General features: G+C 41.5%; 9 protein-coding genes and 1 pseudogene across 15 annotated transcripts; 3 read left to right on the top strand and 7 right to left on the bottom strand.

Moving 5' to 3' along the window:
* Positions 1-4,416: 4,416 nt before the first annotated feature.
* Positions 4,417-38,755, bottom strand: LOC109423770 (ceramide phosphoethanolamine synthase-like). The gene is made up of 5 exons (XM_019698777.3): positions 37,924-38,755; positions 15,466-15,670; positions 10,118-10,419; positions 9,810-9,976; positions 4,417-6,619 (listed from the first exon to the last, which is right to left on the bottom strand). Exons 1-5 carry the CDS (start codon positions 38,480-38,482, stop codon positions 6,161-6,163), a joined length of 1,692 nt encoding a protein of 563 aa, XP_019554322.3. The 5' UTR covers positions 38,483-38,755; the 3' UTR covers positions 4,417-6,160.
* A 14,935-nt stretch (positions 38,756-53,690) lies between these two features.
* On the bottom strand, positions 53,691-55,601 carry LOC134286646 (uncharacterized protein K02A2.6-like). Its single transcript, XM_062848293.1, has one exon. It carries the CDS (start codon positions 55,599-55,601, stop codon positions 53,691-53,693), a length of 1,911 nt encoding a protein of 636 aa, XP_062704277.1.
* A 2,497-nt stretch (positions 55,602-58,098) lies between these two features.
* LOC115270296 (uncharacterized) lies at positions 58,099-59,991 on the top strand (annotated as a pseudogene).
* A 26,531-nt stretch (positions 59,992-86,522) lies between these two features.
* Positions 86,523-99,852, bottom strand: LOC109430625 (coiled-coil domain-containing protein 6). 2 transcript variants are annotated; one of them, XM_029879661.2, is made up of 6 exons: positions 99,505-99,852; positions 92,287-92,413; positions 92,135-92,225; positions 91,636-92,069; positions 90,631-91,307; positions 86,523-89,520 (listed from the first exon to the last, which is right to left on the bottom strand). In XM_029879661.2, coding segments are annotated over exons 2-6 (1,320 nt in total). In that variant the 5' UTR covers positions 92,403-92,413; positions 99,505-99,852; the 3' UTR covers positions 86,523-89,518. The 2 variants fall into 2 exon arrangements, with proteins under 2 accessions (XP_029735521.1, XP_019562257.2); XM_019706712.3 differs by lacking the exon at positions 86,523-89,520 and having other exon boundaries at positions 90,539-91,307; positions 99,505-99,851.
* Positions 99,853-102,411: 2,559 nt separating this feature from the next.
* Positions 102,412-136,174, top strand: LOC109430631 (IST1 homolog). Of its 2 annotated transcripts, none has more exons than XM_019706721.3 (3): positions 102,412-103,315; positions 134,396-134,599; positions 135,737-136,174. In XM_019706721.3, the coding sequence occupies exons 1-3, from the start codon at positions 102,554-102,556 to the stop codon at positions 135,947-135,949; spliced, it is 1,179 nt and encodes a 392-aa protein (XP_019562266.2). In that variant the 5' UTR covers positions 102,412-102,553; the 3' UTR covers positions 135,950-136,174. The 2 variants fall into 2 exon arrangements, with proteins under 2 accessions (XP_019562266.2, XP_019562265.2); XM_019706720.3 differs by having other exon boundaries at positions 102,414-103,315; positions 134,393-134,599; positions 135,737-136,173.
* A 6,534-nt stretch (positions 136,175-142,708) lies between these two features.
* Positions 142,709-143,761, bottom strand: LOC134286644 (uncharacterized). The gene is made up of 2 exons (XM_062848292.1): positions 143,247-143,761; positions 142,709-143,138 (listed from the first exon to the last, which is right to left on the bottom strand). Exons 1-2 carry the CDS (start codon positions 143,759-143,761, stop codon positions 142,709-142,711), a joined length of 945 nt encoding a protein of 314 aa, XP_062704276.1.
* Positions 143,762-149,202: 5,441 nt separating this feature from the next.
* Positions 149,203-155,790, bottom strand: LOC134286643 (uncharacterized). Its single transcript, XM_062848291.1, has 2 exons — positions 154,662-155,790; positions 149,203-154,457 (listed from the first exon to the last, which is right to left on the bottom strand). Exons 1-2 carry the CDS (start codon positions 155,788-155,790, stop codon positions 149,203-149,205), a joined length of 6,384 nt encoding a protein of 2,127 aa, XP_062704275.1.
* Positions 155,791-160,057: 4,267 nt separating this feature from the next.
* On the bottom strand, positions 160,058-165,581 carry LOC115255965 (uncharacterized). Its single transcript, XM_062848290.1, has 5 exons — positions 165,231-165,581; positions 164,267-164,900; positions 162,736-163,331; positions 160,284-160,983; positions 160,058-160,242 (listed from the first exon to the last, which is right to left on the bottom strand). The coding sequence occupies exons 1-5, from the start codon at positions 165,579-165,581 to the stop codon at positions 160,058-160,060; spliced, it is 2,466 nt and encodes an 821-aa protein (XP_062704274.1).
* A 3,979-nt stretch (positions 165,582-169,560) lies between these two features.
* On the top strand, positions 169,561-202,193 carry LOC109430596 (uncharacterized). Of its 2 annotated transcripts, XM_019706656.3 has the most exons (11): positions 169,561-171,550; positions 171,629-172,713; positions 182,762-183,562; positions 183,633-183,714; positions 190,480-190,592; positions 198,886-199,093; positions 199,161-199,365; positions 199,456-200,124; positions 200,194-200,419; positions 200,497-200,662; positions 200,892-202,193. In XM_019706656.3, the coding sequence occupies exons 1-11, from the start codon at positions 170,242-170,244 to the stop codon at positions 201,263-201,265; spliced, it is 5,238 nt and encodes a 1,745-aa protein (XP_019562201.3). In that variant the 5' UTR covers positions 169,561-170,241; the 3' UTR covers positions 201,266-202,193. The 2 variants fall into 2 exon arrangements, with proteins under 2 accessions (XP_019562201.3, XP_019562198.3); XM_019706653.3 differs by having other exon boundaries at positions 169,561-172,713.
* Positions 202,194-206,612: 4,419 nt separating this feature from the next.
* On the bottom strand, positions 206,613-250,596 carry LOC109423766 (radial spoke head protein 3 homolog B). Of its 4 annotated transcripts, none has more exons than XM_029879647.2 (7): positions 229,769-231,040; positions 225,338-225,690; positions 221,682-221,769; positions 208,408-208,473; positions 207,836-207,994; positions 207,192-207,768; positions 206,613-207,135 (listed from the first exon to the last, which is right to left on the bottom strand). In XM_029879647.2, the coding sequence occupies exons 1-7, from the start codon at positions 230,165-230,167 to the stop codon at positions 206,882-206,884; spliced, it is 1,896 nt and encodes a 631-aa protein (XP_029735507.2). In that variant the 5' UTR covers positions 230,168-231,040; the 3' UTR covers positions 206,613-206,881. The 4 variants fall into 4 exon arrangements, with proteins under 4 accessions (XP_029735507.2, XP_019554315.3, XP_029735509.2 ...); XM_019698770.3 differs by lacking the exon at positions 208,408-208,473 and adding an exon at positions 221,347-221,388 and having other exon boundaries at positions 229,769-231,031; XM_029879649.2 differs by lacking the exons at positions 208,408-208,473; positions 225,338-225,690; positions 229,769-231,040 and adding exons at positions 221,347-221,388; positions 249,955-250,596.
* Between the last annotated feature and the right edge of the window lie 3,413 nt (positions 250,597-254,009).

Raw genomic sequence — 254,009 nt, 5'->3', positions numbered from 1 at the left:
CAAGTGCGGAGTTGTGCTGGTACCATCGGAAGTTCGGACAGCAGGCTGATCGCTGCAGGAAGCCGTGCCAATTTGATGAGTCAAAAAACTAGAGGAACGCTCACCTGAATCGGCGGAGGTGGGCGAGTTGTTTTCAAGCCGAAGACTCCTGCTTTATGACAGAACCAGCGGCATACGATTTCTCGTGGATACGGGATCTGACGTTTCAATCATACCTGCGACTAGAATAGACCGTCTCAACGGCCCCAACTCGTTCCTACTGCACGCCGCTAATGGAACATCGATAAAGGCATATTCTTCCAAGTTCGTTTCGACAGATCTTGGTCTGAGGAGGAAGCTGGCGTGGAACTTTTTGGTAGCAGACGTAAGCCACGCTATAATCGGTGCTGATTTTTTAGCGCACTTCGGTCTGCTGGTGGATCTGCAAAACAAGACTCTAATCGATACCACAACGAAGCTACGATCCGTGGGCAGTGTGATGACAACTACTGTACATAGCATAACTACCATCGAAGGGAATCATCCGTTTCACGGGCTGCTTGCTGAATACCGCCAAATCACTCTGCCAGCAACAATGCGAAACGAAGTACAACATGAGGTTTCCCACCACATCGTCACCAAAGGTCCCCCGCTGGCATGCAAGGCCCGTCGCATGCATCCGGATAAAATGAAAGCTGCCAAAGAGGAGTTCCGGTTGATGATGGAGCTGGGCATCTGTCGGCCTTCGAAAAGCAGTTGGGCAAGCCCACTTCACTGTGTCCCGAAGAAGGACGGGCAATGGAGATTTGTCGGTGACTATCGGCAACTGAATAAGGTGACCACTCCAGACCGGTATCCTGTTCCGCATGTGCACGACTTGCTTCATTCACTTCAAGGTAAGACTATTTTCACCGTTATTGACCTTGAAAGAGCCTACCACCAAATACCAGTCGAAGAAACTGACATACCGAAAACTGCGGTAATCACACCTTTCGGACTTTTCGAGTTTACTCGTATGCAGTTCGGTCTCTGTAATGCTAGCCAGACTTTCCAGAGATTTATGAACAAGGTATTGGGCGATTTGGACTTCGTGGTAGTGTTCATAGATGATGTTTGCATTGCATCAGCAAGCCCGCAAGAACACGAGAAACATGTAAGAATCGTTTTCGAGCGTTTGCAAAGATATGGATTGGTTATCAACGTTGCCAAAAGCCGTTTTGCCCAATCCGAAGTTGAATTTCTCGGGTACTTGGTGAACCAAGATGGAATCAGTCCACTTCCATCAAAAGTCGAAGCGGTGTCGAATTACAAACTCCCGACTACCGTGAAAGAACTACGTCGGTTTCTCGCGTTGATAAATGTATACAAGCGGTTCATACCAAAAGCAGTCGACCACCAACTGGAGCTTCGAAAAATGATTCCCGATAATAAGAAAAACGATACAAGGAAGTTACAGTGGAGTAAATCTTCTTTACTTGCTTTTGAGCGTTGTAAAGAGTCTCTGGCAGATGCAGTTTTGCTCTATTATCCGGATTCCAACAAACCGTTAGCCTTAATGATTGACGCTTCGAATTTGGCAGCTGGAGCCGTTCTACAACAATTTTCTGCAGGCTCATGGCAACCTCTGGGCTTCTATTCCGAAAAATTCTCGGAATCACAGCGGAAATATTCAACTTTTGGTCGTAAGCTAACGGACATGAAAATGGCGGTGAAATATTTCCGTTACTTTCTGGAAGGAAGAAATTTCACTATTTTCACCGACCACAAGCCGCTCACAACTGCTATGAGCGTCAATACCAACAGTCGGTTGCCACACGAGGAAAGATATTTGCGATACATCTCCTTATTTACGACCGATATACGCCATGTGAGCGGTATGGACAACACGGTTGCTGATGCCTTATCTCGAATTGAAGCAGTCAGTTCGATCAACTTCTCATCCATTGCTGAGGACCAAGTCAACGATGAAGAATTGGAACGACTGCAACAATCTTCAACGCTCAAAATGGAACCCATCCGCATTCCAAACCTGTCCCGGCCTATATATTGTGATGTCTCGATTAAAAACAAAGTACGTCCTTTCATTCCAGCCAAACATCGCTTCGCAGTAATTCGCCAACTACACGGTATGGCGCACGTTGGAACTCGAGCAACAAGGCGGCTCGTGTCTGAACGTTTCGTTTGGCCCTCAATGAAGCGAGACATCAACCAGTTCGTCCGAGAGTGCCAGGAATGTCAACTATCAAAAGTGAATCGCCACACTGTGTCCCCTTTGGGATGCTTCGGCCCACCAAAATGCAGGTTCCGCCACATTCATGTTGACCTCGTGGGGCCACTGCCACCGTCGAATGAGCATCGTTATCTTTTAACAGTTGTGGATCGGTTCACGCGGTGGCCCGAGGCCATCCCACTGCCGGATATGACAGCACCAACAGTTGCCCGAGCCTTGACACATCATTGGATCTCTCGCTTTGGAACCCCGGAAACAATCACGACGGATCAGGGTCGCCAGTTCGAATCCGATTTGTTCCGGGAGTTGAACGCCATTTTGGGAACGCATCACATCAGGACGACATCCTATCATCCACAGTCTAACGGGATGGTAGAACGGTTTCATCGGACTCTCAAATCGGCCCTTATGTGCAAGAATGTCAATCGCTGGAGTGACGAATTACCCATGGTGCTCCTCGGTTTGAGAACTGCATTCCGAGATGACTTAAAGTGTTCTTCGGCGGATTTGCTGTACGGCCAACCTCTACGTGTTCCTGGTGAATTTTTCGATCCACCGCCGAATTCTGTCGATCGAGCAGAATTTGCAAAGAGTCTGCACGATACGTTTTCTAGACTACGACCTCCACCAAGCCATCATCATGCCAAGTCGACGGTTTTCGTCCATAAAGATCTGCAAAAGTGTGACCACGTGTTCGTCCGCATCGACGCAGTTAGACGTTCGCTGCAACGTCCTTACGAGGGACCCTATAAGGTCGTCGAACGGCATGAAAAATACTTCGATGTCCTCATCGCCGGGAAACAGCATAGAATCACGATTGATCGATTGAAACCAGCCTATCTAGGGTATTGGTTCCCTTATAAGCATGTGGCTCCCATTTTCATCCCACGAAAAACAAAGGATTGAAGTGCTGTTTGTTTTGTTTCTTATTTTTGTATTTTTTGTTGGAAGTGAGCACGCATGAAAACAAAAAGAACGGAATCAATCGGTGTCGTAATCGCTTGTTTCCGAATAGGATGAATATGGGAGCATGAGATTACTGATGGCACTCGCACCCTATGTGAAGAAAACATTTCCAATTACCCTGCAGAAGATTCTACCAGTAAAGTTACGCCATCGGGACACCGTGTTCGATTCTTGGCGTAACTGGGGGGGTTACTATGGGTATCAAATGGACGCACCCTAGTTTGAAGAGCCACCCTACAGAGAAAGTTGTTGTCGTCAACATTGTCATCGTTCGCGACTCGAGGAAAACACGCTGTATTCGATTCGAGAGAATAAATCTAGTTTTATAGTTATAAACGCTCGCATTCTTTACTTCTTCCGGTGTCATCCCCCACATCGCTATCATTTCTTGACATTATCGACTCGATTTTTACTGAAAAAAGGGCGTGTTAACCCTCGAGCGATCGCGCTATTGTATTTTGTACAACACGCTGAAAAAATCTCGCTTTTTATATTCAGTATTAGAGCGGTGCTGACGGTGGTGGGCAACAACGCAATTGGATTGTTTAGTGAATAAAATATTCTTATTTTCTATAGCCTAATCGAAATAGCTCATTTATCTGAGTATAATGTGAATTTATTGCATTCCAATGCCTTTGTTCTGATGGTTAAAATAACAAAACCGTTTCAATATCCGTGGATAGGATGACAGTTCAATCGATAGAATGACAGTTCAACCCGAACAAAAAATTTTCGCCATATAAACTTAAAATGCATTTTAAAAATAGTTCCCGGACTTCAAAAATTATGAAATTTTGGTTAGAAGCGGAACCTATGAATCAGAATCTTTTCTTGTGATTAAGTTGAACATAACTACTGTAACAAACCTACTTTATAACTTTTCAATAGTGGTAAAGAATACGACATGCACTATACAAAGGATACGGGATATACCATGCAATAGATCGAATATTGATCGCAGTGTCCCAAACAGAGAAAAAAAGGAAAGAAAAAGTGTCCAATAAATAAAACATTTGATATTCTTTTATATAACTAACAACCCAAATAACTTTGTTGAAGACCGTATAGTGATCCGACGCTTGTAAAAAAAAAGTTATACCCTAGCCTTAGGGCCTAGGCAAAGTGAGGCGAAGCACTGGGATTTTATTGTTGATATTATTCTCTTACATGTGCATGTGTTGCTTGAAAATGAATGAATCAGGGAAATTTCGAATAAAAACAGTTTAAAATCTACGAAACAATACATTATTTCAGAAGAATTTTAGTTTATTCCAAAAAATTATCTACGGTTCCAAACGGTAAACCTTTTCTTTTTATTTTTTCGATACATACCTAACATTGCCATTCTACACATAACTGTCCCATGCACTTTGGAAATTCAAGGGATAATTTCGCCTAGAAGAACGTTAGATTATTCCTCGATTTTTAACATACATCGCTATTAAAGACATCTTAGGAGAGAGGAAAAATAGTCTTTCCTAATAACGTCAACGAGTTTTACCGAATGTGCGTTAAAGGATTCGCATTTTTCGTTCGTACAAAACGATACGAACGATTTGTTCTTTTATCTTTTGGTTTCCATTTGGTTGGTAAGCTTGCAGGAAGAAGAGTACGTTCACTATAAGTGGTTTCCGTGTGAAAAAACCTTACTACTTTAATAAGGAAGAATGTAAATCCTAGAACGACAGTATTGGTGCTTATAATCATTATTTGTTCGTTTTATTTTTATTTGTATTAAATAGCTTCTGGACTAGATAAACATCTTTCTCTATTGTAAAACAGTACTGTTGGTTTGTGTTTCCATAATCAACCGTTAATAGATGTCGCTTTAGGTATTTTAACATTATTATCTACTACTCTGCAGGATCGGAAAAAGGAGTTGGTATTTTTGGCTTACGCTGCCCTAGTTTGTATAGTTCTCCATTGCATTGAAATATAATACTAGTGCCAAGTTTTTTGAGTCATACTGTTGTTCTCTCTAATGTATTAGAATGATGAGTGCCAAATGATTAAATGGGATGGTAGAAAATTTGAGTTTGTCTCACTCCGCTTATTTAGCCAACTTCTGAGTTATATCCAAAATTTGAATTTTATTTCATTCGAGCCTATTGAAAAACTGTTTATTCTACTGTATGTAAAAAATGTAATTTCCAACAAATCTAACCCAATGTCAAACCTAAACTTGGTATGAAAAATTATGAACCTTTATGGAATATTCACCAAAATATGATTATTTCACTTGCGTCAATACCCGGGTTCGCTGCCATTGTATGGGTAATCACAGATTTTTTCTTGAATTTATTAAACAGCTGTGAAATCTAAAAAAAAAGATATGATAATGTTAGTGTACTTTTGTAGTAGACAAAAGCGCTGAGCATTGAAAAAAATACTGAAGTATTAAAACAAATGCTTGCTTACTGACGTGTCCTAATCATGTATCAGTTACATAAGCGTTCAGTTGATTTTCAATTAAACAGTTTCTCTATCAAATAGATTCAAATTGAGGAATATCTCGTGAAATTTGACTAATAATTAACAACGCACGAAGCAAACTGGTTGGAATCACCTAATTAAATATGTATAGATATCAGGTTTTTTTTTTGCTTTTAAGGAGCCATATTTAAATTCTACTTCATGAAAAAAAGACGTCTGCAAGAGATCAATCATTTTGATTTTGACAGCGAATATTGCTTTAGTTTACTAACAAAATTTTTGTATTTCCTATTTCGTTCCAAATAATATCACATACATACTTGATTAAATTGAAATTATAATAAATAAGATGCTAACCCTCCTTATGCTTTAAATAGTTTGAGTTTTTTGAGATGTAGTAACAAATACATCTATTTTAACAAATAACTTATAACTTCTCATAGCTTAGGCAACATAAACATTCGTAAACATTGGAACCATACCATCAGAAAACAACTAGTAATTTATATGCCCCTTAAAACACGAGTTTAGAAATATTCTATCATTCCGCATTTACAGTTCTTTCTTACTGAGGTCGTTGGCTTTTTCGTCAAGTTCTGGGAAAACTTTCTCCACCGGGGAGTTGCTAAACGATTTCCGCTTCATACTGGCATTATTGGTATCTACGTTTATGTTGTTACATTTGGCGGGCTTCCCATCGGCTGCGGTGGCCGTTGTTCCTCCTGATCCCGCACCTTGTACCAAATTATTCGGGAACAGCAGCTGAGTGTTCGCACTCAACAAGTGCTTATGCTTCTCCCGCAAAGCCTCGATATTGCCATGGGCGATCCAGAAGCGTTGGGCCGTCAGCATACACACACCCTTCACGTACAGAACGCACTCGAACAGCTTGTGCAGCACTCCGTTGACCGTGTCGTATTCATTCGGAATGATACCATCGACCGAACTTTCAAAGTAGCTGAACATGGGGAACCAGATGCGCGTCCGATTCGAGTCGTGGGACATGAGTGCCTGGAAAAAAGATATCGTATTCAATATATAGGATGTGTAACGATTAGGTATATTACTAAAAAGCGAAGGCTTGATCTTTGTGAATAGACTACTAACAATAATATAAAGTATGGAAACTATGCAATCATTTGACATATTGGAAACATTCGTCGGTTCTTTTATGATATTAGTAGAAATAGTTTTTCTCAGATAGTGCCATGAATGGTAAACGCACCCTACCTCGCGAGGTGCCTCTTGTAGGGAGCACAGAAAACACGTGTTACGGAGGAACTTGATTTATTACACCGAAACTAACATAAAAATGGAATCACCTTGTTTTCGAATATGATTAATTTGGGAGCGTGGGATTACTAAATGATTCTAAAGTGATCCTAATTAAAAAATAAATTAAAACTTCATTTCATTCATTTCATTTATTTGGTTTAACATCAAAATAACATAATCTCATATTGATATAAATATACATATGCAGAGGCGACGCGTGGTCTAATAGGGGACCTGTTCAACATTGAGGATAAATTCAAAATTGGAATTTGGTACACTTATGTTGAACATGCATTCCAAAACTGGAAGTGGTGCACTTTTTTTCTGAATAATCGCAGATTTGTAGAGCCAAAACCAATTCGTGGCCGTTCGATTACCGACGTCAGTCGTTTAAGCTTATCATGGTACATACTTGTTTGAGTTTGGGTTTATTTCCCATCCCACTACTGGAAGAAAGTTTCCGTCAAACAACAAATTCTTCGCATAATTCTGGCGTGATTAACGAAACATGCAATCATAAAACTACAGTTCTGTTTGAAAATTAAGGAACTGGGTTATCAGTGCCATTACTTATCTTACGCTCCCAAACGCATTCTATCAGAAAACAAGTGATGTGTAGAATGAAAACGGTGTAGCACTTTAAATTTCTTGCCAAATAATATTGAAGTGTGACTTTTTCTTTGCGCATTCGCGGAGCAGAATAAAACTAAATGTATGTTGATCAATACAAACTACCTAGCCCGGCTAGGAAAAATAAAATAAAAATTGCATTATTTTTAACACAGCAGAACGCAATAAACGCGATAAACGCCAAATGAAAGCACTTTCAGCTTCAATAGCAGGTACGCATGGTTGGTTGGTGCGCAAGCCACGCGCATTGCATTGAAAGCATGCAATGTTTACGGTGAGAAAGCCTCTCTTTTTTCTTCGTTTTTTTCTCTCTCGTTCAAGCCGGTGGGTTGAACGCGATGAGAGACACCGACGCCAAGCTGCATGCAAGTTTACCGCGCTTTTTGACGCAACACGGTGAGAGTGGCTCACACAACGGCATGTTGGTTTAGCAAAAACAGTTCTGCTATAATTTAGTTGTAATCATGGAGCGCTTTTTGATTTTGGGATAACTATTGTCATATTTGACGACATTCACGCAATTAAACTATTTTCTGCTGAAATCCGTTTTCTGCGGAAGCATTGTCATGTGCGATTTAAATGAGTTTAAACTCAATCCTATGCGAATCATTTTTAGCGTCAAACAAAAATGCGCACGAGAGACTCCCAGCATGTGATAGCAAACGTTGTTCAAATTCTCCTGTAGAACGGGTTGATCTCACACATTTACACCTCCAGCCGTATACGAACATCCGACCTATAGGCGATGACAGCGCCGCAGTGCTGCCGCCTGGCGGGAGTTGTATGGCAAACGTGAGAAAAAACGAGACAAAACACGTTTGTTTATACTTCTTCACGCACACGATGACAGATACAAATGGAATTTCCCATTGGAGTGAGTGCATTTTTGCTGCCGTCAGAGCCTATTGCAGTGTGTTGGGGCGTTCATATATGAGAGCTTGTTCAACAGAAAAAGTTGAACTACGGTGCGGTGCGGTGTGCTTGTTTTGCTTCTCGGCCGCTTCACGATTGGTGGTTGGGCGACTGTTTTATAGTAGCGGGATGGGTGGTACGCACCAGATTTTTTGTTCCAACGGAGATGCAATGTATTGAAATCTTGAAAAAACATTTTTTTCAAGTTTCAGTGTTAATATAAAATTTGATCCATACCATTTCCATTTAGGTTAAATTTAAATGGCTAAGACTGGGATGGTCAAACAATTCCTATTTATTTTCTTCCAAATCGAATACCTGTGCAATGAACTGGTTGAACACGCCGACGTGACGCCTCTGTACATATGCAATATACAAAACAATAGTGACGAAAAATTATTAAAAAGTTATGAAACTGATGTAAAAACGACCATATTTTTCTAAAATCGGTCCAACTTTATGTAGAAGAATCTAATCTTGCCCAAATTTATAGCACAGACAAACAGACGTATCACCTGGAACAAAATGCGATAAAATTCATCGTCACGCAAACATAATCGCCCAATGCTAATTCAGGCCAAACATGTCTAAAGGTCCAATCTGCAGAAGAGAGGCTCTCTTTGGTTTCCCTCTCTTTCGTTAGTATCTCAGCTGTTTATTTGTATTATGATTATCTCCTTGCATTGAACGATAGTCAAAACAATCGTCTTTTGATTTGTACTGCAAAAATAGTTGAAAAGTGTACCATTACATTGCAATAATTGAAAGAGAAAGTGAACAAAGAGAGCCTCTCAAATGCAGATAGGACCTATTGAAATGTTTGGCCTGAATTATGCTGTGGTACCCACTGAGTAGATGGCGTTAGTGAGCAAATGTCAAACGGGAGCAAAAACGATGCGAGCGCCATGAGCGAGCGATTTGTGAACTACGGAATCTTTGAATAAACCGTTAAACAGGGAAACCACAGACAAACAGACGTCTCACTCTACTCACTTCCCATCGTTTCCCTTTTTGACGAATTATTCAAATATTCCGTAGTTCGAAAATCACTCGCTCATGGCGCTCGTGTCGCTTTTGCTCCTGTTTGACGTTTGCTCACTACCGCCATCTACTCAGTGGGTTTGCGTACCACAGCATAATTAGCATTGGGCGATTATGTTTGCGTGACGATGATTTTTATCTCATTTTGTTCCAAGTGATACGTCTGTTTGTCTGTGGGGAAACGATGGGAAGTGAGTAGAGTGAGACGTCTGTTTGTCTGTGGTAACATGTTATGTTACAATGAAACATCGTTAAATTGTGCTACCCACGACTCCGAGCGTAAACGCACATTTGCCCTAATGAGCTTGCATGACGACAACCTTAACCATAATAATGTTCTTACCTGGTTGTTGGCCAACGTGTGATAGTAGAGAAACAGTCTGGAGGTAATGTAGAACGCGACAAACACATCGATTGAGTAATGTTCGTGTGCGGCCAGTATGAAAAATATTCCGAACATGTTAAGAAGCCAGGTCAGCGTGTGCAGAAAGTACAAATTACGAGGGGTATCTACAGGTGGAAAGAGATGGGAGACACATGAATCGATTAAAATTCAAATCAGCACTCTCTGCCCAGAGCCAGTCAGTGTCAATTAAAGCCGGCTAAATTCATGCCAAGGCGCTTGCACTGCACTTGTGTATATGTACTTACATTCTGTAATGAAAAAGTTGAGCAATGTCAACGCCACCGTGTGGCCGCTGAACATGTAGTCGCCGCACGTCCTCACGCCCTGGATCGACATTCCCAGTCCACTCCAAATGGTATAGGCCCGGCTGATGCGCAGGTAGATCATTTCCGTAATCCGAACGCTGGAGCTATCGTCGAATTTGTGATCATGTGGGGTGCACTCGAGGTGCGTTCCCGGTACGCTCAGTGACGTAATCAGCATCGTCACGCATCGCAGCAGGAACACGGTACCGGCCAATGCGAAGAAACGCCGTAATAAGACCATTCTTGAACAAAAAAGGAACATGTTACAAAATAGGAGAAAAGTGCACATTAGTAGTACACAGTGGCTTAAGGCTGGTTTTTAGCAATGCTTAAGTATCGTAATACGATTTCAAGAAATATTCAAGAATTCCAAAACACTTGTAGCCGGACAACGTCTTCTATGAACTGATATAATAATTTTACAAATTCTATAATTGTTTTAGCCAGATTATTGCCTACGAATTCCACTAAAAATTATTCGGCAATTAAATACACCAGAGATTGCTGCAGATACATTAAATTTCACCAGAAATCTACCTGTTCAACAAACGTGAATTCTTGTATTTTCTCAACAAATTAGCATGTAACTTGTAGAAAATGACGAGAATAGCCGTTTCCATTCATTTTCAATTTGATTCAGAACCTGAACTCTCCGCAACTTCAAGTTTTAGGGTCGTTGAACAGGTAAAAAGTGAGGTTACGAGACGTCACTGAATTTCACCGGTCATGATCTTGAAAACTTTAGTAAAAAAAATTGAAATCATTTTTATATATTAAGAAGAATGGCCAAAACAAATCAGCATATGAATTCCGTAGAATTGGGTGGTGCGAAAGCTCGAGTGAACAAGAGTACGTTTTAAAATGTTCGCACTCAAAATAAATTGTTTCTCTTGGGCGCCAATATCATTTGAAACCATCATGAATAAAAGTTTTGCGATTTAAAATTAATGAAACATTTATGATAAGAAAAATTAAACTAGCGCAGAGGCAAACAATTCGCTATAGTAGAGAAAAATACATTTTATATTTTTATTTATTTATTTGACAAATATGTACTTGCTAAGTAAGGTAGAACCTTTTGAATTGGAATTCAACACTATTTATAAATTTTTAACTCAACTAAACAAACTAATTCCTTCTACTGAAATGCTGTGTGCACTGCCTGCGGAGCTCAACATTAATAGAAATTTGGATTTCGAACCAGTCTAGTCACAGTGCTCGAAATCGATGATTTTGCGATCAAAATTGAATAACTTTTTTTAGGTAGGTTCTAGAGGTTTTGCTTGTTCTACAAAGTTTTTCTGCATGTTAAAAGGCGTCTTCTGATAAAATGTAATTAATGATTAATCCCCCCAGAAGTGAGATAAAAATTTTACTTTTTCAAAAAAAAATTTTTAGAGGTTTGACGTCTTTGGCAAAGTTGTAGCTTATTATAAGAGAAAAAACCCGATTTAATCCCCCTATGGTGAACAGAACCCTTCTTACACTTATTAAAACTATTGTTGTATTATTTGTATTTAACATATTTATTTTGTGTGATGGACCAAAAGTTCTAGAAAATATTGTGGATTTGGCATCTAGTGGATTGGTTACCAAAATAGCATCATGGACCATGGACTAAACTTCCAGAAATGCCAGACACCTTCTAGAATCTTGAATGAAATTTAAAAAAATAGTGTACGTATTCTGGAATATTGTATTTTTTGTTAACTGCCAAAAGATCTTGAATCGATTAACAAATGGATAAGCAAATCAGCGAGATACACTGTGTCTAATATCTCTTAATCAGTCGAATAAATTAGCTCCGAAGTACTTGGTATTCATGATTATGGTGTAACAAGGACAAAAATGATATATCTACTATGCTAATCAGTTTTGGAATTAGCTAGTTATTTCGGATGTCCACACACTTATTTTAGAGTCACTTGTTCGGCTGTTCTATTTTCGGTAAAAGTTCGGATTACCGAAGTTCAGCACAGTTTTACCGAAGTTCGGCTAATTTTTTGACGAACTTCGGTAATATGGTGCTGAACATTCGGTAATCTGAACTTTTACCGGAAATAGAACAGCTGAATACGGTACTTTATTTTAAGTGTGCAGTTCTTGCATTTTTCCCACAATACATAAATTCAAAGCTTTCATTTAACATATTGTTAGTTTTCAAAGAATTCCTGTTTATTTGTAATTTGTTATTTATAATTTTATTGAAAACAATAACCTGCTAGTATACACTTTATATGAGGTCAGTAGTCAGTCAAAAGCTTATGTGGGATAACAAACGAATATAATAATAAAAAAACCCGATTTAATCCACCTATGGTGAACAGAACCCTTCTTACACTTATTAAAACTATTGTTGTATTATTTGTATTTAACATATTTATTTTGTGTGATGGACCAAAAGTTCTAGAAAATATTGTGGATTTGGCATCTAGTGGATTGGTTACCAAAATAGCATCATGGACCATGGACTAAACTTCCAGAAATGCCAGACACCTTCTAGAATCTTGAATGAAATTTAAAAAAATAGTGTACGTATTCTGGAATATTGTATTTTTTGTTAACTGCCAAAAGATCTTGAATCGATTAACAAATGGATAAGCAAATCAGCGAGATACACTGTGTCTAATATCTCTTAATCAGTCGAATAAATTAGCTCCGAAGTACTTGGTATTCATGATTATGGTGTAACAAGGACAAAAATGATATATCTACTATGCTAATCAGTTTTGGAATTAGCTAGTTATTTCGGATGTCCACACACTTATTTTAGAGTCACTTGTTCGGCTGTTCTATTTTCGGTAAAAGTTCGGATTACCGAAGTTCAGCACAGTTTTACCGAAGTTCGGCTAATTTTTTGACGAACTTCGGTAATATGGTGCTGAACATTCGGTAATCTGAACTTTTACCGGAAATAGAACAGCTGAATACGGTACTTTATTTTAAGTGTGCAGTTCTTGCATTTTTCCCACAATACATAAATTCAAAGCTTTCATTTAACATATTGTTAGTTTTCAAAGAATTCCTGTTTATTTGTAATTTGTTATTTATAATTTTATTGAAAACAATAACCTGCTAGTATACACTTTATATGAGGTCAGTATTATTGATTGAACAATAAATTCCCATACACTGGTCAAAAGCTTATGTGGGATAACAAACGAATATAATAATAAAAAAAGGAATTTATTGAAATACTCTTCGAAAGATATGTCAGTAACCAAATGTCCAATCCAAATAAAATTTCAGAGCCTTTTACAAGGATACTGTAGCTTTCATTTGGTGCTAAGAGAACCCAAATCGGTTGACAAACGGCTGAGATATTTATTATGATACACTTGGTCGAAAATCTCTCAAAAGGTTAACCTGTATTACTCCCAAGTACTCTTTGAAAGATATCTCGAATACCAAATGTCCACTCCTAATAAAATTGTATAGGGTTCTACTAGGATGTTATAGCTTTCATTTGGTGCCAGGAAAACCGAAATCGGTTGACAGACGGTTGAGATATTTATTATGATACACTTGGTCAAAAATCTCAAAAAGTTTAGTTGAATAACTCCTAAGTACTCTTCGAAAGATATCTCGGTAACCAAATGTCCAATCGAAATAAAATTTCAGAGCGTTCTACTACGATGTTGTAGCTTTCATTTGCTGCCAAGAGAACTCAAATCGGTTGACAGACGGCTGAGATATTCATCAATATGCGAAATGTAAAAAATCTCTCAATAAGTTAACCTATATTATTTCAAAGTACTCTTCGAAAGATATCTCGGTAACCAAATGTCCAATCGAAATAAAATTTCTGGGCGATCTACTAGGATGCTGTAGCTTTCATTTGGTGCCAAGAGAACCCAAATCGATTGACAAACGGCCGAAATATTTATTATGATACACTTGGTCAAAAATCTTAAAAAGTTTAGATGTATGACTCATAAGTACTCTTCGAGAGATATCTCGGTAACCAAACGTCCAATCGAAAAAAAATTCAATAGCGTTCTACTAGGATGTAGTAGCTTTCATTTGCTTCCAAGAGAACTCAAATCGGTTGACAGACGGCTGAGAAACGTGCGTGACTTTTTTTTGTAACGCACATACACACACATACACACACACACACACATACAGACATTTGCTCAGTTCGTCGAGCTGAGTTCATTGGTATACGAGACTCGGCCCTCCGGGCCTCGGATCGAAAGTCGGTTTTTCGAGCGATATTTATACCCTTCTTATGGGTGTAAGAAGGGTAAAAACATCGTAGAACATGTCAAAGCTCCACCTCTTACGATTTTCGAGATATGGAGCGTTTTGTGCGAAGTACCCCTAAAACTAGTTTTTTCAGTGTAGTTTTAACAGATAAAATCCTACAGTTTTGTGACCTTCTACAAACTTGTTTGGGACGTCAAAATACACGTTTCTTCCGAAGATGTTAAGTGCTTATATCTTAAAACAAAAAAAGTTATAGGCAAATTTATCATATTTTAAGGTGTACTTTCACCTTAACTATCTCCGGCGCAAAACGGCGCAGATGGCTCAGTCGATAGGTGAAAGATTAGACTTTTTACTATCTCCTGAAGATGGAAACCCTCGTGGGCAATAGTAGGAAAGGTGCTTTAAATACATGGCAAAAACTTATTATTTTGCCTGTAATACAAGAAAAATAAATAAAAAATAATAATAAATATTATGCCCGAAGTAATTTTTGATGCACTGGGCTGCTTCCGGCGAAATCCTTACAAAGTTTTTGCAGAAAACAGTGAGTTTTTATCAATAAAAATTGAAAAATCAGTAGAAAATATGGATATAATCCGAGTGTTATAACTAAAGCTAGTTCTAAATAAAAGTATTGAATTTCTTCAAACTTATGACAACATATGCTCAAACGATTGACTACCTATCCAATCCTGGAGTTTTGACATGTTCTACAAAGTTTTTTCTCTTATTATAAGCTACAACTTTGCCAAAGACGTCGAACCTCTAATTTTTTTTTTAAATAAAAATTTTATCTCACTTCTAGGGGGATTAATCATTAATTACATTTTATCAGAAGACGCCTTTTAACATGCAGAAAAACTTTGTAGGATACGCCAAACCTCTAGAACCAACCTAAAAAAAGTTATTTAATTTTGATCGCAAAATCATCGATTTCGAACACTGTGTAGTGTGCAGATTCCGAGTATGGAATTATCTCAACATTGCTAAGAAGCCACTTTTTATCTCAAACCACTGTGTAATAGAACGCAAGCCATAGCAATTATGATTTGTGGATTCGGTTCGGTTGCACTTACCTGTGCTTATGTACCACCAGCACGCAAACCCAGATGCAGAACAGCAGCGTGCCGGTAACTTCGCACATGTGGAAAGCCCACGGAATGTGCGGGACGTTGTCGAGGAAAATGTCTGGAAGAGGAGGGTATTTTTTCATGTCCGGTACCCGCTCGTGCACGACCACCATCACGAAGGCGGTTATCCAGGTGACCAGGAAAGCATAACCTGCAAGATTTTTGAACAAATGCAAAATCTGTGATTAGTCGACAATCTTATTATATTAAGAAACAAGGTATTTAAAAGTGGACTAATTGAAATTATAATCTTTTTCAACGAAATGTTTAACACTAGGCTAGTTTATCTCGGGTCGCACGACTTTAATTAGCTTTCAAATGATAAACCCACATTTGGCGAGTTTGTCTGGAGTGGGATTCGATCCCAGTTCCTCGTTGTGATAGACATGTGCTCTAATCAATATACCAGGTCCGCTCCACAAGAACCAGGATCAAGTCATCCATTAAATACACGATACTAAGGGTCTGTTCCAATTGGCGAATTAAAATTATTTTTTACTTGAATTTGACACTTAAACTTGACAGTTCTCCTAAGGAAATAATTATCGAACTGTCAAGTTTAAGTGAAAATTAATTTTAATTCTCCAATTAAAACAGATCCTAAGAATGCTATTCAGTGTTTACTTCAAGATAGCAAGCAATGAGCATTACTGACAACTGTTTTCGGTGTTTTCGGTATTTGCAAGTTAGCTATTTTGATGGCCATTTTTGGATTCGCTCATACATATGTATGTTTAGAATTTATAGAAGTCTGTTGTGGAAAAATAACAATCCAATCATAGGGGTGGTGGGGGTAAAGTGGACAACCTAAGCATTTTGGTCGTTTCCCGCGGAAATGCGGCAAAATCCATCTGCTTTTCCGAGTAACATGGAAGGTTAATGATATACTCTAAAAATCTTGTAAGAGTTTGCCTTTAAAAAATATTGTTTTCTTTGATTATTTTCTTCTCCAAATCGTGCATCAAAATAGCGTGAAAATAATTGGTGGGGGTAAAATGGACAATCGATGAGGTAAAATGAACAAGTCGTTAAAAGTTATATAACAGCATATTGTTTCTATGTTTTTAAATACAAACTATCAAATTTCATGCGATACCTTTATTCTGTTGTTTTCAAACTTTTGATACAAACTTTGAAACACACTTAAATAATTATTGTAGAAATAGTGTAAAAAACAAGCACTGTTTTGGATGAAAATTATATTTTGTTGATATAAAATATGTTTTTTTTTTTTTTTTGCTAGGTTTCTAGCTGCACTCTGAATAGAGTTGAAACCTCTACACTAGACCTGAAGATAGGAAAGAGTACGTAATCAGAAGCAGTTTACCAGCCGTACGCGGAAAATGATATCCATTAAGACACTGTTGCAAACTGACTCAGAAAGTTACGGTAGAAGATTGGAAAGTTTTCAATTGGTCAGTCAGTCAGGATTTTCCTATGTAGTGTTATGGTCACACCGTTAGTATTTGCCTTCTTGTTTGGATTTATGGTATGGTTCAATATGTTTTTCTCCTCGTTAAGTCAGTTGTCGTATGTTTGTTTTTTATCGAATCAGTCGAACCCCGTATGTTTAAATATAGTCATTCCTGCGTCAAATTGTTTTCCTAATTGATTTCGCTCTTCGTTTCCTACTTCTCTGTGTTCATCTCTTGTGTCCTTAAATTGCCATCGGTCCAAAACCCACAGAAACATGTAACTGAACTTCTGATATTTTTCTGTTAGTGTCATGATATCATCTAAGAGGTAAACAAAAATGCGCCAAGTTGGTCAGTTGATTGCACTAATTTTTTAATAATAAAGATTGCTTGTCAACTATTATGTATTCATCCCCCTACAAATACTATGAAAAATATTCAAATTCGTTCAATTATCCTATCGGTTCTACCTCGATAAACCATGTCATTTTCTCAAGCGTGGCCTAGAATGTCAACCTAGTCATACACAAGTAACGTTGTTCAGCTAATAAAAAGCAGTCAGTTTTTGTCCAAAATGTCACGTCGAACGCATTGACGTCAACAATGCGTTCAAGTGTTCGCACGTTAGCTTCGAATCTATCAGCACAATTAAGTGCTGCAAATCTCCTTCCCACTATTAATTCTTCGGTCGATTTTAATTGCTTTATTTAAAGAAAATATGACCAACTAACATTGTAAAAATTCGAAAAAGCAACTATGACATCAATAAATTACTAATCAAAATCAACCGAGAAGCGTGGGAAATAGAGCCCAAACAACATTTTGAAGTCAGCTGGCTGTAAAAGGTTCCAAAACCTGTCACAAATCCTATAATGCTTTTATTAGGATTTGTAACGATCATCAAAACCTTCTCAAATCCAACCGACTTGGAACTGTTGCTTGGGAATAGACTCTACTAAGCCCCAGCGGATCCTCCGTGTTTATCGAGCATGTCTGATGCATATGATCATCCTTACTCCATCTGCAGCAGCCGGTTCGTGATGAACCGTTGGAGGCGCATTAAAGTGTTGAAAAGGTGATATGTTTCACTAAAGAACACTACATTACAATAATCAAAATGAAACTCCTTCACTTTAATACCGTCAACCCCTGCGAACTTGGCCAGGGATATAAAATATGTTTTTATAACTTTTTACTTCAACTATCTCACGATAGGCATGACGGCTGATTAAAATTATTCCCAAAACTTATTTTTACAAAACTTGATTTTTTTTCGGTCAAATATATTCTTCTACGTGGACTTTATTGGTTTAGGGTGTTTTCTTTTTTTTTATAGAATGAGAAAATCTGCAACAGATACCCAAGAGGTGGTTCCTCGGGTGATGTGGGGATCGACCCACTAAAAACTCATTCTCTCTCTTCCTTACCTTCGCGGTACGCCCGTTAGGGATGACTTTGAGAAGGGGGGGACCGTACATGAGTACACTCTAATAGTAAGCGTTCCACCAGCTACCGCCTTAAGTTGTTCACTCTCCCCTGGAGGCTCGGGTCCTGGCTAGTACTTAGACTACCCGTTGAACTCAAGCTCCTGGATGGGGAAGGGGGGCCAACTCAACTAGCTGTTGTTCGGCTCGCCATTTACTCTGTAGTTCAAGTACGATTCGAGAAACCGTGAAAGTAACGGAGTCCCACTTGTCCGCCCCCATACACATCCTTTCAACAATGTTGTCAGGCGTGATATCTCTACCGCATACCTCCTGCATACTCGACCTTTGCTCCACGAAACGTGGACATTCAAAGAGCACATGCTCCGCGGTCTCGTCGCAGTCTGCACACTCCGGACATGCGGGGGAGCCTGCGTGTCCGAATCTGTGCAGATACCACCTAAAGAACCCATGGCCTGACAGAAATTGAGTCAAGTGAAAATTCACCTCGCCATGGGGCCTGCTCGTCCACTTGGACACGCTCGGTATGAGCCTGTGTGTCCATCTACCCTTGCTGGAGGAATCCCATTCGCTCTGCCACTTCAGCATAGACGAGGTTCTGGCGATACGCCTCGCACCTCTTATGCCGCGTCGCTCGAAGCACTCTTCACCCTCTGCCACCACTAAAGCTACACAGATCGAAAAAAGAGTGTAAAATTCTGTGACATATGATGCACATAATTGGAGCGTGGGATATCACAGAAGTTTACATGACATATCATGTAAAATTCATGAAAGATCATGTAAACTTCCATCATATGTCATGTAATTCTGCATGACTCTGAGTTTTTACATGACATATAACGTTAATTTACATGATATATCATGTAAACCATCATAACACTAAGTTTACATTACCAAAATTAAGTTTACATGACGTGTAAATGTCATTATTTTTATCTGTGTATGGGCATCATTCCCGCTAGCACACATACCGCGTCCTTTGAGACCGTGCGGTATGCGCTTACCACCCTAAGGCACATCAGCCTGTGGGTACTCTCAAGTCGCTTCACGTTTCGGTTAACCACTAGCGCCTTCGACCATGCAGCGGCGCCATACCGTAGTATGGAGACCGCTACTGCTGCGAGCAGCTTATGCTTACTCGAGACTATTGCCGAGCTGTTTGACATTATCTTTGACAATGCCATTATCGCCATGCTTGCCCTTTTGCAGGCATATTCTACGTGGCTTCCGAATTTCAGCTTATCGTCGATCATGACCCCCAATTGCTTCAGTGAGCGCTTAGAGTTGATCGTGCATCCACCTGTGGTGACCACTGCCTGCTGTTCAGACTTGCGGTTGTTTACCACCACCACCTCCGTTTTGTGATGCGCGAGTGCCAAATGTCTCGACCTCATCCAATCCTCCACTATGCCAATTGCGTGAGTTGCTGTCAGTTCCACTTCCTCTATCGACTCGCCGTATACCACAAGGGTAATATCATCGGCGAAGCCGACCAGCTTTACGCCCGGTGGAAGTTTGAGCCTCAATACGCCATCATACGCCGCGTTCCATAGTACCGGGCCCAAGATGGACCCCTGCGGTACCCCTGCGGTGATTTTGTAGCTCCTCTCGCCTTCCTCGGTGTCATAGATTGGCACTCTATTCTGGAAGTAGCTCTCCAATATCCGGCATAGGCTAACCGGGACTCCTAGGTGGTGTATTGCGCACTCAATGGCGGTCCAGCTGACGCTGTTGAACGCATTCTTAACGTCCAGCGTGACGACCGCGCAATAGCGGATTCCTGTTCGCTTCTTTTGGAGCGCTATTTCGGCCGTTTTGGTTACAGCCCTAATAGCGTCCACCGTCGATAGACCCTTCCGGAAGCCGAACTGGTTATCCGAGAGACCAGAGTCATCGGGTTTCTCGGTATAGACCATCAGCCTCGACAGAATGATCCGTTCCAACAGTTTTCCGGCGGTGTCCAGCAGGCAGATAGGTCTGTATGCCGACGGGTCGCCAGGTGGCTTCCCGGGTTTGGACAGTAGAACCAATCTTTGCCTTTTCCACCTATCCGGAAATTCGCCTCTGTCTAGGCACATCTGCATAGCCATTCTGAACATGTCAGGCTTAGCCTCGATGGCCGTCTTGATGGCTAATGTCGGGATACCGTCCGGACCCGGAGCCTTGTTCAACTTAAGCGACTTCGCTATTGCAATGAGTTCGTCGTTCGTCACCGGGGCTACCTCGCTATGGCCGGTTTGGCTATAGGGAACGGGGGCCCATGGTCTTGTATCGTGGCGCGGAAACAGCGTTTCCACGATCTTCTGCAGCATCTCTGGGAAGCGTTCTGGGGGTGCTGACGCGCCCTTCGTTTTGGCCATGACTACTCTGTAGGCATCACCCCATGGGGTCGTGTTGGCTGCCTGGCAGAGATTTTCGAAGCACGCCCGCTTACGAGTCTTAATCTCTTTATTCAGTGCCAGTTTAGCCGCCCTGTAGGCCTCGCTTCGGTTTAGGGTGTGAAACTTGTAATAATATGAAAATAACTTACAAGAAAACCTTAGCAATTAATTACCTGCATCGGCTGTTTTCCTACTCTCCGCATCGACCAATGTGGCGCTAGCTTCTATGCGCGAAAAACCGCTAAAAGTAAATCTCAAAAATATTGTATGGCGAATACCATCTAAAGGCACATTTCTCGAAGGGGAATACATTATTCGAAAAAATATTTGGTAGTGGTTGTGCACAATGGCAACCACTATTAAGCCTACCAAATATTTTTGTAGGAAGAGCTTTCTATTTCAAGTAATTTAAGTTTAGATGCTTTTCGCCATACAAAATTAAATGGATTTACTCCTGCTGATCAACTGTGGCTGCGCGTCAAGCGGGTAGTCCATTATAAGCAGATTTTACATCATTTCCGATTTTTGACGTGATTTTTAAAGTTTTTGTCATCTTGAAGAGGTTCATTTGATTTTAATGTTCAAGATCAGCAAAAGTATAATGATTCATGCTTAGGCATAAGCTTCAATAGTTGAAACATTTTGAAAAACAATAAAAGCCATGAAACTGTACCCTGTCCATTTTACCCCACCTGTCCACTTTACCCCCACCACCCCTACATACAATTTCCGTTGCAAAAGAAGAGCAGAAAAATGTTGGTATGACATCTACTTAACGAAAAGTCAGCGACTACTCACTTATTGACGCCTTCAAAGAAGTCAAGGAGTTTGATGAATGAATGATATGAGATTCTTGTTTTTTTTTCATATTGCGAATGTGCAAACTATACAAGCAATTTTATTTCTGTAAAGATTTCTACTGAAAGAGTCCCAGAAGGATACTGAGAATACAAATTTGGAATTTCAGTTGAAATGATCTGTAAACAAAATTGGATTTGAATGCCTACTAAAAGGATAAATTGGTTCACATTTCCTCATGTTCTACCTGCTTAAACTGTCCCATAAAAAGTAACAAATATAATCGCATAAAAGAAAGAATAACAAGGTAATGACACCATCAGCAGATCACATCATAATCCATCCGACGTTGTACAATCAACAACCGGGCAGGCACTGTGTGTGCAATAATGATTTTGCACCGGGGGTGACGACGATGATGCAACGACTAATTACCCACCAAGGAGAAAGCCGGCCAACACTGAGTAGTGTGATGTGATGTGGCGTAGTGACCAACATATGGAACATATGGGTGCACTTTGCATCGAGAGTGGTGCAGTGTGCGTGTATCCTATCTACATAGACTGCATAGTTGAAAAGAGACACACGTGGTGGCTGATGCTGGACACACTCGAGATAACACCTTCTAGCATTTATGATTCTGACCAATTTACCTGTATGAATAATGTGCTATGCATTTGAATGAGACTACCATCAGCAACACAAAGCCGCCCTCCGGTTCAATCTGATAGATATACCTAACTAAAGTTTCATATATGAAGGCCGGCCAGCATCGGACACGTGTGCTGTGCAGCTCTAGTGAAATGTGAGACCATTACTTGATTCGGGGGAATCGCCAAAGCTACAAGCTTCAAATTCAGCATAACCAGACTGATGGGCAATGTTCTTGGAAAGAAAGCCATTAAATGTAGCAAACAAGCAAGCATAATTGTCGATGAAGATAATAAAAACAATGTAAAACGATGCTAAAACATGGCATTCTGCAGAGTAACATAAAAAGTCAGACGGGTGGGTTTTAAATTCAGTTCCGAGAAAAAACGAAGTTTTACACAATTTGAAGAGAGGACATAGGACATTGCAATGAAATGAATGGGTTTGAACATTTTGGAATTCACTCTAGGTACCTGAGGTTTGTGTACCATCAGTAATCTTACGCTCCCAATTTCATCCTAATCGAAAACAAGCGATTATGATACCGATTGATTCCGTTCTTTTTCATTTTGTTTTCATGCGTGCAAACTTCTAACAAAAAATACAAAAGTAAGAAACAAAACAAACAGTGCTTCAATTCTCTATAATTTGTAGGATGAAAATAGGAGCCACATGCTTAATAAGGGAACCAATACCCGATTTACTAAGCTAACGCAACATCAGCAAAAAATGGGGTGACCGGCTCTGATGGATACTTTTCGGCCGATATCCAGGTTAGGAGCGGCTGACAGTAGCGTCAGTACCCAAGGAGTGAAATTTTCCTAATTTCTCCTTGGAACTCATCTAGGTATTTGTTTAATTTTTTGTATGAGTTCATTATTATTTTAAAAATTTTACATAGACCAGCACAATCCTAATCACATTGTATATCATTTGCGATTACGATGTAAAAATATTGTTATGAGAAAATTCCATTTTTTTTTTGTTTTTAACACAATATCTACTAGATTTTGCTTAAAAAAAACATTCTACAATCTCCGATTTTTTTGGTATCTTCTAATAACACAGCGAAACAAAAAACAACTATTGGTAATTGGTATTGGGAAATTTCAAAAGCAGTTTTCTCTTTCAAAACATAAAGGTTTATAATGGAAATATATTCACTGCATTCCATTATCCATCTGGAATACAGTGTATACATTTTCATAACGATCATTTGTCTTTTGAAAGAGCAAACTGCTTTCGAAAATTCAATGATGACGACGATATCAATGACGAATTTCTCAACCTTAAGCAATCAAAAGGTAAATTTGTCAACTAACATGTACATTCACAACGCATGCAAAATATTTCGTTTTGATACTTTTAAGCGATTTATGTTATAGTTTTCGAATTAGATAGTTTTAAACGATTTATGTTAGGTACGATATTTCCCATACAAGTAACCCTCCAAAAGTTGCATGCAAGTTTACTTACTAACATAAAATGCTTAAATCTATCAAAATTGATTTGATAAAACGAAATATTTTGCATGAGCCGTTAATTTAGATGTTAATTGAACAATTTACAAATACTTCAAAAAAATATTTCCATAGTTAATGGGTTGCAATAAAAAAAGGCCAAAATCGCATATTTTGCCCTGTAAATTGAGGTGTAGCTCAAAATTGTGTTGTGCTAGAGCAAAACTGAGTGCGGATCCTGTTTCAGCTGCCCAAAATCTGTCAGAAACACATATGTTTGTTCTTGAGACAAAAAATGTGGCGCTGTGTAATTCTCCGACTATTTATTTGCTTTTTTCGTGACAGATTTAAAAAAATGCTTAAAGCTTTATATTTGTATAAAGTTTCTAATGAGTTCAATAAAAAAAATTTCTCAAAACAAATCTACAGTAGTTCCGTACAAAAGCTAATGGAATCGATAGAAGAATCAAAGAGCAAACGATGTAACAAATATTAAAAAATATTTGGAAACTCACAAATATACTTTGGGATAAGTTCTGCTTGAACAATTGGGTTGTTTAGTGAATAAAATATTGCTATTTTCTATAGACTAATCGAAAGAGCTCATTTTTCTGAGTATAATAAGATTTTATTGGATCCCAACACCTTTGTCTTGATGGTTAAATCAACAAAACAGTTTTAATTTTCGTGGATAGAATGACAGTTCAATCGATAAAGTGACAGTTTGACCCGAACAAAAAACTTTCCCCATACAAACTTTAAATGCATTTTAAAAATAGTTCCCGGACTCCAAAAATTATGAAATTTTGGATTTCGACTAATTTTTGGGCAGAGAATCCGATTATGAAATAATCCGGATGCCCCTAAAGAACCCCATTATCTAATGAGAATCCAGAGATTCAGAAATCTTTCGTTATCATTTTTATACTACGAGCTGTATCAATTTTTCAAACAAAATCTTAAGGGGTGTCTTACTTATGAGACAAAATGGAATTTCCTGGGTTTTACACGGTTGAGTTGTGTAATGTTTCAATTATGTAAGTCAGTCCATTATTTATAAAAATTAAATAATTTACCCCGGGGCAAGTGGGACCTAAAAAAGGTTTTGTCATGCCAAAAATTTCAGAACTCAAATTATTTAATAAATCCAACGGATCCAATAGACGTTATTGGTATATTTCTACTTATTAACGTGCATTAAGACTGTTTCAAAACATTTATATTCCATATATTATGCATATAATGAAAAGTGTAGCAAATCTTGATGTACTGCGTTTCACGGGGCAAGTGGGACCCATTCAGAGTTTTTTGCTCAAATGGCTTAATGTAAGTTGCTGCAAATAAGGTAACATAAATCATAAATATCTTATACAAAAAGCTATGTCTAGAGATTAAAATTATAAAAGTTTTGTAGTATCGTGCATAGATTACGTAACCCATAAAATAACAAATTGATGAGTAAAAACTTGATTTGTGTTAGAATAAAGAAAGTTCAAATCTGAACCACACGTATTTCTCTAAAGCTCCCTACAATTTCAGAAGTGGGATGGACCCCATTTGGAGCAAAGGAATCAATATTTGAAGTTACTGAAGTTGACTAACAAAACTGGCAGCGAAAAGTGAAGCTGTCGGTGAATTAGCGGACTCACCGAAGCACCGGAATTTACAGTTATTGGGATTGAAGTATGAATGAAATATTGAGACGACACTGGACGCATTCTCGAACCAAGAAGTGTACGAGAGGAGTTACGAAGTCAAAAGGAGAAAAAGTTGATGCCTTACAACATCGAAGACTGTGTTATCGAGTTCAAGTTTTTAGAGATACCGATGAAGTGGCCGAAGGGTTGTCAAGATGACAGGTAGACGAAGATGTAGCGTTAAGTAATAGGTCAGAATAAAGAAAGTTCAAGCCAAAACCACACGTAAAGCTCGCTACAATTCATTGAAAATTCTCTGCAGAACTCCATAAGAAGGGCTTCTAGATTCTTTCTGATACATGAATCCTCCAACATCAATAACAAAACATTCTCAAATTACATCAGAAACTCAAGATGCGTACCAGTATTTCGTCAAGTAATTTAAAAAACCATTATTTTTTTCTCTGAAATTGGCCAGAAATACTTCCGGAAAATCTCTAGCTTTTCGGTATTTTATTTGGAAGCGCCAAAAAATGCTGTCTACTTAATGGTGCAATATTTTGTTGATAAATGCTGCAACTTAATGGTGCAATTCCGATTAATCCAGAAAATCATCCTGGGATCGATATTTTTCCAGGATTTTTGCTAGATTTTGTTTAGAAATTCTTCCAAAATATTTCCCTATGATTTTACTCCCGAAAAATATATTTTAGGGATGAATTTAGATCATTTCCAGAAACTAAAAATGTCTGGTTAAATCATAACAGTTTATTCAAAACGGATTTCAATTATCTATGTTTTTATCTGCTACGAAACTTTTCTGGATATTCTAGGGTTTCCTTGTGAAATAAATTTCGCTGAGGATTCTCGGTTTTGCAGGTAGTAGACACCCTGTTTTAGGGGGCTCTCTTAAAGACGGATTCGGTGTAGATTCAACGGAGTGAATCAAATCCCACCAAGTACTTATATCAGCTCATAGAATGTAATCTATGCTGGTAAACCTTCATCACGCAAAAGGTGCTTCTGCTGTGTTGAGTCGAAGGTTTAAAAAAGAAGGACTGGAAGTGGCGCTTATTCAAGAGCCATGGTCCAATAAACGAAAGATTCTTGGAGTTCTGACACAAAATAGTAAACTATTTTATGATGAGCAACAAGATTCACCCAGAACCGCTGTCTTAGTACGCAAAACGTTAAAATGCTATCCTATTACAGAGTTTATCAGAAAGGACATTGTTGCGATCATGGTAGAGGTACCAACCACTAGGGGTAAAACTGAGATCGCTGTGGCTTCAGCTTACTTTCCTGGTGATGTTCCTGAGGCACCTCCTCCTGAGATCGCATCATTTGTCCAATTCTGTAAAGAAAACAACAAATCGTTTATCATTGGCTGTGACGCCAATGCACATCACACGGTTTGAGGTAGTACGGATATTAACAGTCGAGGTGAGTCACTATTAGAGTATCTGTCTTCGAACAATATAGACATTTGCAATAATGGTGATAAACCTACTTTCTCAAATGTAATCAGACAAGAGGTCTTGGATCTAACACTGTGCAATGCTGCAATCTTTGACAAGATCACAAACTGGTTGTCCCACCATACAATCGTCTTCTACTAGAGACGTGCCATGGTGGAACTTAAAACTGGATCGCCTTAGAAAATTTTCTCGTAAAATGTTCAATAGAGCGAAACAAACGGGATATTGGACTCAGTACAGGAAAGCCCTTACTGATTACAACAACGAAATACGAAAATCGAAAAGAAAATCTTGGATGCTGACATGTGAAAACATAAACAGCACTCCTGTAGTTGCAAGACTACAGAAAACGCTTGCAAAAGATCATTCAAATGAATTGGGAAACCTGAAGCGCGACGATGGAGCTTTTACCAAAACTCCTCGTGAAACTTTGGATTTAATGATGGAAACCCATTTTCCAGGTTCGGTTCTAAGTGTGGATTCCAATGATACTATATCTCTGGAAGGTGAAGGATGTCCTAGAATAAACTTTTCGGAGTCAACTAGTACAATAAGCACCGCCTCAGATTTAGTTGATGAAATCTTCACGAAGGCCAGAGTGGAAAATGCAATTAGATCATTTCAGCCTTTTAAATCTGCAGGAGTTGATGGAATATTTCCAGCACTACTTCAAAATGGAGAAGCGGTGTTGGTTCCACCACTAATTGAGATGTCCAAGGCTAGTCTAAGATTGAATTACGTTCCATCAAAATGGAGACTTGTAAAAGTTATCTTTATACCAAAAAAGGGGAAGCGAGACAAGACGCATCCCAAAGCATACAGGCCAATTAGTCTTTCTTCACTTTTGTTGAAGACTATGGAAAAGGTTTTGAAGGATTTTATCAATTCTTCTTACATAAAAGACCATCTCCTATCTGACTTCCAGTTTGCTTATCAATCTGGTAAGTCAACGGTTACGGCACTTCATTCGCTAGTAACAAAGGTGGAAAAAACGTTTTTAGCAAAAGAAATAGCTCTATGCGCCTTTTTAGACATAGAAGGAGCATTTGATAATGCCTCCTATTCATCTATGAAGCGTGCCATGGAGAACAAAAACTTCGACCAATGTATCATACATTGGATTTATACTGTGCTTGCAAAAAGAGAAATCACCTCTGAGCTGGGAAGTTCTTCTATAACAGTAAGGGCAACGAAAGACCAACCTAAAAGCTTTTCGGCTTGGAGGGATACAAATTCATCCTAGTGATCGAGTCAAATACTTAGGTTTGATACTGGATGCTAAACTGAACTGGAATGCTCAAATTGAGTCCGTGATCGGTAAGGCAACAAGTGCGTTCTGGTTATGCTCCAAAACTATTGGCAGGAAGTGGGGCTTGAAACCAAAAATGATAATGTGGATTTATACTACCATAATCCGCCCAAAAGTGACGTATGCTTCGTTTGTCTGGTGGCCAAAAACAAAAGAGGTTACCACGCAATCAAAGCATGCGAAAATTCAACGTCTTGCGTCCATTGCACAATGGTCCGAATCCACGTTTTAGCAGGAAAAAAATACGTATCTCTGTTTTTATTAATTTTAGGCGTTTGGTGTCTTCAGAGAAGTTGTTTGCATTTGTTTGCTGCATCTTTTCCAAAAATTGTTGATTAGGGTAGTCCTCGTCTTAACTCATATCTGGAATAGAACTTTTAAATTTTAAGTTATACGCGTTCGAGTTTTTCAGCAAAGTTGTAGGCAATGCTATTTCGAGCAACTTTGCCGAATACGCCGTTTATCTAGCTCTTAATTTGAACATAGTAGGTCAATTTTAAGTTTTGACTTAGGGTGAGCCACCCAAAAACGGTTTTTTTGCAATAACTTTTTTATTTCATTTTTTTCGAAGATGTGAGCTTCGGAGCATTTGAAGAGCTAGTAATGACGCATATTTGTTCTGAACATTGCATGTTGCTAGGTCTTATCATTCAAATGTTATGGGCAGTTTTGACTTAAGAACAACGATGTTTTAAAATGCTTATATCCAATAGAGCTGGTAAAATAAAAAAAGTTCTTTAAGCGGCATTTGGAAGGTCACATATAAAGCCAAATTTGGAGCAAAAATTACAAGAACGTTATTTTTTAAATTGGAATAAATCGACTTCAAAAATCGCCTTAGAAATTCGAAAAACTACATAAAACTCATACAATTTTAAAGATAGAGTTGAACTGTCTTCGGAAAAAATGTGGGTTTTTACCATACCTAAAAGTTTCCCATACACGACTTATTTGTAAAACGTGAAACAAAAGCTTGAAATTGATAATTTGTTTATGAAGATTATAATCGTTCTGATTTCCTAGAAAAACATAGCATGTACCCCTAAGAATCAAATTATCAATTTCAAGCTTTTGTTTCACGTTTTGCAAAAAACTCGTGTATGGAAAACTTGTGAGCATGGTGAAAACCTACATTTTTTCCAAAGACAGTTTGACTCTATCATTGAAATTGTATGAGTAATATGTAGTTTTTTAAATTTTTAAGGAGATTTTTGGAGTCGATTTATTCCAATTTAAAAAATAACGTTCTCGTAATTTTTGCTCCAAATTTGGCTTTATATGTGACCTTCCAAATGCCGCTTAAAGATTTTTTTTTATTTTACCAGCTCTATGAGATATAAGCATTTTAAAACATCGTTGTTTTTAGGTCAAAATTGCCCATAACATTTGAATGACAAGATCTAGCAACATGCAATGTTCAGAACAAATGTGCGTCATTTCTTGCTCTTTAAATGCTCCCAAGCTCACATCTTCGAAAAAAATCAAATAAAAAAGTTATTGCAAAAAAAAACCGTTTTTGGGTGGCTCATCCTGTCAAAACTTAAAATTGACCTACTTTGTTCAAATTAAGAGCTAGATAAACGGCGTATTCGGCAAAGTTGCTCGAAATAGCATTGCCTACAACTTTGCTGAAGAACTCGATCGCGTATGACTTTAAATTAAAAAGTTCTATTCCAGATTTGAGTTAAGACGTGGATCACCCTAATCAAAAATTTTTGGAAAAGATGCAGCAAACAAACTCAAACAACTTCTCTCAAGACACCAAACGCCTAAAATTAACGAAAACAGAGATACGGATTTTTTTCCTGCTAAAACGTGGATTCGGACCATTGTGCATTGCTGTTACAGGAGCGATGCGAAGCTCACCATCAAAAGCCTTAGACGCGATTCTCAATCTGCTACCTTTGCACGAGTACGTGCAATTACATAAGTGACCCGATTTTGTCAGCCCCTTTGCGGAACACATTTTTTGCTCTCTTCAAAATCTTAAACAGTTTTTCAAAGTTTTTACTCCTCTATGTTCTGCATCTAGAACATCATAGAAGCCGAAAAGGAATTGCTGAGACTTGAACGAGTTGAAAAGTAAAAGCCAGGTGATCTTGTAGGTCACCTGAGCATTTCACAATACTTTCAAAATAGGCCAGTTATGAAAATGATTAAAGACTGGATGAAACCTGTGGAGAACCATGATGTTCCTTACAAGTTGCACAAAAAACTCGTGCAGATTGGGAAGTCGGAGGTCCCACTGTTTGTCAAGGGTCAATCAAATTCTATACAGATGGCTCAAAAGTTGGAATAAAAACGGGAGCAGGAATCTACGGCACTGAAAAACAAATTTCAGTGGCGATGGGACACTATCCTACGGTGTTTCAAGCAGAGATTCTTGCTATTTTGAAATGCGCAAATATCTGCCTTGAGAGAAAATACAGATATGCAAATATTTGTATTTTCTCAGATAGTCAAGCTGCACTAAAAGCATTGTGCGCTTACAAATGTACTTCAAAGCTTGTCTGGGAATGCATACTTTTACTGCGCAGGCTGTGCCAAGGGAATTCAGTAAACTTATACTGGGTTCCAGGTCACTGTGGCATTGAAGGAAATGACATGGCAGACGAGCTTGCTAAAAGTGGTTCCAATTTACAGTTTGCTGGCGCAGAACCATTCTGTGGTATATCAAACTGTACAATTAAAATGGACCTGAAAAGCTGGGCTGAGCAGAGGGTGATATCCAATTGGATGGATGTCAAAAATTGCAATCAGTCAAAACGATTTATAACACCAAATGCTTATAAAACCAAAAAGCTCTTAGAGCTCAACAAGAGAGCTCTATGTACATACACTGGCCTTGTAACTGGACACTGCCCGAGCAGGTATCACTTTAAAAATATTGGCCATATTCAGAGTGATATCTGTTGTTTCTGTAATACGGAACGTGAAACCTCGGAACATCTGCTTTGCAGTTGTGATGCTATATACACGCGCAGGCAAAGATTTCTAAATAGTGGTTGCTTGCAACCCAGTGAGATCTGGTCTGCAAAACCTGGGAAGGTCTTGGAGTTTATCAATTCCATTGCACCTGACTGGGAGACGACGCGTCGTGGCAGTAGCTGATTACTTGACACATGGTAAAAGCTGGCTAGATGCGAATATCAAAACGGGACATGCCACAAAAGTTCAGCCTATTGGACGCAGTGGCTTAATTTCCCCAACAGGGGAGGAAAAAAAAATGCTGGAAAGCAAACTCTGTCCTAGTTGGTATGTTATGCCACGAAGAACAAGAAAGATGTATGTAATTACGTAATTCTACACCTGCCACAGCATATCTGCGAAGCGCTTGTATAGATTCTATGTATGTATCTAAACGTCTGCGCTACAAATCCCCAATAAACCACAGCCGTTTCACAGTTCCTGAAACTTTCTCTTATCTTATCGCATCAGCTTTACTGAAACAAGCATGTCCCCATCCAATAACCATCGAGGAGGGCAAAATCATCGGAATTACTCATTGTTTGTAGCACTTTGCCTCCGGTTGCCTTGTTGTGTCTGCCTGCGCGCCACTTCGCATGCAGTTGACAAAGAGAAAATAAGTCGGACATTCCCCGTGTAGCGATGAACTCTGATATCCAATCGAATCGATTGAATCTGCTGCGCGGGGGACCACAACAATGAAATTATCAGCTAGAGGTTGTTTACGGTTTCGAAGAATATTAGTGCTGTTATTGCTTGTGTACATCATCGCGAGCCAAGCGGATGTTAATTCGTGTTTCGGGATAACCTTTAATCGGAAGTACTCACGCATGGTTTGCACATTCTAAGCACGCGTCGTACGATGACAGCGTGTGTCAGAAAATTTTCCTATGGAATTCTGAAATGATTGATCTGTTGACAGTTTAGTAAGAAAGGAGTAGCTAAGGCTAAGCTAATCTATGTAGCAAATCAAATCCAATTATCAAAATACTGCTCACGTTCTAGTAACGACTAACTCTATCGTGATCGTTGACGGAATTCGTTTCTGTTGACAGACTTGACCACGTCATGACGTTTGTTAGTGTACAAATGACCTTCGAGTGTTTACTCGTCCAACTGAATTGCTAGCTTTAGTTTACTAGTTGGGTTCGGATTGTTTTTTGTTTTCCTAATAGCATCGGTCTTGAGGGTCGCACGTGACGTATTTGCTTATCACTAATTGATAGTAATCAGTGATTTTATATGGGGTGACTTTGGGTATTATCGGCAGGTTTGTTCTCTTTCTCATGGAGGTTTTTTGCCGGCCAAATTGCCGGCAACAAGGCCATATAGTTCAGCTCGACTTGGAAGGATTTAAGGCCAAATCTGAGATCAACAGATTTTAAAATAACCCCCATGCCGAAAATACATAAGTTCCCCTATATATAAACCATCAAAGGCTCATATAGTCGAAGCGGTAAGCGCGCGGATATTCAGAAACACCATGTTGAGGAGAGCAGTTTGTGATTACGAGTTCGATTCCTGAGAGGCACGATTTATCTCAAGTAAAAAGTTATGCCTAGTAGAATAAGAAGCACACTAAGAAGAAGACATAATTGACCAATATGTATATTAAAGGACGATTGTTAATTCAGATTTGCTTCAACCTTTATTGGTAGGCATGTTTGTTAATATTCACCCTTATTTTTGTTTACGATCGAATCCACTTTCGAACGTTAATGGTTTGCATTTCTGTTTACGCCAGCAAAATCAATTGGGATACGGATTCAGTTTTAATCAACTTTTGTTTCAGAAACTTTAATCTATCGCCAATCTACCACTTTTCGAAAATGATAATTTTTGGAACAGCCTAGCATAAACTTTTGAGCTATATCTTGGCAATCACTGAGCTGGACCGAACTACGATTCCACTCAGATAATTAGAAACTGTGCCAGATCTTAAAATAATGTGCTTATAGGTATTTGAATTCAATATGTATAGATACATAGAGACGATACGGAAGCTAAAATACATAACCCTTAAAATGACAGATAGCAACTCAATTCGTATGTATTATAGTACCCCATTCTATAAATCACATGTTCGCACGAACTGATTTACGCTGGCTACATACTGGTCACATAGGGACGCCGTGATAATTCAATTAATCTTAATTGGTACAATTGAAAGCAATCGTCGTTGTAGTTTCAATACTGAAATGTAAGACCAAATCGAAATCCGTTCTATATAATCGCCCTTCATTCACCTGCCTGTCCGTCGTCATATTTTTGCATAGATAACCAACGAGATCCGAGAGGCGTCAATGGCGTAAATTGCCGAAAAATTGGAAAGAGATGAATCACACGAGGTCCAATAACCGGTTTGTGGTGAAGGTATGCGAATGGCATGGCATTGGCCGTTTACGCTACTATAGGTAGAGGTAGGTAGGCAGATATATAGCGAGCGCGCAATCTACGTGGCGTGGTCGAAAAATTTCACTTGCGATGACGAAATAAAAGATTTTTGTTTGGAAGCCACACCGCGCGGCACTGGCTGACGGTGTGCGTATTGGTCACTGGGAGCCCCACATTTTTTTTAAACGGAAACGCGATGACGCTTATCCGTGCAATTGCTTACGCGTGCAGTTGGTTACCATATGCGGTAACGATTTTTTTTTGAACTTGCGCTATTATCCAGCATTGATAAGCACCATAAGATGGGATAGATTAAATATTTTTGCCTCTAGGATCTGAGTGCCAGAAATAATCTCAGGCTCTCAAATCCTATTCGAAAACAAGCGATTACGGCATCGATCGATTCTTTTTTTTTTGTTTTCATCCCTTGTAGAGGCAAAGAAGAAATCAAAGACAAAATAATAACAAGGTTTGCCATACTATCTCATTTTACCATTCTTATGTTATTTATGAATAACATTAAAAAACTTTTAGCGAGTTACAAAACATGTTATCATTGCAAAACTAGTTATTTTTCAGTTATTATTGAATAACAATAAACAACAGAATACCTAATAAATAAAAATATGTAATCATAGCTAAATAAGTTCTTCTGAGCATCCTAAGTAAAATAACATACCAATGGCATAATTTACAATAATAACTTATTTTGTTATTTATGAGTTATTCTGGATTTATTTATTTTAAATATTAATGAAGAGCAAATTTTGTTATTTATTTGTTGGGATTAAGAGCTAATAGAACAAAAATAATAACTTTGTTCCTGAAAATAATAATGACTTATTTTGTTATGATAAAGATCATACCAAAAACAAAACATTTCTGAACTTACAATATAGATTTTATTTCAATCAAGTACAAAACTTAAAATTATAATAAGGGGATTCACTTAACAGCGTAAACTGATTAAACTGATTAAACGTCGTGATCACCAAGGCAATCTTTGATTATTTCATTCGCAAAATCATGAAACATTTCAAATAAGCGGAAAATCATGGCTTACGCAGCAATTTAATCTGTTTAGTGAACACCCCTAACGATCTTTTTTTTACATAACTTATTATGTACTTACTTTGTTCTTAACCTTCACGTACCCGACCCCCGACAACTCATTTTCAAAATGCTGGCATTTCGTCAATTCTCATCCGATTTTTTTTTAAGTCGCCCTCAATCGATCATAAATTGGTGCTAGTTTATTATACTCAAGGGGCCATGCGATACCCGGAACCATTCCGGAGATATTCCGGATTGTGCTGGGGTCATGGTGGTTGCCAAAATGGCTACAAGTGTTTATTTCGTGTGTTATTGTGTTTGAACCATCGATTTTCAGCGAATTTATTGTTGCGAACAGTGAAACATAACTGCGATAACCAGATCTGAATAAGTTGACCCATCCGGATCACCGTGACAGGTTCCGCGGGGCCTCATTGTGGACACTTCTGGTTTTCAACCTAAACATGCCGTGTGACATATCAATCTTCATGATTTCGAATGGCTGAGTCAGGAGCGATAGACTGAAGTCTGTATCAACTAATATGGCCACCCCGGAACGTCTATCACAGGTTCCACGGGGGTGTCATCGGAGACACTTCTGGTTGGCAAGCAAAACATGCCGTGCGACGTATCAATCTTCATGATATCGAGAGAATAGGGCAGATAAAAATTACTGATGTATTGTTCAACTGATGTGGCCGCTCCGGAACACCTGTAACAAGTTCCTTGGGAGCCTCTCAAACACAATACCACACGAAATAATCACCTTTAGGAATTTGGCAAAACAGACCCCTCGTCCACCCCCTGACTCCAGTATCTCCGGAATGGTTCTGGATACTACATGGCCACTTCAGTAAAATAAACTTGCACCAATTTATGATCGAATGAGGGCGACTTCAAAAAAATCGGATGAAAATTGACAAAATGCCAGCAATTTGAAAATGAGGTGACGGGGGTCGGGACGTGAAGGTTAATAACTTGATAATAACTGATTCAGTTATTCTCCATTACCAAATATTTTGGCCTTAATTTGTTCTTATAAATATAAAATTATTTAGTTATTTCCCAGTACAAAGTCAATTATAATTTTTGTTCTTTTAGCTCTTATTCCCAACAAATCAATAATAAATTTTGCCATTCAGCTATTCATTTTCAATTGAAAAATTTGATCTTCTTTTGTTATTTTCGTCTACGCGAGATGTGTGCTTACCTCTAGCAAAAAAAAAAACAAAAATAAGAAACAACAGCGCTTCAATTCTTCGTTATTAGTAGGACGAGAATGGAAACCACATACCGTCAAACGGGGTGACTTGCAACACTTTTCAGCTTCAACTAACAAAAAATGTTGATTATACTCAATTTTAAAATTCAAACTCTTTGTAATAGTTTTAATAGCCGGCCCCTCTATAAAACAGGTTGAACAAGTTATAGATTGATTTATTTTTTCATGTTCAAAGCCAAATAAGGTCTTTTTTGGTACAAGACGTCGTGCGGGGTGACTTGCAACACCCAATGTAAATCCATTTTCAAACATGCAGATATTAATTTTTAGTTTCAAACATATTTGATAAGTATTTTTGCTAATATTGTGATATCGTTTGGGTTGACATTCATATTTTTGCATTTGTTTTTACATAGGAAACAGAATTGTGAATTTTCATATGAAAATATTGGGCTCAAAATCATCAAGTTACTAATTGTTAATTTAACATAGGTTTTAATGTATTTTTAAGTTCATATGATGATCCTCTAGACTGGTGCTGGTGAATTATTAGTTAAACAACAATATTTCGTTTTTCTGGACTTAAAATTATTAAGAAAATGAGTGTTGCAAGTCACCCCGTCTAGGTACAATATTGCAAAACATATGATTATAACAAGTATATTGTAATATTTTTATAAAGTAAAATGGAAATTCATATAGCTCATTATGTATAGAATCCGCATATAGAATATTATTTTTGGGAAATTTTGTTTTCATTCTTTTGATGGCAACGATTCAGGGCTCATATTTTTGTTACTTTTGCAGATTAATGTTAAATTTATGAATATTTTGTTGGAACTATTTTAATAAAAGTAAAAACCGTGGCTTCTACTCAAATAGTATGTGAACTTTTTAGTTCAACTGAGTTTTGGTATGTAAACTTCCTACATTTTACATTTATATTTATTTAGTTCTTTGCATATCAGTGTTATTTACATTTCATAACTTCATTTCTAACAGTGTTTTGATTTACTTTCATCTGTAATGTTGCTCTTTGTGATTTATCCGTATTAGAGGTCATATTAACAAAACATCAAACGATTGAGGAAAACGTGTTGTTTACAAAAAAACTTCAGAAATTGCTTAAATTAGGCTTAAACTACGAGTATCACAGCTCTTGTATAAGTGGATTTTCTGACATAGCACAGGATATTACAAATTTGTTCATGCTTTTATCAATAAATTCTTCGATTGGGCTTTTTGGACTACAAGCCATTAAGCATGGAAATATGTTTTTATGTTTTAAAAAATAATTTAATAATTATCTTTTAAGGCTTAAAAAAAATTCCATGCTTAATGGCTTGTAGTCAAAAAAGCCTAAAATCGCATATTTAGACCTATAAGTTGAGGTAGAGCTCAAAATTGCGACGTGCTGGAGCAAATCTGAGCCCAAAATCTGTCAGAGATACAAAGTTTGCTCTTGAAACAGACCAAAAGTTATATTTTGTTACGCTGTGTTTTTGACGCAATATAGAGAAGAGCTGTCGGTTTTGAGCATTTGGTGAATTGGATCGAATGTGGATTCGATCGTTCATATTCAGAAATTCATTCAAATATTTCAAAACTCGTTTAACAAACACCGCACGTAACGTTCCAACTGGGACAAATCCTGCTTTCTATGAGCACTTTCACAGTTATTAACTAAGAGCTTTCTCTGCTAATGACCATTTTGTATGTGCATAGCGTATGACAGGCACGAAGATACTCTATGTCTAAGGATGTCAAGGAAATTTCTATAAGTTTCTGGACTGACCGGAATCGAACCCGTCACCATGCTGAATACCCATGCCTTTACAGTTGTGGCTATATGAGCTCTTCGTGCCTGTTAAAAAAATAAAAATGTCTAAATATTTTCCCCTCTAGAATAATATACTCCCGGCGAAAATATAGACATCCTATTCCAGGGCAGGATTTGAAGAAATTAAATATCGATAATGGAATAACTGTCTGAATGTTCTAGCAATTCAATCGGAGCACCGTTCGTAATACATAGGCACTAGCATCGTATGTTTTCAATTGAGCCAAGGTCATGGTTGGCCTGCTGATGACGTTCTATAGTTAGATATGGGTTTCAAAGTTATGACGCCGCGACAGCTGTTTACTGCTCTTATCATTCCATAGGTAGCTGAGGATTAACAGCATGACTCACCTAAGCTTATCATCGTCTTGAAGAATTCCGGCTGTATACAAGTCGCTCTGCCATCTATCGACATCGGGGGCGAAATCCGTTCAATTTCACTGAAATTTATATCCGCCGATGCATAACTGGTGCCTAAGCTGGACAGAAGGGAATGATGATGGTGATGCGGGTGGTGGTGAGGATGATGTCCCAACCCTTCGCCACCGTTCGTCGGAAGCATCCCTAAATAGGCCAGGGTTGTCACATTCTGCTTTTGCACTAATCGCACCGAAAACCAAAACCGCTTCATATCGCCCAAGGTGAGCCCGTACGCGTACTTTTCCCGTAAGCTTTTGATATCATTTTCGCACAACGTCAGCAAACACTTTCCGTCGATATCTTCCTTCACTATGCATTCCACAATCTTTCGGTTCAGACATTCCTTCCGTGCCCATTCGGCCACATTTTCTCTCGTCCACTGGATCACATTGAGCTCGTTTGCCATTTTTCCACCCGAGCCCGCCGTTGTGATTCCGGAACTAACTTTCAGCAGGTTGTGCAAAGTGTCATCAACACATTTTTGCGACATTGAAAAACTCCCAGCACTGCTATTTTTCGCCAACGCGGTCACCCAAATCAGCTGTTCCTCGATTACGACCGCACTCGCGACCTTATGCCACCACCATTATTCATTGATAAAATGAAATATCACTGCACTATTGTTCCCGTCCTGTCATTGAACACTTTGACGAGTCAGCACTACCGAGAAAGAAATGAAAATCTGGGACAAGGGAACTGAAAACCCGACGACGATCTGCACCGCAGAGCGACTACAGTTCGAATGAAAAATTTTGACAGCCAGACATGCAAACAATCTCCGCTCCGTTCACGCTCGTTCCCTTTTGATGCTGATTCTAGTTTGTCTCACGCACACACGCTTACGGTTTGTTTATGTTTTCTTCAGGCAGTTTGCTTCACCTTTTGTTTCGTGCAAGGGATTTCTCCTCACAACGGCAACCATCTATTACGCCTCCCGAGCACGACTGTTCATCGGGGGTAGGCGTAAACACTTAAACTTGACAGTTCTCCTAAGGAAATAATTATCGTACTGTCAAGTTTAGGTAAAAAATAATTTTATTGCGGTAAAATAGAAAAAATCCAACGGGGTTGCGGTGGTTTCGACCGCCGCAGTCGTTCCGCAAACGTCAAAAGTGCTCGGTTCACGCTAAAAAACTCTCACTCATTTGATTGCCATAAAATTCAAAAATAATGAAAATTGTTTCATTTATGGTTTATGTAATCGCAATTGCTGCCACAACATGTAACTTATTTCTATACTATATTAGGTGTAGTTTTAGCACTTTAGTATGCAGCTGTACGCCATTAAACATAATTTAGATTTTCAACTATTTATTTTTGTTTCAAGGTTGTGTGCATACTTTTTGAAGTGTGCAGCAGTTTGACGTTTGCGGAACAGGTCTTCTTTCTCTTCTTCACTCCGCCAGGTTGAAAGATTTCTCTGGATAAGCAATAATTCTCCAATGAATTATTATGTTTCCAGTTCAAAACCGAATTAGCGACATTTTTTCTTTGACTTCCGCTGCTTTTGCCCTGCGTTAAACACAATGTCGGAAGTGGGGCGCTGTATTGTACACCTGGTGCTCTATACAGCGCCCCACTTCCGACATTGTGTTTAACGCAAGGCAAAAGCAGCGGAAGTCAAAGAAAAAATGTCGCTAATTCGGTTTTGAACTGGAAACATAATACCTACATCGGCTGTTTTCCTACTCTCCGCATCGACCAATGTGGCGCTAGCTTCTATGCGCGAAAAATCGCTAAAAGTAAATCGCAAAAATATTGTATAGTGGTTTCTGCTTTTATTGGTGTTGCGTGTACGTACACGTTGCATTACACGAACACTACCTGAGTTACTGGTTGAAAATAGTAAACAAAAATCAGCTGTTCCCGGCAAAATCAAATGGGCATATTTTCAACCAGTAAAGTTGCATTAGTGTTCGTGACGCCGCGCTGCGAAACCACTATGGCGAATACCATCTAAAGGCATATTATTCAAGGTGGAACACATTATTCGAAAAAATATTTGGTAGTAGTTGTGCACAATGGTGACCACTATTAAGCCTACCAAATATTTTTTCGGGAAAAGCTTTGTATTTCAAGTAATTCAAGTTTAGATGCATTTCGCCATACAAAATTAAATTGATTTACTCCTGCTGATCAACTGTGGCTGCGCGCAAAGCGGGTAGTCCATTGGAACATGACGGACTGGGCGGAGTCCGGCGTGCAGCAGAATAACGCGTTCGTGGGGAAAATTCGGTGCAGCGGAAAATCACACGCGAAACAAGAGGTTTATGCGGAATACAAAAGAAAGAACTTTATTAACGGTTTCTATTACAGAGTTATCGGACACGTCTTTACGCGTTGGCTTTCGATTGGGGTAATGATTTTGCTCTACACCCACCGCGTGGGTTGACTGACAGCTCTCTGAGCTGTGGAGAGAATCCGAGGGGTGCGTCGATGGGGAGCTAGGTGCATTGCATCTCCACACTCCTCCTCAATGCACATAGCTTCCGGTCTCCTGCCGTAAGCCGAGTGCTTCGCAGAACTGCATGTGCTTGGTTGGACCCGAGGTTGGACCCAACGGTTTGGTCATCACGTCGGCTGTCATACTTTCCGTCGGGCAATACACGAGTTCGACGACCTTCTTGTTACACAACTGCTGGACAAACTTCTGGCGAGTATCGATGTGCTTCGATTTCCGGCTCGCCCTTTCACATTTCACGAAGGACAAACAGCCTTGATTGTCTTCGCGAATTACCGTCGGTTGCGTTTGAGGTTGGCCGAGATCGCTGAGCAGCTTCCGTAGCCAGACGGCCTCTTGGCATGCCTCGCTCAAGGCCACATATTCGGCCTCCATGGACGAAAGCGTGACACTTCCTTGCTTGCGGCTCGCCCACGAAATCGCCGATCCGCCGAAGAAGAACACCATCCCCGATGTCGATTGCCGATCCGCCGGGTCACCGGCCCAGTCGGCGTCAGAGTATCCGTTCAGCTGTTGATCTGGATCACCACCTACCACGAGATAATGACCGCTTGTCTGCTTGAGATACCGCAACGTTCGCTTTGCGGCCGTCCAATCACGTTGAGTCGGACCACAAAACTTCCTGCCGAGAATAGCCGCGGCGTTGGCGATATCCGGACGAACGACCACTGCCAGATACAACAGACCTCCTACAAGACTCCGATATTGGGTGGCATCCTCTAGAGCATCACTGTTTTCTTCGGTCTTCAGGTAACCTGGATCCATTGGCGATCTTGCCCCTTTTGCTTCTCCCATTCCGTGACTGCTGACGAGCTTCTCGATGTAAGCTTTCAAACGAATCTTGAACGCTGCTTCCTCTCGTTTCACATCCAGTCCAAGGAAGTGGGACACTGGCCCCAACGATGTTAGGTCGAACTCCACCTTCAAACTTTCAAACACCTTCTCGATTTCTTTCTCCGAGGCTGACGCTATTAACAGGTCGTCGACGTAGACCAGCAGGAACGCTTCGCCGCCGTCGCTCCGGACGTAGAGGCAGGGATCAGCCGCCAACGCCTGGAATCCGAGCTTTGAAAGGACTTCGTTCAGCCGCCGGTTCCAGCACCTTGCGGATTGTCGGAGGCCATATATGCTTCGTTTCAATCTGCACACCAATTGCCTCGGACCTTTCTTCTCGAACCCTGGAGGCTGCCTCATATAGATTTCTTCGTCGAGGGTGCCGTGGAGGTAGGCAGCCTTCACATCGAAATGGTGGACGTGGAACTTTCTGGTGGCAGCAACAGCGAGAAACGTACGCAGTGACACATGGCTTGACACTGGCGCGTACACGTCGCTGAAATCAACTCCTTCACGCTGACTGTAGCCCTGAGCTACTATCCTGGCCTTGTGCTTCACTGGTTCCCCATTCTCGTTACACTTCAGTTTGAAGACCCACTTGGATCCGACAACCTTCTTTCCTTGTGGCAGGGTTGCCAGCTCCCAAGTTCCATTGCGTTTGTGGGCTTCGAGCTCCTCCTTCATGGCGCTACGCCACTGTGGATCCTTCATGGCATCTCCGTAGTTGCTGGGTTCCTCAAATGCACAGGACGCTTTTTCGATTACACTTTCCAGTACGTAGTCCCCGAGCCGCAGCGGTTGCACACCGCGGGTGGAGCGCGTTGACCGCCGGACGACTTCCTGATCTTCACCGATTGACTCGGCATCTTCGTAGAGGTCTTCGCAATCGGACCCGTCCTTCAACGGATCCTGGTCCTTCAACGACTCGTCCTGCAATATGCATTCTCGCTCATCCTGCTTCGATGCACTTCGCCGGGGCTTGGGATGGCCTTCTTGCTTCACCGGAATCTCGACGCACGACGATCCGTTGCCCAACTCCAAGAATCGTGCATCCCTGCTGACGGTTATCAAGTCTGTCTCTCGATCCAGGAATCGGTACCCCTTGTGCTCCATGGAGTACCCGACGAACACAAGTTTGCGCGCCTTGCTGTCCATCTTCGCACGCTTCACTGCCGGAACGTGCACGTACGCTTCACTGCCAAACACGCGCAGGTGTGACAGATCCGGCTTTCGCCCCCACCATAGCTCGTAGGGCGTCCTTCCAATCGATCTTGACAGCAGCCGATTCTGGAGATAAGTGGCTGTCAGCACTGCTTCTCCCCAGTAGCGCTTTTCCAATCTGGCGTCGATCAGCATACAGGTGGCCATCTCGGTGATCGTCCTGTTCTTTCGCTCGGCTACACCGTTCTGTTGAGGAGAGTAGGGTGTGGTGAACTGCGCCTTTATTCCCTCTTCACGGTAGAACTTTCGCAGCTCCTTGTTGTCGAATTCTCCTCCTCCATCCGAGCGGACCACAGCGGGTTTGCGGCCTAACGTGTTCTCCACCCAACGCACATAGTCCTTCAAGTTAGCGGCCGCCTCGGATTTGTGCTTGAGCAGGTACGTCACGGTAAAGCGACTGTAGTCGTCGATAACGTGCATAACGTAGCGGTTGCCACTCGGAGTCTCGTTCTTCATGGGACCGCAGAGATCCGTGTGCACGATGTCCAATACGCGGTTGGATTTCCGCTCGACGACCTCCGGAAACGGCGCCCTTGCCGACTTCCCTTCCAAACATGTTTCGCAAATAAGTTTCAACCCACAGTCGCTTACCTTGATTCCGTCGACCATACCTTCCTTCAGCATCCGCTCGGTGGCAGCCCAATCGCGATGACCGAGCCGGCGATGCCACTGGTGTTGGCAGTTCTCCCGGTGCTGGCTGTCGATCGCCTTCATTGCTGCACCAGCTACCCGAAGGTGGTACAATCCTCCGCAGCGAGCTCCAGTTACGACCGTTTCGCCGTTCGAGTCGACGATCTTGCAATCTTCCTTGCCGAAACACACACTCATGTTCTTCTGCGCTAGCTTACTCACCGACACGAGGCTAGTCGCAAGGCCCGGCACGAATTTTACGTCACTCATGTCGATCCGAACGATATTGTCATCTTCATCGAATCCGTAAAGCACTCCGCGTCCTTCTCCGAGTATTTGCGTCTTCTGTCCGTCGGCCATCGTAATCCAGCCGCCCGCGAGCTCGGACAGTTCCGAGAAGAACGCTCTGTCACTCGTCATATGGGCACTAGCCCCACTGTCGATGAGCCACGAACGAGAATCCCCATCGACCGTAAACGCGACGTGCTTCACATCACTGTGTGCCGTTTTGGCTTTTCGGGCTTCTTCTTTTCGGCCTTTTGGCCCACTCTCTTCTTTCTTCAGCTGCTCCTTGTACTTCCGGCAGTTCCGCCGGAGATGTCCGGGCATGTTGCAGAAGTGGCACTTGCGCATTTCCTTTTTCTCTTCCGAGCGCATTGCCTTTTCCTGCTTCGAACCACTCGCGCCCGCATCACGTTCCAAACGGCGACCGTATTCATCCGACAGTTTCGCTTTCACCACTTCCAGCGTGATTTCATCATCCGGACGACTGTCTAACGCGGACACCAAACTGTCGAACGATCGCGGGAGGCTCCGCAGGAGCATGCACACTTTGGTATCTTTATCGAGGGTCATCCCCGCGGCCTCCAATCCGTCGAACAAATTGTCCACTTCGAGCAGGTGTTGCTCGAGATTTCCGCCCTCACTCAAGTTAATCGCGCACAGTTTCTTGAGGAGCGAAACGCGGACCGATCGCGACGTTTTCTCGTGATAGCTCCGGAGCGCGACGAAAGCATCCCGGGCGTGCACGCACTTTTTAACGAGAGGCAGCTGACTGTCCTCTAGGAGCAGCACAATCGTGGCCTTCGCTTTGCGGTCATCGTTCACCCAATCGTCATCGCGGTCGTCTTCGTCCGGCAAATTCTCGGTCACAACACCCCACAAGTTTTCGCGGCACAACAACATTTCGAGTCGGATTTTCCATGTCTGCCAGTTTGTTCCGGAAAGCTTCGGAACGGCGAACCTGGCATCAGACATTTTGGCAACACTCGCGGGTCACTTTTCCGATCAGTGAGAACGTCAACAAAAAACACTCCGAGGTTAGGTTGCCCGGGTGGTTCACTTTTCTTCGAGCAAAATGTGCTCGGCTGTACACTAGGGAACGATTGAAAAACGAATCACTACTTTCCCTCTTCAAGCGGCGCTGGGGCTCTCGCTCGGAACACTTCTTCTTCTGTTCTTCTCTTCTTCCTTCCTCCTCCTGGAGGAGTAATCACTCGCACTTTTCTCTTCAGTTTCTGTCTTCCTTTTTCGTCGCCCTCACCCTGGGGCGGAACTCCACGGAACTTTTCCGACGGGAAGTATGCACTCGCGAACCGACTTTTTCCGCCACTGCTTCTGGGACCAAAACCTGACGGACTGGGCGGAGTCCGGCGTGCAGCAGAATAACGCGTTCGTGGGGAAAATTCGGTGCAGCGGAAAATCACACGCGAAACAAGAGGTTTATGCGGAATACAAAAGAAAGAACTTTATTAACGGTTTCTATTACAGAGTTATCGGACACGTCTTTACGCGTTGGCTTTCGATTGGGGTAATGATTTTGCTCTACACCCACCGCGTGGGTTGACTGACAGCTCTCTGAGCTGTGGAGAGAATCCGAGGGGTGCGTCGATGGGGAGCTAGGTGCATTGCATCTCCACAGAACAGACCCTCAGTTTAACTGGACGCGGTTCCTCATTTTATTATAGTGCATTTATTTAGTTCACCACTGCCACTGGACTATCGCACTAGTTTTCATATCCTAGGTTTTCATGAGTGCGAAAACGCAAATAGAAGTGCGCGATTGCATCCAATCAACTTGGTGTCTTCAGAGCACTTATTCAGCGTACATCGAAGAAATTGTGCGCCGAAGACATCAATTTGATTTGATGCAATCGCGCAGTTTTATTTACGTTCTCGCACTTATGAAGACTCAGTGCGCAGTCCGGTGGTAAACTGGTGAACTGTTTCCATATGCTTGTCCATTGAATGGACTACCCGCTTTGTGCGCAGCCACAGTTGATCAGCAAGAGTAAATAAATTTAATTTTGTATGGCGAAATGCATCTAAACTTGAATTACTTGAAATACAAAGCTTTTATCGAAAAAATATTTGGTAGGCTTAACCCTTTATAAGGCCGAGACAACTAGAAGAGTTGTCAACGCATACTATTATGGAAATGATTGTATACATGATTACATGTACAAAACAATTTTTGTTTGGAAGAAACTCTCAAAAATCTAAGTGGCGATATAGTTGCCACTGCCCGTTTAGGCCAAAAACGCTGGTGGCAATATAGTTGCCACTGCCCGTTTACCCCAAAAACGAGCTTTTGAGGTGGCAATATAGTTGCCACTGCCCGTTTAGGCCACCAGCGCTGGTGGCAATATTCTTGCCACTACCCGTTTAGGGTACTTTTCTTCTTTTGACTTCGACAAAAAGCCGGAAAAGAGATTTCAGAGTGGATTAGGGCTTAACCCATAATATAAACTGTGTAGTTCAGCTCATGTCAACCCATAATAAATATGATTATTTCTTAAAATATTTACCAATCTATAATTTTACATTAAGTTTGAGCTAATTTTCTTCACGCGGTCAAATTTAGCTATTTTTGAGACTACAAATGGCTCCCAAATTGTTGTTAAGGCTTTTTTTAGTATGTACCAAAAAAAACCAGGTGTTGTTAGTAATCCCAATTTTGCGTAAACCAAAAAAGAAAGTTCGAAATAAATTGTTATAAAACAGAAAAAAATACAAACAGTAGGTGGCAATATAGTTGCCACTGCCTTATAAAGGGTTAATAGTGGTCACCATTGTGCACAACCACTACCAAATATTTTTTCGAATAATGTGTTCCACTTTGAAGAATTTGCCTTTAGATGGTATCCGCCATACAATATTTTTGCGATTTACTTTTAGCGATTTTTCGCGCATAGAAGCTAGCGCCACAGACAAACAGACGTATCACTTTGAACATTTTTCGATTCAAATCATAGTCACGGAAACATGTTCGCCCAATGCTAAAAGGACTATGTTTGGCCGACCACCAACCAGGTGGCGGTAGTGAGTAAATGTCAAACTCGAATAAAAACTATGCAAGCGCCACGGTTGTGCAGTTGGCCAACTATCAAATTTTGAAGAAGATCGTTAAATCGGTGTACGATGGAAATTATCAGAGTGTTACGTCTGTTTGTCTGTGCTAGCGCCACGGTCGATGCGGAGAGTAGGAAAACAGCCGATGTAGTTAATTCATTATATGAGAATATCACATAGATTTAGCGAAGTTATGTGATTTTCCAATAGCAACTATGTGATTTCCTAATGTTTTTCATATACCGTATTGATTTCATTTGATATTTTCAAAGAAATTTTCATCGTAAAATCCAATATTATGCGTTGCGCGAAAATTTGTACGCGCAAGCGCCCATACACCTCCGCCTGTAAGAAAAATCATTTCGGTGTTTTCGGCGCAGTATTCCTTGGCCAAATCGCGCACTTATTTTAGAAGACACCATAACAATTAAACATACCAGCGGAGGTCAATTAGCGATTTTGCACCTTTTTCGCTCTCTATTTTCTTGCAACGGGTAATAACAGTTAGCAGGCTACAGACACGCCTCAACTGCATTAAATGATAGTTTACAAGATGTTTGGGACCGACCGTTTGGCAAGCACGTTCGGGGCCGTTTTAACTAAATCATTGTTAACAACAATGCCTGTCACTGGCGATGAACGAAGGCTCTCGATCGAAGGTTTTGAAATTGTTTAGCATTAGATTGAGCTGCACGACTTTTCTAAGGAAAAAGGATAAAAATGGCCTGACGTGGCCAACCATCGTTGTTCAAGTTTAGCCCTGTATGTAAAAATAATTATAGGAGTATAGTCTATTTTACGAAACGACAACAGTGTTGATATTGATATTAACAATCACGGGCTTGGGCGCAACCTCCTGTCAAATTTTCAATGAGCGTCAATGAGCGATCAGCTGATCCGAAATGTCTCGTAAAATGGCTCATTTGAGAGCAACATTAACGGCAGCTACTATTCGAGCAACCCGCGCAGCGCTACCATTTTGACTTAAGCACCCTTTTCTACACCGGTAGCAATCAAATAGTCACCCTGATTCGTATCGGGAGGGCTGTCATATTCCCAAAGTTTTTTTAGCAGCGCAACTGTCCCGCTACATATACATTAGAGTGGGTCAACGTTGTATGGAGAAACTTTAAATTTGATCGTATCAACCCGGAACAAAGCTTTTTCAATCTATATTAGCGTCCAAAACAACTGTGCAAAATTTGGGAGCGATTGATTGCGTCCCCGTATTCCGCATTGCGATTGAAATTTGTATGGAAGTTAGTATGGGAAAACGTACTTTTTTGCATTTTACTCATAAGTTGATTTTTTTTGTCCAATATGTACCATGTAACTAATGACGTTAAAGTATAGCCTAGGATATGCCAAAAAACTTTACCGAAGACCGCAAAGCGATCCGACGCTTGTGAAAAAAGTTATTTGCCTGGTATTGCTTTTTTTGCACCGTATTCGACCCCCTGCAGAATTTTTTTGTCACACCACAATATGTTCCCACCAGTTTCAGCATACATTGGTTCGTTTCACTGCTAGAAATTTTAAGCGTCGGTTACACTTTTTGGGTGGTGCATGGAATAATCGGTTTGTTTACTTGCTACTTTCCTTTGTGTTTGACGTGTGAACAAATATTTTAGACGATTGAACATTTGCACGGTAATCTATGAAGCAAAGCAAGATGCAATAACTTAGGGCAAAAATTGAGATTTTATTATTGATGTTATTCCTTTACATGTTAAATGTTAAGCACCACTGGGCAATCTATACGTTATAACTTTTTTCACAAGTGTCGGATCACTTTGTGGTCTTCGGCAAAGTTGTTCGGCATATCCTAGGCTATACTTTATCGTCATTGGTTAGACTGGTTTAGACGAAAAATTTCAATTTATGAGAAAAATGCAAAAAAGCACGTTTTCCCATACTAAATTCCATACAAATTTCAATCGCAATGCGGAATACGGGGAAGCAACCAATCGCTCCCAAATTTTGCACAGTTACTTCGGACGCTAAAATGAATCGAAAAAGCTTTGTTCCGAAAAATCGGCTTTATTGACCCAGTCTAGTATACATGTCAATGGTTGCTACTCCGTGATTGATCTGAGCTGGTACCAATTGCACTGAGATCCAAATGAATAAGGGCTGAGACACTCCACTTATTCTCAAAGTGCAATTCTAGCAGCTCATACATTTTGGATCAATAACGGCGCCGGCCACGTCCTTACAGTCAGTTGTGAAGGGAGAGGAATGTTAGAGTGTGCTGGTTGTTGCTACTAAAGACCGAGATCACCTCTGCATCCCCACAACCAGCACGGACTGGGGTATTTGTTAGACGGAAAGGATGGGAGATCTGGGAGTCACCGTTGGGTCGGTGATGCGATCCATGGATAGGGGATTATTTATAGTGTTCGTAAGGTGATAGATTGTGTGGTGAATGAGGTGAATAAGGACAAGCGGCACAGCATGCTTTGGTTGCATAACTTGTAGGCGTTATATACACTGTGCTGAGTGGAAATTAGAAGGGAGGGAAACGACTTTTTTACAATTCGTTTCTGGTTCTAGCGATGAACATATGAATATACATGAGTTGTATTTGTAGAGAAGAGAGAGAGAGATAGGAAATGGATAGAAAGATACAAAGTAGGATGTAAGGGACGGGCCAGGGATTGAACCCATGACCTTCTGCATACGAATCAGAAGCGGTAGCCACTAGACCACCAAGCCCGTCAATCAGTCTTCAAGGTGCAGCCCCGCGCGGATGTGTAGCCGTGCTCACACTCTCCAATGAACATTAGCTTCGAGTTCATGCATGCACACGTCGGGATGAACATGCACTCGAGCTCAAGCTCAATGCTCATGTTTTGCACCGCGCTCGCAGCCGCGCTGGAAACATCGGTGTTTGCAGCTTCGCACTCGTTTCGGTTTTGCACTGCGGTCAAGCTGGGTAAGCTGAGAAATGTTCTAACGGTTCAATGCCACATTTGGAGTTGCTGTCGTCACAGTTGTTGATGGTGTGATTCACCGGTGATGATAAATTCTTTTTTTTCCACTTCGATTAAGGACAAACGTCTTGAAATCCCGCTTCAACAGTGCATCAGAATTTCAAATGCACAAATCTCAAGAAGCAAGATTCACACAATAGTGCATTTCATTATTTTGTTCTTGCTCACTCGTAATAAGCTTAAAATAAGAAGATCAGGTGCGCTGGTTTTGTTTACGAAGAGATTTGTGCCCTCGAAATCGTGAGTAGGTACCAAAGTCGGCCATTGTGGCGGCCATTTTGGGATTCTAACAAGTCTGTCCTTAAGTAGGGTTGTTTTTTTATATTTAATAAACACATTGCTGGTCGCCATGACGTTTTTTAGGCCTCCAAAGGGCGGCTGGGTTAAAATATTGTAAGCTAGATTGTAAGTTCTTCAGTTGGGTCAAAAAAGCTTCCGAATTAAATTTTTATATTAAGCAACATTTGTAGTGCTGAAGGTCGCTGTCGATAGTACGTACTAGAGTTGTTTTAGGGAAATTACAATTTGTCGCATCAACGCGGGAACATTTCGTTTTTTTTTTTGAATTTTTATTTACGTGTATTTTAACTTAGGCTAATTCTACACTTACGGAACATTTCGGTCCTTCTTAGCGTTCCAAAACAACCATGGGGGAGGGGCGTTCATAGAGCACGTAAACTTCTAGATAAGAGGGGAGGGACAGGGGACTAGCCAAAGTATACGCTTAATTCAAAAAGTGTTTGTGTGATCAAAAGTCGACGGGGGGAGGAGGGGTTTCTGAAATCACCAACATGCAAAACATGAGTGCAAATTTGTATGTCTTCACGATCCGCATGTTGATTTGTATGGGTTACCGTTGGGGAAAATTTTGGTAAAAATGAAGGAAAGTCAAATTTTAACCACAAGATGAAACATGAACCATGTTGATCTCTCCAAATACGTATCCTCTGGCGTCATTCGCTAGCATAGCGCGGTTATCAAAAGTACGTGTTGAAGGTAATTGTTGAAGTGATTGTGGTCTACAAAAGACTGTAGGCGACAGTAAAAACGGAACTGGTTAGCACAGCATACTGCCTGAACTGGCTCCCTTTTCGCTAACTTTCCGTTTTAATTTCCCAAGTGTTTTAGTCGAAATCATCGCATGCTGCATGTCCATGATACACACTCAATACTGGGAGCGGTTACGCCAATAACAGAAGAGGACGCTAATCACAACAAGCAAAACTGCTAAAAGAATTCTTGAAGATTGTACTAGAGGAAACCATGGATTTTTTTTTATTTTGAAGGAATCTGTATTGAAGGATCCCAAGAGCATCCTGGAGAAAACTGAAATCACTTGAGAAATCCTTGGTAAAATTCCAAATAAACGTTCTGGAGGAACCCGTGGAAGAAACCTCTGGAGGAGTTCCCGGATGAATCCCTAGTGTAACTCATAGAAGAATCATTGGTGGATTTGCTATTGAAATCTTTGAAGAAATCCCTCCCTATCAGGATTATAGATGAAATTCCTGGGATGTGCTCCTTCAATTCCAAGAGAAGTCCTAAAAGAAATGGATTGCTAATTGTAGCATGATTCCCAGTGATATTGAAGCAAAGAATCTCTGTAGGAATCTCGGATGAAATCATAACTTGAAAAAAATCTCTGGAACGAAGAAGCATTTTTTTTTGGGACTACATTAACTTACAGAAATGATTTCATCCCAGCGTCACATGTTTGGGGATCCTCTCTCTCTCTCTCTTCTTGGCGTAACGTCCTCACTGGGACAAAGCCTGCTTCTCAGCTTAGTGTTCTATGAGCACTTCCACAGTTATTAACTGAGAGCTTCCTCTGCCAAATGACCATTTTGCATGTGTATATCGTGTGGCAGGCACGAAGATACTCTATGCCCAAGGAAGTCAAGGAAATTTCCTTTACGAAAAGATCCTGGACCGACCGGGAATCGAACCCGTCACCCTCAGCATGGTCATGCTGAATACCCGTGCGTTTACCGCCTCGGCTATATGGGCCCTCATGTTTGGGGATGTCTTACTTAAAATTTACTTAAAAAAAGACACAACTTTGGCAACCAGTTTCACTGCAATTACCATGAGCTAGGGTGTCCCAAAATAGAAAAAGTGTTAAAAAGTTAACTTGCTCACCCCTAGAATGATAGATTAGGGCCTAAGAAACAATAGTTCCATACACGAATACTCAGTCAAAAAATATTTAGAGGTTGCACGCATCAATTTTCTGAAAAATGGACAATTTTTGGTACTTTTACCAAAAATATGCTCATATGAGTTGAAAAATGAAAGAAATAAAAGTCACCAATTTCACTAAATCATAGTTCTGGGTCCCGCAAACAAAGTTTGGAGGGAATTTAGGTCATTAAAGTTGATTTCATATATATGGCATAAGTTCAAATATAAAAAAATCTAGATTTTTTGAGTAAATTTTTCAAAAAATGCTTAATTTATAAGAATTTTTAAATTTTTCCTATGATTGACAATTCCCTTATTTTGTAGCAAATTTTATGTAGATCATTTTGGCTGAAGACAGTTTTGAGCTATCGTAATCATGGGTTGAGATATTGGTATAATAGTGAAAACACAATCAACGAAAAAATCGGGGTTTCTTACGTTGTTCGTTTTTGTTCACTAGTTTCCATGACTACCATGCAAATAAAACTGCACATGATAAATGTTTGACAAAACATTACGTGGAAGTATATTTTTTTGGGAAATGCAAGCAATTATTAGGTTGCTTTGATCGTTACTAACTCGTACTGCATGACGGTAATAATATGTACCGGGTTTGGGAGTTATCTAAGCATCGTACGAAGCTACATAAGCTTAAATAACTTTTCACACCTGCTTTGTGAAAACGAAAAGTATATATTTTTTCTAAGACATCGTTTGTTGATCAATTAAAAGACAGCCGATTCAAAACTTGTGGTTTCGGTTAGTTCTATATCAATGTTCTCCAATGTGCTAGTAAGGTATATGTACCTTTCTATTGAAATGAAAAAAAGTTCAATTTGAACTTTAAGTTTTTGAGTTATTTCAATTTAACGGTTTACGAATAGTTGTTGTTAACCGTTAACCGTTAAATTGCGTTCACCTCTCAATAACTGGAAAGCCCTCGATTTCCACCTCAATAGAAAGGTACACCTTACTTTCTTACCAAATTGAAGAACATTGATAGTAAACTTCTAAGAGGTAAATGTTCGTCCAAAATGCGTTAACGGTTAACGATAAGTGTGCCCACCTCTGTACATGTGTACGAAGCCCGGCTTTGAAAAAATATTGCTTCGTTATGTAATAAAAAATCAAAAATAAAAAAAATGGAGACATGGAAGCTTATCTGTTTTGCCTTAAGTCATGTTTATTTTTGTTACCTTCTTCAATAATTCTTTAGTAAAAGAAAGAGCTAACAATTCTATGACTTATTTATTCGGAAGGTAAAACTAGAATGTCAAAATTTTTCACTTTGAACTGAATCAACTCGGTCATGGCTACTACGATTGTAGCTTGCTCTCATAGCCATGGTAGCATCTCCCCCTTTGAGTTGATAGCAGTGGAAATCAGCCAATCTCCTCGGCGGCCGGATTGAGCGCTCTGGACGTCGCGATACTGGCTGCACGGGTGTTGATGTTTGGATGGGCAGACTGTTTTCCGTCGGTAATAGAGTTTCTTCTTCTTCAATCGACAGAGTTTCTTCAGGAACAACCACGGATGACTCAACAGTTTCTTCATGGAATGACTGCTGATCTGGTACGACGGCCGGTGACTCGCTTCGCCGGGGCTGTGTTGCTTCGTTTGCGGAAAGGCCAAAATCGTCGATTAAGATAGACAGCGGCGCTGGTTCAACTGGAACGGCTTCTTCCATCCTCGAACGGAGCTGGTCGACATGTGAGCGCAGAACCTTGCGTCGGCCCACTTGACAATCCAGCAGAACATTGTAGCTCACACTCCCGATTGCTTCGAGAATGGTTCCAGGCATCCACTTCCAGTTCTCGTTTGAAGCGTAGACCTTGGCGAATACTTTGGAACCTGCCGAGAAACTTCGTTTACTTGACTGTTGTGGCTGGAAATCGGGTTTCGGTGATGGTCGCAACAGGTCCAAAGTTGTCCTCATCGGTCGTCCAAGCATGATCTGGGCAGGAGACTTACCGTTCAACACCGTTGACGGAGTGGATCGGTATACATACAGGAACGTTTGCAGTGCGCTAGCAGTTGATGTTTCTCCTCCGATTGAACCGGAATAAGCCTCGGTGGGTGTTGATGGTCAGCAACTTTTTGGACTCGTCGTCGACCTCCACCTGCAGGTATGCGTCCGACAGGTCGATGATGCTGAAGATTCGACTGCCAGACACTTTGCTGAAGATCTCCTCCGGCGTTGGAAGTGGATAGTTGTTGCTCTCGAGTGCCGCATTGAGCCCAGTGGAGTAATCGGCACATACCCGCACCTTGCCGCCGGGTTTCTTGACTACGACGATAGGTGCCGCCCAGTCGGAAAAATCCACGGGTGTGATGATGTCCGACCCAAGGTCCGACCGTTGGAGTCGATCCAGCTCTTCGTCCACCTTCTGGATAGCGTGAAACGGAACCGGCCGCTTCGGTCGAAAAACTGGTTGGGCGTGTTGCTTCAAGGTCAACGAAATCTTGGTTTTCGTGCAGTGGCCCAGACTGTCCTGAAAAACTTCCGGGTATTGCGTGAGGAAGTGCTGATCAGAGGAGAGCGAGAAATTGGAACTATTCACCTGTTTGCAGTAGGCAGCAAGCGGCTTCGACCAGAGATCGAATGCGTCCATCCAGTCCAGTCCAATGACGTTCAGATCTGCAACCGATGTGATGTAGCAGACCGTTGCCAACGTGGTGTCTCCGACGGTTATCGGGCAAGTGAATTCGCCGATGAGCTCTAGTGGTTCCCCTGATGCCGTTGATGCTTCCACGCTGGTTGGTGATGATGGAGGTGCTCCAATCATTTTCCATGTTCGGTGGCTGATGACGGTGATGTCGGAACCGCAATCCAATTGCAGTTTGGCTGATTTTTGGTTGAAGATGACGGTGACGAACCTCCGGCGGCTACGAACCTGCTGTACGGTTTGGATGACCTTCGTGTTGAATGGCTTCTTCTTCGCACCAGTTTTCTTCTCGCCGCTGGACTCCGTGGAAGTTTTTGAAAAGCAACCACAGTAGCCCTCTTTGTGGCCCGTTTTTTCACACTGTTTGCAGGTGTGCTTGGAAAACTGGCAGTCCTTCACGAAATGCATCGCACCGCACTGCCAGCAAGGGGATGGGGGTGTCTTACCGTCGGCTGACGACTTCTGCTGGTAGGACGGCTGCTTTCTTGAGTGCCGTACTGCCTGCACCGCTGAAGATGTCGGTTTCTTCTCCACCAGCGCCGTGTCGTGCTTGAGGTTCGACAGGCGTTGGCATTCGGTGACCAGGCCTTCCAGGTTGATGGTGTCAGCTTGATCGGACTCGAGCTTGGACAGAAGTCGAGTCCTGACGTCGGCGTCCTTCGTCGATTTGAGACCGCAGATGAACACCAGACTCTTGAACTGGTCGACGGTGAGCTTCTGCAGTTCGAAATCCTCGCATTGCCGGTTGACGATTCCGGCATACGAAACGAAGTCGTCGGCTTCACTCTTCTCGAGCTTGAGGCAGTCGTAGCGCTTGCTAAACAGAGACTTTTGTTGGCCGAAAATCTGCTTCAGCTTTGCCACAACGTCGTCGAAGGTGAAATCACGTGGGTGGGATGGCAGGAGGTAGTTCAGGAACTTTTCGTGCACCGGGACGCTGAGACTGCGCAGCAGGAGCCTTACCTTCGCAGCGTCGTTCAAATTTCTGCCATCTTGCCGGAACAGATCCTCGTACTTCGAAAACCAGCGGTCGAACGTTAGGCCATTTTCCGGGTCGAAGTGGAACTCCTTGATGTTGGAGGCAAGGGATTCGAGAATCTTCTCTGGAGCGCTTCGCTGGGTTGTCGCCTCCTGGTTACCGGTGATTTGCTCCAACAGCATCAGCAAGCGGTTGTTCTGCTGAGCCACTTGACGCATCATTTCCGGCATCGAAAATTCTCCTCCCCATGCTCCGGTTTCGGATTCGGCTTGATGGTCGTTCTTCCGGGACATTCTTGAGGATCTTCAGGCTTGAATCTCGTCGCCAAATGTTACCTTCTTCAATAATTCTTTAGTAAAAGAAAGAGCTAACAATTCTATGACTTATTTATTCGGAAGGTAAAACTAGAATGTCAAAATTTTTCACTTTGAACTGAATCAACTCGGTCATGGCTACTACGATTGTAGCTTGCTCTCATAGCCATGGTAGCAATTTTGATTAGCATATTAACCACTTGAAATGAGACAAACAAGCAACGTTTGACTTCAAACGATATTGTTTTAAAAAAAAGTGTTGGATAGGGTTAGGCGTAGAAATGTATTACTTTGTTAAATTATTTAGCCGTATGACGCCAAAAGATATTAACTGAACTAATTTTAATTATAAAATGGCAATGCAAACTAGAACACTTTTTTTTCTCTTGCTCAAAATTGATTGGGTAAAACCGGATAAATAGCTAGCAAAACCGGGAGTAGACTAAATCGGGGATTTACAAAATCTGGTCACCACTGTATGACACTGCGATTGAAGATCTTATCTATTTTTTTGTTGCATACGAAAACACTTGGGATGTGATATTCATATAGATATGATTTAAAAGCTTAACCCTCATGCGATCGCGGTGTTGTATTTTGTACAACTCATTGAAAAAAAGCTCGCTTTTTGCACTCACCTAACAGTGGTGGCCAGCCGCGCTAGTCACGGAAGGATAAGTTAATTAATTAGGGGGACATTTAGGCACAGCTATGAAGGCGTGGGAATTTTGCCTCATTGAACTGGCTGAGAAGCAGGCCTTGTTCCAGCAGATACGTTAAAAAAAGAGTTCCGGCTATTACCAACAATAATCAGAATAATCTCAAATTGAACCATACGGATCCGAACGATCCTAACGAATAGTCGACGAGCAACTTAGTTATCAATAACAAAATGGGTATACACTCAGAAATAAAAGTATACACGGAATTACTATTATTTATGCATTTTGTATCCGCATCTCTCTCACTCTCTTTCTGTTTTCATGCTATCCGCTGCTTCGTCTGGGTTGACAAATCACTTCGCTTCAACCCAGGCTTAACGGCAGATAGCATGAAAACAGAAAGAGAGTGAGAGAGATGCGGATACAAAATGCATAAATAATAGTAATTCCGTGTATACTTTTATTTCTGAGTGTACATACTATATTTTTAAAACGGGGATCTGTAAAGGAATGGGCCTTTTCATTTGACGTCTTAAATCAGCTGATTGTTCGGGCGTTTGACAGTTCTTCAATGAAGATGACACGTTCTTGTTAGCAGCTGTTGTTCAAGCTTTGTAAACAAATGCATGCACGGATCTGTCACATGAAAACAAGAGCAAATTTTCAATACGTCCTAAGTAACATTTGGATTCTATCGAGAAAATCCAATTCAAAGTTTTGGTTTAATTTTTAATTCCTATTTAACAATTAAAACGAAATCAATAAAATAAATTTACTTAAACAATAATCAAACACAGTACATATTTATTGCTACCACAATGAAAAACTGGGTATAATATAACAAAACATTATTTTTTTTCATTAAAACATTTTTACGACGTTTGGTGTCAGAAAACATAATTAGGACATTTTGTTAAGTCATTCTGGAACCCGTCGGTTACTTTCGTCAGGTGCGTTACGTCGCGTTATGCAAATTTATGTTGCTTACGTCGGTGTGGTTACGACATGCAGTCAGCTGTCATGTTACTTACGTCAGACCGATACGACGTAGCGGATAAGAATTCGGCACTTAGGTCAAACGAATTCCTACAAAAAAACAGGTATTTTCATAGATTTTACAGCATGATTTCACTAATTAATGATTATTTACTTTTCCAGCAAGTGTTTCCAACGGCCCGGCCAATCAGGCAAACAGGCAAAACTCCTCAAACCACCTACCAGGCTAAACGATATGCAGTTTTGTTTTGCATTAGGAATAAGAATGTTTGCGTTTACCGATCCGGCTGGACAGCACTTTGGTGAACACGGACATGCGCTTGGAATGAGGCGACATTTCGTTCATCTTCAGGGCCAAAAATCTTCCCAAAGACTGACTGACGGCGCTGGACAACGAATGCCGCTGTTTTCAGCACGTCCACCACAAGGAAACCGAGCTGGAAATCGAGGACGAAGTGGACATCCTGATGCGACATCGTCGCGGCACAGATTATGGAGGCACAATCGGGCTGGATCTCCCGCGAGGTCAAGAAGGAAATCGTGGCTGGACAGTTCGACAGTGATCTCTAATCATCAATGGGCTGACACTGGAGCATCTCTCGCTGGACGGCTTGCAGAAAACTAAGCTCTAATGGAATCGCTGACCAAGGGTGGCCAGCCAACAGAAATTTACCAGAATGGTGATCCTTCGGAGGAACGCGCTACAACCACCGCCTAGTAATAGCACAAACGAAGATACAGACGGAGCAGTAATCGTTTTTTTCGGTCGCACCTACTTTCGCAAGCCCCTCTTTTTGTCTGTAATTGCTTTGCTTTGGCTAACCCCTTGAACGGGCGAAATGAGCGAACTGTCAAGCGACTTGTCAATTTGTTTGTTTACAGTGTTCTGCTTTTTGCTATCTTGTGTTGTTTATTGGTTACGTTTTGGGAATATTTTCGATCCGGATAGCGTTGCGGCATTCGTGGAGTAGGTTACGGCGCAAACGAACCGGTTGGGAGCGCAACTGATGGTATGCGACTGAGGGTTCTCCGGAAGAACGGCGGTCAGTGATTTGACCATAAGGAAACGCTGTTTTAAAGGTGAGAACGGGGGTGAGAATATCTCATCGGAACTCAATTGAATTGTTTAAAATTATTTTCGTTTTCAGGCGTTTGATCAGTACAAGGCTTGTTGTGCTTTCTGACCAAATCCTTCGGAATAGTGTCCATCGTAAAGCCAACTTCCAGCCCAGCCAGTCTTAAGTCGGCCAACTCGGAGTGATATTTAGTTTGCCAAAATCGGTTGAACAGGGATTCACTGTTGGCAAAGTATCTGATCTCGATCAATCAAATTCTGAGGTAAAACAAGCACTGCGATCATGAAATCACCCATCTGGTGGCCCCGAAGCGGATGAAAGAGGACACAGGGTTTTACAACTTTATTGGCGTTTGTGGAAAATTTGCGTGCGACGGAAAGCACACGCGTTTTTTCCTGTTCGAAGAACGGAAGCTGCGAGCTGTTGTCAAGGAATTCGGAAAGGATCCATAGCGGATTGTAAAGATGAATCGCAACAACGGTTGCCGTGGTCGGGGACGCAGTCGTGGCCGAGGAGGTGCCAACCGTGGTCGTAATCGCAGTCCAGCCGCACCGGATTGGGACGACCTGGAAATGTTCCATCCGTCAAGTGATAGCGACGACGATTCCTTCGATTTGCTTCCGATCAACGGGCTGGAGTTGATAAAGGCTCTGAGCTTCATGCGGGGTGATCTGTCAGGCAAGGCACACTTCGACATGGAACCCGATCCGAGCGACGACCGAGCTGATGAACGAATTTTCCACATCGAGGATGGCTTCCCGGTCAATACCGGCCAGCTTCACGAGGAACCCGGAATCGGTCACGGAAGAGGCGATACGCAGCATATTCGAACCGTATGTACCGGTCAAAAGCGTCCGGATCTACACCAGTCAGGATAGCAACCAGTATGACAATGACGGTGTGGAGGAAGCAGCGGCGTCCCGCGGACGAGGTCGGGGAGGTTATCGTCGGTATAATAAAAAACATCGAATCATCCGGTACGGATTTATCGCGTACGAGCGCTGCGAGGATGCTGCCAAATGCTTGCAGGATAAATTCAAGCTCAAGCAGCGATGCTTCGTGGCTCCCGCCGATAGCTGGCATCAAGAGGATTATCTCAAGAAGAAGCAGGAAACGGATCAGGGTGACAAGAAACCAAACGATTGCTGCGATGAAGCAGTAGCCAGAACATCCAATGGACCATCAGTGCCACCGAAGCGGATCTCAACAGTAGTGTCAAAGCGGAAAGCGTCCATTCTACAGAGGAAGCGTATTCGGAAGGTATGAACCTTCTGCAGTTGATGATGACTGCTTGCTTCTGATTTGCGACTATCTGGAGCTGTTTGATCTGTTGGCGCTGGTCTACCGGCAGGATTTCGATGAGTTTATTGAGAAATGCGCCGATAATGAGTGACGCTAGCTGTAAGGTTTTTTAGGAAGCAAAATACGCAGTTCTTGAATTTTAGGATTTATTATGATTTTGTAGTTCGATTAACCCTTTATAAGGCCGAGAATACTAAACGAGGTGTTAACGCAAACTATTATGGAAATGAGGCCGAATCAGACCGAGAAAACTAGAAGAGATGTCAACGCATACTATTATGGAAATGAATATATACATGATTTACATGTACAAAACATTTTTTATTAGAAAGAAACTCAAAAATCTAGGTGGCAATATATTTGCCATTGCTCGTTTAACTCAATAACGCTGGTGGCGGTTGCCACTGCCCGTTTGGCGTTCTTCGAGCTTTTGAGGTGGCAATATAGTTGCCACTGCCCGTTTAGGCCGTCAGCCTTTGTGGCAATATTATTGCCACTGCCCGTTTAGGATACTTTTGTTCTCTCGACTTCGACAAAAAGCCGGAAAAGAGATTTTAGAGCGGATTAGGGTTTAAACCCCTCAACCATTCATCCCTCAGCATCCCTAAGCCGGCAGCTAAACGGGCATTCTTGAACCACTGGAACAGCTCTAGAAGTGAACTGTTTGAAAAGTAAGTTTCTTGCATCACCATGCAATTCGGGAGGAACTGGTGAACCTTATTAAATCAAATCCTCTAGGAGCAGCTTCAGATGTGAACTGTTTCGAAAGTAAGATTCTCGCTTCACCATGCAATACGGGAGGACCTGGTGAAACTTATTAGATCAAATCTTCTGGGACATTTGGAACAGCTCCAGAAGTAAACTGTTTCAAAAGTATAACTCTTGCATCACTATGCAATTCAGGAGGACCTGGTGAACCTTATTATATCCAATTTTCTGGGATATCATCATGCAATTCGGGAGGACCTGGTGAACCTAGATAGATCGATCAAATTTAATCCAATTTAAAAGTAAGTTGCTTGCTTCACCATACAATCTTCTGGGAACTGTTTCAAAAAAAAAAAAAGATTCTTGCATCATCATGCAATTCGGGAGGACCTGGTGAACCTTATTAGATCCAATCTTCTGGGACATCTGGAACAACCCCAGAAGTGAACTGTTTCCAACGTAAATTTCATGCATCACCATGCAATTCTGGAGGACCAGATGAACCTTATTAGATCGTTCAAACCTACTTGAACATCTGAAAGAGTGGAAGTGAACTGTTTCTTGCTTCACCATGCAACTCGGGAGGACCTGGTGAACCTAGATAGAACCAATCTTCTTGGACCTATTAGATCGATCAAATTTAATCTAATTTAAAAGTAAGTTGCTTGCTTCACCATGCAATCTTCTGGGACATCTGCAACAGCTCCAGAAGTGAACTGTTAAAAAAAAGATTCTTGCATCATCATGCAATTCGGGAGGACCTGGTGAACCTAGATAGAACCTATCTTCTTGGACCTCAAAGCTTCTGGGACATCTGGAACAGCCCCGGAAGTAAACTGTTTTAAAAGTAAGTTTCTTGCATCACCATGCAATACGAGTTGACCTGGTGAACATAGATAGATTCAATCTTCTGGGACTACTGGAACAGCTCTAGAAGTGAACTGTTCTGAAAGTAAGTTTCTTGCATCACCATGCAATTCGGGATGATCTGGTGAACCTTATTAGATCAAATCTTCTGGGACCTCTGGAACAGTTTCAGAAGTGAACTGTTTCAAAAGTAAATTTCATGATGATGATTAACCTGGGCTTGTTAGGGGAATATCTGTAAGTAAAAAAGAAAATCGTATTAAGTACTGTTCCTTTGAATTCCACTAAAAATTTGCATCTTTTGACAGATACGTATTTCGACCTCAACTGTAAGGTCGTCTTCAGTGTCTTGTACTTGACTCGACTTCGAGTCAAGACACTGAAGACGACCTTACAGTTGAGGTCGAAATACGTATCTGTCAAAAGATGCAAATTTTTAGTAAATTTCTTGCATGACCATGCAATTCGGGAGGACGTGATATGATTTTTTCGGATATGGTACAACAAAATCGCCTGCCGACCCCAACCCCCTGAAGAAAGCGTTAGTTCTTGAAGCCGCCGCCTTTGGTGGGGCGCCACAGGTTTGTTTACGAAATTTCAGTCTGCTGACCACTCTGCTACGTGCGGAAGCGAACTTTGTCGTGCGAAGATAAATTCGTGAGCGAAAAACGATCATTTCCACATATTGTTCAATGGGTTTAGTGTTCTTTGTTAAACTTAAAAGACGCACAAGTATGGAAATACATTTAACCCATTTAAAACAACACTAAAGTCAATTAAATTTGAATGTCGCACCTGCTCCAACAGAAAAAATCACTGTGTTTTCAGCCTTATGCAACCGCCGATTCAAATTAGCACCACGTCCAGCACCATATTTTTGGCTTCAATCCAGTTGTATGTGGATGACAGCCGTTTCATGGGGTTGGCCGACCCAAGCGCCCCATATTATTTATTGAATATTCTGTAACAATTATAATACCTGTATGATTATAGTAACTACATTTGAAATTATAGCGTAGGTGGGTATTCTGGATGTAACGATAATCGAGATTTCTGTTTGACGGCGGATTAGTTCCTCCAAGATCCTTGAACTGGCAGTTGATTTGATCCCGGAGTGATTGCTGAATACATACCATCCATGGTTGTCAGGGAATGCCTGAAACGAATTTCAAAATTAATTGTTTATACTCGTGTTTTTCACTGGAATGTTTAAAATTAGGGTGTTGTGGTGCAAGATGAGGGACCTTAGGATGAACCCTCATAACTGCGTAACTACATATCTGGTTGTTTTTTTTTTCATCTTCTACTTTTCAATACATTAGTTAGCTGTGATAAAAGTTTTGGAAAGTTTTTTTTTTCAACGTACTATTAAAATATAAGATGTAACAGAACAAAAACCAGCTTTTTCGGTGCATTGGTTACGGAGAATGAGGGGTATGAAGAGAACAACTTTGCTTAAAAATAGAACAAAACTGATTTCAAATCATCAGCCTTGTATAGAAAGTAAAAAAAAATCCGCTCTACTGTATTTTTTTCCTTCACGTTTTCGAATTTAGAATATGATTCTACACTAAAATTTATCATCAGCTTACCGTGCTGTAAACTTTTTTCAAAAAATGTTTGTGAATTGTCCCAAAAAAAAACATTTAAAGTTGAATGTTTTTGTTTTCTGGTTTCCTTCTGGTTCTGATGTTCGAATATCACCCGAGAATCTTGGGAATAGTAAACTGCTTTTGGCATCTTGGAAAAACCCGCGTGAAATGACGGAAACTTTCGAGGAACTCATCCTGGATTTTTTTGAAAGATTTCATCTTACAGAAATTTTTGATGAAATTCCACTAATTTCAATCGCCGCTAAAGGATTTGTTTTTGGAGGAATCTCCGAAGGAATTTCTGTTGGAAGAAACTTCAAAAGAGTTTCGCAAGGTACAATCTTCAATGAATTTGTCATTGAGGATCCTTCGCAGAAATGTCTCTTGAAAAAATCCTAAAATAACGAATCTAAGAAGGAATCTTCTTAAATCAATATCAAAAGAAATATGTTTCGGAAAATCTCTTAACGAATTTCAAAAGACGACTCTTAAACATTTGGAATTCCATCAATCATATTTATTATACATAATACACACAATAAGCAATAATGTAGCGTTTGAAAAATTAAGAAACACGGATAATTGATTTTTACAGGGCTTTTTGAAGTGAAGGGCATCCTTAAGGTCACGGTATTAGGGCATGGCACGGTATCTGCGTGCCTGCCATACTATATATACAAGCAAAATGGTCAAGGGCGTAGCCAGCTTTTCGGTCAGGGGGGGGGGCAAGCACCCTTAGCAAATTTGTACCTTCTAGCTTTTCTAACTAAACGCAACACGATGAAATTGAATATAATAGCTATACTCTAAAAGCATAATTGAACCCTTCAGCAGTCACGCTGTTGTATTTTGTACAAATCTTTAAAAAAAAAACTCGCCTTATCTAGACAAATCAACGTGGTGCTGGTAGCATTGATCTATTTTTGGAAGGTTAAGGATTTTTATTTACTCGTGCATTATTTTGCATTGATTTTTTTTATTAATGTCTACAAAACATTCATAAGAAATTATAGCTGAACTTTTTTGGAAATTACGAACTCTTTTGATGACTAACCTAGAATTTCCTGGTTCCTGTATGCGTCTTTTTTAAATTACCTTCCAATACTATTCGCTGGAGGATTTTCTCCAGAAATTTTTGATATAATTAAAAAAAAAATCATCAGGTAATCCTGGAGAAGTTCGTGGGTATATCCCTGAAAAGATGATTGAAGGATTTCAGAAATTTCCTAAGGAACTCTTGAATGAATTTTTGAAGAGAATCTGAGAGGAATTTCTGAAGAAATCACTTGAGGAGTTCCTGGAGCAATCCCTAGAAGACTTCCTGGATGAATCCCCGAAGAAACACCTGGATGAATCCCTGGAGAAATCCCTACAGGAATACCTGGAGAAAGCACTGTAGAATCCCTGGAGGAACTCCCGGAGGAATTCCCTGAGGAATCCCTGGAAGAATTTCTGAAAATATACCTGGGGGAAATCCTGGATAAATTATGAGTGGAATACCTAGAGAAATTTCTGAAGCGATCTCATGAGAAAATCCTATTAAATTTCTGGAGGATTCCTTGGAGTAAATTCTGGGAAATTCCTGGAGGAATTCTGGAGAAATTCTTGGAGGAATTCTGGAGAAATTCTTGAAAAATTCTGGAAGTAATCTCTAGAAAAATATCAGAGAAGTCTCTTGAGGATTTCCTAGCGGAAATCTTAGAGAAATTTCTGGAGGATTCCTTGGAGTAAATTCTTGGACATTCCTGAAGGAATTCTAGAGAAATTCTTGGAGGAACTCTGGAGAAATTCTGGAGGAATTCTGGAAGTAATCTCTAGAAAAATATCAGAGAAATCTCTTGAGGAATTCCTAGCGGAAATCTTAGAGAAATTTTTGGAGGAATCCTCGGAGGAATTCCCTGAAGCAATTCCTGGGAAAATCTCTAGAGAGAATCCTGGAGGAATGCCTGGAGAAACTTCTGAACAAATTCCTGGCGTAATTCCTGGAGGAATTCTGGGTGTTATAGCAGAAATTCCTGAAAAAATTACTTGTATGAATTTTTGGAGTAATCCCTGGAAGAATTTCTGGAGGAATTCTTGGATAAATCTCCAGAGGAATTCTGGGAGGAATTGCTGGAGAAATTTCTGAAAAAAATACCTTGAGAAATTCCAGGAGGATTTCCTGGAAGAACCCCTTTGAGAAATCTCTGGGAATATTGCTGGAGAAATTTGTGGAGATATCCCTGGAGGAATCCCTGAAGCAATTCCAGGAGAAATTCATGGAGGAATTTCTGGAGGAATCTCTGAAAAATTCCTGAAAGTATTGGTGGAGAATTTCCTGGAAGAAACTTTCAAAAAATCCCTAGAGGATTTCCTGAAGAAATTCCTGGAGGAATTGCTGACATAATTTCAGAAGGATGTCCAGGAGCAATTCCTTGAGGATTTCCTGAAGAAGTTCCTGGAGAAATTGGCTTCTTTAACGATGTTGAGATAATTCGATATTCTGAATCTGCATGTCAAACTAAGCCGAAATCCAAATTTTCATGAATTTTGAAGCTCGGGAACCAATTTAAAAATCAATTTGAAGTTTGTATGGGAGCGATTTGTCGAATCACCCCTCGTCGGATTTTGCACTGGGCGGAGCTGTCAAACAGTTGCCCAGCTGTCAATAGGTGATTTCAAAAAATTGCTTTGAAATTGATTTTAGGTACCAAAATAAGGTTCTAAAAATCTGAAAAAAATCATAGTGGCTCAAAAAAAGGTGCTTTTTCGTATAAACACAAATAAATCAATATATTTTTTAAAATTTAAAATCCCAATTCCAGGATAAAATCTTGGAGGAATGCCTGGAGGAATTCCTAGAGGTATTCCTGTGGGAATTGCTAGTGGAATCCCTAGAGAAATTCTTGAAAGAGATACTGGATGAATTTCTAAAGGAATCTCCAGAAGAATTCTGGGAGATTTCTATTTCTTTTTCTGTTATTTTTCTATTTCTGAAAAAAAAAATCCCTTGAGAAATTCCTGAAGAAATTTCTTGCGGAGTTTCTGCAGGAAATCCTGGAGAAATCCTCGAAGGAATTCCTGAAGGAATACCTGGGGGAATCTTTGAAGAAATTTGTTGAGAAATCCCTAGAGGAATCCCTGAAGCAATTCCTGCAGGAATCTCTGGAGGGATGTCTGGAGGAATCTCTGAAAAATCCCTGAAAGTATTCGTGGAGAATTTTCTGGAAGAATCTCTGCAAAAATCCCAAAAGGATTTCCTGGAGGAATTTTTGACATAATTTCCGAAGGATGTCCAGGAGCAATTCCTGGAGGAATTCCTGAAGAAATTCCTGGCGTAATTCTTGAAGAATTCCGGGAGAAATTCCAGGATAAAATCCTGGAGGAATGCCTGGAGGATTATCTAGAGGTATTCTTGAAAGAATTACTGGATGAATTTCTAGAGGAACCTCCAGAGGAATTCTGGGAGATTTCTATTTTCTTTTCTGTTAATTTCTATTTTTGAAAAAATCTCTTGAGAAATTCCTGGAGAAATTTCTTGCGGAATTTCAGCAGGAACTCCTGAAGAAATCCTCGAAGGAATTCCTGAAGGCATACCTGGGGGAATCTTTGAAGAAATTTGTTGAGAAATCCCTAGAGGAATCCCTGAAGCAATTCCTGCAGGAATCTCTGGAGGAATCTCTGAAAAATCCCTGAAAGTATTCCTGGAGAATTTTCTGGAAGAATCTCTGCAAAAAACCCAAAAGGATTTCCTGGAGAAATTCCTGGAGGAATTTTTGACATAATTTCCGAAGGATGTCCAGGAGCAATTCCTGGAGGAATTCCTGAATAAATTCCTGGCGTAATTCTTGAAAAAATCCCGGAGAAATTCCAGGATAAAATCCTGGAGGAATGCCTGGAGGATTATCTAGAGGTATTCTTGAAAGAATTACTGGATGAATTTCTAGAGGAACCTCCAGAGGAATTCTGGGAGATTTCAATTTTCTTTTCTGTTATTTTCTATTTTTGAAAAAATCTCTTGAGAAATTCCTGGAGAAATTTCTTGCGAAATTTCAGCAGGAACTCCTGGAGAAATATTCGAAGGAATTCCTGAAGGAATCCCTGGGGGAATCTTTGAAGAAATTTGTTGAGAAATCCCTGGAGGAATCTCTGGAGGAATTTCTGGAGGAATACCTGGAGGAAACTCTGAAAAATTCTTGAAGGTATTCCTGGAAAATTTCCTGGAAGAACTTCTGAAAAAATCCCTAGAGAATTTCCTGAAGGAATCCTTGGAGGAATTTCTGGAGGAATCTTCGAAGGATTTCCTGGATGAATCTTCGAAGGATTTCCTGGAGGAACACCTGAGAAAATCCCTGGAGAATTTCGTGGAGAAATCTCTGGAGGAATCTCTGGAGGAATCCCTGTAGCAATTCCTGAAGGAATCTCAAAGGAAATTCCTGAAGAAATGTCTAGAATCCGTTGAGGAATTACTGATATAATTTCTGAAGGATATCCAGAAGCAATTCCTAGATAAATTTCTGGAGAAATTCCTAAAGAAATTCTTTGGGTAATCTCTGGAGGAATCCCTGAAAATTCCTAAAAGTATTCCTCCAGGAATTTTCTGAACGAATTTCTGAAGAGATCCTTAGAGGATTTGCTAGAAGAATCCTTAGAGGAACTTATGGATGATTTCCTGCAGGAATCTTGGAAGGATTTGCTGGAGGATTCACTGGGAAAATCCCTGTAAAAAATCGTGGAGAAATCCCTGGAAGAATCCCTGAAGCAATTCATGAAGGAATCTCAGGAGAAATTCCTGGAGAAATGCCTGGATGAATAGGTGACATAGTTTATGATGTAATTGCTTGATAGATTCCTGCTGAAATTCCTAGAGAATCCCTCAAGAAATTCCTTGAGCAATTTCTGGAGGAATTCCTCCAGGAGACTCTGGAGTACTTCCTGGATAAAATCCTGGAGGAATGCCTGCATGATTTTCTGGAGGAATCCCGGGAAGAATTTCTGAAGCAATCCCAGGAAAAACTCCAGGAAGAACTCTTGGGGAATTCCTGGAGGAATTTATGGAGGAGTCTGAGTCTCTGAAGCAATTCCTGGAAGAATATAATATCTGGTGGAATTCCTGGAGGAATGGATGAAAGAAATTCAGGAAAAACCCCTGGTATTCTCTGTAAGAATACCTGGAAAAGAATGCCTAGGAGAATTCTTAGAGGATTTCCTGAAGTAATTCCTGGAAAATCTTTGGAGGAATTTCTGTAGAAGTCTCTGGAAAAAAATCCTTGGAGTAATCTCTTGAAGAATTCCTGGATAAATTTCTGTAGGAATTCCTGGTGGAATTCTTGGAAGAATCCCGGAAGCAGTTATTGGAGGAATCTCTGGAACAATACCTGGAGGAAGTTCTGAAGGAATGCATTGAGGAAACCCTGGAGGATTTCGTGGAGGAATTTCTGAAAAAAAAATCTTGTAGATATTCTTGATGAGATATCTGGAGGATATCCTAGAAGAATGCCTGTAGGAATTCCTGAAGGAATCTCTGTGGAATTTCTGGAGGAATCTTTAGATAAACGCTTTAGAGAATTTTTAGAAAAGTCACTGCAAGAACTCCCAGAGGAATTCCTGGAAAAATTCAAGAGGAATTCCTGAAGAAATTCGTGGATGAATCTCTCAAGGAACTCGTAGAAGAATACCAGGTATAATTCCTGAAAAAATCGCAGATGGAATTCTTGGAGAAATTCTGGAGGAATCCTTGGAAGAGTTCCTGAAGAAATTCCAGAAGGTATCCTGGAAGTAATTTCATGGGGGAACTCTCAAGGGAATCCCTAAACAGGTCCTGGAGGAAGTACTGAAATAATTCCTGAAGGAGTTCTCTAAAGAATACAAGGAGGAATTCCTGGAGGAATCCTAAGAAGAGGTCTTGGGAGCATCTTTGGAGGGATTTTTAAATAAGTTGTTCCAGAAAGACTCACAGAAGGAATTCCCGAGTTATGCCCTGCACAAATTCTTTGTGGAATCCCTGGAGGATATCCTAGAGGAATGCCTGTAGGGATTAACGGAGAAATCCCTAGAGATACTTCTGGAGCAATCTCTAGAAGAATTCCTGGAAGAGTTTCTGGTGGAATCTTTAGAGGCATTTCTGAAGGAATCCCTGGATGAATTTTTAGGGGAATCCCTGCAGAAATTCCCAGAGGAATCCCTGGAATAATTCCTGGAGAAATCTCTGAAGAAATTCGTGGAGGAATCCCTTGAAAAATTCCTGGAGAAATCCCAGGAAAAAATCCTGAAAAAATTGCAGATGGAATCTTTGGAGAAATCCTGAAGGAATTCTAAGAAGAGTTCGTGGAGTAGCTCCTTGAGGAATCCCTGCAGGAGTGCCTGAAGAAATCCCAAGAGAATTCCCGAAAGCAATTCCTAGAGGCATTCCTAAGGGAGTCCCTAAACAGTCCCTGGAGGAAGTATTGGAATAATTCCTGGAGGAGTTCCTTTAAGAATTCCAAGAGGAACTTCTAAAGGAATTCTAAAACGTGTTCCTGGGAGAATCCTTGAAGGAATTTTAGAAATAATCCCTGGAGTTGTTCCTGAAAGAAACACAGAAACGGGTGAATCCCTGGTAGAATTCCTGAAGAAATCCCAAATCCCATGAGGAATCCCGGAAGCAATTCTTTAGGAAATCCCAGGAAAGCTTCCTCAACAAAATCCTGGAAGAATTTTTTGTAGGAAAAAATATATGAAGGAATCCATGTTTGCAATAATTTTTGGACGAATTATTGTTGAAATCTTTGGATGGACCCCCAAAAGAATGTTTTGTACAATGTTTTAAGGAACTCCTAGATTAATTTTTAGATAATCTCTGGTAAAATTCCCTGTAAGGGTTTCTGGAAGATATTTCTACTGAAATACTTCGAATGATCCCAGATTGAATTATTGGAGCAATCTCTAGTGGAATTCTTGAAGGAATATATGGAGAAATCCCTGAAGAAATCTCTGAAGGAACACTTGCAGAAATACCTAAAAAAAATCTGTTGGCATTCCTTTGGGAATCCTTGGAGAAATTCCTGGAGGAGTTCTCGAAAATAAGTACTGGAGCAATCACTGGAGGAACCTCTAAAGATATCACAGGACTCCAGGAGAAATTCCGGGAGGAATGTCTGGTGAAACGCATAGAGGAATTCTTGAAAAATTCTCTGGAGCAATCCATGATGGAATCACTGAAGGAAGCTATGGAAAAATTCCTGGAGAAATTCGTCGATGCATCCTTGCAGAAGTATGTGTAAAAATTTATTAAGGAATCGTGGGGGGAATTCTTGAAGCATTTCTTGGAAAAAAAAAACTTTAACAATCACTTACAGAGCCCTGCAAGATGCCCATTCGTAAAGAAATCCCAGGTATTTTGCTTTTAGCATGCCGTTTGTTTGAATTGAGTTACTAGTGAAAATTCGTGTAGCAGTAACACATAACTGCACTCTTTAGCAGCATATGGTTCTACAAAGTCCTTCTTTTTCCGTACCGGAACCGGTTCCGGCATATCTGAAAAATTTGGCATGCTGTTTTTGTATTCCATGAAAAAACATCACAAAATTTAGCCACTCAACCAAGCATGTTATTTGGTAAAATTCTATGATACTACTAAGTGGTTCTCTTGGAGAAATACTTGGCGAAATTTACTGTGGTTTTCGAGTAAAGATGGTTTGATAATTGTGGATAAAAACCTTAATTATTAGAATAGTTCATTTTTTGAGATATTTTTCTGAAAGTCTGAATTATTAATAATTTATTTTAAAAAATCTGGCGGCCAGGGGGGGGGGTGCACCCCCCCCCCCCCTTTGCCCCCTCTGGCTACGCCCTTGAAAATGGTCATTGGCACTAAGCTGAAAAGCAGGCTTTGTCCCAGTCAGGACGTTACGCCAAGAAAAAGAAGAAGTCTCCGGGTAGCACAGATTTTAACGCAGATTGGCCACGACCCGGAGGAGCGTTGATTATAACTAGAACCCATTTAGAAGAATATTTGAAGAAATGCCATTTGAAGGCGGCTCCGAAAAAAAATCCCTTCTTGGAAGAATCTCTACCCGAACAGGGAATGAGAACAAACCTATAACAAATTGATAACTCATTTTGTTATTGATAACAAAATGAAATCAAAACAAGTTTTCGTTCCGAATTGTTTTTATTTAATATCAAATTGAGATATCATTTTGTTATCATTTCAAAAACTCAATGATAACAAGATTTTATTTCAAAAATCCAAAAAAAGGTTAATGTGCTTTCTTAACATTAAATTATATTCACAAAATATTTGTTAAATGCTCGTTCCGATGGCTCCAGAAGTCGAGAGAAAACTCGTGCGAAATGGGAGTCGTGCTGAGCAGCTTGTGAACGACGCCAACTTGTATCTTTGTAGTTACTTCATAAGCTGGACTGACCTTCCAGTTTCCCACGCTGACAAGTTTTTTGATGAGGAGATCGTTTCTAAGAAGTAGGTATCCATTTCTCATCCAAAAGTGAAACACCGACGCGGAAGGGCAGAAATTTCAGGAGCAGACTAGTAATTCTGGGTGGAATCTAATTTTTATAAAAGCTGATGAATAATAAAGATTCAGGTGATAATAAAAGAATTCAAAAAGAAAGCTGGTACGTTTCTTTGGTAGTTATTTATTTTGAAGATATCCCCGGATTTTCTTTAGCAAAGACGCCTGTTTGAAGATTCCTAGATGATTATCTAGGATTCCATCTGGAGATTCCTATAAGAGTCCCCTTTGTGATTCTTCCGGAGTTTCCTGAATGTCTTCCGATTTGATCTGGTTAGCCCCTCAAAGCATTCCTTCGGATCGTTCTGCCTCCAAAAAAGTTCTCTTGCTCCAAAAGTTTGGAAAATTCTTCCTGAATTTCAAAAGGAACTTCAGAGAAGTACATGATGAAATTTCATTGGAACTCTTAGAGGATAAATTAGTGCGACTCCTGAAATAAATTCGTTAACCCTTTATAAGGCCGAGAAAACTAGAATAACATGTACAGAACAATTTTTGTTTGAAAGAAACTCAAAAATCTAGGTGGCAATATAGTTGCCACTGCCCGTTAAGTCCAAAACAGCTCCAGAAGTGAACTTATTAAATGTGAATTGCGTGCATCACCATGCAGTTTGGGAGAACGTGGTGAACCTTGTCAGATCAAATCTTTTGAGACTTCTGGGATAGCTCCAGAAGTGAACTGATTAAACGTGAATTTCGTGCATCACCATGATGTCTTGCATCACCATACAGTTTAGGAGGACCTGGGGAACCAAATTAGAACAAAGCTTCTTTGATTTAAGCATGATGTCTTGCATCACCATGCATTTTAAGACTTGGTGAATCAAATTAGAACAAAGCTTCTTTGAGTGGAGCATGATGTCTTGCATCACCATGCATTTTAGGAGGAGTTGGTGAACCTAGCTTGAACAAAGCTTCTTTGAGTGCAGCATGATATCTTGCATCACCATGCATTTTAGGAGGAGTTGGTGAACCTAGCTCGAACAAAGCTTCTTTGAGTGGAGCATGATGTCTTGCATCACCATGCTTTTTAGGAGGACTTGGTGAACCCAGCTAGAACAAAGCTTCTTTGAGTGGAGCATGATGTCTTGCATTACCATGCATTTTAGGAGGACTTGGTGAACCAAATTAAAACAAAGCTTCTTTGAGTGAAGCATGATGTCTTGCATCACCATGCATTTTAGGAGGACCTGGTGAACCAAATTAGAACAAAGCTTCTTTGATATAAGCATGATGTCTTGCATCACCATGCATTTTAGGACTTGGTGAACCAAATTAAAACAAAGCTTCTTTGAGTGGACCATGATGTCTTGCATCACCATGCATTTTAGGAGGAGTTGGTGAACCTAGCTTGAACAAAGCTTCTTTGAGTGCAGCATGATATCTTGCATCACCATGCATTTTAGGAGGACTTGGTGAACCCAGCTAGAACAAAGCTTCTTTGAGTGGAGCATGATGTCTTGCATTACCATGCATTTTAGGAGGACTTGGTGAACCAAATTAGAACAAAGCTTCTTTGAGTGAAGCATGATGTCTTGCATCACCATGCATTTTAGGAGGACCTGGTGAACCAAATTAGAACAAAGCTTCTTTGATATAAGCATGATGTCTTGCATCACCATGCATTTTAGGACTTGGTGAACCAAATTAAAACAAAGCTTCTTTGAGTGGACTATGATGTCTTGCATCACCATGCATTTTAGGAGGAGTTGGTGAACCTAGCTTGAACAAAGCTTCTTTGAGTGAAGCATGATATCTTGCATCACCATGCATTTTAGGAGGAGTTGGTGAACCTAGCTTGAACAAAGCTTCTTTGAGTGCAGCATGATATCTTGCATCACCATGCATTTTAGGAGGACTTGGTGAACCCAGCTAGAACAAAGCTTCTTTGAGTGGAGCATGATGTCTTGCATTACCATGCATTTTAGGAGGACTTGGTGAACCAAATTAGAACAAAGCTTCTTTGAGTGAAGCATGATGTCTTGCATCACCATGCATTTTAGGAGGACCTGGTGAACCAAATTAGAACAAAGCTTCTTTGATATAAGCATGATGTCTTGCATCACCATGCATTTTAGGACTTGGTGAACCAAATTAAAACAAAGCTTCTTTGAGTGGACTATGATGTCTTGCATCACCATGCATTTTAGGAGGAGTTGGTGAACCAAATTAGAACAAAGCTTCTTTGAGTGGAGCACGATGTCTTGCAACACCATGCAGTTTAGGAGGACGTAATGAACCTAGCTAGAACAAAGCTTCTTTGAGTAGAGCATGATGCCTTGCATCACCATGCATTTTAGGAGAACTTGGTGAACCTAGCTTGAACAAGGTTTCTTTGAGTGGAGCATGATGTCTTGTATCACCATGCAGTTTAGGAGGACTTGGTGAACCAAATTAGAACAAAGCTTCTTTGAGTGAAGCATGATGTCTTGCATCACCATGCATTTTAGGAGGAGTTGGTGAACCTAGCTTGAACAAAGCTTCTTTGAGTGGAGCATGATGTCTTGCATCACCATGCAGTTTAGGAGGACTTGGTGAACCAAATTAGAACAAAGCTTCATTGAGTTAAGCATGATGTCTTGCATCACCATGTATTTTAGGAGAACTTGGTGAACCTAGCTTGAACAGTCTAGGCTTCCAGCTTCAAGTTTTTGTCGCTTCCTCCGGCCTCGGTCTTGTTTCAATCGTTGGACATCTCGTTATTTGATATCACACCGCAGTGCCTCTTCCGCTGCCTACGCAACTGTCCTCCGAGGATAGACGGGTGTGCTTCCGGCAGCTGACCATGATTCTGGGTACACAAATTCACAGAAAAAACGGATGAAAAACGGATAAGTTTTTAGTCGGTTAACGAGAAAATATACCTAGTTACTATTAATGCGTACATATTTGAGTAAAAATAGCTACTTACCGGCCGGGATCTTGATATGGAAGTTGCGAGATATCCTTCCCAGATTCGTTTCCAACAAGGCGGGGTCCAGCGCATCGTACTTTGTGTCCGTGAGCGATTATCCATAAATTCCAAACGAATTCGGTGTCAGCAACTGTTGTTACATCACTCGTCGCTGGGGTGCGGTTTGCCCGGCAGCAAACACTGAAATTGGCAAGCTTGCTCACACGGCGACGTCGCAATTCGCAATTTAGGTATTTAATTTACCGATGGGTTTGGGCCGGATTTATTTATTAGAAAATTTATTTAAATAATCATCGCGCAAGATGATCATGTTCACACAAAAACGTGCACACAACACAAAATAAAAAACATAAACAAAAACAAGTTTCGGCGCGGCGAAATCAGTGCGAAAACTGTCAAAACCTTGTGAGAGGGGCAAACCAATGCGTAAAAACCACCGCAAAATGGTAATCCCTAGCCCCCTCGGTGAACTTTTGAAAAAGCAAAAAGAAGAAAACATGGTACCGAAATTTTTAGGTAGTTTGTACCGCACTCTTACGTCTGTATAAATTCGTCTGTGGTAATAGCATTACGTGAGAGGAGCACATTTGACCGAGCAGGGAAAGTATTTTAATTTTTGACGTGCCTTAGTTTATAAGGAATCGAGTAAGAATGTTAGTGCTACCGTTGGTAAATATGTAATGAAATAGAAGTTAAAAAAATCAAGATTGCTTAGTCTCTGACCTGTAATCCTATGATCACATAGGGTGGGGCGGGGCAAGATGGGTCGCGGGGCAAGATGGGTCAGTGCCATTTTCGAGCGCATTACTCATGTTTTGATTTTGTTAATAATTTTGTTAGATGACTAGCATGAATATACAAAAGTTTGGGGCATTGATTGAAAAATTATTCACTCTCATTGGAAATAAAAAATTAAATGGTTTTTAGCCATTTTTCTTATGCGATACATTCCATATAATCTCCATATAAACGGTCGCGGGGCAAGATGGGTCACCTTCAATTTTGAACGTATTTTTGGAGCATTCAAAAGTTATTTATTTTTTATTACAAGACTATCTCATAATTGACTTCAATCAAGCGGAATGAATGCTCAAAATTATAACATAAAATTATGATAATTTTTTAGTGAAAACATCGATTTGCAAGTCGCCTTAGGACCACTCAAATCGTAAAGTTTTATATATTCCAAATACATTTATAAAATGTTTACTAGTAGCTCGTGTTTACTCAGTATGGATATGGAGCATATATGAATGCGGAACAAATCTTATATTTTGACGTTTTTCATTGAGAAAATGTAAATTACTTAAAAGGTGACCCATCTTGCCCCGTACTTTTTTCACGGCGCAAAATCGATCACTTTTTAAAACTGCTTGTTTAGCATCATATTTTGTATTTATTGAACTTTTATCGACTTTTAGCATAGCTAACTAGTGTATTAAAGAGTAAGGGACGAATACAAACCAATACGATTTGTTTTTACAAAGTTATGGTGATCCATCCTTAGGTGACCCATCTTGCCCCGCCCCACCCTAATACCATACTAATAGAACTAAGAATCTAACAGATTAGGTACCTAGAACGAAAGGTGCAATCGTGAATGCTACTACTGCTGATTAGACACTACTTATGAGATTAAAATTTTCTTAATTTTTTGATGGGTACATACATGGATACAGACATGGCTGGGTCAGGTTGGGTAGAAAATAACCAAGTATACAATTTGCAAGGATCTCTTATAAACTACTCAAGTAACCATGCTGTTCAAGTCGTAATGCATGCATAAACACGGTGTATATGAAGTAACCATTAAGCCTGGAACAAATAGCGTCCGTTCCGTGGAGCTTTATACATACTATGGGAAATATGTCAAACAACTGTCACGCACATGCAAACGTATGCATTGTGTGGGGCACTTGACCCTGTAATACCGTAATACTACGGCACTGACCCATCATGTTGCCAATATATTTTTCTGAATGGGAGCTCAAGGGACGTGGTGGACGTAGAAAGTAAACTCACAAGACCGTTTGATTCCATCTATTTCTGGAAAATTTATTTCTACTAAGTAACAGTTTAATTAGCGATTCGTAGTTTGTTCGGCACTAAGCTCGGTTCTTAAGTCTGGTTCGTCTGGTTCGTAGGAAGGAAAGAAAGCTTGCATAATTTAACCTGTATTCACTAGACAGATATGTCTGGTCTTGTCTCAGGATGTACAGTACACAAAATACGATTTAAGTACATAATACATAGCTTCCAACCTCCAGGACGTACTCAAGATAGGCAGCTCCGATCAGAGCTGCTTCCGTTGTCTGCAAGGTGTACATCAGCGTGTTTGATACGTCGGAGGTAAACGAGGTATAGAAGCGCACCGTTAAAGGTGCTCTTAGATAGATTTATTGGCCGATACTCCACCAGTGGCGCAAAGCTGGAACCCATTTCGGTGGCGTAGGACTTTCGGGTCAACATCTAGTTCTTGATCAGCGCCCGATTCTCCGCTTGTGGAGAATTGAGCTTTACCCCCCTGACCAGCTCCGTCTCGTTCTCGTTTGAACTTGTTGGAACCAGACCACCAAATTCCGATGGCAATTTCCCGTGAAACGTTCGTAGAACTTGGATCCCATAATCTCGAGCGTTTTTTGCCGAACACCGACCGCTCCCAAACTTCGCGTTGGATCCCGGTTGTGATGTCTATCCAGATGGTTATCCGGTGCACGGTGAACGCCGAATAATTGACCTGAGTAATGCATAATCTTGTCGGCGTCAAGATTTGGAAATGGAACTGCTGCTAGGCCGTTCCACTGACGGTCATCACCGTACTCAGGTCAAGTCGCTGCACCACCAACCGATCAAGAACCAGGTCCAAAAAACATTGACCTACATCACTGGCTGGACGTAGAATATTTAGTAGAATCTGCGTTAGAGAAAAAATACGTTGAAATTTCGTCTTAAAATTGCAGTCACGATCATCAACTCTCACCTTTTTTAGCAAGTTCAGACAACGCTGGTATTCGAACTGTTTCATTGGCCGATTTAAACCGTATAAACTAAACGGTTATAATTGAAAATAAAACGTTCAAATTACAAAAAAACAATTAAAATTGTTTGGGGGAATAATATTGCTGCTTTGTCGTAAACACCTTTGAATCGTGTTTACATGATTTTGTTAGTTAGGACGTTTTGACAGCGTACTTACGTCAGTTGGGAGTTACGTGCGTTACATAAGTCATTGCATCGACAAAGCGACACATATGGAAAGTGCTCACTTTGTTACTTAGGTCAGTTTATTTTTTTCAATTTAAAAAAAATCTATCTACTATTGAATTGTGATTTTGCTACACAGCATAAAGCAGGTTATAAGGTATTAAAATATCCAAAAACCTCATTTTTGTTTATTTTGTTACTTAGGACGTATTGAAAATTTGCTCTTGAAAAGGCCTATATTGTGTCCATGTAATGGTGTATTTAGATAAGATCATGGTGATGATATTGTAAGCCTTACTGTGTCGGCATGGTAATCGGCGGCAGTGTGAAAGCCATGCGGCCAAAGAGCAACAGCAACAAACCCAGGAATCAACTGCGGCATATCAAATTTAGTCACTAAAAAATAGTAAACATTGTTCTCGATCACTTGAGAAACCGCACACCGGTGTCACGCAGGCAACGGCAACCCACCTAGCTTTGCCACCGCGCACCGCCTGCCGAAGAACGACAAACACAAGTTGGCTAGTAGGCTCGCACACACAGCTTAAACACTAGGCTTGAGCCTGAGTTTTGCGCTTGAGCTCGAGCCTGAGCTCGAGCGCGCCGTGTTCATTTTTTCCTTGCCTGCTCGATGCTCTCGACAAACACGAACATGAGAGAGAATGCGCGCTCGGGATGAACGCGCACTTGCAAAATTGAGCTCAGGCTCAACGCGGCTCGTGTTTTTGGGAAGACTGCCGTCAATGTACATTCAATTTGAGTTATGGCTGAAAAATAGCGACTGATTTTGCGATAAATCAGGCAACACCCAAGTACAAACGGGAGCAATCCGGAGAAATTCTGAGCAACTCTGTGAAGGAAAATGTACTCTCCAGCACAGTGTCTTGCCCCAAGGGCAAAACAGACCCATTAGGCACCCCCTGACCCCAGTACAATCCGAAAGATCTCCGGAATGGTTCCGGATCTTTCATGGCCACTTGAGTGTAATAAACTTGCACCAATTTATGATCGATTGAGAGCGACTTCAAAAAAATCGGATGAAAATTGACGAAATGCCAGTATTTTGAAAATGAGTTGTCGGGGGTCGGGTACGTGAAGATTAACCCTTTATAAGGCAGTGGCAACTATATTGCCACCTACTGTTTGTATTTTTTTCTGTTTTATAACGATATATTTCAAACTTTTTTTTATGTTTACGCAAAATTGGGATTACTAACAACGCCTGGCATTTTTTTAGTACCAAACAATGCTTAAACAACAATTTGGGAGCCATTTGTAGTCTCAAAAATGGCTAAATTTGACTGCGTGAAGAAAATTAGCTCAAACTTATTGTAAAATTATAGATTTTGTAAATATTTTAAGAAATAATCAAATTATGGGTTGACATGAGCTTAACTACACAGTTTATATTATGGGTTAAGCCCTGATCCCCTCTAAAATCTCTTTACCGGCTTTTTGTCGAAGTCAAAAGAAGAAAAGTACCCCAAACGGGCAGTGGCAAGTATATTGCCACCAGCGCTGGTGGCCTAAACGGGCAGTGGCAACTATATTGCCACCTCAAAAGCTCAATTTTGGGGTAAACGGGCAGTGGCAACTATATTGCCACCAGCGTTTTTGGGCTTAACGGGCAGTGGCAACTATATTGCCACCTAGATTTTTGAGAGTTTCTTTCAAACAAAAATTGTTTTGTACATGTAATCATGTATATAATTGTTAGCATAGTAAGCCTTGCTTTTTATATGTAGAAATAAATCATTCTTTGTTCGCTCCTCTAACCGATCAGTCGAGTTTACTCTGCTATCAGGTTATGGGCCGTAGTACGAGTAACCATAGAAACGGCCGATCAACAAGCCGAAGAAAATTTTTTTCGCTTCAAGATTTTTTCACGCTCGAGATATAGAAGATGTTTCAAGACGGAAGAAATAAAACCAGGCGTTCCGGAGGCGGTGGTAACCAAAACGGAAGCGGGAACCAAGCCAGAAGCGGACACGATGGTAACGGAAGACGAAGTGAAGAAGCTCGCGGAAGCGGTGGACACCAACCCGGCGGAGGACAAGCGGATGTTGCTCCGAGGCTTCCAGGCGGTGGTATGTCTCTCATACCGGTGGAAAAATTGAAAGGACGCGAAAGCTACGTTTCGTGGGCGTTTGCCATGAGGATGGTAATGATCCGCGAAGGAACGTGGCGAACGGTGGACCCTCCAGAGGGTACCGAGGTGAACGCGGATCTGTCGGAGCGAGCTCTCGCGACTATTTGCCTCAGCATCGAACCGTATAATTACAGCCTGGTTCAGAAGGCAAAGACGGCGCAGGAAGCATGGACAAGTTTGAAGACGGCATTCCAGGAGTGCGGCAGGACACGGAAGATCAACCTGCTACGCAAACTGACACGATTGGAGCTGGAAGATTGTTCGTCGGTGGAAGAGTACGTGGACGAGATAATGTCCACAAGCCACAAGCTCGAAGAAATCGGGTTCAAGTTGGACGACGAGTGGCTTTCGCTGATCCTGCTGATGGGTTTACCGAGGCGGTATGAACCCATGATCATGGGGCTTGACGCGTCTGGAGTCCAATTAACGGCGGATGTAGTCAAGTCGAAGATCCTGCAAGACGTGACGTGTGAAAGAGACGAACGATCAGGACATTCTGCCGGAGCGTTGCTGGCACGCAACAAGAAAAACAAGAAGGAGAAGTCAAACCTACGCTGCTTCAAGTGCGAGAAGGTAGGTCATTTCGCATCCGATTGTCCACAGAAGTCGAAGGCCGTCGGAGGCTCTGGTCGTCACAAGCAGGCGGCGTTACTGGCACTGCATAAGCCGGTGCAGCAGACGGAGAGCTGGATCATAGATTCTGGGGCAGGACGTCACATGTGCCGATCGCAGTCGGCCCTCCACGAGGTTAAGAAGTCATCCGAATCCATTTACGTGGCCAATGCAGCGGAGATCCCAGTGGCGGCAGTTGGAAGCGTGAAGCTTACCGCCAGTGTAGAAGGTACGTACACCGATCTCGATATCGCTAACGTTTTATGTGTTCCAGATCTCGCACTGAACCTCTTGTCTGTGAGCGAGATTTGCAAGAAAGGGTATCGGGTCACGTTTACCTCCAAAGCGTGTGAAGTTGAACACGAGTCAACAGGCGACGTCATTGCCACAGCGAAACAGATGGATGGTCTGTACAAGCTGGATCTTGTTGAGCGGAATGAATCGTTTGTTGCACAACCGTGTGGCAACCTGGAACTGTGGCATCGGCGGTTGGCGCACCTCAACATCGACAGCGTCAAGCGGTTGACCACGATGGCTAGTGGTATCGAAGTCCACGGATCGACGATGCCGAGCTGTGTGCCATGTGCCGAAGGGAAGCATCGAAAGCAACCATTCAAATCGAGTGGAGCTCGGGCGAAGGATGTGCTGGAGTTAATCCACTCAGACCTGTGTGGACCGATGGAGAAGTCGTCTCACGGCGGCAGCAAGTACTGGATCACCTTCATCGACGATGCTACCAAGATGACGTTTGCGTACTTTCTGAAATCAAAGGCCGATGCATTCAGTGCATTTCAAGAATTTATGGCCCACGTCGAAAATCAATCTGGAAAGAAAATCAAATGCTTGAGAACTGATAATGGATTGGAGTATCTAGGCCAGCAGTTTCAAGATTTCCTGAAGAAGAGCGGAATACGGCACGAGCGGACAGTACCGTACAACCCGCAGCAAAATGGTTCGTCAGAGCGGATGAATCGTACGATTGAGGAGAAGGCACGATGTTTGCTGGCAGACTCGGGGCTCGATAAACGTTTTTGGGCAGAGGCTGCATCCACGGCAGTGTACCTTGCCAATCGATCTCCGACCAAGGGCAGCCCGGCAACACCATTGGAAATGTTTTTCGGTAAGCGACCGAATCTATCCCATCTTCGAGTTTTTGGGTCTAAAGTGATGGCATACGTACCCAAGGAGAAGAGGAAGAAGTGGGACGCAAAATCCATTCCCTGCGTTCTGGTTGGCTACGCGGAATATACCAAGGGGTACAGAGTGTTTAATCCGGTGACAAAACAAGTTTTCGTTAGCCGGGACATCATTATACTATCGGAGGCCTGCCAAGCCGGCCATGCTGAAGCGGAAGTGGCACCCTATTGTGAAGATACCGGTGCGATCGTCCAGAGTGATGAAGCGAACGACTCGGTTCAGACCGAACCAGCTGAGGTCGTCGAAGACACGGATACGGAACTGGAGCCGGAAGCAGTTGAAGATTTGGAAGCAAGTTGTTTGGGGGAAGAAGCAGTTCAACCGTCTGCGCTCCCTCCGCATCCAACTCGAGACAGTGTTCATCCTACTCCGAGGCGCAGCGAGAGGGAGCGCCATCGACCAGGCAAGTATTCTGATTATAAGGTCACATACAGTGTCCTGCCTCAGAAACTTGTCTCTTCACAGGATTGTGGCAGCCAAGCGGGACGATGCCAGCGGCTTTCAAGAAGCATCGCGCTCCCGTCACATCCCAAAGAAGAAGATGTTGGTCTGCAACAAATTTCTGAGCACAGTGACTGGGAGCGCTCAGTCACAGGCAAGTATCCTTTCGCATCCGTAACAAACAGCAAACTTTCCGAGGCATGTTGTTCACAGAGTCGAGATGAGCCAGAAACCGTTGAAGAAGCGTTGGACCGACCTGACGGTGATCGATGGGTTAACGCGATGGAGAGTGAGATCCGTGCGTTGAGCGACAACGATACATGGCGTCTGGTCAATCTACCTCCAGGACGGAAGGCGTTGAAGAACAAGTGGGTCTTCAAAATCAAGACGAACGCAGATGGCTCCATCGAACGATATAAGGCGCGACTGGTGATCAAGGGCTATTCGCAGGTCAAGGGCGTGGACTACCAGGACACATACTCCCCCGTCGTCCGTTATGCAACAGTGCGTTACCTCCTTGCATTGGCGGCGAAGCTGGACCTCGAAGTGCACCAAATGGACGCAGTGACTGCATTCCTGCAGGGCGACTTGGATGACGAGGAGATATTCATAAAGCAGCCAGAAGGGTTCCGTGATGACAGGGCACCATCGAAAGTCTGCAAGCTACAGAAAGCTCTGTACGGCCTGAAGCAAGCCAGCAGAGTATGGAACCGGAAGTTGGACACGAAACTCAAGCAGATGGGGTTCAAGCGGTCAAAGTTCGATAGCTGCGTCTACCATCGGATCGTTGCAGGAAAGCTCGTCATTATTGCAATATACGTGGACGATTTCCTCATTCTTTCGAACGATCAGCGGTTGGTGGCCAGTATCAAGCAGCAGCTAAGCGCCGAATTCGAGATGAAGGACTTGGGACCAGTTAAACAGGTGTTAGGGCTGCGGGTGACCAGATTGGACGGCGCAGTGGCAATCGACCAGGAACACTATATCGACCAGCTGTTGAAGAAGTTCAACATGATCGACTGTAATAATGCTCCTACTCCTCTGGATGTGAACCAGCGGCTCACGAAGGAAATGTGTCCTGCAAATGAAGAAGAAAAGGAGAAGATGAAAGATGTTCCATTCCGAGAGTTAGTCGGTGGACTTCAATTCATTGCGCAGTGTTCAAGACCGGACATTAGCCATGCGGTAAGTTTGGTCAGCAGTTATTGCAGTAATCCTGGTTCCGCACACTGGACGGCGGCTAAGCGAATACTGCGGTACCTAAGGGGTACGAAGCACGAAAAGCTAACGTACACACGAGCCAGGGACACGAGACTCTACGGCTACAGCGACGCAGATTGGGGAAACGATCCCGATACACGACGGTCGGTCAGCGGATATGTTTTCCTGCAGAACGGTGGAGCTGTTAGCTGGAACTCGAAGCGACAATCTACCGTTGCACTATCGACCACCGAGGCAGAATACATGGCTCTGTCAACTGCAACGCAAGAGGCCATGTGGTGGAAAGGTTTCTTATTCGATCTCCATGGAACGAACGATGCTTTGGTGATTCATTGTGACAACAAGAGCGCTATCAACTTGGCGGAGCGTGAAGTTGGCTACTCAGCACGTAGCAAGCACATCGACATCAGGCACCACTATGTCCGGGAACAGGTCGAAGCTAAAACCATCAAGTTGGAATACGTGGCGTCAGATCTTCAGGCGGCGGACATCCTTACAAAACCATTAGCGGGTCCGAAGCACATTGAAGATAAGACGAAACTTGGGGTTTACGAATTTAGGCTTAAGGGGGGATGTTAGCATAGTAAGCCTTGCTTTTTATATGTAGAAATAAATCATTCTTTGTTCGCTCCTCTAACCGATCAGTCGAGTTTACTCTGCTATCAATAATCATTTCCATAATAGTATGCGTTGACAACTCTTCTAGTTTTCTCTGCCTTATAAAGGGTTAACGCAATGAAGTTACCGTGGGGTGCCCTAATTTCACACGGGTCCAAATTTCGCTCACTGATAATATTGAGAGATCATAATCATAGAACTAATTGTTGAATTGTCCAAATTACACTATATATAGGGTCTTGTACCATTTGGGCAGGTGTACCTATTTTGGGCACTTGCCGCTATAACTAAGTCAATTTCAATCCGATTGATTTGAAATTTTGTCCAGAGTTAGGCACGTACAGTGTATCTAACTCTGTACAAAAATTCAAATCAATCGGTTTGAAATTGACTTTGTTATAGCGACAAGTGCCCAAAATAGGTACACCTGCCCAATGGTACAATACCCTATGGCTGAAGTGAAATTTGGACAATTGCACAATTACCTGGTTCGCCTCGGGCTGAAAGCCTAGGGCTGAAAGCCTCGTAAATAAAGCTAATAATAATAATTGCACAATTAGTTTTATGATAATGATCTATAAATATGTATTATGAATGAGTGAAATTAGGACCCGTGCGAAATTGGGGTTTTAAATTAAGAAAAATGTATCGATTTTTTGATTTTATACGAAAGAGCACCTTTTTCTGTGCCACTATGATTTTTTCCAGATTTTTAGAACTTTATTTTGGTACCTAAAATCAATTTCAAAGAGATTTTTTGAAATCACCTTTTGACAGCTGGGTAACTGTTTGACAGCTCCACCCAGTACAAAATGCGACGAGGGGTGATCCGACAAATCGCTCCCATACAAACTTCAAATTGAATTTTAAATAGGTTCCCGGGCACCAAAATGCATGAAAATTTGGATTTCGGCTCAGTTTCGCATGCAGATTCAGAATATGGAATTATCTCAACACAGCTAAAGAAGCCAATTAGGGCACCCCACGGTTATTCCGACACCAATTTGGTGCAAAATAAATAGAACAGTTTTAATTTTCGTGGATAGAATGACAGTTCATTCAATGAAATGACAGTTCACTCCGAATAAAAAAACACGCACATACAAATTTTAAATGCATTAAAAAAATAGTTTCCGGGCACCATAGGAGATTCCGATTATAAAATAATCTGGATACCCCTAAAGATCCCAATTATACCCCTCAATCGATGTACAATGGGAATAATCAGAGTGTTACATCTGTTTGTCTGTGCTTGCGTCTTATAAATTTAATTTAAAGAAGAGAGTGTCGATAAAGATAAATCGGTCATGTTACTTTCGCCCTAATGTTTAAACTCAATCTAGAGTAGTTTATCGTTTATGGCTAGTTTCCACTTCGTACGTACTGTGCAAAAAGATAGGACAAGTAATGGTCAAGTAATGATTCCGCTTCAAAATTACTTGTGCAGTTCGCAGATGGCAAGTAAGGAAAAAAAGTGTAACACTCGTAACGCCTCCCGTGCGAATCAAATGGAGCTGTCACTTTTCCTTGCGGAAAAATCAGGGGGATGACGAAGGGCCAGAATCATCTACCCAGCATTCAATTCAACATGGCGTCCAATGTTTTTGTTTTGATTGCTTAATTCATGGAAAAACTGCGCTGAAAACAACGACACTGCTTCGCTGCTACATATCATATCGTGCAAAGTGATAAGGAAAGAGAAACAATCAGCAAAAACAACGATTTCGTTTGAAATGTGTAATTTCTGAAATAAGCACTAGCAACACACGAGCCACACACCCGAAAATCAGGAGCAAGTTAGGGTAAACCGACCAGAAAGTGGGTACCAAAACGCGCCGTACCAAAAATGATGTTGGGTGGAGCGGCGATGTACCGAGTTTGACAGCCGTGTCACCCCACTGGGAAAAATAGTCCGCGCTATTATTCCGTAAGGATTTAAGGAAAAGTGACGTTTCTCCCCATACTGGATCAGTTGTCAAAATTACTTGCGGAAAAAGGTGAAATTTTACTTTAGCGCTCTACTTGGCAACAAGAAACTAAGCTTTATCTCTGATGAATAATGTTTCCAAGAATCCTTCCCTACTTGATGATTTCTCTGACATTTATTCGTGTTTTGTTGAAGTCGAACACATGTCCTTCCTCCATCATGTGGACTGCTAAGCCAGACTTTGGATTTCTCTTCCTACAGTCGTTTTGGTGCTCCGCAACCCTCACTTCCAACATCCTCTTCGTTTGCCCTATGTATTCCTTGTTGTCGTCTGTCCCACATGGTATGGAGTACATCACGTTTTTTCTGTTTGCCTAGTGGCTCAGAATCCTTCATTAATCCTTCATTTCAACTAATAATCAGAGTGTTACGTCTGTTTGCCTGTGCTTGCATCTTATAACTTTAATTTGAAGAAGAGAGGGTCGATGCAGATAAATCGATCATGTTACTTTCGCCTACAGTGTACAACATTTAAAAGGTGATATATCTTCCGGAAAACTGACAGTTTTTGATGACGCAATTCAAATCGTTCAGAGGCGATCTAGTATTTACTCCACATCAATTTGATCATGTGAAGAACGATTAAAATGACGTTACATGTTTACATCCAAAATGTATCCAAAGATAGCGCAACTTGGGGTCAACTGGACGGTTGTTCGCAAACAGTATGTTTACATAGGTTACTATATTATACTATAGGCTATAGCTATAGCCTGCCTTGTGATATTTATGCCGTGACTTCCGCCCTTATTTAAACTCAATCTTGTGTTTATCGTTTATCTGTGATGTATAATCATTCCAAGAATCCTTCCCTACTTGATGATTTCTCTGACATTTCCATTAGTTGGAGACACACGGCACATAACGTTTATTACGATAATTTATTAATCAATGATCCTGTATAGTAAAATAAAATAAAATAATAGGTATAATCAGAATAATAATTATAAAGCATAAGCTGACGGACGAAACACGTTGCTTGCTAGTAAAAACAGCAGAACATCTTGTTGAGCTATAAAGTTTACAGACTCCAGAGAAGGGACCGACATTGTTGGTTTAAAACCGTTTATCAGTGGGTTCTCATACATTCCATACATACGAGTTGTATAATCAGATGACTTTCCGAAGAAATGGTCTTTTTCAAAACATAAATTTGGGATTGGCTAAGCAAAAGAGGTTCCTGACTATGTATTTTTGTTTGCTGTTATACTACTCAAACTGCGGCAATCGTGTACCTACTATCAGGTCGTTTGAAAAAGCTACATTCTTACAGTTGACGATAGTCGCAGAAGTTATTATTTTCGGACTTCTTCGTTTGTTTCTTCACTAGTTTTTGGACTGTGAACGACTCTGACTGAATGTCGTGAACTTGTGAAAGAGAGATGAAGATTTGCGTACTCTTCTGCGGTTGTTTCAGTTTGATCAACAATAATATGCTATCTATTGAACTACATTATAAATCCGATGCTGCGATGGCGATCCCTCTGTAGGATTGATTTGAAATTAGCATGCGCCTATTGTGTTTGCATGTTTAATATGACTATGTTTCTGTTTTGTGTTTACATCACTCGTTGGTGGCCATGCGATGCAAGATTGCAATACCTATGTGCTTACTTTGATACATTTACCATCATTCAATTTCGACTACGGCTCCTGTGTGTTGTAAGCGAATGCGAGTTTTTTTTTTGTAGTTTTAGATTTTGATATAAAAAAGGATTGAAGTGTTGTATTCGTGTGGTATGAGTGTTTTATATAAGTACTTTCATGTTTCAATTCTAGGTTTCTTTTCCTGTTTACAACTGTGTCGTTTTGTAAGCTTCATTTGTATTTCGTTCCCAACCAATGTTCTTTTATACGCGGAATCCAACCGCTCGTTCCGTTCGTCCAACGTAGATTTTGTTTTCACTATGATTCATCTCAAGGTTACAATAACTAACAACATTGTAAAAATTCAACTATTAGTAGGTAATAATAGTTTCAATGTGATTCCACTGTTTGGTTAATGTTTTAGTACGAGAACGGTGTAATTGTGACAACAAATCATTGCGCGGCAGATCTCTTTTCGAAAGGATGTTTAGAAGTGAATGGAATAATATCGCGCATAAGTTGTCTGGCTCGGGGAAGTTGAAACTGTCGGGGTAAATTGAAACAACGGATTTGTATAGCGCTGTCTAGTCACAATAATACGTAAAGTATAAATCAATTTCACAAAATTTGAGTGTAGAAAACATTTTAAGAGTTGTGCTGTTAATAACTTAAAACTTTGCATTTTATTTTCCCCAGCCGTTTTACCTTCCTGGAGATATCATTCTGGGTTCATAAGGCTCGCTCTATTCAGCCTGAAAGTAAATATTGGTACATAGGGGAATTCAGGTATTTTGGGCAGACAGTTACGCGTTATATTTTGGACATTTACGGCAAAATCAAATGGAAGTGTCCAAAATATATACGCGTAACGGTCTGTCCAAATTACCTGAATCACCCTATTCAAGAGAAGCAGCAGTTTATTTTTCAAACGTTAGTAAAACTAGGGATGAAACTACAATATGTACTCCTTTTGAACTCATATAAAAATTCACTGTTTGTGTTTGAGTTTCTGAATACTTTTATGATTTATAATACCACGCTAGTGTTCCAACTCTTGCATTATATGTATCCAGGCAGATCTAACCGGTAATAACTGTGTATATCTGACATAAAGTCATATTTCACGAAGAGCGACACTAGGAGCGACACTTTGCCGTCTCTTAACTTTCCGTGACTTTTGGTGCTATTCAGTTATTCTGTTACAATCGTGCTACAATGAATCTTAATCAATTTGAACCTAAAGAATTGGTTTTAGAGGTTGTTTATTATGTAGAAGTGCTTTTTTGCAAAGCAATACTCATAATCATGTGACAATTCCACCTAGGAGTGAGATAGTGTCTAATGTGCTTGATTTTGGATTTTTTTCTTATTCTTGATGTAAGTTCCCCACTGAGACAAAGCCTGCTTCTCACTTTGGTGCTCAGTGTTCTATGAACACTTCCACAATTATTAACTGAGAGCTCCCTCTGTCTATGATTGTATATCGTGTGGCAGGCACGAAGATACTCTATGCCCAAGGAAGTCTAAGAAATTTTCTTTACGAAAAGTTCCTGGACCGACCGGGAATCGAACCCGTTACCCTCAGCATGGTCTTAATGTATACCCACGCCTTTAAAGCTGTGGCTGTAGGGGCCCTTTTAGATACCTAGTTCGGCAATGTCTTGACAACATTAGAACTGCTGAACACGGAACAGAATTCGTTCAGCAAAACTGGATTGATGCCTGTCATTTCATAGCACTTTCCACGCGTTTCTGACAGTTGTCAGAACCGTCGATTCAGAAATGTGTATTGTCACCCACCCAATTTTTAATGACATTTGAAAAATAAACCGCTCGCGTACACTTAATCTAAAGTTACAATGGCGCGCATATTGAAATCCAGCACCGTGATTTGCAACAAATAATGCTAAAATAACAGTCAAGTCATTCCAAATTCCGTTTGGATCTGTTGTTTATTAAAAGAAAAAAAAAGTTCACTTCTAAACATTATCGATAAACAAAAAAAAGGTAGCGTGAATCCTAAAAATGGGATAATACACTCTTCATTCAATAGTAGATAGGTGTGTAAACGTTTCACAGCAGCAGTACAAGCACTAACCAAACTTCTACACTTCTTCTTTGTCGTCTACCTGCAGCAATCGATCAGCAACGACTTCGCACTCCAATGAACGATTGAACTAAATCTTCTTGCTTGTCTTTCCATTCCAATCTATTCGTCGTTTCAATACGCAGCACACTCAATTTCGATGGTCCTTATGAACGGTAGCTGAGTTCTAAATCGTTTGTAAATGTTATAATATGTACGTAGTTGACTAATCGGTAAATAATAGGATACTTAAAATGACACACACTAAAAATGAATCACTGACTTCGGTACTGTGGTTTCGATCAAAAGCACCTGGACGAGGTAGGCAGGGATCCTATTTTGAACTCTTTCCTCTTAGACTACAACTCAGTAATTTTAATACCAATAGGAAGCAATCAGTGAAGTACTAGATTGAAAGTAGTGAGCTGGATTTTTGTATGGTGAGATGATCAGTTCTTCAATTCTGTAATGAAATGGTACAAACAGTGTGGGTTATATGATTTCTTGAGTAATTTGATGCTATTTGAGCAAAAGTTTGGGTAACTGTGTTGCTGTATTAGTTATTTCTTGCAACTTTAACAACACAGTTACCCAAAGTTTTGCTCAAACAGCATCAAATTAGGAAAGAAACCGTATAACCCACGCTGTTTGCACCATTTCATTGCAGAAACGGAGAATTGACCTTCTCACCATACAAAAATCCAGCTCACTACTTTCAATCTAGTACTTCACTGATTGCTTCCTATTGACTTTATTGAACACGGTGAGATGCGCATAGTATCTAGCCATGTTCTACAATTTAAGTCCATTGATCTGAACTGATTGAGTTACCGTGAGGTCGCCATTCACCGTTCGTTTCATATGATTAGAATATAAACCATATGAAACGAGCGGTGAGTGGAGCACGAGCGGTAAATGGCAACCTCACGGTATAACGGAATGTGTACAAAAAAGACCACCTGCCCAACAGTCCCACAACATCCTACCTAATTTCATCGAAGATTGGCAAAGCTTCGCCGATGCTTTTTTCATCAAATTTTCAACAACGAAGTCATTATCATTTCTAGTGTGTGAATCAGTTAACAATTAGATCATTCAGCTTAGATTTCGGTAAATTCTGCTGGTTAATCCTCGTTTTCTTCTTTTTAACTTTATAGTTGCGAGCTGGTTGGCCGCACTAGGAGATGATTCATCTCGTGTTCATCTGGATGTATCAGCGTTATGTATATATGTTATAATATGTAACGTGTTTGTGTGCTCCCTTTTTCGTATTCGGGAGGCAATATTTAGTCCTTACACATTGAGGTATCCATTGGACTGGCCGGCTGTACGAAGGACGAATTTCCGCTGAAGGAAATGTTGCTACTAGTGTTAGGTGTCGACGACGATGACATGCTACTGTTGAGTGAACCCATGCCTCCTCCGCCACCGGCAGTTCCGACACCAGTCGAAATCACTGGGAAATGGCTGCCCCCCGGCTGGCACGACGAAGCCGGTCCGGCGCTACTGTGGTGAAGCATATTTGGCGCCGAGGTATTCAGCCCAATCGGAATCGCTGGTTTGATAAATCGTTCGCTGGTTCGACGGCTGACCAGCTGGCCGCATGCGTGACAACGAGTCAATCCTCCGGGACTGATGGGCCGATTGCTGCTGCCACCAGCGGCAGCAAAAGCAGACACATTCTCGTTGAATAGCCGTTCCTCTTCGAACTCCAGGGACGATTCCGACTCGGACAGATGACGAGAGAGAGCTTCACGGCGTTCCACCTCTTGCTGGAGCTTTTGCTGTAATCGCTTGTTTTCATCGCGAATACATTTCTCTTCTTGAGCAAAGTGCTGAGATTTCTCCTGATTCTCTTTCGCAGCCGCTGCCAAGTTGCTACGCAACTGGTCCACCTCCGAGCGGAGGTTTTGAATGTGAGCTGTAAGTTGCGAGGCAGTGTCGTTACCATTCTCGTTGCGGTGGTTAATTTCTCTGCAAAAATAAAAAAATAATCAGACAAGAGTCGCATGCATTTGGATAGGGCTTCTTTACATGGCGTAAGGAAGGACGTTTAATTATAGGCAAAGCGCTTGTAGTTCAATGTTTGTTGAAAAAGTTTTTATGTCAAACATCCTTATGCCAAAAGTACCCCGCCCAAGTTGAAGAGATTCTGGCCAATAAGTTCCACCGGGAGCCAGATAGAATATGATAAAAAGCGAATAAAACAACCACATGATTAGCAAGTAAAAAATACCTTATTACTGTATATGCATACAACCTAAAATCACCTATCAGTTCCCCTAAAAAAAGCAATACTCACTTCGGACTGGTTGGATCCGACACCGGCTGATCCAGCTTGATCTGCAGCGAGCGCTTCTCCGCTTCCAGTTTGTCCATTCGCTTCCACAGCTTGTTGACCAGTGCTTCCTGCTCTTGCTCGAGAGTGTTCTCCAATTCCACCATCTCTCGGCGCAGTTGCTCCAGATGATTCTGCTTGGCGGATGTTTCCGCTTCGAGTTTTTCGATCTTTCGCATCAGTTTATTCACTAGGCATTCCTGTTCCTGCTCCAGGGTGAGTTCCAGTTTGCATTTCTCCTGTCGCAGCTGGTCCAGTTTACGCGACAGATCGTTGGTAAGACATTCCTCCTCGCGCTCATAATGATGGGCAAGGGTTTCTTTTTCTTTCTTGAGGGCTTGGATTTTTTTCAGCAAGGTGTTCGAAATGTATTCCTCTTCTTGTTCGGCTTTTGCTTGCTGAAACATTTGCAAAAATTTTGATAATGACAATTTTTAAGATTATATCAAAGCAAGATACTCACAATAATGACTGAAGCTTGTCGCAATGCCCGATTCTCCTCTTGAATTACCTTCACTCGAATTTTGTAGGTATCCAGCTCAACCTTCAACACTCTAAACAAATGAATGCGATTAACAGAAAAAATAAAATTCATCAATGTACTAAAAAACCTACTTGTTCTGTTGAGTCAAACTTTCGATGCGTTTCTGTAGCTGTTCCCGCGACACTGGACTCGGTGGAAGCATTGCTCCGCCATCGAGAGAACTCTCTGATTCACATGGGCTGTCCATCGCGGTTGAAACTGCATGGAAAAGAAAAATAGGATTCATGTAAATGTGCTGTATTTTTTGGCTTTATCTGATTGATGTTCTTGTTCTATCTATTCATAACAAGTTAAGACTTTTCATTATGAACTTAAATCATTGTGCAGATAGTGATGTAAAACTTTGTTTACATCAGTAACGTTTAATGGCCACTTGCACTCGTATAATTCTATGAGCCATCTATCAAACACATCATATAAATTACAGTCTGGCGGATAGAACTATCGGAGCCAATTGAACTTGACATTTCGAGAGAGCTTGAATACGAGGAGATTATTGTATACGTAAAGATAATAAATTTATGTTTTGAAAACACAAAGTCAATCAAAAGCTTGAACTCTTCCTAGTGTTGGCAGTAAATAATCCAGTTGCTAATTCTTAGGATTTTCTATTCGCCAGACTGTACCTAAATAGTGACTGTAATATAAATTATAAGCCCAGTTAAACACGTTCATTTCAAATTACACACCATAAGTATCATACCACAAACAGTTCATATAAATCTCAATGACATTAGCATATAGCGAAATTCTATGCACATATCATATGCCCTGTTATTATGCGTTGTGCGAAAATTTGTACGCGCAAGCGCCCATACATCTCCGCCTGTAAGAAAAATCCTTTCGGTGTTTTCGGCGCATGGCCAATTCATTTTCATTTTGCAGCATTTGGTGGGGCAATGAGAGCGCAAGTCAGTCCAAAGCCGATGATAAGGAAGGGTAATGGCTGAATAGTCTTTGCTGACCACATAAACGCCATGGGATAGGAAAAGGGTATTTTGGTGTGGGATTAGGGTGTTGGTACAGACTTGACAATATCAATGCTATTCAGATGCAAAATAATTTTTAAGGCTCAATAGTGAATCGTATACCTTCCAAAACCAAAAAAAAAAACAATAATCCTCAAAATGCCAAGCAAGTCATAGAAAGAAAAAACGCCCGATTTTTATTTTGTCAATTATAACAAACGGAAACTTCTACCAACAATCAATATGAAACTGGAGAAATTGTTGTGACGCCAGTCGTTTTTTTTTATAAAAAACTTGCTGCTGCGGGTTTTGTTATTTTTTTTCCTGTGGGCATCATATTTAAGTGGGTTCCTAAAGGTCAGTCCCGTCCTACCGCTACCCCCGAAAATTCTCGTGAAACACATTATCCGAGAGGAAAATCCCGTTGCCCCAAAATGATTAGACCACTGTCGATCCCGAAATTTACAAGGCTGCTTCTTAGCCACAGCGGCTCCCAATTATTCCCGGGGCAAGCTCAGTAACATCAGAGCTTTCGAACTCATGGACAGCATCTCGGCCTACATACTACTAAGATGGTTCATATTCTCAAACATTTATTAAACTCTTAGTGTAGTATGTGAGTGTGGATTTGACATTTTTATTGGTGCTTATTGCGCTGCAGACTTTTCTTGTTAACATTGGCCCTTACGGCTTAACCCACACTACGTTGTGGTTGGAATGTTTCCGCCGAGGCAGCTCGGGATTGGTGGGTTTGGACCGGTACTCGACCAACGGGAACCAGCGGGCATGTGTGGTTGTTCCAGGGGGAATGACATTTCATTTTCTAACCAAAACAATCCGCTTATATCCGTCCATTACCGTCGCTAGTCGTGGACCCTATGATACAATTAGCGAAGTAAATTATTGGAGTACCGTGAGGTCGCCATTCACCGCTCATGCTCCATTCACCGCTCATTTTGGGTCAATCATACAAAAATAATCAAATGTTAGTAAAGTATCGTAACAAAAGTGAATGTAACATGCTGCCAGATTAAAAAACTTTCATTTCACCAAGTTTTTATATGGGTGTACTTGAAATTACGTTCTCTAAAAATATTTCTCACATTGCGCTGCAGGACAACATGGGAACTGTTCAGGGCAAACAGCGGAAGAAATATCCAACAGGTAAAACCCGTTAAAGATTCCATTTTGACAAAACAGGATGAACTGAACGCCATGAATCATCAATACTTTGGTAAATAAGAGCTATTTTGTTTTTGTAAATGAATAGTTTTTGTGATTCCATGAAAAAAAAATCCAGTGAGCGGTGAATGGATCCATTATGAGCGGTGAATGGATGCATGAGCGGTAATAGGAGCCAAGAGATAACACATTTGATTTTTGATTTTATCGGTTGCAAACATATTTTACAATTGTTTTATATTTTTTCTATAATAACAACATAATTGTTGAGTTGCTAACTTAAATTAAAGTGCAATATTCGCAAACGTTGATTTTTTATGTCATATACTTTACGAAAATGCCGTTAAATGAGCGGTGAATGGCGACCTCACGGTACATCCAAAATTTAAAAAAATAAATATCATAAATCGTCTACCTATGTCTATGAATTCCATAAGGAGAAGACAACTTATCAAAATGATCCGTGCAAAAAGATTGTACAACTATGCAGACTGGAATCGAACCATAAACGTCGAGATCACTGAGCTCTTGTTTAACCCACACGGTTATCAACGCTTGAAGATATGGTGTTGCTAAATATATGTAAAAATCAATCTGTCAGTCGACACTGCAATCTTTCTCGTTGTCATGGTCACTAAATTGGCGAACTCAGTCTTGCTTTGATGAAAACGGGTGGAGCCAACTGACATTGAAAGCGTCGCATTAAGAAAACCAGTGTTGGGCGATTTTACTGGGGGAAACATAGGGGGAAAACTGGCGTCAGAAATCGAACTGAATTTGTTCCTGACATTTATGTCTTAGTATTAAGTCTATGCTTCTACCCTCTCCGACTCACCATTCACCCGAAAAAAATGTTCCTTCAGTTCCGGAAAATATATTATCCCTAATTAAGCCTTTAATCGAATTGTCCGCGTGATCTTGTAGTATGGTATGTGGGGGCAAGATGGGTCAGTACCGTTTTCAATCGCACAATATATGTTTTGAATCTTTCAATAATTTTCCCAAATGAACGACGGGGATACACAAAAAAGTGGTATATTGTTTTGAAAATTCTATACGTTCCTCGCACAGAAAAAAATAAAATATTTTTTCGTTATACTCCTTATGCTATACATTCCATATAACTACGTGTATTGTGTAGACGGGGCAAGATGGGTCACCCTAATTTTTCGATATGTTTGCATAGTTTTTGAAAATGTTTTATTTTTCATGGAAAGGCTATTCTGTGACCTACATTATCGAAGCGATGAGAGCACTGAAAATTTGAGAACATATTTTTTAAATTTTCCTTCAAAAATATAGGTTTTCAAATTCCGTTTATGGTTACCCGAACAAAAATCTTCTAGTTCTGAGAATACCCAGGTAACCACTAAGCACTGTTCTGAGTATTATAACGGCCATTAAACAGCTTTTCAGTGCTAAGTAGCTCTATATAAGCATTCCTAATTCTTATAGGCACTATAACCAGTAAGAACTAAATTAGGCCCTGTAAGCCTATATAAAGCCTACAAGCTGTAAAGAAGTTTGTCAGTGCTGTCACAGGGCTTGGAGCACATGACGTTTATATCAATCAAAATAGATTTCGACCAAAACAGACTCGAGTCGGTCATGATCAATACATTTTAAACATCCATGTCGGACGGGATTGACGAAACGGGATTATTTTTGTTGTTGGCATGTTTATCGGAATGGTGTTGTTAAATAGATAATGGAATTTGGTTATCTTGATTATTCCATTTTTTTTTTCAATCAAGACAAACTCCAGCTCGTTTCCCTCTTCTTGTGAAACGTTTCCCGACCATTTATATAAACATTGCTTCACCTGCATCAATTCCTGCGTTCGTCACTACCAACCTTACCACTGCATCATCCTCATCCCATATCATTTTCAACCCTCGAAATGCCCAAACTATTTTGTTTTTCATGGTTTAAGTACTAGTTTCATCACACCATTCCCATGGTGCATTGGTGGAGCAGATGAGAAAGGCAACGGACTTGGACTTGATCAGGAACTCGGAGGACAACAGCTAGAATCTGGATGAAGTAGCAAAAAAGCAACTTCAATGGAAGCGAAGGAAGTTAGAAAAGAACAGAAGATAAACAAAATATTTTTTTTTTCTTTTTTCTTTGTCTCACTTTTGACAACTTTCGCTCCAGAGACTTGGTACGATATTTTAAAGTTGGCCGAATATCAGCCGAATAATTCGCCAAAAGTGGCTTTTGAGCAGCTCTATAAGAGGATATAGAACCAATAAGCTCTGTTAGCCAGGTTCTACATTCGACTACAGAGCCGACTTAATGCCATTTTTACGGCTTAATGGTTACTTGGGTAATCTACCGATATGTTTCAACACTTTCTTCATGTAATCTGTACGTCTATGAAGCTTAGATGTATAGAGAAAAACTAGAAGATATAGTATTTTTTGTTGGAGGAAAATCGAGTTTTCTTATAGCTGACCCATCTTGCCCCCGTTAAAATGAGGTGGGGCAAGATGGGTCATGTTTTGAAAATTGTTTATCAAGAAGCAGGTTTCAAACTTTATTACCTTTTTATACTCTTATATCATAACTGACTAGTGTATCTGAGAGTCGTGGTAGAATACAGAAAAATGCGATTTATATTCAGAAAGTTATAGGGATCCATTTCTTAGGTGACCCATCCTGCCCCCACTTACCATACCCCTGCTAGGGGCCATCCATTAAGTACGTCACGGTCCTAGGGGGGGGAGGGGGTTTGTGAAAGTGTGACAAGCAATGTATTAGGTATAGGAAAAACCCGTACGAAGGGGGGAGGGGGGTTGAAAATTCTCAATTTTAGCGTGACGTACTTAATGGATGCTCCCCTAGGTAAGAACCAGTCATTGCCATACATATTAAATGCTACATGACCCCATGGATAGCATTTGCATATGTAAAAGCTTTGCTGATGTGACTTTCCTATTAGGCAATTCTCTCATCACATGTTTGTCTTCAAAACCTTGTCAAACTTAGCAAATTGGAGTTAATAAACAATACATTACAAGGTTCGAATTCCCATAGAATGAGATCATTCATTCGTACTACAACACCATAGGAGATAATATCACATTGGCTGATTACAGTACGAATGCGAAAAATCTCCCTTTTCCCCCTATCCGCAACCCGGGGACGCGCCCTGTTGGATTTCGAAAGCCTCGGAGAACATCACAAACCTTCAATGGCATTCCTATACACCAGTGCTTCCCAAACTGTGCGCCGCGGCGTCCTGGTGCGCCGTGAACATCTCTCAGCCTCAGGTGCGCCGCAGGCTCTTGGGAAAAAAAACACAAGGCCAAACTCTTATTATTGAAGGCAGAATTTTTAGCTGTTTTTGTATTGTTTTGTAAAACTAGTGTCAAATCAAACCCTTTTTTGTATTCGATACCAATGTTTTGGCTTTTTTGTGGAAGACTTCAAAAGAAAGTCATTCAAAGGGGTTTCCCTCTTCAAAAATTTTCAATTAAATAGTAAATATTCCAGTCTACGAATGTTTTCCGGAATTTATTATGTCCTCATGAAACATTTAGATTTTTACAAAATTTTTATATATCCGAAATTTTGAAAATTTTTGTAGGTCTCTCAAATTGTTGGACTTTTTATGATTCGGCTTAGTTTTCGATTTTATCAATAGCTTGTTATTCAAAGTAGGTATTTCCAGAAACTGTTTTGAAGTTCTTTCCATAAGGGCCTGTCCATAAACTACGTAGACTCTTAGGGGGGGACGGGGGGGGGGTCTGGCCAAAGTCTACGATCCATACAAATTTCAAAAATTTTGTATGAAAAAAAGTCTACGAGGGGGGGAGAGGGGGGGTCAGAGATGGCCGAAAAAAGTCTACGTAGTTTATGGACAGCGCCTAATACTATCATCTATAAGTACTGTCAATCTCCAGGTCTTCGTGCTGTGTCAAACACTTCGGGACGATATTTTTACTTACATCACTATCATAACTTGTTAGTTTGTCTCTATGATTAAGATTTCCTCCTATAGACTGGTAGCCCCTTATCGTGAAAAATCTGCGATAATCTATGTGTCGATTTCATGCATGATTCTGAAACCGCTTTTTTTGAGTTGTTGAGTTGAGTTTTTTAAGTACCGAATACAAAAACATGACCCTTCACCGTCACTGTCAGCCGTTCTGGCAGGTTCTGAACAATTCATTTTTATATCTATTTTCCCTTAAATTTGGTAATCTAGGTACTTTATTTAAAAATTAAAAGTTTTTCAATGCAATCCTTCAGAAATCTAAAATTTGTGTTAAGTTCTGCGAATCTTTAAGCAATTTTTCTTTTTTTCATTATTATTGTAATTTTGAACTGCAGGTGTTCAAATTATTAGAATTCTTTGTAAAAAGTTGTTGGTGCGCCGCGAAAATTTTGAAAATTTCAAAAGGCGCCGCGGTAGCAACAAGTTTGGGAACCTCTGCTATACACTAACCCACATTGCCCATTCAGGGGTCTGACTGGGCCTATTACCCTATTACCCTCCTTCAGTTTGTAATATTCTCATCAACATGGAATTATATTTTCCTGGCACATAAATGACTTCGACAAATGTTCGATATACTATGCAGTAGCATGATCAGTATAACTGTTACCGTTTCGTAAAATAAATACAATTATACATTCAGCTATTCCAATCATTACTGCAAAGTACATCGGCCACTTGCCTGAAAACAATGCTTCCTGGAAGATATAATCCAAGCCTAGGGCCACTAACTGTAAAAACTCAAATTAGTCAAAATGCACATGGGACAGATATCTGTAGTATACATAAGCATAATATAACAAAAAGGGACGCAATAACACAATACAAAATTAAATCTAACGTTTGTACGTTACTCATATTTTCATAAGTGCTAACCAAAACCTGACAAAAACAAATATTAAAAAAAAAAACATCTAGATAGCTAAAACAAATTGGCTTAAAAGTTTACCCAATAATTAACGAGAAATCACATTGCAATAGAAAGCACTTCAATAAAGAAGTGTCTAATGCAGAAACTACCAAATAGGGCACCCCCCAAGAAGGAATTCAAAAAAGCAAACACAAAATTCGGGGCGGAGTGCCTCCTCATCATGCGAGGTACCTAACATTGCATGAAAAGGTGGCAGAGTACTTACTTCTTCGCTCTTCTGTTCGTTTCTCGGTCGGTCCTCCTTTCTTTTTCTTCGGCACGGCAATTTCGTTGCGCTCGGCCTTTTTCTGCTTCCTCACTAATCGGCGAACGGCGAATGGGAACTTTTTTCACTTCGCTTTTTCGCGTTCGCTAGGCACAACTTTCGCACAATTTCCACGCAATTATCTTCCCCCGGGGGGATTGAACGGGTTTTCGCTACACTTTTCACGGAAAAAGTGGATTCCACTGGGGATTTTCACGAAAATATCACTACCATCCGGAACCACTTTCGGGCGATGCAAATGCGAAAATACGACGACAAACGACTGGCTGCAGCGGAGTAGAAACTACTCGAATAAAGATGGATGACTTCGGTGGCGTTACGCGATGGACTGCTCGCAAAATCGTGGCCCAAAATAAGGGGAGTATGGGGTGCACCTGTGTTGACGCTAGTTCCAATCTAGATTGAGTTTAAATAAGGGCGAAAGTAACATGAGAGAGTGTTCTCTTCATCGACTCTCTCTTCTGCAAATTGTGACAAGATGCAAATTCAATCGAACTTTTCTACACTTAGGTCTTAGACGCTAGATTGCATCGCGACGTAGCGATTTATGACCAAAAAATGCAACCATACTTGCATCTTGTCACTTTAGAGTCGAGAGAGAGTCGATGAAGAGAGCTCTCTCATGTTACTTTCGCCCTTATTCAAACTTAATCTAGAAATAGTCTATTGTTGATATTGGGCTCACGGGCTTGGGCGCAACCTCCTGTCAAATTTTCATTCATGCATGAAATGAGCGATCAGCCTAGTAAGAAGATGTTTACGAATCGCCTGACGGGAAGCTCGAGAAGGAAACCCGCTTAAATAATTTCAATTTGTTCGTATCGATGTTTTACATGTTTTTGCTGACACCTACTAGGGGTAAAAGGAGTAAAATAATTTTGGGAATTCGATTTTATGGTGCTTGAATAAACACAATTCAATAGGAAGCAATCAGTGAAGTACTAGATTGAAAGTAGTGAGCTGGATTTTTGTATGGTGAGATGATCAATTCTCCATTTCTGCAATGAAATGGCGCAAACAGCGTGGGTTATATGATTTATTGACTAATTTGATGCCGTTTGAGCAAAAGTTTGGGTACTGTGTTGTTGAAGTTGCAAGAAATAAATAATACAACAATGCAGTTACCCAAACTTTTGCTCAAACAGCATCAAATTAGTCAATAAATCATATAACCCACGCTGTTTGCGCCATTTCATTGCAGAAATGGAGAATTGACCATCTCACCATACAAAAATCCAGCTCACTACTTTCAATCTAGTACTTCACTGATTGCTTCCTATTATTTGAATATTGCGCTAGTTTTATTTTACATTTTAACTGCACCACAACTGTATATTATACTACCTTTGAACCATATTGCACAGACAAACATATTGCATAATAAAGCAACAGTTACATATTATGCTTTTGGTCGAAATACGAAGTGACCGAACGTGCGAAAATTGATTTTTAACCTACTTAGAAATGTCGCAACTCAATTTGGATTAGTGCATATTGTTGCTCTTAATTAGCTTAATGATGCGCAACAGAAAAAATAGATTCAAATTTACTTCGCAGCTGCAACTTCGCATGTGCTTCTAGCGACGACTTCGATTTAGTGGTGCGACGATAATATACATTGCCAATTTCCATTTCGATTTTACAGTTTAACTGTTGTAGAACGGTTAGCTGAACAGTGAACTGAGCAAAAAATGGATAGTACATTGACCTTTTGACAAACTGTAATCGAAAAATTTTGTTCGAGAAAATTGGCGTTTTTTTATTGTAACATAACTTAACCACCTATTCCCCATACTGTAATTTGCCCGAGAACCATCTGTCAAACTGTTGATTATATACATGGTACTGTTGGTTTATTGTTGCTTTAGATGTTATATTATACTGTTGGGGTACTGTGATAAATAGTTTCGAACAGTATGGCAAACAGTACTAGTATGGTTCATGGTTATGCGGGTTATTTATTGACTCTTCAATCAGAATGCATATGTATTTCATTCAAATATCGTGTGAGGTACACATGAGAATCGTGTGGATTGTTGACAGATCGGGGCAAAACATTTTGTTGGTGATTCTATATGTTCCACACGTGACATTCGTGGGGTTTTACAATTTGCGCAAATCTATATGTAAAACACATTACTCAGACGTGTATTTTTTTTTTGGGTGAATGAACAAGGTGGTGTGCGGTAACTAGTTTTTTTTTCTCTCCCTTTTTGGCACAGACCTACTGGTCCATATCGGGTAACTAGTTTGTCGAATTGAAAGTTTATCTCGATAATTCGACAGCAATCATTTGTCGAAAGCGGGTTTTACGGTAGTCGGTGCAATAAATAGAGGTAATCGAGGAGGTAATAAACTATAGAGGAAGAATGTCGCTGGCGTCGCTGCCGAAACATCTCTTGCTGGCGGAGATAGGCCGGGCTATAAGTGTCAAAGCGAAAAAGTATGCAGTTTGACAGATAGATACCCAACATGTTTGCGAGCGAGAACAAAGGGAAGATTCAAATATTACGTCCATCGTTTTTCGGGATTTCTAGACCCCCCCCTCCCCCCTCTGTCACGCACTTTTCCTATACCCAATACACGTACTGTCACACTTTTCTAGAGCCCCTCCCCCCTCTCCCAAATGTTCGACGTAATTTTTGAACGTTCCCAAAGGGAACAGCAGCGACATTCGTCCTCTATAGTTTATTAACTCTATTGTGCAATAACGACGGCAAAATCATTTACCACGACGTCCCTTATCACCTTAACAGCTGTCCCCTGTAGGAGTAACGTCGCGTTTCTCCCTTTTTGGCTCAAATAGTAGAATAACACCGATCTGTCAGAGCTCGAAATTTATTTGGCCCAAATCAGTTTGTTTTGCTGGAGTGTTTTGATCGTGTTTGCAAGAGTTTTTCGAAGTGCAGTGACTCATCCCGGAGAAATTGAGATTTTTGCATCGAATTATCCTGAAAAAACTTTTAAAAACAATCAAAAAGTCGTTATAATGTTTTCCAGTGGTCCTAACTATACAAAGCTGAAGACCAATCTTCGCTTGGCCGTCAATCGCCTCAAACTTCTGGAAAAGAAAAAGACGGAACTTGCCCAGAAGGCCCGGAAGGAAATCGCAGACTATCTGGTCGCGGGGAAACCGGAGCGGGCAAAAATCCGCGTCGAGCACATCATCCGAGAGGATTTCCTGGTCGAAGCAATGGAGATCGTTGAAATGTACTGTGATTTGGTGCTGGCACGATTTGGGTTGGTGACTCAGATGAAGGAACTGGACGAGGGAATCGAAGAGGCTGTGAGCAGCATAGTTTGGGTCGCACCAAGGCTGCAGGCCGATGTTCAGGAACTAAAGCTGTGTGCCGATATTTTCACGATCAAGTATGGTAAACAGTTTGCTGAATCGGCCCGGGCAGCGATTCCTCCGCATAAGGTATCGGATAAGCTAATGCATAAATTGGCTATCCAAGCACCACCAAAGCTGCTGGTCGAGAAGTATCTTATTGAGATAGCAAAAATTTTCAACGTAGACTACGAACCGGATCCGCTGGTGATGAAGGACGATAAATCCCATCCGGAGAACAGTATTCTGATCGATTTGTCCGATAGGAATAACTTGGATGGAGGAAATTCCGGTGGCGGTTCATCTTCCGGTGGAGGAGGTGGCGGGGCTCCAGCTCCGATGGGTTTCATCGGGTATCCTCAGCCGCCGCCACTACCACAGCTGCCAACGGTCCCACCTGTAGTTCCTTTCCACTATCCGGTAAGTGTTGTATAAAGTAACTTTAACAGTTGTACTTCCTATAGATATTTGCAATATAAAAAAAAAATAACAATTGGAACCCATTTTTAATAAGATTTTAAAAACATAACTTTTAATTATTTCGCCTTACGTTAATGATGATGATGGTGAAGGTCTACCTACCATTTATTGCAGCACGGTAACCTATAGTCCGACAACAGTAGGTTGTCCACCCAATGTGATTCGGTCAAGTAAAACATTATTATTAATATACAGGGTGTTAGGTTCATGAGTGCAAACTTTTTAAAGGGTGATAGAGGACCATAAATGGTGAAAAAAATTGTTCTACGCATATGGTCAAATCTCACCCGTAACGTAGTTATTGGACTCCCCATGTTTTTGACTCTTATTGCCTTAACTGGCTATAACTTTAAAATGGTCAATGTTAGAATAATATAATTATAGCAGGCGTTCAGACCGAACGCCAATCGTAGTAGCCTAGATTTAAATTTAAATAAAATTTTCACTTCTGTTTCTACCACTGCACAGAGTAGTTCGTTTTACTGCCTACCTACTCCAATAGGTTATTGGCCCAAGTATTTTTTCAAAAGAAGATTCCAGAAGCAGTTTGGAAAATGTCTCTCGGAGGTGGTGACCATCGAGCGGAACGGGTTCCGCAAGCCCCGCAACAGATCCAGAACCTTTCAAGCCTTCCCCCCATCGAGCGGCTGAGCGGCCGCGAAAATTGGCCCACGTGGAAGTTTGCGGTGGAAACGTATCTGGAGCTGGAGGAGCTGTGGGAAGCAGTCAAGCCGATTCCCGACGCGGATGGGACGCTACCGGCGGTCGACGAGAGGAAATGCAGAAGAGCACGTGCGAAGATTATTCTCCTGTTGGATCCCATCAACTACGTGCACGTGAAGGACGCGAAAACGGCCCGTGAGGTTTGGGCGAAGCTTGAGGCAGCGTTCGAAGACACCGGCCTGACGCGCCGGGTGGCGTTACTCAGGAAGCTCATCACGACGACGCTTTCGGCGTGCGGCAACGTGGACACGTATGTAACGGAAATCATTTCCACCGCTCATAACCTTCGAGGCGTTGGTTTCGAAATTTCCGAGGAGTGGATTGGTTCGCTTCTACTGGCTGGCCTTCCGGAGGAGTACAAGCCAATGATAATGGCGCTGGAAAATTCCGGCACCCCCATCACCGGCGACAGCATCAAGACGAAGCTGCTCCAGGAAGTGCAATTTTCGTCGGACAAGACGGCGTTCGTTGGAAGGAAACCATTTCCAGCGAAACCGAAGCAAGGCGTACCCGAAACCCGGTCAGCTGCGCAGTCAAAAGGTCCGAAGTGCAAACGTTGCCACAAGTACGGGCACATTGCGAGGGAATGCCAGGTAAGAAGCGAGACGAGGAAAGGATCGGCATTTTGCACGGTGCTGAACACAACTGGTTGCCATAGCAACGACGGTTGGGTTTTCGATTCGGGCGCGTCGGACCACTTCACCATGAATCGCAGTATGCTGGTCGACCCAAGGCCGGCGAGCGGCGTTGTCATGGCAGCGGATAAAGGTGTGATGGAGATTGCTGCGACCGGCACCGTCAAGCTTTTTCCGAAATGTTGCCCGGAAAATCCACCGATAGACGTGCACAACGTCAAGTTCATCCCAACGATGTCGAACAATTTGCTGTCGGTGAGCCAAATCGTGCGACGAGGTCACGTGGTGCAATTTTGCAATCGTGGCGTGAAGGTAATCGACCCCGCTGGTGACGTCATCGCAACCGGTACCCACGATGTGACGAATGGCCTATTTCGTTTCGAAGAGTCCGAGGAGCAAACCGCTCTGTCGCTCGCAGCTACGCCAGTCAACTTGAACGTCTGGCATCGGAGAATGGGACACCTCAACGTCCGAAGTCTGAAGCTTCTGAAGAACGGTCTTGCATCCGGGATCGAATTCAAGGAGTCAGCGATGGAAAACTGCACGGTGTGCGCCATGGGTAAGCAAACTCGACTCCCATTTTCAAGCGGTGGTCATCGTGCCACCGGCGTATTGGAGCTTGTCCACACGGACATTTGCGGACCAATGGAAGAAACCTCATTAGGTGGAAGCCGGTACTACGTGTCGTTTGTGGACGATTGGACGCGGCGCATATTCGTCTACTTCCTGGAGACGAAATCCGAAGCTGAGGTGCTACAAGCATTCGACCAGTTTCGCGCCCTAGCGGAAAAGCAGACCGGAGCCAAGCTGAAGGTCATCAGGAGCGATAACGGTAAGGAATACTGTAATAAATCGTTTCAGAAGCGTCTTGCCGAGGCTGGCATCATCCACCAAAAGTCAACCGAGTACACACCGGAGCAAAATGGGTTGGCCGAGCGTGTCAATCGAACCGTCGTCGAGCGTGCAAGGTGCATGCTATTCGAGGCGAAACTACCGAAGTCTTTTTGGGCGGAAGCGGTGGCAGCTGCGACGTACGTGATCAATCGGTCCCCCACCAAAGGTCACGAATTGACACCAGAGGAAGCCTGGAGCGGAAGGAAGCCCGATCTTTCCCATGTGAGAGTTTTCGGTACGAAGACGATGGCACACGTTCCCAAGCAAAAGCGGAAGAAGTGGGACGCGAAATCGAAGGAGTGCATCCTGGTCGGTTTCGACGAGTTGACCAAAGCCTACCGCCTTTACGAACCAGTGAAGAAGGACGTCTTCAAGAGCCGTGACGTAGTGTTCATGGACGAACTGTCTCAATCCGGGACGCGGGCGCAACCAGTCGCCATGGAGAGCAAGCCAACTCGAGTGCGGACGTTCGTTAATCTGGACTTCGACGTCAGTCCGATAGAAGCGAATCCACCGGCTGAACCACCGCGGCCTACAGTTGAAGAAACTCCCGATGACGAGGCATCTGGATCCGATGAAGATTTTTATTCGCAAGCAGAATCAAGCGCAGGCGAATATTCAGATGGTGCTGAGGGTGACGTGACAATTACGGCGCTCCCACCGCGACAATCTTCATATCCACCGGAGTCACAGGTGTTGAGGCGCAGCGGTCGGGAGCGCGCAATTCCAGGCAAGTACAAAGATTATGTATTTCCGAACAAAGGCTATCCGTTTCCCCCTCCTACAGGACAGTCTGACCAAGCCGGTCGGAGCGGTCTGCAACAAGGACTGAAGGCCAGCAAACATCCGGCGAGGAAGTCGGGTGATCCCCAAACGCGAACGGAGGCGCTGCGAAGCGGCGACGCGTCTCTATGGCAATCCGCCATGGACGAGGAGTTTCGGGCGCTGATCGACAACGGCACGTGGGAGTTGGTGCAGCTTCCAGCTGACAAGAAGGCTGTCGGCTGCAAATGGCTCTTCAAGACCAAGCAGGACGAGAACGGCAACGTAGTACGTCACAAAGCAAGGATCGTCGCTCAAGGCTTTTCGCAGCGCTACGGGACGGACTACGACGAGGTCTTCGCACCGGTGGCAAAGCAGACGACGTTTCGGACACTGCTGACCGTTGCCAGCCGGAAAGGGTCCATCGTAAGGCACGTCGACGTCAAAACGGCGTATTTGAACGGTGTGCTTGAAGAAACCGTGTACATGCGCCAACCCGAAGGATACCACGTCGGGGACGAGAGGACGGTTTGCCGATTGAGGAGGAGTTTGTACGGCCTGAAACATTCAGCGCGCGTATGGAACCGTAAAGTGGATGCTGTTTTCAAGTCCATGGGATTCCAGCCGACCGAATCGGATCCGTGTTTGTACGTGCGACGTACGAATGGTTCGGTAGCATACATTCTGATATACGTTGATGACATGATCATCGTAACGCAGACGGCGAAAGAATTCCAGTCCATCTTGAATAGGCTGCAACAACAGTTTTCCGTAGCGGACCTCGGAGACATCAGTCACTTTCTTGGCGTGCAAGTCGAGAGAAGCGCATCCGGGTTCAAGCTCAACCAGGAATCGTATATCCGCACGATAGTTGAACGGTTTGGCATGGAGCAGGCGAAACCCTCGAAGGTGCCGCTCGATCCGAGCTACCTACAGAAGAAGGAGGAGATGGATCAACTGCCGAACAACCACGACTACATGAGCTTGATTGGTGGTCTCCTGTATGTAGCTGTACACACGCGGCCCGACATTTCCGTGAGCGTGTCCATTCTGGCGCAAAAATCCAGCTGCCCAAATGCGCAAGACTGGGCTGAGGCCAAGAGGATCCTGCGCTACTTGAATGCCACCAGCAACCATAAGCTGCAGCTCGGAGCCTCCAGTGAAGGTTTGCGAATGTTCGTCAACGCAGACTGGGCCGGTAATGCTCGCGATAGGAAATCGAATTCCGGTATGATGCTTCGGTTCGGCGGAGGACCAATCTCGTGGTGCTCAAGGAAGCAAACGTGCGTTGCGTTGAGTTCGACCGAAGCTGAGTTCGTGGCACTCGCTGAAGGGTGTCAGGAGTTAGTCTGGACCAAACGGCTGCTGGAGGAGATCGGTGAAGCAACGAAGGAAGCAGTCCCCGTGTTCGAGGACAACCAAAGTTGCATCAAACTGGTCGAAAGTGATCGCATCGAACGACGTAGCAAACACATCGACACGAAGTTCTTCTTTGTACGGGACCTGCAAGAAAAAGGTGAAATTAGACTGCAGTACTGTCCGACGGAATCAATGTTGGCCGATTTGATGACGAAGCCACTGCAACGGGTTCGTCTGGAGAGATTACGATTGGCAATAGGAATCCGTCCGGATCTGCCCGAGGAGGAGTGTTAGAATAATATAATTATAGCAGGCGTTCAGACCGAACGCCAATCGTAGTAGCCTAGATTTAAATTTAAATAAAATTTTCACTTCTGTTTCTACCACTGCACAGAGTAGTTCGTTTTACTGCCTACCTACTCCAATAGTCAAACTTATGGCAGTTTTTTTACTCTTATTCGAAAGATTATTGAATTTTATATCAAATGGCATCTTTGAACCGATTGGTTTAGCTAAATAACTAAGTTTTCTAGAGCAAAATAGCTAAAAATAGCGTGTTTTTATTTGTTTATGTCCATTATCTTCAAAACATGCGTAATAAATTAAAATTATTTCTTTGTGAAAGTTGTGGCCCCTGTTCCACTCTACAATTTGTTCTTTGACGCCAAACTTCTAACTCTTATCGTTTTCTTGCAATTTTGATTTAAATGTGCAGCACAGCGCGCAAAAAAGTGCTTCCCTGATAAAAAATGTCATAAAAATACGATAAATTTTATTGTTACAACACCATTTTTTCGAAAATTATTCACCATTAAACGTATTGTAATTTGCACAGCACACTCACCATCACCTCTATTGTTACCAGCTTTCCACGCTCGCCATAATGGCGGATGCTATAAATAAATTTGACAATGTCTGTGCCCCATCCATTGAACTGAAATTATTGAAAAGAAATCTTAGCAAACCTTGACCTCCGAAAAAAAAAATGTTTATCTGTCATCAATCAAAAATGGTTTTGCAAGGATTTTCTGCTTAATTTATTATTAGCAAAACTGATTATATTACTTTTTTCTAGGCTAATGGCGTTGGGACTTTCATTTACGCAAGGACAGAAGTGCATATTATCCCTGTTTTTTATTATTAGCTGGCAGAGTGCGAGGAAAAATCCTGCCAGAAATATCTCGTATCTATCAGCCATCTGTCCGGTGTGCACTCTTAGTCAACTTGTGGCCAGAACCCTTCTTCTAGCCTCTCTAAACATGTTTTTGGATCAGCTCACGAACGATCACCAGTCACCACGCTTGATTTAAAAGGCGGGGGAATCAATTGCCACACTGCCTTCGTGACCTACCAACTGGAGTACGTTCCCGGAAGGAAACTGCCTTTGTTTAGTGATCCTAGCTTGATAGCTGTATTCTATTTATTCCTAAGACTCCGGAACAAGAGGATTTACTTAATCTTTTCATTGATTATATAAAAAGTGTATGGAACACATTGAACAAAAATACTACAAAAAAGTATTGCCGCACGTTTAGCAAAAACATTTTTATATGGCTTGAGTTTCCAATGAACAAGTACCGAGATGGAGATTTACGAATTCCAAATTGATGATGTCTGCTTCGTCGTGGGTAGTAAGGCAGTGTTGAATTCGTTCCTTAAACTTTTATCCTCTATGGATACTTCTCAAGCCCGTGAGCAAGAGGGTAAGGGGGGGGATTGAGGATCAACCCAATTTTATGCCAAAAACCCCTCCATATCCGCCTTTTCTGTGCACGGCCCTGCTTCTCCTGTTGGCTCAGTGCCAATTCCAAAGTAGTTCACCTTGAGAGACCCACTACAGGTTACACGAGGCTCGAAATCGGCAAACCTGGTGGAAGTGGCTTAAGAAAATCCGGATTCCGGAGAAGGAATTTTTAAGGAAAAATGACTAAGGAATTGAAATGCCTTCCTAGTGGGGGATAGAAATAGGTATTTTGACAATAATCTGATACTGTTTCGGTGGACATTCTACCAGGATTTTTACAGGAATTGTTGGGACGGGTAGTCACTAAATCTCGACAGCAAACACGGTTTTGGGTGGTGTTAGCTTCAAGCTACAAAATTCAATTTTATTATGGTGGTGATGGTTATATGATAACAAATGTAAACAACTTACGATTTTAGTGATCGCACTACAGATTAGACAGGAATCGTATCGAAGATGCCTTAGGTTTTAGTTTTGCTACAAACATATTGTACATATTAGTTTTAAGTCTAGTTTGTATCAATTTTAGCTACTTACAATCAAGTTCAGGTGATAATTCATAAGTATTTGTATCGATAATCCTTGTGAATCTGCGTTTAGCTATAAGATTGTGTACATATTAGTTTTTAAGTTCAATTAGCTTCCATCTTAATTTACTTACAATTTCTTCAGTTCAGATCACTAGTTTTAAGTACAAATTCACAGTTTCGATATAAGACTTGCCAATAAATTTATAAGTATTTAAAATTTTTCTGATATTGTGACCTTACGAGGACGAAATCAACATTCGATGACTTGCATGTCTCGATCGCTTTGACACTTCTATCACATCTTGTCACACTTGACAAGTTGCTCATGTGCGGCCTGTTAGAAAGTGTTCCCCGCAAGCGGCGTCGCTGCACCGAGGGGTGTTGACGGCACATACCCCCGCCCGTGAACCTAAGTGATGTCCGGAGTACTCCTGAAGTCTCGTTGGTTCACATTCTCCTTCGACGTCCAACACCGCTAGCTTATTGGCAGGTCGCCGTAAAACTCCATTCGCTGTTCTTACAAGTGCTTGACGAGTTCTACCATCGCTACCAACGAAGATCTTTTCGATACGCCCTCTGATCCATTGAGTCCGTCCAGTTCCGTTCACTACAAGAACCAAATCTCCTTCCGTCAAGTCCTTAGATTCCTCGAACCATTTACTGCGGCGTGTTATTACAGGCAAATATTCCTTTACCCATCTTTTCCAAAACTCGCCGACGATATGTTGAGCCATTTTCCAGCTACTACGGAGATTAGCGTATCCAGACTCTTCGGTTGTTCCTATTTTGTTGCCCGTAGAACTGCCCAAAAGGAAATGATTGGGCGTCAACGACTCTTGATCTGCTGACTCTAACGGAATATATGTGAGCGGTCTGGCATTCACTAGCGCTTCTGCTTCGTAGATAATCGTCTCTAGAGTTTCGTCGTTGGGTTTACGAGGATGTTCCAGAGCCGATCCAATCGCCGTCTTCACCGACCTTACCAGGCGTTCCCAAACGCCCCCCATATGTGGAGTGGCAGGTGGAATGAACTTCCATTTTGTATCGGCGTTCGTAAAGGTGCATGCAATTGCTTCATTCCTTGCCGCAATCTCCTCTAGAAGTTGTTTGTTGGCGCCTTGAAAACAGGTGCCATTATCCGAATAGAATACAGCAGGTGATCCTCGGCGCGATACAAATCTTCGAATCGCCATTATGCATGATTCCGTAGACAGGCTGTGGACTACTTCCATATGAATGGCTCTGACGGACAGGCACGTAAAGAGTGCGATCCATCGTTTTGCTTGACTACGGCCTACTTTAACAAGCACTGGTCCAAAGTAGTCTAACCCGACGTACGTGAAGGGTCGCACATACGGTTCTAGTCGTTCCTTAGGGAGAGGCGCCATCACCGGCGATTTTGGAGAGGCTTTGTGGATTCGGCACCATGCACAATTTTTTGCTACCTTTTGAACGACGGATCTCATATTTGCAATCTCGAAACGTTGACGAAGTTCATTAATTACCGTCTCGCGGTTCGCATGACGATAAAGACGATGGAACCATCCGACGATTAATGTTGTTACTGGGTGTTGCTTTGGAAGAACTACTGGGTATCTCGCATCGAAGGGTAGGTAGTTTGCCGCTTCTATGCGGCCTCGCATTCGTACAATTCCTTGATCATCCATGTAGGGCCAAGTCTTGTAGATAGGGCTAGTTTTAGGAACTGTAGCGTGCTTAGTCGTTGGAATGCCGAGTGTTTTTATCAGCACAGATCGCTCCTCTGCAAATGCTTCCTCTTGTGCCATCTTCCATATCATAATTTCCGCCCGTGATAACTCTTCTTGGGTGAGCGTTTCCGGTCTTAAATTCTGTCCAACGTTTCGTCGTCGCAAGCTGTTCATGAAGCGAATTACGTATGCCATTGTGCGTTGCAGTCTTGTCCAATTGTTGAATCGAGAATAATCTACCACAGACTCCCGGTTCCAGTGAGTTTGAACACTCCGCAGTTCCTCATGCGTTGTAGTCGTGAACCGTTGCTCCGGCCATGCCACTTCATCTAGGTGTAGGAATGGGGGTCCATTCAACCATGTGCTTCTGGAGTCAAGATTTGGTCCGTCCTTCCATTTAGTCGCATCATCGGAAACGTTTAGCTTGGATGGTACCCACCTCCACTCTTGCGGCTCGCTTAAAGTTAGAATCTCTCCTATGCGCACCGACACAAACTTATGGAATCTTCGGTGATCGTACCTTATCCACGCAAGTACTGTACTTGAGTCACTCCAAAAAAAACCGATTGCAGACCGGCAACGAATGATATTCGAGAATGGCTGCTACAAATCGTACTCCAAGGACGGCAGCCTTCAACTCGAGCCGTGGAGTAGACAGTGTCTTTATAGGCGCCACCTTACTTTTGGCTCCTACCAAAGCTGTTTGGACACGGCCTTTGTGTACTAACCGGAAATATACAGCACAACAGTACGCTATATCGCTGGCATCGACGAAAGTATGCACTTGCAAATCATCTACGCTGGACGGGAACGAGGAGAAATAGCATCTGGATATCTTCAGTTCATTGAGCTTTGGAAAAAGTTCGACCCACTTACGCCATTTTTGGTTTAGGTCTTTGTTGATTGGCTCATCCCACCCAGTTCCAGCAGCCCATGTCCCCTGAATTATTACTTTCCCATGGACGAGGAAGTGTGCGACAAGTCCAAGTGGGTCGAAAAGACTCATCACGACCTTGAGTACCTCTCGTTTTGTAGGAATGTGCGCTTCATCAAGTATTGAACGCATATCGTCCCGCAGATTGAACGAGTAGGAGAAACAATCAGCTACTGGATCCCAGGACATCCCCAGCACGGACTCACTAATAGAACTTCTCTCCAACATTAGACTCTTCGGTTGACTGGCTGTAGGTTCTCCTATTTTACGAAGAGTATCCGTAGAGTTGGAATGAAAACCACGAATCTCAAATCCACCTAGCGAGTGGACCAACTTCACTTCTTTCACTACGTCTGCAGCTTCGTCGACGGTGATAAAGCTATCCAAATAATCATCGACGTAATGGTTTTTTAGGATCGCGGCGGCCGCACGTGGGTAGATTGCAGCGAACTCCTCTGCATTTAGATTTTTTACGTACTGCGCAGAGGCGGGCGAGCAGGTTGCGCCAAATGTTGCTACGTCCATTACGAAGACCTGTATAGGATTTGTTGGACTGTTTCGCCAAAGAAAGCATTGCGCCAGGCGATCTTCTTCGCGGATCGAGAGCTGGTGAAACATCTCTTTGATGTCACCACAGATTGCTACAGGGAACTGTCTGAAACGGCTAAGAACTGATGGAAGCGGGGTGAGAAGATCTGGTCCTTTTAGTAGTCTTGAATTGAAGGAGACTCCATCCACGGTCGCAGCTGCATCCCACACCAGCCGTACCTTATCCGGTTTCCTGGGATGAACAACAACGCCTAATGGCAAAAACCATACACGCTTACGGTCTACGCTGGTCAGCTCTGAAGTTGTTGCCTTGTGGGCGTATCCTTTTTGCAAATATTCAGAGATCTGCTCGCATACCCGCTCTTGTAGCCACGGATCCTTCGCTAGCTTACGCTCTAGAGCTTTCAATCGACGAACTGCCATTGGGTAGCTGTCTGGAAAATCCGGATCGTCATTCCGCCACAGTAGTCCAGTTTCAAATCCTCGTTTGGTGCGCCTTGTCGTTTGTTGCAATATACCTCTTGCACGTTTCTCTTCATTGGATTCCAATAACTCCCTCTTTTCGCAAATCCCAGCATCCTCCAACGCAAAGTAGTCACGAAGCTGGTCGTTCAATTGACGGTCACTATCCGCCGTTGCAGCGACGTGGAAATGAACCACAGCATGCGGCGTCGATGAGCCTTTCGCGCATCCGTAAATGCTCCAACCCAGTCGGCACTTTGCTGCTATCGGATCGGTAGGCCCGCCTTCTCGCACTTTTAAAGGAACCACCAGGCGAAGGTTGTCCAAACCAATCAGTAATTTGGGTTGTATTAGCTCGTAGTCTTTTAGGGGGAGTCCACGCAAATGAGGATGACGTTCACAAAGTTCGCCGTACTTCATCGACTGTGTGGGCAGAACCAAACAACTAACCGTTCGTACCTCGCATAGTTTGTGAAGGTTGTGACTGCCCTCACCCGAAATTTCCATTTGGACACGTCGCGACTTTTGTTCCTCTCGCGTCACGTTACCTGTCCATTGCAATGTCAATGGTTGGACTGGCCCAGAGAGGCCCAAACGATCTGCGACTGCTTCTTCCAAAAATGTTGTCGACGATCCTTCGTCGACGAAGGCAAAGATGAATTCTTTTTGGGTCCCAGCATACACTACCACGGGAAGGACTCGGAACATAGGAGAAAACCCACCCTTCTGCATGATATTGTTGACGGATACATTGAGAGAGGGTTGGATTGCAATTGGGTGGAGAAGTGTATGATGTTTTTCGCGACAGCCGTCGAACCCACATCCTTGCCAAGACCGACACGGCCACTTTCCGTGCCCATTCAAGCACATGCTACACAGTCCCCTTTGGTGAACGACTTTCCACCGTTCATCGGTGCTCAGGGACTTGAATTGGTTGCAATCACCAACCCGATGTCCTTCTCGTTCGCATGCTGCACATGGCTTACCTGACTTCCTTGCATACGATAACGAATTGGCTTGCTCTAATGAAGAAGCAGGCATTGTTGAATGCGCGTGTAAGAGGCCCTTTTCTTTGGGCCGCCGTTGCTCACCTCTGATGCTGCGACTTGAGTTTGGGAGTTCGAAAGTCACCTGACTGGCTGCTTCCAATAATCCTGTCATAAAGTCACCAAAGGTTGCTAACGTCGCATACGGTTGTCTGTTTTGATAGATTGCCCAGTCCATTTTTAACGAGCCAGGGAGCTTCTCCACCAGTTCCTGCATCAGTACCGGGTTGGACAAGTGCGTGTATTGCTTCGCCGCCTTCAGATGGTCTACTAGATTTTGGACAACTAGTCCAAATTCCACCACCGTCTCTAGACGATCGTGCCTTGGAGATGGAGTGCAACGCACCTTCTCAATAAGTGTTCGTATGAGCAGCTCTGGCCTGCCGTAAAGCGTGCGAAGGGTGTTAATGACCTGTGGGACACTCGACGGAAGGAGTAATCTGCTTCGCACCGAATCAAGTGCGTGTCCCTTCAAACACCGCTGCAGTCGAATAAGATTTTCAGCATCGGTGTATCCGCAGGCCGCTGTTGACTGCTCGAAGCTGCAAATGAAAATTGGCCAATCTTCGGGGTTTCCTGAGAAAGGTGGCAACTCTTTCCCCATCACCTGCCTGGATGCTAACTGGCTTGCATTGAGTACCATTGGAAGGGGCACTACCTCCGGAATCATGTTCGACTGCAACAAACATGGATCACGTTCGCGTACCCTATCTGGCCCAACAGAAAATACGGGAGACCGTCGTCCGGTGTCTGTTGGATTAGGAAATGGCCGATTAGCAGAGTACGCGTGAAAATCAACATCGATTCGCTGGCCCACTGGATTTTGGTTGACTACGCTTTGGCGTCGTAATGCTTCCTCGCGTCGAATCCTTGAGCAGTCCTGCACACCTGCTGTTCGGTGATTTTCTGGGGCTTCTATTGGGTTTTGTGGGATCGGCTGTTGAAGATCCGGCGCTACGTGCGTCACGCGTGCCTGATCGATTGCGGTTGGACGTTGATCGACTGCTGAAGGGGGCCGATTCGGTCTGATCAACGGTTCTTGGGTTCGAGAACCAATTCCTAAGGAATCTAGTTCTTCCACGAGCGGATCGGGGGAACATTGTAGAAGCCAGGCAGCTACCTGCTGTTCGGAATCGGGAATTGACGCAGCCCTGCTGCTGCATTCGCTTAACTGTCGTGCGATGGTGTTCTTCTTCTTCAAGGATTCCTTTCGGATCATTTGCTGCTTCTTCTGGTACTCCTTTTCTTCTTGTAGTTTCCGCTGCCGCAACTTCGCTTCTTCTTCCAAGAGGGCTTTCCTCTCCTCCAGTCGGCGCTCTTCTTCTTCCATCTCTTTCTTCCTCAACGCATCTTGAGCATCCAACTCTTGCTCTTTCAGTAGTTGTTCCTCTTCGACCAGCTTCATTTGAGCTTGCAGACGAGCGGCACGGGTACTCGAAGTCGTGCTGTGTACGCTTCGTGAGAATTTCGATGCAAGTTGAGTTACTTTATTAAGCGGTTTCAGGCCAGATCTGGCCGTCGACGATCGTAGCGATCTACCTTCTGATGGCGGTGGTTTAAAATTATGGGACGAGGATGCTGCAGGGACAGCTGCGCTAGATTGGCACTCCTTGCATAAGTAAGGTCGGTTCTTCACTGAATCGTCCACTCCTGCACACGAAAAGTGCTCCCAGAGCTTGCAACTGTCGCAAGCTACCCAATTTTCGTCATCGGTATCTGGTCTCGTACAGGATTTACAGCTATACCCGGCGGTCTTTCGATGTTCCTCCATTCCGGCCCGTATTAAAATCCTTGAAGATTTGTTGGGACGGGTAGTCACTAAATCTCGACAGCAAACACGGTTTTGGGTGGTGTTAGCTTCAAGCTACAAAATTCAATTTTATTATGGTGGTGATGGTTATATGATAACAAATGTAAACAACTTACGATTTTAGTGATCGCACTACAGATTAGACAGGAATCGTATCGAAGATGCCTTAGGTTTTAGTTTTGCTACAAACATATTGTACATATTAGTTTTAAGTCTAGTTTGTATCAATTTTAGCTACTTACAATCAAGTTCAGGTGATAATTCATAAGTATTTGTATCGATAATCCTTGTGAATCTGCGTTTAGCTATAAGATTGTGTACATATTAGTTTTTAAGTTCAATTAGCTTCCATCTTAATTTACTTACAATTTCTTCAGTTCAGATCACTAGTTTTAAGTACAAATTCACAGTTTCGATATAAGACTTGCCAATAAATTTATAAGTATTTAAAATTTTTCTGATATTGTGACCTTACGAGGACGAAATCAACATTCGATGACTTGCATGTCTCGATCGCTTTGACACTTCTATCACATCTTGTCACACTTGACAAGTTGCTCATGTGCGGCCTGTTAGAAAGTGTTCCCCGCAAGCGGCGTCGCTGCACCGAGGGGTGTTGACGGCACATACCCCCGCCCGTGAACCTAAGTGATGTCCGGAGTACTCCTGAAGTCTCGTTGGTTCACATTCTCCTTCGACGTCCAACACCGCTAGCTTATTGGCAGGTCGCCGTAAAACTCCATTCGCTGTTCTTACAAGTGCTTGACGAGTTCTACCATCGCTACCAACGAAGATCTTTTCGATACGCCCTCTGATCCATTGAGTCCGTCCAGTTCCGTTCACTACAAGAACCAAATCTCCTTCCGTCAAGTCCTTAGATTCCTCGAACCATTTACTGCGGCGTGTTATTACAGGCAAATATTCCTTTACCCATCTTTTCCAAAACTCGCCGACGATATGTTGAGCCATTTTCCAGCTACTACGGAGATTAGCGTATCCAGACTCTTCGGTTGTTCCTATTTTGTTGCCCGTAGAACTGCCCAAAAGGAAATGATTGGGCGTCAACGACTCTTGATCTGCTGACTCTAACGGAATATATGTGAGCGGTCTGGCATTCACTAGCGCTTCTGCTTCGTAGATAATCGTCTCTAGAGTTTCGTCGTTGGGTTTACGAGGATGTTCCAGAGCCGATCCAATCGCCGTCTTCACCGACCTTACCAGGCGTTCCCAAACGCCCCCCATATGTGGAGTGGCAGGTGGAATGAACTTCCATTTTGTATCGGCGTTCGTAAAGGTGCATGCAATTGCTTCATTCCTTGCCGCAATCTCCTCTAGAAGTTGTTTGTTGGCGCCTTGAAAACAGGTGCCATTATCCGAATAGAATACAGCAGGTGATCCTCGGCGCGATACAAATCTTCGAATCGCCATTATGCATGATTCCGTAGACAGGCTGTGGACTACTTCCATATGAATGGCTCTGACGGACAGGCACGTAAAGAGTGCGATCCATCGTTTTGCTTGACTACGGCCTACTTTAACAAGCACTGGTCCAAAGTAGTCTAACCCGACGTACGTGAAGGGTCGCACATACGGTTCTAGTCGTTCCTTAGGGAGAGGCGCCATCACCGGCGATTTTGGAGAGGCTTTGTGGATTCTGCACCATGCACAATTTTTTGCTACCTTTTGAACGACGGATCTCATATTTGCAATCTCGAAACGTTGACGAAGTTCATTAATTACCGTCTCGCGGTTCGCATGACGATAAAGACGATGGAACCATCCGACGATTAATGTTGTTACTGGGTGTTGCTTTGGAAGAACTACTGGGTATCTCGCATCGAAGGGTAGGTAGTTTGCCGCTTCTATGCGGCCTCGCATTCGTACAATTCCTTGATCATCCATGTAGGGCCAAGTCTTGTAGATAGGGCTAGTTTTAGGAACTGTAGCGTGCTTAGTCGTTGGAATGCCGAGTGTTTTTATCAGCACAGATCGCTCCTCTGCAAATGCTTCCTCTTGTGCCATCTTCCATATCATAATTTCCGCCCGTGATAACTCTTCTTGGGTGAGCGTTTCCGGTCTTAAATTCTGTCCAACGTTTCGTCGTCGCAAGCTGTTCATGAAGCGAATTACGTATGCCATTGTGCGTTGCAGTCTTGTCCAATTGTTGAATCGAGAATAATCTACCACAGACTCCCGGTTCCAGTGAGTTTGAACACTCCGCAGTTCCTCATGCGTTGTAGTCGTGAACCGTTGCTCCGGCCATGCCACTTCATCTAGGTGTAGGAATGGGGGTCCATTCAACCATGTGCTTCTGGAGTCAAGATTTGGTCCGTCCTTCCATTTAGTCGCATCATCGGAAACGTTTAGCTTGGATGGTACCCACCTCCACTCTTGCGGCTCGCTTAAAGTTAGAATCTCTCCTATGCGCACCGACACAAACTTATGGAATCTTCGGTGATCGTACCTTATCCACGCAAGTACTGTACTTGAGTCACTCCAAAAAAAACCGATTGCAGACCGGCAACGAATGATATTCGAGAATGGCTGCTACAAATCGTACTCCAAGGACGGCAGCCTTCAACTCGAGCCGTGGAGTAGACAGTGTCTTTATAGGCGCCACCTTACTTTTGGCTCCTACCAAAGCTGTTTGGACACGGCCTTTGTGTACTAACCGGAAATATACAGCACAACAGTACGCTATATCGCTGGCATCGACGAAAGTATGCACTTGCAAATCATCTACGCTGGACGGGAACGAGGAGAAATAGCATCTGGATATCTTCAGTTCATTGAGCTTTGGAAAAAGTTCGACCCACTTACGCCATTTTTGGTTTAGGTCTTTGTTGATTGGCTCATCCCACCCAGTTCCAGCAGCCCATGTCCCCTGAATTATTACTTTCCCATGGACGAGGAAGTGTGCGACAAGTCCAAGTGGGTCGAAAAGACTCATCACGACCTTGAGTACCTCTCGTTTTGTAGGAATGTGCGCTTCATCAAGTATTGAACGCATATCGTCCCGCAGATTGAACGAGTAGGAGAAACAATCAGCTACTGGATCCCAGGACATCCCCAGCACGGACTCACTAATAGAAATTCTCTCCAACATTAGACTCTTCGGTTGACTGGCTGTAGGTTCTCCTATTTTACGAAGAGTATCCGTAGAGTTGGAATGAAAACCACGAATCTCAAATCCACCTAGCGAGTGGACCAACTTCACTTCTTTCACTACGTCTGCAGCTTCGTCGACGGTGATAAAGCTATCCAAATAATCATCGACGTAATGGTTTTTTAGGATCGCGGCGGCCGCACGTGGGTAGATTGCAGCGAACTCCTCTGCATTTAGATTTTTTACGTACTGCGCAGAGGCGGGCGAGCAGGTTGCGCCAAATGTTGCTACGTCCATTACGAAGACCTGTATAGGATTTGTTGGACTGTTTCGCCAAAGAAAGCATTGCGCCAGGCGATCTTCTTCGCGGATCGAGAGCTGGTGAAACATCTCTTTGATGTCACCACAGATTGCTACAGGGAACTGTCGGAAACGGCTAAGAACTGATGGAAGCGGGGTGAGAAGATCTGGTCCTTTTAGTAGTCTTGAATTGAAGGAGACTCCATCCACGGTCGCAGCTGCATCCCACACCAGCCGTACCTTATCCGGTTTCCTGGGATGAACAACAACGCCTAATGGCAAAAACCATACACGCTTACGGTCTACGCTGGTCAGCTCTGAAGTTGTTGCCTTGTGGGCGTATCCTTTTTGCAAATATTCAGAGATCTGCTCGCATACCCGCTCTTGTAGCCACGGATCCTTCGCTAGCTTACGCTCTAGAGCTTTCAATCGACGAACTGCCATTGGGTAGCTGTCTGGAAAATCCGGATCGTCATTCCGCCACAGTAGTCCAGTTTCAAATCCTCGTTTGGTGCGCCTTGTCGTTTGTTGCAATATACCTCTTGCACGTTTCTCTTCATTGGATTCCAATAACTCCCTCTTTTCGCAAATCCCAGCATCCTCCAACGCAAAGTAGTCACGAAGCTGGTCGTTCAATTGACGGTCACTATCCGCCGTTGCAGCGACGTGGAAATGAACCACAGCATGCGGCGTCGATGAGCCTTTCGCGCATCCGTAAATGCTCCAACCCAGTCGGCACTTTGCTGCTATCGGATCGGTAGGCCCGCCTTCTCGCACTTTTAAAGGAACCACCAGGCGAAGGTTGTCCAAACCAATCAGTAATTTGGGTTGTATTAGCTCGTAGTCTTTTAGGGGGAGTCCACGCAAATGAGGATGACGTTCACAAAGTTCGCCGTACTTCATCGACTGTGTGGGCAGAACCAAACAACTAACCGTTCGTACCTCGCATAGTTTGTGAAGGTTGTGACTGCCCTCACCCGAAATTTCCATTTGGACACGTCGCGACTTTTGTTCCTCTCGCGTCACGTTACCTGTCCATTGCAATGTCAATGGTTGGACTGGCCCAGAGAGGCCCAAACGATCTGCGACTGCTTCTTCCAAAAATGTTGTCGACGATCCTTCGTCGACGAAGGCAAAGATGAATTCTTTTTGGGTCCCAGCATACACTACCACGGGAAGGACTCGGAACATAGGAGAAAACCCACCCTTCTGCATGATATTGTTGACGGATACATTGAGAGAGGGTTGGATTGCAATTGGGTGGAGAAGTGTATGATGTTTTTCGCGACAGCCGTCGAACCCACATCCTTGCCAAGACCGACACGGCCACTTTCCGTGCCCATTCAAGCACATGCTACACAGTCCCCTTTGGTGAACGACTTTCCACCGTTCATCGGTGCTCAGGGACTTGAATTGGTTGCAATCACCAACCCGATGTCCTTCTCGTTCGCATGCTGCACATGGCTTACCTGACTTCCTTGCATACGATAACGAATTGGCTTGCTCTAATGAAGAAGCAGGCATTGTTGAATGCGCGTGTAAGAGGCCCTTTTCTTTGGGCCGCCGTTGCTCACCTCTGATGCTGCGACTTGAGTTTGGGAGTTCGAAAGTCACCTGACTGGCTGCTTCCAATAATCCTGTCATAAAGTCACCAAAGGTTGCTAACGTCGCATACGGTTGTCTGTTTTGATAGATTGCCCAGTCCATTTTTAACGAGCCAGGGAGCTTCTCCACCAGTTCCTGCATCAGTACCGGGTTGGACAAGTGCGTGTATTGCTTCGCCGCCTTCAGATGGTCTACTAGATTTTGGACGACTAGTCCAAATTCCACCACCGTCTCTAGACGATCGTGCCTTGGAGATGGAGTGCAACGCACCTTCTCAATAAGTGTTCGTATGAGCAGCTCTGGCCTGCCGTAAAGCGTGCGAAGGGTGTTAATGACCTGTGGGACACTCGACGGAAGGAGTAATCTGCTTCGCACCGAATCAAGTGCGTGTCCCTTCAAACACCGCTGCAGTCGAATAAGATTTTCAGCATCGGTGTATCCGCAGGCCGCTGTTGACTGCTCGAAGCTGCAAATGAAAATTGGCCAATCTTCGGGGTTTCCTGAGAAAGGTGGCAACTCTTTCCCCATCACCTGCCTGGATGCTAACTGGCTTGCATTGAGTACCATTGGAAGGGGCACTACCTCCGGAATCATGTTCGACTGCAACAAACATGGATCACGTTCGCGTACCCTATCTGGCCCAACAGAAAATACGGGAGACCGTCGTCCGGTGTCTGTTGGATTAGGAAATGGCCGATTAGCAGAGTACGCGTGAAAATCAACATCGATTCGCTGGCCCACTGGATTTTGGTTGACTACGCTTTGGCGTCGTAATGCTTCCTCGCGTCGAATCCTTGAGCAGTCCTGCACACCTGCTGTTCGGTGATTTTCTGGGGCTTCTATTGGGTTTTGTGGGATCGGCTGTTGAAGATCCGGCGCTACGTGCGTCACGCGTGCCTGATCGATTGCGGTTGGACGTTGATCGACTGCTGAAGGGGGCCGATTCGGTCTGATCAACGGTTCTTGGGTTCGAGAACCAATTCCTAAGGAATCTAGTTCTTCCACGAGCGGATCGGGGGAACATTGTAGAAGCCAGGCAGCTACCTGCTGTTCGGAATCGGGAATTGACGCAGCCCTGCTGCTGCATTCGCTTAACTGTCGTGCGATGGTGTTCTTCTTCTTCAAGGATTCCTTTCGGATCATTTGCTGCTTCTTCTGGTACTCCTTTTCTTCTTGTAGTTTCCGCTGCCGCAACTTCGCTTCTTCTTCCAAGAGGGCTTTCCTCTCCTCCAGTCGGCGCTCTTCTTCTTCCATCTCTTTCTTCCTCAACGCATCTTGAGCATCCAACTCTTGCTCTTTCAGTAGTTGTTCCTCTTCGACCAGCTTCATTTGAGCTTGCAGACGAGCGGCACGGGTACTCGAAGTCGTGCTGTGTACGCTTCGTGAGAATTTCGATGCAAGTTGAGTTACTTTATTAAGCGGTTTCAGGCCAGATCTGGCCGTCGACGATCGTAGCGATCTACCTTCTGATGGCGGTGGTTTAAAATTATGGGACGAGGATGCTGCAGGGACAGCTGCGCTAGATTGGCACTCCTTGCATAAGTAAGGTCGGTTCTTCACTGAATCGTCCACTCCTGCACACGAAAAGTGCTCCCAGAGCTTGCAACTGTCGCAAGCTACCCAATTTTCGTCATCGGTATCTGGTCTCGTACAGGATTTACAGCTATACCCGGCGGTCTTTCGATGTTCCTCCATTCCGGCCCGTATTAAAATCCTTGAAGATTTGTTGGGACGGGTAGTCACTAAATCTCGACAGCAAACACGGTTTTGGGTGGTGTTAGCTTCAAGCTACAAAATTCAATTTTATTATGGTGGTGATGGTTATATGATAACAAATGTAAACAACTTACGATTTTAGTGATCGCACTACAGATTAGACAGGAATCGTATCGAAGATGCCTTAGGTTTTAGTTTTGCTACAAACATATTGTACATATTAGTTTTAAGTCTAGTTTGTATCAATTTTAGCTACTTACAATCAAGTTCAGGTGATAATTCATAAGTATTTGTATCGATAATCCTTGTGAATCTGCGTTTAGCTATAAGATTGTGTACATATTAGTTTTTAAGTTCAATTAGCTTCCATCTTAATTTACTTACAATTTCTTCAGTTCAGATCACTAGTTTTAAGTACAAATTCACAGTTTCGATATAAGACTTGCCAATAAATTTATAAGTATTTAAAATTTTTCTGATATTGTGACCTTACGAGGACGAAATCAACATTCGATGACTTGCATGTCTCGATCGCTTTGACACTTCTATCACATCTTGTCACACTTGACAAGTTGCTCATGTGCGGCCGTTAGAAAGTGTTCCCCGCAAGCGGCGTCGCTGCACCGAGGGGTGTTGACGGCACAGGAATCTTTGCAGATTCTAACGGGATTCAAGGGCTAGTGTGATATGGCTAGCTTTAGATAGATCCTGGGGTCAAATCAATGATTGATGAGGTAGTTTTGTAATCCGATGGCATCAAGCTTGCGAAACACGGTGATTTTCGGTGACTTTCTATTTTCCCATGATTTAATCTCTTGTTATATCCTAAAAGCATTCACCAAATGGTATCTAAAACAGAAAGGGAACTTATTAGAAACAGAAAATTAAAATTAACACCTATGTGCCTGTGCCTCATTTTGCACCCTATTTCAAAACTTTAAAAATCTGATTCTCAGCCGTTTCTCAACGAAAATTTGTGAAATTTTGACAGTTGATCACAAAATTCTTCTAGTTTATGGAACCGGTATCATGGTTCCGATTTTTTCCGTTGTTCCGGATTTATGGCCGTGGGTACTGGGGTAACCTCCTTATCAGATAGAGGTGCAACCTATAATTCCCCTTCGAAAACTAGCTTGCGGCATTCCAAACTTCATGATTTTGCAAAACAAGAGTATTGGAGCATATTTCTAGAGATGCTGAATACACTGGCCACTTCTCCGGATGTTCCGGAAACCTGGTGCCCTCAGGGAAGTGGCCACTTTCTGACCGGTTCTGAAACCTAGCTTGCGACATATCAAACTTCATGATTTTGCAAAACAAGACTATTGGTACATGTTTTGAGAGATTTCACATACACTGGCCACATCTCCGGATGTTCCGGAAACCTGGTGCCCCCAGGGAAGTGGCCACTGTCTGACCGGTTCTGAAACCTCGCTTGCGACATATCAAACTTCATGATTTTGCAAAACAAGACTATTGGTACATGTTTTGAGAGATTTCGGATACACTGGCCACATCTCCGGATGTTCCGGAAACCTGGTGTCCCCAGGGAAGTGACCACTTTTTGACCGGTTCTGAAACCTAGCTTGCGACACATCAAACTTCATGATTTTGCAAAACAAGACAATTGGTACATGTTTTGAGAGATTTCGGATACACTGGTCACATCTCCGGATGTTCCGGAAACCTGGTGCCCCCAGGGAAGTGGTCACTTTCTGACCAAATAGTTCTGAACCCTAGCTTGCGACATATCAAACTTCATGATTTTGCGAAACAAGACGATTGGTACATGTTTTGAGAGATTTCGGATACACTGGTCACTTCTCCGGATGTTCCGGAAACCTGGTGCCCCCAGGGAAGTGGTCACTTTCTGACCAAATAGTTCTGAACCCTAGCTTGCGACATATCAAACTTCATGATTTTGCAAAACAAGACTATTGGTACATGTTTTGAGAGATTTCGGATACACTGGCCACATCTCCGGATGTTCGGGAAACCTGGAGCCCCAGGGAAGTGGCCATTTTCTGACCAGTTATAAACCTTAGTTTGCGACATATCAAACTTCATGATTTTGCAAAACAAGACTATTGGTACATGTTTTGAGAGATTTCAGATACACTGGCTACATCTCCGGATGTTCCGGAATCCTGGTGCCCCCAGGGAAGTGGCCACTGTCTGACCGGTTCTGAAACCTCGCTTGCGACATATCAAACTTTATGATTTTGCGAAACAAGAGAGACCATGTTTCTAGAGATTTCTGATGCACCGGCCATTTCTCCGGTTGTTCCGGAAAGCTGATACCCCAGGGAGTTTTTAGATTGTTTTCTCTTTTATTAGAATGCCTTTCGCATACTGGACGATTACAATAGAGGCAACTGATCATTGTTTTCACGTCACGGTGTCGTGAACAGTACCAACATCTTCTGATTCTCCCTAGGCCAAGTATGTATCCTTGTGCTTGCCTCACAATACACAAATTTATGCAATGGCAGGCAAAGAAAGTTGAAGAGAGAGACCAAGTTCCAGTGGGAACGTAGAGCCATGAAGAAGAAGAAGAAGTTTCTGACATGGTCCAACATCTTACATGGTCCAATACTCTTGTTTCGCAAAATCATGAAGTTTAATATGTCGCAAGCTTGGTTTCAGAACCGGTCAGAAAGTGGCCACTTCCCTGGGGACACCAGGTTTCCGGAACATTCGGAGACTTGGCCAGTGTATCCGAAATCTCTCAAAAGATGTACCAATAGTCTTGTTTTGCAAAATCATTAAGTTTGATATGTCGCAAGCTAGGTTTCAGAACCGATCAGAAAGTGGCCACTTCCCTGGGGGCACCAGGTTTCCGGAACATCCGGAGACGTGACCAGTGTATGTGAAATCTCTAGAAACATGGTGCAATACACTTGTTTCGCAAAATCATGAAGTTTGATATGTTGCAAGCTAGGTTTCAGAACCGGTCAGAAAGTGGCCACTTCCCTGGGGACACCAGGTTTCCGGAACATCCGGAGACGTGGCCAGTGTATCCGAAATCTCTCAAAAGATGTAACAATAGTCTTGTTTTGCAAAATCATTTAGTTTGATATGTCGCAAGCTAGGGTTCAGAACTGGTCAGAAAGTGGCCACTGCCCTGGGGACACCAGGTTTCCGGAACATCCAGAGATGTGGCCAGTGTATCCGAACTCTCTGAAAACATGTACCAATAGTCTTGTTTTGCAAAATCATGAAGTTTTATATGTCGCAAGCTAGGTTTCAGAACCGGTCAGAAAGTGGCCACTTCCCTGAGGGCACCAGGATTCCGGAACATCCGGAGACGTGGCCAGTGTATGTGAAATCTCTAGAAACATGGTCCAATACTCTTGTTTCGCAAAATCATGAAGTTTAATATGTTGCAAGCAAGGTTTCAGAACCGGTCAGAAAGTGGCCACTTTCCTGGGGACACCAGGTTTCCGGAACATCCGGAGATGTGGCCAATGTATCCGAAATCTCTCAAAACATGTACCAATAGTCTTGTTTCGCAAAATCATGAAGTTTGATATGTCGCAAGCTAGGGTTCAGAACTGGTCAGAAAGTGGCCACTTCCCTGAGGGCACCAGGTTTCCGGAACATCCGGAGAAGTGGCCAGTGTATTCAGCATCTCTAGAAATATGCTCCATTACTCTTGTTTTGCAAAATCATGAAGTTTGGAATGCCGCAAGCTAGTTTTCGAAGGCGAATTATAGGTTGCACCTCTATCTGATAAGGAGGTTACCCCAGTACCCACGGCCATAAATCCGGAACAACGGAAAAAATCGGAACCATGATACCGGTTCCATAAACTAGAAGAATTTTGTGATCAACTGTCAACATTTCACAAATTTTCGTTGAGAAACGGCTGAGAATCAGATTTTTAAAGTTTTGAAATAGGGTGCAAAATGAGGCACAGGCACATAGGTGTTAAATATGATACCTAGATGTTTTTTGATTCATTGCAAAATTTCGCATTTGACAGATAACAAACTTTTTTTTCAAAGTCAAGGTTTGCTAAGAATATTTTCCAATAATTTCAGTTCAACTTGGGGCACAGATGCTGTCAAATTATTTTATGGCATCCGCCATTATGGCGAGCGTGGAAAGCTGGATACCATTCGGTGAATGGTAAATGGCACTTTTACAATAAAAAATGGTGGTTGTTACGTACACTGAACGGCGGCTTGCGGTTAAAATTACTATTCTGAGGGTCAATTTAAATGCACAACGCCACTAAATTTGTGCAGACTGAGTTTCGTTTTATTTCAACAGAATTATGTTTTCAATTTTACCATGGACTCGATTCTCAATTAAAAAAAGTTTCTGTTGGCAACCGGATTCGAACCAAGAATCTTGACATCACCAGGCTCGCACGCTACCACTCAGCTATTGAACCGGTTGATGTGAGAAGAAACAAAACGCACACAAGAAGCGTTGGTGGGTCGATGGTCATGTTTTGCCATGGTAAATTTAAAAACATTTTTGTGCTTATCATTACTGCAAGGCTCCTTTCAGTGTATCTTAACCATACAATTTTGAGAAAATTTACATACATTTTTCCGCGAGAAACAATAGAATGTATTGTGCTTTTATGAGACATTTTTAGGGCAATTTTCAAAAGAAAACAATACATCCTAATGTTTTTTCATTGTTCTTACAATACAAATACAATTCATTAAATGGCGTCAAATGAATCGTTGTTACATTAAAAATACAATAATATTTGTTGTTATTTGTAAGCAGTTTTTGATTTTAAAAATCCATAGAATTTATATTTCCCGTTAACATTTATATCCAGCATTTACGAGCACTAACGGCCGCCAGAATGATATGCACATTTTATTTTATTTATAATAAGAATCATACACTCTAATGTCTGTCTGGTATGTATTGCTTGGCTGCTGTTGATGAGATCTATCATCAATCTTTTCAAATAACTACCAAATATCACAAGTCAGACCTCAGGTCATATGATCCATACCATAAATCGTTCACAATTCATGTGGCCATTACAAGGCCATTAGTACCTGTAAATGCTGAAGAAAAATATTACCGAGAAATATGAATTTTATGATTTTTCAAAGGCGAAATCTGTTTACATAACAACAAATATTATTGCATGTTCATTTTAACATCGGTTCAATTGACCCCATTAAACTAATTGTATTTGTATTGTTATCAATGGTAGTTTTCTATTTATTAGATTCCTTTAATTTATTTGGGAACAATAGAAAAATCATTGTTTATCTGTTTTTTGTCGTAACGTCCTCACTTGGATAAAACTTGTTTTTCAGCTAGTTTTCTATAAGTACTTCCTCAGTTATTAATTGAGAGCTTCCTCTGCCAACACGGTTTGCCGTCTGTCAGTCGTTGCAGTTTTAGCGAATAACATTCGATAACCGAGACATCTGCTGTACTCAAATTTAAAACGAACCCTAAAAAAATATGTCAAGTGATTTTGTATTTTATTAGACAGAGTAGAATAACATGATCCAAGCAACAATAATATTGTTATTTATTTGTTACGAATTGTTTTAAGTGTAATTGAGAAATAAACTCTTTTTTAATAAAAAGGCCATGAGAACTTTGCAGGCACTTTTCCAACTGTATAAAAACAACTAAAATTAATTTTTACTTATAGTTACTTTGAATTACTAAAAAACTATTGAAAAACAATCGAATCAATTAGTCACTGATAAAGCTAATGTTCAGTTATTGTACGAACTATATGGGCTTGATTTCTATTGTAAAAAGTAACAATATATCTACTGTGTGTTTTATTGTGAACAATAAAACCAGTAATATGTTAATAATATTTACCATGTAATGAATGGTAATTTTTTATCCGGGTTACCATGACGATTGCAAATTTCTGATCTGAAATGCGACGTTTAAATCGAAATTTCAAGAAAACGATAAGAGATAGAAGTTTGATGTCAAAGAACAAATTGTAGAGTGAAACAAGGGCCACAAGCTTGCCAAAGAAAGAATTTTAAATTATTACGCATTTTTCAAAGATAATTGACAAAAACAAATTAAAACACACAACTTTAAGGCTGTTTGATCTAGAAAACTCAGTTATTTAACTAAACCGATCGCTTCAAAGATGCCATTTGATAGAAAATTCAATAATCTTTCGAATAAGGGTTAAAAAAGTGCGATAAGTTTGACCATTTTAATGTTATAGCCAGTTAATGCAATAAGAGTCAAAAACATGGGGAGTTCAATAACTACGTAACGGTTGAGATTTGACCATATGCGTAGAACAATTTTTTTCACCATTTATGGTCCTCTATCACCCTTTAAAAAGTTTGCACTCAGGAACCTAACACCCTGTATTTACTCAACTTACTTTAGTATTACGTAATATTTGAATGACCCAAAAACTTCGCACAATGTGAACCGTTTACAGTACGATAGGTTTGTCTGAAATATCCCGTCCCTATTGGACAACATAAGAATTTGATGAAGACGCTTTTCTGGTTTTGAAGAGAATCATAAATCACGTATAACCAACATCAAAGCAGCTTAGCCTTCACTGCCCCCACTCGCATAACAGTCCTATCTTTACTGGGTTTTCCTATTCATATGGGACTGTTATGGCGAGAGTGGGAGCAGTTTACTGTTTGTACTAGTTGAGCAAAACATTGGGTAACTGTGTTGTTATTTTCAGGCAGGGGGTTTCCAAATTGATTACCTGTCATTACTGAAAAAAATACTCTGATTACTCATTGATTACTGTGATTCCTATGATTACTTATTGATTACCAAGATTACTATTAATTACTCAAAATTACTACATATTTATCAGATTTCTTCTGATTACCATGATTACTTGTGATTTACTTATTGATTACCAAGATTTTTATTGATTACTCAAGATTACTACTGAATACTCAGATTACCTATGATTATAATATGATTACCCGGCCATGATTACTTTGTTTAGTTGTACCGTTGATTACCTAGTTGATTATATTTGATTACCATTGATTAAATATGATTACCATTTATTACACCTGATTACTATTGATTACCTCGGATTATTAATGATTACTTATTGATTACCATGATTACTTGTGATTACCTTGATTACTTATGATTGCAACTTCGACATCGTGGCGTTGCAGGAACTTTGTTGGACTGGACAGAAAGTGTGGAAAAGCGGGCATCGAGCGGCTACCTTCTACCAAAGCTGTGGCACCACCAATGAACTGGGAACAGGATTTATAGTGTTGGGCAAGATGCGACAACGTGTTATGGGGTGGCAGCCGATCAACGCAAGGATGTGCATGTTGAGAGTTAAGGGCCGTTTCTTCAACTACAGCATCATCAACGTCCACTGCCCACACGAAGGGAGACCCGATGACGAGAAAGAAGCGTTCTACGCGCAGTTAGAGCAAACATACGATGGTTGCTCGCCGCGTGACGTGAAAATCGTTGTCGGCGACATGAACGCGCAGGTAGGAAGGGAGGAATTGTACAGACCGGTAATCGGGCGAAACAGCCTGCACGCCGTATCGAATGATAACGGCCAGCGATGCGTAAACTTTGCAGCCTCCCGTGGTATGGTAGTCCGAAGCACCTTCTTCCCCCGCAAAGATATCCATAAAGCCACCTGGAGATCACCCGATCAACAAACAGAAAATCAAATCGACCACGTTCTAATCGACGGTAAATTCTTCTCGGATATAACCAACGTCCGCACATACCGCAGTGCGAATATAGATTCGGATCACTACTTAGTCGCTGTATGCATGCGCTCAAAACTTTCGACAGTTATCACCACGCGTCGAAGTCGAACGCCGCGGCTCAACATCGAGCAACTTCGTAACGGAGAAGTGGCTCAAGACTACGCGCAGCAGTTAGCAGTGGCCCTACCTACGGAAGAGCAGCTTGGCGCAGCTACACTTGAAGATGGCTGGAGGGACATCCGATCCGCCATAGGTAGTACCTCGGCTACAGCACTAGGCTTCGCGACTCCGAATCACAGAAACGACTGGTACGACGGCGAATGTGAACAGTTGAAAAACGAGAAGAATGCAGCATGGGCGAGAATGCTGCAACACCGTACGAGAGCGAATGAGGCACGTTACAAACAGGCGCGGAACAGGCAGAACTCAGTCTTCCGGATGAAGAAGCGCCAGCAGGAAGAACGAGATCGCGAAGCGATGGAAGAGCTGTACCGCGCTAAGGACACACGAAAGTTCTACGAGAAGCTGAACCGCTCGCGCAGAGGCTTTGTGCCACAAGCCGACATGTGCCGAGATAATCACGGGAATATTCTCACGAGCGAGCGTGAGGTGGTCGAGAGGTGGCGGCAGCATTACGATGAGCACCTCAATGGCGACGTTGCAAGTACCGAAGGTGGCGTGGTAACAGATCTAGGAGTATGTGCACAGGACGAAAGACTTCCGGCCCCTGACCTTCAAGAGATTGAGGAGGAGGTTGGCCGGTTGAAAAACAACAAAGCCGCTGGAGCAGATCAACTACCAAGCGAGCTTCTAAAATACGGTGGAGAAGCACTGGTGAGAGCACTACACTGGGTCATTACCAAGATTTGGGAGGAGGAAGTATTACCGGAGGAATGGATGGAAGGTATCGTGTGTCCCATCTACAAAAAGGGCGACAAGTTGGATTGCGGGAACTATCGCGCGATCACACTACTGAGCGCTGCCTACAAGGTACTCTCCCAAATTTTATGCCGCCGTCTATCACCGATTGCAAGAGAGTTCGTGGGGCAATATCAGGCTGGATTCATGGGTGAACGCGCTACAACGGACCAGATGTTCGCCATCCGCCAGGTGTTGCAGAAATGCCGCGAATACAACGTACCCACACATCACTTGTTCATCGATTTCAAATCGGCGTATGATACAATCGATCGAGAACAGCTATGGCAGATTATGCACGAATACGGATTCCCGGATAAACTGATACGGTTTAATACGATCGAATAAAGTTCGCCGTAACACGAAGTTAACCATCTACAAAACGCTGATTAGACCGGTGGTCCTCTATGGGCACGAAACATGGACCTTACGTGCAGAGGACCAACGCGCCCTTGGAGTTTTCGAACGGAAGGTGTTGCGCACCATCTACGGCGGAGTGCAGATGGAAGACGGGACTTGGAGAAGGCGAATGAACCACGAGCTGCATCAGCTGCTGAGAGAACCAACCATCGTCCATACCGCGAAAATCGGGAGGCTACGGTGGGCGGGTCACGTCATCAGGATGTCGGATAGCAACCCGACTAAAATGGTTCTCGAGAGTCATCCGACCGGTACAAGAAGACGTGGAGCGCAGCGAGCTAGGTGGGTCGACCAAGTGGAGGACGATCTGCGGACCCTACGCAGAGTGCGGAACTGGAGACATACAGCCATGGACCGAGTGGAATGGAGGCGGCTACTATGTACAGCAGAGGCCACCCCGGCCTTAGCCTGACCGGTAAGGTAAGGTAAGTACACAGGGTCGAATATTTCTGGAGTTCGATTTGATTAGGTCCTAAGTAACAAAATTACAAAAATTGAGCTTTTCCTAGCAACATAATCGTCTTGAGTTACTTTATTATTCACTTGAAACAATGTATTTAATTTAACTCCTAGCGAAAAAATATAAGCAAAACTTTTAATGACGTATGTGCTAAATTTTCATAGCATCTCGTTTTGTTACTTACGTCCTTATCAAATAGCCGTAAATCACATTCTCTACAACGAAAGTCGAATGTTTGTTGTGGTTATGAAAAACTCGTTGATTGCGCTAAAACTTAATAGATTTGCTATGTTTGCGATATTATCACAACCGCAGTGCATTATTCACTAAATAAAGTACTTACTTGCATGGATTTATTAATAATTATAACATTGTTAAATAGACAACCGGTGGGTCGAATGTCCATCACCCACGAGCAGAGGGTCGTAAGAAACAAGATCAATTTTACCTAGCACAAAACCCCACTGCCGCTGCTCAATTACTTCTTTTTGTGAATAGATACATCACCGGAACAGTATACTCTTCATCTGCACGTAATTCACTGAGAGAACTTAGTTTAATTGTTAAAAAACTATAGAAAAGTAAAATAACTTAAGTGCACAAACACCGTGCAAGAGGTCGAATGAGCCTGACGAATGTAAACAGGAATCGATAAAAAGTCTTATCAGATTCTAACCTCAAAGTCGTAAACAACCTGTCAAGCTGCAAAGGGTCTGATCAGCTAGGTCGAATGTAAATGACAGTTCGGAAGAAGGTCGGAAGTGGCATTGGTTCAGATGGTCGAAAAAGAAATCTCACCGATCAAAGAGACCTAAAATTTTATTTCCAATCGATCGCACGTTATTTCTGTATAATTTGCAAATGCATAGCAGTTAGTATATTTGTTGGGATCAAATGTGTGACATGGGAGATTTTATGTGAGTTTAGCAGTTGTAATGTTAAATGAGATTTGATTTTGCTTCTCATAACTTTGCCTGCCATTTTCTCAGTTTGCCGTACATGTTACATTCGACCTAATCAAATCGAGCTCCAGATTTGTCCAAAAACAAACCAATGCTCAAACATCTTGTTTGACTCGATCGAATTTTCATTAGTGTCAAACTGATATTGTTTCTTGAGTTCTTTCCTTGTCAAATATTTGACCCTGTGTACTACTGGCCTTACATTTAATTACCATTGATTACATCTGATTATTATTGATTACATCTGATTACCATTGATTACATCTGATTACCATTGATTACATCTGATTACCATTGATTACTTCGGATTACTAATGATTACTTCAGATTACCAAGATTACTTGTGATTACCTGATTACTCAGAGAAATCGAAAGTATCATTGATTACTTGTCACTAACAAACTTGCTGGAAACCCTTGGTTATTTTCTTCATTTCTTGCCTCGTATTCAACACAGTTTCCCAAAGGTTTGCTCAAACAGCATCAAATCAGACAAGGAACATAGATAATTATCTAAGCAAGGAATCATAATGCCCCCATATTGTGTAACTACACACAGAACCCATGGATTTGATTTGATGAATGTTAATACATGAATTGAATACTAATGAAGATGACAATCTTATGCAAAAAAAAAATCACAAGAATATTCCCAACTTGTTTCTACTCGTTTTCAGCAGGGTCCGATGGGTCAACCGTTTGGTACCGCCTCGGCCCCACCATTCAACTACAACATCCCACCGAACCCTCCCGGTCCGGTGACTGACGAGGAAAAGGATTTGAACATCAACGCCAACTTCCTCCACCAGGAAAAGAACCTAATGGGCGGTGTATCCGGCCCGCCGCCTTCGTACGCATCGCTGAGTCCGGATGATAACATGCAGGTGGGTTCTATTTTTTTTTTTTGTAATTCACTTTCAGAACAGATCTTACCTTCATTTTCAAAACAAAATGTGTTTTACAAGTACAAGTCAGACATCAAACGCTTTGAGCAATTAAAAATCATTGATTTGCTGAATTATATCAAAAATTTACTGAATTTCTGCATAACATTGCGGATTATCAACATAAATTGCTGAATGTTTCAACTATTTATCTTTCTTAATGCATTTGCTCAGGAAAAATTGTTGATTTGTCACGTAAGCAAAAATAATTCAGTGTGAGTTGATCTAACCATGACCACAGACAAACAGACGTAACACTCTGATAATTCTCATCGTACACCGATTTAACGGTCTTTTTCAAAATTTGATAGTTGGCCAACTGCCCAACCGTGGCGCTCGCATAGTTTTTGTTAGAGTTTGACGTTTGCTCACTACCGCCACCTAGTTGGTGGTCGGCCAAACTTAGTCCTTTTAGCATTGGGCGAATATGTTTCCGTGACTATGATTTGAATCGAAAAATGTTCGAAGTGTTACGTCTGTTTGTCTGTGCCATAACATTTTATGAGCCCATAAAGCCGCAACGGTAAATGCCCAATCAGACTTTTCGGTCGGTCCAGGAAATTTCCGTAACGGTTATTTCTTTGACTTTCTTGGGCATAGAGTATCTTCGTGCCTGCCACACCATACACAAATGCAAAATGAACATTGGCAGAGAAAGTTCTCAGTTAATAACTGTGAAAGTGCTCATATAGGCACTCCTCAACGAAAGGCTGACAAACAGGCTTTGTTCCGTTTATAACTACTTTTAATGCTAAATAACATATTGAAAAAAAATACATTTAAAAACCAATAACAAAAGAATACAATAATATTTTGATGTAAAATGTAAAATTTGAAAGTACGATTTGTTCAAAATGGTATTTCAAGATTATTGTCTCTATGCTATTCTCTACTTTCGTCTATCTTTCTGAGTTAACGGATTAATTTTATTTGAATGTCTTAATTTTTCGGATCCCTGTAAGTACATTATGACACATGAGCTATCTAAGGTTTTCTAACAAAGTGAGCTAACCTTTTCCAACAATCCAACCGATTCTAAATCGATATCCTGCACTTCTCTTTCGGTCTTCCTTGCAGAACTCTTCGAAACCCAAACCACAGCCACGATCGAAGATTTCACCGGAAATGAACTTCCCCGTGTTGCCGAATGTGCCGGCTGATCTACCAGACGTTCCCAACGACAACAGCCCTGCCGGTGGTGGCGCTGCTGGTGGTCAACAGGAAGACAACGACGAAATTGACTTTGACGAGCTATCCAGACGATTTGAGGAGCTGAAGAAAAGGAAGTAATCCTTTCATGGTAGTAGCGTAAATGGGCCGTTGAGGTGAGATTCGTAAATATTTAATTTAACTTTATTTTATCGGAAACCCCTTATACATTTTATATTCTTTATATCACGTCTTGATCATAAGTCATGCTGCTTTCGTTAAATAGCTAAGCAGGAAATTGGTTATACATATTTACAGCTGAATATATACAGTAACCCTACTGAAAATGAAGAAGAAAAAAACTTTACTGTCCGAAACCCTTGTTTTTATCTCATCTGACTGATACAATAATCATTGTACGGTTCAATTTTACGTTGCATTGCTGCATCTCAGGATTGGTAAAGCAATATATTGCATGTACCCATCAGATTCTGTAGAAGTTTTTAGAATTTTCTCTCCATTCTATGGATTAAAACCCAATACCAATCATTTACTATCAAAGCTATCAAACGATGGATACATGATAGTATCCCGGATAAAAACTAACCATAGGGTGTTTGGTGAAAACCATTCCTGCACCATACAGTGTACCAGCTACAATAAAGTGTATTGTAATGAAATGGATCGCTTAAAGCTTTGCACATTATAGCTACTATACATTTACATTCGATTTTTATGTAACAATATATTATACTGATTTTCTTACGTTTGAACCATTCACTTTTCCGAAACATTATTTTTCCGTGCAATTTTAATTATTTATTCAGTTTTAGATTTTTTCCGTGCTTTGTTTTGTTGATGTTTGTTACTTTTTCAATGCAAAGGAAAGGAAAGAGAAATAAGTGAGTAAGTTGAAACATCAATTTAAAGTCAATAAAATGTTTAAATCATTGGTTAACCATATGTCCAAAGAACTGCAGAACCAAGAGATATGGCGGACTAGGTATGTAGAGTGCGATGAGAGAAATACGAATGTAGGTCAACCCGGAAAGACGCAGGTCAGATAACCGTAAATCAGTGGATGAATTTAATAATATTCTTTCTGTATTTGCATTTAGGAGTTTTCTCCTCATCTCTCATGTGAACTTGCCTTCGACCACGATCGAATCAAATGCGATTGACAAACTTTATCTTTGACGTAGAGCCATCTTTAACATATGGACTGGACTGAACACTGAAATAACTTCTAATATAGATTCGTCTGCGGGTTCGCTTTATAACCTAACTTATGTTTGAATCGAACTTGACAGTTTTCTCAAGAGTTGTTATGTATTTCTAATTTCAGTCAAACTGGAGCCTCAATATTGCAATAACGGTTAAGCACGCTGTAATGATACTTATGTACCAAGTCACCCACTTGATGCAACTACATTAGTGGTCTAATAGCACTTAGCGCGCTCGGCATAGTTCCATCATGCCGCTCAAAGTGTTGCCACAAATAATGCTTAGTTTGCAAAACCCGGTTATCTGGCTGGTGGGGCATGGGAGCCTAAGCTTCAACTGTTAATGCAATCAGAGACTACTCAGACTTAGACGTGGGCGATCCTATATATGAAGGGTTATCCAAAACGCTCTGGAGAATTCTAATAAATCTAGTAAGCCTAAGATGCCATTAACAGGAGGAAAATGACAAGATAAAACAACAATATATGGTTTAAGTAATGTAAAACAACAACATCACAAAACAGAACCATTTCAAAACCATTTGATTAAATGTATAACCAGTAGTGAAATTACAATTAAAAACAATTTATTTACGATACATTTTATTGTTTGAAACCCTTCATGTACCATACAATACACGGTATATTTAAACCCATGTATCAATATTTTGAACAATTCATTAACAATAAAATGTATGGTTTTGCAAAAATATATATATGGAGAAAAATATTTTTTATATTGTTACGATAGATTTTTACAATATATTATACAGGTTGTTTATTCGATAGCTCAGTTGGCTCAACACGAGCCGAAGAATGGATAGTTTTCGCGAGAGAAAAGAATCGAACCCAACCGTCGTTTACAAGGTTTAACTTTATTCTGATTTTTCGTTACAGCATTGTTGCCAGATATTCAAAACAAAAACTAACGAGAAAATAAACTGCTTTCAAGAAAATTCCAAGGGGTTCTTCAATGCACTTTCTCTCCTTCATACACCCCCCGTTGAGGCAGACGGCTCAACAGATGGAAGTAAAGCAATCTTAGTAACCGCTCGCTTGAACTCGCCAGTAGCCGTCCGAACTACTCGTACAGCTTCGTCGTTTCCTGGGTGAGTGGCCACAATTCTTCCGCGTCGCCACTGCTGAGGGGGAACGTTTTCGTCGACCAAGAGTACCAACGCTCCGATGTCAAACCGCTTAACTTCACCGTGCCATTTTTGACGAGTCTGCAAGTGGTGCAAATACTCCTTTGACCACCTGTTCCAGAAGTGCTGTTGCATAAATTGGATATGCTGCCATCGACTTAGTCGACTGACCTTCTCGGTGGCATATGATGGTTCTGGAATGGCTATTGGAATGGAGTGGCCGTAGATCGGACAGCGAAATAAAACACGTGTGTGTTCTATGAGCTACTACAGTAAAGTGAAAATTTATTTCTCTATCTTAATGCTATGCGCACCATGCGCGTTACCATGGTTACCGTTATAAATTCAAATTATATCATGGCATGCTGCGCCTCACGTCGTCATCTCCTACACTCCTCCTCGACGGAAGGACTCCAGCAGCTTCACGGAAACCCTTCAGTTTGACGGACTGCAACGGCTTCGTCATCATATCCGCAACCATCGCATCAGTCGGACAGTAGCGGATGTCGATTTCCCCATTCTGGAGCAGATCTCGAACGAAGTGGAATTTCGTCTCGATGTGCTTCGAACGGCGGCTAATAGTGGGCGAATTCGATTGTTTGATCACCCCCTGGTTATCCTCGAACACGACTACCGGCGAGGACAGCTTGATGTCGAAGTCATCCAGGATTCGACGGACCCAGCGGAACTCTTGGAGACACTCCGCAAGCGCCACGTATTCCGCTTCTGTGCTGCTCAGTGTGCAAGTTTGTTTCTTCGAGCTCCAGCTAATCGATCCACCAGCGAAACGGAACAGGTAACCGGACGTTGACTTCCGATCACTCGAGTCACCTGCCCAATCGGCGTCGACGAATACCTTCAGTGGTGATCCATCTACGCCGAGAACCAACTCGTCGTGCAGCGTGTACTTCAGGTATCGTAACACCCTTTTTGCTTCCAGCCAGTCTGCTTGAGTTGGGCAACTGGTCTTCCTTCCCAGTATGGACACAGCGGCTGCTATGTCCGGACGCGTGTTCACGGCCACGTACAATAAACCACCAATCAAGCTGGCGTATTGATGATTGTTCGGCAGTTTGTCGGCGTCATTCTCCTCCTTTGATTGGGTGTGGCCGGGATCAAGAGGAAACTTCGATGGCTTTGCTTCTGACATTCCGAAACGGTCCAACAACTTTCGGATGTACGTTGCCTGGTTCAAGCTCACTCCGTTGCTGGATCGGTTTACCTCGATGCCCAGGAAATGCTTGATGTCTCCCAGCGACGTCACTTCGAAATTTTGGTTCAGCTCTCGAATGATCTGCTCATATTCTGCTTCTTCTTCACAGGCTATCACCAGATCGTCCACGTACACCACCAAGTAGGTGCACTTCTTCCCGGATCGACGGACGTACAGGCACGAATCATTCTTGGACTGTTCGAAACCCATCTGCTTCAGGACGGCATCGAACGTCTGATTCCAAACGCGGGCGGATTGTTTGAGCCCGTATAGGCTTTTGCGTAGCAAACACACCTTGCCATCGTCCCTCGTGCTTACACGAGGCATACGCATGTACACGGTTTCTCCTAGAACACCGTGCAGGTACGCCGTCTTCACGTCGGCGTGTTTGACGATCATCTTCTTCTGGCTAGCGACCGACAGCAGCACACGAAAGGTGACCTGCTTGACCACCGGGGCGAAGACCTCGTCGAAATCGGTGCCGTACTTCTGGGTGAACCCCTGCGCCACCAGCCGAGCCTTATAGCGCACAACGTCACCGTGTTCGTCCTGCTTGCGCTTGAATATCCATTTGGATCCGATCGCTTTCCGACCGGCTGGGAGGTCTGTCAGCTCCCACGTGCGGTTTGCACGGAGCGATTGGAGCTCCTCCTCAATTGCTGCCTTCCACAGCGCGCTTTCGGGACCGTTGATTGCTTCGTCGTACGTTCTTGGCTCAGGTGGAAGATTGTGCGCCAGACTACTTGTCTCCCGGAACCGAGCAGGAGGGATTCCCTTCGTGGTGCGTTCCGATATGCGTACCGGAGTGGGTGGCACAACTGGCTCTTCGTGGAAAGATTCTTCACCAGATTCATATTCCGCATCCGAATCCACATCGACATCATCGGCTTGATGGTCTGGTTCGGTAACGGACTGGCTGCCACGCGGAAGCGGCGATTCGATCTCGATGACATCGGTTGGTTTGATCGAATGCTTTGGTGGCTTCTCTCCCTCCAGAAAACGTGCGTCTCGGCTGATCACCACCTTGTCGTTAGATGGATCGATAAAGCGATATGCTTTGTGGTAGTCGGAGTACCCTACCAGCGTCATCTTCACAGCCTTTGGTTGCAGTTTCGACCTTTTCTCCGACGGAATATGTACGTACGCTTGGGTGCCGAAAACGTGCAAATGGTTGAGGTCCGGCTTCTTGCCGTACCACGCCTCGTATGGTGTCACTTCGGTCGATCTCGTTGGCAACATGTTTTGCAGATGGGCAGCGGTGTTGACCGCCTCGGCCCAGTAACGGTATCCCATCTCACTGTCCAGCAGCATACAGCGTCCCATCTCCACCAACGTTCGGTTTTTCCGCTCTGCAACGCCGTTTTGTTGCGGCGTGTAGGCGGTCGTGAATTGTGGAGAGATCCCTTTTGAGCGGTAGAATCGTCCAAGGCGTTTGGACTTGTACTCCCCTCCTTGGTCGGACCTGATGACTGTTGGATATCGGCCGAAACGATTGTGCACCATTTCCGCATAATCTTCGATTCTCTCGATGGCGTCGGACTTGCGCTTGAGAAAGTACACCACCGTGAACCGACTGTGGTCGTCGATCATCGTCAGGAAATATCGAGCTCCTCCTGGCGTCACGGTGTTCATCGGGCCGCAGATGTCGGTGTGAATCAAATCCAGCACCTTGGCGGATTGCGAACCAGATTGCTTCGGGAACGGAAGCCTCGCCAGTTTGCCTTCCAAACAGCATTCACATGCGGCGCTGACACCACAATCGCGCACGCAAACGCCAGTCGCGAGCCCCTCGCGTACCAGCCGTTGAATCGCTTCGATGTCACGGTGCCCAAGCTTGCGGTGCCAGTCGTGCATGCAGTTTTTCGTATGATTGGTGGCGGCGGCCTTCGAATCGTGACTGCATACATTCAGGTGGTACAGCCCACCACCCTTGGCCGCTACTGCCGCCACGCTACCGTTGTGTTGAATGACGCACTTGCTGGCGTCGAACGTGACCAACGCACCCTTGTCGGTCAGTTGTCCCACAGAGATGAGATTGGCATCTAACTCTGGAACGAGGAGCACATCTGATAGTATAATTTCTTGCTTCTTACCTTGATCGTCTTTGCAGAAGAGATTGCCGGTTCCTTTTCCGGCGACATCGGCCACGCGCCCGTCGGCGAGTGCAACGGACATTCCCTTGATTGGCTTGAGTTGGTTGAAGAAAGCTTCGTCACTGCACATGTGACTCGATGCTCCCGAGTCGACGATCCAGTTCGTTGGTTTCATCGCAGTAGGCGTTGAGTGCGTAGCGAACGCGAACGGCGTCATCACTACCACGTCGTTGCCCTGGGCAACGCGAGCCTTCGGTTTTGGTTGCCTAGCGACGTCCTTCTGCTTCGGGTCGGTTTTTCGTCCAAGCGTGGGGCAATTTTTCTTCACGTGCCCGGGTTGCTTGCAATGGTGGCACACGATGGATTTGGCTTCGACGCGCAAAATGGACTCACCTCGGCCGGATCTCTCGCTTCGCTTGAGGGCTTCATCCAGCAGCTTCCTTTTCACGATGTCCATCGTCAGCTCGTCTTCGGGGCGGCTCTCCAATGCGGTCGTCAGCGTTTCGAATGATGCCGGTAGGCTTCGCAGAATGAGCACAACCGTGAGCGTGGCTCCCAATTCCAGCCCGGCATTCGCCAACCGTTGGAACAAATCCTCCATCTCGTGCAAATGGCGTTCCATGTCGTCCCCGTCCGAATAAGTGAGGTTACAAATCCGCTTCAGAATCGAAACCTTCGATGTGAGCGAGGTTTTCTGGTGGTGGTCCCTCAGCGTCTCCCAGATTTGCTTGGCCGTGGTGCACTTACGGATCAAAGACTGCTGCGTGATTCCGACGAACAGCGAAATCGTCCCCTGCGTCTTGGCGTCTCCGTTTGTCCACGCTTCCGTGACCGGTTCTGGCGCGTCGTTGGTAACGTACCTCCACAACTCCTCGCGCATCAGCAGGCTTTTTAGCTGAAAACTCCAGCTCTCGTAGTTGTCGCTTCCAAGCCTCTCCATGCTGAATTTCTCCATCGATGACCGGCAAATCCAATTGCGGCGCGTCCTCGAACAAAACTTGCGGTTTTTCCGGTGCTTCACACGCGACCGAAAAAGAAAACTTTTCTTTGTGGAACTTCCGAATGGCCCATAACCTATTGGAATGGAGTGGCCGTAGATCGGACAGCGAAATAAAACACGTGTGTGTTCTATGAGCTACTACAGTAAAGTGAAAATTTATTTCTCTATCTTAATGCTATGCGCACCATGCGCGTTACCATGGTTACCGTTATAAATTCAAATTATATCATGGCATGCTGCGCCTCACGTCGTCATCTCCTACAATGGCGACCGCCGATCGCCCAATTAGGAAGTGGGAAGGCGTCAAAATTCCCATATCGCTAGGATCCTCTGACATCGCACTCAAAGGACGAGAATTCAAAATCGCTTCAGTTTGGGCCAGAAAAGTGTTCATTTCTTCCGTCGTCAATCGAGTTTCGCCGATAATTCGTTTCATGTGATATTTGAGCGATTTGACTCCTGCCTCCCATATGCCCCCGAAGTGAGGACTTCTTGGAGGGATGAAGTGCCACGTAATTCCCTTTGTCGCGCAAAACTCACCCAGCTTGCCCTGATGCAGTTGACCATTGAACAAGCTATTCAAAGCTGCCAGCTCGTGGTTGGCCCCGACAAATGAAGTCCCATTGTCAGAAAATATGTCGGACGGAATGCCACGCCTGCTTCAAAAACGGTGCAATGCAGCGATGAAGTTTTCTGAAGTTAGGTTCGACACCAATTCAAAATGAATTGCCTTTACTGCCATACATACAAAGACAATTACATACGCCTTGAACGATTTCGTGCTTCTCACCTCAGGCTTCAGTAGAAAGGGTCCAGCATAGTCTACTCCAACCTTCGAGAATACGGGTGCCGGTGTGACACGATGCTCCGGAAGGTCGCCCATAATCTGCTTGCCGAAAGTAGGTCGATGTTTGGCACAGATCTGGCAGCCCGAGAGGATCCGTTTGATGGCTGATTTGGCCCTAAGAGGCCAATAACGTTCACGAACAATCGCTAATAATCCTCCTTGACCGACATGGTGATGTTCTTCGTGTAGTCTGCGGATTAATGCTTCTGTTACATAGTGTCGCTCCGGTAGTAATACCTGATGCTTCCCGTCGTAGGGAATAGCTGAATACTTCAATCGTCCTCCTACACGGATGAGCCCATCGAGTCCAATAAACGGAGCCAAGTTCGAATAACTATGCCGTTTTGATGATCCTGACTGTAGGTTTTTCTTCAAGTCGCCGAACGCTTCCTGTTGAATCACTAGAAATATCGCTCGTTCTGCATTGGTCATCTCGACTGCCTTGATAGAAGTGACGTCACGCCTTTTGTGTTTAATCAAGTCGATAAATCTCAGGACGTAGGCCCAGGCTCTCTGAAGTTTCCGATAGTTGCTTACACGATCCAGGCTTATGGCTAGTTTCCACTTGATAAGTACTGTGTAAAAGGATAGGACAAGTAATGCTCACGTAAAACTTTTGCAATCAAAATTACTTAAGCGTTCGCAGTTGATAAGTAATTCGCAGCCAGAAAGCTATTTGCCAACAGATGGCACTGTCATGCGATGCTGTCAGTCATGTTGTTGATTTTCCGGAATAATATGTCGATGTATTATTCCGTGAGTAAAAGGGACATTTCTCTTTCTTTGTGTTTCTTCTTTCGCGCCTGCGCGTTCACAGTGTGCATTAGTATTTAGCCGTGTCGCTCTACAATGTGTACTCCGTCGTCCCTCAGCATGGCTGCATCAGAACACAAGATTGAATTTCTTGAGGTTACGTAGCCGTTACGTAGTGTCAAAAATTTTAAAGACAACCTAAAACTGATTTTTTTATAAATAGTTCGACAGTTGAAAAAAGGAAATAGCATTTGAGTTTAGCTGATGAGGAGACAATGATTCTAAAAACTGTTGCATCATAATCATTTTATTTCATTTGTTGAATGTTCTATGGTGCACTAGAACCAGGGAAATAAAGACTGTATTCGATGAAATTTGGACACAGAAAATAATGTATAGCTTTTCATTGCGTTCACAAAATCAAATATTTTTTTGAGCAGGAATAATATATAATGTGTAGCTAGTACCATAACAATCGCAACAAATTCAGTTTGGTATTGGCGCAGATATTATTAATATCATAAAATAAGATTTAAGCAAATTTTTTCAGGCTATAATTTTGATGTAACTCGTCAAGACGTCTGAAAATTTGACTCGAAGTTCTTAACAGAGTATCAATAAACTGGTAAAAAAAAATCTCAAAATCGGTTCAATACGTTTTCCTAGTATTCAAAACTCAAATCGCTTCAAGGCTAAAATATACCTACTGGTACTTTTTAATCATTTTATTCCGTGTGTACTATTTTGTTTGTACAACTGTCATGACTGTTCCGATTTTTATTAACATTTGAAACTGTAAATCCATTATAAAAACTGTTCTTAGCCAAATTGCTTGACAACTTTCAAGTTATAACTGTTTGAATGTTACGATACAAAAAAAAAACATTTTTGCTTATTGTGACTTTGTGCCACATAGGGGGATTAGGAGCATAATGGACACCCGGGGCGAAATGGACACCCCTGTTTTTGCGGAAACCGTTGACTTTTGTGTAAAACTTTTAATGCATAAGTGTAAAGGAACAAGTCATTGTTGTATTTTTCAAAAGTACCATTTATATTCCTTCAAAATAACCAAAATATCATTGCAATTGAAGTATGTTTTTCATATGGTGGATTTCTTATAATTTCGAAGCAGCAGCAAATAAGGTATTACGAGTGTTTGAGTGTGTCCACCATACAAACAAGTGAATTATTAGCTTATCTACATGTATACGCAGATTTAGCAATGGATGAAGTATTATATTTTTGATCACAACTTACTGAAAATTGCAACTTTAATGTTGTAGTCGATTCGGGGCGAAATGAACACCGGCAATTATGAATGGATGTACGTGCGCTGCATACTGTTAGGCGTTTTAGAGAGTTTGAAAAAGATCAATCCGGTTATTTTAGCCTAAAATTTATTTAATTAACTTTGAAGTTATGTAAACTCGTCTAAGATGGAGTATTATATCTGTGGTATTGATCTCCGTAGGCAAATTACTTAACTGGTCGATATTCTCAAAGAAACATCATAAACTATGCAGGGGTGTCCATTATGCCCCGATGGGTGTCCATTTCGCCCCGTACCTTTCCTGCCAGCCCCAAAAAACACACGCTTTTCAATTCATTATTTCTTCACAATAATGACATTCTAGCAGCAGTAAATGATTGAAATACGTAGGAAACAAGTTAAAGTTGTAAGCCAACTGATAATATGTTAAGTTTTTGTCTGTTACACAGGCCTAACATACTCATTTGCTTAGGGTGTCCATTATGCCCCTAATCCCCCTATACGGCTATAACTTTATTACGGCTAGATCTAGATCAAATTGAATGAAATTTTTACACAATATTTCTACATCTATACTTTACAAACAGAACAGATTGAAATCGGTTCAGTATTTTTGGATCTAGAGCTATAACAGTGAAGAAGTGATATTTTTTAAAACATTCGTTTGCTCAAACTTCTCAAATGGCAAAATTCTTGTTTCAACGATATCTCCACCAATATTCAACCGATTTTGATGAAATTTGTATTTTTTTTTTTTTTTCCTTCTAAACCATAGGGGGATAAATCTGCTCATCAGACACCCTAACAGGAAGGTTAGGGTAGTGTGGGGATGAGGCCGTCTTCTACAATGCCGGTAGAAGCCAGGACTACTCTCTCCTCGACCCACTAAAACACATTCCTATGGTCGCCAAACCCTACGTCTCTCCGGAACCACCAAGAAGGTATTGCTTCAGAGAGGGGCTAGTGCATATCGCACCCTCAAGGTTAGCTGCCGTAGCCTAGCAGCAACGAACATCGATGACTCGCACTGGAGAGTCCATCACGATAGCATGCTGGCGCTTAGCCAGTTTCCCGAGTGGTCCTCGCCACTCCCTTTGTCCTCGGAAGGCGGGCAGGGTCAACCCCGCCCGCGCCCTACTGCTGAGCGGACATCAAGAACTGATGCCCACGTGCAACCCGATCTGACCTGCCCGCAAAGGAAGGGTATCACTACCCTTCAGGCCCTATCAGATGCACCCGTAGGTTGCAGACAGCAGGGTCTCACCTACCCCGACCCTTGCCGGGGACCCCTTTCCAACCGCGGGCTCAGATCCAACCCAGTAGACCGACGCCACGACAGCACCGCTACCGGGACTTCCTCTCCGCGGCCACTTAATCGCTGTAAGGGTCGATCTCGACCGCAGGGCACCGGTATGACCTACGAAGCCGACTTCGAACCCCTGGACCACCTCTTGTACTGCATCTGGACTAGCCATTCTCCGAGTCCACGCGCCACCTCCTCTGTAGCTCCCAGACGATATGGGTGATTGCCGTTGAAACGGCATTCCAGCTAATCTCATCCCTACACATTCTCTGGACCAAGTTGTCCGGAGTTGTGTCCTCCCCGCATGTGGCAAGCATGCGGTCACGCATTGTGCGAAAACGCGGGCACACGAACAACACGTGTTCCGCCGTTTCCTCTAAACCATTGCACACTGGGCATTCGGGAGAATCCGCATGCCCGAAACGGTGTAGATACTGTCGGAAGCAACCATGACCTGTAAGGACCTGTGTCAGGTGGAATGAAACTTCCCCATGGCGCCTATTAATCCAACTATCTACCCTCGGTATCAACCTATGGGTCCACCTTCCTTTGGTGGAACTGTCCCACGCGCGCTGCCATTTGACCATAGAGGCCATCCTGACAGTTTTGCGTATGCCTCTTGTGCCGCGCATTTCGAAGCACTCCATGTCCTCACTGATAAGAATGCTGATAGGCACCATACCAGTAATGACACAGAGAGCGTCGTGTGACACGGTACGGTACGCGCTTGCAACCCTCAGACACATAAGCCTGTAAGTACTTTCCAGCTTCCGTCGGTAGCATTCAGTACTTAGCGCGGTACCCCACGCCGGGCCGCCATACCTAAGTATGGACGTAGCAACACTAGCCAGAAGCTTGCGCTTACTGGCGTACACCGCTGAGCTATTGGACATCATCCGGGACAGTGCCGCAATAGCTGTGGAGGCTCTTTTACAGGCATAATCGACGTGGCTACCGAAGGTAAGCTTATCGTCGATCATCACGCCCAAGTGCTTGACAGAGCGCTTCGACAGGATAGTGCACTCTCCTACACTGATCTCCGTCTGCTGCGCCGACTGCATGTTGTTAACAACCGTCACCTCTGTCTTGTGGTGAGCCAGCTCCAGTTTTCTGGACCGCATCCACGCCTCCACAACCTTGATCGAGTGGTCGGTAGTCAACTTCACCTCCTCGATCGTTTCACCGTAGACTTCGAGCGTAATATCGTCGGCAAATCCGACAATCACCACTCCCACTGGGTACTCTAACCTCAACACCTCGTCGTACATGACATTCCATAACACCGGACCCAGGATGGAACCTTGCGGGACTCCTGAGGTTATGTGAAAGCACTTCCGACCCACCTCCGTGTCGTATACTAGTACGCGATTCTGGAAGTAGCTTCCGAGAATCTTGTACAAGTACTCCGGTATCCCCAGACGCAAGAGCGCATCAGCAATAGCAGCCCAACTGGCGCTATTAAATGCATTCCTTACATCCAGAGTCACTACCCCGCAAAAGCGAATTCCCCTCCTCTTAGGCTCGAGTGCTTTCTCGGCGGTTTTTGTAACCGACAAGATAGCGTCTACGGTGGACCTCCCCTTCCGGAAGCCATACTGGTTGCTCGAGAGACCATTTACGCCCTCAGTGAACTTTAACATTCTATTGAGGATGATCTTTTCGAGCACCTTCCCCGCCGTGTCAATCAAGCATATTGGTCTATATGCCGACGGGTCTCCGGGTGGTTTCCCCGCCTTTGGCAATAGTACCAGGCTCTGCCTCTTCCAAGCTTCTGGGAAAACTCCCTCGTCCAGGCATTTATGCATAGCAGACCTGAACATATCGGGAGCTTCTGCAATAGCTACTTTTAAGGCCAGGTTCGGAACTCCGTCCGGTCCTGGGGCCTTACCTACGCTAAGGGACTTAGCTATCCCCGCAAGTTCCACATCGGTGACCATTTCCTCATCGCCAGCCCCAGTCCCCGGCTGTCCTACGAAAGGAGGCCAAGGACTAGGATCATTGTTACGGCGCGTGAACAACTACGGGATTTCGGGAAGCCTTTTTAGCAAACTCGGTTTTTGCGGGTTGAGAATGCTTTAAGCTGCGGAGTTTTATTTATGTTAATTAAACAATCGTGTAAACAATTTAATTTTACTTACGTATTTAGTCCCTCCTTTTTAACCTGTATGTTCAATGTCCGCAACTGTGTACAACAAATTTGTGTGTTTCTGTGTAGTACAATTCATTTTATTAATATATTTTATATAATTTTAGTGTAATTCAGTGTCGTGTACTTACGAGTTCAATAAACAACTAATAACTAAGTTTATTTTAAGGGTTTTTAACGTGTTTTAGTTTAAGAAAAGAGAAAAAACAACCACGTTTTAATTTGTTGGATCGTTTTTTGATCCCTATCTATCGTTGTTTTGTTTTGTCCCTATTCATACCCATCAGTAACAGCTATGCTGACCACGGTAGGTTATGCCAGGTAGGGCTACTTCATCAACCGTAATAGTGGTAGTGTGCACGGTGGGCCTGCTCAACTACATTCCCCGACCCGTATTGCTAGTGGTCATCCTCAGCTGTACCTCCAACTGCCACGTCTAACACTGCCACTTTGGTAACAGGTCTCTGCAACACTCCGTTGTTCGTCTGCACATCCACTCTTCGTACTCTTCCATCGTTGCCAGGGATCACCTTCACAACCTTCCCGCGTGTCCAGCTGTTTCGTATACCTTCATCGACTATGAACACCAGGTCTCCAACGTTGACTGGCTTGGTGTCGTCGAACCACTTCGTGCGACGGCAGATTGTAGGCAGGTATCCTTTGATCCACTTGCTCCAAAATTCATCCAGTAAGCACCGCACCTGGTCCCAATTAGCCCGAAGCGACCGACCACTGTCCTTTGCTGGTAATTGCGGTGGCTGGCAAACGCCATTCGAGCTGAGCAACAGGAAGTGGTTGGGTGTAAGCGCTTCATCATCTTCCGTTCCTAGAGGCACAAACGTCAACGGCCTGGAGTTGACGATTCCTTCGACTTCGATGAGGAGAGTGTTGAAAGTTTCTTCGTCCGGAGTTTTGCTGATCGTTAGAGATTCCAACGAAGTCTTCACAGTTCGTACTAGGCGTTCCCACACGCCACCCATGTGTGGGGCGGCGGGCGGATTGAACCGCCATTGGGTGTCACGGTTGGTAAAACTTCCTGCCAAGACACGATTCACCGCTGCAACTTCCGCTCGTAGCTCTCTGCTCGCTCCGACGAAATTCGTGCCCTGGTCACTATAAATCTCCTGCGGAGCACCTCTCCTGGCTATAAACCGCCTAATCGCCATCTTACACGACTCGCTGGACATGCTGCTGGCCACCTCTAGGTGTACGGCTCGTACCGTCAAGCAGGTGATGAGCACAACCCACCGTTTTACGCTGCTTCTGCCGATCCGAATCATAAACGGTCCGCAGTAGTCGATTCCGATGAATGTAAATGGCCGGACATAAGGGGTCACTCGTACAGCTGGAAGAGGTGCCATCCGAGGTGCCTTTGGTACAGCACGATACACAGTACACCATGGACAACTCCTAGCCACTTTCCGAACAACTGTTCTCAGACTTGGAATGTGGTATATCTGTCGTAGTTCATTCGTTACTGTTTCTCCAAAACCGTGTGCGTAGCGCTGATGAAAGAATCCGATGAGTAACTCGGTGAACCGATGCTTCTTCGGAAGAATCACGGGAAACTTGGACCCGTATGGGACACATTTGGCCGCACCAATTCGCCCTTCAATCCGCAAGACTCCTTGATCGTCCAAAAATACCGACAACTTGCGCAGTGGACTGATCTTCTCCAACCGCTTGCCGCATTCTGGTGACAACTGTTGATTTTTGCGCACTGTTGTGAGCTCTTCAGAGTATTCTTCGGCCTGCACCAGCTTCCACAGCACGACTTCTGCATTTAATAGTTCTTCTTTCGATAATGTCCTAGCGTCACGCCGTTCGGGATCAATTCTTTTACGGCAGGAATCGATGAAGCGAAGAACGAATCCCATAGTCCGCAGCAGCCGCTGGTATTTGGAAAAACGGTGATATTGAATCAGAGATTCCGGAGCCACTCTATGGTGAGCGTGAACCATACGCATTTCTTCCGGAGTGTCCGGAGGGGAGGACTCTTGAATAGGCCATTCAGATTCGTCCTGGTACAGAAATTCTGGTCCCACGAACCACCGGCTGTTAGTTTGGAAGCATGGTCCTTTGCCCCATTTCGTGGCCTCATCCGCAACATTGAGCCGCGTCGGAACCCATCGCCATTCGTTTGTGTTCGTTTCGTTAAGGATCTCGCTGACTCTAAAGGCCACGAACTGCCGGTATTTGCGTTGGTCTGAACGAATCCAGGATTGAACCGTTTTAGAGTCACCCCAGATCACACGACGACTGATCGGTAAGGTGTGATTTTCCTGGACCGACTTCAACAATCTTACTCCTATGACTGCAGCCTGCAACTCCAGCCGGGGTACTGACATCGGTTTTAGAGGGGCCACTTTAGTTTTGGCAGCAACGAGTGCGCAGCGAACATTCCCACGGTCGACAATTCGGAAATAAGCGGCACAAGCGTACGCCGCCTCACTCGCGTCAACGAAAACATGAAGTTCCAGGCTTTGGAGGCTGCGTGGATCGTACCCAGGGAAGTAACACCGCGGGATCTTCACGTGGTCTAGATTACGAAGCACCTCGACCCATCGCCGCCATTGATTGACTATCTCCGATGGAATCTGGTCGTCCCAGTCGATGCCTGCTCTCCAAATGTCTTGGATCAAGCACTTGCCGTGAACAACAAATGCCGCCACAAGTCCGAGGGGGTCAAAGATGCTCATTACGACCCTGAGAACCTGACGCTTGGTTGGGATCGTGGCTTCGTCCAGTAGATGTTGAATATCAGGCCGAAACTTGGCAGCGAACGTGAGGCTGTCACATTCTGGAAGCCAGGTTATACCCAGAACTCGTTCCGCATCGGTTGACTTTCCCACTGAAAAGCTTTTCGTGGTTTCTGAACCTTGTTCCCCGACCCGTCGAAGAACTTGTCCGGAATTCGAGAGCCAGTTCCGAATGACAAATCCCGCGCTAGCATGAATCTCCTTCACCTCGAGTGCTACGCGAACTGCTGCTTCAACCGTATCCGCGCTGTTTGCATAATCATCTACGTAGGTATTCTCTACTATGGCTGCAGCTGCTTCGGGATATCTCTGCTTCCATTCCTCAGCGTTCTTGTTCTTCACGTATTGGGCAGAGCACGGCGAACATGTAGACCCAAACGTGGCTACGTCCATAACATATTCCTGAATCGGGTCCCCCTGATTGTCCCGCCACAAGAAACGCTGAGCCTGCCGATCCTCCGGACGAATGATAATCTGGTGGAACATTTCCTTTATGTCGCCTGTGACGGCAACCTCTCGTTGGCGAAAGCGGAACAATACAGATGGAAGCGAGGTGAGAAGATCCGGGCCTGGTAGAAGCATTGAGTTCAGTGAAACACCACCAGTTTTGGCGGCAGCATCCCATATGACCCGAACTTTTCCGGGTTTGTTCGGGTTCTGTACGACTCCTAGCGGCAAATACCACACCTTGTTTGGCTCACTGCTAGTAGATTCTTCATTGGTAAGCTTGTGCGCGTACCCCTTTGCTTGATAGTCAAGTATCTGCTGACGGACGTTCGCGTACAACTCCGGTTTCTTGGAGAGGCTTCGTTCCAGACAAGTCAATCGTCGTTCTGCCATGAATCGGTTTTCCGGAAACTCGACACAATCAAACTTCCACAGCAGACCTGTTTGAAATCTTCCAGTCGCTGTGCGAACAGTTGTCTTTTCCAGAATTTCTCGTGCCCTGCGATCTTCGTCGGCTTCGACTTGCGGAACCAGAGCTACACCTACGTTTTCGATCGAAAAAAAGTTCTTCACTGCATCGTGTAGCTGTTGATCAGACGACCGAGCACAAATGTGGAGGAGACGATGTTCGGGTGAATCGCTGAGGCCTTCTGCTTTGCCGTAGATGGTCCAACCTAATCTAGTCTTCGCCGCAACTGGTTCGCAATACTTGCCTTCTCGCTTCTTCAATGTCAGCAACAATTTGGCATTGTCGGCGCCGATCAGGATACGAGGTGCAGCGCTAGAGTAACTGTCCACAGGAATACCCTTAAGGTAGTCGAATTTGCGCGCCATTTCTTCGTACTGCAACGATTGTGGAGGAAGATCCAAGTTCTCCACCGTACGCACATGATCCAAAGAATGCTTCCGATCGTTACCAATCGCCGAAACTGCAAGCTGAACGTTCTGGGATTCACTTTCTGTTCGTCGTATAGTGCCTGTCCACTGTAGGCACAGGGGTTCCACTTCGCCTTCAACGCCTAGTTCGTCGGCCAACTCCTTCTCGATAAGCGTGTGCGATGATCCATCGTCGAGAAACGCTAGCGTGTTGACTGATGCACTTTTCCCGTAAAGTGTAACTGGCAGTATTCGGAAGAGTACCGGACACGGATGCTGTCGATGCACATTCACGGTCGCTGACGATGCGGGCTGGTTTAATGCTGGTGTCGTACTTTCGATAACCGACGACTGGGGATCTCCAGGGTGTAACAACTTGTGATGACGCGCTTCGCAGTTACCTACTCCACAAACTGTGGCCTTGCATGGCCACTTTCCGTGTGGAATCAGACAGCGACGACAAAGGCTCAGCTGATGAGCAGTTTTCCATCGATTCGCCAACGTTAATTGCTTGAATCCCTCGCAATCCTTCACTTTATGCCCCTCCGTCTTACACAACAGACACGGCTTTGGTTGATAGCCTACACTCACGCCGCTTGTCTCCTCCTTCTTGTCGCGATCGTTGTGTCTATGGGGTTCCGTTGAATGGGCGTTGACGAAACCTTTTTCCTTCCCTTTAGGCTTCTCTGGCTTTGTAGACGGCTCTGCGTAAAGCGTGACCTTGCTAGCGGCAGATACAATTGTGGTCATATAGGTGCCGAAAGCACGCAAGTCCACTACTGGAACGTGGCGCTGATACATAGCCCAGTCCAGTTTAATGTTAGCTGGCAGCTTGTCTACCAGATCCTGGAGTAGTGAGGGATTGGCCAAATGGGTTTCCATACCCATAGACTGCAGCTGGCTACAGAGGTTCTGCACAACGAGTCCGAAACTGATGAGACTTTCCAGTTTATCTGCTTTTGGCGCCGGAGTAGAATACACTTTGCTCGTCAAGCACTTTACTATTAATTCCGGGCGTCCGTATAGGGTTTCCAAGGTGGTCATAATCTGTGGCACGGATGACGGATGGTAGAGATGCCCCCGAACTGCTTCCTTCGCATTCCCCTTCAGGCTGCGTTGTAGTCGCATAAGATTTTCGTCGTCGGTATATCCACACATTCGAGTCGAGTTGTTGTAACTGCTCACGAACAATGGCCACTCTATGGGATCACCTGCGAACTCCGGAAGCTCCTTGGGCACGACGTGCCTCGCGGCGATTTGCTGCGAACTCGGTCCACAATGCCTGGCCGATGGATCAGGAACCGCTCGTTGTGACACTACTGGCGTAACGATTGGATTTGGGACACTCGGCACACTCGCGACGAAAGGGCGGGAGATAACATCAACCGGAAAAGCGACTGGCTGACTTATCTGATTCGGAGCACTTCTTTCACTCGCGATAAAAGGATAGGAAGGTGCTTCTGCCGACAAAGTTGATCGGGTATTGGGATTGGAAATTCTTGGTTCATACTGCTGGAACAAGTTATCAGCGAGAACATTGGGATCGTTGTAAAAACTCGGATTGGGAACCCCTGGTGGGTTTGACGTTAAGCGACTTGATGAAACCATCGGGTTCCAGCGAGGAAGAAAGCTAGTGTTTGGAACCGTGTTCTGTATGGTACATTGTGTAGCGAATCTAACATTTGCCTGAGTCCCTACTGGGTAACTGCGCGGAAACTGCGCCTGTCTACCTTCATCTTGAGTCGTTTGAAACAAAACATGCAAGTTTGACGTACCTGTATCTGCCATGTTACTTAGGCTAGTTACTGGAACTGAAACGTTGCTGATGCCACCAGGAGCTGGACAGTGATACTGACTGAACGAACTTCGTTTGAGGTTGGCTAACTGTTGCTGCAGTTCCTGCAGCTCTCGCTCTAGATCCGCTCTAGACCGTTCGCCGACGTGAGGTGGAGAAATGTCCATATCGTACACTGCTGGCCCAACTTGCTGCGTCGTCGCGGGGGGAGAAATGTCAGCTGCTACGTGATTGCTGCTACGAGGAATCTGCTTTTCCTGCATCGGAGTACTGGACGTTGTCGGTAGCGATGGAGGGGGAACCGAAGCTGAATTCGCTGGGCCCTGACCCGACCGGGGTACCAGTATTCCCCAAGAAGCGATATTGTTAAGGTTGTACGGACCGGTAGCTGCTACAGATGTATTGGGAACACCAGCCTGCGCGGAAACGATCGGAACTGCACCGCCACACGAACTACTAGCTGTTGTTTTGGGGTCAATTTCGACAACTGGCGTGGCACCGATGGGGGCTTGACTCGTCCCGGATCCAGTTACCAAGGCCAAATTTTGGTTATTCACCCACTTCTCAACGTCGCTCAGTTTGCTTCGAGTGCTGGAATGACTTTTCCGACTCCCACCATGATTTGATCGTTCCTCCTCCTGTAGCACCTCGTACTTCTTGTTGATATACCGCTTGGCAATATCCAGCTTCTCCTGCATGATCCTCTTTCGACGCTCCCGTTCCTCTTCCACTATCTTCCTTTGCAGAGCCGCCTCCTCTTCGACTTGTTCCGCTAGCAGTTTCTCCTGAAGTTCCTTTTCCTCTTCTAACCGGAGGAGCTCGAGCCGTCTTCTCGCCGAATTTGTGCTGGATGTGGTCGATCTAGTGGATTCCAACCCGTGTTGAAGTGCGCAGGTGCCACATGCGAAACTGCGGTCTCGCACACTCTCATCGACTCTCGCACAGGAGAAGTGAAACCACCTTTGGCATAGATCACACTGGACCATCCATCTATCAGCCACATCTGGCCGATCGCATGAAGGACAACGGGCGGCAACGGAGCTCTCTTCGTCCGTCAGCTGTCGGATGACGCCGCGGCGCTTGTTCGTTGTATTATTAGAGACCGACATTCCGAACGCTAATGCGTTCCGCTTCGAGGTAAATACCTTAAAGTTTGTTACGGCGCGTGAACAACTACGGGATTTCGGGAAGCCTTTTTAGCAAACTCGGTTTTTGCGGGTTGAGAATGCTTTAAGCTGCGGAGTTTTATTTATGTTAATTAAACAATCGTGTAAACAATTTAATTTTACTTACGTATTTAGTCCCTCCTTTTTAACCTGTATGTTCAATGTCCGCAACTGTGTACAACAAATTTGTGTGTTTCTGTGTAGTACAATTCATTTTATTAATATATTTTATATAATTTTAGTGTAATTCAGTGTCGTGTACTTACGAGTTCAATAAACAACTAATAACTAAGTTTATTTTAAGGGTTTTTAACGTGTTTTAGTTTAAGAAAAGAGAAAAAACAACCACGTTTTAATTTGTTGGATCGTTTTTTGATCCCTATCTATCGTTGTTTTGTTTTGTCCCTATTCATACCCATCAGTAACAGCTATGCTGACCACGGTAGGTTATGCCAGGTAGGGCTACTTCATCAACCGTAATAGTGGTAGTGTGCACGGTGGGCCTGCTCAACTACAATCATGACGCGGAAAAAGTCCTCCGATGATCCCCTCCAACATCTCTGGAGATTGCTCTGTAGGAGCCATCACACCTCTCGTCTTGGCCATAACGATCCTGTAGGCATCACCCCACGGGTTCGTATTGGCACTCCGACAGAGACCCTCAAAGCAGGCCTTTTTGCTTGCTCTTATCTCGGTCTTGAGCGCGGCTTTTGCAGCGGCGAACACCACCCGCCGTTCGTTTCGCTCTTCCTCTGATCGTGCTCGCTGCATCCGCCGCCTAGCCCGTAGGCAGGCGCGGCGCAGGTCCGCAATCGCGTCGGTCCACCAGTAAGCCGGTGGCCTCCCATTTCTAGGGTGGACTCTCCTAGGCATGGTCGCATCACACGCACGTGAGAGCACCGCTACCAGCTCGTCGCCGTCTAAACCGAGTAAGTTTCGCTCACGGCGGAGCGCTTCCCTAAATACCTCTTCGTCGAAGTATGATGTCTTCCACCTACGAGGGCTTGGCCTTGGCCTGGCCGCCTCTTCTTCTATCCGCTGTCTGCTGTTGTTGTAGTCGATACTGTAGCGAACCGCCAGGTGGTCGCTGTGAGTGTAGCCATCATCTACTCTCCAGTTCGAACTACTTGTTAGGCCAGGACTACAAAAGGTCACGTCAATAATTGACTCCGCTCCGTTTCGACTATAGGTACTCTTGGTACCGACGTTAGCCAAGTCGACATCTAAGATGGCCAGTGTTTCTAGCAGGATCTGACCCCGCTGGTTCGTGAAACGGCTTCCCCATTCCACAGCCCAGGCATTAAAGTCACCCGCTATTACCACCGGCCTTCGCCCTGTTAGCACGGTCGTTAAGCGGTCCAGCATTTGCGTGAACCGCTCGATCGGCCACCGCGGAGGCGCATAACAGCTACAGAAGAAGACCCCGTTTACTTTGGCGACCACGAAGCCCTCATAGGTAGTAGACACCAACTCCTGCACGGGGTATTTACCCGTCGTCCATATCGCCGCCATTTTCCTGGTCCCATCCGAGGCCCAGTTGCCGTTGCCGGCGGGTACTCGGTATGGGTCCGAAATGATGAAATTTGTATGGTATTAGCTTTACGTAATACACTATTCCTGGTAAAAAATTAGTCATTTACCATTTTATTAGGAAATCTTTCTGAATTTCAGGAATTCGTTCCCAGATCCCTACGAGAATTGCTCTGAGATTCCCTCAGAAGTTCTGCTTGGGATTCCTCCAGAAATTCCTTCTTATATCTCTCTAGAAATTAATTCAGGATTGCTCCAGGAGTTCTTTCTGGGATACCAAAGGGAGTTCCCTCAGAGATTCTTCCAGCAATTTGTTTAGGGTTTGTTCAGAACTTCCAGGAGTTCTCTCTAGGATTACTCCTGTAACTCCATACGGGATTCCTTCAGAGATTCCTTCATGGAATTCTCTAGAAATCCCTTCATGGAATTCTCTAGAGATTCCTCCAGAAGATTTCTATGAAATTATTCTAAAAGTTCTTTCAGGGATTCCTTCACAACTTCTTTTTAGGATTTCTCCAGCACCTTTTGGAATGTCTTCAGATTTTTATCTGGGAAGAAACTATTGAAAAAATATCTATAATCGCTCATGTAGATATTCCCTACAAAACTGCTGGAGATATTTCTTAAGAAGCTGTTGGAGGAATTTTATAAGGAACTCAAGAGCAAGTCTTAGAATACTTCCATAAAGAATAAAAAAAAATCTGGAGTATTTCTATGAGCAAAATTTAAGAAACTTCCAGGATGAATTCCAGAATATGTAATCTGCAAGGAATCCCAGTAGAAGTTCTTGGAGGAATCCCGGAAGGATATCCTGGATGGATTATTGGACAAATCAGAAGGAACTCCTGGAAAAACCTTGACTTATTTTCCAGGAGTCTGGAAGTTCTGAATTAATTCCGGAAAGAACTTTTGAAAAATTCCCGGAAGATATCCCGGGTAAAATTTCTGATGCCACCCCTGGTGTAATCTTAGAAGAAAAACCTGGAGAAATACCAGAAGAAACTATGAGAGGAACCCATAAATTTACTCCTAGAGGAAACCTAGAAGGAGTTCCTGGAGGAATCCCGGAAGAAGCTATAAAAATTACAAAAGGAATTCTTTGAGGATTCACATAAGAAACGTCCAGATAAAACCTAGAGGAATCTCAAAAAGTTGTATCTTAGAAAGAACTCCTGGAAGAATCGCTGAAAGAACTCCAGGACGAATCTAAGAATGAATTCCTGTAGAAATCCTAGAAGGAACTCTTGAAATGATCCCGGAAGGAATTCCTGCGGGAATCTCCGAATAAATATCTGAGCGAACCCCGGATAAAAAATACTAAAGAAATCCCGGATGAAATTATTGTAGAATAGTTCGAAAAAACTCCTGAAAGAATCTTAGAAAACACCTCTGGAGAAAACCCTGAAGGAACTCTTAGAAGATCCCCAAAAAAAAACAAAATAAATAAATCCAGAATTAGAAGGAACTCACGGAGGGATTTTTTGTAGAACTTCTAATGAAAATGTCAGAGACATTTTATGAGAATCCCCTGCGAACTTCTGGTGGATTTTTCGGTGGAACATCTGGAAGAATTTCAAGAGAACTTTCTGCAAAACCCCAAAGAAAAACCTTCGTACGGAATGCCAAAAGATTCATCACAAAGAATCTTTCGTGGATCTTCATTAAATTCCCCGTGAAGCTTTGTCCTACCTCGTATTTCGTCTAAAACTCCACAAGGTAACCGTCAGAGTCCCAGCAGAATTCCTCCCACCGTAGTCCGAACTCCAATATTGCAGAATTTATAATTAGTATCCAACCATAGTTCTCGCTGTAATACCATTAAAAGTTCCCTTAGAATCAAAGCGCAATGTCTCTCATTAGCATTTCCCTTGGAACTCCGTTGAAATCTAACAATCTGGATTTTCCCCATACGCGCGCAAAAAATAAATTTTAATTTCAATCACACTTCCTGAGGAAACGAACGAAATTTATCTAAGTCCAAATCGTAAACAACAAGGCCACGAAACGCCACACGAACAACGAACAATTTATCTAGCAACCGCCGTATGCAGTGCCCTATTCTTCACATCCTTCTTACAGCATCGTTTCGTAAAAATGCTGTCTGTTAAACAAATGTCAAAATTACTTACGGAAAAAGGAGGAAATTTACTTGAGCGCTCTACTTGGGAACTGGAAACTTACCATTATGGAGGCTGGTTTTTCTACGGTTGTTAACACTGCCGCAGTTTTCATTTCCGGAATTTCTTCTATTGTTTCAGATTCATCTGGTCTTGGCGATGCTTGCTGAAGATTAGGTGCACCATTCCACCACAGTTCGTTGCTCAGCAGTTCCTCAGGTGACGCTCCTCTTGAAATCACATCGGCTGGGTTGTTTGCTGATTGAACATACTGCCACTGATATCCTGAAGTCATCTCGACGACCGCTGCTACTCGATTCGATACAAATTGGTTCAATGCCGACGGTGACTACTTGAGCCAGCAAAGAACAATTGAACTGTCGCACCATAATGTCACGTCGTCGAACTTGACGTTCATTGTCGAGGTGATTTTCTCCACGAGTTCTGCTAGTAACTTGGCGCCACACAATTCTAATCGAGGAATCGTTACCGGTTTGATTGGTGCAACTCGTGACTTGCTCGCGACCAGTTTCACACTGATTGATCCGTCTGCAGCGATGCATCTAGCATATACGACCGTGTAGTTCAATGCGGATCGCATCACCGGGAATAACACATCGTGGCTTGCGCATTTCGTTCACTACCGGCAGCTGACGCCGGAACTGAATCCATTTCTGCTGAATTTCTTCTGGCAGCTCGTCATCCCAGTTCAAACCAACACGCCAGATGTCCTGCATCACCAACTTGGCTGCTGTAATAATCGGTCCAAGGAACCCAAGAGGATCGAACAATCGCCCGATAGGACTTTTCGCTTCGTAGTCGTGATTTCTTCGTTGATTGTCTGAACACAAAACGTGAAGTAATCTTCCAGTGGATTCCAAATCAAGCCAAGTGTTCGAATGGTGTTGTTGATCCCTGTGTCCTCAAAACTGACGCACGTTTCTTGTAATTCTTCTGGAATTTCGCTCAGTACAGCCGGATCATTTGAGCAAAATTTGTGGACACCAAAACCACCGAGTTGCAGCAACGTTGACAATTCCTTGTAGATGGAGACGACTTCATTCACAGTTTTTCCTCCAGTTAAAAAGTCATCGACATAGCTATCATACCGAATCACCTGCTCGGCGAGCGGAAAGGTCTTGCCTTCGTCTGTTGCTAACTGGATCAATGTTCTCGTTGCATGATGCGGGGAGCTAGCCACTCCGTACGTCACCGCCGTACTCAATTTGTACACCGTGCGCACGCCACTGTCATCCACCCAGAGTATTTTCTGAAAATTGCGGTCGTCTTTGTGAAGCAATATTTGGCGGTACATTTTAGGTATGTCCGCCGTCAGGACAATCGGATGAGAGCAAAACCGCAAAATTATGGATTGCAAGTCGCTCTGGACTGTCGGTCCGACACAAACGATGTCGTTCAATGCTACTCCCGTTGTCGTCCTTGCCGAAGCATCGAAGACGACGCGAATCTTCGTGGTGGAGCTCGTGGCCTTGTATACGCCCGAATAAAAAATACAGTAGAAAAACCGAACATTGTATTGTAACAGTACTATTTAAAACCATATTTTTACAATAGACACTACTGTAAAAATAAAAATACAAAAACAATAAAATGTAATGTACAGTACCATACAGTAAATTGTAAATAAGATTTTTACAATATACTATACGGGTGGTTAAGTATCGTAACAATATAAAAAAATATTTTTCTCCATATATATTTTTTTGCAAAACCATACATTATATTGTAAATGAATTGTTATAAATACTGATACGTGGGTTTTAATAAACCGTACATTGTATGGTACACATGTGGTTTCAAACAATAAAATGTACCGTAAATATATTGTTTTTAACTGTAGTTTCAGTACTGGTTATACATTTAATTAAATGGTTTTGGAATGGTTCTCTTTTGTTATGTTGTGTTGGTTTACATTACATAAACCAAATAATGTTATATTATCTTGTCAATTTCCTCCTATTAATGGCATCTCAGGCTTACTAGCATTATGAGGTACGCTTTGGGAATTCTCCAGAGCATTTTGGATAACCCTTCATATATTGGATCGCCCACGTCCAAGTCTGAGTCGAGGTCAGAGTAGTCTCTGATTGCATTAACAGTTGAAGCTTAGGCTCCCATGCCCCACCAGCCAGATAACTGGGTTTCGCAAACTAAGCATTATTTGTGGCAACACTTTGAGCGGCATGATGGAACTATGCCGAGCGCGCTAAGTATTATTAGACCACTAATGTAGTTGCATGAAGTGGATGACGAGGTACATAAGTATCATTACAGCGTGCTTAACCGTTATTGCAATATTGAGGCTCCAGTTTGACTAAAGTTCGAAATACACGGAAATGCATAACAACTCATGAGAAAACTGTCAAGTTCGATTCAAGTATAAGTTAGGTTAAAAAGCGAACCCGCAGACGAACCTATATTAAAAGTCATTTCAGTGTTCAGTCCAGTCCATGTGTTAAAGATGGCTCTACGTCAAAGATAAAGTTTGTCAATCGCATTTGATTCGATTGTGGTCGAAGGCAAGTTCACATGAGAGAAGAGGAGGAAATTCCCCTAAATGCAAATACAGAAATAATAGTGTTGATGATGAACTCATCCACTGATTCACGGTAATCTGACCTGCATCATTCCGGGTTGGCCTACATTCGTATTTCTCTCATCGCACTCTACACACCTAGCCCGCCATATCTCTTGGACCCCTGCTTGGACCTGCAGTTCTTAGGATAGGACATTTGGTTTACCACTGATTTAAACATGTTATTGATTTTCAATTGATGTTTCAACTTATTCAGTTTTTTCTCTTTCCTATGAAAGCTTTCCTTTGCATCAAAAAAGTCACAAACATCAACAAAACAAAGCACGGAAAAAATGTTAAACTGAATAAATTCTGGTGTTCGATTTGAATAGGTAGAATCTGCATATGAATCACAGCAAACATACGACCTATTCAAATCGAACACCAGAAATAATTAAAAATTCACGGTAAAATAATGTTTCGGAAAAGTGAATGGTTCAAACGTAAGAAAAACAGTATAATATATTGTTACATAAAAATTCAATGTAAATGTATAGTATAGCGAACCATTTCATCACAATACACTTTATTGTAGCTGGTACACTGTATGGTGCAGAAATGGTTTTCACCATAGACCCTATGGTTAGTTTTTATCCGGGCGGCATGGTGGGGAATGTAGTATCCGCTTCGGTCGTCCTCACTCACTTCTTCCATGTGGCCCAACGAACGGTATTCAGACATGAAGCTGAAATACTGTTCTCTCTTCAGTGGATCCTTCGTCAATGCGATTAATAACTTATCCAGACGTTTGCTTGCGGTCTCGTACGAATCACCTAGCGTGTGCTGGAATTCGTTGAACGGAAAACGAACAGTGTACCGCCCATCTCCGTTCCGTGTGTGCGTCGTGACGAAATGTTCCTCAACAAGTGCTTCAGCAACGCTCATTTTTGACTCAGCGCCGACGTTTTCGATCTCCCAGAACTGTTGCAAGGTTTTGCTCAGCATTTTTTCTTGGTGGCTCAGTTGGCAGACACGCCCGCTCGTCCTGGACTTCCTGGTCTGCACCGATCCACCTACGGCCCATCCTAATTCCGTTTCCGTCAGTATTGCAGCGTTGTCTAGCTTTAGGCGGCCTTGCTTGATAAGGTCGAAGAAGATTTCGTTGCCAATAATGAGGTCAATCTCACCCGGCACGTGGAATGACGGGTCCGCTAGCTGTAGGCCAGGAGGAAGTGGCCAGGATCGGTGATCTACGTCGGTGACTGGTAGGTTGGATGTCACCTTCGGCACAACCAGGAAGTCTAGAATGGACGTGGAAAATTGATTAACGCGCGAAATGATGTTCGTACTGACTATATACTTAACTCGTGTCTGGATATCGTTGAGACCGCTGATAGGCAGATCGACTGGTTGTAACTGTAGATCCAGCTAGGGGTCGCAGTACCGACCACTTTCGGTGAGTACCGGTATTTCGGTACTAAGGATCACAGTACCGGTAGTACCGGTAAAATACCGGTACTGGAAAATTTTCACTTAAACGAAGAGTAATCTATTTTGTACAATAAAATTTGCCATGTAGCCGACATTTATGAATTCTGGTTCTCAGGGATGTCATAAAATCAAACCCTGAAAAAATTAACAAAAATATAGATTAAAAATATAGAGAGAAATGAGTTGAATGAATCTGTTTTTAGAGCTATTGTTAAGCTTCTGAGCAGTTTCACAGGCAGTACCTTAGCCAATCTAAAATATAACAGGAACAACCTTACATATAGCAAAATCAGATAGATAGCTGCTAGTTGATCACAGAAGAATATTGAACTGTTTTTCATTGATTCCACCTAAAAACTGCAGAAAAACAAGAAATCCTTATTTAATAAGTTTTATTCAGAGCTAGTATGTTAATCCATTTCCAATATTCAACGTTCCATAAACCAACCATTGCTATGATGTCCTGAATGTGTAAAAATGTTTCATATATGAAACGTTTGTTTGTCATAGTACTTGGTTTAAAATGTTCTCGTTTATTTCCATTGCCTATTGGCTATACTAATGACCGGATTTCAACACTTCGGGAGAGATTTCCCAGTACCGAAAGTACCGGTACCAAGGCTCAGTCAGTACCGGTATTTCGGTACCAAAAATTGGTCGGTAATACCGGGATTTTCGGTACCGGACTACCGGTACTACATCCCTAGATCCAGCTTGGCTGCTAGCTTCTCCGTAACGATGTTACTATCGGAACCCGAATCCAATAGTGCTCGAGACTTGACTCGGACTCCGTTCTGCCCTATCACCAATACTTCAGCTGTGGACAAGAGCACTTGCCGCTTCGTGCCGCCGATACTACCGCACAACGTGGTTGCACTTGACTCGCATTCACTGGTTTCCGGTGATGCTGGTTGTTCCGTTGGTTTTGCAATTTGAGACTGCTGTAGCTCAACTAAGTCTCGCTGCGCGCCGGTGGGATGCAGCATGCTGTGGTGTCTCCGACCACATCCCTGGATCTTGCATCCTTGATCCGATGGACAGTCTGCCACTCGGTGCTTCGACTTCAAGCAGTTGTAGCATAACATGGATTTCATAGCAATCGATTTGCGCTCCTCTGTGTTCAGCTCTTGGAATTTCGTGCACTTGTAAATGGAATGTTCCTCCTTGCAGCAGGGACACGTTTCTTTTATGGTTTGGATGAAGGATTTCGATGCAAAAGGGGCTGACTGTTTTTGCATTGCCGGTTGACGCAGCTTGCCGGGCGCGGATGATTGCTGAAAAGCTTGCTGCTGGAAGCGAGTTGTCCGTTGCAAAACGCGTCCTTTTTCCTTCAGGAAATCCATGAATACCGTGAAGTCAGGCATTTGACCGCTGCCCAACTGATATGTCACGATTTCGAATTATATACAGTGAATTATTTTAGCGTGACTTCGAATTTATGTGTAAAATATAACGTTATGATTAATTACACCTTTTCGTGTAATTCGGTTTAGACCGTTAGCGATGGCAACACTGCTGTCGCTGTTATAAAATAATAAACAAAATCAAGAAGAACTCTCTTCTGATTGTGTACTGATCGAGACCAGACGTCTAATTGATTAGCAGCTGTGAGAAAAACCCCCCCGAAAGTGCTTTTCCAAGAACAATATAAAAGTAAAACCCTTACCCGCAAAGCAGTTGAAATCCGCCCGGTTTTAAAAATTTATTACCAACTTGGACTCCCATTGTTCTTGAGTGTCTCCATCAAGTTTTTTGTATAGCACGTTCACCAAAATCAGCTCAGATAGTCCATCCACCGGGTACCCGTGACTTTTCAGAGCATCGGTGTGTTTAACGCTGATTTCGACCATGTTCGAAATAGACTTACCGCGATTGTCTTTGCTGACTTTTGGGTTGTCAAGAAGAGCATCGATGTGTGTGTCCATGATCAACCTCCGATCCTCGTACGCATCCGTCAGAATCTTCCATGCCATGTTGTAATCGTTGTTATTGACAACCTGCTGGTCAATCTTTTCCTTCGCTTCGCCAATCAAAGAGTTCCTCAGATGAAGGATTTTCATCGCCGGATTTTCATTAGGATATCTCGACATAAGGCGCGTGAAAAGATTTTTGAAACTATACCAATTTTCGGGATTCCCGTCGAAGGTAGGGAATGGGGCATGTAACTGCGGGGCCTGGGGCACATATACCGGTGGTTACACGGCCACCTGGTTCTGGTTTGCTTCTGTGGCTATACTTCCGATCTTCATCTGCAGACAGACATATAGTTGATTGTGCAACTCCTCGAATGTAACGTACTCCTTTCGTAGATCGACGCGATCATCCTTGGAGAGCAGTGCGGAAATATCAGCATAATTTTTGTCGTATTCGTCCGCGGTTCTTCGCAGGGTTTCCAAATGTAGACGAAGTAAATGCGTACTGACGTTCTCCTTTCGGATCGACTCATTCATCCGTAATAACTTATCCAGCAGCATGTCGCGCCGCTCATACAACACTTCTAAATTCTTCTCCATTTTACACTGTTCTTCTTTTTGCTTCTTCGCCGTCTTCTGTGCGGCAATCGATAGCACCGGGGTTTCGCCCGTTAATGTATCCAAAATATTCCGACGAGTAACTTCCCGCACGGTTCTGCGTGGTGTTTCCGTATCTGACATTCACACACTTTTTTTCCGACGGTATCACTAGTTTACAAAATAAAACGAAAGTCGTGAACTTCTGTCAACGACCAACATTTTTGAAGCACAATTTAGCGCTGATTTCGAAATCGACCTTCAAAAAATTTAAAGTAGACCAGTTTTTGAGTTTTAGCTCAATATCGAGTTTTACAACTTTTCAAAATATGTTATTTACTAAAATTCAAATATATTGCGTTTTGTTCAACCAATTTTAAATCTTTTTCCATAAATTAAAAGCAGAATACAATACCATTTGATCATCTGAATACAAGTTTTGCGTCAGATTGATGAATTTCAAGATATTGGCGAATTTTAGGGACGATCTCCTTAAATTTTAGCAAAATTTCCAAAATTTTTTGAAGAAAAGTATTTTTTGCAATAAGAAAAATCCAATTTAAAAATACTTTCTCGACGTTTATTTGACATATCATGTGTAGGCGAGTTACAGTAAAAATTTCAGCTCAATCGGAGCATTTATTACGGAGAATGAGATGCTTGAAGTGAGCGACTTTGCTTAAAAATAGAACAAAAATCGATTTCAAATCGTCACCCTTGTATGGAAAGTCGAAAAAATTTTCGCTCTACTGTAATTTTTTTCCTCCACGTTTTCGAATTCAGGGCATGATTCTACACCAAAAACGATCGTCAGCTTACCGAGTTCAAAAATGCTGTAAACTAGTGTATTCACTCGTGCAGCGTTTTTATTCTTTTCACTCTTCTTCTATTGTGAAACGAGTTCGGGCCGACTTTTGTCCACAAAGATGGCCTCCTTTTCTCGCAAAAATGTGTTCACACAATTTCGTCCATCAATTTCATAAAATGGCGTCGGATTGCTCGTGCCACGGACACACCGCAATCGCTGGTCGAGTAGCCTTGGGCTCCGCACTTTCGTCTTTTATTCGGCCTTGCGCCAATTTCGGTACTCGGTACCAAATCTCACTAATTTCCGCTCGATCGCAATAACCATCGCAATTCTTCCGGGTATCCGGGAGAACGGACCAAAATGTTTATTCGATAGCTCAGTTGGCTCAACACGAGCCGAAGAATGGATGGTTTTCGCGAGAGAAAAGAATCGAACACAACCGTCGTTTACAAGGTTTAACTTTATTCTGATTTTTCGTTACAGCATTGTTGCCAGATATTCAAAACAAAAACTAACGAGAAAATAAACTGCTTTCAAGAAAATTCCAAGGGGTTCTTCAATGCACTTTCTCTCCTTCACAGGTTGTTAAGTATAATATATTGTAAAAATCTTATTTACAATTCACGGTATGGTGTCTACATTACATCTTATTGTTTTTGTATTTTTATTTTGACAGTGGTGTCTATTGTAAAAATATGGTTCTAAATAGTACTGTTACAATACAACGTTCGGTTTTTCTCAAGTTTTTCTACTGTATTTTTTATTCGGGATACCTTTTGGCGCTTCTCAATGCCTTGAAATTTAACACACATTCTTTATCTTCTAAAATAGGTCGCAATAAACATACATAAATACATTGTTAAAAAAAACAATGCTCAAACCTAGGCTCAAACATCTTGTTTGATCAAGTGATTGATTCGATAGAATTTTCATTAATGTCAAACTGATGTTGTTTCTTGAGTTCTTTCCTTGTCAAATATTTGCGCCTGTGTATACTTCAGGCCGAGCTTCAGGCCTTAAAAATGAGAAAAACCAGAGAATTTGTTATAACAACTTCTCTGATGCCGTTTTCGTTTTTGCGGTGGAACTACACCGGTGTAGCACTTTTGCACCGAAAATGTTCGTTTTTGATTTTCGTGCTACACCGGTGCAGCACTTTTTCTGCACCGCGCATGATAGTGTAGCACTCAAAAAATCGGGAGTGTATAGCTGGTGCACACCGTGTCCACCAATCAGCGTTTGTAAAGTTGTCAATATTTTGGTGTTTATACACGCACACCAATGCAACTGCACCGAAAATGTTCGTTTATTCAGCGAAAAGTGTAGCACCGCCGCAAAAACGAAAACGACATAGAGCTTGCTGACGTTTATTCACCCCTCTCTTTCAAGCATGCAGGCGGAATAGGATTTGTTTTCATCGGGAAACCTTTCCTGATGACAACAAATTCTATTCCGCCTGCATGTTTGAAAGAGAAAGGTGAATAAACGTCAGCAAGCTCTATGAGAAAAACAAGCCTTTCTCAGGAAGCCTTTCCTTCCTTCACTAATAACCCCGCCTTATTTTAATTCACCTGTTCTAATTCATCTACCTATAGACGAGTGCACCGATGAACATTGAGTTCACTGAGCCTGAAAATTTTGACAGCACAGCGGGGTCGACTCTCAACAACTTCTACTCAGAGATGCATCACCAAAATGCACTGATAATATTTTTCTTTGATTTCTTACATGAATTTACATTTAAAGTGATGCATATGCATATAGTTAATGCACTAGCCCATATTTTTGCAACTTCATCGCGAAAACTAGATGCAATAAATTAAACAAATTTTCAGCTGGGTAGAAGCTGTTGAGAGTCGACCCCGCTGTGGTGTCAAAATTCGCGGCCCGAGTGAACTTTCAGCGGGCGGTGCACTCGTCTATGATGCAGGATGACGATTATAAATACGTTTCCGAAGGGCCCCATCAAAATCAAAACGTCATCGCTTGATTTGTTTTCTCGGTTCACTCGCTGTCATCCCATTTCCTTTTCCTTTCCGTTCGCTATTTTGTTTACCTTGCCCAGCCAGTTAGGCGCCGCCATATTGAAATTTACCCTCAGTGGTCCCTCTGATCGGTGGTAGTGGTCCCACTGCTGGCAGGCAGTTTGATTGATGACGTCAGCTAAGTGGTTTAGGCTGAAGGTTTTTTTTTAGGTTATGTTCTATGTACTTCTGCTGGTGCGAGTTTTGTTCTTGGAACAGGTCTGGGTGGGGGTGGTGGGTGGTGAATGTTTTGACTAGAAAGGATTGTTTTGACTGGGACAGTGTTGAGTGCCAGCACTGGAAATTAATTATTACTGCTTGTACAAGTACAAGTAAAAGACTTAGTATTCCTTTGCCAAAGTAGAAACCCATGCTTATTGCATATAAAAATAATTTAATATCACAATGTTGCAAATTAATTATTACATATTCCGAAAATACGAGCGAAGCACCGACCCACAGAATGAGCGATGTGGTTTTATGCGATTGTGTAGCTCTACACAAGCAAACGATCATAAAAACGTCATCAAGCCTACGGAAACCAACGGCAATCGTGACGTCACACGTCATTCTTTGAGCCTACCTTGCAGCAGTGGTTTACGTTAGTGTCAGTCAGTTTCCTCAAGATGGCGTCCTAGTTTGAAGTAAAAATTTTCCCGTTCGACAGCCAAGCGAAGCGAAGCTCGTCGAACAAATGCCAAGAAGAAGAGCACAAACGGGAGTCGATTTTTTCACGCCATCAGTGTCGGGTGCGACGGGTCGTCGATTCTTTCGAATTTTGTTCCTGTTTGGTCTGAAGGATCCGGTCGAAAATAGTGTCAAAATGTGCATAATCGCGCCGGGCAGTCGAATTGATAGTTTGTGACGCGAATCGTTCGTGATTTGGTGGCGAAAATATCGATGGAAATTTCGGTCGTTTGCATGTTCGAGCATTTTTTCCATGTCGTTTGAAAGTGGAGCAGCACGACGACGACGACGGTAGTGAAGGAAGAAGTCGCGGTAAAGACGTGTGTGTGTGCGCGAGTCAGTGGGAAGTTGACATTGCGTCACTTGTATGAGTGTGGAAGTTTGAGTTTTGGAATGATGACAAACGGAAGAACAAAGCGGAAAGTGACGCGCTTTTACGGCGAAAATAATTGAATTTTGGGAGAATAACGCTTTAAATCCGATGAATTCCAGTTAATAATAGGAGAACAGATTGTCTTACATCGATGAAACTAAAAGTGATCTTGAATTAAGTGAATAAAGCGAAGAAATATAAATCACAGTGAAGTAGTCGACTCATCGATGAAAATTACCGTGGCTACGAATGGTGCGCAGTGAATTCATTTTATTTTTTACTGAAGTTACGTGGAAGGATAAATTTTAAATCTAAACAATGGCTTATTATCAAATTGTACCGACGGATGAATTGAAAAATCTGTATCCTCATTTGGATCTCCAGAATGGGGGAATTCAGGTGGTGATGGGCGACGATGTTCAGTTCGGATCTCAGCCAGTAATTCTGTCACAGGACCAGCAAGAGCTGCTGCTGAATGATGCAAATCAGCATCAACTGCCGCAAATAGTGTACCAACAGGCTTCAGCTCAGCAGCCTCAGCCGCAACAATCTCAGCAGCCACCGCCCCAGCAACAGCAGCAACAACAGCACGAAACGCACTATGTAATCCAACAGGAAGACGGTGCACTCACAGATGCCTTCGGGCAGCCAGCAAATCAACCACAGCACATCTACTATTCCGAGGTACCCAATGATGGGTCGCAAATGATTCAAACCAATTTGGTTCACGAACCCCCCCAACAAACAACTTTGCATACGATGCAAACGGCAGCAGAACAATTGCAGCAACAGCAGCAGCAACAACAACAGCAGCAACAACAGCAACATCAGGTTTTGCAAGTTGTCCATGGTATCCCTCGACAACAAATAATCCTACGTCAACAACGTCAAGACCTGACGAAACCTCCACAACCTCAGCAAATAGCTGTCCAACAAACCCAGCAGCACATTCTGGCCCATCAGCCTTCAACGCAAGTTATCCTACAACATCCCCAAGGGCACCAGATAGTCCATCGTCCACAGCAACAACCTCAGCATCAAATCATCTACGAGCATGTGCAACCCCAAGGGCACCCAGTGCAACAAAGCATACAACTAACGCCGCAGTTGCTACATCAGTCTCAACAACAACAACAACAACAGGCACCGACTCAACGCGTTAGTATTCAAAAATTAACCCCACAACAGCACCAACAGTATCTTCAACAACAGATGCACCAGCAACAGCAGCAAATACCCCAGCAACAGGTAATACAGCAGTCGCCCCAGATGATGCAGCAGCCACCGCCGGGAGCCACGCCATGTTTAATCATAACGAAACCTCAGCTTTCACAGGCGCCACCACAGTCTACGACCGTGGCCATTCCGCAGCAGTCTCAGCCTCAAGCACCACCGCAAAACATTGCTCGAGTACGCAACTACAAACCTCGCGTCACCAAGGCTCCCGCTCCTCGGCCTCGCCCTGCGCTACCTGTTACGAGCAGCGCCCCGGGACAGGCTCAAATTCGGCCTCCCCGTCCCTCGACAGCGAAAATCGCACCGACTCCGGTGGTCCGGCCACCTGCACCCGGTGTAATGCAGCAACAACCCCCTCTTCAGCAGCAGCAAACTACATCAGTTCCCCAACGTACGAATATTATTCTTACCGGTCAGAAAATCGTAACTCTCACCCGACCTCCTCATCTCGTTCCGACCTCTTATGCAGCCGCGAAGACACAACCCATAAAGCGAGTAGTTTCCTTGCCAAATTCCATTCCGACACCTCAGCTGGTTCCAGTGTCTCAACCCCAACAGCCAGTCGAAAATCAATCTCAACCGCAGCAGCAGCAGCCGCAACAACAACCACAACAACCAACTCAACAACAATCAACATCTCCGCAGAAAGCACCCGGTGGTACGTACTCTAACGATCTGGAAGACCTCGAGGACAGCATCCAGGCGGCTGTTGTTGCCAAAGCTCCACCAAACGCTAGCCCTCAATCAACTACGGTCGAGCAATCTCCCACCTATCAGCAAACCAATCAACAACAGCAACAGGAAATACAACAACCGCAGCAAATCCCTCAACAACAACCTCAACAGCTCCCACAACAGCCTCAGCCTCAACCGCAACCGCAGCAACAACAACCCCAACATCTCTTCGACGATTCCAGCAGCATCATTCAGCTGGGCAACGGCCAGACCATGACAGCCGCCCAGTTCCGCTCTTTCCAGGAAAAGCAGCAACTCCGCCAACAGGAAAATCTTCGCGGAGGATTCACCCAACGGGGACGCGGCATCATGGCCGCCCGTGGCATGGTCATACGGAAAACGGTGCCCCTCAACCGCCAGCAAATGGCCCTTCAGCAGCAGCAGCAAAACGCCCAGATGCAAATATCGCAGCAGCATCATCTGCTACAACAGCAGCAGCAACAACAAATGGTCCAACAGCAGCAACAGGCAGCGCCTCCGCCGCCACCCCAGCCGGCGGAACCGGAACCAAGAGAAAGCGCCAAAATGTTGGTCATCCTGCAGAGCGGCGAACAGCGCCTAATCACCTTTACGCTCCCGAAGGAAAGCTGCACCGTGCAGGAACTATTGGAACAGGTTGGAGTGCAGTTCTCGCCGGAAAGCAACATTCAGTGCATTTCGAACCCGGGCGGAGACATCGACTACATTGTGACGGTGGGCGTTACCATGCAAGAAACCAGTGAATATCTGAAGGCAGCAGAGAATACGATCAAGAGTCAACAGCAGCAGCAACAACAACAACAGCAACAGTTGCAACAGCAACAACAGCAGCACCATGTGGTAAGTAGCGTTTACCTACATTATTGTCAAAATCCATTCTATAAACAATATGGGTGTTAGCTGATTATTCTTCCTGTTAATATATCTCTTTGTCCAACTTGCAAGTTATCTTTTAATATAATTTCTGAGGGGTTTGATTATTCGGAATAGATACTCCACAAACATAACGTAGGGTACGAGTGCCATAAGTAATCTCACGCTCCCAAATTCATTCTATTCGAAAACAAGCGATCACGGCACCGATTGATTCCGCTCTTTACGTTTTCATGCGTGCTTATCTATCTATCTTCTATTCTATATAAATAAAAATGGAATGGTGTTTGTATGTCACGAATAGGTTAGGAAACGGGCCAACGGGCCTACACACTTCTTCCAGTGTTTCATTCATGCAGGGTTCCGACGTGTTCGTACGAAAAAATAATTGAAAAAAAAATCGATCAAAAACGAGTGTTTGAAATTTCATTTTGTGTGGCATTTTTCTACACAGCTGCATGTCAAAAAACACAGTAGGCGACGTTTGCCGGACATCTAGTTTCTAATGAAAAATTGCAAAAATAACTTGTTAAATAAGAAACAAAACAAACAGGGTTTCAATCCTTTGTTTTTCGTAGGATGAAATTGGGAGCCAATACCAATGGCGAAATTTCTGAAATACCCTATATGGCGAAATTGTCTGGAATTTTTACATTTTATCAAATAAACGTTGATTGGTACTGAGGTATTAACAGGGGGTGGCCAAAATGTTTGGGATAGGCAACTTTTTTTTTCTCTTACAAAAAAGTTCAACACGCTGTAACTTTTCATAAAGTGTATCAATCTGACTACTTGTCAACCCATTATATGTGCATCATTGGTACAAATTTGGACTCGATTGGTTAATCTTTCGCAAAGTTAGAACCGTTCTCGTGAAACACTATTTTTTAGACAACTAATTTTTGAACTGTCATATCTCGGAAACCATTACACCAAATTAAATGAAATTTTTACCGTTTATCAACAATATATTGATTCTTATTACGATGTTATAAAATTTTATATTTTCTCACGACGAATAAAATTATAGTGGTTTGACGTTTTCACCCATAAAGAGGAAAATAACTAAAATTTACAATATCACACAAAAATTACTAAATGTGTTCTTCCTTTAATCGAAAAAGGCTCTAATATATCTAATTATTGATAGCTTGAGAACAGAAGTAGAAATTCTTTGAATATCGAAACTAAAAATTAATCACATTGATGTAAAAATTTACGATTTTTCGAGAAAGATCCAAAAAGTGTCGATCCATCACAACTTTTTCAACGTTTCAAATATTCCTATGTTTTCCTATATTTTTAAGCATTATATTGTTGCTAAACGTTCAAAATTTCATTCAATTCGGTTCACTGGTTTCCGAGATATGGCAGTTCAAAAATAAGTTCTCTAAAAATAGTGTTTTACGAGAACGATTCGATACGAGAAAGCTGATGCACATATAATAGGTTGACAAACAGCCAAAATTTGAGAATTTTTGATGCACTCTATGAAAAGTTACAGCTTTTGTGAGAGAAAAAAAAGTTGCCTGTCCCAAACATTTTGGCCATCCCCTGTATTTTTAATCCTGAAACTGCCCATGATCGCATATCAGTCCCATCTTTGCTGGGTTTCCTATACATATGGGACAATTTTGCGATCATAGGCAGGAAAGATCTCCATCCTTGGCGATTGCCCGCCATCTCCTTAACCCTTTATAAGGCAGTGGCAACTATATTGCCACCTACTGTTTGTATTTTTTTTCTGTTTTATAACAATTTATTTCGAACTTTTTTTTTTGTTTACGCAAAATTAGGACTACTAACAACGCCTGGCATTTTTTTGGTACTAAACAAAGCTTTAACAACAATTTAGGAGCCATTTGTAGTCTCAAAAATGGCTAATTTTGACCGCGTGAAGAAAATTAGCTCAAACTTATTGTAAAATTATAGATTTGGTAAATATTTTAAGATATAATCAATTTCTGGGTTGACATGAGCTGAACTACGCAGTTTATATTATGGGATAAGCCCCAATCCACTCTAAAATCTCTTTTCCGGCTTTTTGCCGAAGTCAAAAGAAGAAAAGTACCCTAAACGGGCAGTGGCAAGAATATTGCCACCAGCGCTGGTGGCCTAAACAGGCAGTGGCAACTATATTGCCACCTCAAAAGCTCGTTTTTGGGGTTAACGGGCAGTGGTAATTATATTGCCACCAGCGTTTTTGGCCTAAACGGGCAGTGGCAACTATATTGCCACCTAGATTTTTGAGAGTTTCTTTTAAATAAAAATTGATTTGTATATGTAATCATGTATATAATCATTTGCATAATAGTATGCGATGATAACTCTTCTAGTTTTCTCGGCCTTATAAAGGGTTAACCTGTGGTCAGGATGAAAATTCTGACAACTCTTTGTTATTTTGCTATTCTTCATCGGTCGATTGGTTGGTGCATTCAATCTCATTCGTTGCGATGAGTGATTCCGTTGATTTATTCATTGCTCAAAGTACGCCAAAACTATGATACCCAAGGGCATTGTTTGCGATCTACTACTTTCTCTGAGTGCGTAGGTGCACTGAGATTCTTAATGTCACCTTTTGGCATCTTATTCACGACAGCATTCAGTTCGCTGTAAAAGTTTTCTTTGTCTTGCATTTCGGCAGCATCGGATCATGTTAAGGTTCCTAATCAGTGGGTTAAATCCGGTCACAATTATCTTCTGATTAATTTCACCCAATGAGAATCTGTGTTCTCCAAAATTCGGCCAATGGGCTTTGCTCAATCCTAGCATCTCAAGCTCCATCGGCTCGCTGTGGCAGTTTACCCTGCTGGGCTTAATAAACTTTTGTTTACCTTCGCGGTATTCACATTAGGGCCTGTCCATAAACTATGCAGACTCTAAGGGGTGGGGAGGTGGTTCAGAGGGGTCCTGGCCAAAGTCTACGGTCCATACAAATTTTAAAAACTTAGTATGAACAAAAGTTTACGAGGGGGTGGGGGGGACAGCGCCTTAGGGATGACTTCGAGAAGGGGGGCATGAGTACATGAGTACACTCTAATAGTACCGTCAAATGGGGTAACTTGCAACACTTTTCAACTTTGAAGCAATATCATTGAAAATCTAAACATTTGAACCATCCTGTAAAGCATCGTGTACGCTAATTTTTTTTTTTTTATGTCTTTATTAGAGAGACTTTCAGCCCTTGGCTGGTTCGTCTCTGTTTTTTAACTTAATGTATACATTGCATTTATTTATTTTTTTCTATCTTTAATTTTACTTCTGGTTAACATCGGTGAATTGACAATCAGATTATCTAATATTTCTTCGAACTCATTCAGGCTTTCTACAGATCCTACACTCTGGCAACACTGGTTTTTCGTTTTTCGTTTTGGGGTGTTTTCTTTTCGGTCCGCTGACAGCCGTCGCTTGTTTGCTGCTTGAGTTTCGGCAGACTCACTGTCCGTTGTTTCGGTCTCGCTATTGTTCGAGCTCTTATCATCGTCGTCGCGCTCTTGCTGCTGGTTATTTTTCTTCTCATATCGCTCCGATTGTTTCAGCCCTTCCCATGGATATTCGATCTTGACGCGATGGGAGGGCTTAACCCATTAGAACTTAGTGCGCCAATTTATTCATTTCTGATTCAGCCTTAAGATAGATGTGAATCTGGTTTAAGAGCTGAGCAGAGGTGAAAAAATCGGCCGTAAATGCTAATGGGGACCAGAGGAGTATCCGCAGTGAGCCTATCACAATTTCCAAAGCAATGTCATAGTTCAGCTTGCATAGACCCAATATTTTAGGAATTTGCAGTTAGATTTTGAGGAGCGTTACGTAAAATTGGGTGTGGGTGGTATCTGCGCTACACTTACTACTCATCATTATTGCTCTAGGAATCTAGAAGACAATTGACGGAATCTAGAAGACAATGAACGCTAGACTGCACTACCAGTTGAGCCTAGACAAAAGTAGCTAGTAATAGGAAACTATGGGCAGGATAACAGTATTAAACATGTTTTTTTTTTCATTATTATTTATACATATCTTCCAAACGGGTGCATAGAATTTGGAACCGTTTGAGCAGGAGCTCCTATTTCAAGTGTTAGTAATACCACGTAATACGTTTGTACAGGTCGGACTCAATTGTCCGGAGTCGGGTTCTGAAGCTTCGGAAACGTGTGTCTGGGGAACGAAATGTTGTATGTATAAAGCTAAAATTTTGACATTTTGTCAAGCCAATTTTGATTAGTAGCCAGTAAATATTTCAGCTTTGTACGTCATTCCGTTTACCATAGGGTAGAAGCTTCAGTTTTGGCCAGCCCGGAGTTTTGGCCATAGTGCGGTATTCAGCCTGTTACGATCTAAATCGGCATGAATTTATTTTTTACTAGTAGATTCTAATATAATATGATGATTACAGCTGTGAAAACCATACATTTTGATTAAAAAATGGAAGAAAAAAATATGTTTTCTTAAAAAATCAGCTCCCATATATCTATTTTGGCCAGGGTGCTTCTAATTTGGCCACTCCCATAAGAAATACACGCGATTGGCCAAAATAGAAACCAAAGCTGAGAATATGGCCAAAACTGCGGCAATGCTTCTATTTTGGCCAGCGCCACTTTTAATACGAAAATCATGTATTAGCTTGATTTCTGCATTTTTCTAATAAAGTATAGATTGAAACCTTTCATTTAACACATTGGTAGTTTTCATTGGATTATTGGTTATTTTTATAAAAATGATTTCCTTTAGACTGGCCAAAACCGGTGCCCGCACCCTATGTGGTTTTAGGAGGCTTCAGACTTTGAATCCGGATAGTCGAGTCCGACCTGTACTGTATTTTCAGTAATTTTCAACGTAATAGCCATCCGAAAGACCATACGCGTTTTTGATTATCTCCTAGATCTTATTGTGGCATAACGTAACAGGTAGGAATTAGGATATAAAGACGTTAACGACATGCAGGATTACAACACATTCAATTAAATTGGGATTTGAATTTTCTTGGGTCTAGAAAAGAAGGTTTAGTCTTTGAATTTTCATTTTTTTTTTATTTTTAAATTTAGACAGCTAAAATGATTTCATTGTTTTGTTATTTATTTATTTTCAAGTCAAAATTAATTTGCATATTTTTTATCTAAAGATAACCAATCAAACCCTTCCCTTCCCACGAATTTAAACGACTATTTCTATGCCAAAAAAGCGTTTCCGAAAGAAGCGCTTGAACAAAAAGTATTGCAAATTGGCTGAATTTTTCGAAATCAATGAACGTTGTTTTGTTGTAAACCAATAGGTCCTTGATTGTTTATCAATAGTTCTACTATTGAAACAAGTAGTTAAGAGTTGGGTTAAACTTATGAGGTTACAGTCATATTCTAAAAATTATTGCATCATATTTATCTAATTGCGTTTGTCCAGATTTCGTCGAAAATCGATGGTGCTTTGCATAATTGTGTCAAGTCCACTCCAATTTCTTCCCCCAACCCATACCATTACCCCTCCGATGGTGTTCATGTGGTCCGCACGGACTATTACGGCCATTACCCCCCCTTGATCTTCGGCTTTGGATTGACTTGCGCTTTTATTGCCCCACCAAATGCTGCAAAATGAAAATGAAAATATCGCTCCGATTGTTTCAGATGATCCACGTTGGTTGGGGTTTGGACTCGAGTTTGCTGCGGAGTATGCAGCGGGGGGAAGTCCGTTGGGGCGAATAGTGTAGCTGTGTTTGCTGAGGATCGTGGTGCTACATTGTGAGCTACGTTGTTGTAGTTTTGTGGATTAGCCTTTTTCGTCTTAGGCTGATTTGGGTATGTAATCAGCGTAATGTCACCATCAATGGTAACATACGAACGGATTGGCTGGGTGATCTTCATTCTCACCACCCGAACTCCGTTGTAGAGCCCAGGGAAGTAGTGTTTCCATCTCTCCCTACTGATGGATATGATAGTGCCAAATTGTCGCAAGTGCTCAGCTATCACCGATGATGGTGTTCTTGGCGGCAAATCATGCACTCGCACATTGATTGCCCCATCCTCCACATACACTGGGACTTTGTAAGCACTTTCGTCATATTTTACAATATGCTGCAAATAGTGAGCATTTTGATACCGTTCGGCTGTGACCATGTCGATCATCTCAACATAGACACAGTTTTGCACATTGTGAAACTGAATGTTAGTTACATGTTCCATGTCCAGTTTCAGTTCTTCGCACACAAATTTGTGCATGGCAGATATTTCGATGTGCTTGGGTAAAACACTAAAGTCGATCACCAACGTGTTCTCTCTTTCAACACCCATGTTTTCGCGAAAGGTAGATAGCAAACGATAAAGCGCGTCTGAACAGTACAAGCTCCAGCTGTCAACTCTGTGTACGCTAATGAGCCTTTGCACGAATCTGGCGTACTGCTCACTCCCACAGAAAATTTGAAAACAGTTCGCACAGTAAAAGTCAAATGTGACTTTTACTGTGCGCGGTGATTTAAAATTTCCTGTGGGAGTGAGCAGGACAGGGCAAATTCGTACAGAGGCTCATTACCCAGAGTAAAATACTATGCAGCAATTGATTTATCAAAATATGTTGTCACCTAATCAGGAGGTGCGAAATACATACTTGTTGCAAGTTTCTCCATCTTTAGGGTAACTTGCAACACAGGACATGAAGTTAAGTTAGCTATCATTAAACAGCACGAACATTCTAGTGCTTAGTCGTATTGTAGTTTTTTGATAAAATGCATGAAAAATGCATTGTTAAGATGTACACTAATTAATTGACATGTAATTTTTCATGAAAGGGTTGATAGTAATTGCAAGTGAGAGTATATCGTTTAACAACAGGTCTCACGTCCCTCAAATATAAAATATGTATGGATTTCGTGACATAGTACTCGTAACAAAATATCAACAATAATAATTGTCATTTCTTGAAAAGGTAGAGTGAGTCATCGTTAAGTAGTTTTTAGTTTGAAATGGTGTTTGACAATTTCAGCTAAAATAACCTTGATTGAAACACATCTATTGAACTTTGTAAATATCAAAGTCGTTAATTTGATGCTCAGCTGAAATAATTTAGTCCATCTAGGTTCAGAATTGATGAAGGCGATTGTTTTGAAGCGCCCATAAATTAAATTAAACTTTTAGCAAGATGTAAAATGAATAAAACTTCATAATATGGTATTTCTTAACAATGTTTGAAAATGACGTTCAAAAAAATGTAAAAATGAGTTGTTATTTGAAAATGAACTCGTTACGTAATCAAGAAATGATCCGTTTCGGTTATTTCTGTCAAAAATATCGTGAAATGAAGACAAATAATAGAAGATTTTGTCAAATTTAACTGTTGCAAGTTACCCCACAGTGGCTGAAAAATATAATAATGATTTTTTACATTACTTAGTCGATAAGTTTATTAATCTTTTATCGTTTAGCTAAGCTTACTATTAGGTACCCTAACTGCAACCAAGGTCATCAGACTTATCGCACTTACCATAGGGGAGAGAGGTGAAACACGATTTTCATACTTGTTTTTATGGCATAAAATGAGCATTAATCGTTTTAACAGTGTAACCAAACAATAAACAAAGAAACAAAACTATTTTTTCCACTAAATCGATCCTTGGTATACATAATCTCTATAACCGAAATAGAAGCCCTTCTACTAGTTCTACGAGTTTTCATCATTATTAGAAAATACTTTACCGTCAAATGGGGTAACTTGCAACACTTTTCGACTTTGAAGCAATATCATTGAAAATCTGAGTATTTGAAACACACTGTGAAGCATCGTGTACACTAATTACCACGAGTAGAATACTATGCAGGACTTCATTTACTAAAAAACGTTGCCACCTTATCAGGAAGGGCGAAATACATGCTTGTTGCAAGTTAGCCCATCTGTGGGGTAACTTGCAACACATGGCGTGAAGCTAAGTAAGCTACCATTAAACTGTATTAATATCCATATTGTTGCTCATATTGTAAGTTTTTGATTGTAATGCATGAAAAATGCTTTGAAAAGATGTACACTAACCAACGGAAATACGATTTTTCGGTAGAGGGTTGGTAGTTATTATAAGCGAGAGTATATTTTTTTCACAGCAGGTCTTACGTCTGTCAACTATAAAATATATATGGATATCATGACTCAGTACTAGTTACAAAATGTCAACAATGCTTAATGTAATTTGTTGAAAAGGTAAAGTGAGTAATCTTTAGGTAATTTTTAGTTTGAAGTGATGTTTGGCTACATCAGCTAAAATAATATAAATGGGTGTTTAAATTCAACTCTGTAAACATCAAATCCATCAATTTGGGCATTGTATTGAAATGATTAACTCCATCTAGCTTCAGAATAGATGTTGGTGATTGTTTTAGAACGTTCATAAACTGAATTAAAGTTTCATCAAGGTGAAACATGAATAAAATTTTAAAATGTGGAAATCCTTAACAATGTTTGAAAATCACATGTAAAAAAAATGATAAAACTTAGTCGACATTTGAAAATTAGCACGTTACGTAATTAATCAATGATCCATTTCGATTATTTCTGTCCGAAATATCGTGAAATGAAAATAAATTATAAAAAGTTTTGTAAATTTCAACTGTTGCAAGTTACCCCATAGTGGTTGTCGAATATGATAATGATTTTTTACATTACTTAGACGATAAGTTTATCAAACTTTTATCGTTCAGTTGAGCTTACTATTAGATACTCTAACTACAAGGAAAGTCATCAGACTGATCGCACTTATCATAGGAGAGAGGTAAAGCACGATTTTCATACTTTTTTTTTATGGCATAAAATGAGCAAACCGTTTTAACAGTGTAGCTAAACAATAAGCAAAGAAATAAAACTGATTTTTTCACTAAAACGATCTTTGGTACAAATAATATTGATAACCGAAATGGTGGAGCATACTAGCTTTCATTATAATGTGAAAAAAGTTCACAATTATTGTATGCCATCGTGTTGCAAGTTACACCGCTGTTGCAAGTAACCCCGTTTGACGGTACATTTAGTGTATGCCATCGTGTTGCAAGTTACACCGCTGTTGCAAGTAACCCCGTTTGACGGTACCCATTAAAAACGTGGGTTTAAGGGGTGCAAACGGGAGCAACTCTGAGAAGTTCTGATTAACCTATTCGAAATAGTTTCACTGAATTTCATTGTTTTCCTTCACCACATGCAACACTATTGGATTTAAAACTGATGCCGGGTTACACTTTGGTACCAACGGGAAGAAACCTGAGAAATTGTAAGGAATATTCTGAGCAACATTTCGAACGCAGATTTTCTCTCGTGAGCTCTGTCTTGCCTCTAGTCTTTGGTCGCCTATCATAGCTTAACATTCGAATAATATGTAGTAGCTGAACAAAAGTATTTACCAGCTATTTTTTGGGTTTCTCATCAATGTTAAGACTACTGTGGTAATTTGAAAATCCACTGAATCATCATTTCCCAACAACATTTCACACTAATCAAACTTATTTTGTGTACCTGTTGTGCACCCGACACCCCTGTCATGAACTTAACCGAATTTTTGTACGCTAGCCACTGCGAAGTCCTGTGCAAAATTCGATAATAATGAATATATAATGATAAAAATGAATTCGGGCCGAGTCTAAATGTGTGCAAATGTCGCAGTATTCAACTTACAAGTTGGCTACCAGGCATTCGGAGAATTTTATATCATGATTTTTCCTCGTTAAAAATGGTCAAAGCACAGGATGCTCTATTTGACAATCAACGAAAATCACTTTCCGAACCAGTTTTATACAAATTCATTACGATTCGAGACAAGTTGTTCTCAGAAACTTCGAACTTTTATGCCACCAGAATTCTAGAATGGAGTGCAAACAATAAGTCATGGGCGGGATAGGGTTAAGACAAGATGCACATAGTGGACCACAATGTTAGAAATGATTAGAATAAAAGAAATGACATCCACAGTAATCTGCTAACACCTTTATTAATGATTCGTTGATAGGGGCGATTAAGTAGTTAACCTAACATCGCACTTATAATTTTTCACTAGATGGCTCAGCAGCAAATGATGCAGCAGCAACAACAACAACAACAACAACAACTGCACCAACAACCGCAAATGCATCATCCATCTCCGATGGCTGTTCCTCAGCCGCCGCAGTCACAACATCAGCAACAGTTGCCCCAAACCCCATCCCACCATCAACCTAATCGCTTCAATGATTCATTCCGGGCCACGATGACCCCAGCGACGCCAGTTCAACACCTTCAAACGCCGCAGCTTACCGTGACCAAAGAAACCCCAAAATCTGTTGCTGATCAATCGGACTCCAAGAAGGAACCGCCGGTAAAAATCGTCAATGGATTCCTAGCTGTGTGTCATGGGTGCGGATATACCGGAATCGATCACGCCAAATGTCAACGCTGCAAACGGCTGTTTACGGAACCACCTCGAAGGGTTCCTGAGCCGGATAAACCGATGATTTCGCCCCATCCACCTCCGTTGGTTCCGACGGCGTCTTCGACACCGCTCCACGGCAAGATGATGTTCTCGACCGATAAACCAGGCGTACCAGGCAGCGGCGAACGGGATTCTATCGTAGGAGTGAAAGGCGTAACGCTGACAAAGAAACCTTCGGGATCATCTTTGGGCAACATGCTGTCGATTCGGGGCATGGCTAGAGGAGGTGCTTCCGGTGGAAGAGGTGGTCGAGGACGTGGAAGGAGTGCTTCTTCCAAATACCAGGATGTGGAACCAGTCGTTTTTACGTTGAGCAGTGATGATGAGGATCATGAATCCGGTGATAAATCCAAAAATGGAAGCAAAGTGGTACCGGTTCCAGAACAAAAGGTGAATAATATTGTTGTACACAGGTTTGTGAATCAATTTCCTGAAACAAAATTTTTCTTGTATTTTACAGGCACAGCCATCGATCGTTACTGACAAACTGCGAGAGCCACTGAAGTGTGAACCGATAATCAAAGAAACCGATAAAATAGAAGGTAAGATTTTATTATTTATTTTTATTTCACTTAAGCTATCTTGACGTAATCTCGATAACAACATCGCGCCAATTTATTCGTTTTATCATCGCCTTTCTCACCACAGTTTTTGAAAAAATGAAGAAATTTTCTCAAATAATCACGAAGTTCAAGCCGTAATACATGCCCATTTCCCGATTTTAGTTGAAACCCGTCGATGCTGCGCGAGAAAACATCTTAAATGTTCTCTCATATTGTTGTCCAAAGTTTTCCAATGTTTTTGAAGAATCAAATAAAGCTAAGGTTAAGACTCAAGAACATTCAGACTGCCAGTTTTCGCATTGCCAGTGAAATTTATATGAAAATTATTAAGGGAAAGCATAATCAATAACCCACTACATGTTAACGACGTACTACTAAGTAATACACTACATGTAAATAGTTGTTTGAACTCTCTTATGGCGATTGATTATAACAAACATACTAGTAATTTTTATTTTAAAATATACAATCATATTTCGCATAGTTTTCAAAGTTTGATTTAATTACTGGATTTGTCAATAATATTTTAGCTTTTAATTGTTTTATAGGTATACGATTGTTTTATAAGTGAATCGTATGTTAGCTTATTTCAAGACCCACATTAGAGTGGGTCATCGTTTATATGGAAAATAGAAAAATTCAATGGCATCCCATCAGATCGAAGCTTTTTTGATCCCATTTCAAGACCCAAATAAGTGTGCAAAATTTGGGCACGATCGGTTATGTCTACGTTTTGCGTTTACGTTTTTTGTTTGAAGTTTGTATGGGGTTTTACATGGGAAAACAAACTTTTTTGCATTTCTCTCATAACAAGCTCGAATTTTTCTAAAATTGTGTAACCGATAAAGTGAAAACATAGCCTAGGGTGTCCTGAAAAACTTTGTCGAAGACCGCGAAGTGATCTGATGCTTATGAAAAAAGTTATAGCGTTGGTATTGCTTGGCGAAACAGCATAATTTTGTTGCTATTGTTATTCCTTTATAAATACATGCATGCGGATGCGGTTCGTTGGTTATAACTATTTTGACAAGCATCGGATCACTTTGCGGTCTTCAACAAAGTTTTTTAGGACATCCTAGGCTATCATTTTACAGTATCGGTTAAAAAGTTTCAGACAAACTTTTTCAACTTTATGGCTAAAATGCAAAAAAAGTATGTTTTCCCATACAAATTTCAATTGCAATGCGCAAAGTGTAGACGCAACCGATAGTGTTCAAATTTTGCACAGATACTCAGGACCCGAAACGGAACCAAAAAAGCTTTAATCTGAGAAAACGGTTCCGATGACCCACATTAACCCACATCTTACTTTCTTTCTGAAGGAAGCACTCACATATTGTAAGTTTGTCGGGAGTGGGATTCGATCCTAGGTCCTCGATGTGAATATAATTCTGATGGTTATGGTAGGACCGTTGATCATTATGACCGTTTCCATACCCATCGGAGTACCCTGGCCGAACCTGTAGTAGTAAGAGGACAATTGGGTTCTTTAGGGGTATGCGGATTATTTCATAATCGGATTCACCATCCAACAATTAGTCGAAATCCAAAATTTCATAATTTTCGGAGTTCGGGAACTATTTTTAAAATGCATTTAAAGTTTGTATGGGGAAATTTTTTTGTTCGGGTCGAACTGTCACTTTAGCGATTGAACTGTCATTCTATCCACAAAAATGAAAATTGTTTTCTTGATTTAACCATCAAAACAAAGGTATTGGAATCCAATAAAATCACGTTATACTTAGAAAAATGAGCTCTTTCGATTAGGCTATAGAAAATAGCAATATTTTATTCACTAAACAACCCAATTGCATTTTTACAGCTCTTTCTTCATTATTATTATCATTATTACTATTTATTAACGACACTTTGCCATTATTGTGGCATTCGTGTCATTCTTTCTTTGTGATTTTACGGTTTCTTTTGTGTTCGAGATCTCTCATTGGTACGACTATTTGAGACGGGAAAATGTTTATTCTGGCCACTTCCGATGCTTTCATTTTTACTCCAAATTACATCATGCTCTTCCAACGGGATTCTTATATGACTATGAAAAGGGTGAATTACCCTTCTGGGACCTCTAGTAGAGAACACTCGCACTTTTATTCAACACACCATGCGGCAGTTCTTTCTCCATCATTTTTCGTGAATTGGATTCATATGGATATTTAAAAAAAATGTTAACCTCTTTGACCACTTCTGGAACCTCCGGGCGGAGTGTACCTGCGGAACATGTAGTAGACATTAGCAATTTTACTTCATCATAACAAATCGTACGTCAGCTATGCGTCCTCTACTATAGGTTCTGCAAGGCACCTATAGAGGATCTGGAAGTGGGCGAAGATAATAACTTTAATTTGAAGAAGAGACAGTCGATGAAGAGAAATAGATCATGTCACTTTTGGGGGATTATACAGTGATAGACATTCGTTTAGCCGAGACCAAAAAAATTTCAAAAAAGTGTCAGGAAACTCATACAAAAGATTTTATGATAAAAGTTTTTTATCGTAGTGATAGTATATCTAGTACTGTTTTATAAAAATATGATACATCACACTTACATATACACTGAAACAAAAACGAGGGTAAAAACCCTTCAAATGTCATTTGTTGCCTAGACATTCGTTTAGCCGAGGTAAATGAAAAATTGGTTTTCAATAGATTTTTTGCAATTTCGTGAGTAGATTTCGAGGATATACCCCAAGGTATTTAGTTTATGACGTCAAGATACTTGACCTTACAAAGTTTATTTATTTGTGAGATTCAAAGAAATATTATAAAAAAAATGTCCCGATCAGGAGAAGCGATGATAAACAAATTTATTTAAGAAAAATGATTTCTGTAAACACTCAAACGTAAGATAGATTAGCAGTTTTGAAAATATGACACAGAATAATTGTTAGAAATGTTCAAATTATTGCATAAGCTGTCATATTGGTTTTTGGTTGGTTAAACTTTAAAATGGGATTGATTAAAGCTAAAATAAATAGTTCTGCGTTGAAATTATGACATGCCCTAATGCCTGTGGAGTATACCTGTTTGATACTAGCATTATTAAATGAGTGAGAAGACTGCTTAGTGAAAGAACTGCAAGAACTGTCAGAATTTTTGTACCCTGTTTATTTAAAAGCTGATGTTCATACACAAATGCATGACATGGTCAAAACATTGGTTTATTCCATTCAATCTGAAGAATTATATTATAAATGAGTCTAAGATTTAAACTACATTCATTTTTAACATGATTTATCTGAAAAGAACATCTAAATTGTAAAACAAGTAGTTCATGCTAGAAATTTGAATACTTTCCGTGCCATTTCTCGAAATGTGAGCCGTCCAATGTATGTTGTTTCAGCCAGAATACAGTCTAGAAGATATCGGGAGCTATTAGAAGACGTAATAGTAGTAAACGCTGTGATTTATGCAAGTGAAACCATTATATTTCAACAAAACAATACTTAAATACGTGATTTTTTCATGGTTTGCGTTATTTTTTTGTTAAAAACATTGTTTTTCGTAAATTTTCAACCTGCATTCGTCATAAAACTTTCATTTGATTCTTTTGAAACACTTTTCCGATAAAAAAAACTATATATTATGCGTTGCGCGAAAATTTTTGAGCGCAAGTGCTCGTATACCTCCGCCAGTACGGTAAATCGTGTTGGTGTTTTCGGCGCAGTATTATTTGGCCCATTCGCGCACTTATTGTAAAAAACACCAGAACGATTAAACGTACGAGCGGAGGTCTATTAGCGATTTTGCACCATTTTCGCTCTCTATTTTCTTGCAACGGATAATAAAACCTCAATTTGGAAGCATTTACAATATTATGACATATTTATATGAGATGCATGTAAAATTAATATGGCAACACTTCCAAAAACGATCTAATTCATGATGTACAAGTCGATCGATAATGCAGGTCACCATACAAAATGATTTTGTTGGATATTTTTCGAAATTTGTTAGTTTTTTATTATGGAATTCCAAAAATTGTGTAATTCGGCTATAAACGAATGTCTAGGCAAAAAATGACATTTGAAGGGTTTTTACCTTCGTTTTTGTTTCAGTGTATATGTAAGTGTGATGTATCATATTTTTATAAAACAGTACTAGATATGCTATCACTACGATAAAAAGTGTTATCATAAAATCTTTTGTATGAGTTTCCTGACACTTTTATGAAATTTTTTTTTGGCCTCGGCTAAACGCGTGTCTATCACTGTATTTATTATCGTACAAATTGGTACAAAGGTTCTCAGAATTTGATGCAAATTTTTTCACAGGTGGAGTTCACATATACACTACCCGTCATAAGTACGGACTCACAAAAAGTATTGCAACAATATTGCATCACCCTGACTCACCTCGATATCTCCAAAACCTGAGGACTTACAAAGACGCTGTCTTCAGGAAAGTTATTAAGAAGACCAAATACAACAACTTTTCTGAAGGCGGCATTTTTGTAGGAGTTCTGGTTTTAGAGATAGCGAGGTGAGTCAGGGTGATGCAATATTGTTGCAATACTTTTTGTGAGTCCGTACTTATGACGGGTAGTGTATATGAAAAAAATCAGGGTCGCCTAATTTTCCGGAAAATTCCAGTGGAAATCAAACATTTTCCGCAGACACCACCTACTTTGAACAAACATAACTCAATAACGAAGCATCGTAGACACATTTTTTTGTGAAATCAAAACCAAATTTTCTCAGCAATTGAAAAAAATACAAATCGAAAGTTGTTTTCCACAAAAATTTTCACAGTTGAGGAAAATCGGTTGGAAAAAGTATTTAGTATGTCTGGAGAAATTGAAAAAAAAAAATTTTTTTTGAAGGAAATTACATATGCTGTATTCTGTGGAATTTTCAAAATGTGGGTTTTCTCCGTTCTTGAGTTATGACCAATTTTGTGGAAATTGTCCAGATGTGCTATATTAGTCGTTTTTTTTTTGAAAAATGATATCTTATGAACGAAGCATCACACAATGTTTTTTTGTGAAATCGTAAGCAAATTTTCTCAGCAATAAAAAAAAAAAAATACAAAATGAAAACTGTTTTCCACAAATTTTTTAACTGTTGAGGAAAATTGGTTGGAAAAGTCGGAAAAAATATTTATGAGGTCCGGAAAAATTCTCAATAAAAAATTCTTGGAAAGGAATTACATAAGCTTACATAATTTTCAAGATGTTTTATTTTTTCGTTCCTGAGTAATGATTAATTTTGTGAAAATTGTCCAGGCGTCTTGATTATTAATTTGCACAAAAATGATCATTACTTTAAAACCCACATCCTGAGAATTTTACGGAATATATAGTTTATTGCATTGCTAACTGGAATGCGACAAAGTGCGGAATCTCAAATAAAAGTGCGATATTGCATCAAATCGTTCCTGTGTCTTCACCGCACTTATTCATCACGAGCTAATGAACAAGTGCGGTGAAGACACCGGAACGATCTGACGCAAAATCGCACTTTTATTTGAAATTCCGCACTTCATCGTCGCACTTATAACCGCGCAATGCGCAATATATAGCTTATATAAATTTTCCTTCCAAAAATATTTTTTTTGGAAATTTTTCCGGACTTCCTAAATAGTTTTTCCGACTCTTCCAACCGATTTTTCTTAATTGTGGAAAGTTTTGTGGAAAACTATTTTATTTTGTTTTTTTTTTGTGATTGCTGAGAAAATTTGCTTACGATTTCACAAAAAACATTGTGTCTACGATGCTTCGTTCTTGAGTTATGATTTTTCCGAAAATTAGGCGACCCTGATTTTTTTCATTTTAGTTTTTGTTCATATAGGGCTGTTTGCAGTTCAGAAGGAATTTTTCGGCCTATCTTGATGCATGGGAAATTCCTTGCCTGAATCGCCCAAGAAACCGTTTTTCTTCCATCGCAGTACGCAGTTGCGAAGTAATGACAATTCAAATGGCCGTCACCGTAGAAAGTTTCTGCCAGGAATCGCTCAAGAAGTTTCTTGAGCGATTCCTTTTGAACTCGAAACTGCGCTTATATATGTAAACCCCACCCTTTGAAAAAAATTCATTTAATTCTGAGAACCTTCGTACTGTACGATAATAAAAAAAAATAATCCCATTTACTTAAACGACTTAAACTCAATCTAAATAGAATTTTACTTTCATTGGAACTTCTATGGAAGTTCCGTTTTCGACAACACCACACCGAGAAACCTTTTCACACTCTTTCACGGTTTGCTCCTTCCACTCCCCTGGTTCGAACATGAGCCAAACGTTTGACAGTCGACGACGGGCGGGCGACGGCCATATTGATTTGGCTCAAAATGTGCGGTCTGCGACCGAGTGCTGACTGACTGCTGCAGTTCTTTCGAGTGTCGCGACATCGATGGCTTTCATCGTCTGGTTGTGCGTTGGGTGAAAAATTGCGGAAATTTCTAAATAATTGCTATTTTTCGGCGTTTTTACCGTGTGAAAATTGTGGTTCGAGTGCTGCCAATCGAAATCGTGCTGAAATCGAGCCGCAGCAAGTGTTTTTCGACGTGAAAATTTCATGAATATAAATCAGTGATTTTCTTCTTGGAGGTTGTCTTCACGAATCGTTCTGCGGGCAGATTTTTCGGTTTGAAGGTCTACTTGGTGCTAGTCGAAAAGACAGAAACGGGAACCATGGGGGAACGCGGTATGGAATTGACTCGCGAAAAAATAATCGAACGTAAGCAATCTTGGGTGTTACTGATGGTGCATATTTGTTTTTCTTCAATTTCCAGATTTGATTCGTTTTGATGTGACCGACATTAAAAACATGCCGGATGGTTTGATTACCAATTTGGAATGCCGTACTATTCGCATCGGGTCCTTGAAGTACGATACTACAGATAAGGTAAGTCAGTGTTTATAATACACATAAGGGTCAATGTTGAAAAGGCGTTGCATGATGATTGCTACAAAATTTGTGACGGGAGTAGATAGAAGCTGGCCAAATCAGATCAACCAGATTTTGGTTCGCTTGTACTAGGGAAACGGAACCCATCTTCAGCACAGTGCTCCCATTTTCATCCCATGGAAAACAAAGCTAATAAGCGCTATTTGACTTTGGGGTCCTAAAATAATCAATTTTAGTAAAAAAAATTTTTACATACATATATGTATATACAGTATATACAGTAGACTGGGTCAATAAAGTCGATTTTTTGGAACAAACTTTTTTCGATTCCTTTTAGCATCCAGAACAACTGTGCAAAATTTAGGAGTGAATGATTGCATTGAGATTGAAATTTGTATGGAATTTAGTATGGAAAAACGTCCTTTTTGCATTTTACTTTGTCTAAACGTTTAAGTATAGCCTAGGATATGCCGGAAATCTTGGCCGAAGACCGCAAAGTGATCTGACACTTGTGACAAAAGTTATTACGTTCAGATTGTCTGATCTCTGATGGTTCTTAACATTTAACATGTAAATTGCCCTTATTCGCATAACAGTCCCATTTTTGCTGAATTTCCCATCCACATGGGACTGTTGTGCGAATGGGGGCAGTAAAGGAATAACATCAATAATAAATTCTTAATTTTTGGTCTTAGTTACCAAGCGAATAACTTTTTACACAAGCGTCGGATTACTTTGCGATCTTCGGCAAAGTTTTTCGGCATATCCTAGACTATACTTTATCGTCATTAGTCGCTTTTAAATTTTGCGCAGTTGTTTCGGACGCTAATATAGAGTAAAAAAGCTTTGTTCCGGGTTGATGCGATCAAATTTCAATTTTCCGCATACCACGTTGACCCACTCTAATTAACAGCCACTCCATATTTTCACCTACATCATTTACAATTTTCACCTCTCAAAAAATTTTCAAGTAGCTGTAACTTTTTGAAAAATGCATCAAATATTCTCAAATTTTTACTGTAAGTTGATCATTTAGTTGTGTATGAGTGGGTTGTGCTACTTTTCCCCGAATGCCGGTTCCCCAATGTCGTTTCCCCGAACGCCGATTCCCCGAATGCCGTTTCCCCGAATGGCACTTTTCCCCGAATGACCCTTTTCCCCGAATCACAACCTTCTTTATTTTATAGGCGGTTCTTTCAAGTTCTATTGCTCCTCAGATCTGCTGAAACACTGCTGAATGAAGAAGGGTAATATGACTCCTTCTTTCCATTGCCGCTCGTTCTTTCTAGAACCAATTTGACTCTAACGACTTTAAATTATGATCGGTTAACTTTTTGAACAACCTAGTTCCCAGGACCGTGAACATGTTGTGGCAAGTGATCATTTCGAACAAGGATGTAATGTTATAGTCTTTTCGGGGAAACGGGTCATTCGGGGAACTGATTTTCGGGGAAACGGGCCATTCGGGGATCTGGCATTCGGGGAAACGACATTCGGGGAAAAGTAGCACAATCGTATTAGTGGTCCAATTTTGGAAAAAATCGGGCTATTCTGCACAAAGTTATAGAGATTCTAAGAAAAAGGTATATTTATCCGATAGCAAACTTTGAGCTGTTATATCTCCGGATTCTAGGAACCAAATGAAATGAAATTTTGACCAATTATGACTTACATAATGAGCTATGAAAAACTTAAAATTCTTAACGCGAAAGAAAATTATAACTGTTAGATCATTTTTCTAATAAAACACCAAATTATCCTAAACTTCAACATCGTTTCAAAATTCAAGATGCAAATTATAGTTCAGTTAAATCTCCTCTAAATGACTCATATATAAATGTGTTTTGAAGGAAAGTAACAACATAGCCGACAATAAATTGAAAAAGTAATGGGATGCATATTAAAAATAGATCAGTTTACTAAAAAATCGTGAAATAAATAAAATCGCTATAACTTTTTCTCTTGTTAAAAATTTCAAGTTAGGTCAAATTTTTTTCAGAGTTCATTACAGGTCGGACTCGATTATCCGGGTGACTCCAAAATTATTTCATCCCGGATAATCGAATCACCCGGATAATCAAGCCATGATTCTTTATTTTTTTATGTTCTTCAATCAAAAACTGTTCGTTAAACATAGAAGCTAACATACATAACGTTGTAGTGCCTAAACTTAACGTCAGGTATCATTATAACCATGTTTTTTGAAAATGAAATTTTAGCTGAAAAATGTGAAAAAAATAAAAACAATTTTCAAATAAGCTACATCCAATTTTCAGTTGTTGTATTTGATGTTTATCACATTTTTTGACATATTATAATCTTAAATCTTGTAAACAAAGCATAAACAAACTTTTCCCCGGATAATCGAGCCATTTTTGCCGGATAATCGAGCCCCGGATAATCGGCCCCCGGTTAATTGAACCCCCGGATAATCGAGTCCGACCTGTATATAAGTCATGAATGGTTAAAAATTCATTGAAATCAGTTCATTGAATTCGGAGATATAACAGCTGAAAGTTGGCTATCGGATAGTTTTACCTTTTTCAAGAATCTTTATAACTTCGTGGAGAATAGCGCGATCTATTTCAAATTTGGACCACTGATACACAACTAGTTGATAAGCTTACAGTAAAAATTTGAGAATATTCGATGCACTTTTCGAAAAGTTACAGCTAGTTGAACATTTTTTGAAAAGTGAAAATTTTGCCTGTCCCGATCATTTTGTCTATCCCCTGTAGATACCCGGTATGTTTTCGAACGAGAACAAAGGGAACACCAGCGACATTCGTGCTCTATAGTTTCTTAACTCTACTGTAGGAATGATATTTACAAATGAAAAAATTAGGAATTAGTTCTAAATTTAAGAAAAAACAAATATCACGAAACGAAATAACTTAACCAGTTAAACAGTTCGGCACCAACATTTCAAAAGGGCGTAACTGCATTTACAACCAATGCCTTCTCACAAAGCTGTGGAGCATATCCCATCCCTCTCGAGCAATCCACTAGCACAAATAGAAAGATAAAATCCTCCTCTTTCGATTAATGGATGTGAATTGCGTGAGATGAATTAAATACAACCCACAGCTCTGTGAGAAGGCATTGTTTGCAAAAGCAGTTACGCCCTTTTGAAATGTTGGTGCCGAGTTGTTTATTATTTTCACAATGTTGGACCACGACGACTATACTTTTCAATTTTTTTTAACGAAAATTCAACTATTTGTACATAACATATGACAAAAATAGAAATGTTCTAATTTTTTAAGTGCATATTAAAAAAATCAAGTTTTATGCTCATATACGTATGAAATGATCATGCGTCTCTATCACTTAAAAATGCCGTTTATTTTATACTACTGGTTAATAAAAAAATACCAGCGAATCCGTCTGCTGCAGAGTGATAATCCTCCAAGAATTGGAAGTTCTTTCTGAATTCCTCCATATCAATTCCTCTGATTTTCCTACGGAAGTTTCTTTTCTGATTCCTCTAAAGAGTTCTTTCTAAGATTCGTTCAGGAGCTCCTTCTGCAATGCCTCTAGGAGTGCCATCAAAGATTGATCTAAGAATTTTTTCTAAGATTTCTCCAGAGGTTTCTCCGAAGTACCTCCAAGAGTTCCTGTCGAAATTACCCTAGCAGTTTCTTCTGATTTTCCTCCAGGAATTAAATCTGGGAATCCACAAAAAGTTTCTTCTTGGATTCGTCAAGAAGTCCCTTAGGATTTCCTTTTTTGAGAATTCCTCCAGCAGTACCTTCTGGTAATGCTTCAAAAGTTTCTTCTGTGATCTTCAAGAAGTTCCTCCTGGGATTCCTCCAAGATTTTCCAAGATTGACCCAGAAGTTGCTTCTGGGATTTATCCAAGAGTTCCTTCAAAAATTCTTCTTTCTGGGAATTTCTACCGTGGTTTCTACCGGAATTCATTTCTTCCTTTTTGGATTTCTTCATTGTTTTAATATCTATTATATTCTACTTTTCTAGTTCAGCATCAATCTTCTAAATCCTGTTTTACTGATGTCGTTTTCGTTTTTGTGGCGGCGCTACATACTCTTGATGTTTTGAGTGCTGCACTATCATGAGCGGTGCAGAAAAAGTGCTACACCGGTGCAGCACCAAAATTAGACACGAACACTTTCGGTGCAAAAGTGCTGCACCGGTGTAGTAGCACCACTGCAAAAAAGAAAACGACATGAGATTCTATTGAAAAGCATTTTCACCGGATCTCCACTAGAGACTAAGTCCAGATAAAGAGCTCTCTGAACTATCAGTTCAAAGCTTAGTGACGTCATCTTGCAGTATCCTATGAGCCATTTTAGTTTCGTTAAAATTTGAACAACCAACCCTAAAACAAAGTAAGGTGTAGGTTACTCAATTTTGAGTTGTTCTAGTCGATGAAGACTGAGTAAAGTCAACTCACGGTATTCAACAGCGACCGTGAGTTGCTTCTACACACACTGCTCCGAGCGTACATTCCTAGATTGAGTTTAAATAAGGGCGAAAGTAACATGAGAGAGTTCTCTTCATCGACTCTCTCTTCTGCAAATTAAAGTGACAAGATGCAAATTCAATCGAACTTTTTTACACTTAGACGCTAGATTGCATCGCAACCTAGCGATTTATGACCAAAAAGTTCAACAATGTTTGCATCTTGTCACTTTAATTTGAAGAATCGATGAAGAGAACTCTCTCATGTTACTTTCGCCCTTATTTAAACTCAATCTAGATTCGTTCTGTTTTTCGTCTATCTTCGAATTTGACAGTTCGGAACATCGATTCGCGCATTATTTAGGTACTCAAAATCTGAGTACACTAAATTCTTTTTTTACACGATCTTTTTTTACGCGGTTTTATTTTACACGATTTTTTTACACGATTTTCTCGAAATTACGCGATGTGTTTTTGGAAAGATTCTTCTCTCCTGGTCGCATGGGGGCCGATGGGGCTCAAATTTCTACCAGAGATCTCTCTTATCATCCTTGATACCCTGTCAAAATTTTAGGATGATCCGATAAAAAAGTTTTGAAAACTTTTTTTACACGATTTTTTTTACGCGGAACAAAAAATCGCGTAAAAACAGAATTTAGTGTAGGGTAGGACGGGGCAAGATGAGCACCCTAAGGATTGCGTTGAGTTGATTGATAGTGAACACAATTTTTCAAAGTACCTCTCAGTAGTTCTTTTCTATATCATGTTTTCTACCACCCATAAACATGGCAGGGTTTAAAATTCACAATAAGGATGATTTATTTGTCTAAACAAAAAAGATGTTTTATGGTCAGTATGAACTTGCTACGGGGCAAGACGAGCACCCCTACGGGGCAAGAAGAGCACTTCATTAAAATCCCAATATTTTAACAATAAATTGGCCATACAGTGATTGATATAGTAAACCTTGTTTATAGCAATGGTATCACGTTCTAAAATTATCTTTTTTTTTTCGATTATTAAAAAAAAAAGTGGTTTTATAATACTTTATACAAAATGACCCGAAAAATAATAAACGATTATTAAGTTGTTTATTTTTAGAAATTTACGCAACCAAATAGTTGCAGAGGATACGGAAACCTATGTTCGGCACTATTGAGTGGATTACAATAATTTTAAAATATTTTCTATATTCCCATCAGGGGTGCTCATCTTGCCCCGCTATAGGTAAATAACTAAAATTGAATAAATTTTAATGTTTGTTTTTAGAAAATATTTTCTAATATAAATTAAAATGCTTTGCAGTAAGCTAGTAATGTTGGTTGATAACCAGAATTATGGTAAAAATTTGATTCTGACATAAAAACCTTATTTTATTCTGATGATTTCTTATAATAGAATGCTAAAAATCCATGCCATTGACTAATTTGACGATATTTTTTAATTCGTTCATTATGATGTACCTTTTATTAGGTTTACAAACAGGATGGACATTATTCTAACGGATTATGAAGTTGTTTGGGTAAAATTCATCATAAAAGTAGTAAAACGGAGGGGTGCTCATCTTGCCCCGGGTGGCCATCTTGCCCCGTCCTACCCTAATCAATAGCGAACGCGAGTAACTGAGTTAGATCACCTCATTAGCATCGACCGAGCTTATTCAGTTTCCGCCAACTCTTTGCGGTCGACAAAACTGTGTTGTCGTTACTCATCGACTGAGTAGAAATATTTTTCGGTTCGTAAAAGTCATTTAACGACCTACGTCACCAGTGTTGATATTCGCGATTGTGTTACTTTTCCCCGAATGGTACTTTTCCCCGAATAGCCCATATCCCCGAAACACTTTATTATGTAGGCATTTTATAGGTTATTCTTTCAAGTTCTATTGCTCCTTAGAGCTGCTGAAATACTAAACAAAGAATTATTATTATTTATTTATTAAAGAGGTTTTAACAAATAGTCATTCGCCTCCGTAAAACTAAGAAAAAAGGTCGGAACCCGGAGTGCATATAGATTGGACTCTAAAAACACAGCTTAGGGCAGGTGAACAATCAGAGAAAGCCAAAAAACTATTCTCGGAAATATCATCCGAAAAGTACGAGGGACGAACAAAAATCTTCACTGACGGTTCGGTGTCCGAGGAACAAGTAGGATTTGGTATATCTGCTGAGAACCTAGAAATTCACGGCCGGTTACCCGACGGATGTTCGATATACTCAGCTGAAGCCCACGCAATCGTAGCTGCCCTTCAAAACACCAGAGATACAAATCCGGTAGTTTTCTCCGATTCGGCCAGTTGTCTAGCTTCAATAGAAAAAGGGAACTCTAACCATCCTTGGATACAACAAGCTGAAATACTTGCCAGGGCCACAAACGCCTCAATTTGTTGGGTACCAGCCCATGTGGGCATCTTAGGTAACGAGAAAGCCGACCAGCTTGCTGCAATTGGGCGAAGAGATGCCGCCCCCAATATGCCCATTCCTGCAATGGACGCCAAAAAACAAGCTAAATTCTACTTAAGATGTAGCTGGGAAAGTACATGGAGGTACTCAAATGAAAGTTTTCTTCGAAAGGTCAAAAGCACAACGATTCCCTGGCAAGATAGGAAGTCAAATAAGGAGCGGAGAGCAATAACGCGCCTTCGGATTGGTCATACCAATATGTCACATCGAGCAATCTTCTCTCGAGAAAGCAACATTTTTAACACATGTGGAGTCGAAATAACCGTTCCGCATATACTCACGGACTGCCGTAAATATGATGCAGAGAGATCTGAAATCAAACTAGACACAGACATCAGCGATATCCTAAGCAACAATGAAACTAAACAAAGAATGATGCTATGACTCCCCGAATAGAAAAAGATTATCCAACGTGCTTAACAACTCTCTCTGGCTATCATCTTAATGATACACATAATAATACTATTATTAATGTGATCGTCGGTGTATAATACTAAGGCCTTTCTTTCCAATGCTGCCCGTCCAAATTTGACAATTCAAATAATGGTCGGTTAAAATTATGGTCGGTCAACAACCCAGTCCCCATAATCACGAACATTTTGTGGTATGTAATACTTTCGAACAAGAATATACTTTTCGGGGAAACGGGTCATTTGGGTAACTGACCTTCTGGGAAACGGGGAATTCGAGGAACTTGTGTTCGGGGAAACGACATTCGTGGAAAAGTAGCACAATCGATATTATATCTTGACAAAAGAGAAAATCGAAATTTGTGTCAGTCTTACTCTATATAAACCATTGAAGTTGAATTAAGTGGGAAGTGGCGCCACTATTGTTGCTTTACGATTATACCAGTATAATCGTAAGTCAGAAATAGTGGCGCCACTTGTCACTTTAATTCAACTTTAATGGTTATTGTAGGACAATGCATGCCAACATATGCGCTTTATATATCTAATACGTACAGCTTCAACAGCATGGTTACTTGGGGAATTTTCTGTACCGGGATGTTCAGGGTTAGATACTCCTACACATAGTTTCACATTTGATATTTTTCACTACTTTCGTTTCGAGGTCGCGGTCGGCTGTCAGCTTATCTTGCTATATTCGGCCACTGTAACCTCTTTCACATAAAACTGCTTCTACAATAGACCAGAATACGTCTCAGACGAACGTCACAAACTAATATTTTCCGTTATCTTGATGTTTAAGGGGTTTGATGAATTTATAGCACTTTCTGATTCCATTTTAGTGAGATAGGTTTATATTGTTTCCTGGAACAAATACAGTCAACGAATTCAGTGAATGCGCATTAATTAAAAACCTTGAATAAGTTTGCATTTTCTTGGGCATTTTCCTAAGTAAAAGTTGTACAATATTAACTGACAATTATAATTTCGTTGCAGGTGGTAGTGTCTTCCCGTGGCGTTCGCATCATTGCACCAAACGTAAAGCGAACGAACGAGAAATGCATCTTGGATTTACAGCTGGATGAGATCGTCAAGGCGGTGGTGCACTTCTCAAAAGCACTTAACGTTGTATTTCTGTACACTCTGCCCTCCTGCGGCGCGTTTATCCGCGAAAGCCTTGAAATGGGCCTTCCGGAAGATAAACGTAAGTTGAAGCGTTGAAAGTTGATCAATGGGGATTGAGAAACATATTTTTGTATTTGTCATTTCAGTTCCTTATTTCAATCCCATTAGTCGCCTGGATGATACCCATCGACGAATCGCTTTAGTGATGGACCGTATAACGGAAGAGTCGAAATCAATCGTAAAGAGCATTATTTTGACTGACAAACTTGAGGAAATCTCTGCTCGTGATGCTAATGATTTGCTGATGCGATCATGTGGCAGCAATAAAGGATCTGAAAATAATTCTAACAAGTAAGTTAAATCGTCGGATAACTTTTAATATGCAAAATATTTTTTTTTTCAATCTAATACTAATTCAAATCTTTTCGTTTTCCTTTGCAGCACCGCTAGTGGAAACTCTGGCGATGTTACGGAAATTAGGAAAATTCTTATCTATCCGCAAGGCAAAGGCGGTATTTCCATCAACACCGAAGATTATATGTGTTTGGCGATAGATCAATACCTGAATGATGTTATCATTGACTTTTATCTGAATTATTTGAAATTGGAGCTGCTGAAGGATGAGGAACGTCGAAGAATACACATCTTCAGTACATTCTTCTATAAGCGACTGACAACGTTAGGGACGCGCCATCGCGGACAAGACAAGGACCAGAAGCTCACGGCTGCCCAGAAGCGGCATGCACGTGTGGCCAGTTGGACCAAGAAGGAGAACATTTTCGAAAAGGACTTCATCATTATTCCCATCAACGAGCAGTCTCATTGGTTCCTGGCCATCATTTGCTTCCCCAGTCAGGACATGCCGCTTTCGATGAATAGCAACACTCCCACGCCTATCAAACGGAAAAAAGCCACTCCGAAGAGCAAAAACATCAGCTTGCAAATTGGAAACACCACGATCACGCCGGTTTCGAAACGGGAAATGGAAGCCATCAATCTCGGAGACGACGAGAGCGAACGGGATGAAGCCGAGGGTGATGACAGCGAGCTGGCTAGCGATGCAGAGGAAACAGACGAAGAGCCTACCGATAGCAAACAGCCTATCAAACAGTAAGATTCTTTTGTTCCGCGAGTTTCCATAACATGATGGCTCAAATGTCCCATTTTCTCCCATTTTAGGCCAATCATTCTAATTTTTGATTCTTTGACTGGTGCGTCTCGGAGTCGTGTGGTAGCTACGCTGAGGGATTACCTAACATGCGAGTACAAAAGCAAGATGCCGAACAAACCGCCAAAAATATTCAACAAAACAAATATGCCGGGCCATTGCGTCAAAGTGCCGCAGCAAAACAATTTCACTGACTGTGGGCTGTATCTGCTGCAGTACGTCGAGCACTTTTTCTTGGTAAGTAGCGTAGCGTCAGTGTCATGATGTTGAAACCCGATTTTAAAAAGTACTAAAATGATCATTTGTCTTCACAGGATCCTATCAGAGATTATCGCACCCCTATCAAATTGCACGACTGGTTCGATACTCTCATTGTGACCAAGAAGCGAGAGGACATCTCGAATCTGCTCAAAGAGCTGATACAGAAACACAACCCTGACGTTTTGCCCTTGCCGGACATCAAGTTCCCAACTTTGAATGGTAAGTTCTATGAAATAGTTCGTAACTTTTTTTATGTCTGGAAGTTTTTTTTTTATTATACCACGAAAGTTTGTTGAGGGAACCCAGAACGAGGATCTGATTGTTTTTTTCTTTTGTTATTAAATAATTAAGTTGTATTCAACAAACTCAAAAAAAAAAACGAAAACGAATCGTCATAATAACATTTTCACAATTATTCATCCTGTTACCCATTCTCGTTCATCCACAGGTAAACTTATCATCGACCCTGATGAAAACTTCAATGATGCCGAATTCGAAGAGGAGGAAATGGAAGACGAAGAATTTGTCGCCGGAAGTCAGGAATCGTCGACCAGCGTCGAACGCCTGATCGAGGAAGAACCAAGTAGGGTGATACCTATACAGACGAAGAAAACCATCAAGCTGAAACGGTTAAACTCGGCGGGGACAGTGACAGGAGCACTAGCCAATTCGACGGCAACCGGAAACAGTGGGCAATCGCTGCTCGCATCGTCACAGAAGCGACCCCTAGAAGGAATCAAAACCGGTGCAGACTGTAGCATAAGGCCAAAGGCGGCAAAACTTAGTGATAGCCCAAATAAAGTAGTAACTACCCAAAATTGAAAGAGTTTCGGGCCAACGTCTATGTAAGATATGAAAGTGTTAGAAATCTTAATCTATCCCACTCACCTAAAACGCATAAGGATTAAAGCAGGTCTACGAATCACAACTATTGAGTAAGATCGTACAATTGTATAGAGGAAACTCTTTTGGGAATAACTGATGGCGATTTGTTCCTAGACGCATGGTCATTTTTATTTGAAACATCAGACATTTAGGAATGCTACGAGAGGAGAACTCTTGCGCATGTGAACACGTTTTTAGTGTTCAAAATGCCCTGAGCGAAGTGATCAGTGTCACCTTGTAATTAGCTAGATGTGTATTTTGAAAGTTTTTTTTTTATAACCGGAAATACAATTCTGAATCGAACAGTTGAAATTTGAATCTTTTTCATGTACACCGAACCGATGTGACTTCAGTGGAAGGTCATTGACCTTATCTTTCCCATGTATAAATCTAATCCGAAGCTTGTTTATCTTCTACGGCTGTTCTAGACTGTTAGTCGCCAAAAAAATAAACAAAACGGCATAACCTCAAATCGGGGAATCAAACAGACATAACCTAACATTTTAGTGCGGGTAGTTTCTACTAGGGGTCACTAAAGCTGACAGATAGATTCTAGGTTAGGTGCACCATGTATTGAAATAAAAGGAGTAACATAACCTGACTTGTAATTTCACATATACATGGCATGTATATCTTGACCGAGTGTCTACGCCGAAAGGGTAAACATTGATCCATTTTTTTCGTTACATGGGATTTTAGTAACATAATCTTCACTTAGGTCAGTGAAACTATAATAAACATAAACACTTCTACAGCCAGAATCATAATTTAGAATTAGTACTAGACATTACTCTATCAGAATAAAACTATGCTGTGACTGAAATAATTATTACGAAATGAAATAAAATTATTGTTCTACGGTGCAGTATGTGTTGTTTCACTTTTTAATATCTGCATCTTCACCAACTACTACGTGCGCTCCATTTTTATTGCATACATGGTAATCCAAATCTCCTGAATCCATGTATTGCGGATCGGCATGTTGAGGTTATGTTCATATAAATTGTTCCTGCTCCATTTTCACCACATACATGGCATGTACATCAATGATGACGTCAGCATGCTGCTGGGGTGTTTAATTAATGCCATTCGTCTCTTCCCCTCTTACGGCAATCGATCGAACTACAGTAGAGTCTCGATAATGTGACCCTCTCGGTTCACATAATAATAAATTGAGTTTTTAAATTTTGGAAAATGTATTGATTTTTTTGATTTTATACGAAAGCGCACCTTTTTCTGAGCCACTATGATTTTTTTCAGATTTTTAGAACTTTATTTTGATACGGAAAATTTCAAAGATATTTATTTGTTTAAATGAGCCATTTTACGAAGTGACAACAATGTTGATGATGATATACATCATAGGTTCCCAAACTTTTCGGGTGGCGACCCCCCTTGCTACTGGGCTAACTTTACGCGACCCACCAGGAAAAAATCTAGGGGCAGGACAGATACAGCGAGAGTAACTCTGTTATCGAAGTGTTGCTCAGAATTCCTCAGGATTGCTCTGGATCACTCTGGTTTTCCTGAAGTGTTGCCTGATACCAGTGAAAAATCGAGCAGTCTTGCCCGATTTTCCGCTACGTAGAGACGTTTCTGAATGGATTCGAACAAAAAGAGTTACTCAGGATTGCTCAGAGTTGCTCTGGATTTCACAGTGTCTTGCCCTAGGGGCAGGACAGATACAGCGAGAGTAACTCTGTTATCGAAGTGTTGCTCAGAATTCCTCAGGATTGCTCTGGATCACTCTGGTTTTCCTGAAGTGTTGCCTGATACCAGTGAAAAATCGAGCAGTCTTGCCCGATTTTCCGCTACGTAGAGACGTTTCTGAATGGATTCGAACAAAAAGAGTTACTCAGGATTGCTCAGAGTTGCTCCGGATTTCACAGTGTCTTGCCCCTAGGTCTTGCCCCTAGGAAAAATTGTAAACCTAAATAAATTTATCATGGAATCGAAAAAAAAACTTTGCAAATTTTAAGATATTCTTAAACAATAAAAATGTATTAAATACTTAAATTTTAAGCGTTAATGTATAAAACCTTTTCTATCTTCCAACAAACATGATAACATTGAAACGTAATGTATACTTATATCAATAATGACAAAATGAGACTGTCTCTCGCGACCCCCCTTCTGAAGGCTGGCGACCCCCCTGGGGGGTCGCGACCCACAGTTTGGGAAACTATGATATACATAAACATAAAAATATCTTTTGCCAGCATTTAAAAGAAGAAATGTTGTTATAAAACATATCAAAAAATTAGGCCGGAACTAGGGCCGGAACAAATCTCATTTTCTTCTTTTGTCACAATACTCGTTGGCTCGCTAAGGGGGAGGACAATAAATAATAAATGTATTTGACGAAGAAATACACAAACAATTCGGCAAAATCTATAAACTCATCGGATTTGTTAAGAAATTTTCTGTGCAACTCTAATTTCACCTTAAAATTTTAAGAATTCTTGAATAATTTATTGGTGTCCCCCCTCAATATGTTGAATTCCGACCAAAATTTTCCAAGGGGGCGGTGACATAAGAGAAAATCGAAATTTGTGTCAGCCTTAGAGGGGTGTTATTTTTGTAACTCAAGTAGAAAATACTTGAAAATTGCCTATTTTTTCTAGAAAATCATCAATATCTTTTGAACGGAATAAAGTAGCAACACTCTCAGCGCATGAAAATGCGCGTTTTTGGAAGGGCCTTATTATAGCGCATTTAGTTCACCACTGGACTATCGCACTAGTTTTTACGAGTGCGAAAACGCTAATAAAAGTGCGCGATTGCATCAAATCAACTCGGTGTCTTCAGAGCACTTGTTCACCATAGATTGAAGAAATAGTGCGCCGAAGACATCAACCTGATTTGATGCAATCGCGCACTTTTATTTACGTTTTCGCACTTATGAAGTCGCAGTTCGCAGTCCAGTGGTGAACTAAATGCGGTATATTAGGGACAACGTTGTAGAAGACCATATTTGTCTAATAACTCATTTAAAGGTGCTGAATGCATCTTTCCTCGTAAATCTGGTTCGTGGACCACTGTCTAGACCAGTGCTGAACTTAATTGCAAAAATTTAATTTCGTCATATCTAAATTCAACCACCTACTGGCTAATTTTAGAATCTGAACCTAAGAATATGGTATATGAAGAACTTGTACGGCTAGATCAGTTCTGCAAGAAAGTCACGGAAAAACCGCTGTTTTTCGAATATTTAAGGTAAATGTCATCAACTACTTTTAAAAAATGACAATTGATATTCACTGTGAATATCATATTGAGCATCAATATGCAGTTTGATGAAAATTTTTGTTCAAGCGGTAATTTATGAACTTGCAAAAAATGTTGTATGCAACTCGGCAAGCCTCGTTGGATGAATGTATGACTCGTGCTGAAAAAATCATCATTTTGCAACTTGTTGCATAAATAACTATTTTGCAATTAAGTTGCAAAATATCTAACTTTTCACACACGAGAATAACACTAAAATGGTCGATTTTTCGATACTAAAAGTATGCCGAAAAGTGCAACTTTTCGGCACACTTAAAAGTGCCGAAAAGTACCACTTTTCGGCACTTTTGTTCCTATACACTTTTGTCAAGCTTTCGTGAAATTCTCGGGATTTCTATGGGAACATTAGACCGGGGCCAGATTCTACTGCTACTTCTACGTTTATTGAGCAGCGGAAGAAACTGCTGTCGTTGACTTACTTCCAAAAAATCAAAATTCTTTCACGAAGGTTTGTCGCACTGATTTCCAACGGCTGCCTGAAAACTTCTGACACCCAACTGTAGCACAGCCTACCTGATTGAAAAACGTGCTCCAGCGCGGCATGGATGCTCACACGTGGTATCTCCTGCAACATGGTTGTGCAGCTAGAAATGATCCAACTCAATGAGATTTTTTTTAATTGCAAAAAATATTGTACGCAACTCGGTGCAGAACTAGGGGCAAGACACTGTGAAATCCGGAGCAACTCTGAGCAATCCTGAGTAACTCTTTTTGTTCGAATCCATTCAGAAACGTCTCTACGTAGCGGAAAATCGGGCAAGACTGCTCGATTTTTCACTGGTATCAGGCAACACTTCAGGAAAACCAGAGTGATCCAGAGCAATCCTGAGGAATTCTGAGCAACACTTCGATAACAGAGTTACTCTCGCTGTATCTGTCCTGCCCCTAGGTGCAGAACTCGATTTTTACAGCACGAGTCGTACATTTATCCAACGAGGCTGCACCTTGTTGTGTAAACTACTATTTCAGCACTGATTCACAACACTAAAATTAGTTATCAACAAAAAGAAAATCGGGTTAAGTACGGTTCCTTTGAATTCCACTAAGAATTTGCATCCTTTGACAGATACTATTTCGACCTCAACTGTAAGGTCGTCTTCAGTGTCTTGTACTTGACTCGAGTTGAATCGAGTCGAGTCAAGTACAAGACACTGAAGACGACCTTACAGTTGAGGTCGAAATACGTATCTGTCAAAGGATGCAAATTCTTAGTGGAATTCAAAGGAACCGTACTTAACCCGATTTTCTTTTTATTTACAGATATTCCCCTAACAAGCCCAGGTTAATCATCATAGTTATCAACGTTGTTCGGGAATTGCTTTCATATTCGAGAGTAACGTAAGTGGACTGAGACACCACGACATGCATGGATGATTATTTTTTGACAATTGGGTTTTTAAATTAAGAAAAATGTATCGATTTTTAGATTTTATACGAAAGAGCACCTTTTTCTGAGCCACTATGATTTTTTTCAGATTTTTAGAACTTTATTTTGGTACCTAAAATCAATTTCAAAGAGATTTTTTGAAATCACCTTTTGACATCTGGGTAACTGTTTGACAGCTCCACCCAGTACAAATTGCGAGGAGGGGTGATTCGACAAATCGCTCCCATACAAACTTCTAATTGATTTTTAAATAGGTTCCCAGGCACCAAAATTCATGAAAATTTGGATTTCGGCTCAGTTTCGCATGCAGATTCAGAATATGGAATTATCTCAACACCGCTAAAGAAGCCAATTGTCTTTAGCGATGTTGAGATAATCTCATATTCTGAATCTGCATGCAAAACTGATCCGAAATTTAAATTTTCATGAATTTTAGTGCTCGGGAATCTATTTAAAAATCATTTTATAGTTTGTATGGGAGCGAATTGTCGAATCACCCCTCGTCGCATTTTGTACTGGCCGGAGCTGTGAAGCAGTTGCCGAATGCTGCTCGGAATTCTATATAGAAATATATATTATTACGGAATCGTTAATAAGAAAAAAAACAGCTCGAATCAAAAATATATTATATTTATTGATTAACAATGCATCTAACAGACAAAACCTACTGGTATATGTTACAGTTGTGGTTGTATTACATGTTGATTTTGCTGAAGTTTAAGACAAAAATAATGTATTTTTCATGTTTTCAATTGCACATCGGTGTTTAGTAGGTACTACTTGACCAAAAATGTAGAAGTTATGAGACTCTCAGTTTTAAAATTGTTGATAAGATGTTACGTTTTATGAAATCTTCACGTCGATGAAAGCCAAACTTATCACATCGCTTTTTCGGAATCACCGTTTTCCAATGCCGGTTCTTCTACATTTGCTTCTTCTTTTCCTAGCTCTTCGATTTCTTCGCCTTCAATTTCTTCGAAATCTTCGTCTTCTGCTCCAGCTTCTGATTCATTCTCCTGCTGTTCGTCTTCTTCGGAGCGTACTTGGTCCTCTGGAATGTCATCATGTATTTCAGGTGTGGGTGTTCCAAAAAGGTTGCGTTTCTTTTGAATAAGAACTTCCCGGATTATGTCTGAAAAAGAAAAGGATTGTAATTACGAGTTTTGCGCAACAATCTTCCCAAGTTACCTTCAAGTAGTTCCTTCGAGTCTATCATCTGGCCAATCTCCTGAGCGACCTCCTTAGCCAACCAAGGAGTGATTTGACGTTCGAATTCCACGCGATCTTTGTCATCCTTGATGTTTTCGACGGCATCTAGCACGTCTGGCAGTAGGTCATCAATTCTACCCTGAAGCAGTTTCGAAGCTGTGATGCGTTCCTGCATCTCCCTGTCAAGATGTTGTGCAATCTTATCCTGTAATATTCGGCGCTCCTTCTCAGCCTGTATTTTACGATCTTCCAATTCGAGTCGTCGTAGTTCAGCAAGTTCTGCTTCTCTGATGGCCATAATCTGTTGCTGTTGGCGTTTCATTTCAGCGATTTCCTCCTCGTGAAGCACCTCGATAAGCGCTTGTTCTATAGTACGACCCACGAGGACCTCTATGATTGGTTGTACTTCGGCGTCAAAGTCGAACAGTTCGCCCTCGAGAATCTCTGTGCCCACGTCGTGGCCCATCTTTTGAGGTACGTATGGTGGCGAAGGAGGTCTATGCAGAAACAGATCCGTCTGGCATCCGGCATCAATCTCCGGTGGACGTATAAAAATCTACAAGAAATATTGGTAATGAGAATTGGAATGTTATGCGAAGGCGTAATAAAATCAAAATACTAACCTCTTCGAGGTACTTTTCGGTTTGTACGTTTTCATGCTTGCGACCACGAACTGCAGGAGGAGTTCCAATAATTCCTCGTTGATTGCGAGCCACGTGTTTTTTGCGTACCATCTGCCTTCGACGGGCTTCCGCTTCCTTTTGTAAGCCGTCTCCATCGCCCTGTGTTTGGTTTATTAGGGATGCAAAAATTATGGGCATTTTATTAGTTCTACTGTGTAGTTTTGATTACAGATGATTTTTAATAATTTAATATTTATAGAATCGTCCTACAGATTTTTGTTCATAAATTATAAATAAAATGTACATATACATGCTACGGGTTGCAATTTACCAATGAAAAGTTTATGATAAATTTCCAAAGCTAATCAATGCATTTGAAAGCGTGCCACATACATAAATAAATAATTATTGGCAGTAAATTTGCCGTTTTGTTTTCTTCTTCAATGTTATTGTAATAATACATTGAAAAAAAAAAAAAGAAAAACAATATGACTGTGAAAATGCTGAATTAAGATGTAAATCATGGTAATATTGTATTTTTTTTCATGCGTTACGATTTAACGATTACATACGTAAGGTCGATTTGTTGCTCTAGGAAAAAGGTAATAATGTGCAGATATTCTCAAAGATTCGTCATCCTAAGCAAAAGAAAAGGAAAGATAAAATAATAAAGTTTCTTGCCGATTTTGGCAACATATATTATTAAGATTATGGCAACACAAATTTTTGACATAAATTTTTGAGCCTTACTTTTCTTGAAAAAAAAATCAAAATTAATTAAGTTTTTCAAAAATGACAACTTTAAAAATTATGATGTAATTTATGAACGTCATATACGGGGATCGTTTATAAACTTGCAAATGGTTCATATTTATAATAAAATCTAAAATGAGACATAAATATTGAAATTAATTCACAAAAAAATACCGATTTTAGCAACATAAAATTTACCTCGTGTTGAAACTGTATTTGTTTCTCTTTCTCTTCTTGGCGTAACGTCCTCAATGGGACAAAGCCTGCTTCTCAGCTTAGTGTTCTATGAGCACTTCCACAGTTATTAACTGAGAGCTTCCTCTGCCAATGACCATTTTGCATGTGTATATCGTGTGGCAGGCACGAAGATACTCTATGCCCAAGGAAGTCAAGGAAATTTCCTTTACGAAAAGATCCTGGACCGACCGGGAATCGAACCCGTCACCCTCAGCATGGTCATGCTGAATACCCGTGCGTTTACCGCTTCGGCTATATGGGCCCTTAACTGTATTTGTTTGAAACAGTTAATTATGCATAAACATTAGTTATGCAACAAGTCGTAAATTGATTTTTAACAAAAAAAAAAATCGAATTGTATGCCTACGAAAAAAAAATCTTATTTTGCACTGAATTGTTGACTAAGTTTTTTTGTAATAGCCCCACTTTTCACTCGCGGTTACAATGATATATGGCCGGGGTTCTGCTAAACCGAACTAAGCGCCAAAAAGTTTATTCCGAGAAAATTAAGCTTAAACTTCAACCACCCACAAATAAACAACAGCTAAGATTATTTGAAACATTTCTGCACACATGTCACATGTGAGTTTTCATTAACGATCAGTGATGAAGAATATATGAAAATTATTTGAAATTATTTATATAATAACATTTTGTTTCTCGGTACTTTGCCCTTAGTTCACTCTGGCTGAAAAAAACATTGGAATATGATATATAGTTCAGTGTGGCTGACTGTGTTTCTTTGTTCCAGAGAAACAGTCGGATTTTGAAAAAAAAAATCGATTCTTCATCGTCTATGAAGTTGAAATCGGTATCACTCACAATCTTTTACATGAATAAGAGAAGACGCGTATAGTATAGTATCACGGAGGTCTCAAAATAGTTTGAAATATGAACGGCGATAGCCCTTACAGATCAGCAATTCCCGCATATTTTTTTTATCATAGGCGATGCATGTGCATTAGTATGGGACAAATATTAAATTCTCACTCTAATGGACTTTTTTGATTCCATTTAGGTCCCATATGAACTGTGCAAAATTTCAGCGCAATCGGTGAAACTCTAATTTAGCGCAAGCGGTTCAAAGTTTTCATAGAGGTTTTATTGCTGTGTGCATTCAAAATGCAAATATCAAATGCGGGAGGACCAAATGCGGTAAGATTTTCTAACAAGTAACCCGATGTCAGTGGGAGCTTTCGAATCCTAGGGAGGCGGTGATATTGGCTATGGTTGCAACGTTGCCTTTGGTAACAGGTGTTACCGCGTTTGAAGCGCATTTGGGCACCATTTGCATCTTGAACGCACACAGCAGTACTATGGAAAAAGTCACACTTTCAGATAAAAAATCCCAGAAGTTGCCCCTTGTCTCCTTAATTCAAAACGATCAACGCTTCTTGTAGAAAAGTAATTTATAAAACTTTCCTTCGAAGACCGCAAAACGATTGGATGCTTATGGAAAAAGTTATTGATTTATTACCGATTAGTGATCCAACGAACAGCTTTTTGTTTTGCTCATGCTCATTAGCAGCACTGCTGCTGCCGTTGTTGCATGGGGTGGCGGGAGGCATCACCACCCCCAGAAACAGCAGCAGCCAAGGCAGCAGCTACAGTGCTGCTAATAAAACAAAACAAAAAGCCGCCCAAGTAACCACAAGCATTATATCATTACCCTAATTCAACCGTTTTTCAGTATATCTAATGCAAAGTAGCTTCTATTTAGCAATTCCAAAGCAATGAAGCATTATACCTACATTTTGAATGCACTGAAGCGTTAAAGAATTTTGACAGTTCAGTTTAGTTCTATATAGTCATTAGTTAATGCTGCATTGCATTATCTAGCTAAACGCTTCATAGCATAAAATAATGCAAGCATATATTGCTCTATACACACCATTACTAAAGCTTGCATCGTTTCAAGTTATGTTTTCGTTCACAGCTGCTTATTTGTAAACAAGATGTCTCAGTCCGGAGAAAAATTTTAAAATTTTTAAAAAGTGGAACTTTTCGAAGAAAAGTGTTCAAGTATCGTTCTATAATACCGGGAACAAATGCTAAAAACAGACATACTGTGCACAAAATTAGGATCAAACGGCAAACACCCGACAACATACAATCGTTAAGTTCAAAACTTTTTACGCCAACTTCCAACCAAAACGAGTATATGCCGGAATCGTTCTTCGACGGAATCAGTCAAGCTCCAGAATTTCACGGAATCGATCTTGCAACCTGCGAACAGTTGATTCAATTAAGCGCAGAACATCCGGAAACTGCAAGGGAGAATGAAACACTACGTCAGTGCCTTGAAACTATCTCAGAACTTCGTGCCCAAGGTTGCAAAGACCAGGATCTTGGAACGTTTTTGAGAAATTGAAGCTTAGAGTACAGGATTTCTCATCAAGCTTTGAAGCCTTTGCTTCAAAAGTTAAGCGAAGGACATGCTCAGCTACCGACTGATCCAAGACGACTCCTGAGAACACCTCGTAGCAAGCCGGAAATCCACAAGATCGAAGGTGGCTCTTACTGGCATCATAGTATAGGTAAAGTAAATCTAGAATGATTAATTTTCTGTAAAATATTTACATTTTTTCTCTATTTTACAGAACACTGCTTGCGCATAGTACAAGGGAACATTACGGAATTATGTACAGCATCGATCAATATTAACATCGATGGTCTCCCGTTGTTTAAAAATGGGACTGCACAAGTGTGGCCAATACTGTTTAATGTATTTGAAAGACCAGAAATACCACCTATGATTGCCGGAATTTTCTTTGGTAATAATAAACCAAAAAAGGTTGAGGAATTTCTTACTCCATTTGTCGAGGAGATCCTACCTATCATGGAAAATGGTCTAATTCTGAACAACCATAAGCTTACCGTCAATATTCGTTCCGTTATATGTGATGCTCCTGCGAGGGCATTTGTAAAAGGTACCTACATATTTTGTTTAAAATTACTAAATAAATATTCTTATTGTGGGCAAAGGAAGCGCAGCGGACGAACCGACCACAGACACCGAAGCGGACACGAGAACCGGAACGTGGAACAATCGGACGAAGAAAATGAATAAAAACGAGAGCTACTCTTTAGCACGTTTAATTACAAGAAAAGTCGCGTTACAATGAATAGCGGAAACGGAATTTATTTTGTAGCAGTTGCCGCTCTGGTTTTCTACTGTCAAAGTTCATCGGCCCACTGTTAGTATGATGGATGGGCAATGGTGTGGTTAAGGTGCATCGGTGCAGCATCCCACACTCCTCCTCAATGATGACCTTAGCCACAGACAAACAGACGTCTCACTCTACTCACTTCTCATCGTTACCCTTTTTACCGGTTAGTTCAAATATTTTGTAGTTCGCAAATCGCTCGGTCACGGCGCTCGCATCGTTTGTGCTCCTGTTTGACATTTGCTCACTACTGCCACCTACTGAGTGGTTTGCGTAACACTGCCTGGTTAGCATTGGGCGATTATGTTTTCGTGACGATGATTTTTATCGCAAATTGTTCCAAGTGATACGTCTGTTTGTCTGTGCCTTAGCCATCAACTAGTCCAAACTGTCCCAGCAGTTGCCGGAACTTGGTTCCTCCAAGTTCCTCTTCCGATGGGCGGTACTCGAGATTCACTTCTCCTCGTTCACATTGATCCTTAATGAAGTGCCGCCTGGTGTCAATGTGCTTTGAACGTTTAGATGTTCGCTCTGCCTGCACGAAACTGAGGCAGCTTTGATTGTCGTCGTATACAGTCGTCGGACCGGCAGGCTTCTCCCCCAGATCGGTCATTAATCGCCGCAGCCAAATCAGCTCTTGGCAAGCATCGCTCAGGGCGACATATTCAGCCTCCATTGAGGAAAGACTGACGCAGGACTGCTTGCGGCTCGCCCAGACAATGGAGCCGCTTCCGAAGAGAAACACGAAACCTGTTGTTGATCGCCTACTTTCCTGGTCGCCGGCCCAGTCCGCGTCGGAGTAGCCGGTGAGCTTCCAGCCATCTCCGGGACCGAACACTAGCCGCATCTCCTTTGTTCCCTTGAGGTACTTGACTATACGCCTGGCTGCCTTCCAGTCCATGTCCGTTGGTGCACTCACTCTGCGGCCCAGTATTGAGACACTGACTGCCACATCCGGACGAGCTGTAACGGCCACATAGAGGAGCGCACCCAGTAAACTCCTGTACTGCGTCGTGTCGTCGAAAGGTTGACCAAGAACATCCGCTTTCATATAGCCGGCCTCCATCGGCGTCTTCGCAGTTTTGCAATCGTCGAGTCCGAAACGCTTGACGAGTGCCTCGATATAGCTGGTTAGCTGCATACTGTAGATTCCTTTTTCACAACGAATGTTGAAACCCAAGAAGTACTTCACCGCTCCGAGATTTGTCACGTCCAACACTTTCGCCAGTGCTTCGTACACCTCCGCTTTAATCGCCGGGCTGCGGCATCCCACCAGCATATCGTCGACATACACCAATAACAGTACCCTGTCCTGACCATGTCCGCGCGTGTACAAGCAGTAGTCCGACTGGCATTGCCGGAAACCCATCTTCACTAGAACCGCATGAAGCGCCCGGTTCCAGCAACGCGCCGATTGCTTGAGGCCATAAATACTCTTTTGTAGTTTGCAAACATACTCCTCCTTTCCCGCGGCGACGTAACCTGGGGCTTGGCGCATATAGATATCCTCCTCAACTATTCCGTGAAGATATGCGGTTCGCACATCAAAGTGACTCAGGTGCATATTGTTCTTCGATGCTACCGCTAGCATTGCTCGCAGCGTCTCGTGCCGCGTTACCGGAGCAAAGACTTCGCAGTAATCCACTCCCCAGCGCTGGCTAAAGCCTTGAGCCACAAGCCTGGCTTTGTGCTTGACAATCCGGCCTGCGTCGTCCCGCTTCAGTTGAAATACCCAACGTGACCCGACGGCTTTCCTCCCATCTGGCAATTTTGCAAGTGTCCACGTTGCATTCTGCGCTTGCGACTGCATCTCTGCATCCATCGCTTGTTTCCAATCCTCGTTGCGCAGGGCTTCACGGTAATCGGTGGGTTCCATTCCAGTTTCGACCGCAAATCCAACGACGAAATCTTCCAATCGGCTCGGCAGTACTCCTCGTGTACGCCGCTGCTCTCGCCGCAGTTCAGGCTCGTGAGGTGGTTCAAACTCGTTATCCGCAGTGTCCCATCCGTCCGATGACTCGCCGTCTTCCGGAGCTCCGCTTGCTACGGAATCTCCGTGGGATGTGTTTCCACCTTCCGTTGCCTCCCCGTCCTCAAGTACACCGCTGGGTTCGGGATCTCTTCGAATTGGAAGCTCGATATCGTTGAGTGAACCCTCGGGAATCACCTCCTTGTCATGTGGGCTGACTTGCTCGGATCCATCACCAAGTTCCATGAACCTGGCATCTCTGCTGATGGTCACGCGGTTCGTCTCGGGATCCAGGAACCGGTATCCCTTATGTTCGTCCGAGTAACCCACAAAGATTAGCTTAACCGCTTTCTGATCGAGCTTCCAGCGCTTTGAGGCTGGAATTTGTACGTATGCGGAGGATCCGAAGACCTTAATATGGGATAAATCGGGCTTCGAACCGCTCCATAGCTCAAAGGGGGTTTTGCCTATCACTCTAGATGGCAATCGGTTTTGCAAATAAACTGCGGTAAGCACAGCTTCCCCCCAGTACAATTTGTCCATACTGGCATCCGCCAGCATGCAGATCGCCATTTCTTGGATCGATCTATTTTTACGCTCAGCCACGCCCTTTTGCTGAGGCGTATATGGCGTGGTGAACTGCGCTTTTATGCCCTCGGCCTCAAAAAATTCCCGCAATTCACGGTTCTGATATTCACCGCCGCCGTCGGAGCAAATAACGAGCGGCTTACGTCCAAACAAGTTCTGAACCCACCTCACGTACTGTTTGATTCTCCCTGCCGCCTCGCTTTTGTGTTTCAGGAGGAAAACAACAGTAAAGCGACTGTAATCGTCGATTAGAGTCAAAAAAAAAAAAAATAAAGTGTGTATTTTCTTAGGAATCAACACTTAGTTATCTAACTTTGCTGTAAAATCATAACAATCGAACGAACCGTTTTTCTGTGCATATTTTTGAATATTTTTCAACCATTCTAAATAGTTAGTCGTGACTCAAAATGAAAATTTGATATCGAAAAATGACGATTTTGATGGAACTGAAACACTGTGCAAAGCTTCAGCTCAATAAAAAATCATGAATTAAAAAAAAAAATTGATGCTTTTCCTTGGAATCGCTCTACCTACTTTTGCCGTCTACCATAATCCCAATGCATTGCTATAGGCCTTGTCGGGGGCCTAACTTTTGCTCTTACCCACGCAGTGGTATGCCGACGGCGCGGCAGGAGCTTGCAAATGTCTGACACCTACCTATCATAGCCTACTTGATCGAATAAAAGCGCCACTCTGACGCGTATGAATGCTGGCACGTGGTTCCTTCGAATGAGTGTAATCAGTTCCGTACCTTTTAATTCCGCCCTATTTTGCTTATCTTTTGACAGATACGCGTATTTCGACTACCACTTGTAATATTCCTCAGTGTCAGTTATCCACTGGACACTGGATAACTGACACTGAGGAAAATTACAAGTGGTAGTCGAAATACGCGTATCTGTCAAAGGATAAGCAAAATAGGGCGGAATTAAAAGGTACGAAACTGATTACATTCATTCGTAGAGGGTATTCTGCCTAGAGGGTTCGAAAAGTCGGTACAAGACGTGGTTCCTCTTGATACATGTTCGTGTAGTAAGAAAAAAATACTGATTGGGTATTTTTTGCAATAACAAAAAAACACCTATGTATGCAACTCGCTGCAAAACTCGATTTTTTTTCAGCACTCGTCGTATTTATCCAACTTGGGAATCCTAGTTATTAAAAACTGCCTCAAACCAGTGAACACCGAATACAATATCAGGTATATTATCCCATTTTTCCTTGTTTCAAGATCCATCTCGGCCACAAGCAAACCGAGACCTATCACTTGTAACAAGGTATGGAATGTGATAAGGCCCGTACTCGAAAAAAATGCAACACAGAAAAAAGCGAATAACTTTTGATTGAACGCATCCAAACAGCTGATTTTTTTTAAACAGTTACTGTATAGTATGTGTAGAAGATGCCAAAAAAGTTTCATAAAAATCGGTAAAGTATTGGCAAAGATATCTCAGACGCAAAAATTGAAATTTTTCAAATTTTATGCGAACGAAGATTAAAAAAAATAATTCCTTTTTAGAGCCTTAGCTTCAGAGTCGGAAATACTCAACCGTTTTCGATGAAATTTTTTCTGTAGGTAGAGTATGTACATGAAAACATTTTGAGGTAATTTCATTCAATTTGATCTGACCGACGAGAACAGCTTTCCCGGGAAGCTGACTAGACTGATAAGAGCAACGATGGACGGTGTGCAGAACAGCGTAAGGATTTCGGGTGAGCTATCCAGTTCATTTGAATCTCGACGGGGACTACGACAATGTGATGGACTTTCCTGTCTACTATTCAACATCGCCCTGGAAGGTGTTATGCGACGAGCCGGGCTCAACAGCCGGGGTACGATCTTCACGAAATCCAGCCAATTTGTCTGTTTTGCGGATGACATGGATATTATTGCCAGAACATTTGGAACGGTGGCAGAACAGTACACCCGCCTGAAACGTGAAGCAGCAAAGGTCGGACTGGTTATGAATGCGGCTAAGACAAAGTACATGCTGGTAGGTGGGACTGAGCGAGACAGGACAAGCCTTGGCAGCAATGTTACGATAGACGGGGATACTTTCGAGGTGGTAGAAGAATTCGTCTACCTCGGTTCCTTGCTAACGGCTGACAATAACGTGAGCCGTGAAATACGAAGGAGCATCATCAGTGGAAGTCGTGCCTACTATGGGCTTCAGAAGAAACTGCGGTCAAAAAAGATTCACCCCCGCACCAAATGTACCATGTACAAGACGTTAATAAGACCGGTGGTTCTCTACGGACACGAGACATGGACGATGCTCGAGGAGGACCTGCAAGCACTCGGAGTTTTCGAGCGACGGGTGCTAAGGACGATCTTCGGCGGTGTGCAGGAGAACGGTGTGTAGCGGAGAAGGATGAACCACGAGCTCGCTGCACTTTACGGCGAACACAGTATCCAGAAAGTGGCCAAAGCTGGAAGGATACGGTGGGCAGGGCATGTTGCAAGAATGCCGGACAACAACCCTGCAAAGTTGGTGTTTGCTAACCATCCGGTTGGTACAAGTAGGCGTGGAGCGCAGAGAGCACGATGGGCGGACCAGGTGGAGCGTGATCTGGCGAGTGTTGGGCGTGACCGAGGATGAAGAGCTGCAGCTGCAAATCGAGTATTATGGCGGCAAATTGTTGATTCAGTATTATCATGAATTTGATGTGAACTAAATAAATCAGGCCAAACATTTCAATAGGTCCTATCTGCATTTGAGAGGCTCTCTTTGTTCACTTTCTCTTTCAATTATTGCAATGTAATGGTACACTTTTCAACTATTTTTGCAGTACGAATCAAAAAGGCGATTGTTTTGACCATCATTCAATACAAGGAGGCAATCATAATACAAATTAACAGCTGAGATATTAACGAAAAAGAGGGAAACCAAAGAGAGCCTCTCTTTTGCAGATAGGACCTTTAGACATGTTTGGCCTGAAATGAATGAATTGATCTGACCAATAAAAAGGTGTGGCCGTATATGTGGCCAAATGTCGCAATTACCAAACATGTTTTTTTATTTCGAGAATTTAAGTTTGATGCTGATTTTATTATTAAGGCTATCGTATGAATTAAACAAGCTGTTTTCATGATATCTTTATTTAATTAATAACTTTATGCAATTCAGTATCATAATTTACATTTTATATAACTCATTTTGGTATCATAATGGCCAATTTTTCCGAACTGGTTCATTATGCAACTGACATGAGCTGCATAATGAAAAATAGTTATATAATGTTCATAATGCAACTCATTTGAGTTGCATTATGAACATTTTGCAACTCAATTGGGTTGCATTATGAAAAATCATTGCATAATTTTGTTTTGCAACTCGGCACTATAATATTTTATTTTATACTTGCCGTTTCGGTAAGATAACGGCCTACTTTTCCGTACGATACCAAACAATTGCATAATGATTCATAATGCAACTCATTTCGGTTGCATTATGAATCATAATGAAATTGTTTGATTGACAACCTCAGTCGGACCTTAGCTTCCACAGGAGGAGCTTGAAAAACTGTGACGGTTACAGCACGGCTTGCTTGATCCAAATATTGTATCTAGCACGCTGGCGCACGTGGTCGCTCCCATTCAATCATTGCGAAGCACGGCGATACTGATGGGAACGATCATATTCCAGTAAAAAATTGTCTTTCATTGCAAAAAATGTTGTATGCAACTCGTTGCAAAACTCGATTTTTTCAGCACTCGTCGTATTTATCCAACTCGGCAAGCCTCGTTGGATAAATGTACGACTCGTGCTCTCTAGCGTGCGCAGCTTTTTCTTTTTTTCTCACTCACTCTCCTAAACAAACACGAGAAAGAGAATGATGGAAGAGGGGGCATTTTGCTGCTTTTTCTTTCTTGTGTTTACCAAACGAATGAGCGAGAAGAAAGAAAAAGCTGCTCACGCTAGTGCTCGTGCTGAAAAAATAAACTTTTTGCAACTCGTTACATAAACAACTATAATCATTTTATGGCTTTGTCTATTATAGCATCTATGAGAAACTAAGACGCGATCCAGTGTTGTGATCAAAAGTAGTGTAATACATTTTTTTTATTGTACGTGACTGGCGAAAAATTCTCTAAACTGTGTTAAAAACCTGTTGATAATAAGAAACATATTTGAAAACTTATTTTTAAGACAAAAACCGCAAAATAAAAGTTTTGTATACGCGTATATGTACGTCTAGTTTACCTGCAAAAAAAAAAATCTTAGAGAATAGACTTTATGATAGGAAGAAAGCGAGTAACTTCAACAACAACAAATGCATGAGAGGTACATACCATCGCGCTCACGAAAAAGCAAAAAATTACTATAGCTATGATTATTAATTATTTAAGTTTGAAGTTTAATAAATCTTGAGATAACGCCTGAAGGTATGCAATTTTCATACCAAATATTTTATAACTTTCAGAAAAGTATAATTTTAAGCATAAATTTCAGTAGTTATGGAACTTTTGATGAAGAAATCGGGATAAGTGAATACTTGGCAGCTAAAACAATAATTCGAATATTCATTACATGTGCGATACAGCTACGGTAACAAAAGCTTGAAAGTGTCTTTGAGGTTCGCCTAACACGCAGTTTCGGAAAATATTGAATTTTATACAGAAATATGTGTCTAATTGGCTGTAAAACATGTAAACTCATTATTCAATAAGTCTTGAGCCAGATGATGGACATTTTTTACAAATTGTTTTAAATTTAAAGCGTTATTTTTAACAAATAAAAATTACCCTCACGTCGATCAATTTTACCCGAAATCACGGTATCTACAAGTTGAGGATATAGAGCTTTGCTGCCTTTGAGAAACATATTGAATATTGAATGCTCTAAGCAAAGTTTGCAGAACATTTTTTTTTTAAGATAAATGAGTGAACAAATCGTTATTGAAGAAAAATCCATTTACAGGTGTCACTCTACCTTTTTTAATATCTCATAAATCATGAGTGATGGTTTCTTCGGTAAAGTTATTTGGAGTCAAGTGCTTTTCAGCTTTGTGGAACATTTCACTGCTTCAAAAGTTAAAACTAAAAAGTTGATATTGTGACTTTATAATACATAATTTGGACCATCCTAATTATATGATATGCAAAAAGAATGTCCAAAAAATATGAAGAAACTTTTCCGAAGACAGCATATAGCCAAAACTAATAGTATCGAATAGCTTCGACGCTTCGTTCTTTTAAGTTATGATTTTTAAACAAACGGATCATACATATAGCCCATCTGGACAATTTCCCCAAAACTGGTCATAATTCAGGAACGGAGGAAACACACATTTTGAAATTTTCACAGAATATAGCTTATTTAATTCCCATCCAAAAATATTTTTGTTTTTGAATTTCTCCGGACTTTCTAAATAGTCTTTTCGACTTTTCCAACCGATTAAAAAATGGATATGGAGGCTATTTCACCGTCTTGGACCTTGCGGTCTTACAAACTGAACATTACTAACATTCGACAATGGACAACACATATAACACCCAGTGGTCCAGTGGAGAATTTTCCATTTGACGAAAAGTTTTCCCCGACTGAAGCAGGAATCGAACCCACACTTTGAGGCTTACGAGACATCTAAACGACTGACCCCACTGATCGCTCGGCCACGGAGCTCACAAATAGTGGAACATTTTGTGGAAAACAATTTTGATTTTAGGGGGATTCACTTAACAGCGTAATCTGCTTAAACTGATTAATCGTCGCTATCACCAAGGCAATCTATGATTATTTTACTCGCAAAATCATGAAACATTTCAAATAAGCAGAAAATCACGGCTTACGCAGCAACTTAATCTGTTTAGTGAGTACCCCTTTTGTATTTTTTAATAGGCTCCTGAAGTCCTATCGGGAGTCTTGTTTTAAACCACAATATATGGTTCAAGAGTACATATTTACTCATTTTTTGACGTTTTTTTTAATCATAGTTGAAAATATATAATTTTTATTTTTTTAGCCTTTTGTCTCGTCCCTAGCTTATAACACATACTTTGAGTGATTTTTTTTCATCGTGTATGTAAGATAGGAACATTTTTGAAATCCCAGTGCGAAAAATGTCAAGCTCAGTCACACAAGGTTGACCTCAAATGTCAAAGTAGAACTATTTACCATTTTACTTATTTCGAATTTTCTCATTATTCCTTTGTTTTTCAAGTTCGAGTAAAGTAAATTCCGATTAGAATACCATGCTTTATCGTTTTATTCAATATAAGAGAGATTTCGTCTTTAATTTTAGGACCCTATTGCTGTGAAAATTTGCGTATGATTTCACAAATGTCACACTTTTTGTATGGGATCTCTGAAATTTTTGTATGGGTCGTCACTCTTTCCTGAGACCCCTCCCCTTAAAGGGTGACATAATTAATGGACGCTCCCTAATAAAAAATCCTCTTTTGCTCACTTGTCGCAAGCTTAAAATAATAAGTTTCGGTGCGCTGGTTATTATTTATGAGATTTGATCATGTTGGGGTCCTAACGAGCTTGTCCTTAATAACTGTAAAAGTATACTGCAGAGATTATTTAAGAATGCTGAGAGGCGGGTTCTGTCCCAGTAGGGATGTAATTCCAACAATAACAAGCAAAACATGTAGTAAAATATGTACAGAAACAAAAAGTTGCTAATTCTTTTATCAGGTGGTTTCCGAGGTTTGCTGAATATTTAGTAATAGTTTTTGTACAGTAGTATGAAGAGGACTAGGAATAGCATAAGCAAATCATAGTGATTTGACTAGCAATTGATTAGCTTGCAAATAGAAGCTGTTTGCGGAGACAAATATCCAAACTCACCTTTCCTGATAGAAGACCAGCATAACCAAAATAAGGGTTCCACTGGGGAGGGTGGCGTTTTTTGGTAAGGCAAATTGGATTCAGAGAAATAAATGGAGGAATGAACGTTGTATATAACACGTAACATCCAACAGGAAAAAAGTCAGGTTGGGTAAAAGGAAATAACACGGATTAATTCAAATACACATTTATAGCGGTTTACTCAATGTACTGTGTCTACAATAAAAATGTATATCTGTCCACGAAAGTTTGCAAGCCTAAAGTTTAAATGTTATTCTACTGGGCTTGAAAAGCAATAAATCATATAAAAGGCAGATACACTTGGGTTAACTTACCGTATGTACGTTGCCGGAGGTGAAATTGCTACCACGGACGACTCTTCGATCGTGCATCACATTTTGATAGGTGGTGTGCTGATGGTCTCTGTGGAAAGAAATGAAGAAGAAAGTAATAAGAACCTTATTTACTACTGAAATATAGTGTAATTATAGCTTGTTTGGGTATTCCGAACGCCAAAGGTTGTTGGTCTTTGGTCAAATGCCATAATCGATATAACATAAGGCAGGGGTTTTCAGACATTTCGGCTCGCGGTGCACTTTTTGGAAATAAATCGCTCCGCGGTGCACATGATCATTATTGTTTAAAGAAAACAATTCCAAATTCGCCAAAAAAGCTGTTGAATTTTTAATAGCAATTCCAAGGGAGCATACACTCGCCATAAGTCACTGTCTTACGTTTTTTCATCACTTATCGGAGCATAGCGAAGTGACACAGTCATTCGACTTTGAATATTTTTTGCTGAGAATGTTTCTAGAAACTTTCAGACATGATCTTTATAAATGCTGAATCAAATCTTTATAAATGCTGAATCAAAATCTTCAAATCAAATCTTGTGCCGAATTAGTAGTGTTTTGTTTTTAAGAACCTCGGTGAAGTCCTTCCAAGCAGTCTTCCCATGAACTCAACCCATGTTCAACTTCTGTACGTTTTATCGTAGGTACTTGTGTTGAACGTCAATCGCGGAACATCGAAGTACCCGTGTTTGCTAGCGTACTCCGTACCGAAGCGTAGTCAAGTACAAAACTTGTGTACGTACCGAAATACAAAACAAAAAACGAACCGAGCGCAAATCTAGAATGAAACCCGAAGTTGCATTCGGATTGGTAAAGGAATGGTGCCGAACTGGTTGTTCGAGAATAGTAGTTTACGCAACAAGGTGCAGAATGAAGATTTTTACAGCACGAGTCGTACATTTATCCAACGAGGCTTGCCGAGTTGGATAATTACGACGAGTGCTGTAAAAATCGAGTGTGCTTCATAGTCATGTTTAAGAAAGTCTGATCAAAACAGGTTATACTGTGCAGTTGTCACACTTTTTCAAAAATGCGTCCAGATAAGATCACAAAATTGATCCAAACATAAAACAGTGCTGTAATGGTTCATTACGCAACGCAAATCAGTGCTGTAATGAACCATTACAGCACTGCTAATTTGGTGTGGGAAAGTAGGCCTTTTCCTGACGGATTTGCGTAAGGTAAAACAGCCTATTACGATGAGAAAATGCAAAAAAATCTTTTTGGCACGATCGCTTCCCACTTCGTTTCGCGCGGTACACATGTACTGTACCCAAGTTCGTACTTGTGTTTAAAATGAAACTCGAACTTAAGTACACGTTTGTGTACAGATTTGTGTGTTGCGGTTTAAACACGAAGTCGGAGTACAGCAGTACTTAGCGAGTTCGGTGTTCGTTTGGGAAGACTGCTTCCAAGATTACTGAATTATTTCTAGCAGTAGCGTCTCGTAACCTCACTTTTCACCACTTCAACGACTCTAAAACTGGATTTTGCGGAGAATTCAGGATTCGAATCAAATTGAGAATGGACAGAAACGACAATTCTCGTAATTTTCTACAAACTACGAGCTAATTTGATGACAAAACTCAAGAATTTACGTTCGTTGGACAGTTAGGTTTGAGGTTAGGAAATCGCAACTAGAAAATTGTTGATAGACGTTTTTCCAAGACTTTTGCTGGATTTCTGAAAAATTTCCAGCAAAACACTTGGCTTGGCAGCTTTATTTTCAGAACTTTGGCATATATATTCTCTGGTATTAAGCAAAGCCACAGATATATTAGTAAGATTTCTTCTGAGTTTTTTAGCATTTAACTCGCCGGGAGAAATAATGAAAATATTACTCTCAATTTCTTGCAGCACCTTACAATAGTTCAGTTGTTCTTATTAAGTCGAATTATTTTTCATGAAATGGGTAATGAATTTAAATTTAAACTTAAATATGCAAGACTTTTCTGAAGTGCGGTGGTGCACTTGTCATGGCTTCGCGGTGCACCAAATGCACCGCGGTGCACGATCTGAAAACCGCTGAATAAGGTAAATGTGTTGTGTATATTAATTATAACGATTTCTATGCTACATCGTTCTGGCGCAGCGGTATACCGTTAGACTTCCTCAGAATATTATAGTACTGTAATGAACTTCTAGCATCTTGGAAGTTCTGGTTAAGTTTCAGGGAGCATCTTAAACAGCTTTCAAGATGCTTAAAATGCTAATAACGAGCCTGTTTGGCTAAAAAGTTTTGTTGCGAAGTTTGTTTGGAATTTGTCGAACTTGAAAGTGTATTTTATAATGGGAAGCGGAACTTATACTTACTTGAGATTTATTCGTTAATTTGCGAAGTTTAACCAAGTTTGGTGAAAATTACTGGCTTTACTGATTGTTTCGGTATTTTTTTGAATGACTGCTCAGTATATACCTATTTTCAAGCTTCAAAAAAGTTGAACAACATAGCACAGTAGTTCAAGATAACCTTTGCTTGTATCCAGTGAATCTCAGAATTTTTTTTTCTAAGTTTCAATGAAGTATCCGAACTTGGAAATGCCATTTCATATGGCATCTAACAGCTACAGCGCCAAAGGAATTATTTAATTAATTTGAGATTTCGTATCGATCGCACATTTTAATACCCGCAATGGATGCCACGCCGCACGTCGAGGCTCGAAGGTCACCACAATATTCATTAAAAATGACCACGTGGTGAGGCGCCAGAAGCTTCATGTGGAAAAATGTTCTGTTTGTTTCGCGCCATATCCAGAACGCGTTACCTACCACTATCTGATGGAAACAGCACAGGCTGCCGAATGGAGTATACCATAATGGAAATAGGTGAAAAAAAATCAGGTCACCCACTATTGATACCGGCGGCATCCGTGTTCGAGTACAAAATTGAGCTTGAATTATTGAGCTGTACACAGGAACAATGCAATAATAAAATGAGGCTGTGATTTAATATTGATTCGACGTGATTGATATGTAGCTCGATGTTGGGCAGATTGAAGTACGTAATTATTTCTATTCATATTTAGATGATGGCGCCAGTTCGTCGTATGTAAGATTTCCTTAATCCAATCTATGAATACAACAATACTACATTGAAATATGTATTTTGCCAAATTTCTGTAATGTAGAGGAACTTTTCAGCATTTTAATTATTTTTCTCTCAGGCGTTTATATTATATTAAAATAATTACTCTTACGGGTTGATTCAAATACAATGTAATGCAAAATCTGTCATTTGTCAGTTGTCGTAACAACTTTTGCATGGGAAATTTTGAAATTCTGTTTGAGTCGTAGTGCAGTGCTAGACCCCTTCCCCATGGCGCTAAGTAATGTTTGAACGAACCCTTCCGTGTCGGTTTTCATACTTTTGGACTTCTGTTAAACATGCACGACATCATAAATTTGCATATTTTTCAACGCAAACATTACTTTATGCAACCTTGTTCTTCTAGGTCGACTCTAAAGCAGCATGTAATCGTATCGAATTGTGACTTTAGAGTTTAGACCATGTCAATGAATATGAATAGGATTACAGAAGTGGTTGCAGTTCAGTAATTACGTTTGAAGTGTTTTTTTAATTAGGTATTTAATGCAGAACTTTAAAGTTAGAAGTGCCTATACAGTTAATTGAACATTACCTTGCATTTCGATTGATGCAGTTGTGCTTCGGTGCGGCATTCGTGGAAAACGCAGTTGCTTTCGCCACATTTGGTTCCGACTCGGACTGAGTAATGGCGCCTTTATGATGATGGCTGCCATGCTTGCATAAATGCTGATGGTTGTGGTTGGGATGCTTGATGTCGTTATTGTTATTGCTGAAACTATTAGTGGTCAGAATCCTTGGGCGGCTTTCATAGGCATACAGCCGTCTCAGGGTGGTCGCCGATGGGACGATAGTGGGAAGTTCTTTGCTCGGTTGAAGGAAAACGCCCTTGGGAACGGTCGTGATGAAAAGAGGCTTTTTCTTATTGTTGACATCCTGAGAACTTCCCTGTAGCGTGATTGGCGGAAGCAGTTGACGACGCGATGGAAAAACAATCGTACATGCAAAGTGGATGAAACTTTTCAACAGCTTACGAACTATTTTTGGTGTTGGGTTGCTTGTTATTATTATTATTAGCTTTATTAGGGAGATTTTCAGCCCGAGGCTGGTTCATCTCCAAGGGTTGCTTGTTGTTGGGAAATTGTCTTTGAGTGTTCATGATACGAATACTTTTCGGAAACAGAGCAGGGTACAGGAATAAGTAGAAAGTATGGAGTGAAACAATTAGTGGAACTGCAATTAACTGCACGCATACTATAAGTACCTGGGATACGCCCATCTACAAAGCGAAGGAAGTTGAACGTTTTGACATATTGTATATAACGAAGTAAATTGATGACCTACGGTATGGTGTTACATACCCTATTCGAAAGTATTAATACGAGGTCAAATCAATGTAATGTGTGCAATCGATATTTTTTAAGGTACCTACTTAAATTTATATTAAAAAAAAAAATAAAACATATTTTATTTTATCACTATTATTAAACGGCAGTTTCCAAAGATTTCTAGGACAATTAATTCACTAGTCCACAAAATAAAACTTAAGTTATGTTCTTCCAAAGACTTCAGAATTTTTTCAGGTAGATCAATTCATAAGTTATAGGATTAAATCGAGTTTGAACTATGTATTGAATAAAATATAATTTAAGTACTAAATTTTAGGGTTCGGCATCGTTGCGCTGCATGCAGGCAACACACGCGAGCTGGGAACAACTTCCATTGTGATGGGCGATATGCGAGTCGCGCGATCGGTTGCTGGCCGATCAACGAAAGGATGTGCAGGTTGAGGATCAAGGGCCGGTTCTTCAACATCAGCATAATCAATGTGCACAGCCCACATTCCGGAAGCACTGCTGATGACAAGCACGCATTCTAAGCACAGTTCGATCACAGCTGAAGCCAGCACGTCAAGGTAATCGGTTTTGGGTCATTTGGCTGAATGCTGAATGCCGAACGTCATTTGGTCGATGGGCCGAAAAGGGAATGATGGACTTAAGTGATCAGTGTAACTCAAAAGAATAACGTATGATTATAAGAAGGATAAATCTCTGACAAAAATATTCGCAGTTTGAACACCAACTAATTTCTTTATGGTAAAACTAGAAAAAATAGTATATGATTAAAAAAAATATTTCTGATAATCAAATTGGCATGTAGAATGTTCCTCAGGATTTGTACACGCCTCTAAATTCTTTTAATCGTTATTCGGCCAAACGGCATGGCGTTCGACCAAATCATATTCGGCCAAACACCATTCTGTCAAATGGGCCAACACCAAGATCATCATAGGAGATCTAAAAATTTAGATAGGCATACGTCTCATTGATTTCCTGAGGCTCATGGCCATTAGCATGGGCAGAAAACTATGCTTCCTCGGTTAAATTTTGATCTTATATCAGCTGTGCAAAATTTCAGCTTAATCAGAAATTAGTTATTTATGCAACAAGTTGCAAAATGTGGATTTTTTCGCAATTCACAATTATAATAGGCTGGTATACATCATAAAAGAATGTGCCATAACGGCCTTCTTTTCCTCTTTTTTTTATGCAACAGTTTTAATCACCCATAGGCTCAGTGTACCAGTTATGGCTATAGTACCTCAAATTCGCCATAGTTGATTTTCAACCTTTGAAGATACAAATCAACAAGAAAAAACCGTGAACAACAGATCACGTTCACAAAAGATGATTGCAATCATTCAAACTTCACAATTTGCTCAAATTATGGTAGAAATAAATCATTTTCCTTAACATTTCGGCCTCCTTGCGCCCTATTTCGCCATAGTGTACCAGTTATGGCAACTTCCATAAGGAATGCAAGTAAATAGTGCGAAGTGGAACCCAAATTAACAAATGTGTCCATAACTGGTACAGGGTTCCTATCATTGGCACACGCCGTAATAAATACTAAAAGTAGTTTTGGCTCCGTTTTTATATTTTTCCTGTAAAGTATGAAAACTAACCAATCATTTTACTTATTGTTTACATTCGTCGGACTTCTTCTTATTTTTGTAGAAATAGTTTTTCTTAGGTGGTGCGACAACTGGTACAGGCACCCTAGTTATAAATTTTTATATGATTTACTATGGGTAAAATTTCTTTTTTATACCAGGGTGACAGCTGGCCATTTTGCTTTGAAAAAATAATTTTCCCCGTAGTAAATCGTACGAAAACTTAGTATAACGGGCTGTAAAATATAGTCATTCCGATCGAGCTGAAACATTGCACAGTTAATATGGGACCAAAATTGAACCCAAACAGATTTCACGAGCAGAAATTTTTATATTTTTCCATTTAATCATGACTCAGATAGTCATACACAGCACTTTTTTTTCAAGCACAGCCTCTCTTATCTGATTGATGGAGGACACTTCTCCAAAATTATCGATACCAGGACCTACCGTAGCGACTCTGATAACTACGTAATTATGCATGACAAATTTGAAAATAACAAGATATGACAGAATAAATGAAAATATAGACGTATTTCTTCATAGCTCCCCAGAAAACTACAATTCAAGAATTTATTTAATCATTTATAGGAACATATTTAAAAAACAGCCAGTTGGTAGGTACGCAAGTTTTTATTCCAGGGGATTAGGTTCGTGAGCCGTAACGGAGCTATTGAACTTTTCATGTTTTGATCATGTTTGCGAATGGTGAAACTTATCGCTGTTTTGAAATCCTTATTCGAAAGATTATTAAACTTACTACCAAAACACTTCTTTGAATTCAGTTGTATTGTTAAACTACTTAATTTTATGGTGCCGAACATTTCAAAAATAGTGTGTTTTAATTTGTTTTTGTATATTATCTTTGAAAAAATGTGCAATAATTTAATTAAATTAAAAAAAGTCATCAATATCTTTAACGAATTGACATAACAATATTCTCTGCTCACAAAAATGTGCGTTTTCAAAAGCTACAAGTGGTTCTATGACAACTTTGACGAACTTTGAAGTTTGAAATAAAAAAACGCATATTTTCGGGCCTTTTTCAAGGGTATAGCTGTCAACTGTCGGGGTTGGTGTTTGATTATACGATGTTTTCCCAATTGTTTGCATCATAACATCTTAAAGTCCAAGTGTAGTCTTCACAACGACCGGCATGAAACCCTTATCACGTTCACTATTCTCGAATATTGAACGACTAATTCATCAGATCTTGATTGTCCTGAGCTTTTTGCAAGTTGAACATGTCAGAATAATATTTTAGGGAATTAATAATTCATGCCAAAGGCATCAAAACTTCCATTGCTGGCCACGCCCATTATCTCCTTTTACATTGATATGAAAGGAGCTTAATGATGACGTATCCCTTTAATTACAACTGTGCGATATAATTAAGGTATGGATTGATAATGATGGCTTTACAGTGAGACATAGACATAATTATCACACCATGGGCTTGGTTCTAAAGCCCATCCCATAATACGAGAAGGTTGAAGTTTCACACCATCTTTTAGAAAGCGTCTAGATCCATTTATACGAAGATGACATAACCTCGTTTTAAAAAATGGGTTAATATGCATAAGAAACGTTGTAGAGGATGTTCTTTTTACAAGAGGGTATCCAATTATAATGGTCCATATTGATTGCATACTACTACATATGATTACCCGTATGATTGAGTTGATGACGGAAGGCACAACCTTCCCTGGACATAAGTACTAATTGAAAACCTACTGTAGTTGTTGGCCGGTTTATCTGATGAACACATGAAGGCAGTTAGTAGCTGTATGAAAAGTGAATGGTATACAAACACCCACTGTTCAATATGATGGGTGACTCGCATGATAGTGCTATTCTGAAGCCTTTGGTTAACCTACATATGGACCTAATGACGCATGTGGAAAAACGGCCTTCAACTATGATATGCGCATATTGACAGTGAGTCCTTGATTCCCATCACAACAGTGAGATTAAATGCAATAGATAAACATCCAGCAGGTACATAGTTATGGCAACCCAACACCGAAACAGTTCAACAGCCAAGGGGGGAAATTTGTCACGTGGTAGACCTACATTTTTTGACGACCGCTTTGACGAATCGTTCTGCAGTCTTCTCAGTTTTGCGTCCAGTTCTTTGGTAAACTCATTGTGTCTTCCCCGGTCGGTTCTTCTGATAGGAGCGGCAGCAGCAGTATTTGTAGTGGTGATGGTTGTATTGTTGTTGTTATCACTTTTTGCGATTTTATTGGTTGCGTTGTTACGAATTATTTGTGACTCTAAATCATGTATCAGCTTATAATCTGGGTGTAGATTTATGATGTGCTGCCCCTCGATTACTTCTCTATTATGCAGCAGCGGACGAACGATGGCATTTGGTTTTCCTATACCTCTGAAGTGATCAACCGGCACAATCGCAAACGCGGGACTTTCTTCCAATAGCTCTTCCTGTTGCCGTGTTGAATATGTTGGCATTTTCCTCTGCACCTTCACGTATCACTCAGAACCAACGATAAGGGTGCTGATATTCCAAGTTTGAACGCGATAACTACCCCTTCTAGATCGATACCATTTTCTCCGGACAATTCACGGCCATTCCAGTAGAACTATTTGAATTATTCATTTTATAAAGCTCGTTCATAATGTAGCATTCAGTACAATACAGAACGCCTTTAGGTGGCAGGGAAAGCATTGAATTGTTTCACTTATAAACATTTGTTTGATCTTTAATCTTGAAACACTTATAGTCCTTAATGCACGGACATTCACATTTTTTTGAAGAACGGGAAAACGGCTCGGAAGTAAGATGGCCACGTGTTTGATTTTTATACTAACTCACGGGCATGGAAACTACATCACAGTCAGGTATAGACAGGACTATGACCCAAATCGAGGTTAAGTTTGATGAATAATGCTAGTAACATAGTTCACTTTGATTTATCACTCTTATGGAACTCAATCACTGCCACAATGTTTGGGATTCAGGAGGGTTTGAATTTTAATGGCATTTAAACGCTCTCTGGCAATCTATTACATGTTTTATAATGGTCACTATCTATGCTTCCATTTTACTGAAAACGGATTCACTAACTCCGCTGACACAAACTGAAAAACTGAAATGGACTTTCTTCGCCGACAGTCGACGTCCAAATGACCACATCATGCAACCCTTCGTTATGTGGTCAGTCCTTTTGCGGCGAAGGCAGTAGGAGCTTTCCACATTAGCATCAACGTTAGGTACCTCGTACCTAATAAAAGCTTTCCGTGGATTGGGGGTTGCGAGAAGCGATGGGGTGCTAGGAAAAGCACACCTGCAGGCGCTGACTGCTGACCGAAGAGGTTTGCCCGCTGGTCGGCGTGGTTTTTCTTTTGGCCGAGGTGACACACAGGCCAGGCACTATGTTTGCATACACTTGTAACTAGGAACAGTAGTTTTTCAAACTGTGTGTTTTTACAATGTGTCTTAATGTTGGTAGATGTCTGATGTTAGTATTGAATGTAGTTAAATTGAATGATGCATTGCAATATTCTATACATATCAAAACTTTAAACTTCAAACTTTAAAATATAAAAAAAAACGCAAATGGGAATAATAATTTACACTTATTTTATTATTTTTAGAGTGCTTAATAAAGATAAATAAACAATAAATAAATAAATAAATAAATAAATAAAGATATAATGACATTTGAATTTAGAAAGCCCCAACTAATTTTCAGAAATCACAAATACTCAAACATAATCGCTTAGCTTTATCACATAACCGCACTAGTCGAAAGCTTACTATATCTGATGACCATTTGTACATAAGAACCTAGGTAAGAATGCTACAGACACTTAGTTCTTCGGCATCTTAGTGACCAGTCAGTAGTGGTGCGAAGCATGCGACCTCTGACCATGCATCCTTAAAGTACATATGTTATGCTGTCGTGGTCAAGTTATTCTTTCGATTTGATGTTTATCCAGACTTGTGATAGGACAAACGCGCATTTTCGTACAGATCAATTCACCTTCTCATCAAAATTATAAATTGGGTTTTCCAATTTTTATAAATATATGGTTTTCATCTCAAAGAATGTCAGCTTTGAAGCCGCTGTGTACATTTTTAGAACTTCAAAAGATGTTTTTGGTTTCCACTTTTTTACAGCTTTTTGACTGCTGGGAAGTTTGTCCAGTAGGTTCAGTAAGGTATGGAATCCAGTATAACACGAAAATCAAGAGAAAACTGAATCAACAATCTTTTTGAAGAGACGAACCAGCCAAGGGCTGAAAGTCTCTACACGCAAAAAAATCCGTTCTGATATACGTGTACTCCCAGTCACGGCAACAGAAACTATGCATAGCAGCCATAACAACAATAAGAAATGTACACCGTGAACTAGATGTCACGTTCTCTAAAACGCCCATATTGACAGCTGGAACTAGTTCCAGTTCACGGTGTATATTTGTTTGTTCAAGTTTATCAGAACGCATTTTTTTTTCGTGTTTATAATATAACTAAATCAATCAATCAATCAATCAATCAATGAATCAACAATACTTCCCCATAATATAAGTTCGTGGCTGTCAATCCCCAACCTCGGTCACGCCCAGCGCTCGCCAGATCTCTTTCCACATGTCCGCCCACTTTGCACACCGCTCTCCAGGTTCTCTTGTACCGTACGGATCTTTTGCGAGCACTAAAGGCGGACCCATCACGGTGAAGACTGGATATTTCGCGCAATTCAGTACCCATTGATATCACTAGCTTCTGCCCAGCAACTCCTCCGCATTGTACCAGCCGGACTGCGAGTAATTTTAGAGAAGATCGGGTAATCAATTTCGGTGGGAACATTGGTCGTAGGCTGACAGGAAAGAAGGATTTGCTTCTGCAAACGTGAGCGTCTGTTCTTCAGCGGCTCACAACTGCGTCTGATCACCATGTTAGGGGTGGTTGATCGACGTCCGCATTCCAGGGAAAGACTCTAAGCTCAACTGGACACTATGATCTTTTGGAAAGTAGGGGATAATAGGGGTCCAGCCCTACGAGCCAGCCGTAAAAAAAATAAAAAAAAATTGTAACGGAAGTTACCTAAAATATTGCCGAAGACAGCAAATCAATTGGATAAACCGTTTCTGAGATATCAAACTAGCCTAGAGTCAACATGACGAACTGATGATTCAAATTGTCCTTTTTGGTCATGAAAAATACTTATGCAAAATTTAAGACAAATAAAAAAATACCTAAAAAATCATCGATTTTGAATGCAATGTCTGTAGCGAAAAGCTCCCGAGATACAATTCCTCATCTACTTATAAAAAAGCAAGCACGATACCATCATTTTACGAAAGTGACCCACTTTTGGCTGATACATGATATTGAGGATTGAAACCAACTTTTTGGTCGATGACATCAAGAATTAATTTAATTAATAACTTTTTTACTAGATTTTATAGCCAATTGGGTTTTTAAATTAAGAAAAATGTATCGATTTTTTGATTTTATACGAAAGAGCACCTTTTTCTGAGCCACCATGATTTTTTTCAGATTTTTAGAACTTTATTTTGGTACCTAAAATCATTTTCAAAGAGATTTTTTGAAATCACCTTTTGACAGCTGAGTAACTGTTTGACAGCTCCACCCAGTACAAAATGCGACGAGGGGTGATTCGACAAATCGCTCCCATACAAACTTCATTTTGATTTTTTGATTTTTAAATAGGTTCCCGGTCACCAAAATTCATGAAAATTTGGATTTCGGCTCAGTTTCGCATGCAGATTCAGAATATGGAATTATCTCAACACCGCTAAAGAAGCCAATTTCGGTAGAAAGCAGATGAAAGCTAATAAATAGGTTATATTACCGTTCTCATCATAAAATTTGGTCGCCCCAATTTCCAGCGACACTGCCGTAAGTTTATATTCACTTTTCAGAAATTTGGCAACTTTGGGTTAAGTTTACATACAAATATTTTTGTAAAAGTTACACATGAATCATGTTCAAAGTTACTTTGATTTATTATCTTTTGAATGAGACCAAGGGTTTTGAAATCGGATGCAAATTGGCGGAGAAATGGACCTAAAAAGATGACATGTTTTTGAGGGGGTAACCCCAAACTTTTGATCGGGAGTGACGCTTTTACATAACATATTATAACGCACAACATAACAATGTATTTGATTCAAGACGATGAACCCGGAATGACTGAGTGTTTTGTGAACGGCGCCTGGGTAACTGTCGGCTTAAAATAACAATACGGACCACCTGTTCTGGGGGTAAAAGTCCAGATCCGTGCTGTGGGATGAAAGGTTGAGGGGTTTTAAAACATGCTCGATCATCAACGGAGCCCTTAACGTAGGTAGATCACATTTTCGCGATACTTTGCTGAATCAGATCTACTCAACCGATTCCTGGTGATATTCAGTTTGTTAAGAAAGGGCAATTTGTTTTGTTAATAAGGATTCATAGTACAAAGGCCTTGTTACTGGTGACAGTTTTTTAAATTGCATTTATTTTGCCCTGCAGATAGTTAGAGACTCGGTTTGCCCCTGCCAAGACTTCACTTGATGTACTGCCGCAATTCTGCAAAGTGACGTAAGCGACATTGATAGTTTTGGTCCATTTTTTGGTTATTATGCATAAAACTCTTACTCATCCTCTACGTTTCTTTTCATAGATGATAGATTACGACTAGATCTTGCATTCTAATACAGCAGGAATACCACAGTGTTATTCTTACCCCAGATATTATATATAATGTACCAGAAAATATCGAAATTTTGAATGGCGCTTACGTCACTTTGCAGAATTACGGCAGTGTAGGGATCACGAACGAAGCTGCACGCGGTTGAAGAAGGACTGGGAACCCTACACGTTTTGGGAAATTGGAGGGATATCACCCAAGATCGTCGCTGCAGTAGAGTTACTTTATTGCTATCATAGTATACAGTATAGTAGGTATCATTATTTAATAACTTAATGTTAATATTTAAAAATTCCAATAGAAATTATAGACATTCGTACAATGATGACAGTTACAAAGCTATCAATACACAAGCGTGATAACTCTTCATTGACAACTAATTTAAAAGTTATAAAAATGTACCTATATAATCATGACGATGGAAAAGAAACGTGATCTAGCAAAAAAAGGTACGCGGCTATTAAGCAGATCCAGGGAACCATGCCATGCAGCCTGCAGGCTAATGATGGCAATATATGAATCCTGGATGTCAATTAATTCTAAATTTTACCTCTAATCATTTTTTTTCAGGATTTATGTTGAACATCAACAGCATATGTTAAACGTATTGAAACTATAATAAAGAAACAAGCTTCTTTCTTATTTAAATATAATGCCACTGAAACAAATGAAAATCATCCACTAGCTAGTATGAACCATCTGAAAACATCACTATTCTCGTCACCTGAAGTGGTGTTATATAGTCACCAGCAGTAGAATGTTTGTGATCCTTCAACTAAGATTACCGCCACCCGAGACGCGACGGAAGTTTGCGTGAAAGTATATTAAAAGCGTTACCTAGCCAAATATGCTGATTAGTTTTTCGAGAATAATAATTAGCTGGAGGTGTCAGTTTCATTTATAACGTTTTATTTGAAATGACGCGTCGAAAGTAGTTTATCAAATTCAAATTATACTTACAGCCATTGCAGTTAGATGTGTATGGAGCTTCTTGAAATTTCTTTCAATGTACTTCTAGGAATAAAAGATTTACAGTCGCTTTTCCACAGTCATAGCCATTAATATTCATCGTTCTTTGAAGCCACTCCGCAAAAAACGGAACCCTATTCGTCACTTATGTGTATGCAAATCTGCCATAAATGCCGAATAATCATACCCATTTCTGAAGAGAATAAACCCTTGACCTTCAAAGGACACGTCGTTGAGCCCAGAAGCGCGGCTGCATGCCAACCAATGTGGCGTGGTTGAAAACGGGTTATCAAACGCGACGAGTCAGCACTATTTATATACCTACAAGCCGAAGTCAGCCGTTGAAAAAATCCAGTGGTTATTTCCATGTAGCTATCGGTCACTCTCGCTACAATTACCAGACGACAAAAGAGCAACAAACGGATGCACGTCAAGTGGGAAACTTTATTTTACTTTACAGTGGCGTGGCGCTTAAGTGAAAAACGAGTAGAGAAAAGGAAAAGAAAATGGTATGGCTAGGCGGACGTTCCCTCTTTATTAGCAACTTATGGTGGGATATTCATGGTTATCTAAAGAAAAGCTTTTGTATTACAATTGGTGGACGTTGACGTACTACTTTTTATTCACTGCTAACAAATTAGAATCCACGCATCAACGGAGTCACAAAATAATAGAAAAAAAAAAACATTTTTTTTTTCTACCCATAACTCATTTCCTAAAAGGTCTTGTATCATTTGGCTAGGTGAACCTATTTTGGATACTTATCACTATAACTACATAAGTCGATTTTATACCAATTGATTTGAATTTTTGTATAGTTTAGTCTAGTCTACACATATACAGTAGGGTGGGTCATCGGAACATTTTTGTCAGATCAAGGTTTTTTCGACTCCATTTGGGGTCCTTAACAACTGGCCAAAGTTTGAGAGGGATCGGTTACGCCTACGTTTTGCGCATCGCGATTGAAATTTGTATGGAAATTCGTATGGGAAAACGTGCTTTTTTGTATTTTTCCTATTTCATCTACTAATTTAACTAAAGTCATAATACTAAACCCGTTAAAGTATAGTTCATGATATACCTTACAACTTTGCCGAAGACAGCAGGGTGCTAAAATGCTCACAAAAAAGTTATTATGCTCCAAAGTGAGGTATATCGAAATATATGCTGAAAATGACTTTTTCTGCCATCACTGCCCGCTGGGTCAATTATAAACTGCTATAGCACTTTGTGGATGCATTCTATCAATTTGGTTTCTTCAGCAAAGTTGTTTGGATTTACATGCTCTTTGAATTGCATTTAGACATTAGTTCAAAATTTCACCGCATAGGTGGCGCTGCGATACAAACTTTTTTATTTCGCATCCTAGAGCTTTGGCGTTTTCGGCAATGTTGTAGAACATGAAAAGTTATGAAAATTTGTCGAAGACACCAAAGCTCTAGCACTCAACCCAGCGAAGTTATAGCGAAAATAGTAAATCCTATCTCAAAGTTTACGTTTTTGTACTACGTGTGACATATGTAATACATTGCAGCTTCCTTGAAAGTAGGTAATTGTACATATTACACGGAAAAATACATATACACGGAAAAATATTATAACCCAAAGAATAAGTTTTAAAAACTCAAATTTGGCTAAACTGCTTAAAGTTTCAACTCAAAGCTGGGTTGTTTTCTCCCTCGTCCCACCGCAATGTTGTCGAAAACAAAGAGAGAAGCACCGACGCATCCGCTGCTCTTCCGTGGAAGAAGCCAAATTTGGGTTTTCTTGAATTAACCCAAATTTGCGTCATTTGAGGCCTCCGTTGGGTGAAAATAACTTACCACAGGGTTAATTTTTTTGCCGCTCTCAAACGAGAACTACTCACTCACCACTTTCGCTGTTTAATGCAAATTTGAGTTATTCCACGGAAGACCGGGATTGCGTCAAAACAACTTAAATTTGGGTTGATTTGTAGTTCAGTGTATGTATGTTCAAGTAGTAAACTCTCAGCGTAAGCGATCTACCAACGCTATTGAGGACGTAGCCCCTTTGATTTGGGGGCTCCCGCACAGATAACTTTGCGGGAAACGTCCCTATGGAGCTGTATGTCAAAAAAACACAGTAGGCAGGCAGTACGACGTTTACCGGGACAGCTAGTAGAAGATAAACGATTCATGGCACTATAAGAAGTATATAAAAATGTGCAAAAACGTAAACTTTAAGATACGATTTACTATTTTCGCTATAACTTCGCTGGGTTGAGTGCTAGAGCTTTGGTGTCTTCGACAAATTTTCATAACTTTTCATGTTCTACAACATTGCCGAAAACGCCAAAGCTCTAGGATGCGAAATAAAAAAGTTTGTATCGCAGCGCCACCTAAGCGGTGAAATTTCGAACTAATGTCCAAATGCAATTCAAAGAGCATGTAAATCCAAACAACTTTGCTGAAGACACCAAATTGATAGAATGCATCCACAAAGTGCTATAGCAGTTTATAACTGACCCAGCGGGCAGTGATGGCAGAAAAAGTCATTTTCAGCATATATTTCGATATACCTCACTTTGGAGCATAATAACTTTTTTGTGAGCATTTTAGCACCCTGCTGTCTTCGCAAAGTTGTAAGGTATATCATGAACTATACTTTAACGGGTTTAGTATTATGACTTTAGTTAAATTAGTAGATGAAATAGGAAAAATACAAAAAAGCACGTTTTCCCATACGAATTTCCATACAAATTTCAATCGCGATGCGCAAAACGTAGGCGTAACCGATCCCTCTCAAATTTTGACCAGTTGTTAAGGACCCCAAATGGAATCGAAAAAACCTTGATCTGGCTAGATACGATCGAATTCACGTTTTTCCATATAACCCTTGACCCACCCTAATATACAGTAGCGTGGGTCATCGGAACCGTTTTCTCAGATCAAAGCTTTTTTGGTTCCGTTTCGGGTCCTGAGTATCTGTGCAAAACTTGAGCACGATCGGTTGCGTCTACACTGCATTTTTGCACATAACTTGCATTTTTGTCATAAGCAGAAAAAGTTTGTCTGAAACTTTTTAACCGATACTGTAAAATGATAGCCTAGGATGTTCTGAAAAACTTTGTTGAAGACCGCAAAACGATCTGATGCTTGTAAAAATAGTTATAACCAATGAACCGCATGCATGTGTTTACGTTTTTACATGTGAAGGAATAACAATAGCAACAAAATCATGCTATTTCGGCAAGCAATTCCAACGCTATAACTTTTTTCATAAGCATCAGATCACTTCGCGGTCTTTGACAAAGTTTTTCAGGACACCCTAGCGCCTAGCCTATGTTTTCACTTTATCGGTGACATAGTTTTAGAAAAGTTCGAGCTTGTCATGAAAGAAATGTAAAAAAGTGTATTTTCCCATGTAAAATCCCACACAAACTTCAAACGCGATGCGCAAAACGTAGACATAACCGATCGTGCCCAAATTTTGCACACTTATTTGGGTCCTGAAATGGGATCAAAAATTTTGATCTGATGGGATACCATTAAATTTTTCATTTTTCCATATAAACGATGACCCACTCTAATACAGCCATTCATTGGAAGAATCCTGGAAAATGATAGAATCGACTACTTCTATCATTTTTAATAGGGTCTGGGAACATTTGAGTAGGGGGGAACTATTCTGGGCAGTTGTTGTTATAACTCAGTCAACTTCAATCCGATTTACTTGAATTTTTGATCATAGCTAAATACTGTACGTCAGTGGCGTAGCCAGAAATTTGCTCTGGGAGGGGTTTTCGATGTTCAATAATACCTTTTTTATTAGACACTCACATTTTGTAAAAATATACACTGAATTTGAGCCGTAGGTTTAAAATAGCGGCGCAGCCGAAAAGTTTTTTCATCACAAAGCGTTGTATACTGGAAATTTGTTCCAGAAACTTTGGCTCAGGGGGGGGGGGGGGGTTGTGTTTAGCCCTAAACCCCCCCCCCCCCCCCCCCCCCCCGTGGCTACGCCAGTGCTGTACATATCCGATTGTGTTCCAAAAATCAAGTCATTCGGTTAAAAAAAGAATTAGTTATAGCAGCAAGTGCCAAAAATAGATCCCCCTACTTAAATGGTCTCAGACCCTATTTTCAGTGCATCGGAAATGCATTACTAACATTCAAGGCCTAATTAATTTGAATTTTTGTATAGGGATAAAACCTGTACGTATATCACCGTTATATCCGCAACTGCCCAAGTGGTACAAGACCCTACTTCAAATATAGACCGGCTCCCGTTAAAAAAACGAATCTCGACTGATGAAAGCTTGTCGCAGCATTGAAAGTCTCTCTAATAAAGACAAATCAATCAATCAATTGTAGCAGCATTACAATGAAGCATAACGAGTGTGCACAGCCTACAACGCTGTCTTGTCAGTTACTAAAACTGTCGAGCTCTCCAGCGTGAACGGAGAGGAGGTTTCTACTGTGCTGCAGTGATCCTTGACGTTATTACTTACTTTCAGTCCTGGGCACCCACGGTGGTGCAGAGGGCCGAACTGAAAGATTTGCCTGGGCGATTGCCAGCCATCGCCTTGACCTGTGGCCAGGTCGAATTTCTGTCGACTTGCTTGATTTCGTTGTTGAGGCTGCGCCGCCATGAGCCTCTGGGTCTGCCTCGGCTGCGATGTCCTGCTGGGTTACAATGGTTACAATCTATCGCTTGCTTGCAGATTTCGTCTCCGCCCCTGCGTAGAGTGTGGCCGACCCACCTCCACTTTCGCTCCCGAATTTCTATCGCTATCGGCTTGTGATGACATCGACGATGGAGCTCCACGTTGGAGATCCAATTGTGAGGCCACCATGCAAGAAATATATACCGTAGGCATCTATTGATGAGGACCTGCAGCCGTTGAGTGTTCTCCACTGATACACACCAGGTTTCACTGGCGTATAGCAGCACAGATTTCACGTTCGAGTTGAAAATTCGGATTTTGGTGCGTCGACTAATCTGGTAGTTTTTCCATATATTTCTCAAACTCGCAAAAGCAGCCCTCGCCTTCTTGCACCTATGTTGATCTTGGTGCCACCATTGACCGCCATTTGGCTACAAAGAACCTTTCAACATTCTGATTGCCCAGCTACCGTAAAGCTGGAAGGGTAGATTATCCAATGATTTGGTCTTGTTAACGTTGATGGTAAGACTTGTCGCTGAAGAGCGATTGGCAAGATCATCAAGCTTGCTCTGCATATCAGAGCGTCGTTGAGCTGGGAGAGCAACGTCGTCAGCCAACTCGAAGTCATTTAGGTGCTCCATGGTAATGGGCTGCCATAGCAACCCACGATTTGGTTCACGGTCAATCGCACCAACCAGGATCTCGTCGATTACGATGAGGAACAGTACTAACTGGTGAAAGTATACATCCTTGCCTCACTCCAGCAACGACCCGGATGGGATCGGACAAAACACCGTTGTGCAGTACTCTGTACGAAAATGTCCTGTACTGTGCTTCAATGAGGCCGATGATTTTCTCAGGGACACCCTTGCGCCTGAGGGGTTCCCAGGTTTTCGTGATTGAAACGGTCGAAAGCTTTTTCGTAATCAATGAACACCAGGTAAATAGAGAGACTCTTGGAATTGCATTGCTTAGAGAAGAAAAAATATCCGAAACGGTAAACGCGTAGTAATAGTTCAGCAAGACTATGCTGTGGGTGACGATTCCTGGATTTCCCAAACAATTTTCGTAATGGAAATTTCCTTGTCTTTCTTGGGCATAGCGTCTTTGTTCCTGCCACTCGATATACGAATGTAAAATGATTATGCACTGTGGGATAAAGCTTTCAGTTGATAACTAAGGAAGTGCTACTAGAACACGAAGCCGAGAAGCAGCTTTTGTCCCAGTAGGCAAGTTACTCCATGAAGAGGAGGATTGCTGCTGACAAACAATTAAATTTACCCCGTTCAACGGTATCACTAAATGAGGTATTACAGGTCAGTCAAGTGTCGAGAAAACGTTGAAAAATTTCGCTCTCGGCTGTCGATGCTAATTTTGAACAGCCTATTTTTCCTTTCGCATAGTCACAAAACAAGGGAAGTCCTTTCATTTTCCAATGCAAATACGGCACAAACAGCTGGGTGGGTTGACATTTTGTAGCCGTTGAAAATTATTGTGCAAATATAGCCAGCATTTGAAATTCACTGACATTGTCCACCGTTGCGAGAAAGTTCATCGCGGCAAATTATCCTTAGACATGCACGGCGTTTTGTCCTGGCAGTGAGCGGTGAGTGATTGTGATAATTTGCGAACACCAGCTGGCAAGTTTGTCGCAAGCTCACGGTGCGGTGGTCAGATGTCGATTTGCAGCAATACAGTAGAAGTCGTTGTCGTCGGTGGCATAAATGATGAATGGGTATTAGAACAGCCTGGTCACTTTTATGTTAAATCGCTGTGAAGTCATTGGGACTCGGTTTCCAGACATAGAGGATTGCGTGGGCAAACAGTGTAAAGGCATTCCGAGATCTGATAGCGCTTTCACTGGTATATGTACGGCAATTCTAGTTGGGTATTATGTACATACAGCTGCTAAGTTAGACATAAACCTATGTATACTAAAGGCACAACACACGTTCACCGGTCATTGCTCCATCCAATTGGTTCTTTTGAGGCTCGGTGCGTATGCCCAGGACTGCGAGTTGCTTATTTGTTCGCTTAATTTAGGCTCAGGTAGGATGATTACAGTCCGCACCACGCGATAATGCATAATTGAGTGAATGTTTTTAGAATCTTTATGTGCGACAGATTTCGTTTGAACTCTAGGATTTATTTACAATATCATTTTACTGTCTTTCAATTCCATATTCGATTTCAGGCATCAAAACTTGATGAAATAAAGTCGAAAATATATTTTTTTCCTCTAATCCTGCATTTGTGCTCCAATTACGTGTATTCTAAAAAATGTGTTGTTATAATTGCTGTTTCAAGCCAGCAATTATTAATTACAAAAGGAAGTAAGAATTACTGAACGAAAACCGACGAAGTAAAATGTATCAATGTGGCATCCTTTTGGACACATTTTTGTTCTTGATGATTCCGACATGACGTTTATTAATTTTTAGGTTTTCATTTATTCAAATGTGAACTGTTCCATTACATGCAAAATTTTCGTTTTACAAAAATATTTAGCTATCAGTTGTGTTCCCGACAGAGAAACCAGGTTTTTATAGCGGCTCAGGTGTTTTGTGGCAACGCTTAACTGTAATTTATTAGCAAATAACACATTTAACATTCACATTTAAGGACAGACTTGTTAGCATCCCAAAATGGCCGCCACAATGGCCGACTTTGACACATACTCACGATTTCGAAGGCACAATTATCTACGTAAACAAAACCAGCGCACCTGAGCTTCTTATTTTAAGCTTATTACAAGTGAGCAAGAACAGAATAATAAAATACACTGTTGTTTGAAATTTGGTTCGAGAGATTTGTGCGCTTGAAGTTCTGATGCACTGTTGAAGCGGGATTTCATGACGTTTGTCCTTAATCAAACTTAATTACTAACTACTCACAAATAGGTGGTTTCCTCGGTTACGAATACCCTTTTTAATTCTTTAACCAAGTTGGATCAAACTTGGGACAGTTACCCTAATTTGGTGTATGCTGCGTGAAGAATGTTTTGGGTTCACAAATGTTTGTCATTATTAACCAAATTTCACGCATTTTTTTATATTTTACTTCTACTTACCAGAGAATCCTTTGGCGCGGTAATTTTCGGAAATATTCCTTATTTCAGGATTCACCAGATATTGATATTTGGGTACCTAGGAGGAGATACTACTAATACTGACCAGAGAATTCCCAAAAAAAAAAAGACCACGTTGTTTATGGACAGCCCCTAAGTATAAGGGAGTAGAGATCAAAGTGGATAATGAAATGATAGATATGATAGAATTCGCTAGGTAGCGAACAAGTGTGAAAATTTTATAGATGGTGAAATTAGGCAAGTAGGCCATGTATTGAACGAATACATCGAATGCGTGAAACTTCTGCCGTGCGACCTGTGCTTTTAAACAGATCGGCTTGGTTGGTAGTTCATACCACCTTACCAAGACTGGCAAAAGTTTCAGGCACCCGACTGCCTAATGTATTGTTCTGTTTTGTGATGAAAACAGAACAATACATTAGGCAGTCGGGTGCCTGAAACTTTTGCCAGTCTTGGTAAGGTGGTATGAACTACCAACCAAGCCGATCTGTTTAAAAGCACAGGTCGCACGGCAGAAGTTTCACGCATTCGATGTATTCGTTCAATACATGGCCTACTTGCCTAATTTCACCATCTATAAAATTTTCACACTTGTTCGCTACCTAGCGAATTCTATCATATCTATCATTTCATTATCCACTTTGATCTCTACTCCCTTATACTTATGAGTAGAAAGAGACCGATATAGCCACAAAATCATCAAGCAAGGGGGAAGACAGCTTTTGCTCTGGGTGCTGATCTTGAGTAGATTTTGAGCAACTCTGAGCAGCTCACTTTGCTCAGCACAGCGAAAGTCTTGGCGATAGCTGTACATAGCAACCAAATGGTTCATGTATTTGTTTTTGAAGTGAAAATATTCACCGCCTGTAGGGTACCCCTTCAGCTAGTCCTTCAGTAGTGTTCCTTTATGTTATCCGTTAAAATGTGATTAAAGATAAATTTACAAACCTGTGAGCAAATGCGGCGCGCAATTTCTTCCAAGAGAAGAAAAAAATCTTGCTTGTGAACAACGTAAGAAAATGTCTTCTCTACGAAGAAATTGTACACCGAAATTCGCTCACTGACTGGTGTGGGAACAACGCGTCTATCTTAGTGTTTGCACTCTGCACTATGCTTATTTCTATGCTTATGCGCAGCTTATGCGCCGAGCCGGGTTTTGTGCAATCTTGCGTGTGATCCTGCGACAAGGTGGGCAGGAAAAAAACTAACTTTCAAATATGCACCTATTCAGCACTTCTTTCACTGTCATCAGACTTGAAAACAATACTATATAGTCTAGGAAAATCATCTGTTTTTCGGGAATTACGTAACGGCCAGAGCGTAAAAGAATTGGGAACATGCACAATGATTGACCCCGACCAACGTACATAATCTTTTAAATTAACGGTATAGCGAAAGGTGTCGGAAGTTAATTTTATGATCAAAATATGTCAAAATGGCTATCATCATTGTTGCAAAAAGAAAGTGTAAATAACACCCGGGACTGGTTTCAGTAGTATGCAACCATTACGATTAAGATAGATTGAGATTCAAAGACTTTCAATCCAACCAAAATTGACGGGTCGAGAATTTGGCACCTATACGTTTGACTACTTGGATCAGCGAAAAATATTTGAGCAAATGGGAGCAACTCTCAGTTGCTCGAGCAACAAAAGCTTGCTCTGAGCAAAGCTGTCTACCCCCTTGTCATCAAGTTATTAATAGAATACGGTCGATAAATCAGCATATGATTTGAAAATAACTTACGAGAAAACCTTAGCAATTATTTTTCATTTTCATTTTGCAGCATTTGGTGGGGCAATGAGAGCGCAAGTCAGCCTCTATTTACTTGGAATTCTAGTCAATTCAACGATAAAATTGGTCAGATAATTATAACTTTAGTGCGAACCAAGAAAAGGGGGATCATGTCTCCTCATTTTGAAAATACGGCATAACCTTAAAAATTTAAGGAAATCTTACAATTTCAAACATTCCATGTTCATCAAAAATACAAGAAAACTCGAAAAGAAAATGAATAGGAAGACTCTGGAATTATTTTCCCTTGAAATAAACCATGTGCTCAAAGGGGGATCAAGTGTCACCCATTTTTGAAAAATATATCATAAGACATGCCTTCATAAAAACACAGTTTTGAAAACTTTAACAATAATTTAAAGGCCTTCTGTTGTGTATTAACTTGCTATAGATGTTTACCTGCCATTTTGAACGGAAATCGGATCTAGTTTTTGTAGTAGATAAATCCAGCAATTAAAATAAATTATATTTTATGGTTACAAAATGGTTTTCCTTTTACTTAAGAAGAATCACAATAATCTAGTCATAATACAATGTAATTAAGTCGAAGTTCTTTTAACGGTCCGCTCAGTCATTGGATGTTTGTTCGGTGTGAGAAAATCAGGTCGATTTCCCTTCTGTTTGTTGAGAGCCAATCACAGCCTTTTCCACTTTCACCTCGATTGCTGCGTTGTCCAAGATTATAAAAGAGACACACTTCCAGAGTCTCATTCATTCGGACGTGTTCTGCGCTTGGTGAAAAAAGTTCCGCGTCTAGCATCGTCCGTCGACGATGGAAATAGGTGAAGAAAGAAGCGTACACAGCGACAGAAAGAAACAGAAAACGGTGGTTTCTCTCATCCGGGATGCAACCATTGAGGCTGGTCCATCCACGGGGAAAACCCAAAAACGAAAACCGTCCCCCCCTGCTGTCGACGACTTTAAACTCAAGCAGCAGTTGCTGAAAAGCAACAAGTTTGCCAAACTGGCGAGCACCTCGCTGGACCCACAAGGCAAAGAGGCCAACATCGTCTCCTTGAACCCGAAAGCAAAGGCAGTTCCGGTAGTCACCCAGCCGGAAAACACCACTGGTAATCAAAAACAACCGCCGCTGGTTGTAAAAATGTCGATTTTGCGACCCTGATCGACAAAATGGAGAAGTGCGATGCGAAGCCGGTGTATAAAATCACCCGCTTTGGCACCAAACTACTTTGTGCCTCCGCCGAGGAGTACTTCGCGGTGAAAAATCACCTCATCGAGTGCGGTCTCGAGTTTTACTCGCACGACCGCCCAAATCAACGCCCATATCGAGTCGTAGTTCGTGGTCTCCCTACGATCGATCCGAAAGCTTTGCTGACGTGTTTGAAGGAACAACACGACCTGACTGCGCAGTCAGCCCACATCATCCGCAGGAAAGGTGAGTGCGCCACGCTGGACGAGAAATTTCATCTGGTGTGTTTCGAGCGGGGACACACAAACTTGAAAAAGTTACGAGAGGTGACCACCATCGCTTCAATCGCCGTTCGGTGGGAGGCCTACCGAAACAAAAGGGCAGACGCGACGCAGTGTCTGAACTGCCTTTACCACGGCCACGGTACTCGCAACTGCTATCTTAAGGGCAGATGCAACCACTGTGGTGAAACCCATGGAACCGAGGAGTGCCCCAAGAAGGAAACCCAAGAGAAGAAATGTGCCAACTGCAATGGCGCACATCCGGCAACTGATCACAGCTGCCCGAAACGTGCCGAATACATCCGCATTCGGCAAAGAACGACAATAGCGAATCAGCGAGGTCGGACAACAAGAAGCAAGGGCCCGCCTGCTCTAACGTTGACGGATTTTCCGCCACTCTCCAACATCTCGGCTCCCGCCGGACCATCGAACGCTTCCAGCCAACCGGCCTCTAACGCCTGGGCCAACAAGCGCCCTCTCGATCCTCGCACCAGAGTGGGACATCCGACCGAAGGTTCCTCAACCGAGGAAGCCGACGCCATGCCCTTTTTCAGCGCTGCTGAGTGCTGGGCGATTTTCACGGAATTTTGTGGACGCTTGCAGCATTGCAAGTCACGGAAGGACCAGTTCAATGTCATCGGAGACATGGCCTGCAGATACGGGGTCGAATAAGCCTGTAATCCCGAATTGTCAAGTGAAGCCCCCGCTTCAAAATTAAACCGATGAGGAACAGAGGAACTCCAAGCCACCGTTCACCAGAGCGACGTTTAAGTAGGTTATAAAATTTAGGTTAAGTAGTAAACATTAAAACATAACAGTTATACACATTTATAACAAAATACATACACATACATTTCCACGAGAAGAACAAATAACACAAATCATAGATTTAAAAAGTAAAAATGAAGGATGAAAAAGGAAATCTTAAATCACTTAAAATACCCTAACTATGTAAAGAAACAAAAAGAGTAAAATAAAGATTGAATTTAACAAAAAAAAAAAAAAAAATTAACAGAGTCTCATTCATTCTATCGACGACATTCGGAGCGAGCACATCGGAGCAACGAAAACCAGCATCGACTCGAGCGATAGGACTCGACCCCTCTCGCACAGTAGACAGTCCCCACCTGCTGCTCTACTTGTGCAGCCGTCGCATCTCCTACTGCTATATAAGCGGTGCGCGACCACGGAAGGCTTCATTCCATCGACGACATTCGGGGCGAGCGCATCGGAGCAACGAAAGCCAGCATCGACTCGAGCGATAGGACTCGACCCCTCTCGCACAGTAGACAGTCCCCACCTGCTGCTCTACTTGTGCAGCCGTCGCATCTCCTACTGCTATATAAGCGGTGCGCGACCACGGAAGGCTTCATTCCATCGACGACATTCGGGGCGAGCGCATCGGAGCAACGAAAGCCAGCATCGACTCGAGCCAGTGTTTGGACGAAAAAGTGATCAGTGAACCACTCGGCAGTTTTTCTTCCCTTCTGTTGGTTCTGTTTCAATTACCAAGCGGTGTATGTTCTCTCGTCGAGTCGCATGGTTCACGAAGGAACACCAAAGAAGATACTCCGATATAAACAAGCTGCGGCGATGAGCGGGCATCGCTAAGTGTAACACTTACCGATGATCTCTCATCGTTGGCTGATGGCAACTGTGAATAATCGTTATTTTCATTAGTATTTAATGCGTTTTCGCTTTAAAAACGTGAACTACTATTTAATTTAACTGTATTCCCGACGTTGCAGGTTGTGTAGTCACAATAAAAAAAGAATTATGGCAATAAAATATTCTTACCGAATGCATCGCTTTCATTAGCGTCATCGAGCATCTTCTCTCTTGATTGCGCTCTCGTATCGAACCGGACAAGAGAATGATCAGCATTTCGAGGAGCGTTCCCGAGCATGTTGGTTCATGAAATGTTACAATCGCGAATGTATCACTTGCTGAGCATGGACCATTCAGTGGTTCGCGATAAAAATCCACACACTGACTCGAGCGATTGGACTAGAACCCCGCTCACAGTAGGCAGCATATTGTTCGTCGCTCTACGAGACTGATCATCGCGTCATCCATCCGGGCTTGGACCTAGCAGTCGGACCGACAAGCCAGTTGGTTCACTCTCAGATTCGTTGCTCGAATCCACGATGTCGAGCCAAGGATCCGACAACGTGTTAAGTTACGACAGTTTTGTGTTTTTTCTTAAAGTTTCAGGTAAATTAAGAAAAAGGGATCAAGTCTCCCCAGTCTCCCCTAATAATAGCTACACACTCTCAATGTGCATTCGAGAGTTCAATATTTTAAAATCAATAACGGCGCCGGCCACGTCCTTGAGATTATCGGGAAAGGGGAAGGAATGTTAATTCAACAACCTTTGTTACTAGAAACCGTGGAGTCCACAGCATCCCCACAGTTGCCTCAGGAAGGAGTATTTGTTAATAGGGTAGGGTAAGGTTTGAATCTTGGAGCCACCTTTGGTAGATGATATCCACTAGTTATATGAAAATACACGACACAGTATTCATACCGATTACGATTTTTTTGGTCGCGATAGTAAGGGTAATGCACATACTTTAACGATCGTTCTATATTAAACGCGTCACCGCATTGATCGTTTACAGTACCGTGAAAACCGACTTTCCCACGTAAGTTATCGCGCGCTTCTGATTTTGCATTCAATATTCGCGTCCCCATCTTCCTACCGAGAAAACCGACCGACTAACGGAAATAGTCGCGCGTTTCCCACAATATATACGGAGAATAAACTTCCAAGCTTAGATAGCTATTTCGAATTATGTATTTTACTAAGAGTAGTCCCGTGTCACCTGTGATCGACAGCCGTTGAGGTAATTAAGCCAATTATTTTAAATTTGCTCAATGATTGTTGTGAACTGCCATCACTTTCTTCCAACATTTTTATCGCTTCAATATTAGGTCTGCACCAGAGCTACAAGATTAAATTGCAGATATTACAGACTCCAGGAGTCCTCATGAAAACGCATTGGCGAAATTACCCCAACTTCTTCTAGTACCTATGTAAAGAAAACAAAAAAACTCGGAATGATCTCACCCAGTTCCATGTCGTCGAATGACCGCAACCACTCCTTAACCTCTTCAATTTTCTGCAATACTTTTACTGTTTGCTACCAAGTGTGCATCCATTTTTATCACTTCACGAGGAAGGAAACACGTGTCACTTTTCACTTTTTCCTTCGAACAAAGCTTCCCGAGATTCGTGCTGAGATCGGTAAAATCGGCAAATTCAGAGTGATAACAATTTAATTCGTCGAACTGAGCTGATTGGTATAGGTAGGGTAGCGAGCCATTTGGGCAGTGGCCGGTATTTTGGGCACTTTTTGCTTTAACTCAGGAAATTCGAAACCAATTGACTTGAAATTTTGTACACGGTTAGATACTCTACTTATCTCACCGCGTTCCTAAAATTGTGTCAATGGCCCAACATTGGCTGAGTTATAACAGAAAAGTGCCCAAAATAGGAGCTCTGCTGAATTGGTTCCACTTCCCTATGGTATATGGTTCGACCCTCCAAGCCTTCTATCAAAAATTTGTTTTTTTAGTGAACGCATAGCCTTTAAGTACATCATATAAAGATTGGCGTATTATGATTGAAAAATAATAATCCCAATGAGATAAAGTTCGGTAAACTCACCCTTGCCGTATCAGCTTCCGGTTGTTGTAGATCGCCCGCGGTGCGCTGATCCACGTGTAAACGCCTCGTGCCTGTGGCTGATCGGGTGCATTACGCCCCCCACCATTGCGCTCCCATTTGGCACAGTGATCGGGAAAGTTGGGCTCCAACAGTTGACTCATGTCCCCTTTCATGCCCAGGTGCGGTGGGGTACATTTCTTGGGCGCCGCCACGGGCGCAGGACATGTCGGCATTCCAATGTGTCACTTTTTCACTGGCTCCTTCTGGGAAAGTCGTTTGAGGATGTAAGTGTCGTTGCAATGTGAAATAAAGTTATTCTTTTGTACACTGAATGTCGCTACGAAAGCTGTGGAAACAAAAATGCATTCATGGACACAACACTAATTGCAGCACACCGTGGTTGCTCACTGGCTGTTTATTGCCTTATGCGGCGCGCTTTTGCACAAAGAATTTATTCCAAACCTTGGACTTGGTACCTATTACCGGTGGCAATGGTGTCGTGAATTTATTTGTTTAGGAATTCGTAGAAGTTTTTCTTCCCTACAGGACGCGAACACAAAAATACGGGGAGGGTGCACCAGAGGGCTTCCGCTAGTCATAAATAATTGTTGCACTTGAAATCGCGGAAAATAGGTTTCTTCGCGGTTTTTCCTGGGAAGAAGGGTAGGCACTTAATGTACAGAGGAAAATGTCACAATTTGCATGAATGTTATTATCCTCTTATTTGAACAGAACTCAACCTATTGTCACAACACAATTATAATTAATTCTTTTTTTATCTACCGATTTATAAATAACATGTTTATTTTTAGATCTCCATTCATAAAACGAATATCGAAAGACTCAATGCAAATTTTCTGCGTTGAGTATACGGGCAGGACAACGGATTGCCAAGGTCTTTTTTAGCCAAACCCTGTCGTCCGACAACTTATCGTTTCATAATTTTAGAATTTCACAAAATTTGTACAAATGTAGTTAACAATTTTTCGAAATTTGTTCGAGGTTTCTCAGTCTGGAAGAACGCGGGAACTAACTTTTCACGGTTTTGTTTGTAAACTGTTTATCGGTTTCTTTATCGGGCACCATGGAAACTAACTGTGGGTGATGTGGGTGGTCTAGGAATGGTCCACTGCACGACCACTGCTCAGTTTTCACACCATTCGAATAGGGTGCCATAGGGCTCACTAGGGTTCGTTAGATAGCGGTTAGAATAAAGTTTGCATGATACAGTTTGAAAGAACTGTTCCAATCCCCAGTACAGTAGTAGATACATATTATCGCGTTTTTAAGAGTATTGAGTTTATTGCCCTGGGTGCACAGGGACTATTCTTAACGTGTATTTGAAGCTTGTATATGCACAATTTTTCTTCTGGTAGAGCTTTTATTTTATCGATTGAACTGTTTTTTTATCTGTGTTTTGTTTTTTTTACTATTGCTGTGTGCGTTCAAGACGCAAACGGTGCCCAAATGCGCTCTAAACGCGGTAACACAGTGTTACCAAAGGCAACTTAGCAACCATAGCCAGAACCACCGCCAACCTAGGATTCAAAAGCTCCCACTGACATCGGGTTACTTGTTAGAAAATCTTACCGCATTTGGTGCTCCCGCATTTGATATTTGCATTTCGAATGCACACAGCAATATATTTATCAGAACAAAGTTATTGAAGCGCAATAAAATTATTTATGTTGAACTCAGAAAACCATGTTTTTTTTTCAATATACGGAAAATGAAGCCTGTATCCGCAATAATCGGGAAACAGAAGTACGGCTATAGCTCTGTAATGGATCGGCAAAAATTGGCCAAATAATTGACTGAGAACTCTTTGGTGTATGTTCATTATTTGTGCCAAATTTCATAAAAATCTATGCATTACTTTAAACTGTGGGTTTTCATCCAGACGTGGTTTTAAGCATTTTGTACAATCATGACCAATTTTCATTCGCATAATAGATGGTTCTTTTACGCTACAGTTCAAAGTTCTGTGATAATAATTATGAAATTTCGTTAGCAGTTATGATACTTATAGAGACACTTTTTTTGCAAAATTTCATCAGCTTTGATCAATTGGTTTGAAAGCTACTGGTGTTGAAAGAAGTGAGTGTTAGTGAAAATGTTTCGATTGTGCGATATTTGCCAGAAAACCGTTCGCCAGAAAACCATTCGCCAGAATGACAAACGCCAGAAAACCATTTGCCAGAATGTACCATTAGCCAGAATACTATTTGCCCGAAAGTACCATTTGCCAGAATGTACCAATCCCCAGAATTTGATATTAAATATTAAATTCTGGGGATTGTAAATTCTGGCAAATGGTAGTTTCGGGCAAATAGAAATTTTCTCCATTTTCTAAGAATTAATTTCAGTCCATTAACCGTTATGTGTCCAACAATTTTTTTGCTTTTTTCTACACCGTGCTTTTCAAATGGGCGTTGGGTACCCGGGTACCCGGTCGGCCACATAAGGGTTAACATAAAAAATGTCGTCAGTTTCAATCTTTTACAATAATTTGATATGTTCACTGCTAGGATAATCTCTTGGTTTGTTTCGATAAAGGACGACTAGGGCTAGAACAACAAAAACAACTGGAAATGATTCACCGATAAAGACCGGTCCAGAAAGTATGGACGCATAAAGTAAATACTAGCTTTTCTAAACTATTGATGAATAGTTCTTTTTGAAAGCTACATCCTGTTAGTCAACCTATTTTCTCAGCATTTGTATAGCGGTTTTTGCGATTCCAACAGTTTATTTCAAAATGCATGAACTTTCAGTGGAACATCATCGAAAAAATGTGCACAAACGATGAGCAGAGCTTGAAAGATCACTGAGGAAATGAGCAAAATATGGTGGGAGTAAGTAAGAAAACCGTGCAAGCAGCAATCAGCAAACACAGTGGGGATAACACGTTTAAGTATAGGCAAAAATTGGGTAAAAAAATAGAGATCCTGCTAACCCTCGTTTGGGAAAACAACTAATGCAGGTATTTGAGCACAAGAAAAAAACCTTCTTACTTACACAGAGCGGGGTATGACCAAAAAAGTTACCATTTCGAATTCCAATGTTCATCGTGGCAAAGAATATTCGAATTCTTGATCCTATAGTAAGCAGAAATAGCCAAAACGAAACCCGAAACAAGAACCATCGATCAGGCCCAGTCAACTGAAGACAAGGTGCGTCCATACTTTCTGGGGCAGTCTTTAGTTATTAAGCAAAGAGAAAATCGATGAAGAGAAATCGATCATTACAGATACGCCTGTATAATACTAAGCGCGAGACTTCGATGTAACTAGGCTATGAGCCATTTTATGAGACGTTTTGGATCAGCTGATCACTCATTTCATGAATGAAAATTTGATAGGAGGTCGCGTCCAAGCCCGTGAGTGTGAATATCAATATCAACACTGTTGTCGTTCCGTAAATCAGACTATAAGTGCATAGGTCTACAAACATCTGGTATTGTGAAAATACAGCTGACCGAAGTACATTAGGCCGATTGGTCAATGGATAGAATAATGATCACGAATCGCTATTCAGTGATTATGGAACAGGAATCGGGACGGTTTCTTAAATTTGTTCGGTTTTCCAATAACTAGCTGATACTTCTTACTTACCTTACCGGTCAGGCTAAGGCCGGGGTGGCCTCTGCTGTACATAGTAGCCGCCTCCATTCCACTCGGTCCATGGCTGTTTGTCTCCAGTTCCGCACTCTGCGTAGGGTCCGCAGATCGTCCTCCACTTGGTCGACCCACCTAGCTGATACTTCTACAATATTATTATTTCAGTGTTGTTTTACCACAATCAACAATTAATGTCAAAATCTAGTCTTACTAACTAAGAAGAACAGCCTATGTTTAAAAGAAAACAAAATTCACTAGTTGAACATCAACGGTTTCGAAGCAAAAAACTATTTTTCTACAATTAAACTATTCTCTCCCCAAGTAACCATGGCCTTTTTGCGTGCAGATATACGATGTATTTAGAGCAATCATTACTTTACAAGCAACCTTAAGGTTGATTTGAAGTGGATATGGTCAATTATAGAATCAAATTAA

This window comes from Aedes albopictus, chromosome 2, assembly GCF_035046485.1.
Source record: "Aedes albopictus strain Foshan chromosome 2, AalbF5, whole genome shotgun sequence".
NCBI lineage: Eukaryota > Metazoa > Arthropoda > Insecta > Diptera > Culicidae > Aedes > Aedes albopictus.
The sequence above is the reverse complement of the archived record's forward strand: the minus strand, read 5'-3'. Positions and strand labels throughout refer to the sequence as shown.

What these genes read in the sequence shown, in the direction of transcription:
- LOC134286646 (XM_062848293.1), bottom strand. Translation starts at nt 55,601, where the DNA reads ATGTCCCGGAAGAACGACCATCAAGCCGAATCCGAAACCGGAGCATGG.
- LOC109423766 (XM_029879647.2), bottom strand. Translation starts at nt 230,167, where the DNA reads ATGCCAACATATTCAACACGGCAACAGGAAGAGCTATTGGAAGAAAGT. An exon ending in TGCATCAATCGAAATGCAAG is followed by an intron (nt 221,770 to 225,337) that starts GTAATGTTCAAT and finishes TTCTTTCCACAG; the next exon opens with AGACCATCAGCACACCACCT. An exon ending in CCGAAAAGTACCTCGAAGAG is followed by an intron (nt 207,769 to 207,835) that starts GTTAGTATTTTG and finishes TATTTCTTGTAG; the next exon opens with ATTTTTATACGTCCACCGGA.
- LOC109430596 (XM_019706653.3), top strand. Translation starts at nt 170,242, where the DNA reads ATGGCTTATTATCAAATTGTACCGACGGATGAATTGAAAAATCTGTAT. An exon ending in AGAAACCGATAAAATAGAAG is followed by an intron (nt 183,715 to 190,479) that starts GTAAGATTTTAT and finishes TTCAATTTCCAG; the next exon opens with ATTTGATTCGTTTTGATGTG. An exon ending in AGTACGATACTACAGATAAG is followed by an intron (nt 190,593 to 198,885) that starts GTAAGTCAGTGT and finishes ATTTCGTTGCAG; the next exon opens with GTGGTAGTGTCTTCCCGTGG.
- LOC109423770 (XM_019698777.3), bottom strand. Translation starts at nt 38,482, where the DNA reads ATGTCGCAAAAATGTGTTGATGACACTTTGCACAACCTGCTGAAAGTT. An exon ending in CAAGACGATGATAAGCTTAG is followed by an intron (nt 15,671 to 37,923) that starts GTGAGTCATGCT and finishes AAAATCTTGCAG; the next exon opens with GTTATGCTTTCCTGGTCACC. An exon ending in CAACTTTTTCATTACAGAAT is followed by an intron (nt 9,977 to 10,117) that starts GTAAGTACATAT and finishes TTCCACCTGTAG; the next exon opens with ATACCCCTCGTAATTTGTAC.
- LOC109430631 (XM_019706720.3), top strand. Translation starts at nt 102,554, where the DNA reads ATGTTTTCCAGTGGTCCTAACTATACAAAGCTGAAGACCAATCTTCGC. An exon ending in TAGTTCCTTTCCACTATCCG is followed by an intron (nt 103,316 to 134,392) that starts GTAAGTGTTGTA and finishes ACTCGTTTTCAG; the next exon opens with CAGGGTCCGATGGGTCAACC. An exon ending in GTCCGGATGATAACATGCAG is followed by an intron (nt 134,600 to 135,736) that starts GTGGGTTCTATT and finishes TCTTCCTTGCAG; the next exon opens with AACTCTTCGAAACCCAAACC.
- LOC109430625 (XM_019706712.3), bottom strand. Translation starts at nt 92,402, where the DNA reads ATGGACAGCCCATGTGAATCAGAGAGTTCTCTCGATGGCGGAGCAATG. An exon ending in GACAAGCTTCAGTCATTATT is followed by an intron (nt 92,070 to 92,134) that starts GTGAGTATCTTG and finishes CAAATGTTTCAG; the next exon opens with CAAGCAAAAGCCGAACAAGA. An exon ending in TCGGATCCAACCAGTCCGAA is followed by an intron (nt 91,308 to 91,635) that starts GTGAGTATTGCT and finishes TTATTTTTGCAG; the next exon opens with AGAAATTAACCACCGCAACG.
- LOC134286643 (XM_062848291.1), bottom strand. Translation starts at nt 155,790, where the DNA reads ATGTCGGTCTCTAATAATACAACGAACAAGCGCCGCGGCGTCATCCGA. An exon ending in AAGTAACATGGCAGATACAG is followed by an intron (nt 154,458 to 154,661) that starts GTACGTCAAACT and finishes CAAACCCACCAG; the next exon opens with GGGTTCCCAATCCGAGTTTT.
- LOC134286644 (XM_062848292.1), bottom strand. Translation starts at nt 143,761, where the DNA reads ATGACCAATGCAGAACGAGCGATATTTCTAGTGATTCAACAGGAAGCG. An exon ending in AGCACGAAATCGTTCAAGGC is followed by an intron (nt 143,139 to 143,246) that starts GTATGTAATTGT and finishes TTTTTGAAGCAG; the next exon opens with GCGTGGCATTCCGTCCGACA.
- LOC115255965 (XM_062848290.1), bottom strand. Translation starts at nt 165,581, where the DNA reads ATGAAAATCCTTCATCTGAGGAACTCTTTGATTGGCGAAGCGAAGGAA. An exon ending in AACAATGGGAGTCCAAGTTG is followed by an intron (nt 164,901 to 165,230) that starts GTAATAAATTTT and finishes GTGACATATCAG; the next exon opens with TTGGGCAGCGGTCAAATGCC. An exon ending in AAAAGTCCTATCGGGCGATT is followed by an intron (nt 160,243 to 160,283) that starts GTTCGATCCTCT and finishes TTATTACAGCAG; the next exon opens with CCAAGTTGGTGATGCAGGAC.